This window comes from Acipenser ruthenus, chromosome 35, assembly GCF_902713425.1.
Source record: "Acipenser ruthenus chromosome 35, fAciRut3.2 maternal haplotype, whole genome shotgun sequence".
NCBI lineage: Eukaryota > Metazoa > Chordata > Actinopteri > Acipenseriformes > Acipenseridae > Acipenser > Acipenser ruthenus.
In genome coordinates, this window is record NC_081223.1 from 9,651,620 (window position 1) to 9,871,226 (window position 219,607).

At 42.7% G+C, this 219,607-nt stretch overlaps 9 protein-coding genes across 20 annotated transcripts; 7 read left to right on the forward strand and 2 right to left on the reverse strand.

Moving 5' to 3' along the window:
* Positions 1 to 7,194: 7,194 nt before the first annotated feature.
* On the reverse strand, positions 7,195 to 13,146 carry LOC131705282 (protein S100-A11-like). The gene is made up of 3 exons (XM_059007666.1): positions 12,771 to 13,146; positions 10,357 to 10,488; positions 7,195 to 9,016 (listed from the first exon to the last, which is right to left on the reverse strand). Exons 1-3 carry the CDS (start codon positions 12,780 to 12,782, stop codon positions 8,843 to 8,845), a joined length of 318 nt encoding a protein of 105 aa, XP_058863649.1. The 5' UTR covers positions 12,783 to 13,146; the 3' UTR covers positions 7,195 to 8,842.
* A 5,146-nt stretch (positions 13,147 to 18,292) lies between these two features.
* Positions 18,293 to 37,973, reverse strand: LOC117965082 (DC-STAMP domain-containing protein 2-like). Its single transcript, XM_059007774.1, has 16 exons — positions 37,722 to 37,973; positions 36,991 to 37,385; positions 35,262 to 35,432; positions 34,947 to 35,048; positions 34,174 to 34,368; positions 32,300 to 32,365; positions 31,529 to 31,742; positions 29,765 to 29,922; positions 28,709 to 28,873; positions 27,065 to 27,232; positions 26,742 to 26,842; positions 25,936 to 26,066; positions 24,965 to 25,092; positions 24,047 to 24,140; positions 22,859 to 23,116; positions 18,293 to 18,868 (listed from the first exon to the last, which is right to left on the reverse strand). The coding sequence occupies exons 2-16, from the start codon at positions 37,373 to 37,375 to the stop codon at positions 18,382 to 18,384; spliced, it is 2,823 nt and encodes a 940-aa protein (XP_058863757.1). The 5' UTR covers positions 37,376 to 37,385; positions 37,722 to 37,973; the 3' UTR covers positions 18,293 to 18,381.
* Positions 37,974 to 42,678: 4,705 nt separating this feature from the next.
* LOC117965083 (E3 ubiquitin-protein ligase DCST1-like) lies at positions 42,679 to 59,367 on the forward strand. The gene is made up of 15 exons (XM_059007418.1): positions 42,679 to 42,817; positions 43,393 to 43,518; positions 47,284 to 47,412; positions 48,979 to 49,118; positions 49,743 to 49,914; positions 50,279 to 50,422; positions 52,121 to 52,242; positions 52,588 to 52,745; positions 53,240 to 53,339; positions 55,143 to 55,238; positions 55,511 to 55,637; positions 56,765 to 56,881; positions 57,334 to 57,476; positions 58,189 to 58,302; positions 58,783 to 59,367. The coding sequence occupies exons 1-15, from the start codon at positions 42,679 to 42,681 to the stop codon at positions 59,029 to 59,031; spliced, it is 2,076 nt and encodes a 691-aa protein (XP_058863401.1). The 3' UTR covers positions 59,032 to 59,367.
* A 1,867-nt stretch (positions 59,368 to 61,234) lies between these two features.
* On the forward strand, positions 61,235 to 94,521 carry LOC117965181 (disintegrin and metalloproteinase domain-containing protein 15-like). 5 transcript variants are annotated; one of them, XM_059007464.1, is made up of 25 exons: positions 61,235 to 62,014; positions 63,330 to 63,430; positions 69,318 to 69,394; positions 70,878 to 70,956; positions 72,804 to 72,880; positions 73,281 to 73,464; positions 74,091 to 74,156; positions 74,436 to 74,507; positions 75,237 to 75,406; positions 76,059 to 76,143; positions 77,304 to 77,452; positions 78,055 to 78,232; positions 78,679 to 78,771; positions 79,205 to 79,400; positions 80,156 to 80,264; positions 80,452 to 80,647; positions 81,061 to 81,138; positions 82,453 to 82,564; positions 82,944 to 83,100; positions 83,774 to 83,845; positions 85,063 to 85,165; positions 89,315 to 89,380; positions 89,842 to 89,913; positions 91,407 to 91,555; positions 92,222 to 94,521. In XM_059007464.1, the coding sequence occupies exons 1-25, from the start codon at positions 61,741 to 61,743 to the stop codon at positions 92,292 to 92,294; spliced, it is 2,988 nt and encodes a 995-aa protein (XP_058863447.1). In that variant the 5' UTR covers positions 61,235 to 61,740; the 3' UTR covers positions 92,295 to 94,521. The 5 variants fall into 5 exon arrangements, with proteins under 5 accessions (XP_058863447.1, XP_058863449.1, XP_058863448.1 ...); XM_059007466.1 differs by lacking the exon at positions 89,842 to 89,913; XM_059007465.1 differs by lacking the exon at positions 83,774 to 83,845.
* Positions 94,522 to 95,923: 1,402 nt separating this feature from the next.
* LOC117968257 (nonsense-mediated mRNA decay factor SMG5-like) lies at positions 95,924 to 123,017 on the forward strand. The gene is made up of 22 exons (XM_059007349.1): positions 95,924 to 96,264; positions 97,614 to 97,712; positions 98,151 to 98,274; positions 100,016 to 100,172; positions 100,649 to 100,738; positions 101,497 to 101,586; positions 102,203 to 102,281; positions 103,484 to 103,609; positions 107,456 to 107,524; positions 110,512 to 110,720; positions 111,411 to 111,539; positions 111,977 to 112,792; positions 114,164 to 114,333; positions 115,034 to 115,109; positions 116,892 to 117,067; positions 117,421 to 117,579; positions 118,330 to 118,389; positions 118,907 to 119,066; positions 119,402 to 119,492; positions 119,978 to 120,052; positions 121,512 to 121,650; positions 122,439 to 123,017. The coding sequence occupies exons 1-22, from the start codon at positions 96,200 to 96,202 to the stop codon at positions 122,520 to 122,522; spliced, it is 3,243 nt and encodes a 1,080-aa protein (XP_058863332.1). The 5' UTR covers positions 95,924 to 96,199; the 3' UTR covers positions 122,523 to 123,017.
* Positions 123,018 to 131,022: 8,005 nt separating this feature from the next.
* Positions 131,023 to 149,321, forward strand: LOC131696616 (membrane progestin receptor delta-like). Of its 3 annotated transcripts, none has more exons than XM_059007511.1 (8): positions 131,023 to 131,209; positions 135,646 to 135,811; positions 136,947 to 137,074; positions 140,347 to 140,552; positions 142,059 to 142,185; positions 142,534 to 142,630; positions 144,297 to 144,441; positions 145,185 to 149,321. In XM_059007511.1, exons 2-8 carry the CDS (start codon positions 135,701 to 135,703, stop codon positions 145,466 to 145,468), a joined length of 1,098 nt encoding a protein of 365 aa, XP_058863494.1. In that variant the 5' UTR covers positions 131,023 to 131,209; positions 135,646 to 135,700; the 3' UTR covers positions 145,469 to 149,321. The 3 variants fall into 3 exon arrangements, with proteins under 3 accessions (XP_058863494.1, XP_058863493.1, XP_058863495.1); XM_059007510.1 differs by lacking the exon at positions 131,023 to 131,209 and adding an exon at positions 131,448 to 131,553; XM_059007512.1 differs by lacking the exons at positions 131,023 to 131,209; positions 135,646 to 135,811 and adding an exon at positions 136,627 to 136,631.
* An 11,951-nt stretch (positions 149,322 to 161,272) lies between these two features.
* Positions 161,273 to 167,728, forward strand: LOC131705362 (relaxin-3 receptor 1-like). Its single transcript, XM_059007790.1, has 2 exons — positions 161,273 to 162,111; positions 164,952 to 167,728. Exon 2 carries the CDS (start codon positions 165,022 to 165,024, stop codon positions 166,231 to 166,233), a length of 1,212 nt encoding a protein of 403 aa, XP_058863773.1. The 5' UTR covers positions 161,273 to 162,111; positions 164,952 to 165,021; the 3' UTR covers positions 166,234 to 167,728.
* Positions 167,729 to 180,279: 12,551 nt separating this feature from the next.
* LOC117395132 (ankyrin repeat domain-containing protein 35-like) lies at positions 180,280 to 202,806 on the forward strand. Its single transcript, XM_059007503.1, has 17 exons — positions 180,280 to 180,553; positions 182,011 to 182,141; positions 183,045 to 183,133; positions 183,627 to 183,691; positions 185,254 to 185,311; positions 186,675 to 186,745; positions 190,420 to 190,526; positions 191,089 to 191,264; positions 192,221 to 192,270; positions 193,491 to 193,850; positions 194,267 to 194,437; positions 196,063 to 196,326; positions 197,004 to 197,828; positions 198,392 to 199,198; positions 199,667 to 199,756; positions 200,862 to 200,927; positions 201,540 to 202,806. The coding sequence occupies exons 1-17, from the start codon at positions 180,515 to 180,517 to the stop codon at positions 201,609 to 201,611; spliced, it is 3,441 nt and encodes a 1,146-aa protein (XP_058863486.1). The 5' UTR covers positions 180,280 to 180,514; the 3' UTR covers positions 201,612 to 202,806.
* Positions 202,807 to 203,543: 737 nt separating this feature from the next.
* On the forward strand, positions 203,544 to 209,929 carry LOC117962358 (nucleoside diphosphate-linked moiety X motif 17-like). Of its 6 annotated transcripts, none has more exons than XM_059007506.1 (10): positions 203,544 to 203,786; positions 203,974 to 204,027; positions 204,325 to 204,411; positions 204,937 to 205,065; positions 206,372 to 206,555; positions 207,622 to 207,647; positions 208,243 to 208,335; positions 208,862 to 208,960; positions 209,328 to 209,464; positions 209,624 to 209,929. In XM_059007506.1, exons 1-10 carry the CDS (start codon positions 203,778 to 203,780, stop codon positions 209,805 to 209,807), a joined length of 1,002 nt encoding a protein of 333 aa, XP_058863489.1. In that variant the 5' UTR covers positions 203,544 to 203,777; the 3' UTR covers positions 209,808 to 209,929. The 6 variants fall into 6 exon arrangements, with proteins under 6 accessions (XP_058863489.1, XP_058863491.1, XP_058863492.1 ...); XM_059007509.1 differs by having other exon boundaries at positions 203,549 to 203,786; positions 203,954 to 204,027; XM_059007504.1 differs by having other exon boundaries at positions 203,567 to 203,636.
* Positions 209,930 to 219,607: the final 9,678 nt, after the last annotated feature.

Below are 219,607 nucleotides of genomic sequence, written 5' to 3' on the forward strand. Positions count from 1 at the left end.
CTGCTCACAGCACTATAATACTATAATATAACCTGGGGCCTCCCTGCTCACAGCACTATAATATAACCTGGGCCTCCCTGCTCACAGCACTATAATATAACCTGGGCCTCCCTGCTCACAGCACTATAATACTATAATATAACCTGGGCCTCCCTGCTCACAGCACTATAATACTATAATATAACCTGGGCCGCCCTGCTCACAGCACTATAATACTATAATATAACCTGGGCCTCCCTGCTCACAGCACTATAATACTATAATATAACCTGGGCCTCCCTGCTCACAGCACTATAATAGTATAATATAACCTGTGCCTCCCTGATCACAGCACTATAATACTATAATATAACCTGGGGCCTCCCTGCTCACATCACTATAATACTATAATATAACCTGGGCCTCCCTGCTCACAGCACTATAATACTATAATATAACCTGGACCTCCCTGCTCACAGCACTATAATACTATAATATAACCTGGGGCCTCCCTGCTCACAGCACTATAATACTATAATATAACCTGGGCCTCCCTGCTCACAGCACTATAATACTATAATATAACCTGGGCCTCCCTGCTCACAGCACTATAATACTATAATATAACCTGGGCCTCCCTGCTCACAGCACTATAATACTATAATATAACCTGGGCCTCCCTGCTCACAGCACTATAATACTATAATATAACCTGGGCCTCCCTGCTCACAGCACTATAATACTATAATATAACCTGGGCCTCCCTGATCACAGCACTATAATACTATAATATAACCTGGGCCTCCCTGCTCACAGCACTATAATACTATAATATAACCTGGGCCTCCCTGCTCACAGCACTATAATACTATAATATAACCTGGGCCTCCCTGTTCACAGCACTATAATACTATAATATAACCTGGGCCTCCCTGCTCACAGCACTATAATACTATAATATAACCTGGGCCTCCCTGCTCACAGCACTATAATACTATAATATAACCTGGGCCTCCCTGCTCACAGCACTATAATACTATAATATAACCTGGGCCTCCCTGCTCACAGCACTATAATACTATAATATAACCTGGGCCTCCCTGCTCACAGCACTATAATACTATAATATAACCTGGGCCTCCCTGCTCACAGCACTATAATACTATAATATAACCTGGGCCTCCCTGCTCACAGCACTATAATACTATAATATAACCTGGACCTCCCTGCTCACAGCACTATAATACTATAATATAACCTGGGCCTCCCTGCTCACAACACTATAATACTATAATATAACCTGGGCCTCCCTGCTCACAGCACTATAATATAACCTGGGCCTCCCTGCTCACAGCACTATAATACTATAATATAACCTGGGCCTCCCTGATCACAGCACTATAATACTATAATATAACCTGGGGCCTCCCTGCTCACAGCACTATAATACTATAATATAACCTGGGCCTCCCTGCTCACAGCACTATAATATAACCTGGGCCTCCCTGCTCACAGCACTATAATACTATAATATAACCTGGGCCTCCCTGCTCACAGCACTATAATACTATAATATAACCTGGGGCCTCCCTGCTCACAGCACTATAATACTATAATATAACCTGGGCCTCCCTGCTCACAGCACTATAATACTATAATATAACCTGGGCCTCCCTGCTCACAGCACTATAATACTATAATATAACCTGGGCCTCCCTGATCACAGCACTATAATACTATAATATAACCTGGGCCTCCCTGCTCACAGCACTATAATACTATAATATAACCTGGGCCTCCCTGATCACAGCACTATAATATAACCTGGGCCTCCCTGCTCACAGCACTATAATACTATAATATAACCTGGGCCTCCCTGCTCACAGCACTATAATACTATAATATAACCTGGGCCTCCCTGCTCACAGCACTATAATACTATAATATAACCTGGGCCTCCCTGCTCACAGCACTATAATATAACCTGGGCCTCCCTGCTCACAGCACTATAATACTATAATATAACCTGGGCCTCCCTGATCACAGCACTATAATACTATAATATAACCTGGGCCTCCCTGCTCACAGCACTATAATATAACCTGGGCCTCCCTGCTCACAGCACTATAATACTATAATATAACCTGGGCCTCCCTGCTCACAGCACTATAATACTATAATATAACCTGGGCCTCCCTGCTCACAGCACTATAATACTATAATATAACCTGGGCCTCCCTGCTCACAGCACTATAATACTATAATATAACCTGGGCCTCCCTGCTCACAGCACTATAATACTATAATATAACCTGGGCCTCCCTGATCACAGCACTATAATACTATAATATAACCTGGGCCTCCCTGCTCACAGCACTATAATACTATAATATAACCTGGGCCTCCCTGATCACAGCACTATAATATAACCTGGGCCTCCCTGCTCACAGCACTATAATATAACCTGGGGCCTCCCTGCTCACAGCACTATAATACTATAATATAACCTGGGCCTCCCTGCTCACAGCACTATAATACTATAATATAACCTGGGCCTCCCTGCTCACAGCACTATAATATAACCTGGGCCTCCCTGCTCACAGCACTATAATATAACCTGGGTCTCCCTGCTCACAGCACTATAATACTATAATATAACCTGGGCCTCCCTGCTCACAGCACTATAATACTATAATATAACCTGGGCCTCCCTGCTCACAGCACTATAATACTATAATATAACCTGGGCCTCCCTGCTCACAGCACTATAATACTATAATATAACCTGGGCCTCCCTGCTCACAGCACTATAATATAACCTGGGCCTCCCTGCTCACAGCACTATAATACTATAATATAACCTGGGTCTCCCTGCTCACAGCACTATAATACTATAATATAACCTGGGCCTCCCTGCTCACAGCACTATAATACTATAATATAACCTGGGCCTCCCTGCTCACAGCACTATAATATAACCTGGGCCTCCCTGCTCACAGCACTATAATACTATAATATAACCTGGGTCTCCCTGCTCACAGCACTATAATACTATAATATAACCTGGGCCTCCCTGCTCACAGCACTATAATACTATAATATAACCTGGGCCTCCCTGCTCACAGCATTATAATACTATAATATAACCTGGGCCTCCCTGCTCACAGCACTATAATACTATAATATAACCTGGGCCTCCCTGCTCACAGCACTATAATATAACCTGGGCCTCCCTGCTCACAGCACTATAATACTATAATATAACCTCGGCCTCCCTGATCACAGCACTATAATACTATAATATAACCTGGGCCTCCCTGCTCACAGCACTATAATACTATAATATAACCTGGGGCCTCCCTGCTCACAGCACTATAATACTATAATATAACCTGGGCCTCCCTGCTCACAGCACTATAATATAACCTGGGCCTCCCTGCTCACAGCACTATAATACTATAATATAACCTGGGCCTCCCTGCTCACAGCACTATAATACTATAATATAACCTGGGCCTCCCTGCTCACAGCACTATAATACTATAATATAACCTGGGCCTCCCTGCTCACAGCACTATAATATAACCTGGGGCCTCCCTGCTCACAGCACTATAATACTATAATATAACCTGGACCTCCCTGCTCACAGCACTATAATACTATAATATAACCTGGGCCTCCCTGCTCACAGCACTATAATACTATAATATAACCTGGGCCTCCCTGCTCACAGCACTATAATATAACCTGGGCCTCCCTAATCACAGCACTATAATACTATAATATAACCTGGGCCTCCCTGCTCACAGCACTATAATATAACCTGGGCCTCCCTGTTCACAGCACTATAATACTATAATATAACCTGGGCCTCCCTGCTCACAGCACTATAATACTATAATATAACCTGGGCCTCCCTGCTCACAGCACTATAATACTATAATATAACCTGGGCCTCCCTGCTCACAGCACTATAATACTATAATATAACCTGGGCCTCCCTGCTCACAGCACTATAATATAACCTGGGCCTCCCTGCTCACAGCACTATAATACTATAATATAACCTGGGCCTCCCTGATCACAGCACTATAATACTATAATATAACCTGGGGCCTCCCTGCTCACAGCACTATAATACTATAATATAACCTGGGCCTCCCTGATCACAGCACTATAATACTATAATATAACCTGGGCCTCCCTGCTAACAGCACTATAATACTATAATATAACCTGGGCCTCCCTGCTCACAGCACTATAATACTATAATATAACCTGGGGCCTCCCTGCTCACAGCACTATAATACTATAATATAACCTGGGCCTCCCTGCTCACAGCACTATAATACTATAATATAACCTGGGCCTCCCTGCTCACAGCACTATAATACTATAATATAACCTGGGCCTCCCTGATCACAGTACTATAATACTATAATATAACCTGGGCCTCCCTGCTCACAGCACTATAATACTATAATATAACCTGGGCCTCCCTGCTCACAGCACTATAATACTATAATATAACCTGGGCCTCCCTGCTCACAGCACTATAATACTATAATATAACCTGGGGCCTCCCTGCTCACAGCACTATAATACTATAATATAACCTGGGCCTCCCTGCTCACAGCACTATAATACTATAATATAACCTGGGGCCTCCCTGCTCACAGCACTATAATATAACCTGGGCCTCCCTGCTCACAGCACTATAATACTATAATATAACCTGGGGCCTCCCTGATCACAGCACTATAATATAACCTGGGCCTCCCTGCTCACAGCACTATAATACTATAATATAACCTGGGCCTCCCTGCTCACAGCACTATAATATAACCTGGGCCTCCCTGCTCACAGCACTATAATACTATAATATAACCTGGGCCTCCCTGCTCACAGCACTATAATACTATAATATAACCTGGGGCCTCCCTGATCACAGCACTATAATACTATAATATAACCTGGGCCTCCCTGCTCACAGCACTATAATACTATAATATAACCTGGGCCTCCCTGCTCACAGCACTATAATACTATAATATAACCTGGGGCCTCCCTGCTCACAGCACTATAATACTATAATATAACCTGGGCCTCCCTGCTCACAGCACTATAATACTATAATATAACCTGGGCCTCCCTGCTCACAGCACTATAATACTATAATATAACCTGGGCCTCCCTGCTCACAGCACTATAATACTATAATATAACCTGGGCCTCCCTGCTCACAGCACTATAATACTATAATATAACCTGGGCCTCCCTGCTCACAGCACTATAATACTATAATATAACCTGGGCCTCCCTGCTCACAGCACTATAATACTATAATATAACCTGGGCCTCCCTGCTCACAGCACTATAATACTATAATATAACCTGGGGCCTCCCTGCTCACAGCACTATAATACTATAATATAACCTGGGCCTCCCTGCTCACAGCACTATAATACTATAATATAACCTGGGCCTCCCTGATCACAGCACTATAATACTATAATATAACCTGGGCCTCCCTGATCACAGCACTATAATACTATAATATAACCTGGGCCTCCCTGCTCACAGCACTATAATACTATAATATAACCTGGGCCTCCCTGATCACAGCACTATAATACTATAATATAACCTGGGCCTCCCTGCTCACAGCACTATAATACTATAATATAACCTGGGCCTCCCTGCTCACAGCACTATAATACTATAATATAACCTGGGCCTCCCTGCTCACAGCACTATAATACTATAATATAACCTGGGCCTCCCTGCTCACAGCACTATAATATAACCTGGGCCGCCCTGCTCACAGCACTATAATACTATAATATAACCTGGGCCTCCCTGCTCACAGCACTATAATACTATAATATAACCTGGGCCGCCCTGATCACAGTACTATAATACTATAATATAACCTGGGCCTCCCTGCTCACAGCACTATAATACTATAATATAACCTGGGCCTCCCTGCTCACAGCACTATAATACTATAATATAACCTGGGGCCTCCCTGCTCACAGCACTATAATACTATAATATAACCTGGGCCTCCCTGCTCACAGCACTATAATACTATAATATAACCTGGGCCTCCCTGCTCACAGCACTATAATACTATAATATAACCTGGGCCTCCCTGCTCACAGCACTATAATACTATAATATAACCTGGGCCTCCCTGCTCACAGCACTATAATACTATAATATAACCTGGGCCTCCCTGCTCACAGCACTATAATATAACCTGGGCCTCCCTGCTCACAGCACTATAATACTATAATATAACCTGGGCCTCCCTGCTCACAGCACTATAATATAACCTGGGCCTCCCTGCTCACAGCACTATAATACTATAATATAACCTGGGCCTCCCTGCTCACAGCACTATAATATAACCTGGACCTCCCTGATCACAGCACTATAATACTATAATATAACCTGGACCTCCCTGATCACAGCACTATAATACTATAATATAACCTGGGCCTCCCTGCTCACAGCACTATAATACTATAATATAACCTGGGGCCTCCCTGCTCACAGCACTATAATACTATAATATAACCTGGGCCGCCCTGCTCACAGCACTATAATATAACCTGGGGCCTCCCTGCTCACAGCACTATAATACTATAATATAACCTGGGCCTCCCTGCTCACAGCACTATAATATAACCTGGGCCTCCCTGCTCACAGCACTATAATACTATAATATAACCTGGGCCTCCCTGCTCACAGCACTATAATATAACCTGGGCCTCCCTGATCACAGCACTATAATACTATAATATAACCTGGGCCTCCCTGCTCACAGCACTATAATATAACCTGGGCCTCCCTGCTCACAGCACTATAATACTATAATATAACCTGGGCCTCCCTGCTCACAGCACTATACTATATAGTTTAAACAGTAAGTAACTCTTACTCCTGTAAAGACACTTTGGCTGATCTAACCTGCATGTCAATGACAGGTAACTAGAACTGAAGAGCACCTCCACAGACTTATCAGAAATAGCAGGAGTGACTGCTTCTGATCAGAAAGAGCACAGCACTGGAGCGATTGCATCTGATCAGAAAGAGCACAGCACTGGAGTGATTGCATCTGATCAGAAAGAGCACAGCACTAGAGTGATTGCATCTGATCAGAAAGAGCACAGCACTGATTGCAAGAAGAATGAAGAAATAAAGACTCAGTTATAAACAAAACACAGTGTATTTTATTGTAGGTTAAGTTTCCACAGGTTTCCAACAACTTAATAAATCATGTTTCTTATTATATTTGTTTTATCAAATAAAAATAAAAAACCCTGTCCAGTCCTTAATTAGCTTCAATCAAGCTTTCCCTGCACCCCTGGCCATGGAGGACAGTATATGGTGCTTCACAGGCTTTTGATAAAAACATATGAGAAGTGAAAAGTTCAACTACACAATGATAAGGGGGGCAGTGATAACACTGAAGCTAATATAAGGAAAGCGATTTTAAAACTACACTCGCCTTCATTTCCAGTCAACACTGGAGTATGCATTCTAAACATTCTGCTTGGAATTGTAATGGGGAAACCCGTTCTCAACAATGAGGGCCCATATTTGTTAAGGCAGACATTCTCTGGTCTGCAATCATTGTTCTGAAACCAGAAAGATTTGATTATTAGTTATATGTCAGTCAAAAAGAATAGCATACTGTATTGCAGTACCTGTAGTAATATGCAAAACAAACTTTTAAAAAGTAATTACAAAAAGTCAAAAGTTACCTAAAGCATGAAAGCAAATCGTGGGTGGTGGTTCAGGATACACCCCAAACTGCATCAGAGAGCCTGTGCAACACCTGGTTCAGTTTTACTGACCTTCCCCCTAAAATTCCCTTTCCCCCTTCAAATATAAACCTTGTGCTTTTACTGTGTGTATTCCCCCAGATGATTTAGGAATACAAAATGTGGGGTATGTGGATTAATATATTACTGTGATATGCATAGGCGCAATTTACACAGGAGGGAAATGTCCCCCTCACATTGAAGCAGTACTAAAACTAATAACTGAGAAAGACCTCTAGTGGAAAGGTTTGTCAAGGTTTGTCATTGGGGCAGGGCGCAGTCTGCAGGGTGCAGGTGTGTGTATCTGGGACAGGGTGCAGGTGTGTGGATAGGGGACAGGTCGCAGGCTGCAGGGTGCAGGTGTGTGTATCTGGGACAGGGTGCAGGTGTGTGGATAGGGGACAAGGCGCAGGGTGCAGGTGTGTGTATCTGGGACAGGGTTCAGGTGTGTGGATAGGTGACAGGGCGCAGGGTGCAGGTGTGTGGATAGGGGACAGGGCACAGGCTGCAGGGTGCAGGTGTGTGGATAGGTGACAGGGCGCAGGCTGCAGGGTGCAGGTGTGTGGATAGGTGACAGGGCGCAGGCTGCAGGGTGCAGGTGTGTGGATAGGTGACAGGGCGCAGGCTGCAGGGTGTAGGTGTGTGTATCTGGGATAGGGGACAGGCTGCAGGGTGCAGGTGTGTGTATCTGGGACAGGGTGCAGGTGTGTGGATAGGTGACAGGGCGAGGGCTGCAGGGTGCAGGTGTGTGTATCTGGGATAGGGGACAGGGTGCAGGGTGCAGGTGTGTGTATCTGGTACAGGGTGCAGGTTTGTGGATAGGTGACAGGGCGCAGGGTGCAGGGTGCAGGTGTGTGGATAGGTGACAGGGCGCAGGGTGCAGGGTGCAGGTGTGTATCTGGGACAGGGTGCAGGTGTGTGGACAGGTGACAGGGCGCAGGCTGCAGGGTGCAGGTGTGTGGATCTGGTACAAGGTGCAGGTGTGTGGATAGGTTACAGGGCGCAGGCTGCAGGGTGCAGGTGCTGAAGGTTCAGGCCAGCCTGCAGGTGCACTCCACAGGTTTCTTCTGCTTGTAGCTCTGCTCGTGCTCTGTAGTGGCCAGCTGTCTGATCAGCCCCCAGAACTCTTGGAACGTGATCCCTTCGCTGTCCTTGATGTTCAGCTGCTTCATCAGGGCAGCCATGACCGCCGGGTCCTCCGAGTTCTGTCCAGAACAGGGAAATGTAAGTGATTGCAGCTGATTTTATAAGCCTTGCACTTCCATTCACTATGTACAGTTTTGAAAGAAGCACGTTATTGTATGTTCAGTTTAACCCACCTGGTCCTACACTAGGGAAAACAAGTTCTCAGCGTGCTTGCCTTTGAGGGAAATGTGTTTCTGGTTCATTTCCTAGGTCATTTCAACAGCTGTGTCTTTGGGGTCAAGCAGCGGTTTCTTTCAAAACCACACCTAGGAGACCAATATAAATGGATGTGTTTACTGCTATTTTTCAGATATAGTTTATTTTATTGTTTCTGTTCTGGTAAGTATGCTAAAGGGGCTCTGAGTTCAGGAGGTGCTCTTCAGTTCTAGTTGCTTTCCACAGACATTTAATATAGAAAAATGTAAGGTACTGCACGCAGTCAATACAAATGTCCATTAAATACCATATGAGAGACACTGAAATTGATCTAGGAGTTTATGTTGACTCAGAAATGTCTTCATCTAGACAATGTGGGGAAGCTATAAAAAAGGCCAACAAGATGCTCAGATATATTGTGAAAAGTATTGAATTTAAATCAAGGGAAGTAATGTTAAAACTTTACAATGCATTAGTAAGACCTCACCTAGAATATTGTGTTCAGTTCTGGTCACCTTGTTACAAAAAGGACATTGCTGCTCTAGAAAGAGTGCAAAGAAGAGCAACCAGAATTATCCCGGGTTTAAAAGGCATGTCGTATGCAGACAGGCTAAAATAATTGAATCTATTCAGTCTTGAACAAAGAAGACTACCCGGTGATCTGATTCAAGCATTCAAAATTCTAAAAGGTATTGACAATGTCGACCCAGGGGACTTTTTCGACCTAAAAAAAGAAACAAGGACCAGGGGTCACAAATGGAGATTAGATAAAGGGGCATTCAGAACAGAAAATAGGAGGCACTTTTTTACACAGAGAATTGTGAGGGTCTGGAACCAACTCCCCAGTAATGTTGTTGAAGCTGACACCCTGGGATCCTTCAAGAAGCTGCTTGATGAGATTCTGGGATCAATAAGCTACTAACAACCAAACGAGCAAGATGGGCTGAATGGCCTCCTCTCGTTTGTAAACTTTCTTATGTTCTTATGTAACACAGGCTGTTGAGCTTTTTAGAAGTCATCTTTAAAAAAAAAAAATGTTCTGGAGTTTTTCAGATCGCAGTCTTAGCTGTCACCAGTCATGGTGTCACCTCACTGTGTAGCCTCAGTTTACCCCTTACCTTCCACAGCTTCAGAATACAGCATCTTAGATGATAAAGTCTGAATCCTATGCTCCTGTCTTGTACGATGTCCCTGTGTCACTCACCTTGACTCGGTTGGGAAGCTGGCTGGAGACCAGGTTTGTGAGTCCAGCGCTGCTCACAGTGGCTCTGTTGTTGGCTGCTTTATGAAACTCAGTGACCAGCGTGTCGATGGCACTCTCCACCTCTGTGCATCTCTGGGAAAAGAAACATGATGAAAGCAAAGCAATCATTGTAGAAATCAAACCTTTTGTACGTTACACAGGTCTCACATGCGCAGTTCTGAGAGATGTTATAGCAACACTAAAAACATCATATATGGTACTAGGTTAAAAAATCTGTTTGTGGGGCTTCCGAGTGGCACATCCAGTAAAGGTGCTCCGCGTGGAGTGCAGGATGTGCCCTATAGGCTGGAGATGGCAGGTTCGAATCCAGGCTATCTGCAGTGTGACGGATTGGTAGGAGCATGTTTCGGAGGATGCATGTTCCAGCTGCCATTTCCCGAGTCGATGGGGTGGGGGATGCGAGCGGTGAGCCGAGGATACAGATAATAATTGGGCATACAAAATTATTATTTAAAAGATATTATAAAGAAATTTTAGATGGCTGCATGACATCAATATCAGGGTCTGCTATATATTATAAAGACATTTCAGAGGGCTGTATCCCAATATATTAGAAGTGTATTATATGTAATGGAGCACATTCATCACTTCACAAAAAAGCCTTAGTTTGACTTGTCTCTCTCAACTCAAAGCAGTCCATTCTTCTGTTACCACTGTGTAATAAAGAACTGATTGATTCCCCGTGCTTGAAATCTAAATTAGCATCGGGGACAGAGAGAGAGAGAGAGAGAGAGAGAGAGAGAGAGAGAGAGAGAGACAGGATATTGCGGTCTAGAATCTGCTCACTCACTGAGTCATTCAAGCTCTTTCATTCACAATAGGAGAGAGATTCATTGTCTGCTACAGTAGATTCACTCCTGGTGCAGCAGGCATTAGGACTAGGGTTACCACCTCTGAGGTATAAAACAATGGGACCTCCGAACAGAAGGGAGGTTAAAAGTTGAAACTCTCTTTAGAAAGCCTTCATTCATCCAAAAGGAAACATTGATAAAAGTAATACTGTAGGACTGACAACCAATTCATATCGTGCGTCTATTGCAGTAATATTGTATCCTGATGGCAGCAGTGTAGCGTAGTGGTTAGGGCTCTGACCGGAGGGTGGTGGGTTCAATCCCAGGTGGGGGACACCGCTGCTGTACCCTTGAGCAAGGTACTTTACCTAGATTGCTCCAGTAAAAACCCAACTGTATAAATGGGTAATTGTATGTAAAAATAATGTGGATAAGGGCGTCTGGTAAGAAATAAATAATAATAATAATAATAATAATAATAATAATAATAATAATAATAATGTAACTTGTGTTCAATGTATGGTTCTGGCACTTAGTGTCCCAGGAAGGCATATTGAATTCCTGGGACACCGTCCTCAAAACCAAGACGATCAAGGGGAAAAAAAGATACAGGAGGCAACCCTAATTAAGAACCCACTGACACCATTAAAGTCCTGTGTGCAGCAAAAGGAGTTTCATGTTTTGGGTGGGGTCAAAATATCTAATGCGTCATGAAGTGTCAAAATGACAATAAAATGATTATATAATTATTATATTATATACCATTCCCTATATACAGTAGAGTTTTTAATATATTGATATAATACATTTATAGATAATTATGAAAACAGGATAATTATCTGCTTAAAAAACAAATATTGCCTTGTACATTGTGCATGTTTGCATGATCTTTATTGTATATATTGAGAATATGCTATAGGCATCTGTGTATTTTACTTCATACAGTAACGCTTACAGAATAGTATTTTTAGGTGGATTCGCATATACTATTAGCATTGTTGTTTTCGCTGTGCACTATGTTAACCAGCTTTTTGTACCAGTTATTTAAATACTGCGTTTTTGGTTGTTTTTTTTTACAGAAACACAGTGAAGTCCACACTGACGCCCATTATGTCACCGCAGCGAAGTCCCATCCTAAGCCGTGAGTGTAATCGGTACTAGTCTGGTTGAACTTGCACAGAATTACCTAGTTACCGTGTTGAATACACTGCGTGTAATAATAACCGCCGTTTCTCATAATACAGCACTGCAGTATTTTGTGAAAAGTGCTATCACATCTTCACGAGGCTACTGGAAAATACATGTCAAGCTGTTGTGAAAATGTAAAATATGTGGAAAGCCTGACTTTGTATAGGTGAAGGGTTTTCAACATACATTAAGGTAAAGTTTTGAACTTAAACATGTCGACCAAAAAACAATTATATTGGTAAATACGAGACCTTATCAAAACTTCAAACGAGCTCTTTCGCTTGGGCAGTATTTGCATTGCTGTAGCGCTATAATACTTAAATTAAAGCCACCGAAGTAAAAAAAAAAACAAAATCCAGATTGCTCCAAACTTACCCGTTCCGCCATTGAGAGGAATGTTTACAGCAGGATTTGTACTTTCTGTAGTCGTGAATTCAAACTGTGAACTTGTCTTTCGCTGTCTGAATGCCTTTCCTGGCCCTTTTCCTTATTTCCAATCCACTGCCCGCCCACTCACTCCCGACTGTGCAAAACGACAATGCTTTTTTTTTTAAAAAAAAATATCTGGCTGTCTGTCTAAAGTGGCAGAACGAGGTGAGCTTTTGAAAGACCAGACATGGAAAACATCTTGTTCTCTGACGTTTTATTATAAATGCAGGCCTACAGAACACTACTTCTTAAGTTTTGGAACAATAAAAGCCCATTTTGACTAACCCAAAGACATCTGAACTATTTAAAGTCGGTGAAATGCTTTCATTTTGGAATGGGCTCTTAAAGGTACAGGCACATGTATAAACCTTGCCGACTGTGTCAATACCTCGTTTCCATGCACAGGCAACTCGAGTCGACACGAGTGCGCTCCAATTAGATCCCAGAACTCGAGTTTATATACTCGAGTTGGTGAAAAAGGTGGCGTTGGGCAGGAAATGTATGTATATATATATATATATATATATATATATATATATATATATATATATATATATATATATCGAGAAATCATTGTCTATGATTGTATGATACGGTTAAATGCATATCAGCTAAATGCATAATTCACTTAATTGCATGAAGCTGCGCGGTCCCAAACTGCATTTTAATTTGGATAGAATTGCATAACGCAACGTTCGAGTGTTTGCAGCTTTATGAGGATTGTAACAGCCCTCACCACCAGTGCACAAGCAAGCCTGTGTGCATGCCATGCTCTGGCTGGAATAACTGCAGCTGCACTCACACGTGGCTTTTTCACACCCACATGTAATGAGTTCCAGGAGTGCTTCAGGTGTCTGTGTCATTAGTGTTGGAGAAATGTGTCCATCCTTGTCTTGATGCCAGCCATTTCCAATTGGGGAGGGGATGTCAGGCTGAGTCTCCAGGGCCTGGTTCCAGGCAACATTCTGCATAGTTGTTGGCCAAGTTCAGCTGCTATGGTGTGGGTTGGTATAAACCTGGTTTTATCCTTCTCACCAGTACGAAACTCTTGAGTTGCTTCCAACTTGTGAATAAAATGTACACAGAGAACTGCAAAGTCAGTGTCTGGAGACCACGCCACTACACGAGGGTATTCTTGTGAAGCATGTGCAACACGAAGTAGAAGCGATGAGAATGATCTTCGTGGTTACAACTCCATCTGAAGTGACCATGTGAGCAATGAGGCCATCCTTGAATCCACCTGCAATAACCATTTTCTGATCTGGGCCAAGTAAAGTTTCTGCCATATCACACCATGATTCTGACAGGAATTTTACCAGATGTTCTTTATTCTTGGGATTTCCAGTGAACTTACTCCACTGAGTTGGGATGGGTGTTTTGGGACCATGGATTTTGACTTCATTGCTTTGTGAGGATTGTCTTCATGCACGCTCAAAAGCTTTAATTGAATCTTTTACGTCATATCGATCAAAGACGATATCTACTCTTTTGCAGCTCTTAAAGCTCTGTAGAGGCTAGCATACTTTTCTGAAGACCAATTCAGCAAGTTCTCCAAAGCTAGTTGCACCTGCTTGCCCAACCATTTATATAACAGCCATGCCATCCACTATCCAAGCGGTGGACATGTTAGATGCTGGCAGTTGATACATTGTTTCTTTTTCAAATGCAGGCAATAGCTTACTCTTTGTAGTTACGTTCAGGGTACCATCAGAGTGTAGTAGAGAATCTGGAACTGTAGAAAGCTCATGTGTGAAAACTTGTGTGAAAACTTCCTTCAGATCAATATCTCTTTGTGCAGCTACTACAAGATGGCTAAACTCCCTGTCTGCATTGCTAGTCACTGTCTTATCACTATTAACATTTGATTTGATCTTCTTTCTTAGAGATGAAAATGTCTTGATGTTGAGCTTGTGCAGTGGTTCAAAGAATCCAGTGGTATATGAGTTTAGTCTGTCTTCCACAAACTGTGTCATTGCTTTGATTCCTGTATTATTTGCAGTAACAAGTTTGGTGGCAACCTCTGTGGATGCAACAATGCCAGTTGCAATGTTGGTGAGTTTTATCAAGTCAGCATTCAAATCAAATGGGTTTGTCATGGAGCTGGTGATGGCGTTAACCATCCATCTTCTCTCCTTCATCTCGATGCATGCGACATGGTGCAGCCTCCTTGTGTTTTTCTTGTGAAACGTCTGTCTACCATATCACACATTACCTTCACGGAAGCTGTGATGGCTGAGCGCTCATGGGCAGTGATGAACCATCTAGCCAAAGCTCCTGGATATAGTTAAACCCACTATACCCCCTTTTACTTTACTATCAAAGTTTATTGTTTGTTCAAGTGCCATGGAGGAGGCTGTGTGGTCCAGTGGTTAAAGAAAAGGGCTTGTAACCAGGAGGTCCCCGGTTCAAATCCCACCTCAGCCACTGACTCATTGTGTGACCCAGAGCAAGTCACTTAACCTCCTTGTGCTCCGTCTTTCAGGTGAGACGTAATTGTAAGTGACTCTGCAGCTGATGCATAGTTCACACACCCTAGTCTCTGTAAGTCGTATTGGATAAAGGCGTCTGCTAAATAAACAAATAATAATGTCTGTCCAGACTTGGCTGAATTTATTTCACAGCATGATTTCCTTGCACAAACTGCTCATGAACTTCAGGGTCACAATCTGGCAGAAGCTTCATATCACTGATGTACACAGATGGCCAGCAGGCATAGTTGGTGTGGTCAAAAGCAAGAAATAGTGGCCGCATCTCTATAACCGCTGCAAGATGCAGGTCCCAGATGCTTTCACGTTCTGCTCTAATGAACCGCATAAAGATTTTAACCATTTTGCTGTAATCATCCCAGAAAGCAAAGGTTTGGGAAGTTGCTCTTCCAGAAATGAGGAATCTGTGCCATCCATGCATCCTGTACATTCTTGAGGGCATCACTGAACTGGGAAAGTGATGCTGTTACGCTTGTTGCATTGTTGTTTGATACCACATTTTGACATTCCTGGATCTTGCTGTTGATGAGGTCTACATCAAATACAAAATTCAAAAGAGATAAAGATAATTCCTATAAAAAAGTTAAAAAGACACTATATAGTCAGGGATACAATTATGGAAAAAAGCCATTTTATGAAATTGGGTTTTCAATGCTGTTTTAAAAGTAGAAAGAGTCCCTGCTTTTTTGACTGAAGATGGTAGAGCATTCCACAATATTGGGGCTTTACAAGATAAGGCCCTCCCTCCCGCACTTTATTCACTCGGAACAACCAACAGCCCCACATCCTGTGAACTTAAGAGTATGACTTGGATTGTAAGGGGTCAACAACTCCTGTAAATAGTGCCAATCAATTTAGGGCTTTATGTTAAAAGCAACATCTTATAATTAATTCTGAAGTGCACAGGGAGCCAGTGCAAAGAAGCTAAGGCAGGGGTAATATGCTCATTTTTTTTTGGTTTTCGTTACATTTCTGGAGGCAGTGTTTTGAACTGGCTGTAAGCGAGACACCACACTTTTAGGAATACCAGAAAACAGAGCATTACAATAATCTATTTGGGATGAAACACAGGCATGCATTAGCTTTTCAGAGTCTGGTACAGGGAGAATGGGTCTAAGTTTGGCTATATTCCTCAAATGATAATTAAAGATACTTTAATATTTTTCTTTTTTATATGAGACTCAATTGATTCATTTGGATCAAAAGTGACCCCCAAATTCCTCATTTCCGGTTTTAGATTTGATGAAAAACTACTCACCCCTAACTCATGTAAGTCAATATTTTATATGTGGTTCTGACAGCCCACAAGCATAACCTCTGTTTTGTCTGAATTCAACAGTAAACATTTTGAGACATCCAGCATTTTATATCAGCAAGGCAGCAACTAATAGCGCCCCTAGAGGGGTTGCCTGGATTTACAGACGTAGCAATGGAAGCTAACTCCATGTCTGCGAATAATGTCACCCAATGGTAACATACATAAAGAAAACAACAAGGATCCTAAAATAGAACCCTGAGGAGCACTGCAGATAACTTCCGATAATATTTATTCTCCCCAATGGAGACATACTGGAATCTATTGGAAAGATATGACCTAAACCATGATAGAACATCACCTGAGAGACCTACCAAGCTTCCAAGACGATTCAATAAAACAGAGTGGTCAACAGTATCAGATGCAGAACTTAGATCAAGGAGAATTTAAAATCAACAGATCATTTAATACTCTAACAAGGGCTGTCTCGGTGCTATGTGCAGCTCGAAATCCAGACTGGAATTCTGGAGGCAGTGTTTTGAACTGTAAGCGAGACACCACAAGTTTAGATAAGAAACATTGTACTTTGTTTATAACAATCCATTCAATAACCTTTTCTAAAAATGGCACATTGGAAATAAGCCTAAATTTATTGAGGTCTTTAGGGTCTAAGTTTGGTTTTTTAAGTAATGGTTATTACCGCTGCCTTGAGTGCTAAATGAACTATGCCAGAGCCAAGTGATTCATTTATAATTTAGTTTATGTGTGTATTGAGAACTTCTATTAATAATTTAGAAGGGATGGAATCAAGACAGCATGTGGTGGGTCTCACATGCAGAACTAGCTCTGTCAGGTCCTCAGGAAATCATTGAAAAAGACTCCATCATAGCCTTGACCGGTCTAGATGAACTGGTTAAGCAAGGTTCATCCATAATAGGAGTCTTTAGGATTTTATTTCTAATATCTAGAATTTTATTTTGAAAAAACATTAACTATGTTTTTTATATCAATAGCGGAAGGAGTCAGTGTCGGGAATGAGATGAAACGGTCTGGAACCGCCTTTTAATTAATAAAATACTAATGGCATTAAAATCGGTCCTCTCTTAATGGCCTCAATCCACTGTAATCTCCTGGTCTCGTCCATGATCTTATTATTTTATCTATAAAATGAATGAGAACTTGGATGCAGGCCTCTTCTTAATAGTAGAGGTATTGTTATGAGCAGTCTCTTGAATCTAGCAAAAGTATAACTTCATGCAATGGATTTAGGAATATGCTTCCAGTCGAGTTTCTTATTAATTAAAGTAACTCCGGCTGGAGAGTAGGGCCCCTCGAATCCTTATCTATAAGTTGTCAAGGACTGCTGTAGACAGGGATTTTTTTTAGCTAGAGAGAAGCCAAGTTTGTTAAACACACTTATAAATGAAAAGAAACAAGCTTATTAAGAACACACTGAAAAGCATTTGTTTACTGTTAAGAAGGAAATATATTTTAGACCAAGGCTGGAATAATTAAACAGAGCTGGTGTTATATATTAGAAAAACATCTATGGAATTATTTTGTTGGCTACAATTACTTAAATGCAGTCTCAATAATGCAAAACAAAAATTGTTATGTTTATTAGGTTTTATAAATGTTTCAATAAATAAAGAAAAATTGTAAGGCTAAATACATCTCTAGGATAATCACATGTTATATTGCATGTGTTTTTATTACTAATAGGGTGTTTAATCAAATTTGTCACGTGCACGGAGCCTTTTCAATGCAATCTTGCAGTGGCGATGACTGGAAAGCAGGGGGTGCAGTTTCATTTCAATTACTTCATAGTTGCTCTGGCCCTCTGAATGGCAGCTGCAAAGTCCTCCTGAGCTGGCGGCACAGTGGCCTCCTGGACAGGTGGGGGCACTGTTGCTGTTGGTTTCTCCTCCATGGTGGTTCTTGCTTTCATAAGGGCTGCCATGAGGTCATCTTCCGGTTCGTCTGGGGCAGCAGAGGGCGCTGTTTCTTGAAGGCCTGTCTTTGCCCTGTTCAAGGAGGCCAGGAAGTCATCCCCGGGTGGTGTTTCCTCCGGTGTAGCTGGGGGCTCCTCTCCGACGGGCTCCTCCGGGGCGTTTTCGCTGCCTTTCGTTTTCCTGCCTCTCTCCTCGGCTTGGCTGTCGCTGCTGTCCTCAGAGGAGTCGCTCAGCTCTCGACGGCTCATCTGCACTCTCTGCTTGCGCTTCTCCAGGAAGGCCTCGGGGTCGTCTTCGCTGGACGGAGTGTGCTCCCACCCCGACTCGTCCTGGTAATTGAAGTCCAGGTCACTGGAGAGAGAAGCAGCAGGGTTACATAAGAACATAAGAACATAAGAAAGGTTACAAACGAGAGGAGGCCACCTTACTCGTTTGGCTGTTAGTAGCTTATTGATCCCAGAATCTCATCAAGCAGCTTCTTGAAGGATCCCAGGGTGTCAGCTTCCACAACATTACTGGGAAGTTGGTTCCAGACCCTCACAATTCTCTGTGTAAAAAAGTGCCTCCTATTTTCTGCACTGTCCATAGGGATGCCACCTTTTCCACAGACTAAACCCAGACATATTTCTCAGTCAGCCTTGGTCTATCAAAACTGCAGTATTATGCAATCCAGTAACACAATAACACCAGATCTCCGTACAAATCAATAATCATGCAGTATATACAGTATTGTGCTCTTGATATTTCTAGCAATCAGACTTGCAATCAAACTTGGTAACGATTTCTATTCAGTTACACTATGTAACACAATTTTTGTTCCTGGGTAGTAAGTGTTATTTCCTAATTGCTTATGCCTCAAAAGTATAGAAAATGGCTATTATTCCCCACAAACTTTGCTTTTGTGACCAGGACAGTGATATTTTGAAATGTACCTATTTCCAATGAGAAAACGGGCGAATTTGTGTCTTTTCGTTCACATAAAGTCAGAAAAAAACAACATATGAATCCAAATTAACATGTATTTATACTAAAGTAATACAAAAATGACTACAAAAGATTTAGAAGTGAGTAGTTTTTCGAGATTTACGATTATACTGTAAATCACTTTCACGAATCAGCCCCCAAATGTAGTCTCCCATCATGTTCTCGTTATACTGTCCTTGGTAGCGGCGTTCAAAGTCCAGTATATCCTGGTGGAAGCGCTCGCCTTGCTCCTCCGAGTACGCTCCCATGTTCTCCTTGAATTTATCAAAATGAGCATCAAGGACATGGACTTTGAGGGACATCCTACAGCCCATTGTGCCATAGTTCTTCACCAGAGTCTCAACCAGCTCCACATAGTTTTCGGCCTTGTGATTGCCCAGGAAGCCCCGAACCACTGCGACAAAGCTGTTCCAAGCCGCTTTCTCCTTACTAGTGAGCTTCTTGGGGAATTCATTGCACTCCAGGATCTTCTTTATCTGTGGTCCGACGAAGACACCGGCTTTGACCTTTGCCTCAGACAGCTTAGGGAAGAAGTCTTGAAGGTACTTGAAGACTGCCGACTCCTTATCTAGAGCTCTGACAAATTGTTTCATAAGGCCCAATTTGATGTGCAGTGGAGGCATCAGCACCTTCCGGGGGTCCACCAGTGGCTCCCACTTGACGTTGTTCCTCCCCACAGAAAACTCGGTCCACTTTGGCCGGCCCCGCCTGTGGTAGTGCGCCTTGGTGTCCCTGCTGTCCCAAAGGCAAAGATAGCAGGGAAACTTGGTAAAACCGCCTTGGAGACCCATCAGGAATGCCACCATTTTAAAGTCTCCTATGACCTTGATGCCATCTCAGAAAAATGCAGATATGTATCCACTTAGGCAGCTGGAACTAAACTGAACTGGTGGGCTTAAGGCCCCTGTATTTATACTACTATTTATATTACTGGAAAGTTCTAGAAAGTTCTAGAAGTTACTCCAAGTTTACTCAGCACTGAATCTATCTGGAATGTTCTGGAAAATAGGTAAATTTCAAAATATCACTGTCCTGATCACAAAAGCAAAGTTTGTGGGAAATAATAGCCATTTTCAATACTTTTGAGGCATAAGCAATTAGGAAATAACACTTACTACCCAGGAACCAAAAAAAAAAATAAAAATTGTTACTCGGTGTTATCAGTAGCCTAAAATTACACGCACATGAAGATGAATGCAGTTTGCTTACTGTACACTTAAGTGGGTTGGTGATTCCCAATCCTTACATAAAATATCACAGAACCATCATATAACATATATTTATATTCATCTACCTGTAATATTAGGCTACTTGAAAACTGAACAGAAATTATGCACATACCTTACATATTGTTAATACTGTGCTCATTTTGGCACAGCAGAGTCCTTAGCACAGTCTCTTAGCTTAACCGTTTAGCTGAAGATGATTTTACAGGAACTAAAAAATCTACAGATTCGAGTTACTGACGCTTTGTAGAACAAAGTTGTTTTTTTTTTATCCCCATACAAAATTTTGATACTTCTCTATACCAAATATGTCCGATACATTGCTTTACGAAAGATGTTAAACGTTTATATACAAAGAGAGAAATACTGTATATAATTCATATAAGAGCTGTATTTTGAAACAAAAATTATATATATTTTTAGTACTAGATCAGTACTAAACAGAACATTTCTAATAAGGTAGTGAACACTGTTTAAGCAACTAATGTCTGTCAAAGAAAATATTAAAAGGAAGGTTGGTGTTTCTTATGCGTTTCACTTAAAACCGGACATTAGGGCATCCGGGCTTGTTAATTCCTGCCACCCGGACACAGATGCCAATTCCCGGACTGTGTGGGTCAAAACCGGACAGGTGGTAACCTTAACTGTGCAGCAGTCAGCTACATTCAGGCTTCAGTAAGGTGCTGTACAATGCATTCTGGCTACTGCCTTCTTCAATGAGAATACTTTACTACACATACCCTATGCCATCTGCTCTTCTAAACCAGCACACTAGCCTAACAGCACTTGAGTGGTGATTTAGTGTGCTTTCTCGATGACAACCCTTTAGGACTCTCGTTGTTTAGATTCATAGCTCTCAAGCATGCTTCTCAGTTCAGCTGGTACACCAGTATAACCATGAACCAGCCCCCTGCAGCACTCACATTGGGTTATAGGGACTGGCTGCAGCCCACGTTTCATACTGGAATGATGCAGATATGACGTCAGCAGTGCCCCTTATTCTCAGTGTTTACAGATTTGTAAAGATTGTTTTTTCTTTACAGAAGCTACAGATCGGTATTTAGTCATTTTCAGTCAGATACAGGTAGTGGACAAAAAAATGGAAACACCTGGGTAAATGAGGTACACCAAGTATATTGAAAGCAAGGGCTTCCACACAGGTGTGGCTCATGCGTTAACATCCCAGCATGCTTAGGGTCATGTATAAAAATGCTGGACAGGCCTGGTTTCCTATAATTATGGCTAGCATGGCTGCAAGAGGAGACCTCAGTGACTTTGAAAGAGGTGTGATTGTTGGGGCGCGTTTGGCAGGAGCTTCAGTGACCAAGACAGCTCAACTTGCTGATGTTTCACGAGCAACGGTGTCTAAGGTGATGTCGCCATGGAACTCCGAGGGAAAGACATCATCAGCAAAGGGCAACAGTGGGCGGAAGCGCATACTCCAGGATCGTGATATCAGTGCATTAATTCGAAGTGCAAGGCAAAACAGGAGAGCAACTGCAGATGAATTGACTGCAAATTTCAACCTGGGGCGCGAGCAGCCAGTTTCATCAAAAACGGTCCGCCGAGAACTCCACAGAGCGGGATAGCATAGTGGCCGAACGCCCTATTAAGTGACTTTACATTGGTGTTTCCATTTTTTTGTCCACTCAAGCATGTGATCATGATTCACAGCAAGACAAGCCGTGACTTTACGACCGATATATGGATTTGTGTAAATAAAACATTTTAGTGCAACGTTGCTGCATCCTGTGTTGTCCGTATCGCAGCAATTCCCCAAAGTTTAGATTTTCCTTATTATTCACACATCATAGGTAAATAAAAGAGGGAATTACTTTTTTCAGCTTTCACTCTTGAACGCTTGCAAGGACAAAGAGATTTTTTCTTCTGCCCATCGCAGTGCATCCAGTTCATGCTCCCTCTGCAACAATGCTGCTGATTGAAATGAATGACGTGTTGTGAGAACAGAAAACCAGCATTGTAGCGGGAGGGAGTGTGATCTGGATACACTGCGATCCTTAGAAGACATTTCTCCTGGCAAACGCTCTTAAGTGTTGAGAAGTGTACTGGCCAGTTGACTTACAGTGTGATTGAAATTGTTTAAATAGCTGGCAATATATTTCAGCTGTACCTGTTGGAGTCACTGCTCTGGCTGCTGATGTTGCTGCTGGTGTCGCTCTCGCTCCTCTCCTCACCCTGCGTGGTGGCTGTTCTCTTGCGCAGCTCCTTGGGCAGGCTCTGCCCTCCCTTGTCCACCTTCTTCCGCAGAGCCTCCTTGATCCGCCTCTTCAGCAGCTTCCTCAGCTCTCTCTTCTTCTCCAGCTCCATGTTCTTCATCGCCTTCATAGCTGATATCCACAGCTTCACCTTCTCCTCGTCACTCGAGTCCCTGCACGCATTGGAATAACCCTTGTTAGATACTTTATCAAATAGAATGCTTTATTGGCATGCTAGAAAGAGACACGAGTCCTGGGTTACAGAACTGCCTTGGTTTATGTATTGTGGCAGGGAAGACAAGCCTTGCACATAATTAGAGGGGGCAGGACAAAGCCCTGCTTGTAAATGTATTGTAAATAATGTATTTTTTGTTTAGAAGCTCTGCCAGACAGCTCGTGCAAATGCATGGTCGGTAGCCTGTGCAGAAGGTGACCATCTCCAGATAATCGATTCATTTATTGCTAATCTGGAGATGGTCACTGAGAAATGAAAATAAAAACGAAACTGAAAGAAAGCAATTGCTTCGTGTGCAGGAAGCACGGTATTTGTTTGGTGTCGGTTTGTGTTCATGATTTTGTCTTAGTTTGAACATTTATTTTTGCTCTGTGAGCAGTGTTTTTGTACAACCTTTTTATTTATTTTTCTTTGCAATAAAAAACGGCGCACAAGAGCGCTTTTCACCCGTAGTACCTGTCTGAGTGTTTCTCTGTGAGCTTTCTGGTCTGGGAACGTCATCACTACTACCCTGTCACAGGTATATATGACCAAGTGCCAGTGATCCGGACACTGCTAAAGCTTCTGAACTCATTACACTTCAATCGCATCACAAAGTCTCACCTGTGAGTCTAGGATTACTGTTAGGAGTTGTTCATGCAGCTATAAGGGTGGAAAATGATTTAATAGCAAACTCCTGGCTCCTGATCATTTCAATAATTAGTAGTTCTGAAACCCAGGAGTGTGTGTTTCTGTCCATTCAGACAACCTTTCCCTTAGTCCCTTAGACACTCTGCTGCGGCCAACTTCAAGGCTGCATCTTCTTCTTTACTGGGCACTAGCACTCAATGAGGTTATGCTACAGTGTTCCTATAACAGGGTAACTCACAGCTCTTCCTCGTTGTCATCCTCAAAGGTCAAAGGGCTCATGCAGATGGTGCAGACGTTGTTGAGCTTCTTAAAGCACTGGGTGCAGTACAGACCTGGGCAGGGGGGCACACAGATACACAGTCAGGGCAGGCTGGGACACTGGAGAAGACATTCACTTTCACTGTGATAACACAACAAGGTACAGTTCTGATACACAAACGTCACAAAGGCTCCCATTGACAGCACAGTCTGCCCTCATACCACACCCAATGGCATCACAATAGTATGTGGAGAACTGCAGTAATTGTGTTGCTCTTATTGAAATGATTCAAATAGTGTGGTCTTTGCTGTGGTACATTCGCCTGTGTTTAGTAGCTGCCCTTCAGGTCTAGTTTTTTTGCCACAGACATATGCAATGTAGGCTAGATCAGCCAAAGTGTCTTTGTATTAGTAAGCACCATCGCCATCTAGTGTATTACCAGAAAAACTAAAGGAAACTTGATCCAAAGTTGCCGATCACTAGATGGCGCTGTCTCTTCTAGATCTATAGAAGACTATTAGAACTGCTTACCAAAATAAAGAAAACACAGTACTGGAGTAAGACGCATTCAATGACTGAACATCAGAACAAGGGAAGGATATTGTTTATAATATACAACAGAGCCTGACAGTGATGTGACTCAGCCATCTGAAATGTCTTTATATCAGAAAGTTTGTATCAGATGAACATGAGATTAGCTGTTTAATTATTTGTATGTAACACTATATTATAACAATCTATAGTATAGGGTGCTGTGGAAGATACACACTGATTTCCACCCTCTCAAGGAACCCCACTTGTGGCTAAGACCTCTTGTGGAGTGGAGGTCACCTTGTATCACATATATGATACTGTGTGTATGATATATGGAACCAGTTCTGATCTGTAGCGCAATACCTTTGCATCCTGGAGTGATGCAGGTCACGAACACAGACGTGTACTTGCCCTCTGCAACCTTCCCACAAGCCATGCAGTAACTCTGATACACTCCCATGAACTGAACCAGCCTGCCACACCCCGGGAACCTGCAAAGAAACACACACACACTCACACTGTATCATACTGCCCTAGACTAAACACACACACACACACACACACACTCACACTGTATCATACTGCCCTAGACTAAACACACACACACACACACACACTCACACTGTATCATACTGCCCTAGACTAAACACACACACACACACACACAGTATCATACTGCCCTAGACTAAACACACACCGTATCATACTGCCCTAGACTAAACACACACACACACACACCGTATCATACTGCCCTAGACTAAACACACACACACACACACACAGTATCATACTGCCCTAGACTAAACACACACACACTCACAGTATCATATTGCCCTTGACTAAACACACACACACACTCTTTCCAGTACAAGAAGGGGACATTTCACGTGTCTGTTAATTTTACATTTATTCATGTTTTTATTTTGTTTCATAATTCACTGATGGTGAAAATAAAATGTCTATAAAGTGGGACATAAAAAAACTAAATATTCTACAATTTAGCATTCACGGTTTTCAGGTTTTCACGGTTTTACATTTCAATATGTAGGAACATCTGTGGCACAATAAGGCTAGAGAAAATGATCGATTTTGATTGTGAAAACACTTTTTCTGCTTTAATAAATATTATGTTTAATCGAGTCTTGAAATACTGATTTTTAGACTGAACTCTGTTAAATAAGCCATGTTTTACCGTGCAAAGCATACAGCCCAAGCTTTGTCTATACACAAGGATCCCGCTTCATGTGTATTAGAAGCTTCGGTTTGAACTCCTCTATAGGGATCATTAGCCCGGCTTTCCGATGCATAGCTCTGTATCAGTGCAGCTCTCTTACTTTGCCCCCAGAACCATGAGCATGCTGGTGTGCCCCTCGTCCGCCGTGTTCTTCTTGATCGTTTGCATCAGAGCTGTTACGAGAGAGGTGCGCTTGGACAGGATCTGATTGTACAGGAAGCAGATCCGCTCCTAGAGGAGATACAGAGGGCTGTCAGGCACATTCCTCACTGCCGCTGTGAATACAAAACTGCATCAGGGTTAGGAAGCAAGTCACTAACATACACTCCCCATCACCACCACTGTGAATACAAAACTGCACCAGGGTTAGGAAGCAAGTCACTAACATCCACTCCCCATCACCACCACTGTGAATACAAAACTGCACCAGGGTTAGGAAGCAAGTCACTAACATCCACTCCCCCTCACCATGGCTGTGAATGCAAAATCAGAGCAGGGTGATGAGAAAGTTGATGACTATGACATGTCAGCTGTACATAATAGTATAGAGTAAGAAATGAAAATGTTTAATTACAACATGATAAGTGATTTAACTTACAGATGGACAGAAATACAGACAGACAGACACACCCTATATATGCAGAATCTGATACGTTCAATAATCTAAAGAATGTTAACAGCAAGTTTCATGACAATTGGATAAGCGGTTCCCCAGATATATGGAAAAATTGTGGAGTGTGGAGACAGTTTCGCAAATTGCTAGAGAACTGCTTGCCCAATTCTGATCAAACTTTATTTTCCTGGATTGTTCCACTAATTATAACAAAAGGGGGGGTACTCCAATCTACTCCAAGACACTGAAGTTGTTGTAGCTGTTGAAGGTGGCGTGCCTCTGGCGGTGCTTACCCGCTCTCTCGATGGGTAATAACTGGCACACACGAACCTCCGCAGTCGGGTCACATAATTCCCAGCGACGACAATGAAAAAAGACATTCCGTACAGCCCCCCTGGAAAGAACAGAGACTCCCATCAACATGGCGTACAACCCCCTCTGGAAAGAACAGAGACTCCAATCAACAGGGTGTACAGCCCCCTGGAAAAAGCATAGCCTGGTCAGAGCTTGACGTTTACCAGACACGACTGCCGGTGTATGATGAGGTAGCCCATGTAGTCTGCAGTGTATCACTCTGTCCTGAGTATATGAGGTGCAGTGAATGCAGTAACAGTACCTATGATGAGGTAGCCCATGTAGTCTGGCTCGGCTGGGTTCATCTGGCACTTCTTGCTCAAGACGCTGATGTTCGCTTGCTGCAGGACGTCGAAGGACGCTACAATGTCTTTGTAGATATCGGCTGCATATCCAGACCCGTTAATATCAATTGCAATCTGAACTGGGGCTGCAAACAACAAGACAGGAAGAGGACTGCAATCCCAGCATCGTATCACCCTGCGTGCTTGTAGATACCAAGCTCCTTTTCAGCACTGCTTTGTCAGGCTCGTAAAGTAATGTAATGAATCACTCTGCTTTTACAAATACTGTAATGAATCAATTAGGCTTATGTATATATATACTTGTATTGTATTCACTTGTATGCTGTATCACTCGACTTGGTACTATAAACTGATGTGATCCATGCTCTGAGGATCTCTGAAAAAGCTGCTTGCTGTTTGGTCGTATTCAGAAGTTTCTGCCTTTGAAGACAGCGCTTATTTTGACGTTATATCCTACAATTACACTTCGATATAGTGGAAGGTAAGAACCATTTGAGTGTATATCTCATTTATATTGATGCATTGCTATAAGGTATAGGAGAGTGATATATTGGAGAGTGATATATTGGAGAGTGATATATTGGAGAGTGATATATTGTATGTTTTAGGATTTAGCGGTGGGCGTTTTAGCTTTTTGCATGGCTAGCCTGAAGGCTAAGCATATGATAACCATACCTGTATTGATGTATTGAAGTATTAATGCTGTTAAACCTGTAAAGGCACTGGAAACGCCCAGCTTGCCTATTAGCAGGGATCCAAAGTGGCCTGCAACCACTCGATCCATTATTAAGCATTTAATAAACCGAAGGAGTACAAATACTGCTCTGATTCGTTCAAACTTCTAATCAAATTAGAGTCTGTGTGATTTTCTTATTTAAAAGTTGTCTGGATGCGTTGCAAGCCCAGTGCATGAACAATCCACTACAGGAGTCCAAAACATCTCTCTGTCCTCCTTGAACGCCTCTCCTGAGTTTAAGAGTGTGCTCAGAGCAATAAAAGAAGTAGGTAGAATCTGACAGTGGTGAAGTCTGATGTATAATAAACTGGTTTCATGGTGTTCCAATGAAGACCTCAGAGATCTAACAGAGTGATTTATTGTGCTATTTTGTGTAACCCTGAAAAATAAATGTTGAAAAGGAGCAAGCCAATATTATTATTTATTTCTTAGCAGACACCCTTATCCAGGGCGACTTACAATTGTTACAAGATATCACATTATACAGATATCACATTATTTTACATACAATTACCCATTTATACAATTGGGTTTTTACTGGAGCAATCTAGGTAAAGTACCTTGCTCAAGGGTACAGCAGCAGTGTCCCCCACCTGGGATTGAACCCACGACCCTCCGGTCAAGAGTCCAGAGCCCTAACCACTACTCCACACTGCTGCCCAATAGACTCCACACAGCAAAATAATTCCATAATCCTTGCCTGTTTTATAGTCTCAGATGTGCAGTAACACATGTTATAGCAAACAACATTAATACGTAATACGTATTAGATACTGTGCATATAATGTATATGAAGAGTATTATATTCTTAAATAAGGACAGTAAAAGAAGGAGCAGCGCCCCCTGCTGGAGAGGACAGGCTTACCGCGGGCTATTATCTCCCCCTGCAGGTAGTAGCGCACCATGTCGAAGATCCAGAAGATGATGTAATCGATCACCACCACCAGAGAGCAGATCAGCATGTGACGAAACACATTGGTGATGTTCCAGATGTAGGTGCGCCTCTCCCTGCCTGTCATGTACAGGGAACCTGACACACACAGATACACAGAGAGAGAGAGAGAGAGAGAGAGTTACCCACACACACACACACACACACACACACACAGAGAGGGAGAGAGAGAGAGAGAAAGAGAGAGTGACCCCCCCCCCCCCCCCCCCCCCCACACACACAGACAAACACACACAGAGAAACAGCGTGACCCCACACACAAAGATACACACACACACAGATACACAGGGAGAGGGAGGGACCCACACACACACAGATGCACAGAGAGAAAGAGAGTGACCCAACACACACACACAAATACTCACACACAGAGACACACACAGAGATACAGAGAGAGAGACCCCCAGCACCACACACACACAGATGCACACACACAGACAAACACAGAGATACACACACACAGATACAGAGAGAGAGACACACACCCAGACAGACAGACATACATAGAGAGAGACCCCCATAACACACACACAGATGTACACATACACACACAGAAAAACACAGAGATACACACACACACATACAGATACAGAGAGAGACACACACAGGCACAGAAAACAAAGTTAATTACACAAGATTCCTTCATTTTGTTCCTTCTAACCCCTACCTTCTCTCCCCTCTTCTTAAATCCTCCCCACTCTCCCTCTCTGTACAACCACCTTTCTCCTCTCCCCACTCGCCTTCCTCCCCCTACCCTCTCCTCCCTCCCTCCAACCCTCTCTTCATTCTCCATTCCCAACTCTCCTCTCTCTGCACACTCCCTTATCCCCTCTTCCCATACACCCTTCTAAAGGTTCCCCATAGTAAAAGCACAGCAGAGTGTAATGAAACACAGTGAAAGCACAGAAAATCATAGGGAAGCTTAAATGATTAACATATCCTGCCCCCTGTCCCCTCCCCCTTGCTTACAGGGCCGCACGTATTTCAGAGCTTCGTCCTGGCTCAGTGGGAGCACGGTGCTCTTGTCATGCTGCGCTCTCATGATGTCCATCTCCACAAACTCATTGGTGATATAGTTATTGTCATAGTCATCCTGGAACAGGTACTTCTTCCTGTACAGCACAGCCCTGCACACAGACACACACAGACATACAGGCACACACAAACACACACACAGACAGACATACAGGCACACACAAACACACAGACATACAGGCACACACACACAAACAAACACACACACAGACAGACATACAGGCACACACAAACACACAGACATACAGGCACACACACACAAACACACACACAGACAGACATACAGGCACACACAAACACACAGACATACACAAACACACACACAGACAGACAGGCACACACAGGCACACACACAGACACACACAGACAGACACAGACATACAGACACACACAGACAGTAATTAAGTAATTGTAACTAACCTAATGATTCCATAAACCTCAGCCATTTCCACTTCCATTAGCTCCATAGGACTCTAATGTGCAGTTTTAATGTGATATTATATCACACATGTATTCTCATCTGGTCCGGCTGCAGGTTCAACGAAGCTCTCAGTTTCCATGCCTTATTCTTGGGTTATCTCTTTACACTCCCTGGGTCATTTCACCCCAGCTGGGTCATGTTACCTGCTGAAGCCTGTCAGTCAATAGGGGAAGCAGCTGATTGGTTACTGACAGGAAAGAAGCCAGTGAAGGGGTGGGGACAATTTCTCTCTCCAGGTGAAATGACCCAGGAAGTGCAAGACAGTCAAAAAGCTTGGCTTTTGTGTTTCTTTCAAAACTGCACCTATTCAAGTGTGGAGTCGGAAAAACACAAATCTAAAACCTGTTACGACGGAAGACAGAAATCCTTACCGACTACGAGTCAAGGGACTGTAGACTTTAGAGAAAGAAAAACAACAAGATAATGTAGTGGGATGCCTTTTGAAGAGCACGATTAAAACATCAGTAAAAATAGTAGCCTTTTCTTCACATCGTAAAAGTGCCCATTTTACAGCTGACCTTTGAAGAGAGACCACCTCTTGTTATTATTATTTATTTCTTAGCAGACGCCCTTATCCAGGGCGATTTAAAATTATTATAAGATACCACATTATTTTGTACATATAATTACCCATTTATACAGTTGGGTTTTTACTGGAGCAATCTAGGTAAAATACCTTACAGCAGCAGTGTCCCCCCACCTGGGATTGAACCCACAACCCTCTGGTCAAGAGTCCAGAGCCCTAACCACTACTCCACACTGCTGCTCTTACAAGCAGCCACTTAACACTGAAAACACATCGGTCACAGGAGAAGCAGTGATCGGTACTTGAGCCACTGCGTCTCGCTTCTGGGAGTTCTTTTAAAGAAAATAAACAGCCAACACTGAGAATGTTGTTTCTTTTTTCTGGAGAAATATAAAACAATGTGCTCAGAAAAAGTTTTAAATCCATTCTGAATTCTTTTTCCTACAAGGACTCCAAGAAGCAACTCACTTGTGTAATGCGATCTTTCAAGAGTGCACGTTTTATTGATGACAAATGCTATGGAAAGAATACCGTTAAAAATCAAATCCGTATTTAACATGATGTGTGCCTCTTTCAAATAGAAGATGTGAGACCCCAGAGATGCTGGGATGCAGATGAGGCTGATGGGATCATTGTGCTCCTGTGTGCAGTGACCCAGGTGCAGCGTAACATGTGTTCAGCACTGACTCACTGCAGGTACATGTAGAACATGAGGAAGAGCGTGGCGTAGCCGAAGATACCGATGAACTCCTGGAACTTGTCCAGCTCCACAGACACCTCCTCCATGATGTCCGCGGCCACCTGGAAGATGGACTTGCTCTTGTTGAAGTGCATGGAGAAGTGGGAGCTGCTGGAGATGTTGAACTCAAACTCATCCTTCATCTTCTCGAAGGCTGCCATCACGGCTGAGCAGAGGAAACAGCACAGAGGCGTTCACAACGGTACCAGGATCACTTTACCATCTGAGCTCTACTTCATAATACAAATCGAGATGAAGAAACATGACATACTGTAATGGGGCACAGTAACAAACAAGCTATTGGTGAGTTTATCGTCTCTCAGACAGAAATACCGTATACCACAGATTTTCATGATGCATCTTATTTATTCCACAAATAAATTCCACAGGTGAGCTGAGTGTAGAGAAGAGCATTCTTCACACACAGGTGAGCTGAGTGTACAGAAGTGCATTCTTGTCTGGAGAATCCTATGTGCCAGGACTGAACAGCCTTCCTCACTCCATTCAAATACGACAGAGTGACGTTTCAGCTCTGCTAGTCTCACTCTGTATATATAGAGAGAGAAAGTGGGGAGGCTGGCAGAGTTGAAAAGTTACAGTGAAGGCTGTTTAAAAGAGATTGTTTTCTTTGCTAAGCTCTGATAAGAAACATCCCTTTAACAATGCAGCTGGATGCCGTCTCTGGTAATATCTGAGGGGTGATCCCCTGTCCCTCCTACTCACGGTTCGAAGTCTTCTCCCTGATTCGTCCCATGATATAGGTAGGAATGATACAGAACAGCTGGATGACTGCAGGCAAAGGAAACAAGAGGGATACTCTTACACAAGAGCTGTCTGCTAATGACAACTTGAAGTGTGTGTGATATCGAAATGATCTTAACTAATGTTCTTCTGTATATCAGTTTCAGTCTCCACACCCGTGGCCTCAATAGAGCTCTCAGAACCATGTCTAATCTGCTGGCACACCAGAGTGTCACCATTAACCTGTCCTCCTGCAACACTCTGCCCTCTAGTGGATGTAAGAACTACATTAGTAATACCACACAGAACAAATGTGCTAAATCTTACTAGCAGAAAAGTATTGCAGGGGGACAGGTTAATGGGTACACGCTGGTGTACTTCGAGATAGACATGTTTCTATTAAGGCCACCAGCATGCTTTAAACAAAGTCACCACGATGTGATGAACGAGGCAGAACATTATACAAAGAGAATCTAAAGAAGGTTTCAATGACAGATGCTTCGACTACAGGCCTTTTTCAGTGTCTTCAAAGCAGAAATTCGTTTTGATTCCTATACAGTACTTATATCTAGGGCTTCTGATTTTCGTTTTTAACCGATAAAGAATTATACAACACCCCTGATACAAAAAATCTGAAATCAGTTATATATAATAAACTCAATTCACGTTGACTTGACCCCTTTCCCTGTGAAACAAATAAATAAAACAAAAAAGACTTTACCACTGCAGTTGGGCAATATCCCTCCTTCCTGACTTGTATCACACATTGATTCGTTCTGAATACTTTAAACCCGCCCCAAACTACCGAGTGACAGCAAACTCCTACATTTCTATTGGAGGATTGTACCACGTGAAATTACAAGCACAAGATTTAAAGCTATATTACTATATTTACACGCTAATGGAATTTAAAACATAATTGCAAATTGTGGTAAAATGTAAAAAGATGCCTAAACACACAAAAACCCCAGAAGAATATGCTTGTGACCACAAGGATTTCATTGTGGAAGACAGCAAAGGAAAGAAGGTGCAACTGAACTGTGCAAGTGCTGCTGAGTTATTTACATATTGTGACAGAAAAAAAACAAAAGTAACTAAAAACAATTATTTCAGCAGGGACTCTTGACCGGAGGGTCATGGGTTCGTTCCCAGGTGGGGGACACTGCTGCTGTACCCTTGAGCAAGGTACTTTACCTAGATTGCTCCAGTAAAGACACAACTGTATAAATGGGTAATTGTATGTAAAAATAATATGATATCTTGTAACAATTGTAAGTCGCCCTGGATAAGGGTGTCTGCTAAGAAATAAATAATAATAATAATAATAATAATCATAATAATAATAATAATAATAATAATAATAATAATAATTTCATACAGTATATAAAAAGCAAAAGCCCCGAAATTTTTTTTTTACATATAACTCAACTAAAAATAAGCACCGAAAAATGAAATGAACAAAAACAGAAAAACGGAAACCCTACTTCTATCACTGGGTAATGCGGACCCCCATCTGATAAAGTGTGAAGGATTTCTCAGTGGTGCCACTAAGAGGAACGTGTGTGTTTTGTGCTAGACACTGGAGAGGGATTCCTTTTTAAATTACTCAGCTAGGTAGTTCATTGTCATCGATTGGTACTCAATTGTATAGAGGAGGGCGAATGGGGTGAAGGCAGCTTTTCTTGTCGTGAAATAAACGCACATTCAACAGGTTTGTTTCGGTTTCATTTAAAAAACAAGTTAAAGGGAATTGCTTGGGAATTCGGAGTATCTGCACATATCCACGCTGTTTGAAAAGGCAATGGAGTGGGTCGAGACCCCTGTGGTGTGCATTGAGAGATGAGCGATGCTCTTACTGTAGGCCAGTCCACACAGCGGTTTGAAGATGTCTACGATGTAGCAGAGGAATCCGAAGAAGGACATGACGTCCAAGCAGTCAGCGCGGGCGTCATCGAATATCTTGATGCACTTCCTGTACGGGGAGCCCAGCTGGTCGTTGCAGATCTCTCCGATATTCACGAGGAAGTGCAAGACATTCCTTAAGATACGAGCTGCAGGGAAACAAATAGGGAGTGGATCAGTAAACCCAATCTCTTCCTCAGATGCTTGCAGTGCACAGTAATATCGTTCTGGGGCTGCATGCACAGCGCTTCTCGTATTGCACGGTTTTGCAGTGTCAGTATGTCAGTAGTGGTTAAACACAGCTCTCGTTTTCTAAGCTTCATTCTCAGGATATCTGATGCACTTCCTGGGTCAGTCCACCTAAGCAGTGGTCATGTTATTGGTTGAAAGCATGTCAGTCAATAAGCAGCTGGTTGGTTGATGACAGTAAGGAAGCCAGTGAAAGGGTGGGGACAACTTCACCCTCAAGGTGACCAAGGAAGTGCAACAGTAACTGAAAGCTTGGCTTGCAAACTGTTTTCTTTAGCCAAGTGTAGTACCAGCTATTCTGTTTCAATTGTGAATGTGTTTTGAGACCTATATAACATATGCAAGTGCAGGACAGGTCAGATTTCTGGAATGATTTTGTTAACTACAATCACTTTAAATGTGTTAATAATGGAATATGCAGTTCATTACAGGAGCTCTATGTGTTGTGTGTTTGCTTTGAGTTTAGCAGACCCCTCACCAACATGCTTCACCGATGACATCAGACTCTTAAGAAACCTCCGGACCTTGTCTGCCACGACTTTAGCGTTCTTAGATATGTTCTTGATCTTATTCAGGACAGCTGGAACAAAACAAAAAGAACAGAAGCATGGAGCCCATACAGCACAGCTCTGATGCAATCCACACCAGTATGAACAGAAGCATGGAGCCCATACAGCACAGTTCTGATGCAATCCACACCAGTATGAACAGAAGCCCAAACTTAATTTGAAATAATCCCAAACTTAAGTTTCATTTTTTATAGTTTTCCCTGAATGGGAGTGATTGGACTCACGGGCCAGGGGGGTTGTGACTTTCTCCACCAGCTCCTTGGTCTGATTGAGGGCCAGCTCCACTCCACAGGACACAGCCTCGGCCGCCCGCTCGAAGTTATCCAGGATGTTCATCATGGGGCCCTGGATCGCCAGCGTGAAGGCCATGAAGAGCAGGAAGTTCTTCCCTTCCTCTGCCAGGGAGACAGATCAACAAGACAGCCACGCGGCAATAAGGGACAGCGCTAGAGGTTACAAACCACAGCAGAGTGGGATAAAGCACTCTGAAAGCACAGGAAAGCATGGCCAAGCACTGTAAAGCACAGAGAGGTGTGGTAAAGCATAGGGAAGCATTGTAAAGCACAGAGAGGTATGGTAAAGCATAGGGAAGCATTGTAAAGCACAGAGAGGTCTGGTAAAGCATAGGGAAGCATTGTAAAGCACAGAGAGGTCTGGTAAAGCATAGGGAAGCATTGTAAAGCACAGAGAGGTCTGGTAAAGCATAGGGAAGCATTCTAAAGCACAGAGAGGTCTGGTAAAGCATAGGGAAGCATTGTAAAGCACAGAGAGGTCTGGTAAAGCATAGGGAAGCATTGTAAAGCACAGAGAGGTCTGGTAAAGCATAGGGAAGCATTGTAAAGCACAGAGAGGTCTGGTAAAGCATAGGGAAGCATTGTAAAGCACAGAGAGGTCTGGTAAAGCATAGGGAAGCACTGTAAAGCACAGAGAGGTCTGGTAAAGCATAGGGAAGCATTGTAAAGCACAGAGAGGTCTGGTAAAGCATAGGGAAGCATTGTAAAGCACAGAGAGGTCTGGTAAAGCATAGGGAAGCATTGTAAAGCACAGAGAGGTCTGGTAAAGCATAGGGAAGCATTGTAAAGCACAGAGAGGTCTGGTAAAGCATAGGGAAGCACTGTAAAGCACAGAGAGGTCTGGTAAAGCATAGGGAAGCATTGTAAAGCACAGAGAGGTCTGGTAAAGCATAGGGAAGCATTGTAAAGCACAGAGAGGTCTGGTAAAGCATAGGGAAGCATTGTAAAGCACAGAGAGGTCTGGTAAAGCATAGGGAAGCATTGTAAAGCACAGAGAGGTGTGGTAAAGCATAGGGAAGCATTGTAAAGCACAGAGAGGTGTGGTAAAGCATAGGGAAGCATTGTAAAGCACAGAGAGGTCTGGTAAAGCATAGGGAAGCATTGTAAAGCACAGAGAGGTCTGATAAAGCATAGGGAAGCATTGTAAAGCACAGAGAGGTCTGATAAAGCATAGGGAAGCATTGTAAAGCACAGAGAGGTCTGGTAAAGCATAGGGAAGCATTGTAAAGCACAGAGAGGTCTGGTAAAGCATAGGGAAGCATTGTAAAGCACTGAGAGGTCTGGTAAAGCATAGGGAAGCATTGTAAAGCACAGAGAGGTCTGGTAAAGCATAGGGAAGCATTGTAAAGCACACAGAGGTCTGGTAAAGCATAGGGAAGCATTGTAAAGCACACAGAGGTGTGGTAAAGCATAGGGAAGCATTGTAAAGCGCAGAGAGGTCTGGTAAAGCATAGGGAAGCATTGTAAAGCACAGAGAGGTCTGGTAAAGCATAGGGAAGCATTGTAAAGCACAGAGAAGTATGGAAAAGAATATTAAAACTCCAGCACAGGTTCACAGCAATTTGATTCATGTAACAGTAAACACTTTTTAGTAAAGAGGCTGCTATTAAACAGACTGTTCTGAGTGAATCTAATCCAGGGACTCAGCGGCGATACTAACTGGAGCAGATCATGGGCAGCATGAGGAACACGTTGGAGCGGATACGGACGGACAAGCCCATGCCGAAGGAGCAGAAGGCGGCGATGGTGACGGTGGAAAGGAGGCTGTACCACATGCCGTAGCTGTGGACAAAGAGCACCATCCCCGCGTAGCAAGACGACAGCACCAGCCCGAAGAAAAAGCCGCCCAGGCTGCGCACAGCCTCCTTCAGCGGCGCGGGACGACGGATCTGGGGCTGGCGTTTCTGACGCTTTTTCCGGGCTCCCGCGGCGGCTCCGCTCTCCAGATCGGCCGGGCTCTTGCAGGAATCGAACTGCAGGCAGCAGCAGCACAGCGTCTTGATACAAGCCTCCTGGCTCAACTTATCCTTCAGACTGTCGCCCATCCCCGTCCTCCTTGTAGAGGGAGAGAAAGTGTTATTAAGATGCAAACCCTGTCAAATACAGCACAGCCTGCTGTGTTAATGAATAGGCTTCCCTCCTTGTCAGACATACAGATGTGGGCCTACTGTTTGAGTGCAACATGTAAGCTAAAATCCCAGAAAAACAGGGGTTGTCACAGATTTCAGTCTTAACATTTTGTCCCGGTGTTATGCCAAATAGTGTCATAGGACTACAATCACAATTGCAAATTAATTTGCGCATTCCTAGTTTATTGACTCTTGCCTACCAAAGTGTTGCATTTCAATGGTTTTGTATTGAAATATAATAATGAAAAAGTAATCAAAAGACCCGGTTTTGGCACTCCGTCTGGAGTGCAGGATGTGCCCTATAGCTTGGAGATCGCCGGTTTGAATCCAAGCTGTGCCACTGCAGACCGTAGACAGGAGTTCCAAGGGGGCGGCGCACAATTGGCCAAGCGCTGCCCGGGCGGGGTAGAGGTTAGGTCAGCTGGGGGGTCCTTGGCACACCAGCACACCAGCAACCCCTGTGGCTGGCCGGGAGCCTGCAGGCCGGCCTGTATGCAATTCAGAACTGCGTGGTCTTCCGACGCTGTAAGCTCTGGATATGGCTGCAAGGCGGGCTTGCAGAAAAAAAAGCAGACAGCTGACTCGTTTCAGAGGACGCGAGTGCTAGTCTTCATCTCTCCCGAGAGAGTTCGGGGGTTGCAGCTGTGAGCCAGGTTGAATAATAATTGGACATTCCAAAATTAGGAGATAATTGGAAACATTAATAAAAATAACTTTTAAAAAAAGTCCCAGTTTCCTGCACAGTAGTGTGTACGAAAGGCTAAACTTTTGAAGTATTGTTGATTGCTACAGCGTCAATGAACTGCATCTGGAAATCTGGTAACCCTAAAAAAAGACTCATACCAGCCATACAAAAATATCTCTAACGGAAAGTTTACTAAAAAGCAAAAAAATGTAGCAACTATACATATTTTCTGTTCATTAAACATGCATGAATGAATCAATGTGTCTAAACTGACCACTTTGCACATAACAGGGCGATTCATAATTGCGGCAACAAACTCTCTTAGCATCTCGAAAACTGTAGAGTGCGTAGAGATGCTATCACATGCAAAGCAGATGCATATGCACCGTTTGGTAGCCAGATGTCGGTTCAGTAATGTAAATATGTACACAGAATTGTAAACGATGCGAAGGGAAGCTTCTCCATACAGTTCACACAAACGGTTTTAAATTTCCTAAAAATTAAAATAATCCATGACCGAAGGCTAGGCCCCTACCGATATATCGTATCTCTTCAAAACCATAAAAGACGAATTTTGACCGCCCACTGAGCGTCCGTACAAACGCGGTTTCACTCAGAAACACTCAATATTTGTCATATAAACTAAGCTATATTATTGATGTTTTCTTTCTCAAACTCCCTACCTTTTCTGATTCTGTTGCGTCTTGCAATTCTACGACCTTGAAAAGAAACAGTAGCTTCTTTTGTTTTCACCACAGATTTGTATTTTTACTGTGAAATGCGATTTTTAAACAGCGCGTTCCCGGCACGAGGGGGGTGTATTATTTTAAACTATCTGAGATAGTTCTGAGTTCTACACCGTCTGCGCGTTTCTGATTACAGTATTATAAAACAAATCAAGCCTATCAAATCCTGCAGGTAGGACTCAGAATTCACTTGAAGGTTGGGACGTGATTTTCAGTCTTCCTCCAGTTAAGAACTAACGGCATGTTTTCAAAGAAAAATTAATACAGAACTAAAGAAAAAAATAGGTCTGATTATTTACATTTTTGCAACCTTATTTTTTTTTTTAATTAAGATAATTATTTGTAAATCTATAGAAACTGTATTTGTAGCCTAATGAACTCGAGTCTCATTTGAAAATAAACGTGTCCTGTGAGGAGAACTTTTGAAACCAGGCAACAAACACTCTGGATAGCAGCTTCAAGGTACTGCATGCGACCCCCTTCTACTAATAAAAAATGACTGTGCGACCCGCTGCCTGTGTTACTGCAGAACAGTTATTATTGATAAGTAAACATGCATTACAAGGCAATATCAACAGCACTAATATAGTAATTGCTTATTTTACAGCCAACACTATAAAACAATAATACATTTTTAAAACGGGAAACGGAGGCTTGTTCTCCGAAACGTGTTCCTGCCAGCCGTCATTTTTCGCACTGCGGATCCACAGCGAAGCCCTATAGTGCCGGAGGACAACACAGATCTGAATGGCTCCACTGCAGACCCACAGGCGCCCTATCAGCCACAGGGGTCGCTGGTGAACCGTGGATTCCCCTGCCGACCTAAGCCCTCCCTACCCCGGCGGCACAGCCGCCCCCCCCCCACCCCCCTGGGAACACCAGGTCATGGTCGGCAATGACATAGACTGGATTCGGACCTGCGATCTCCTGGCTATAGGGCGCATCCTGCACTCTACGTGGAGCACCTTTACTGGATGCGCCAGATTGAAAACTCTGGGTATTCTTGTTGCACAGAAATTCCAAAGTTAGCAGGAGGTTGTCAACAACAAAATCTGAGCTTTAGTGTCACAAGAAATGTCCATCAATGTTTCTTCTGCTGTAAGTGGCAAATTAGCACTTGCAGTCACTTCAGAAATAGTTTTTATCATATTGTAGCGTTTGGGGGAAAATGAAGGCGGCTCACACAGGATTTGCAGGTTCTTGAATTGACGATCACCGCGGGCTACAGTAACATACGATCTGTTTTGGAATTTCAAAAGCTGATTAGCAGGTAGAGAGCAAGTGAACACAATTTCATAAACAATGATGGAGACCGTCATTATAGCTGTGCGTCTATATCTGTGTCAAATAAACTCAATAGTGAAGACATACTGTCAGTTAAAAGGAAGACTGCTCAGACAGTGCTGTGTACAAACACAAAGACTGCTCAGACAGTGCTGTGTACAAACACAAAGACTGCTCAGACAGCGCTGTGTACAAACACAAAGACTGCTCAGACAGCGCTGTGTACAAACACAAAGACTGCTCAGACAGTGCTGTGTACAAACACAAAGACTGCTCAGACAGTGCTGTGTACAAACACAAAGACTGCTCAGACAGCGCTGTGTACAAACACAAAGACTGCTCAGACAGTGCTGTGTACAAACACAAAGACTGCTCAGACAGTGCTGTGTACAAACACAAAGACTGCCCAGACAGCGCTGTGTACACACACAAAGACTGCTCAGACAGTGCTGTGTACAAACACAAAGACTGCTCAGACAGCGCTGTGTACAAACACAAAGACTGCTCAGACAGTGCTGTGTACAAACACAAAGACTGCTCAGACAGTGCTGTGTACAAACACAAAGACTGCTCAGACAGCGCTGTGTACAAACACAAAGACTGCTCAGACAGCGCTGTGTACAAACACAAAGACTGCTCAGACAGCGCTGTGTACAAACACAAAGACTGCTCAGACAGTGCTGTGTACAAACACAAAGACTGCTCAGACAGCGCTGTGTACAAACACAAAGACTGCTCAGACAGCGCTGTGTACAAACACAAAGACTGCTCAGACAGTGCTGTGTACAAACACAAAGACTGCTCAGACAGCGCTGTGTACAAACACAAAGACTGCTCAGACAGCGCTGTGTACAAACACAAAGACTGCTCAGACAGCGCTGTGTACAAACACAAAGACTGCTCAGACAGCGCTGTGTACAAACACAAAGACTGCTCAGACAGCGCTGTGTACAAACACAAAGACTGCTCAGACAGCGCTGTGTACAAACACAAAGACTGCTCAGACAGCGCTGTGTACAAACACAAAGACTGCTCAGACAGCGCTGTGTACAAACACAAAGACTGCTCAGACAGTGCTGTGTACAAACACAAAGACTGCTCAGACAGTGCTGTGTACAAACACAAAGACTGCTCAGACAGTGCTGTGTACAAACACAAAGACTGCTCAGACAGCGCTGTGTACAAACACAAAGACTGCTCAGACAGCGCTGTGTACAAACACAAAGACTGCTCAGACAGCGCTGTGTACAAACACAAAGACTGCTCAGACAGCGCTGTGTACAAACACAAAGACTGCTCAGACAGCGCTGTGTACAAACACAAAGACTGCTCAGACAGCGCTGTGTACAAACACAAAGACTGCTCAGACAGTGCTGTGTACAAACACAAAGACTGCTCAGACAGTGCTGTGTACAAACACAAAGACTGCTCAGACAGTGCTGTGTACAAACACAAAGACTGCTCAGACAGTGCTGTGTACAAACACAAAGACTGCTCAGACAGCGCTGTGTACAAACACAAAGACTGCTCAGACAGCGCTGTGTACAAACACAAAGACTGCTCAGATAGTGCTGTGTACAAACACAAAGACTGCTCAGACAGTGCTGTGTACAAACACAAAGACTGCTCAGACAGTGCTGTGTACAAACACAAAGACTGCTCAGACAGCGCTGTGTACAAACACAAAGACTGCTCAGACAGTGCAGTGTACAAACACAAAGACTGCTCAGACAGTGCTGTGTACAAACACAAAGACTGCTCAGACAGCGCTGTGTACAAACACAAAGACTGCTCAGACAGCGCTGTGTACAAACACAAAGACTGCTCAGACAGTGCTGTGTACAAACACAAAGACTGCTCAGACAGTGCTGTGTACAAACACAAAGACTGCTCAGACAGTGCTGTGTACAAACACAAAGACTGCTCAGACAGTGCTGTGTACAAACACAAAGACTGCTCAGACAGTGCTGTGTACAAACACAACACCACTCGAATATTCATAATATATTCCCATTTGTATTTATTTATTTCTGCAAAAGACACAGAACGTTTTTATTTTGTTATGATGTGTTATTTAGTGTTGAAAAATACAACAATATAATTCTGCACTTTGTTCAGGAAAATGACAGTTGAGTGACAGCGCGTCAGATTGATTGACGCCTTTGATGTGAAAACAACTTGACGGCGTCACAGTACCCCGGACTCTTGGTGCAGGAGGAAGACCTAACTGCATGATAGCAAACGCCATGACAAACTGAATTTAATGTGAGGCTATAGCACCCCAAACATGTATATCAATCTTGCCAGTCACCATCTGAAATGAAAACCTTTTAGTTGTACCAGTAAATCCACACAGTTTTGTCTGTATGTGATGTCACAATGCAGTCCGCTGAAACGCGAGGCATGGAATGAGAACGCGCGCGACCTTGCTCATTCTCGTCAGCCAGAATAACACAAGTCAGTTCAGCTCTGAATTGCGATAAAGACGCACGGTTACTGGCAAAATGGTGAAGAAAAAGGAGACGAAAAACTGTAAAAATAAACCGAAAGACAAAAATACGCCCAAAGAAAATGGTAAACCTGAAGAAAAAGACAAACCAGAACACAGGAAGAAAACCACAAACAGGAAGGCGCCACGCACCAGTAAGACATCATTTTTATCTTGCGCTTTCCTATGGAGAATGATGGATACATTTATATTTTTCATAAAACTGTTACTTCTAACTATAAGTGTAAAGCAAGTTTGTGTGTATGAAAGCGCCACCTAGCGGACAGTAGAGCCCTGCGCGCTGTATATTAGTGAAACTTTACCGTCCTGACAAATCTGATACTGTAAATAATACTGTTATCCCCCTCTCAGACAGTCAAAGCACTCTATATATAGTACAGTGCATTTTATACAATAAAATAAAGATGTACTAAAACTGGAATACACGCACAACGAAATATTTTTATATGCGTTACAACAAAAGCAATTGACACAAACCATTTTTCAAAGGAGCGTTACAGTGCCTACCCCCGGGGCCTAAACAGTATGTAGGCCATGGGTAGGCCACTCTAGCGTTTGTCCGCGTCTTCGCTATAACCGTGCCTTTAGATTTAACTAAACGCACTACAGCGCTTAATCGTGTACCATGCAATTAAACCGGGCTTGGAGGCAGGCAGGACTATTCGATTTGAACCAGGTTTCTGAGTGCCGCTGACCCGTTCCTCCACAGCTCTCCACCGGGTGTGCACCAGAGTGCTGCCACGCTGCGCGACGCGCTTCCTCTTCAGCGGGCCGAAGGAGTTCCCGGTTACCAAGTTTATGATGGGAATGGGCTTCGGAGCGCTCTTCGGCATCGGTGAGTAAGAGGAGGGTAGCGACGGGGGAGCTTCGCCACCTCACAGGTACAACAAACCTGGACATGGGAACGGTGGTAAAAACTATAAACTCAGCAAATCCTATCGTCATCCAATAGGTAGCACTGATACTGTTATAGAATTAACAACCAACCAATAGTGTGCGTCTATGGCAGTGATATTATTGTGCTCACGGATGTGGTGGAAGCAAAACATTAAAAACGGGGTAAGATTAAAAAACAGGATCTTTAGCGTCTCTGGAAGGCATATTAAAATTCTGGTACACTTTCCTCAAAACTGGGACGATCCAGGGAAAATGGGGACAGGTGGCAACCATAGACAGGGGCTAGCTCTGCGGAGGCCAGAACCAGTACAGTACAGTACAGTGTGAGGAGAACCAGCGACCTGACACACAGCAGACGAGCATCTCCACCGTAATGCAGGAGAGCCAGCCTCCTGCGCATTCACAGAAGGGTTGCCAGATGCTACTCATAAAATTTACCCTATTGGTGAACAAATGTCCCCCCGTTTTCAGACTTTTCCCCCCATTTTCAGACTTTTCCCTCCATTTACAGACTTTTCCCTCCATTTACACAATCCCTGTATTGGAAAGGGGGAGTTGCATGTATTTACCATCCTAGGATTCAAAAATAATTCAGGTGTTGCTGTAAATAACTAAAATATTAGGCATCACTAAGAAAGTTTTCTAGTCCTCGCTGTTAGAAATGCTGTAAATGTGGCTTGTGAATTTCTGGAGTATATGTGTGGTTGGTTGAAAGCTCCTGCAGTCTTGTCCCCTCCACTACAAACCATATTTAACATCCATGAGGCTTCCTGACTTCACTGTCTGACAGCCTTGACTTCACTGACAGACAGCCTTGACTTCACTGACTGACAGCCTTGGCAGCCTTGACTTCACTGCCTGACAGCCTTGACTTCACTGGCTGACAGCCTTGAGAAAGCATAGACAAGTATGATTCAAGCATTCATGACTCCTGTATATTTTGTGTACTTCGTCAGTGTTTTTTAGATAATTGAATAAACTGTATCATTATTTATGAGGCATTGTTAAATTTAACTAAAACATAAATGCAGTAGAATTTTTTTTTTTTTTAAATGAAGCAACTGCCGCATGTTTGTTTGTTGATTTGTTAGTTTGGATTTTCTTTTAAATCTCAATGCTTCTCTACCACAATTAATTTATCATAATAATAATAATAATAATAATAATAATAATAATAATAATAATAATAATAATAATAATATTTTCTGTAAATCAAGAGGAGCCATACAAAATCTACGTTACCTAACTACTATATTCAATGCAGTGGAGGCGTGTGCGTGTGTGGATGGGGGAGGAGTCAAGTGTAAGGCGGGACTTATGGTAAAAGGCATGTACTATTGGGTATTGCAGTAGGCCATCACTGTCAGAAGGCAAGGTTAATATTTTTAAAAAGATCATGAGAACACTATGGGAATATACTAAGGAGCTCACTACAGAGGACATACAATCCCCCATTTTTAGCCCCCTATTTGAAAAATATTTCCCCCACGTTTCCCCCCATGCAACATTCCCCCCTATTTTTCCCCCCATGGCTTTGATTTCCCCCTACAGATGGGGGGTTACCCCCCAATCTGGCAACCCTGATTCACAGTTCTAGAGCTTTAAACCACATCGCACCGACATTACAAATAGCAGGCGACTACAACGGAAGAGCAGCTCCCAGACTCCTTGTCAAGAATGAGGAAAGCACAGTATTGAGGTAACTGCAACTCAGAATGGTGGCAAACATCATAAGGACAGGTAAGAGGGCAGTAAAAAAAAAGAGAAATGTAGACTACTTGCCATAGTGCTGCTCCCTCAGCTCTGTAGTCCCTGTCACATGACCAACCTCGTTTGCATCTTTAATTCATGGCCATGTCAAAACCGCTCTGGTAGAAAGGGCCTAATAAAGAGGCCTGGCAGGGTATATAATATGCTTTTAATTTCTACCTACGAAAACACACGCAGCAAACCACAATGACTGTTCTTCTTCCTGTGTTTTTAGTGTTGTACTATGGTCTGGTTCACAAACTATCCATGTATGAAGAGCACAAGATCTATATTGTCTATGCTTTGATCGGTAAGTATCGACTGCAGAATTCAACGCCTGCGTCCCAAACACTGCGTTACACCTCACTGCTGCAATGAGCTTTGTGTCCAGCAGGTGGCGAGGACGAAAAGTGAAGACAATTGTTTTTCACGGTTATCACAGATTTCACGTTTTCCGTGAGATTTACCCATTGCTAGTTCCCTGTGAGAATGCCCATTTTTATATATATATACTTGTTTTTACTTACTGACCTAAGCCTTTCTGAAGTCAAAATACAGTTGCGCTGTACTGATGAGCCCCAAAAAGGGTGAAACATGTATGCAGCTACTGTATTTTGACTTTTAAAACGCTGTGAATGTAGAAGCCGTTAGGCAACTTTCACACGATTTGGCACCCAATTGAACTGAACTGCTCCATACCTTGCTGCATTCAACTACAGCTCTTAATTATAACGACTTCCTGTATTTTGTAATTGCTCTTATTGAAATCATTCTCATCCATTCACTGTACTTACTACATGCTCATACTGGACTTTACTCACATTAGCAAATCGTTTTCATGTCAGATTAACCACTCTTACATGTCATTATTTACTATATTCTCGATTTTTTGCTCTTATTTGAATTTGATCTTTTGCTACTGATTTTATTGTACTTTACAACTGCTCCTATCTGTAATGTGATACTCTGTAATGTGATATTCTGTAATGTGATACTCTGTAATGTGATATTCTGTAATGTGATATTCTGCAATGTGATATTTTATAATGTGATATTCTGTAATGTGATACTCTGTAATGTGATATTCTGTAATGTGATACTCTGTAATGTGATATTCTGTAATGTGATATTCTGCAATGTGATATTTTATAATGTGATACTCTGTAATGTGATATTCTGTAACAATTTTAAATCGCCTTGGATTAGGGTGTCTGCTAATAAATAATATATATATATATATATATATATATATATATATATATATATATATATATATATATATATATATACAGTATATATAAATAAATATTCCTGTTCACTGCATTTAGGAACCTGGCAGCTGGTTTGCTTCTGGTAAATGATGAACACACTGCATAGAGCTGCACGATTTATTTAAAAAAAGTACAGCCCTGTCTGTCTGTCTGTCCTGTGTTCCAGGAGTCTGTGCTCTGGGCTGGGGAGTCTAACGCCTGTGTCTGTCTGTCTGTCTGTCTTTCTGTCTTGTGTTCCAGGAGTCTGTGCTCTGGCTGGGGATTCTAACGCCTGTGTCTGTCTGTCTGTCTGTCTGTCTGTCTGTCCTGTGTTCCAGGAGTCTGTGCTCTGGGCTGGGGAGTCTAACGCCTGTGTCTGTCTGTCTGTCTTTCTGTCCTGTGTTCCAGGAGTCTGTGCTCTGGGCTGGGGAGTCTAATGCCTGTGTCTGTCTGTCTGTCTGTCTGTCTGTCTGTCCTGTGTTCCAGGAGTCTGTGCTCTGGGCTGGGGAGTCTAATGCCTGTGTCTGTCTGTCTGTCTGTCTTTCCTGTGTTCCAGGAGTCTGTGCTCTGGGCTGGGGAGTCTAATGCCTGTGTCTGTCTGTCTGTCTGTCTTTCCTGTGTTCCAGGAGTCTGTGCTCTGGGCTGGGGAGTCTAACGCCTGTGTCTGTCTGTCTGTCTGTCTGTCTGTCTTTCCTGTGTTCCAGGAGTCTGTGCTCTGGGCTGGGGATTCTCCTCGCAGTTCCGCTGCTCAATCCTGCTGATTGCTCCCAACATGCTGGGAGCCGAGGGCCGTGCCTACACCATGGTGTTTGTCCTGGCGGGGCTCTATCACGGTAAACACTCTGAACACCCTCAATAGTGTTTCATTCAGAAATACTAGAAGAAACGCAGTAAATTCAATAACAAACGACTCGACAGCAGCTCTCTTTTCCTTGGAGACATTGAGAAAGATTCTTAGTCGAAACGTTGAAGTTTTGTTGAAAAAAGAATGAAACTTGTTAATTGTGCAATAAGTTACAGAGGCTTTGCGAGTGGATGCAGAGTTAGAAACTTACATTGTAGCTGAGAAAACAGTTCAAATAACATTTCTCCACCATGCACATTTTATAGGTCTCAAATGTGCACTTTTGAAAGATACACCTGTCATATCAAAGATATTTTTTTCATTTCAAAACATGATATCAGGTAGTACACTGTTGTAGGTTAAAGAAAACTGATTGCAAGCCATGACTGTCTTGCATTTCCTGGGTCATTTCACCTAGAGAGAGAAATTGTCCCCACCCCTTCACTGGCTTCTTTCCTGTCAGTAACCAATCAGCTGCTTCCCTTATTGACTGACAGGCTTCAGCAGGTAACGTGACCCAGCTGGGGTGAAATGACCCAGGGAGTGCAAAGAGATAACCCAAGAATAAGGCATGGAAACTGAGAGCTTCGTTGAACCTGCAGCCGGACCAGATGAGAATACATGTGTGATATAATATCACATTAAAACTGCACATTAGAGTCCTATGGAGCTAATGGGAGTGGAAATGGCTGAGGTTTATGGAATCATTTTGCTAGCTACAATTACTTTAAACTAGCCTTGCCCCAGTCCTGGCTTTTAGAACTACTGTAGAACCTGTCATATCTGATTTATTGAACACAGTTAAACAGGCAGTTTGTTTTATGTGAAGTGACAGTAATTTCATCCATCGTGTCCTGCTTAGAGCCGAATTTACTGTTTTGTTTCCATCAGTACCGTTCAGTTGGTAGCAGCATGTGGAAATGACACATGCCAGAGGTCCATTGGTTAACAGAGGATATCGTATCTTACATGATACGATATCTTTGAGGATATTGTGCTATGGGACCTGAAAGAGGATATTGTATCTTACATGAAACATCTTTGATATGACAGGTGTATCTTTCAGTGTTGTTGAAGTTGACACTCTGGGATCCTTCAAGAAGCTGCTTGATGAGATTCTGGGATCAATAAGCTACTAACAACCAAACGAGCAAGGTGGGCTGAATGGCCTCCTCTCGTTTGTAAACTTTCTTATGTTCTTATGATCGGACATGACAGGTTCTACTGCACCCTCAATTAAATACATTATTTACATGAGGCCTGTTTAATTTGCTCCTCCCCAACAGCTGCATGGATGACTCCTGTTTGTAAACCTGCACTGCCTGGCACTTTATTAGGACCTACACTTAACCTCTCCTCCCTACACCAACTGAGTGAAATATTAATGACTAAACAGATCCCTCGAGATACCTTCCAGCACCTTGTGGAGTCTGTGCCCAACCTGATATTAGGAACAGGTCCTAATAAAGAGACCAGGCAGGTGTATGTCCCTCAAGCCAGCTGGGGTGCTTGAATACTCTTTGTGTTTGTTCCCGGACGGTGCTTGTTCTTTCAGGTCCCATAGCCAATATTAATAACAATGTGCAGGATGTCGCTTACTCGATGGGCTGCACTGTGGAGATGCAGGTGAATCACAGCAAGCAGATGTGGAGAGTCATGATGGACCCCTTCAAGCAGATGGTTCATGACATGGTGGTACGTACAGCACTACACCTCCCATCATCCTGCACTGTTACTCTTAATACCCTTAAGGAGGCTGTGTGGCCCAGTGGTTAAAGAAACGGGCTTGTAAGCAGGAGGTCCCCGGTTCAAATCCCACCTCAGCCACTGACTCATTGTGTGACCCTGAGCAAGTCACTTAACCTCCTTGTGCTCCGTCTTTCGGGTGAGACGTATTTGTAAGTGACTCTGCAGCTGATGCATAGTTCACACACCCTAGTCTCTGTAAGTTGCCTTGGATAAAGGCGTCTGCTAAATAAACAAATAATAATGCAGAGGCATGCTGGGAGTTGTAGTTTTTAAATTCTACCTTTAGCAGTGTTTCAAGTGTAAGCACGCATAGTGCAGACTGAACTTTCACTGTATGAGGACTACAGCTCCCATCATCTCGCACAGCTACTGTTATTATAGAGGCATGCTGGGAGCTGTAGTTTTTAAATTGTTGGCAGTGTTTCAAGTGTAAACATCCATATATAGTACAGATGTCTGAACTTTCACTGGCAAAAAGAACTACAACCCCCATCATCCCTCACTGATACTGCTATTGTAAAAGCCTGCTGGGAGCTGTAGTTTTTTTTAATCCCCCCCCCCCCCATGCAGGAAGGGAAGAAGGATTTTGAGAAGGAGTCGAAGGAGGTTCAGGCTAAGTTCAGTATGATAAATGAGCAGGTGATGGGAGAGTATGGATACAGCAATCTGACCTCTGAAGCTGTAAAGAAAGAGAAGACCACCCAAGAACGCTTTGACATTAAAACCAAGCTCCGCTGTGAATGTGAGTTAATCCAAGCTCCTTAACATGCCCTTCTAAAAGTTTCCCAAAGAAAAAGCATAGTGTAAGAAAAGCATAGTTTGGCATGGAAATCATAGGAAAGCATTGCAAAGCAGAGAGAGGTATGGTAAAGCATAACTAAAAACTTGTCTAACAGACACGCACACAGCTGTATTCTATGATTCCTTCAGTAAAGTTCCAGTACAGTAAACCATATTGTTTCAACCTCCGGAGATATCAGTGGTCTTTTTTCACATATTAATTTTACTTTACAAACTGCTGGATCTCATGTAACATTGCTGTTTGGTTCTTCCCCCGGGTATGCTACGTTTTTGTTCTAACACTCTCTTCTCTCTCCTCCACTCAGATGTAGTAGAAGAAGGAGTGTATCGCTGTAAGGGGTGGTTTAAACTCAAATGGAAGCAGTGCATGGATACCATCAAAGTCCCCATCATAAACCACATTCTCTGCATACCAATGACCTTCGACTTTCTCTGCAACATCATGAAACGTATGGGCCCTCCTACCTTGAATTTACTGTCATATAACAATTCACTTTCATTGGGATCCCAAATCCTGCCATGGTTCTGCATACAGAAACGTCACAAAGGCTCCCATTGACAGCCACAACAACCTGTTGTTGAATGTCTCACTACGTTTTGTGAAGAAAATATCTTTCCTGTTTAATATTTATACATAACTATGAAACACTCAGTCGGGCTGAATTAAGAAGACATTGAAAACATTTCTAGTTGAAACGTCTGTCCTTGAATTTTTGTTTCTTTTAGTATTTGTGTTTAATATTTTTGTGCGTATGTTATTATTACCTGTTGCTTGCTCTCTATCTAAACTGCTGCAAAAAGAGAGTGCACTGATACAACTCATTAAGCAGCTTAGATTACATTGTTCATATTAAAAATCATTCTTATTGCAATGAGTACAGGAGCTTCAGATTGTCTTCTATGGAATATGTAACCAAGGCTTGATCAGCCAAAGTGTCTTCATAGAAATAAGAACCAGCGCCACCTAGTGATCTGCCACTTTGGATTAAGTTTCCTTTTGTATTGCTTGCAATACTGTGCACTAGAGCAGGGTTTCCCAACCCCGGTCCTGGGGACCCCCTGTGTCTGCTGGTTTTCATTCCAACTGAGCTCTCAATTACTTAATTAAACCCCTAATTGAACTGACACGTTGCTTAATTAGACCTTTTTATTTTCGGCTCTTAAACAGTTGCAGATTTCATGTTAGCTATAACATGTTACAAGTCTAATTAAGCAAATGATCAGTACAATTGAGGGTCTAGTTAAGTAATTGAGAGCTCAGCTGAAAACCAGCAGACACAGGATTGGGAAACCCTGCACTAGATGACAATACTTTAAAGACATTTCAATGCTCTAGCCCAGGGGTCTCCAATCCTGGTCCTGGAGAGCCGGTGTCCCTCCTGGTTTTTGTTCCAACTGTACCCTAAATTACTTAATTGGACCAATTAAGGACATATTAGAAACTTAATTGTTCCCATTAGTCTAGCCTATGCTATATATATCTATAGCAGGCAACTAGAACTGAAGGAGAGCTCCTGAACCATTGTAGCTGCCGTTTATTGTAATGTGTCTGTCTGTCTGCATTGATAATTTCTTAAATCTTACCTCTTTCGCACTTCCATTATCTAAATAGGACTTAAATGTGCAGTTTTGAAAGAAACACATGTTATAACAAACAGGTATTTTAATTTTGATATGATATCTTGTACTATTTTTGGTTAGCAAGATCTCATTTTCTATGCCTGATTTTCAGGTTATCTGCACTTCCTGGGCCACCTCTGCAGCGTTTTCTGGGTCATGTCACTGGCTGAAAGTGTCAATCAATAGAGGAAGCAGCTGGTTGGTTAATGACAGGAAAGAAGCCAGTTAAGGGGTCCATTTCACAATCCAGGTGACCAAGGAAGCGCAACATTAACTGAACATTTTTTAGTGTATTATTGAGCAAAGGTAGCACCGGGTATAGTTTTGAAATAAATACATTTCTATAACATGTGTTTCTTTCAAAACTGCACATTTGAGACCTATGTAGTGAATGGAAATGCATGACCTGTAAGAGGTCTGATTATTTTGTTTGCTACGATCACTTTAATAATAATTTCCCTCTTTCTGAAACTGTGTTAGCTTATTGAACTGTAAACTGATCCTCATTTCATTTTATCTCTGTGCAGTTATGACGAAATGGTGCAAGGACAAGATTCCTGTTGAGGGGAACTTTGGTCAGACCTACGATATGCTGAACGACTCTGTTGAGCACATGGGGGATGAGTTCAGTTCCTCGATGGTAGTGAAGGTATGTGTTTAGAATAAAGATAGTCGTTCTGGTTCTATTGATCCAATACGGAGTTAGCAGTTTTCTCTAACTCTGCCTGAACCTGGCTTTGAGCTTGTCCGGAGAATCCTAATTGTCAGCACTGAACACCCATTCTCATTATTTTACCACCCTCTTTCTCCCCAATTTAGCCCAATTACTCTCCTTCACTGCAGCAACTCCCCAGGAGAACTGAAGGTCAGTGGGGGTCCTCCGCTCCAATCCCCAAGCCAATCGCCTCTTTACACCCAGGAGCTCCACAGCGGATGTGAGACACTCAGGGACTTTTTAAGCCATTTAAAAGAAGTGTGTGTTCTTTTCTTCCAGAAAACTGAGCAGGAATCTCTCGTTGGAATGAAGTTTAATAAAGCACAGATCACTGAGGACCTGAAATTGAAGCTGAACAATAAGAAAACTCTGCTGAACAACGTGATGGGTTTCATTCAGGTCCTGCTCTCCTGCACCTTCGTTTTCATCTTCATCTCGTACGTAATTGTAGCTAACAAAACACTTCCATAATCCTATTAGCTACATAGCTCTCAAATATACAGCCCTCCTTTCTTTTTTCTCTAAATCTGCCTTTACCCGACTTTGAGCTGCTTTGAGCTCATCTGGATAATCCTAACAGGCAGGACTGAACAGCCTTCCTCATGCCATTCAAATCATGTGACAATGTGACCTTTCAACTTCCACCTACTCTACATTAATATAGACAGTGAGAGTAGGTGGGGCTAGTTGAAAAGTCACATATGATGTGAATGGCATGAGGCAGGCTGTTCAGCGCCTGGCATTTAGGATTCTCCAGACAAGCTGAAAGCAGCTCAAAGCCCAGGTAAAGGCAAATAATTTAAAAAAAAAAGAAATATTGGAACAACAGAACCCACATGGAACGCTGGCAAACAGCATAAAATAGTAAGGTGAATATAAAATATAAAACCATTTAACATCACTGTGTTATCCCTCTTTCTGCTGTTTAAAGGGCCTTCGGATACAGCAATAAATACAACAGAGATATCCGCTTTGACAATATCTATATCAACACCTACTTCAGACAGATAGACGCACGCAGGAAGAAGCTGGTGAGACGCACAGATACACAGAGCAGTGCAGTGCATTACACAGATACACAGAGCAGTGCAGTGCGTTACACAGATACACAGAGCAGTGCAGTGCGTTACACAGATACACAGAGCAGTGCAGTGTGTTACACAGATACACAGAGCAGTGCAGTGCGTTACACAGATACACAGAGCAGTGCAATGCGTTACACAGATACACAGAGCAGTGCAGTGCGTTACAGATACACAGAGAAGTGCAGTGACTTACACAGATACACAGAGCAGTGCAGTGACTTACACAGATACACAGAGCAGTGCAGTGCGTTACACAGATACACAGAGCAGTGCAGTGACTTACACAGATACACAGAGCAGTGCAGTGCGTTACACAGATACACAGAGCAGTGCAGTGCGTTACACAGATACACAGAGCAGTGCAGTGCGTTACACAGAGCAGTGCAGTGCGTTACACAGATACACAGAGCAGTGCAGTGCGTTACACAGATACACAGAGCAGTGCAGTGACTTACACAGATACACAGAGCAGTGCAGTGCGTTACACAGATACACAGAGCAGTGCAGTGTGTTACAGATACACAGAGCAGTGTAGTGCGTTACACAGATACACAGAGCAGTGCAGTGCGTTACACAGATACACAGAGCAGTGCAGTGACTTACACAGATACACAGAGCAGTGCAGTGCGTTACACAGATACAGAGAGCAGTGCAGTGCGTTACACAGATACACAGAGCAGTGCAATGACTTACACAGATACACAGAGCAGTGCAGTGACTTACACAGATACACAGAGCAGTGCAGTGCGTTACACAGATACACAGAGCAGTGCAGTGACTTACACAGATACACAGAGCAGTGCAGTGTATTACACAGATACACAGAGCAGTGCAGTGCGTTACACAGATACACAGAGCAGTGCAGTGCGTTACACAGAGCAGTGCAGTGCGTTACACAGATACACAGAGCAGTGCAGTGCGTTACACAGATACACAGAGCAGTGCAATGACTTACACAGATACACAGAGCAGTGCAGTGCGTTACACAGATACACAGAGCAGTGTAGTGCGTTACACAGATACACAGAGCAGTGCAGTGCGTTACACAGATACAGAGAGCAGTGCAGTGCGTTACACAGATACACAGAGCAGTGTAGTGCGTTACACAGATACACAGAGCAGTGCAGTGACTTACACAGATACACAGAGCAGTGCAGTGCGTTACACAGATACAGAGAGCAGTGCAGTGCGTTACACAGATACACAGAGCAGTGCAATGACTTACACAGATACACAGAGCAGTGCAGTGACTTACACAGATACACAGAGCAGTGCAGTGACTTACACAGATACACAGAGCAGTGCAGTGCGTTACACAGATACACAGAGCAGTGCAGTGACTTACACAGAGCAGTGCAGTGACTTACACAGATACACAGAGCAGTGCAGTGCATTACACAGATACACAGAGCAGTGCAGTGACTTACACAGAGCAGTGCAGTGACTTACACAGATACACAGAGCAGTGCAGTGCGTTACACAGATACACAGAGCAGTGTAGTGACTTACACAGAGCAGTGCAGTGACTTACACAGATACACAGAGCAGTGCAGTGCGTTACACAGATACACAGAGCAGTGTAGTGACTTACACAGATACACAGAGCAGTGCAGTGACTTACACAGATACACAGAGCAGTGCAGTGCGGTACACAGATACACAGAGCAGCGCAGTGCGTTACACAGATACACAGTGCAGTGCAATGACTTACACAGATACAGAGCCACTCTGACCTCTTTGTGCTTTCAGGGTAAACGGCACCTGCTTCCCTTCAAGAAAGCGGAGCGCTGTGATTTCATCTTCCCCTGGAGCCTCTCCATGCATGCCAGCGAGATCAAGATTTTCGTACGTTCACCGCATTTCCATCCTCATAAGATCCGGAGAAATACGTGTTACAGCAAGCATATATTTTCTGTTTAAAACATGATCTGTGGTACGACTTTAGGTTAATAGAACGTATCAGTGAGGTCATCTGTTACCCTTCCTGGGTCACGTCAGTCTGTAGAATGTAAACTGTACCTGAAAAGTAACTATTTGTAACATTTGTTTAAGTAACTTTTTGAAAGTAACTTCCCCGACACTGCAGAGGGGATTGTGAGTAACTGTTTCTGTTTCAGATGATGAGTATGCTGCAGATCATCCCACTGGCTATCTTCATTGGGACCCTGCTAGCTATCGACTGGTCCCTCTATAAAATCTTTAGGGTGATCCGGAAGCACTCGTACACAGAGTACTCCTTCAGCAGTGAGTCTATGGTTAGGATACATGAGTGCTAGCTGAGTGATTGTAACAAATAAAATAACAATTCCTCCTGCCATGCACACCCATTGAATATGTGAGACACGGTAATGTATTATTTCATCCACAAAGATGAGTGTTGCAGGGGGACAGACTATTGGATACACGATAGAATGTAAGGCCATTTTAGCACAAGATCTTGAAAGTATCACAATCTGGCAGTATATTATGTAGTAAGTGCATTTGTTAAAATGTTTGCATTGTCTGGCCACTTTATTAGGACCTGTTCCTAATATCGATTCACTGTTTGTCCTGATCACAGCCTTGATGTGGCCTAGACTCCACAAGGTGCTGGAAGGTGTCTCGAAGGAGCCATTCAGTCATTACTATTTAGTGCTGAGAGGCAGGCAGAGTGATGACGATTGTCCAGGTTCATCCCAGACATGTTCGTTGGGTTGAGATCCGAGGATGGCCAGTGAGGATGTTTTGAAACCGTTCAGTTCTAGCTGTCTGATGTATCAGGAAAGCAGCCATCATGGTTCAGCGCTGTTGGGAGGTCCACAACGATGCTTAAGCATTTCTTTGGTCTTCCAAAGTAGTCACAAGACCCAGGGTATTCATACCCCACACTGGGGTATACCAGGAGAACTTGCCCCACACCAGGGCAATGCCAGATCCAGTCGGGCAGACAGGCAGGTCCTAATGAATGTCCTAGTGTCTGTCCAGTGGTTAAAGAAAAGGGCTTATAACCAGGAGGTCCCCGGTTCAAATCACACCTCAGCCACTGACTCATTGTGTGACCCTGAGCAAGTCACTTAACCTCCTTGTGCTCCGTCTTTCGGGTGAGACGTTGTTGTAAGTGACTCTGCAGCTGATGCATAGTTCACACACCCTAGTCTCTGTAAGTCGCCTTGGATAAAGGCGTCTGCTAAATAAACAAATAATAATAGTGAATAGGTATTTAGTCCAATAGTCTGGGTTCATTTATGCTTTACCATAACTATCTGGGCTTTAGAAGGCTTACCTATGCTTTTCCACTGTGCTTTATTACACTTTGCTGTGCTTTTACTGTGGGAATCTTTCATAAGGGTGCTCTGTAATTCCATTTGAAACCCTGTTTTGTTTTAATGCAGGCAGTCACCACATTGAGATCACAGTTGGAGGCCGGTCCATGTTAGCTACTCTCCTGCGCAAGACCATTGGAGCTTTTAACACATCCTCCAATTTAGAAATCAAAACAAACAACTTGCGTAAGCATTTCACTTTTCTAGTAGATAATTAGACCTGTATACTGCGTCTGCTCATCCAGTATCGAGCAAAATACTATAAAAAGTGGTCATTTTTCCATATATCTGGAAACCCGCTTATCCGATTGAATGAACATTATTTAGCATTGAGAATATGAGGGTATATGGAGGAGTCTGTCTGTCCATACCTCAGTCCAATACAATATTATTGCATATGTCTGGAGGACCGCTTGTTAAATTGTGATGAAACTTGGTATTCTCATTATATAGTTACTGGCTGTATCAGACTGTATAACTATATAGAGATGTCTGCCTGTACCTCTTCCATGATGTTATTAAGGCTGGCATATCTGTTCTCTCAATGACCAGTCTCTCCAATACAAAGTACAGGTGACATTCAGTGCGGTTGTGAGTTGGTTTTTTGGCAGCGCTGTGTTCTTGTCTCGTGTCTCCAGGCTGCCTGCCTGACCCCCAGGCTATGAGCCGCTCTGACTACCTGTGGACCACCCTGCCCATTCTGGCCATGACCCTGCTGTGCTGCCTGCAGGTCTACACCAGCCGCCTGCGCCGGGTCATTGCCTCCTTCTACTTCCCCCAGGTCAGCGCTGCTTGAAATCCTGGGCTGGGGGAGCAGCGAGAGCGTTGCTACTGCTATTAAGAGGGAGGGACAGTGGCTAGCACGGCTTTAATAGGGGGCAAGTGATGATTTTGCCAGTGCAGTTTAGAGGTAAGAAATCGATTTTCAAGCCTTTTTTTAGCACTCCCAAAGTAATTGTAGCTAACACACTTTATGAAATGATTTGTTTAGCTGCAAACACTTGAAAGGGGACCAGTGTTGCTAGATTTAAAAGCCTTGGTTAGTGTTCCTTTAATTAAGGACCAGTGATAATATTGCTAGTGCTTGTAAGAAAATGCATTTTAGATTCCTGGGTATCCCTCATTTAAAGAGGGACCAGTGATAGTGTTGCTAGTGCTATTAGAAGATAAGGAATGGGTTTTAGAACCTCAGTTAGCTACCCTTTAAAGGGAGGCCAGTGGTCATGTTGCTAGATGTATTAAGACTGAAGAGAGTGGGTTTGATGGGGCGCTGTGGTCATGTTGCTAGATGTATTAAGACTGAAGAGAGTGGGTTTGATGGGGCGCTGTGGTCATGTTGCTGGATGTATTAAGACTGAAGAGAGTGGGTTTGATGGGAGGCTGTGGTCATGTTGCTAGATGTATTAAGACTGAAGAGAGTGGGTTTGATGGGGCGCTGTGGTCATGTTGCTAGATGTATTAAGACTGAAGAGAGTGGTTTGTGTGCTTGGCAGAGGGAGAAGAAGCGCACCCTGTTCCTGTACAATGAGCAGATCCGCAAGAGAATCACATACGTGGAGACGCAGCGTAAGAGGATCATGATGAGAGCGCGCGTCGGGAGGGTCCTGGTGAGGGAGCGACCACTGGAGTATCTCACTCCCCTCTCCCCTAACCCTCCCCTGACCCTCACCCTAACCCCAACCCTAACCGTGGCTCAAACTCAAAGGCTAATCCGAGCACCAACCCTTACTCTACCTCCAATGATAAGCCTAGTCCTAACCCTATCCCTAGCTCCAACCCTGCCTAGCCCTAACCTTAACCCTAGTTCCAACCCTGCCTAGCCCTAACCCTAGCGTCAGCCTTAACCCCCTAGCTCCATCTCAAAGGCTAACCATAGCTCCAATCCTTACTCTAGCACTCCAACTCTAACCCTCACCCCCCCTCCTTCTCCCCCTCTCCCCTCCCCCCTCTCTCCCCCTCTCCCCTCCCCCTCTCCCCTCTCTCTCTCTCTCTCTCTCCCTCTCCCCTCTCTCTCCTCTTCTCCCCTCCCTCTCCCCTTCTCCCCTCTCTCCCCCCCTCTCCCCTCACTATCTGTCCTCTCCCCGCAGGCTCGCTCAGTGATGGGCTCTCTGTATCGCTGGTCCCCGTGTCTGCGTTGCTGTGTGCGTCGGCGCTGTTTCGTGTGCTCGGAGGTGCAGAGCAGGCTGTCCTTCGTGTGTCCTGCGGAGAGCTGTGGCACTGTGTACTGCAGGCAGTGCTGGAAGGACATGCGGCAATTCTGCTTCGCCTGCACCTCCTTCTCCGAGTTCATCTCCGACGACGGGGACAGCGAGTACGACATGAAATACGCACATTAAAAACAAGAAGATACCGCAATCTCACCACACTGTCACATAGTTATACTATACATCTCCCATAGTTTACCCTGGTTTGCCATGTTTATTAATATGCTTTATCATGCCTCGCTGTTCTTTACAATGCTTGCCGATGCTTTACCCTGCTTTCACTGGGCTGTATTACACTTTGCTGGGCTTTTACTATGGGACTGCTTTCTAAGGGTTATTGTGGGAAACATTTATTACAGAATATTCACAGACAAACACACACAGACAAGTCCACAGACACACACACACGTTTATAATGAATTGCTTTCAGTTTTTGAAGTGTATTGTAGAAATGTCATCTCTGCAATTAAAAACCACGTATGTTAACATTGAAACGTTGTCTGCTTTTTTTATTTACCTTTTTAAAACTGTCTGGCAGGGGTGCTGGAACTAGGGGTGCTGGGGGTGCAGGGCTTACAGTTTTGTTCAATGGCTTTCAGCACCCCCACTTTAAAAATGGTTCCAGTGCCACTGCTGTCTGGCCTCTTTATTAGGACATAAACCTAGTGTCTAGAAGTAACACATTACTGTAATTTGATTAACTTTTTTCAGTAATTTGTAACTTAAACGGTTACTTTTTCAGACAGGTAACAAAATGTTGTAACAGATTACATTTTATGTGAAAAAATAACGTAGTTACTTTTAGTGTAAAAAAAAAACAAAACACTAATACCTAAGAAAGCGCTTCAGCAGTCAAACCCTGCCTGTCACATGAACACGCTTTTATACCGTCTCGCTAGAAAATTACATAAGAAATAATTAGACCTGCAGCCTGACCTGAAGGAAATATCTCTGTAAAATGTGAACTGTCTTAAAAGTAACTATTTGTAACCAGGGCCAGCTTTAGGGCAAGGCGACGGCCTAGGGCCCCACACTAAGGGGGCCCCGCCGCGTCACAAATTGTATGACGTCTTCAGAGTCGAAACAGTCTCGAGAGTAAAAGGAAAAATCAAAAATATAAAGAAATTCAAGTCGAGCGGCAACAAGGAGCTCTGCTGCCGCATCTAGACAAACCGCCAAATAAAAATCTGCTTCAGGAAGCAAATGAATCCGATTCAGACACAATAATCATGTCTAAAATACTGATTTCTGTTTACCGATGTAACGTTACCACATTTCCACCTTCTGACTGACAAAGTGGACGTATTTCATCATGTGAGTGTACTCGATCATAAGAAATTTAGGTATCGCTTTATATTGCGTGGCATAAATTCATATTAAATAGATATGCAATTGCATATTAAATTTATGTTAAATTAATATTTAATAGATATGCAATTGCATATTAAATTTATGTTAAATTAATATTTAATAGATATGCAATTGCATATTCAAATTATGTTAAATTAATATTTAATAGACATGCAATTGCATATTCAAATTATGTTAAATTATTCCTTGTTACTTTCCATTAACATTTAAATCAGATTAACTGTATTTTCAATAAGGACATGTAAACAATGGGAAATGATAGGTATCAGCGACAAATTAAATGTTTGGAAGTACACTCGTAAATGCAGCGTGGTATAAAATACAGCTGCTCCTTGGCTAGGATACTCAGAACAAAACGTCATGATGTCTTAGTGTAATTTACACAGCAAAAATTAAAGAGCACTCAAAACTGCAGCTGCAAATGTGAAACAGTACACGTGGATTCGTAAAGTAGATCGGTCAAATATAATTTTAGATTTATATAAAAAGGATAACGTTTGCAAACAGTTTTTATTTCACTTAAGTGACAGCACACATGCAGTAGGGCTTGCCTACTTGATTACTGAAGGTGAAAGTAGCGTACCGTTTCATTGACATAATGTGTGGGGGTGTTTTTTTGAGGAGCGGGGGGGGGTGTTACCGCATAGGGCTCCCGTCTGGGGCCCCACACAGACTTAGGCCGGCCTGTTTGGAAATGTAACTAGTGACTTTTTTTTTAAGTAAAATGTTACTGTAACTAGTTCCAATTTTGTTAAAAAAAACGGATTACTTTTTACGTAACGTCTCCAACAATATCGGCAGTGCACAGGAGAGTCACTCATTTTCAGCGCTCGCTACTGCACTGCAATTAATAACTACACTCTGAAAAACACAACACCCCCAGGCAATTAAGAGTTAACACTTAGAAGGAAGTCCCTCCTTATACACGGCTTTCAATGCAGGAATCACACCAAAGCATGTGTTCTTCCAAGCAACTTCCTATAAATGCAGCGAGCGACAGGCTGAGATCACACAGCGAGTGCTGATCCCGGATTGCAACACCGCAGGCTGTGAAGCGAGTAGAGCAGCCAAGCGGGTAGAAATACTCAAGATCACGCAAAGGAAATTAAAAACACAAATGAAAGAAGAAAAACGAATCGCACCTCATGCACGGAATCTCATTACTTTTCCTTGTTTTTAATCATTGTGTGACTGTCTTGAAAGAAAGACGCTGAATTGACAGTGAGCGACACAGCACCTGTCTCGTGTTTTGTGTACAACGCAGTAAATACGTTTCTGCATTTTAAAAAGACACTGCGCGGTTTTTTTTTGTACCGCAGATATATTGTTTTGTAAATTCACTTTTGTCATCCGCTGCTTTTGAAAATCTATTTTTGGAACCACTTCGTGTTCTTATTATTAATTTTAATTCGTTTTTTTTTTTAAATTTCGACGGGAATACAGTTTTGGAATGTGATTTTTACGCTGAAGATGTGCTGGGTCCGCTTCGTCGCATGCTGCGCGTTTGCCCTTGCCTTGCTGGAGAGCGCTGTGACAGACTGCGCGCCTCAAACATTACCGATACAAAATGAATTACAGGGCAAACGGCACACAGGAGAGCCGTCGCCTTTAAAACGCAACCAAAAACTTACTGAAATTAAATTATCAGACCCCGCTGCTCCTCATACTAACCCTAACACGGGGAATCACAAAAGCCTTGTATTGAATTTTGACAGGGATTCTGGACTGCCGCTGGACGACGCAGGTATATATTCTTAAATCTGTATTGTTGTGGGTCATTTTCTACTTATATTCTACTTTATTTAGCAGACGCCTTTATCCAAGGCGACTTACAGAGACTAGGGTGTGTGAACTATGCATCAGCTGCAGAGTCACTTACAATTACGTCTCACCCGAAAGACGGAGCACAAGGAGGTTAAGTGACTTGCTCAGGGTCACACAATGAGTCAGTGGCTGAGGTGGGATTTGAACCGGGGACCTCCTGGTTACAAGCCCCTTTCTTTAACCCCTTTACCACACAGCCTCCTATAGCTTAATTGTCTTTGTACGGGGTTAGTGTGCCCGACTATATTCATTAAAAACCACAGAGCTATTCAAACCCACTGCCTTCCACACTGCAGCCCAGCGCTTTTTCTTTCTTTCATTTTCCTTTAAAACAATATTAAGGAATGACAGACTATGAAACTGATAACACCTTACAAGATACACACCTATAACTGTCAACATGGGTTTGTTAGGTAGCACTCCTTAATTTAAAACACTCCTTTTTATTTGCTTATTTTAGTGTACCATTATAAAAGTTTCCCATAGTAAATCTGGCAGTTTTCCCATAGTTATACTATGCATTTATTTATTTATTTATTTATTGCATTTATATATTGCTTTTTATACAAAAGCATCACAAAGCAGTGTACAGTACATAGCAGAAAAAAAGAACAAACCACAATACATTTGTATAGCGTGTCACACATACAACTGCCACAATCAGACCATTTAAATAACAGATTTAAATAACAGTATACACAATACAAAAACAGCAATTTTAAAGTTACATTAAAACCCACTAAGATAAGAAAGCCATTTTATAAAAGTGCGTTTTTAGTCTTGACTTGGAAACTGTAATGGTCCCAGCTTCCCTGACAATGAAGGCAGAGCATTCCATAATTTCGGAGCTCTACAAAAAAAAGCCCTGCCTCCTCCCGTGTTGCTTTTGCTGACCCTAGGAATAACCAGCAGCCTCGCATCCTGTGATCTCAGAGTGCGGTTTGGAAGATACAGGGTCAGTAACTCCTGCAAATAACTAGGTGCTAATCCATTCAGGGCCTTGTAAGTTAACCGCAAAATCTTAAAATCGATTCTTTACTGCACAGGGAGCCAGTGTAAAGAGGCCAGAAAACTATAAACTGTATCATAGTTTACCATGGTTTGTTTTTTAATATGCTTGACCATACCTCTCTGGGCTGTGTAATGCTTAACTATGCCTTGCCATTATTTTGCTGTGCTTTATCTCTGTAAGCTCAGTTTTCAGTCTGCACGCTTTCTCCTTGTGTGAGCTGCAGATACTGGACTGAAGGGACAGCCATGGCCGGAGCAGCATGAGTGGACACAGCCCTTTGTGATCGTAAGTGGCCAGAGGTCCAGTTTGAATGACTTTTTAAAGGTAAGAGACAGAAGGAGAAAGCCTTCAGGCTCATTCCAGCTGTGACATTCGCAGTCTGTGATAGTTAAACCACATGTGACTGAGGAAGTGGTGCCAAGGCAGGTGTTGTGTGCATGCATAAGGGGGAAGGGACTAAATCATGTGACTGCCAAGTTTCATGATAATTGGATAAGCAGTTCTCCAGATCTAAGAAATGTAAGTGTGACATACAGATGGACAGATGTACGTACAGACAGACACCCCCTATATCCTCAGAATCTGATGTTCTCAAAAACCTCACTGGGCTACTCAGACCCACTACCTAACACAATAATGGGCTCATGCTTACTAGTACAGCTAAAACATGACCTCACACATGAAGTCATTTTCTTACAAATACTTTTTCCCCTCCTTTTTTTATTAATTAAATTCCGCCTTGCCATTTCTCTTCAGGAAATGACTTCAGTTCTCACCTGGAAAGGAAGTGTCCGTCCCCACAATACGGCCCCCGCCTTCCCCTGCTCTTAAGATCTTGCTTTCCATGTAGGAAGTCCTAAAAAAATAAAACGCTTGCCCATTTCCTCTTATCCTCCCTGATTCTGACAGGAAGTAGCCGTCCCTCCCTATAGGAGGAATCAGAATTGATCACTATGGCAAAAGTTTGCTTGCCAACTTTGAGCAGTAAAGGGTTACCGGGGAAACCCCAAAAGGAAGTTAATATAGACCTCCCCTCTTAGGAATGTGTGCATGCAAGCAATAGTGACAATAGCTTTTTGAACTGAAGGCCCAAATAAATATCCTTTGAATCGTTTTCGCGGAAAAAAAACTAACTTCCTTAGAGCAGCTTTGAATGGCGTTTATTGATGATTGCTGTCATTTCTTCCGTTCCAGTTACCTGCCAAAGTGTCTGTCTATTTGTAAGCACCAGACCCATCTAGTGCACAGCTAGTGTATTGCCAACAAAACAAAAAAAACATTTTAGATAAAAAGGAAAAGTCTTGGATCTCCAGATGGCGCTGTCTCTTAATTCTATAAAGAACTAGCTGAAGTACCCGGTGTTGCCCGGGGAAATTCAATATTTCAGTATTTCATGCGTGACAAACTGGGGAACGGTAGCCTTGTGGTTTCCTATAAGTTACAGATCTTGGGTGTTGCACAATGCGCTTTGACCCCTTTCCCTTTTTTAACTTTTGGTTTTTGCCATTTTTAAATTTTTTTAAATTTTTGCTCTTTTTATTTATTTTTTTGGTTTTGTGGGTTTCTTTAATTTGCAATACATGGCTACTGTAGTGATCCAGCAATGGGGTTACTAAATAAAGTACCCCAGGGGTCAAAACTTTAGATCCAAACACAGCCCTCGACCTTCCCCTGGATGAAAGAGGAGGCCGTGCAGAGTTTGGTTGCGCTGGCTCCTGCGGGGTCCGAATGCATAAAGGAACAGACAGACAGACCAACTTTCTTCTTTATATATTAAGATGATCTAGCCTATGCTACACATATATCTGACAGGCAACTCGACCCGAAGACCTAGCTCATGAAATCAGAAAAAAACTCACTTAAAAAACAGTATGTCAGTATTGCAATAAGAACCCCTGAAAATGACTAGAAACCAGTGAGAGGACAATTAAAGCATGAATGACATAAATAATGAAGTCTGATCAAGTACATTATCGGGGTTGTAGTTCCTTAAATGCTTACAGGCATACAGATATACAGCAAGCAGGTACATGTATCTGTGCAACTCTACTATAAAGATTTGTATGTACCGTTATATTTAAAAACAAAATGTAAATATTGTAGCTGTATGTATCTAATATTGAATAATTCATTTATTAATAATTGTTCTTAATCTGTTACTGTACGGTTGTACATAACTGAATATCTGACTGAAAAAAATATATAAAAATAATTAGAAACTAAATGAGTACACTAAGCAGTTTAAAGGTGGCAGGCCTAAAAGGTATTAAAGAAAATAAAAACAGGGTTGCATTTTTTGAAAATATAAGTGATAGAGGCGTGCTGATTATGTAATAGAAATCTGAGGGGACAGACAGACAGACAGACAGACAGACAGCAGGCGGATTCCGTCTCCTCACCCGCTTTTCATCTCTGGAGGCCTGAGTTCCAATCTGGCTGTACAGGTCACAAGTCAGCTGAGTTTCAGTGACGTTCCACAGCGTGCAGATGACACTGACCCACAGCACTCTGTCTCACTCGCTTGCCTCAGCTTGAGACATGTCCAGGACAGCAGGCAGGCAGTAGGTGTTCAGGTCAGGATTGAGGTGCTGTCTGTCTCTGTCTCTCTCTCTCTCTCTCTCTCTCTGTCTCTCTCTCTCTCTGTCTCTCTCACCCACCAGTCTGTTTTGTCTACCACACATGGTAAACACGATAACCGCATTGATTTTGCACCAACCCTCAGCAAAAGTTTATCATATTTTCTTAGTCTCCTATAGACGTTTTGGATTGGTGCGGTGCAGTGATTGTGATCATGAGGCCCCTCTCTAAGTGCACTAGTTATATATATATATATAAAATGCAGTGTTTTTAAATGTCTGACAGCTAGCAACATATTCAGCAGCGAGTTGTGCTTTCTGTATGTCTCCCCGAAATATCTTTTTTTATCTTTGAAAACAGCATGGTACGTTTGCACAGTAATATAGCATTATATAATTTTCCCTTCATATCATGGATTTAACATAGTTTACTGTGGGCGTTACACTGCTTACCTGTGCTTTATTATGCTTTCACAATGCTTTATTACACTTTTACCATGAGGAAACTTTTATAATGAAAGGGTGGCCTTAATGTTAAGGTGGCTGTACATTGCCGTCAATTGGAGCTTTAATTTAAGATGGTTTTATTGTGATAGTAAAACAGATGTTTTCTCTCCGGTTATGCACGTGTGGAATAATCCACTGTTGATATCTGGCTGCTTTTGAAAAACTGGATTAGGAATCAAGCACGTCTCACACAGAGTTGTCAAGACTGGAAATGAACTTGATGCTGAGCCAGATTAGAGAACAGATCAGGCTTTAATCTTCCCACTCGAGCCTCCCAGGCATGTGGAAGCTGCGGCCAGGCTTCTTACTTCACCCTTGAAAGTAACTTTGCCATTGTTCTGTTTTAAATCTTTATTAAAGTGATCGTAGCTAACAAAATAATCCATATCCTTACAGGTTGTGCGCTTTTATATTCACTATATAGGTCTCAAATGAAAGAAACACATGTTATAGTAAACATTATATATGATAGTACACTTGGTTAAAGAAATATCTGTTGCAAGCCATGCTTTTAGTTAGTGTTGCACTTCTTTGGTCACCTGGAGGGTGAAATTGTCTCTGTAATTACGGGAGGTTTGTCTCTTTAATTCCCCCTCCAGCTGGTGACCTCAAAGGTTCAAAGGTACGGGCCAGCTAACTCGCTTTTCAAGAAGTTCTTTGAATAAGTCACCCTCCTCCTGGCCTACCCACAGGGGAGCGAGAGAGAGCGAGAGAGAGTGAGAGAGAGCGAGAGAGAGTGAGAGAGAGCGAGAGCGAGCCCCACCCTGTCACAGGCCAGCCAAGCTGAAAAGGGAAGGTTTTCCTGTGAATCATAATAGAGAATTTGAATTACAGCTATTCAATACTATGCACACCACCCCTCCCTGCATTCACCAGGTTGTGAAATCACAGCTCCAATCAAAGCCACACACACACACACACACACACACACAGGAGAACATTACATCATCGCCGGCTGTCATGTATTGAAGCCAGACAGGGAGGAGAGGCAGCTTGATTTTTTTTTAATTTTTTTTTTTAGTTCGTAATTTATTTAATGGCATGACAAGACTTGTTCTGAACTGATATGTAGTACAGGATAAAGCAACATCCATAGACTGCTTGTAGCTTTTCATTTACAATGACATCAAATGTTTTAGGATCATGAATTTAGGAAGGTGACTCTATGTTCAGAACTCTGATACTTGAGTTTCAAATTTCATTTTCATATTCAGCTCCGTATAAAGACCACCTCACAATTAAGGGCACTTTTTACAGTCCTGATTTGTTCCTATTGACAGCCGTCTGAAGTTCATTTCAAAGCCAGTCCCATTTCAGAATTAAAGGGTACATAAGGACCTTTTTATTGTGTTACGTGTTCCCATGTGTTGCTGCAACTGTTTACGTAAGGTGTGTGTGTTGTTTTAATTTTTTTTTTTTTAACATTTTGACTGCATTCCTTGTCTCAATATGGCTTCCCATGTACCTGCATGGACCGCTCAGAACTACATTTCCCATCATCCTCCTGCTCACATATATAACTGAGATGGATTTACCAGTGGATGATGGGGAAATGTAGTTCTGTGAGGTCCAAGCGGGTACATGGGAAGCCACCTTGAGGCAGGAATGCAATTTAAAAGTTTAAAAAAGTGGTCAAAATGTAAAAAAAAAAATAAAATTAAAAATATGAAAACAATAAACACACCTTATGAAAACAGCTGTAGCAACACATGGGAACATGTAACACAATGAGCTGTAACCTAGCAGCCCCCTAACTTAAGGTTGCAATCAGGGCTATGCAGAATCTCGTACTCAGAATTGCCTTTAAGAAGTATTTATCATCAGGTATTTAATACATCCATTCATTTTTAGGTTTACTGACTGTATCTCTGAGGATTTGAACATGTGGTTTAGAAAAAAAAAACTGAAACGACCAGAATCTAAAATTTAGCACAAAAGAAAATAAAGAAAAATTGTCAAACTGTTTAGTAAAGTGTTAACCAATTAAATACATTGGTTAAATAACTTTTTTTCATTGTGATCTTAATTTGTTTTTATACATTATGTACCTCCAGTCCTAAGTCCACCCCCTATTAAGGCCACATTTTTAAAATGTTTCTGCATTTACTGAATCAACGTGACTTCATATGGAACAGCAATAGTGAGTTTATAATGGATCCTTTTAAGAGTTTTGCATATAACCACTTATCCAATTGAGTGTTAGTGTTGTCGTCGTCGTCGTCTTCTTCTTCTTCTTCTTCTTCTTCATCTTCGTGGATTGTAATCTGCTCAGATCTCAGTAAGATGAACTAAGTGTCTTGCTCCAGCCCAATTTCCTGTCACTTCCTGTCATGTTTTTCCGTCTCTTTGAAATCATTCACAGTTAAACCGAGACTTCCTGTGACTTCATCAGAGCTGCTTCCTAACTTTCCCTGCTAGCCTTGTCAATCGCACTCCCATCCTTTCACTGCTTTACCTTATAAATCGGATTCCCAGTGCATTAGACAATGAACAAACCACACTATCACTGCAGTGTCATTGTATTGCCACTGTCTGTCTGCATCGCCATTTAAGATCATTTGAGAAGGGTATAGTTGGCATACTGGGGTCCCATTCTACCAAGAGCATCCCAGTGTAGCTGTGCTTCCATTGTCCTTCAGTAGAGAACCAGTGCCATTGAAGATCATTAGGAAGGGTACAGTTAGCATAATGTGCTACCATTCTCCCAATGGCTGACTCGTCCTATTGTACAGTAGCTGCCTCTGTCTAATCTGGGGTAAATGGATGCTGTCTGTGTGTCAAGTTTTACATATCTAGAGAAACACTTATTCAATTTTGATGAAACGTCCTAAGGATATTCTTTTACCAATACCATTGCCAAATTACATTTTCAAGGTTTCATAAACCCAACAAATGTCAAAAAGATGCAAAGGAAACCAATGCATAAATGAAGTCTGAAATTAATAAAAGAATCCTATTCAATTCAACAATATATTTTTATATGGATCTAGAGAGTCGCTTATCCGATTTTCATGGAACTTGCTACGGGCAAGCCTGTGTTTTCAGTTTGATCAAACTGCAGGAGGTGGATTGGAGTAGCAGCCTCCCTAGTTTCAATGAGGGATGTAACCTTGTTCTTGTATCTGCAGAATGGACACCCTCAGAGACTGCGTTGTGGACTGGAGGCTGAAGGGAAGCAGCTCATTCTAGACTTGGAGAAAAATGAGTAAGAACTGAATTCCACTTCCACTGTTAGAGCTGCCTGGCTTTCATTTCCTACACAGCGTATATAGAGGAGGTGTACTGTGCAGTGTATGTAAGGGTTCTGATTTTAGGTGAAATAATCTGACACCTACCTGTACAGTGTGGTTCATTGTAAGATTGATAGTGTTGTATGTTAGTGTGACACGGGTGGCTTTGTGGTGTGACATCAGACGCGGAAGAACACACAGTACTGAGAGTGAATGTGAATGCTCTGCCTGCGCGTTTTTTATTATTAAACAAATAAAAAGACTGAACAAAACACAAACACTTTCCTAAACCACAAAGCAAAACGGCACGTTGGCCAAAACAAATAGACAAACAAACAAACAGCGGACGAACACTAAACAAACAAGTGTCGTGCTGAGCTATGTCAGCATGAGTAGCAATTGCTTTTTAGTTTTGAGTTTTAATTTTACTCTCCTGTCTCTCGTGCTTTTGCCCTGAACACCCAACCCTGAGTGAGTGATCCGTGCATCTATATATACAGCTGTGCTGGGATTCAATTGCTAATTAATCATTCACTTGAATCCCAGAACGTGAACTAATTTGTGCACTCCCCGTGCCCACATACTAATACACGTTTTATCTGCACGTGAAGTGTTTGTGCAATCCCCGTGCCTAAATACAAATATACAGTTTAAATCACTCGTGCTACATAGCCCAATTTATACCGAACAATTTACAGACACTCGCATATTTGTATTTTCAGTGCACCACTACATCCACACCAAAAATAACACACCACATACAACATAAAACACAAAAATACGCACAGGGGCGGGGCACCCTGCCACAGTTAGCAAAGAGAATGTTGTCTTTTTTTTTTTTTCAAAAATGTAGTAGTCTGCATTTAGTTTTTTGTTATTTTCTCCCTAATTTAGTAGTGTCCAATTTTTTTTTTTTTAGCTCAGCTCACCGCTACCACCCCTGCGCTGACTCAGGAGCGGCAAAGACGAACACACGCTGTCCTCTGAAGCGTGTGCCGTTAGCCGCCCTCTTTTTTTACACACTGCAGACTCACCATGCAGCCACCCAGAGCTACAGCGTCGGAGGACAACGCAGCCCTGGGCAGCTTACAGGCAAGCCCGCAGACCTAACCCTCCCTCCCACCTGGCGGTGCTCGGCCAATTGTGCACCGCCCCCTGGGAACTCCTGTCCTCGGATGACAAAGGAATAGCCTGGACTCGAACCGGCAACGTCCAGACTATAGGGTGCATCCTGCACTCTACGCGAGTGCTTTTACTGGATGCACCACTCGGAGCCCCGAAAATGTTGTCTTTTTTTATTATGTTGTGTAATTTTGAGAAATGGATGGAATTATTATTATTATTATTATTATTATTATTATTATTAATAAAGTTTTTTTCTAAATCAAATTATATTGCATTCATCAAATTTGATCATGTGAATGTGGTTTGTGTTGAACCCCTCACTCTTCTCTGCAGGAATCTGCTCCCCAGCGCCCCCTTTGTCTTCTATTACCTCCCTGACGGCACGCTGGTAACTGAGGACAGTCAGCAAGCGGTGAGTGCCCTGTGCTCTCCCCAATCGCAGCACAATACATTATAGAGACAGCTGGTATATATACTGTACAAGAATAAATATTACCACAAAACCAGTATGTTGCGCACTCTTTTTGGTATTTCATACATGACTGAAAAAGAGAGTTTTGAATTATATATTTTTAAAGTGTTGTACATTGTGGGGGGATCCCCGAAGGTCTCCCCTGGTAAAGGCACTACCGTGTGATGTGTAGGGTGAGTCATACAGTCAGGGGAGCGCAGGTTCGCGTCCTGCCTGTGCAAAGTCGCCAGTCTTCACTGGGGATTCCGGAAGGATCATCACATTGGCTCGGACGCTACAGCAAACCCTACCAGCCAGGCACACAGTGAGCTCAGTGAACCCTACCAGCCAAGCACACAGTGAGCTCAGTGAACCGTACCAACCAGGTGCACAGTGAGCTCAGTGAACCCTACCAGCCAGGCACACAGTGAGCTCAGTGAGCTCAGTGAACCCTACCTGCCAGGCGCACAGTGAGCTCCGTGAACCCTACCAGCCAGGCGCACAGTGAGCTCAGTGAACCCTACCAGCCAGGCGCACAGTGAGCTCCGTGAACCCTACCAGCCAGGCACACAGTGAGCTCAGTGAACCCTACCAGCCAGGCGCACAGTGAGCTCAGTGAACTCTACCAGCCAGGTGCACAGTGAGCTCAGTGAACCCTACCAGCCAGGCGCACAGTGAGCTCCGTGAACCCTACCAGCCAGGTGCACAGTGAGCTCAGTGAACCCTACCAGCCAGGCGCACAGTGAGCTCAGTGAACCCTACCAGCCAAGCGCACAGTGAGCTCAGTGAACCCTACCAGCCAGGTGCACAGTGAGCTCAGTGAACCCTACCAGCCAGGTGCACAGTGAGCTCCGTGAACCCTACCAGCCAGGCGCACAGTGAGCTCCATGAACCCTACCAGCCAGGCGCACAGTGAGCTCAGTGAACCCTACCAGCCAGGTGCACAGTGAGCTCCGTGAACCCTACCAGCCAGGCGCACAGTGAGCTCCATGAACCCTACCAGCCAGGCGCACAGTGAGCTCAGTGAACCCTACCAGCCAGGCGCACAGTGAGCTCAGTGAACCCTACCAGCCAGGTGCACAGTGAGCTCAGTGAACCCTACCAGCCAGGTGCACAGTGAGCTCAGTGAACCCTACCAGCCAGGTGCACAGTGAGCTCAGTGAACCCTACCGGCCAGGTGCACAGTGAGCTCAGTGAACCCTACCGGCCAGGTGCACAGTGAGCTCAGTGAACCCTACCGGCCAGGTGCACAGTGAGCTCAGTGAACCCTACCAGCCAGGCACACAGTGAGCTCCGTGAACCCTACCAGCCAGGTGCACAGTGAGCTTCGTGAACCCTACCAGCCAGGTGCACAGTGAGCTTCGTGAACCCTACCAGCCAGGTGCACAGTGAGCTCAGTGAACCCTACAGACCAGGCGCACAGTGAGCTCAGTGAACCCTACCAACCAGGTGCGCAGTGAGCTCAGGTGGACACCTGCAGGACTGGCCTTTGTCCTCCAGAGGCCGGCAGCTCGCTGATATTTCCAGGGTGTAAAAGAGGAGGCTGGCTGGTTTTTAACAATCTCTAATTTGTTTGGAGAAAGTTCTTTCTTGAAAATTGATTCATAACCAAATCGACTACGATGCCTCCGTTGTCTGACTTCTTGTTTTATTTGTAAAAAGTAATTTGAAATATTACTTCGACATTTTCAATGAGTGGTTAAAGAAATCCAGGGTAACCCCCCCAGTGCTGTAAAATGCTCTAATAAAACACACCTGTGGCTTATGCTTCTACTAGTCCAGCTGAGTCTCTCTCTGTGCCTCTGCAGACTCACTGTTACTATCATGGCACTGTGCAAGGCTTCTCTGAATCCCGTGTGGCTGTCAGCACCTGCGATGGAATGAGGTGAGCGCAGAAAAAAATGAATAGAATACAGTAATACTTGCTTAATATCACTCATGTTAATGTCACCCTCCCCTTCTGTAAATTTGCAGTCTCCCCATGCTTTATACTATTCGTTTACCATAGTTTGCCATGTCTTAAATATGCTTTACTATAACTCTCTGTGCTTTACGATGTTACCTATGCTTATCACCACACTGAAGTGTATTTTATAAGGGCCTACACCCAGTGTATTAACTCATGATACACATGTTAGTATGTATCAGAATCCTGATATGCATGTTAATGCCTGTCGTCTGTATGTCACATTTCCATACACATATCCAGAGAACCGCGTATCCGTTTCCGACGAAACTTGGTCAGGCCATTCTTATCCTTACAGCGCTAATGTTATGTGTTCCAGAGGTGTGGTCGTGCTGAGCGCTAACCAGAGCTACGTGGTGGAGCCGATGGAAGACAAGGAAGGAGAAGGGACCCACATCATCTACAGAACCCAGGAAGAGGTGTCCTTCAGCGGCGCGTGTGCAGTCACTCACCCCCCCAGCACGGTGCCTCCTAACCCAGCGCCAGAGCAGAAGACTCACCGGGTAGGGGGTTGGTACACCTGCCTGCTTGGACCTCGTCTAGCTCTGCGTCAGAGTTTACCATTAAAGAGAATCTATCCATCCAGTATATATACTTTTGTAACACAGATCAGCCAAATGGTATGTAGTGGTCAGAAACAGCGCCATTTATTGATGAGCTACGGTAAATCTAATTTCCTTTTGGAATTGCTGGCTGTGCAGTAGAGAATGATGGCTCTTGAAGACATCCCTCATTAAAGGTTTCCCATAGCCAAGTGTGGTAAAGCACAGTGAAAGCAAGGTAAAGCAAAGGTGTATACTGTAAAGCACAGAGGTATGGCAAAACATACAGAATTAAAAAAATGTTTCCATAGAAAAAGCATAGCAGTGTAATAAAGTACAGTGAAAGCATGGTAAAGCATAGGTATGCACTGTAAAGATGTGTGGTAAAGCATATTAAACATGGCAAACTGGTAAATGCATAGTATAACCATGGGGAAAAAAGCTTTGGGAAGCTTTTATAAAGGTTATAAAGATATATGGGGAAGTTCAACTAATATCTAGACAAAGTTCAGACATAGGTTTCAAATCATATCTCATATATATATTAATGTTTGAACTCTTTCCTTTTTGATCTCTTTGCTGTTTAGTGGAAAAGAGACATCCTGACAGAAGTCAAATACATTGAACTGGTGCTTGTGGTCGACAACAAGGAGGTAAGACTGAAACCCAGTTACAATGACTCAACAGGCACGTTTACACTCCACTTCTCTTGTAAATGCAGCCTTCCCTTTGCATTCACAGTAAGTGCTTGTGGCTTTGCAAAGCTTTAAATATGCAGTGTACTGTTTAACATTTTTAAACAGAAGTAGAAATTACTATAACTGTATAAACATTTAATTTGAAAACCAAAAGTGATTTTTTGTTAACAAAAACAATTAGCAACTGATCAACGTGACTTCTCCAGTGCTAACGTTCCTCCCTTCCTGTCTCAGTTTAAAAGCTATCAGATGAACAGGAAGACCATCACAAGCAGAATGCTGGACCTGGCCAATCAAGTGGACTGGGTAAGTGCCGTGCTTGAAGTGGGGGGACAGAGACACTGACTAGTGGCTACAGAGCACACTTCAATCCTGACCTGAACAGCCAGCATGCAGTCTTGGGCCTGAGCTAAGACTGGAAACTGTGCTGAATTGTGACAAATTGTAATGACTCCTAGTTGAAGGGTTTGTTGGAGTATTACTATATATTCTACCATTGCATGTTTTCGCATCTTGTAAACTTTCTTCTGTTTTACACAGTCATTATAGGTCTTTAGAAATACTAAAAGAAACTGAATGTCAATGACAAGCGTCTTTTTCAATGTACTCCAAATGTATTTCTAAATTCAGCACTATTGAGCTGTGTAGGAAGTAGCTGTAGGTCATCATACAGCAGGTATTGGAGTAAGACTGCCCTACAGCACAGGAAGTGATCGCATACCAGGTAGCAGCATTTCAGTGTTTTGAATTCCTAAAAATCCAGATGAAATGATCTTCAACCCAAGAGACGTGGAATTTGAGGAAAGAAGCAGATTGTAAAACCCTGGTTAGCACAAGGGGGTGGTAAACACAGCACATTACACTGAGTGACTGACCCTGTGTAACTGTAAACACAGCGCATTACACTGAGTGACTGACCCTGTGTAACTGTAAACACAGCGCATTACACTGAGTGACTGACCCTGTGTAACTGTAAACACAGCGCATTACGCTGAGTGACTGACCCTGTGTAACTGTCTTTCCCACTGTCCTCAGTTCTATCGCCCGCTCAATGTGCGAGTGGCCCTGGTGGGCATCGAGATCTGGAGCGACAGAGACCACATCCTCATCGACAGCAACCCAACTGACACACTGAACCGCTTCCTGGACTGGAGGAGTCGAGAGCTTTTACCACGCATACACCATGACAACGCCCAGCTCATCATGTGAGCAGCTTAAAGCTACTTAAAGAGATTGTAGCTAACAAAATATTTTCCAGAAATCTGCTATCTTCTATTTGCTACATGGTCTCAAATGTGCAGTTTTGAAAGAAAAACATGTGTTCTAGATTTATTTTCTATATCTGGTTAAAGAAAGCTGCTCTCTTACTCCCAGGAAATCTGTTACACTTGCACTTCCTAGGTCACCCAAGCAGTGTCTTCTGGGTTACTGGCTGAAAGCAGGTCAATCAAAGGGTAGCAGCTGCTTGGTTAATGACAAGAAAGTATCCATTGAATGGGTGGAGAAACGACTAAGCAACACTGTCTGAAAGTATGGCTTGCAAACAGAGATTTCTTTAAGCTAGTGTAGTACGAGATGTTTTGTAATATAAATCCATGTTTACTAAACATGTTTCTTTCAGAACTGGGCATTTTAGTCACAACTGACACACACCTGCCTCCACTATAACCTCAAGCTTATTATTATTATTATTATTATTATTATTATAATAATAATAATAATAATAATAATAATAATAATAATAATAATAATAATAATAATAATAATAATACTGATCTAATCCGAATCAACACTAGATAATCCTACAGAACACACACACAGAGAATTCAGGGTGTAACTGTGTGCTTGTGTGTTCAGGGGCGGCTCTTTCGATGGCACTACAGTCGGGATGGCATCTCAGTCTTCAATGTGCTCTGTGGACCGGTCTGGGGGGATCAATGTGGTGAGTAAAGCCAGCTTTATGGGTTTACCAATGCCCTGATAAGCCACACATATGTTAGAGCATTTTACAGCACCAAGAAAAAATGCTCCAAAATATATGTAATTCTGGGATAACCATGATGGCTAGCTGGTTGATGCAATTGAGTGTTCCCCAGTGCTGTAAAATGCTCTAATGAAATGACTTATTTACAACTAGGTTTTGAACTTGATAATAAAACAGAAACTAATGAAAACTTTTAATTTGTTGTACAGTATATTATTATTATTTTTTAAATTGGAAATCTCCAAACTGAGATATCTAACATCTAATGTATTTTTCATATTCAAGTCCTATTCTTCGTATCTCATTTTAGAATCTTGCATTCATTGAAATTCAGTGACAGAATGACCAGGCGAATCACACTGTTGCAAATTGTCGCTAAGGAGATTGATCAAAGGAAAGTAATTCTCCAAATTCTGTTTAATTTAGGTTTAAACAGGCTTTGTTTTCCATAACTATTATAGTAACAGAATGTTCCATGAGTATGCTGTGGTTATTCACTCATGAGGATAAAAAACACACTCTCTATATTACGCTGTGAAGGTTCATCATGTATCCTGTATATTATTATTATTATTATTTATTTCTTAGCAGACGCCCTTATCCAGGGCGACTTACAATTGTTACAAGATATCACATTATTTTTTACATACAATTACCCATTTATACAGTTGGGTTTTTACTGGAACAATCTAGGTAAAGTACCTTGCTCAAGGGTACAGCAGCAGTGTCCCCCACCTGGGATTGAACCCACGACCCTCCGGTCAAGAGTCCAGAGCCCTAACCACTACTCCACACTGCTGTCCTAGTTGACAGAGGAAAGACATAGAGAATCCAATGCTTTGCTGCACTGATGAAGAGAAACATAAATATACAGGGGATTCATTATTCACGCAATATTGTTGTTTTTACATTGTTTTCAATTCTATTTAAATGCTCACATTTGAACAAGCCTCTGGTGGCCAAGCGGTGCGTCACAGAGTGTCTTCTGTCACAGACACTTCCCCTTGCATATCATCATCCACGTACCCTCCGGTTTTTGCAATGCTCTGACAATGTTGTGTGAATTATGAATCGTCCAGCATAGTGACGTCCCACCTGAGTCTGTGATGTAATTCCAGGACCACTTAGTGAGTATCCTGGGCGTGGCCTCCACGGTCGCCCATGAACTCGGGCACAACCTGGGCATGAGCCACGACACTGTGGACCGGCACTGCCAGTGCAGGAAGGAGAAGCGGCTGGGAGGCTGCATCATGGAGCCATCCACCGGGTACGGTGTCAGCAAACTCAATGATGAACATGCTTTCAATTGATTTAGTTTCATTTAGTATTTCTCAATTTACTTGAATATATTCCACAACTGGAGCCTACCAGTCAGAGAATATGGGGAGTGGTTATTCTTGTTGTTAATACAAAATGGAGACTGCTGCTGGTTAAAAGTATGAGTGGTTAGTATATTTTTTTTTAACCCCTGTTTCGGTATTGGTACGTCCTATTAGTAGGGGGATGCACTGTGGTCCCTACCACTGGATAAGAAAACGGGATGGAAAAAATAAATTCTGTGTTTCCAGTTGCTAATGTAGAGAATTACATTTTCACAGCCAATTGTTTTTAACCTCTGCACATATCAATACAGGATTTTCACATTTCCATGTTGCAACCCCCGTTATAAAAGATTACCACAATTAAAGCATTGTGAAAGCTCGGCAAAGCAGGGGAATGCACTGCAAAGCACAGAGAAGTATAATAAATCATATCTGTCGTGCAACTGTACCTTTTTATAAGGGACCATTTGCTCTGGTAAGACATAGCCCTTAGATGCTGCTTCCCATGTATAGCTGGGTGTCTGATGGCTGTCCCCTCCTCCTCCAGGTTCATGCCGGGCCAGTTGTTCTCGAGCTGCAGTGCGCAGGACCTGTCTGTCAGTCTGCTCCGGGGGGGCGGGATGTGCTTGTTCAACGTGCCCAAGCCGGACCGCCTGCTGGGGGAGCCGCGCTGCGGGAATCTCTACGTGGAGAAGGGGGAGCAGTGCGACTGCGGGCTGGCTGACGTGCGTCACGCTATATGGAGGGATAAGTAGCTCCCTGTTGTCCCTTAGAAAGGGTTCCCACAGTAAAAACACAGCAAAGTGTGAAAGCAGAGCTAAGCATTGAGAGAAACCCAGAGAGATGCTGTTTCCCCTTGATTATACTGTGCAATTATACATAGCATATTGTTATATGATTTACTATCTCGCTGGGCTTCACAATACTTGCTCATGCTTTCAGTGTGTTTTATTACACTTTGCTGTGCTTTTACTATGGGGAAACTTTATGAGGGTGACGGCAACAAATATTAGGATATATTTATTGGAATTATTTTGTACTGTAATTAGATAATGTTGTATGCGCTGTGCATCATTGTGTATGTTATGAACTGCATATTGACTGCATAATGTGGTCAAATGATTTGTTATGTATTTTTTATGTATTTTATTTTTTCTCCCTGTGTGCGCAGGAGTGTAAAGACCCCTGCTGCAACGCCACCACCTGCAAACTGGTTCCAGGGGCAGAGTGTTCCTCTGACGGGATCTGCTGTGAGAACTGCAAGGTAACTCGGCTTCACTGTGTCTGCTTGTCTGATCAGAGTGTTTGTGCAGAAAGAGACAAAGATCAGCCATGTAAAGATACAGGTAACCCCCCCCCCCCCCCCCCCCCACCCCCCCCCCCCTTCGTTCAAACCTGTATACTTGTAGGGGCCGGTAACTCACATACGCTGTGGAGCTACTGGGTGTAAAGCGACGACTGGCTTGGGGATCGGAGGACCCCCACTGACCTTCAGTTCTCCTGGGGAGTTGCTGCAGTGGGGGAGAGTAATTGGACACTCTCAGTTGGGGACTATAATGGGGTGAAATAATTAAAATAATGGGTGGTTGGTTCATGTAATGTTAGAGTGTGTAGACCTGTTCAGAAACATAAGAACAATGTATGGATGCTATTGTGTATTCACTCCCCTCTCCCCTTTTCCACTGTCCTCTCTCTAGCTCCGCCCGACTGGTGCAGTGTGCAGGGACCCCCTGGGTGAATGTGATTTGCCGGAGTACTGTAATGGCCACTCCCCCTTCTGCCCGCCTAACGTCTTCATTCAGAACGGTCACTCCTGCAGACAGGGGGCAGCATACTGCTACAGAGGGGTCTGCATGAGCTACGATGTGCAGTGCCAGGTGCTCTGGGGGGCCAGTAAGTACCAACAGTGTGTTTTACTATACTTCTGATAGGAAGTAGGATAATGTGGTTACCCTTATTAAAGTTGTCCATAATAAAAGCATTGCGAAGTGTTGTTCTATTAGGTGTTGTTCTAAGGAGACTTCAATATCCACCTCTCCAACCCTAACCACTCTGCTGGATTTTCGCATTCTCTCTCTCTCCCCGTCCCCCACCGCTCACACAGCTGGCCATCAACTGGACCTTGTCTTCACCAGGGACTGCTTCCCCCCCCGCCCTCTCTGTCACTCCTCTCTATCTCTGATCACTACTTTATCTCCTCTCTGTCGCACCCATCCCTTCCTACTCCACTGACCCCCGTCACCTTCTGTCGAAACCTCTGTTCTCTCTCCTCCTCGATCTTCTCCTCTGCTATTCTCTCACACCTCCCCTCTATCGAATCCTTCTCCCTACTCTCCTCCCTCACCTCCTGCCTCGAATCCCTTTGCCCCCTCACCTCTCGACCTGCCCGCCCCTCCCCGTCCCAGCCCTGGCTCTCCTTCGTGCTCCGCTCGGCTCGTACCGAACTGCACTCTGCTGAAAAGAAATGGAAGACTAACTTAATATTTTTAAGTTTAACTGCTCTTAGTCCTAATCACTCTTAAACATAATTATTTACTGAGTTTTTTATTTTCTCTCATTTGAATTTGCTCTTATTATACTACTGATTTTTATTGCATTTTATAACTCAGTTGATTTGAACAGTTTTCTTTCTGTGTCTCTCCTGTCAGACTCCACCCAGGCCCCAGCAGTGTGTTTCACCACTGTGAATAAGCAGGGAAACAAGTATGGGAACTGCGGCCAGCTTCCAAACGGCACTTACATCCCCTGCACTAAAGAGTGAGTTCACACACCGTACAGAGAGCGCCAGCCCAAACGCACGTATCCTTCACTTCAATAACACTGATGGAACTAGAGCCAAAATGCTTGTATGCTGAACTAAAAATATTGTATTGTTCTGTAGTACCGGCTGGATTTCTATCTGTGAAAGTTCACTGTGTGTGTTGTTCTCGTGTGGTCTGTGCAGAGATGCTCACTGTGGTAAGATCCAGTGCCAGGGAGGGAGAGATCGCCCCCTGCTGGGCTCCAATGCTGAGATCCTCGCCACCACCGTCACCTACAACAGGTCAAAGTTCACCTGCAGAGGCACCTACTTCAACCTGGGCGATGATGTCACCGACCCTGCCATGGTCATGCCAGGCACCGCGTGTGGAGTGGGCAAGGTGGGGGGCTTTTTTTATTTTATTTTTTTATTTTATTTTTTTACAGTTAAACCTTGCTTTTTTCACCAATTTTGCTCCTGTTGACAGTAACGTAAAGTCAATATTAAGGCCACTCCTATATTCAGTATTAAGGCCGCCATGTGCAGCCTTAACACATCAAGCTTCTTGTCAGATAAGACCAACAAGCTGTAAACTACCAACTTTCTTTTTTAAAATGTTCCCATTTGTTTTAGATAACATTATAATACTAACTGCTGAGTTTTCTTAAACACTATTGTAAACAATTCAGTACATTTCTTTGTGTCGATTTGAGTCATGCTGTTGCTCGCCTTGCCTTTTCCCTTCCTGCTGCAGTTTGTTTTATTTTGATTGCATTGTATAATCATTTCTTTGTGTCTGTGTCTGCGTTGCAGGCCTGCATGGGCGGGAGGTGTCAGGACGTGTCTGTGTTTGGAGTGTCCGAATGCCTGAAGAAGTGCAGTGGGAACGGGGTAAGAAAGGGTCCCGCAAGACAATTCAACAGGGCTTGAACCTCACGCCAGTCCTGCGGTCCAGAACTCCCTTTGTTTAGAAATATTATTGAAGAAATGAAATGATATCTCATGACATAAAAAACAGTCACAGACAAAAATATTGCCAGTCTCCTACTCTTATTATAGTATAATTCAAGGTAACAGATTAAGGACAAGCATTGAGTAAACTTTAACCAATATTTAATACAACAAAAAGCAAAATACACAATTTCTGGTACCAACAAATAATCTTTATCAAAAAAACAAATAAATGTATTTAATTTCAAGTATTCGTTCATGACAAAAGTATTGGCACCCTGTCACAAAGACGGCCGGAGTGGGTGGCGTCAGACCAGAGCCAGGAAATAAACAGACAGAGAGGTGTGGTTTGGTGAAGCTGAGCGAATGCTTTCGCTCAGCATTTAATTAAACAGAACAGAAAATAAAAGGTTTTAAACACAAAACAGGACACTGCACTTGCGCCAAAATAAATAGACAAACAAAACGTACTAAACACTTAACAAACGGTGCACGGAGACAAACAAACACGGTGAGTACAAACACTTATAGATTATTATTTTACTTCACTTTACGTTCTCCTTCTCTCTCACCCGTTCTCCACTCTCGAACACCCAACCCTGAGTGAAAGAACGTGCATCTATATATACTGTTGTGCTGGGATTCAATTACTAATTAATTATTCACTTGAATCCCAGCACGTGAATTAATTCTGTGCAACCCCGTGCTCACATATTACATTTAACCAGCACGTGAAGTGATTTGTGCCCTCCTCGTGCCTAAATACAAATCTACCTTTTTAAATCACACGTGAAACACAGACCCGTTTATATCCCGTGTACCAATCTATACACCAACATTAACACACGCACGCAACATACAACACATAATATGCACACAGGGGCGGGGCACATTGCCACACACCCTTGCCTTAGTATTTCGTGTGTCCTACTTTCGCTTTTTATTACGGCTTTCAGACATAACAGCACATATTGGTAGTTTTACTCATAGAATGGAGCTATGTATACAAACTCCAGATCATTTAAATGATGTACTTACTTGCCTGTGGTATAAATAGAGAGGGTGCAAGGCTGGAGTGTGTTTAACATCCTGCTCTTCGTATTGCTGTGAAATATCTCCTACCTCAACAATGCATTGTCGTTGTTTACAAACATTTGTATTGTTTTCTGTTTCAGTCATCACATCCGCGTGACTTTATAGCCGCCAGTTATTTTAGCTTCAGCTGTGTGGTTTTAACAGTAATTGTGTTTGCAGGTTTGTAACAGCAATAAGAACTGCCACTGTGATGCAGGCTGGGCCCCTCCGGACTGTGGAGCCACGGGGACGGGAGGCAGCGTGGACAGCGGCCCTGCCCAGGAGAGCAGCGGTAAGAGCAGCAGAGTCATTTACACAGCTGCCCTGTCTGACACAGCGCTGCAGCGTATAGACAGCAGAGACAGGCAAACACAAGGGAGAGCTGGCCACTGCAATACAGAATACTTCCGTCTTGTTTAGGGACACAACAATTTCAAATGATATGTTTCCAAATTACAGGATGTTAACAATGAAAATAAATGACATGTACGTTATTTAAACAGTTGTAGTAACACGTGGGGATGTGTAATGCTATATTTTTCGTTACCCCGCTACTTACTCTTTAAATGTCCAACCCCAGTTCTTTCTTGACATCACTGTATGTTTTGTAGTCAGTCAGTGCTCAGGACTGTGTGGTAATGACTGTGCTGTCACCACTCCTCTCTCCTCAGACTTTAACCCAGTGCGGGTCGCTCTGCTTGTCATTTTCCTCTTTGTCCTGCCGGTGGCGCTCTTGTGCCTGGGGCTGCTCTTTCACAGGCTAAAAGGATTTCCGAGCTGCCTGGGGAGCAACGCCTTCAACAAGTGGAGTACCCGTCAGCGCAGCAGGTAACACAGCGCCCTCCAACACCAAAAAAAAAACATTTTATTAAAGTGAAAAAATGTTACTAGCTTAACAAGCACAATGCAGCCAGTCCCTGTAGTGCAGTAAGATACCAAACAATGTAACAGAAGCTACTGATTGCAGTTAACAAAATAATTCCATAAATCCTAGCTATTAGATACTCAAGCATGTTGTAGCAAAAATGTATTCTCATTTCAGATACTATACTGGTTTAAAGAAAGTTCTCAGTGTCCATGCCTTACACTCAGGAAAGCTGTAACACTTGCACTTCCTGGGTCATTTCACCACAGCAGTGTCTTGTGGGTCATGTTACTGGATGAAAGCATGTCAGTCAATAGGGGAAGCAGCTGGTTGGTTGATGGCAGGAAAGAAGCCAATGAAGGGGTGGGGACAATGTCACCCTCCAGGAAGTGCAACAGTAACTGAAATCATGGCTTGTGAGCAACATGTTTTAAAATGCAAATCCATGTTTGCTTATTTGCTTTCAGTACTGCACATTTGAGACCTGTGTAGCTAATGGAAGTGCAACAAGCGGTCTGATTTATGAAATTATTTTGTTAGCTACAATCACTTTTAATATTTATATGCCAAATTAAAACGCAAGATAACTACACCACCAAAGACGTTGAACCCCCTTTCCTCTTACCCACGTTGCAGTGCAGCGAGCAAGATGCGTGTCCAGTTTGTGGGCGTGGCCACAGAGGATGTGGCGGAAGAGAATGGGAGGCGGTAAATTGAGTTAACCCCTTCACTGCTGGGGTTTAACGCACAGGCAGGGGTACTCAACACAGGACTCTTACTCTTACAGAAACTAGATTTGGGCATTTCAAATTGAAAACCGGGTGTAAAAAGTATTGATTAAAAATAGAAACATAAATAAAGAAATAAAAATATGGACCAGAATCCATTTGGAACTATAGGCCCAGAAACCTTGGTGTTGAGTATCACCGGTCTGGGAGAATGAGCTTGGAGCTGCAGGCTTGGCAGAGGTGATGGTTTTGGTTGCTGTGGTACTATGAGGGTGTTAAAAGTAAAATACATGATTTGAAATATTTATTCTTAAAAGAAAACAATTGCAGGGATAGCAGCAGTACGTCACTACACTAAAAACTTTGTTTTCTTTTTTTTGTTACTGTCCCCTTACATTTTCATGATGTTTACAGTCATTCTGAGTGCTTCGTATTGCAATAAGTGTGTGTTCTTGCTTGTTCACTATCTCTGTCTCTGTGTCTGTGTCAAGGTGCTTTGAGTTCAGGAGCTGCTCTTCAGTTCTAGTTGCCTGCCATATATATATGTAACCCAGGCTAGATCATCTAGTCACTTGGGAGCAAGTTTCCTTTTTATTGTTGGCAGTACACTGCTGGGCACTAGATGGTGCTGGCACTTACTATAATATAAAGAGGATCTAGCCTACATTGTCTATTGCAGGCACCTAGAACTGAAATGCAGCTGAACTTAAAGCATCTTGACACAGACAATAAAAAACAGTGTTCGAGTCCCTACGAAAAGAACCATTCAGAATTATTGAAAACATCCTCCGAAGAGCATGGAACAGTAAAGAAAAGAGAAAAAATGTCAGTCCTTCCTTTCTCAGCTTCCACGTGGTTTTCTTGGGTCTCCTTGGCTGGCCTGGTGTTTAACTCTCCCTACCTGTTTACACAATAGGGGTGTGCAAAGTTCACATGGTCTGCTTCCAGTCTGGCTCAGTTTTCTAAATCCTGTACCCTTATAAAAGTTTCCCATAGTGAAAGCATAGCAAAGTGTAATAAAGCACCTTAAAGAATAGATAAGCACTGGAAACCCAGACAGGTGTGGCAAAGCAGATTAAATACGGTAAACTGTGGTAAATGCATAGTATAACCATGGGTAAACTTGTATAAGGGCTCTCCCCCCCCTGCTCCACAGTCCTGGTTTGAGGGTGTCTGTGTGTGTTAATGTTGTTTCAGGACCCCTAACGCAGAGCTCAGTCACAATGGAGAACAAGTGCAGCCACTCCGATACCAGTGGATGCAGAACGCAGACATCCCCCTTGCACCCCCAGCTAACAAGGTAATGATCAGGGAGTTACAGAGAGTACAATGCAGGGCGGAATCTACAGATCACAATATACCGGAATCTCAGGAGTATAACACGTACCCTGGGCAACATGCAGCCCTTGAATAATGCATGCACCACTTGTAAAATATGCAGATGCGGTTTCCTTAAAGAAGAGGAATGAAGCAAATATTCAGTAGGATCAGGATCAGTCTTGCATTTGAAACTCTTATGTACTAGCGATAGAACCGTACAGTAGACTAGTGGAATGGAAACGTGACAGTTGTTATTATTATTATTATTATTATTATTATTACTATTATTATTTATTTCTTAGCAGACGCTCTTATCCAGGGCGACTTACAATTGTTACAAGATATCACATTATTTTTTACATACAATTACCCATTCATACACTTGGGTTTTTACTGGAGCAATCTAGGTAAAGTACCTTGCTCAAGGGTACAGCAGCAGTGTCCCCCATCTGGGATTGAACCCACGACAGTTGGCCTCAGACACTGCTTGTCGACTAATCGCAAGTCACGCGATGCCATTCAATTCCAAACAGCAGCAGAGCAGCATTTTACTACCAGCAAAACTACAAAGTGAACACAAATAGTCATGTGTGTTTGTGTTGAAAGTGTGTACTAGTAGTGAACTAGCAATGTCGATATGCTGATTCAGTTCAGGTCTTTGAAAGATGGACGGAAGTAGGGTCATGGTTGCAATCCATTAACACGTAAGTGACATTTGATAACATTAATAAACATGGTGCACAAACAGCAGAGTGATACAAAACATTCACAAAGAGAGCACCAGACAAATACATGATTTATTACATGCTTTTAAATGGCGACTAGTCGACCTATTAGACCAGTGGTGCACCACTCAGGTCATGGAGGGCCGGTGTCCCTCCTGGTTTTTGTTCTAACCATACCCTTAATTAGGGTTCTAATAAGGTTCAATAAAGTACTTTAGGGTGCAATAAAAACCTGCAGGGACACCGGCCCTCCAGGACCGAGTTGTGCACCACTGTATTAGACCATTTTTACAATGTATCAATTAAGCCTAAACCGTACTAGACTCAGTCAGACAATCTCAATATAAAATATTTTGGTTTTGGTTTTTCTCAAGCATAAATAAAGGCTTGACAGAAAATCGGGTTAGTATTCCTAAAGGTTGTGGCTTGTGATACACATGTATACAGAATGAGTTCAGTTTACTGCATGCCTCATATACTGTGTGAGCTGCAGCGGTGCTCTGGCATGTCTACTGGGCTATAATCCTGCTGACATAATGAAATACCAGCTAATAGCAGAGAAACCAAACTGCAACATCACAACGGTAAGTATGTAGATTATTATTCAAAGGGTTTTCATCATATTTTTGGTAATAAATTTTGTTCATGGATTGGTGCTGTGCAGTGCTGTCCATGTGCTGAAACACTACTCTGAGTCCATAGAGCTATTAACAAGTACAAACTTGTTCTGGGTCAAAAATCCTTACTGCCTTCAGAAACGTGAGCTGGTTCAATAAAGCCTGGTTTGAATCTGCATTGATCAGGGTTGCAGGAATTTGACAATTTAAACGCTGTTTATTCTGGTATCCGTAAGTCTGTTGGAACAGTTCAGGAGTTCTTTCAGATGCTGTTTAGTCTAGACAATGTTTAAAAAACATTCTTATGATTGCAGTCGGCTTGTCAGAAGTTATTCAAATGTTCCTAGCAAAGTGAAATGGAGTTCTCTGTACTGTATGAAAGCGTCTTTCCTTGTTTTAGTCCTGGATTGTAATAAACAGCTGGTTATGTGCTTCAGTCAACGGCAGGCTGTGCTGTGTAATGCGAGCCTTTGTGATGTTTGTTAATTGATACTGTTTACCAATGAAAGTGAATAGCAGAGATTCCACCTGTCTTGCCATGAAGGATGTACACAACGTAGCCCTTTGTGAGCACGTGGTTTTATTTTGGATGAGGACTCCATTCTGGGATGGGTCCTGTAGATCAGGGGTTCTCAATTTTTTTTGCTGGGCACCCCTTTGGAAAAGTTTCAGGCTGTGATGACCCCCCCCCCTCCCCACAGTGCGATATCATATGAAATGACTGTACATACTACATAGGCACGCTAAATGAAGCATGGACATGACATCATTATGCCTGCAGTCAACGCACCGGAACCTTTCTCAAAGTGGGGGGGTTTGGGGGAGTAGCAACGGGTTTCAGGAATAAATAATAAAAAATATATATTTAAGTAATATAAAATGCATTTTTAATTTGACCAAACATCTGAACTGTAAAATAAATAAAACAGATTACAAAATGAAACCTTGGCATAATATTAGACCCACACAGGCGGAAGGGTCTTTAAGTCTGTCACTTGTGTGTTTCTGCTTCAAGATGGTCGTTCTGTGTGAATTAAGATTTAATTTTGCCATCAGAAATGGAGCGGAGCGTCAAACTTGCATCATACTGTGACGAGACAGCGGTAATTGAGTAGCCTTGCAAGGACTCCCTGGAAGCGATTGCACTGATGTGACGATGTGACACGCTTCATGAGCGTTCAGGCAGTTTATTGTTACAGAGCTCAAAGCAGGGGGAGTCACAAGAAAGGAGCGGCCCCCCTCTCATGGTGACCACTGGCCCTCGTCCAGATTTATAACAGCCCCCCCCCCCAGTGTTTTAATTACCCGTTTTCTTGCATAGCACCCCCCGGTCCCCGTACACGTCACACTACTATCGGTATCGTCTACTTTAGACTCCTCCTGATTTGTAAATAATGCCTTTTTCTTTAAGCTCCACTTTCAAAGTCTCTTCTTCAGGGGTATGTAGACATTTAAGAAACACGTGTTACTGTCTGAAAAATGTGCGTCTTACCTTCCGCAGACAACAGGATGCAATTCTGCGAGCTGGAAGTACTTGCAAACAGAGTTCACCAAGGATGATGGCAATAATCCTAGCATTGTCCAAGGATGGTGCAATGATCATAGCATTGTCCAAGGATGGTGCAATAATCCTAGCATTGTCCAAGGATGGTGCAATGATCATAGCATTGTCCAAGGATGGTGCAATGATCATAGCATTGTCCAAGGATGGGGCAATAATCATAGCATTGTCCAAGGATGGGGCAATAATCATAGCATTGACCAAGGATGGGGCAATAATCATAGCATTGTCCAAGATTTTTTTAAGTTATTTTGACCAGCGCTAGCACTTTATACACAGTTATATACACAAACAAACAAGCATCTGGACACTCAGTAAACAAGGCGGGAGGGCTGACTTCATATCACATCCTGCACTGTTAGGGATTAAGTGTATATGCGCTGAAATGTAATGCTAATGATCTTAAGGTTATATCAGTATTGTTTGTGATCACGCGGCCCCCATAAAATAGCCTTGTGACCCCCTTTTGGGTCGGGCTCTCCAATTTGAGAAACACTGCTGTAGATTAATAATATTAATAAGATTCCCCTGTGCACTGCGCTAACCCCATTACTGCATGGAGCTGCTGCCTGAATTGCTTACAGTGAAATGGAATGCAAACATTAACCCCTACTTCACTCCCAGAAGATTTCAACAAGATTACTTTATTTACTTAAAGACTAAGTATCTTTTGAATATCATTTTATTTCTTTTTTTCCTCTTTACTCGTCTTTGAGCTTGTCCAGAAAATCCCAAGTGCCAGGCAAATTTTAAAATCATGTGACAATGTGACTTTTCAGCTAGCTCCACCTATTGTGCATTTATATAGACCGAGATTAGGTGGAGAATTGAAAAGTCACATTGTCAAATGATTTGAATTGAATGAAGAAGGCTGTTCAGTGACTTGCATTTAGGATTCTCCAGACAAGCTTAAAGCAGCTCAAAGTCAGGTAAAGGCAGATTTGGAAGAAAAATGAAAATAATTCAGTATTGGAGAAATATAACCCACTCAATGATTGAAGACCCCATACAATACTGTAGTGTAAAAAATAATTAAAATGACATTGACATTTTAAATACATCTTTTCAAATAACCAATTTATTAATAAGAATATAAGTTATTTTTACCGCATTTGAGAAACATATTAATAAATATTGGCTGTGCATGACTTACTAACCCCATGTCTCTTTAATCCGCACTTTCTTTCTTTCTTTCTTTCTCTCTCTCCCTCCCCATCTCATAATAGGTGCTTGGAAGGCCTCCCGCTCCTTCTAAGCCACTACCACCTGACCCTGTGTTGAACCACATCAAGGTAATCTCTCTCCAGGCCACAGAGTGGTGCTGAAGAGCACAGCTCAGCTACACAGCTTTACAAATAATGTACTGTAGCCTACTGGGATAAATCTAAAGTGTTGAATAATTTTGATGCTTAGGAAAGATGTTGGGAAGAAAGAAAGAGTCCTATTAATTTATCCATAGAGAAGAGATAGCACAGAGAATGAGAGAGCAGTTCAGTCACCATCCTTCAAGCCATTTCTCTTAGGCCTTAAAAGTTTACTGCTTTGGTATCCCCCTGGTAAAAGCACAGCACAGTGTAGTAAAGCATGAACCAGCCCCTTCTCAAAGCTGGTAAAAGCTTGAATTTGATGACAGTGTGATGGATTGGTGGGTCGTGTAGACCTCTGGTGCTGTGCTGTATTTAAGTTCCCTTGGCGGTGGCAGTGAGTGTGAATGTGTTTCTGATGGCTTGTCTCTCGCTTGTCTGGTTTGTAGCACACCGCTTCAGACAGACCTGCCCCTCCATCCAAGCCACTGCCGCCTGACCCCGTACCCAGAGGCAGCCAGGTACCGAGGAGGAGCTGGGTGGGGGCGGGGGCGGGAGGGATTCCTTTAGTTTTGGTTCCAGTTTTCTTGCTGATATAAATATATACAACCCAAACCATGTTACTGTCCTGTGAGCCATGCAGTTCTAATGCTAAACGTGTATTTGAAGCCATGCAGTTCTCCTACAGCCCCAGGTAGAACCTGCATCATGATTGAATTAGACGCATTTATATGCCTTGGATCAGTTCACTACATTGGTACCAGCTGCCCCTGAGCTCACAACGCCTGTCCTTTCTAAAACTGCACAGATACTATCTGAAGCATCAATGAAGGTAGCCTCACCTGATAACCCCGGGAATGATGATTCTGCGGCTCGTGTTTGCTGGCTGAGTGTAAATATCCACTCTATAACAGGGTGCTGTTCTTCATCACTACAGCTGAATGGTTAACCATTCTTTAAATCTGAAACAGTCAGGTAGCAGCATCTGGCAGCCTGGCATTCCCTCAGTAACCAGGTGCTGCTGCTTGATGATTCCATATTCAGTGAATGGCTAACCATTTAGTTAAAGAGAAGTAGACTGAATCATCCACATGTTTAAACCCAACCTCCCTATTGAAGGTACAGAGCTGCTCTCGCTGTTGGTCTGCAGTTATTGGTGTCCCCCTCCCTTTTTTTTTATTGACCAGTGTCTTCACAGCATTATGCTAATTCTGCATAAAGCTCTCAGAATCCTGTCTAAAACCATTAGCAACCCTCTGCAACACAATGACTGCCCCCCCTGGTGGATGTAGATATATTTGCTCTCGGTTGTATTTCTTACTGATGTATTTTTGAGGGCAGAGTGTTGCAGGAGTTTGCCAGTCATTATCCATCGGTAAAGCCCTGTGAAATTCTTTTTATTTTTTATAATTTTTCATTTTCCACAAATAATGTTGTTTTATTACAGATACACATTAATTGCAAAATCTGCACATCATTATTTTATTATTATTATTATTATTATTATTATTATTTATTTCTTAGCAGACGCCCTTATCCAGGGCGACTTACAATTGTTACAACATATCACATTATACATTATTTCACATTTTTTACAGATATCACATTATTTTTACATACAATTACCCATTTATACAGTTGGGTTATTACTGGAGCAATCTAGGTAAAGTACCTTGCTCAAGGGTACAACAGCAGTGTCCCCCACTGGGGATTGAACCCACAACCCTCCGGTCAAGAGTCCAGAGCCCTAACCACTACTCCACACAGCTGCATACATCTCGTTGTTTAATTGTTATTATGCATTTGCGCAAGTGCTAGACAGAGCTTCTGTTTCCCTTCAGACCGCGTCTATGGTAATGACTGAGTCTTGACTATGATTGCTTTATAATGATTTTGTGTTTTATTTAGTTTTCTATGTTGCATTTCGTTTCATTTCACGGGGCTCTAAGGCAATAAAATAATACTTTTTTTGAGTCACTCCACAGTTTAAAGATTTTTTTTTTTATCCTCCCAGCCTAGTGCTCCAGCCAAGCCACCGCCGCCACGGAAAGCACTTCCTTCTGACCCCCCTGTGCGCTCTCTATCCGGGGCCCCACTGCAAAAAGGAGCCAATGCAACTTCAGTTCCTATCTACAGACCACCCATTGCTTTTGTGCCTGCAAGGTCAGTCAATCACACAGTCACCGTGTCGCAGGGCTCTGCTTGTAAATAGGGTTTGGCTTGTGTGTTGGTAGTGGTTGGCAGGGATGGGGTTAATTCCTATCCCTGCCAAATATATGTGAGAATGTGGCTGTTCCCAAATTAGATAATTGATGCTAACTGGGAACAGCCACATGATATAAAAAGGGAGCTAGCAACTGAGAGAGAGAGAGAGAGAAAGCGAGCGAGCGAGTGCTAGCTGTTTTAAAAATAAAACTCACCGTGATAGTGGAAGACGGGTGAGAGATTTTCTTTTGTGGAGCTGTGCCATTCATACCCTGTTGGTGGTCTGGGAGCCAGGCTATTGCATTACATGACATTGTTAACCCTCTTCAGAAAAAGGCATGTCCGATATTTGGGAGGGGGCGGGAGGGGCAATTTGCTTTGTTTCTGCTCTGGTCAAATTCCAGTACTATACAGATCTAAAGACTGCTTATCCTAATGTGATCAAACTTAGTCATTCTTTAGAATCTGTGGATAAAAGGAGATGCCTGTCTGTTTTTACATACATCTAGAGAACCAATTGTGCTGAAACTTGCTAAGAATATTCTTTCGCTATTAAGAGTATCAGAATCTGGGGATACATGATACTAACACTCTCTCTCTCTCTGTCTGTCTCTCTTTTCTCAGACGGGCTCCCCCACCACCAGTCTGGAGCTCGCAACCCCCCACCAGCACAGCTCCGGCCGCTCCCCAAGTATAACCAGTGCAGACCAGTGACCGACTGGGCTGACCTGAATTGGACTCAAACACACACAGGAGCCCGCAGTACTGGAATGGACACAGCTGACCTCAAAAACTGGACTTGATCCATTTCCTGAAATGCTGACGATCTCAAGTCACCTTTTAAAGGAGTTCTAACCAAGATTGAAAAATCCAATTTCTTCACAAACATGACCACAGTCCCGTCTTTTGTTTTAATAACTGTCGGTTCTTTGCTCGTTTTTTAATGTTTAATTCAAGATATGCAGATATTTCAAAGAAAAAAAAAATGGTTTCCTCCTCGTACCCCATTTCCTGTGCTCTAGGTCAGTTTCCATGCAAGACAGACCTTGTGACCTACAGCACAGGGCGTGTCTCGCTACCAGGATGTGTCTGTGTTTTATGTATGTATGTTTATAGACGGTGCCTGGCCATTTTATTTGGACCTGTACCTAATATTTTTTGGGGGCCACTGATCACAACCTTGACATGGCATAGACTCCACAAAGTGCTGGAAGGTGTCTCGAAGGATCCAGTCAGGCATTAATATTTCAGTTGGTGCAGAGTGATGAAAAACGTTCAAGTTCATCCCAAATGTGCTCAATCGGATCATTTGTTGTTGATTCACTCTGATGACTCTTGGAGCATGCATCTTTCCAATGAGATCTTTCCCTATTTCCGGTAGACTGTTTGCAATTGTGCTGCACCGGCAGCTTTATAGCGTTGCTGAGGTCACATGATCAACCTAATCTCAAATCCAATCAGGTAGACAGATCCAAATAAAGTGGCCATGCAGCGTGTGCGTGGGCGTGTGTAATATCTGTTTACTGCTGAAAGTATCAAGCAAAGCCCTGTAAGATTTCCATCACATTGACATTTATAAGTTTGCATGTGCTAATAAGAAACTAGTATGCCATGTTCATACTCCTTTAAGATATAAAGTAGTAAGTCATTCTTCCCTTCCTTTAAGCACTACACCACACTGCACCACACTCACACCTTTAACCTTTCCACTGCCAGGCATGTAGAATCTTTGTGTTCCTGCTGTAAAAACGGCACTTTCACATCAGTGTATTAACATCTTTGTTAAAGATCTGGCCTTTGCAAAATATGTCTAGCAACTAGAACTGAAGAGCAGCTCCTGAACTCACACCAAAGCACCACAGCACAAGCTTATCAAAAAAAGCATTTCAGTAATTGCAATCAGAAGCACAGACTGATTGTAAACATCAGAAAAAGGCAAGGGGTCAGAAAAAAAAAAACAACTTTAAAAATTGTAAGTTGAAGCAGTTGTGTGAAAATGAAAACTGTCAACCTTTAAAAGGCTTCAGAGCGTCAATCAGTCCACTATCAAAACTCTTAGAAGTGAAGCTGCTGAAAGCAAATAAACAAAGATTTCTCTTAAGGGGTTCCAGCTAATAAAATAATTCCATACCCTGTTCTGCTCTTCTATTCACCATATAAGAAGGGCTTCTGATTTCCTGTTTTAACCGATAAAAAAACACTGATACAAAAAAAAAAAATCACTTGTATCCGATAAACACCGGAAATGTTTATCAATTCACGTTGACTTGACCCCTTTCCCCGTGAAAAAAACTGTTTTCATACAGTATATAAAAAGCAAAAGCCCAGACAAAAAACTATTTATTAACTCAAAAATAGCTAAAAATAAGCCCAGAAAACGAAATTAATAAAAACAGAAGCCTTACATATGTCTTAAATGTGCAGTTTTTAAAGAAATACATGTTACAGCAAATTCATTTGGTCGTTTCCATGCCTTATTTTCAGATAGTTACTTTTTCACTTCCTGTGTCACCTCAGCAGTTTCTGGCTCAGGGTTACTGGCTGTAATGCCTGTCAGTCATGAGGGGAAGCAGCTGATTGGCTAATGACAAGACAATGGCGAACATTTCACACTCACAGTGATCTAGAAAGAGTAAGACTTTCTTTAACTGAAAATACATGATTGTTACAAAGTGTTTTTTTTTTTTTTTTAAACTGACAACAGGCCTAAATAGCCATTCGAAGTGTAAAACAGTTATTTTGTGCAGGGTTATTGTAGTATCAGCTAGAAAGCCTTTGATATTGCCTTTAAAAAGACAACGAAACGCACTTAAAACTATTTCACTATGATCGTAATCGCTGTAATGTTGAGACCGAGTGGATGTTGTACATTTTACTGACTGTATTGTAACAGTTTATAAAATAAAGCCAGGGCAATGACCTCAGCTGTCTGTGTGTGATTTCTTTTATTCAAAGGACAAGGGTCTGTGAGATTGGAATTTTGTCAAGTGACTGCCAACAGCAAACTATTATCTTTACTGGAACTACCATAAGGGGTATGTTTGCAAAACGTGTCTGTTGTTTCCACGTATATAATCATATATTTTACGTATATATTTTGTAATGTGCTATCCATTTCTTCAGTGTGCTGCTCAGCCTTTTGAGAAAAAAATGGATGCAAAGACGTACCTTAAATAAGCCAAATTTCACAAGTGACCCTACATAGGATTCGATACACCTGGAAAACATAAGCATGTGCCAAAAGACAAGTTCATTTCTGCAAACAGAGCCTGTGGTATTCCATTAGAGGTAAAACATATATAGTAATATTTAATTTTTGTCTGTGGGAATTTCAAAATGTCCACTAGTGACTAAAACTATCAACACTACAGTCTCACTCTCTTCAGGTAAAAACAAACACAACTTTAAAAATATACAGATCTAGATGCTTAAATATTTTTGTATTTAAGTTAATTTTTTTTTTTTTTTTTTTTTTTAAAAGACGACGCAATAAAAAAACATACCTTGTTTGTAACTCATATGTTTTTGTACAAGATTCTCCCTCTAGTGGTTAACTACCGGTACTTTGGCAGTGAGTGAGTTGAGGTTACCATACTTCAGTTTTGAAAAATCAATGTACCTTATTTATTTTATAATTAATTGTATTGACATTTTTCAAGAAGTGAATAATAACAAGGATTCTAAACAGACTTGTACAACAGCAGTGATACACATTAATAAAGTGAATTCTGCATATATTATTATTATTATTATTATTATTATTATTATCATTATTATTATTATTATTATTATTATTATTATTATTATTATTATTATTATTATTTATTTCTTAGCAGACGCCCTTATCCAGGGCGACTTACAATCGCAAGCAAATACAAATACATTCAAGTGTTACAATACAAGTAATACAATAAGAGCAAGAAATACAATAATTTCAAGTGTGACAAACCACATAATTCAATAATACAGCAGATAATAGTGAAAGTTACATCAGGATATGATTAAATAGTGATAGTTACATCAGGATGTGATTAAATACAAAGTACTACAGGTTAAAAACTTGGCAGATTACAGTATTCTGAAGTACAGGATTAAATGCAGTAAAATAGGGGGCAGATAAGAGCAAAATAAAGCACATTTAAATGAAGGGTGATAGTGTCCCAGGATACAACATATTAATAATATAAATGATCATTGTTAAAATGAAGTGCTGTATAAGTTTCAGGTTATTTTTCTAAATCAGCAAAACAGTGTACAGAACCCCAGCTTCCCTCTATCATCCTGTAGTTTACAAGCTGCAAAAAAAAAACTACAAATACAGACACACCCCGCAGCGCACTTCTCGCGGTCATTGAGCGTCTTTCCTGCAGGGTCGGTAGTGGCGTCACTCTCGCGGTGTTTGGGGTTTGCGTTGCAATAATGGCTGTATTCGGGTTGCTGATGGAAACAGAGGCGAGTCGGGGAGGGAGCTGAGGAGAGGCGGGTGAGACACTAACCTGACCCCGTACCTGCTGGCGGGAGACCGGCAACTAAGGAAGAAAGCTACCCGTCACATACACAGGCTGGAGAGCGGAGTTTTGGAGAGAGAAAACGGCCGGTGAGATGAGCGGCCCCGGGCAGGACAGCGAGCCCGAGGCGAAAGTCCTCCACACCAAGCGGCTGTACCGGTGAGTGAAGCCGCGCTGACCCGGGCTGGGGGCGAGTCTGTCGCTCCGTTCTGCGCCGGCGCTTGCATTCTCTTGAAATGGAGTTGTGACTGTCTGTGCGGGTCTTCCAGAATAAACACGACGTGCTGTACACACACGTTATTATTATTAAACAACACGGGTACCGGGAACGTGTGTGTGTGTTGTTAGGAGGCCTGTTTCAAGCTAGTGTCACTAACCCGGGGGAGAAACTGCAGGGCGCGCCTTCAGCTTTGAGAGCGTTTTATTCAAGGTGAACCCCGTTCCCGAAGTTTGTGTTCAAAACGAACTACAACTCTGTCAAGGATATGTGTTGACGCCTCAAGTCAAAACAAAACCGGGATGGTTTATGTGTGTGTGTGTGTCTGTCTGCTATCTATCTATCTATCTTTCTATCTGGGAAGAGAGTCGAATGATATTGCATCTTTGTGTGTACGTCAGGGGCTCTGATCATGTGACACAAGCGCACATTGATGTAACTTTGCTATCAGCTTACTCTCACCTCACAACGCTAAGTTCAAAATTGCGTTTTGTATACTTGAACAATTGAACTGGGTGTGTGTGTAATATCTCCAAACATTGTTTTTTGTTGTATTTTCATTCAAAAAGGAAGTGCAATTATTCTAAAACTCTCTAAACACTGAATTGCAAGTCATAATACAGAATTAGATCAAAGTTGCCACTGGACAATAGTCTGTAAAGTAAGGGAGTAGTGAGAGTGTTGTTACACCAGTGCATGTCTTCTCTGAAGCCCCTTTCACACTGGCACTCCTACCTGGGTCCTGGTTAACTGGGTCACAATCCCGTGTAGTGTGAAACCACATACCTGGGTCGGACCCGGCTTAACCAGGGTCCCACTGACCCACCTCAGGATGTGGGTTGACACGCTTTGATCCGGATCAAGTGAGACAAAATGCGTGACGTGAGCCGACTCAATAACAAACGGCCGAGCCTGCGTGAAGGTTTCACTTCCACGAGGAACGGTTCTGTTTATTTTGTTTAGCCATGTTTTTGTTGCTTGAGACACAGCATGAGCCAGATTGCAGCAGGGATGAAGAAACATTTGCTCTAATCAACATTTGGGCCGACGGTTCAATCCAGGGAAGCTTGGATGGAAGCGTCAGTAACAAGCTGCTTCCGGGGCATTGATACGCGTGTTGTGTATTTACTTCTGTCACCCAGGTCAACCCTGCTTTATCAAAAACGGTGTGAAATCGCATAGCCGACCCTCATGACACCGGGTCCTGACCTGAGTAGGTTCTGACCTGGGTAGGGCTTAAGAATGTTGTTGGGCTCCTTGTTTGAGTCCAAATCTTGTTTTCTTTCCTCAGAGCGGTGGTGGAGTCGGTTCACAAGCTGGACCTCATCATCGGTAACAAGTCATCCTACCGGGAGGTGTTCAAACCTGAGAACATCAGCCTGCGCAACAAGTAAGGGACAAATCTCTTCACTGCCTTCACAGAGCTGAGCACTGCCTGGGCTGCACTGAGTATCGGGCCAGGCCACCGATGCATCAGTTCTGTCTCAGCCTGTCTGTCCGTCACTAACAGTTGTCTCTCTCTCTGTCCCCTTTCCCTTTGCCATTGCTGATAGATGTTTGGAGCAGCCTACCCAGCTACAGTGCTGGCGTTTACTGTTATAAAGACACTTTGTCTGATAAAGCCTAATTGTGTCTGAGGGGCAACTTGAACTGAAGAGCAGCTCCTGAACTCAAAGCTCCCTAACACAGAAAATAAATAAGACCTAATATTTGAGTAATTGTAATACAGACCGAAAAAATGAATTTGAAACTGCTTAGGCAATATTTTCCACTACTAATTGTGTGAAGCGCTTCAGTGCAATGTAACGTGTGTGTTTGTGTGGCCCAGGCTCAGAGAGCTGTGTGTCAAGCTGATGTTCCTGCACCCTGTTGATTATGGGAGGAAGGCAGAAGAGCTGCTCTGGAGGAAAGTGTACTACGAGGTTATTCAGCTCATCAAAACCAACAAGAAGGTATGGGTTTGCTGACTTCACCCCTGTGGGCTCAATCCGTTACTGCAATGTCTATTTTTTTCCTTAATAAATTATACTAAGTTGAATTATTGGCAATTATTATTTTTTCTGACAGTGCTCTACAGCTAACAAGGGTCAGCGCTGCTGAGATGTTTTGTCCTCTTTCTTCCTGCAGATGATTTCTTTTGTTTCCCCTATCATAGTGTTACGGCTTTATTTTACAAGTCTTGCAGCAAAAAGCAGACAAAAAAAGGGTTTGTCTCTTATATAGGAAATGTGAGACCAGCGAATTTAGTAACATTTACTAGAATTATTTTGTCAGCTCAAAAGATGATTCTTCAGGATGTTAATATGGGTACTGTTGTATTAAGACACACACAAGAACATTTACGATCGAGGCCTATCTAAGCTCGTCTGGTTCCTAGTAGCTGATTGATTTCAAAACTTTGTCAAGTTGGGTCTTAAAGGATCCATGTGATTCTCCCTTAACTAGGTAGCACATTCCATACCCTCACCACTGTGTGAGGTGTCTCCTTCCCTCTGTCCTAAATCCGTCCGTACTTAATTTCCAGCTGCGTCCTCTAGTCCTGGTTTCTGTACCTCTCTTAAAATATGTTAGGCCTAACTGTCAACTCCTTAAAGATTTTATAAACTTCAATCTGTCCCTCCTTATTCTTCATAGTTCTAGGCTAAATCAATTCTGTTCTTTCAGCATATCTTCATAGCTCCATTAATTTAGCTGTTCAAGCTACAGACACCTGCAAACCAATCAGTGCAAGCAGGTGGCTTAACGACAGTGTTTCATATGTCAAAGTGTGACACTCTTCCAGGCAATGTTTACAGTGCCCAGTCAAAGCCAGAACCAGTTGAGCCGCTTCCTATTTTAAGAACAGCGCCTTCAAATTCTCAGAGCACTGCTGGCTTGAATAGGGGCTATTGCTCCCTAGACAATTATTAGGACCTGTCTGCCCGATTGGATTTATTCGTTATCGCTCTGAATTAGAGATTACTTTGATCATCCAGGAATGGAAATAAGACTCCCCTTGCATAGCAGTTTGATCCACTACAAGTTTTAAAAGACACACCTGAGTTTGTTACTTGTATACTAATCCAGCTTGCAGTAAAACCTGGAGTGGGTGAACCTGCTATGCAGTAGGAGTCTCATTTCCATCCCTGTCATGCGATCCCTGTTGTGCTTTAAAACTGTTACTTGAGCATTGTTGCCGATCAAGTAGAACCAGCAATGCTACACTGATAGGGCTGTCTGCTTTCAAGACAACAATGCACCCGTCCACCGTGCCAGAATTGTGAATGGTTTGAGGAGCAAGACAGAGACTGACCGTCTTCCATGGCCACCACAATGCCCAGCTCTCAATCCAAAATGAGTGCTAATCAGGGTTTGTGAAACTCTTAATGGTGGCCAGCCTCTTGCACCCTCTCTGCATACAGCTGAGATCTAGCATTGAATAGCTTGTTCGCATTTTGTTCATATTAACTGTACCTCATTTTGAAATCTTGCATTTGTTTAAATCCAATGACAGAATGACCAGGCGAATTGAACTGCGCCAAATTACACTGTGTTGCTCTCAAACCAGCTGTTTTAAATATAGGTTAAACATGGCTCCATACGGTGTACTTGTTATGTGAAACACTTCGGGGAGTGCTGTGGTTCTTTGACTCGGCAGGACAGCCACACACCTCCGTGCAGTGTGAATATTCACGCTGTGCCTCTCCTCCGCAGCATGTCCACAGCCGCAGTGCTCTGGAGTGTGCCTACAGGACCCACCTGATCGCTGGGGTGGGCTTTTACCAGCACCTGCTGCTCTACATCCAGTCCCACTACCAGCTGGAGTTGCAGGACTGCATCGACTGGACCCACGTCACAGACCCCCTCATCGGTGAGTGCGCTGAGAACGGAGCCAGTGCAGCACGGCCGTCCCATAACCGTACCTGTGGGATTAACCTACATGGAGCTAGCAAAACAATCCAAGTAAATTAAAAACTCCACACATTGCCTTTCCTTCCCAGAACCCTCCTTTCCTGTGACGTGTGTGTTTTCAGAGTCTGCTACTCTACTTCACCTCCTTGAAGTGGAATACAGTGAACAGGGAAATGCACGGAGCGAGCAATCGTTTTTTCTTATAGCTTGGAAAAAAAAATACCAAAATCTCTGCATCTTTCATAAAGGAACATGTGTGATTTAAGAAATGATGTCTATACATATGGGAACACATGTTTTAGAACGTAGCTCTCTTTTTTTTTTTAATGACAGCCCTTATCTAATGTGACAATAGGAAAGTACATTTCTGGTTTTGAAAAGGAGTTTCCCTGAGAGATCTAAAGCCAGGATTCTGTGTCTGTTTCTTTTTGAAAGGCCGGAAGAAAGCGGTCTCTGCTACTGCCAAGGAGATGGACTGGGCTCAGATGGCCTGCCATCGCTGCCTGGTCTACCTGGGAGACCTCGGTAAGAACACTGCAGTGCGTTCAGGAGGCTTGGAGGCATTTGCAGAAACGTTTGTCTACTTGGCTGGAATAGATCAACTTACAGTACCAAGGAATGGCCCTGGATATAATCGAGCACTTCTTATTACCCGCTGGGTTGAAATCCTCTGTGAAGGGAATATAATAGAGGTGGTCGTCTGTACGTGTGTGTGTTAGTCATGCTTCCCTTTTTCCAGATCTGGAAAACAAATGTGATGGGACTTGGTATTAACAGTATTTAGTTATTCGGAGTGTCAGATTCTAGGGATATATGGAGGTGTCTCTCTGTCTGAACATCTGTATATCACACTTTTTACATGTAACTTGAGACCACAAAGTTAATCTACATACTGTAAATCAGTCACTAGACCATGATTCTCACACCTATGCTTCCCTGACGACACCTTAAATATCCAATTTTCATTCAACATTTTATTGGCATTTCTTTCAACATTTAATTGGCATTTCTAATTATATTCTGTACTGTTGATACGTCCTGGTCATCAGCTTCACATGGATCCCTATAGCTCTCATTTTGAATGCACAGATTTCACACGGATCCCTGTAGCTCTCATTTTGAATGTAGACATGTGCTGGGGATTGGGGGGTTACTGTAACTGAAAAAAATCCAGCTGTGGCTTTGGTTTCTGGTAGTACACAACTCAATTTTCAGTTTGTTAAAGAGATGTTGCATGGTCTTCACCTCCCTGCTTTGATAATAAGTGTGTCTGTGTCTCCCAGCTCGCTACCAGAATGAACTTGCAGGCGTGGAGGCAGAGTTGCTGGCTGAGAGGTTTTATCATCAGGCTCTGTCTGTGACTCCACACGTTGGTGAGTATGTGTGACGGGGTCGCCCCTGCGTGTATTTGGTTTATTTTGTACAGTTTGGGTTATGTAGCATGGATGAGTTAATGTGTATGTTGGTATGTGAGCATGGGGATGTCACAGTTAGTTCACATGCAGACTGTGCCAGGGCCAGATTGAATGATTAGCAATTAAGTCCACAGCTGTATTTAAGGAGCACAAATTTCTCACTTGAGGTGGGGTGTACAGCGAGGAGGTACGGGAGAGAGAAATAAATAACAATTGCTGCTCGTGCTGAAAAAGCTCTGCACAATACTTTGTTTGTTTAGTGTTCGCTGTGGTTTGTATCTGTCTGTCTGTTTTGGCCGTCGTGCAGTTTAAGTGTTTTTTGTTTTGTCAAAATCTCGTATTTGTTTATTAAATCTGCGCACCAGCGGCGTTTGCTCACAGTACTTGTATCGGCTCTTCTTCCTGTTCTGACGTCTGCACCAGCCATCCTGGTCAGAGGATGGCAAAGGACTGTAGGTGTGGGCATCAGTCTGCATTCATCTGCAAAGTAAACTGGATATTTTTCACTAGATTAGATGGTTTTAATGTTGCCCGTGTTTTTAATAATGTCGATTGGCCCTGTTCTGTGTTGCAGGAATGCCTTTTAACCAGCTGGGGACGCTAGCGGGAAGCAAGTACTACAACGTGGAGGCAACTTACTACTACCTGCGATGGTGAGCGAGGCAGAACTCACACGCTTGCACAGACTCGCACTCAGACTCGTGCACAGACACTCTGACACACACACACACACACACACACACACACACACACGAGACGGGTGCAGCGATTCACATCTAAAACTATGAGTTGTAGCGCCCACAACTATTAAACAACCAATAGATCTGAATTTGAAAATACTAAACTGAATGGCAGACGTCATTGAAGGACTTCTACTCTAACCGTTTGTCATTTAATTTATTACGTTTCTTTTAGTGTTTCTTGTTTAGTGTTTCTGAAAGATACCAGATAGCTACTTTTGTCGTATTGGGTTTGGTGCTTATTTTGCACATGTACAAATGGGGACAATTTAAAATAAAGGGTCTAAGCATGTAAAGGTGTCTACAAAAGGAGCCAAGTTAGATACAGAAAAGGGTCAGCCCGTAACGGGTAACATGTCTCTCCATTCTGAATTGTGTGTGTGCGTCCAAGTGTGCCTTGTCTTGTGTGTGTCCTGTCTTGTGTGTGTCCTGTCTTGTCTCTGCATCTGTCCATGTGTGTGTGTGTGTGTGTGTATTATAGAGAAGGGTACCGTGTCTCTCCATTCTGAATTGTGTGTGTGCGTCCTGTCTTGTCTGTTAGAGAATGGTAACGTGTCTCTGCATGTTGAATTGTGTGTGTGTCAGTCTGTGCTAGTGTGTCTTGTCTGTGTTATAGAGAATGGTAACGTGTCTCTGCATGTTGAATTGTGTGTGTGTCAGTCTGTGCTAGTGTGTCTTGTCTGTGTTATAGAGAATGGTAACGTGTCTCTGCATGTTGAATTGTGTGTGTGTCAGTCTGTGCTAGAATGGTAACGTGTCTCTGCATGTTGAATTGTGTGTGTGTCAGTCTGTGCTAGTGTGTCTTGTCTGTGTTATAGAGAATGGTAACGTGTCTCTGCATGTTGAATTGTGTGTGTGTCAGTCTGTGCTAGTGTGTCTTGTCTGTGTTATAGAGAATGGTAACGTGTCTCTGCATGTTGAATTGTGTGTGTGTCAGTCTGTGCTAGAATGGTAACGTGTCTCTGCATGTTGAATTGTGTGTGTCAGTCTGTGCTAGTGTGTCTTGTCTGTGTTATAGAGAAGGGTACCGTGTCTCTCCATTCTGAATTGTGTTTGTGCGTCCTGTCTTGTCTGTGTTAGGGAATGGTAACGTGTCTCTCCATGTTGAATTGCAGTATTCAGTCAGAGATGCCGTTCGAGGGAGCTTACGGGAACCTGAAGCGTCTCTATGACAAGGCAGCCAAGATGTACCACCAGGTCAAGAAACAGGAAATGAAGAAGCTGTCCCCCACCAAGCAGAGGTAACCTCAGTGCTGACACTGTGCCAGAGACGAGCCATTGAAACAAATAGCACTGTATTACACCGTGCCAGAGACGGGGCATTGAAACAAATAGCACTGTATTACACTGTGCCAGAGACGAGGCATTGAAACAAATAGCACTGTATTACACTGTGCCAGAGACGAGCCATTGAAACAAATAGCACTGCATTACACTGTGCCAGAGACGAGGCATTGAAACAGATAGCACTGCATTACACTGTGCCAGAGACGAGCCATTGAAACAAATAGCACTGTATTACACTGTGCCAGAGACGAGGCATTGAAACAAATAGCACTGTATTACACTGTGCCAGAGACGAGGCATTGAAACAAATAGCACTGTATTACACTGTGCCAGAGACGAGGCATTGAAACAAATAGCACTGCATTACACTGTGCCAGAGACGAGCCGTTGAAACAAATAGCACTGCATTACACTGTGCCAGAGACGAGCCATTGAAACAAATAGCACTGTATTACACTGTGCCAGAGACGAGGCATTGAAATAAATAGCACTGTATTACACTGTGCCAGAGACGAGGCATTGAAACAAATAGCACTGCATTACACTGTGCCAGAGACGAGGCATTGAAACAAATAGCACTGCATTACACTGTGCCAGAGACGAGGCATTGAAACAAATAGCACTGCATTACACTGTGCCAGAGACGAGGCATTGAAACAAATAGCACTGTATTACACTGTGCCAGAGACGAGGCATTGAAACAAATAGCACTGCATTACACTGTGCCAGAGACGAGCCATTGAAACAAATAGCACTGCATTACACTGTGCCAGAGACGAGGCATTGAAACAAATAGCACTGCATTACACTGTGCCAGAGACGAGGCATTGAAACAAATAGCACTGCATTACACTGTACCAGAGACGAGCCATTGAAACAGATAGCACTGCATTACACTGTGCCAGAGACGAGCCATTGAAACAAATAGCACTGAAAATTTGGTGGGATTGTCAGGCACTGTCTTGTCCTGGTTCTGGTCTTATCTCTCCAACAGGTTCCAGTTTATAAATTGAGGAGGAGACCTCCTTTTTATCAAAGGTTACTTGTGGGGTCCCACAAGGTTCAATTCTTGGCCCAGTTTTATTTTCTCTTTGTATGTTACCCTTGGGTGACCTTATTCGTAGACATGGAGTTAGTTTCCACTGTTATGCTGATGATTCTCAGCTTTACTTGTCTCTCAAACAGGGCTGTGTATCTGCTGCTAACATTGCTGACATCAAGAACTGGATGTTTAATAACTTTTTAATGTTACATTCAGACAAAACAGAAGTGATGGTACTGGAGCCTCAGAGAAAACATGAAGATACACATTTGATTGTTTTATTTGATGGACTCTGTACAGATTTTAGGGCAGAAATAAAAAAACGTGGGTGTTATATTTGATGCTGACCTCTCTTTCGAAGCACACACTAAAAATGTTACAATATCCTTTCATTTAAGAAATACTGCAAGACTGAGAGGTACAGTGCCTTGCGAAAGTATTCGGCCCCCTTGAACTTTGCGACCTTTTGCCACATTTCAGGCTTCAAACATAAAGATATGAAACTGTAATTTTTTGTGAAGAATCATCAACAACAAGTGGGACACAATCATGAAGTGGAACGAAATTTATTGGATATTTCAATTTATTGGATACTTTTTTAACAAATAAAAAACTGAAAAATTGGGCGTGCAAAATTATTCAGCCCCTTTACTTTCAGTGCAGCAAACTCTCTCCAGAAGTTCAGTGAGGATCTCTGAATGATCCAATGTTGACCTAAATGACTAATGATGATAAATAGAATCCACCTGTGTGTAATCAAGTCTCCGTATAAATGCACCTGCACTGTGATAGTCTCAGAGGTCCGTTTAAAGCGCAGAGAGCATCATGAAGGACAAGGAACACACCAGGCAGGTCCGAGATACTGTTGTGGAGAAGTTTAAAGCCGGATTTGGATACAAAAAGATTTCCCAAGCTTTAAACATCCCAAGGAGCACTGTGCAAGCGATAATATTGAAATGGAAGGAGTATCAGACCACTGCAAATCTACCAAGACCTGGCCGTCCCTCTAAACTTTCAGCTCATACAAGGAGAAGACTGATCAGAGATGCAGCCAAGAGGCACATGATCACTCTGGATGAACTGCAGAGATCTACAGCTGAGGTGGGAGACTCTGTCCATAGGACAACAATCAGTCGTATACTGCACAAATCTGGCCTTTATGGAAGAGTGGCAAGAAGAAAGCCATTTCTTAAAGATATCCATAAAAAGTGTCGTTTACAGTTTGCCACAAGCCACCTGGGAGACACACCAAACATGTGGAAGAAGGTGCTCTGGTCAGATGAAACCAAAATCGAACTTTTTGGCAACAATGCAAAACGTTATGTTTGGCGTAAAAGCAACACAGCTCATCACCCTGAACACACCATCCCCACTGTCAAACATGGTGGTGGCAGCATCATGGTTTGGGCCTGCTTTTCTTCAGCAGGGACAGGGAAGATGGTTAAAATTGATGGGAAGATGGATGGAGCCAAATACAGGACCATTCTGGAAGAAAACCTGATGGAGTCTGCAAAAGACCTGAGACTGGGACGGAGATTTGTCTTCCAACAAGACAATGATCCAAAACATAAAGCAAAATCTACAATGGAATGGTTCACAAATAAACATATCCAGGTGTTAGAATGGCCAAGTCAAAGTCCAGACCTGAATCCAATCGAGAATCTGTGGAAAGAACTGAAAACTGCTGTTCACAAATGCTCTCCATCCAACCTCACTGAGCTCGAGCTGTTTTGCAAGGAGAAATGGGCAAAAATTTCAGTCTCTCGATGTGCAAAACTGATAGAGACATACCCCAAGCGACTTACAGCTGTAATCGCAGCAAAAGGTGGCGCTACAAAGTATTAATTTAAGGGGGCTGAATAATTTTGCACGCCCAATTTTTCAGTTTTTTATTTGTTAAAAAAGTTTGAAATATCCAATAAATTTCGTTCCACTTCATGATTGTGTCCCACTTGTTGTTGATTCTTCACAAAAAATTACAGTTTCATATCTTTATGTTTGAAGCCTGAAATGTGGCAAAAGGTCGCAAAGTTCAAGGGGGCCGAATACTTTCGCAAGGCACTGTATTCTCTCCAGGCAGGATGCAGAGAGATTAGTGCATGCTTTTATGTCCTCTAGGGGATTGATTATTGCAATGGTCTTTTCATTGGGACTAGCCACAGAGGTGGAGGGCTGTGCCCTGCGTTTCGTGCTCCATGCTGTCTGTTTGCTTATTTTTGTGAGTTTTTGTAAAACCTTTTGTTTTGGCCCTTGTGCCTTTTATTTTGACAATGGTTCTTTTTGTAAATGTTGTGTACATTTTTATTTTAGTTTTTTTTGTAAATTAAAACTGCACATTAGCACAATTTAACCGTGCAGCTTTCTGTGTCTGAGTCTCTGTCCCTGCCAATACCACCTGGGCTGGGAGCCTACCGCGACACAGATACTTACAAAATGAGTCCTTAAGTACTGGAAAGGGGAGAAATGTCCAACTTTCAAAGAATGGAAAGATATATTGCAGCTGAAGAGGCTCTACCAGACAGATGAAGGAAGATTAAATGACTTCCTTAAAATAATACCTGCATTCTGCTACTGCAAATCTTTGATTTAAGCATGTAACATTAAATTATTGATGTGATGCAACAGTGACAGAGTATAGATTCTGTAGAGGTATCAGAAGCCCCAGATTTCTGTTGTATCTTCAGGCACAGCAACAGGCAAATCAGTCGCCTACAAATACGTTTATTGTTCATGCTGCTCTGTTATGTTTGTCTTTCAGGTCTAAAGACGTTAAACGGTTGCTGGTGAGCTTCATGTACCTGCAGAGCCTTCTTCAGCCCAAGAACAGGTAAAGCTTCCCACAGTAAGAGCATAGGAAAGTGTAATCACTGTAACACACTGCACAGAGAGGTATGGTAAAGCATAGGACAGCATTGTAAAGCACAGAGAGGTCTGGTAAAGCATAGGGAAGCATTGTAAAGCACAGAGAGGTCTGGTAAAGCACAGGTATGGTAAAACAGACAAGCATTGTGAAGCACAGAGCTGTATCATGGTAAACTGTGCTATCTGCATAGTACAGGGGTGTGCAATTATCTATATATCTATATATCTATATATCTATATATATATATATATATATATATATATATATATATATATATATATATATAATCTTGTTGTCCAAGGGACAAAATGCTAGAAAAATCATCTTGCCCCCTCACCGTCCCACAAAACACACACAGATAGAATATAACATGTAGGGTTTAGCTGTTATAAACAACGAACACAATCAATTAGTGATTTAATTATAATTTTAGCTTCATGAAGTCAAGTAAAGAAAACGTAATTCAGTCCAAACATGCTTGCCAAAACTGAGTCCATCTAATTTTTGTGCGTGGTTGCCCAATTTATTTTTGTTTTGAAAATCTGTAGCCTACTAAAGGAAACTGTCCAAATAAAAAATTAATAAAACATGTAATATGCCTTGTTCAGCCTTAGACACCTCCTATTTTGAAACAACGTGGCAGACTTTGTGTAGTTTCACTTTGTGTATTAATATTGTTTTGGGAACTTCACAATTTTTTGTATATCTTGGGGTATAAAAAATAAAAATGTTTTCATTGATTATAAATTAATTGTTTGTACTTTTAACTTCAGAAAAGCTGAGCTTTAAATATTGTACTTCATGTACAGCTAACATATTTTTATATACGATAACGTTTTTAAATATTATAACTGGAAAAATGACCTGTGGTTCCTGGAAGACGAAGGCTTCTTACACTTGACCGTGTCGTTCGGTCTTCTATACACAACCTGTAAATTGACGCCGTCGTGTCAGGATGTCCGCGTGTTTGCATTGACATGTTTGTTCCATAGCCAGTGTATTTTATGTTTGTTTTGCATAGCTTCCACAGGGTATTTTGTTTGTCAACTTTTCTTTTATTGACAGGAAACCTGAAATATGTCCACACTGGTGATCTAGAATGTGCCGAAGGGCTCCCAATTTCAGGTTCCTGAGTTTCTATTTTACCGAGCTTTGAGTCGCTCCCCTCTTTTGCTCTCGGACTTGAACTCCGGAAGCCGCTGGTCTACACATTGCATAATGGGGAAACACCCATTACAATTTACATACAACCATTGGATAATGATACTATTCCTCTTGTGATTTGCTGATCAATACATGTGGTGGATTACAAATGAAAACATAACTTGGCATGTTTATCGCTGTGTCGCGATACATAAACCATGGATTGTGTATCGGATCGTTTTATAAAAGGTATTCGATTAATCATTACACCCTATTTCCTAGCTTGTTGGAGTCTAAAGCTGAGGGAACACAAAACCACTTTGTGGCTTGGAACTTGGTTTCAGGAGACTGCATGGCACACCAGGGGAGACTTGGGGTTTGATACAGCAAAGTTGCCTCAAACTTGGTCTCCTGGAACGTGGCTTCAAGCCACTGTTCCTGAGAGTGGCTTTGTGTTGCCTTTAGCCTTATAAGCAGTCTTGTATGACCTGGTTGTGTGCTGCTGTTTTGGTTCTAGCCTCTCTGTGCCAGTCAGGACTAGGGCTGTCAGTTAAGCCTCCAAACAGCAGTTGATTAACTGGGCACACAATCGAATCGTTTGAATAAATATCAATGATTGTGCTGTCAACATACATTTTCGCTCCATTCCTCTACCCCCGATGTGATTTATTTTAATATCATTGCAGTTAAGTAAAAGCTTGTGAATGCGAGGGGTAATTACTCCTTGGTAGCGTCAGGAGAAAGAAAAAAAAAAAAAAACACATTCAAGCCACATTCGCAACAAGCCTAAAGCAAGCTTAACATACTACAGGAGTGTTACTAAATATTTATTCCAAACAGATTACAGTACTTTGGAATGTAATCCATATAAACTAGAGACGAGTTTATGAAAAACATTTTTTTTAATTCGGTGACAGCTGCAGCATCACGCATTGCATGTTGTTAATACTGTACCACCTAACCTTCACTATCTGTGAAACACACAATGCGGAAATCCCTGCCTAAAACCTCATCATTATAATAATACAAATAAATGGATTTACTTACCACAACGTGCATACCCGCTGTAGGTCAAGCTGATCATTACTCAAAAATTGCATTTAACATCACTGATAGTTTTATTTTTTTATTTTTTTACGTTATTAAATATTGTTAAATATTCATTATATAACAACTCCAAAGAAGTGCAAACTATATCCAGTCAGTTTTCTTCAATGTGCACAATTTATTTACAGGCTGTTTGCCAGGAATACAAGGCTGTCGTCCTGCTCTGGGTTCAAGGCGCGTGCTTTTTTGTTTGTTTACATCAAACACACAGAGGGGCGTGTACTTGTAAAGCATTTTCAAAACTGATTCGCTGGTAGGACGGGACCAGCAAATCAAATGCTAGTTAACACGAGCAGGAAGAGAAGAGCACGCCCACTGCTTGTCTGTCAGAAATACTGTAAATAGCAAGGCAGTTCGGTGCAGTTTCATTGATAAACTTAAATAATTATTATTATTATTATTATTATTATTATTTATTTCTTAGCAGACACCCTTATCCAGGGCGACTTAGTCGTAAACAAAAATACATTTCAAGAATCACAGTACAAGTAATAATACAATTAAGAGCAAGATAAATAAATGACTTTGGTTCTAGCAGCTATGTGCGTTACAGAAATGTAATTATTGAATCGATTATCCAGTATTTATATCGATGTATATAATGAGAAATGGAATCGATCGAAAAATCGATTTTAATCGTAGCAGCCATAGTCAGGACTGTATCATTGCTTGTACCCTGTTTGCCTCCTCTCTCCTCTCAGCATGCTGGAGTCTGAGCTGACGTCTCTGTGCCAGTCGGTGCTGGAGGACTTTAACCTGGTGCTGTTCTACCTGCCCTCTGCCTCGCACTCCTCCTCTGGCTGTGAGGAAGAGGAGGATCACGAGAGCCGCTACTCCTTCGTCCCTGATGTGCTCGTCTTCAGAATGGTCGTCACCTGCCTCATGGTCGTGCACAACCTCAAGAGGGCAGGTCTGTATTGTGTGTGGAGCAGACTGTGGAACCAGAGCATTCACACTGCGGACAAGCTGCAGCATGCAGGGCTTTATACACAATTCAAGGGTTCTGGTTTTTGTTCATTCTGACTTTTCTGCTTAAAAACCTATGTATTAAAAAAATACCAATAAATTAGACGACAGATGTTTAGACTAGAAGTCTTTTTGAAGGAAGACTAAAAACTTGATGACAGCTGTAGGGCAGTGATGAAGACATTTAAAAAAGACTTTGTCACTGAATTTAGTGAAGTTTCTTTTAGTCTTTCTAAATTCAGCACAAGTCATTCATAGTAATTTCTTCCAACCTGTATTGTAGGGTAAGCCTTACTGGTCCACATTTGAGCTTGGGTTTCTTTGATCCAGGATCAGCTGAATGTAACAAATGCACAGGCTTTCGAGACTGCAAAGGTCTCTTCAGGGGAGAAGGTAAAGAAATGTAGTCTGGTCTGTACAACTTACATTTTTATCCTACCTTACCCCCTGACCTTAAGTTCTCCTGAGCTGTTGTTGGGAGCTACTGCCGAGGTGGCACATGAGAGAAAAAGAGGGGCACTAAAATTAAAAATAAAACCTGCAGCTGCTTTCCAATCCCCCCCTCCCCCCCACCCCTTTGATTCTCCGAACGCTGCAACTCTGGTGTGACCCCGTTTCCGTGGTTCTGTTGCAGGTTCCAAGCAGTACAGCGCTGCCATCGCCTTCACGCTGGCCATGTTCTCTCACCTGGTCAACCACGTGAACATCCACCTGCAGGCCGAGCTGGAGGAAGGAGAGAGCGGAGTCCCGGTGCTGCACACGGGTACGAGAGAGGAGGAACGGGAGCCTCTCCAGAGACAATACAGGGGCACGCAGTTCTGTGGGGATACCTGCTGTTGGAGGCCACTAGTCTGTAGGACTGCCTCTGTATAGATATATAGACTGATGCAGAGATATCGAGATACAGAGAACTGCTTGTATGAAGGTCCCCTGTCAGTTTGAATCTTAATGACCTTTTCCCTGCTTATATTTAGCTTTTCATATTACATTTACATATATAAAAACACAGGGTCAATCCTGGATTAACCATTGATAGGTCACTCCAGGGTGATTTCCCAGTGCTGTAATATGCCGTGGCTTATCGGGGGTATAGGATAGGTTGACCAAATCAGTGTTTTTAATGCAACTGTCTATGTTCCGAATGGGGGGAAAAAAAAAAAAATGAACATGCATTTCCTGTGATTTTTTCCCGACACGCAGATGACCTGGAAGTGAAAGACGGCGTGACGTTGACGCCGGAGGAAGGCACGCTACAGAATGGGACTGCTGAAGAGGAGGAGGAGGAGGAGGAGGAGGAGAGAAGTGGGAAAGGAGCAGACGGCCAAAAGAAACCTTCAAACTCAACAGACAAAACCAAGAAGAGCGGCAAAAAGAAATACTCCCGTCTCTCCCGCCTGAGACGGCGCCGATATGACGGGAAAGAGGACGAGAGTGATCTGAGTGAGGGCTTTGAGAGCGAGGGGGAGAGAGGGGGTAGAGTGGGGGGCAGGAGAGTGGGAGCAGCTGTCGTCTCCACCGCCATTACCAGGGCCAAACACAAGGGAGCTGACTGGGACAGTGGCTCTGAGAAGAGCGAGGAAGACTATGAAGAGGAGGAGGCGGAGACTGCGTTCGACGTGGAAACCGATTCGGATATGAACAGCCAGGAGTCACGCTCTGATTTGGAAGACATCGAAGACGAAAAGACAGAGATCGCAGGTGTTCCCGATTCACTCGACAGCGCGGATTCAAAACCGCTGGAGAAGGCGGAGCCTAGCCCGGCTGTCAATGGGCCTACCCCCAGCAGCAGCAGCAGCGACTCCAGCATCGCCAGTAACCTCCAGGCCATGTCTTCCCAGCTCTTCCAGACCAAACGCTGCTTCCGTTTGGCCCCCACTTTCAGTAACGTGCTGCTGCGACCCTGCAGCGCTCCACAGGCCAGCGGGGGAGGGAGCAGCCCCCAGCCAACAGCCCTTGATCAGACCCCTCTCGCCAGCAGCAATCCCAGTGCCACCCCCCAAACTGCCAGTGACAACGGTGAGGCTCCTGCATAACCACAGCAGCTATGCCTCGTGGTTTTGTGCTTTTGCCTCCTACTTGGGCTGCTTGCTTCTTTAATAGAGTAACTTTAACAGTCCTGCTTTGCACCCATTGATATCAATGTAAAGCCACGTTGATTAACCCTTAGCGGTCCATTTATTCAGCGTGTCTCATGCGCGTCAGGTCCAATTTTTTTTCACACGTGCAGATTATTTGACGCGCTGTTTAAAAGTATTTTTTTTCACAGTAAAACATCTTTAAGACACTGCATATCAACAGGACACTCAGTAGTACAGCCCCGCCCCACCCACCCCTTGTTCGCTGTGTTTTTCACATACCTCTTGATAGTAGTGCATACCGATTTAAATCATCTCCTGATCACTCGTTTTATCACGTAACTCCTCAATAATGTGATCCAAGTCGTTATTTTATTACTGTAACATCTAAAAAAAGCTCTGCAAATGTCTGATATTCTTTGAGTGCTGGACGCAGAAGCAGCTATCTTGTTTGTTTATGTCCGTGTTATCTGTGTGATGCCGGGGCTATCTGTATTCATGAGATACGCCCCTTTTTTTGCTCCCATTGATGGCAATATAAAGCCACGTTCATTAAGGCCACCCCTTGAATTTAGCATTGAAGCCACCATCAGCCTCCCAAATGTATCAAACCACTGTTAAATGAGCTCTCTAATAAGACTAGCATACTGTAAACTACTAATCACTGTAAAAATTGTAATGTAATTTTATTTGAAAGTCTGATATTAGAAATCTAATAAGAAGCACCTTGGAAATTAAATTTGAATGCCATGAATCTTACCTGTTGTGCACTTCCATTAGCATGTACAGCTCTGGCCAAAAGCTCTGCATCACCTAAGATTTTAGGATTGAGACATCAATTAAAAAATAACTAAACATGATTTTTAGGTCTTTTTATTTAACATGTAATCGATAACTACAAAATGATATCGCGAGAGTCTACTGGAAACCATTATAGTAGTACAGTATTTCATGTTAGATTTTGAAATGTCACAATTTTCAGTTTGTCAGTTTTTTGTTAAGTATATGTTAAACTACAAAGCGGTATGTAATTCATTTCAACATCATTCAGCAGGTTTCATTCAACTTTACAAAGCAAAATTAGTTCATTCCATTGGGTGATGCAAAACTTTTGGCCATAGATGTAGGTCTGCAATGTGCAGTTGTCAGAGATTCCTGGCATTAATTTGTTAGCTACTGTACAGCCACTTTTCAGTTTGCTTGTTTTTGTAAGATTATGAGTTTGTGTGAGGAATAAGAAGTCGGTTTAGTATAATGATCTCTGAGGCTGTCCTGTAGTGTTTCAGCAGACCCTGTCTCTTCTGTGCCACAGATGGTGGCTCGGATTCGGAGGGCAGTGTGGAGAGTAACCAATCCTGTCGCAACGAGAAGACCCTACTAGAGCGACTGGAGATCCTGACCAATCAAGGGCTGCTGCCGGCTGTCAAGGTCTTCCTGGATTGGCTGAGAGCGAACACTGACATCATTGTCATGTGCGCACAGGTAAGGCAGCAATACTGGTAATGCCAAATATGAGGATGATTCGCCATATGGAACATTGTCAGTATTTTTTGTTTTGAGTATTGTGGCATTTTAAGTAATTATAGATAGCAAAATAGTTCCATCCGTTTTCCCCCATGCATATCCATTCATTATAGGGGTCTCAGATGTGCAGTTTTGAAAGAAACACTTGTTTTAGCAAACATGGATTTTCATTTTACAACATCTCTAGGTTAAAGAAATCTGTCTGCAAGCCATGCTTTTAGATTGTCTTGCACTTCCTGGGTCACCTGGAGGGTGAAATTGTCCCCACCCCGTCACTGCCTTCTTTCCTGTCAATAATCAACCAGGTGTTTCCCCTGTTAACTGACATGCTTTCAGCCAGCAACAGTACCCAGAAGGCACTGCTGAGGTGAAGGAAGGCAGAGCAAGCAAAGTGAGAATTTTCTTTAACCCAATATGGTACCAGATGTTGGTTTTAAATTGAAAATAAAGGTTTGCTATGACTTGCGTTTCTTTAAAAACTGCACGTTTTGAGATCCTTGAGGCTAATGGAAGTGCAAAATAGGAGGATTTATGGAATTTACTGATGAATAAATTCCTCACGGGTAGATTCTGGTGTCTTTGCAGATTGATATGCAGTGAGGGTGACCATGCGGCATGTGGCTGCTCTCTGCTAAGTTTTCCTTCCTGTCTCCTGTAGAGTTCTCAGAGCCTGTGGAACAGATTGTCGGTGCTTCTCAATCTCCTGCCAGACAGCAGAAAGATACTGGAAGCCGGTAAGCAATCTACCGATGATACCCTGTCCTTCACTGCAGCCATTGACACCCTGTGCCGTTTCCACACTGGCACTGTAGAGCGGTGCTGACTGCGCACTGAAGCGTCTCTGAGTGAGACTCACTACTGGACTAACTAATCCTCCTCCTGCCGTAGTTTCCAGTCTGCATTAGCCCTTTGCGGTCCTATGTCGGACCCTGTCCGACATCATCAAAAAGACGTCAAGCTGAGGTCCCTAGTCGTTTTTTCTCCGGAAAAAGCAGAGAAAAGCTTTCAATGGCCGAGTGAGGCCGAAAGAAGCCGAAAAAAAAAGGAGAGGCAGATCGGAGCAATACGCATAGTCCCTTCAGCACGGACATAAACAAACAAGATAGCTGCTTCTGCATCCAGCGCTCAAAGAATATCACGGACATTTGCCAAGTTTTTTGAGATGTTATAGTAATAATGACTTGGATAGCATTATTGAGGAGTTCGGTGATAAAAATGAGTGATGAGGAGATGATTTATCAGTATGCACTACTATGAAGAGATACGAGGTAAATACAGCGAACAAGGGGTGGGGCGGGGCTGGAGATGCAGTACTGAGTGTCCTGTTGATCTGCAGTGCCTTTTAAACATGTTTTACTTTGAATAAAATTTTTAAACAGCGCGTGTGAAAATAAATTGGACCTGACGCGCCTGACAGGCGCTGAATAAATGGACTACAAAGGGTTAATAACTACCAGAGTAATATTACCCTGCACTAGCGTGTGTAAACTAACTAAGCCACATTAAAAAATAATGTGACTTTATTTGATTGCTCATGACATGCACGTAAAGTTGTGCTTTACACATGCATAGATCACAGAACTGCACTGCACGAGTCCACTCCAGCATTAGTGTGTCAATTAAATTGCATCAAATCTGGGATTAGTTTCTAGTGTGAACAGAACAAGGAGCAAAGCCGCATTAACTACTCCTGGGTTTGATACCAGATTCAACTCTTGGATTAAAACAGTAATAGTCTGATCTCATCGGTCTTGTATGAAGTGACACTGGTGACTCAGTAGGGGGCGCTGTCTTTCTGGGGACCATGAAAATGTAACATTTTTCTCCCATTTGATAAGTCATCAGTATCTACTGGCAATACTTTGTGATGAATGTGTATTCGGATACCCATGGGAACTCTAGACACGTCGCGGTATACCGCGGTTATTGTGGGGTGCAGCTTGAAGTGTCAAATCAGTGCTTTATTTTTCCAGCAGAGTGTGCCAGAGAGCATTTAGGAATGCAATGAGCTGTATACTGACCAGTGACAAGATGATTTCTGCTTTAGATTTGTTTAATAGTCCCCCTCCCATCTGTAGGGGTGTCGTGTGAGGTACTGTATTAACAAACAAAAAAAATTGATATTTAAAAAATAGTTCTGCCCATACAAATGGTAATTCAATTTTAAATGATCATGGGATTGACCTATCGAACTATCTCCTGTCGCTATGTATTTAGCTATCGATCTATCTATACAAATAAAAGGGAAGAAATCAGTACCGCTGTATGTTGGCTGTCTGGGTTAGCAATTGGTACAACGTGATAACAACCCTAAATGTTACTGTACTTTACACTATTTCTGCAGTTATTCAAGTTGTAGTGTTCAGTAGCGTGTTTTAAAATGAAAAGTTTGCTTTAACATGTATTGGTTCAAAACTGCACCTATTTAGCTAATCTGAGTGTAAAAGGTGTATTCAATGGCTTTAACTGCAGACACAGTTACACTTTTTTGGTCACCCCTGTCCCTCCTCCCTCAGAGGTGCCCTTGTGTGAGGAGGTGTCTGAGCTCCTGAGCGCGTGCGAGCGGCCGGACCTGCAGCAGACCCTGCTGCTGCCCGAGGATGTGGCACTGCGCCATCTGCCTGCCCTCCGAGCTGCTCACAAGAGACTGGACATGGAGAGAGAGAGCCCCACTCTCAGCACCCTGCAGGAGGTAACCCTGCTTTTAACAGGATATGTGCTGGATAGGTAACAAGATAGGTAACGGTTGCTATTAACAGGATATGTACTGTAAAAATAAAAAAAACTGCTTTACAAAAAAGGGGTTGAGCTTTGAGTGGACTAGTAATTTGCAGCTTTTTACATCCTGTCCCTTACAATATTAGCTGTTTGCAAATATGAAACATATGTACACAGAGCTTAGAATGGAGTAAGGGAAAGTAAACAGTCTTTTGGATACAGTCTGCAAAAAGGACTTGGCTTTTTAAACTGGTGGAGCTGTGAATTTAACATGCCAAGTCTATCCATGCTTAATTCAGTGTTATTTTTGTGTTTCGTTTCTTTTAGTCGGTGGTGCGCCTGTCCTGCATTCGCAGTTTCGGTCACTTCCTGACCCGTCTCCAAGGCAACGTGCTACACTTCAACCCGGAGGCGGGCATCTTCACCAGCATCAGCCAATCGGAGCAGGAGAACCTGCTGCAGCAGGCCAGGGCGCAGTTCCGCATGGTGAGAAGAGCAATATCACTCCCCAATATGCCTCACCCAATATCCCTCAACCAGCCTGGCGCTTCAGGACCAGGTTTCTGTTTCCAGTAACTGTATTGCAGTGAGCCAGGGTGCTTTTAGTGGCCCTGTACTGGCCCAGGAGACTGCGGTTCTCCACGCTGGTGCAACTGTTACGCCACCAGCCTTGGCAATTGCCCACGCGGGGGACGTTGTGGAACACCAACCCATCGAGCCTGCAGCTCTGGGTCTGGCCAGTTAGGCTTGTCGGAAAGAGTCATATCGACTCTCCAGAATGCAAGAGCTGCTTCAACGCGCTCTCAGTATGGATACAAGTGGGGCGTGTTCCAAACTTCGTGTTTGGCATGTCAGGTTGATCCCACGACTAGCCCCATGCCAGTCATTCTGCAGTTTTGCAGGACCTCTTTGAGGGTAAGTAGGCTGAAGAAAATGTATGGCACGAGCGCCGTCCTGCACCCAGTTTTGTCTCCAGTGGGGGTGGAGACAGGCATGCTGACGTTGCGGGTGTAAGACGCAGCTTTGGTAGAAGTGTTCAGTTGAATCGGGTATAATAGGTTAACCCATTGTGTAATGGATATATATCTGTACCAAGGTTATGATAACCTATCAGCTTATATCTCCCATCAAGCTGATCTGTTCTAACTCTGTATTTAAAGCCATGGCGGGGATGTATTGGTTGATGTATGTTCCACACTGGAGGGCTGATTGTGCTGGCTTTTGTCTTGCTGGCAGGCGGAGGAGGAGGCACGCAGAAACAGGCTGATGAGAGACATGGCACAGCTGAGGCTACAGGTGAGCCCCTGGGGTTATCAGAGCAGCTGCTGTCAAATCTTCTTGTATAGCACCAAAGATGAATCTGACCCTACCCAGTACAGCCTTCTACGTCAGCTAGATAGTCTGTAGAATGTGGGGTTTAGATTTACTCGTATGTTTGTTTGTTTACTGTTGTCAAATATGTAAGCCAAATATAGATGTTAGCCTTAGTGTTACAGCAGTATGTGTGCAATGTTAGCCAGTTTATTTCATATTCCGTGTTTCTTCAGTCTTTTCCTAATACAGTTGCTGTGCACATACAGTCACACAAATACTGTGGCTTTTAGTTGCCAACATCCCCAAATTGTTTGTTTTAAACACTTTGAAAATCAAACAACCTCATGACTGGTTTCACAGACCCCGATTTAGCTTCTCTTGGGTAGTCCAAGATGCTAATTTGGGTGTGTGATACCAGCTCGAAGACTATTAGTCCGTGGAGGAGCTGTGTGCAGTATAGTGTTAATGCTCACCTGTGTGTCTGTTTGCTGTGTCCCAGTTGGAGGTGTCTCAGCTGGAGGGCAGTCTGCAGCAGCCCAAGGCCCAGTCCTCCATGTCTCCCTACCTGGTCCCAGATACCACTGCTCTCTGCCAGCACCTGGGGCTGATCAGACAGCTGGCAGGCAGTGGTCGTTTCATCATCATCATCCCGCGCACAGGTGAGACAGCGCCACCGCAGGCCTGGGGGAGACACTGCACTCTGAAAACATGAGTGCAGGGGGTGACAAACGTATTCATATATTCTGTTAATTAAAATGAGCCCTTTAACAATAAAAACATCAGTATTAGCCAGTTGTCTATTCCACTTTTTTTTTGTTTTGTTTTTACAGTTTCGATATTACTATTAACAGTATAAGTTCCCATTCAAATGTGATGGAAGTCGGGTCGGTCGTTCTTTGACGCAGGTTACTGAGTGTCAGAATGCGGGTGTCTGCTGGATCCTGTCATGCAGACGGTGTGCCTGTCTCCTGATACTCCTGTTTTCTCTTCACAGTGATCGACGGGCTGGATTTCCTGAAGAAGGAGAATGCTGGAGCCAGGGACGGGATCCGCTTTCTGGAGTCGGAATTCCGCAAGGGAAACCGGTGAGCCAGTTCAACAAACAAACTAACGGGATCATTTATTACCAGGAACGAGCATGGGGCTTTCATCAATTCTTTAATATTAATAATACATCTCTCCCTCGGGAGTGAAATTAACCTGGCACCCCGTCCCCTATTAAAGAAAGTAGAGAAACTCTCTTCTGCACAGTACAATGGGTGTTATTTAATTGAGGCCTCATCTATGCATTGGTTTCCTTTTGCATCTTTTTAATACATGCACTTATAAATTCTGTTATACAAACGAATACAAACAGCAGGGATGGGAGACTTCTTTGGCAGAGCAGGTTCATCCAGTCCAGGTTTTAATACCAGCTTGATTAGCCGCAGTGTACGGGTAAGAAGCTCAGGTGGGTCTGATGTAAACTTGTAGTAAAACCAGGAATGGATCAAACTGCTATGCAATGGGAGTCTTATTGCCATCCCTGCATTAGCTGTGCCCATCAGTTGTGGATGTGTATCTCCGACAGGTATATCCGCTGTCAGAGGGAGTCTGGGAAGAGCTTTGAGAGACACAAGCTGAAGAGACAGGATAGCGACGCCTGGTAAGAAAAGCAGCCTTCACCTCCAGAGCCTTCAAGCATGGGTGAATGTGGTCAGTCTGTAGACGGAATTCCATCAAAATGGCCTCTCCCAGGTCCATTCCTATGATTACTGTAGAATCGAGTCCAGGCTATTCTTTTGTCGACTAGAGGACGGGAGCTTCCAGGTGGTGGCCCGGGGGGAGGGAGGGTCTGTCCGGGCGCCTGTGGGCTTGCCTGTAAGCTGCCCAGGGCTGCGTTGTCCTCCGAAGCTGTAGCTCTTGGGTGGCTGCATGGTGAGTCTGCAGTGTGAAAGAAAGCGGTCGGCTGACGGCACACGCTTTGGAGGACAGCGTGTGTTCATCTTCGCAGCGCAGGGGTGGTAGCGGTGAGCTGAGCAAAAAAAAATAATTGGACACTACTAAATTGGGGAGAAAATAACAAAAAACTAATTGGCGACTACTACATTTTTTGAAAAAATATATATATAAATATTTTAAAACTAGCAGAAAGGACCTGTTGCAGTAGCTGTAGTTGTATTATTGTTTTAACTCAGTGGGCCATATTTAGAAGCAAGCACAAAGGCAAATACACAATTTCTTAGAGCAATAAGACCATTTTAATGGTATTAAACAAGAAACGACTGACTGATTTTTGCAGCTGAGGTTATGTGAATTGGGCATACATGTAAAAGTTTTGATCAGTGACATTTCAAAAACTATGTTTGTTAACTAGCCTCGTGAGATTTATCAGGTTGATCCATCTAAAAATGACAAGTTGTAAGTGAAGTCATTTTACACTTCCTTTTTCTACCATGTCAAGTTCAAAATGGCTCAGAATGCCTCTGAGAGCATGTACAACCCCTGAGCTTCGCGGGGCCTGTGCGGCCCCCAGACCCCCAGCCAAAAGATTGGTTCTTCCCCAGGAGCTTCAGTCAGAATAATCATTGGCCACTTTCACCCATGTTCAAGTCAAGGCGAGGCTGTTGTGTTTGCCTACATTCTTCTAATGGCTTTCATTTCTTTTTTACATTTCCCTTCCTATTTCATTGGGTTTGCAATCGCTTTGAGTTGGTTCTGTTCAATATTGAGCTCTAAATCTGCCTTAACCTGACTTTGTGCTGCTTTGAGCTTGTCTGGAGACTTCTTTATCCATTCAAATCATGAGCAATTAACTCTGCCAGCCCCATCTACTTTGTCTGCATAAATGTAGAGCAGGTGGCAGGTTGAAGTGTCACATTGTCACATGGTTTGAACAGAATGAGGAAGGCTGTTTAGTGCTGGCAGTTATGATTCTCCAGACCAGCTCAAAGCCAGGTAAACAAAATGAACTTTGTATTGGAGCAACGGCACTCAGAACCACTCTCAATGATTGCAAACCTCATAAACAGACAATAAATAAGATGCCGTTTGAAGCTGTATTAGGTGAAGCAGGGTGCATGTGAAGGTAGTGAGTGATGTGCTGGTCTTGCTCCACTGTGCAGGCACCTGTATAAGATGGTGGATAGCTGCAGACAGCTGACGGTGTCCCAGGGGAGTGGCGAGGAGGACACTGCTGGCATGGTGACCATCCTCACAGGGTTTCACATTGAAGACGTTACGACGCTGTCGCCTCGCATGCAGGTCAGTGTTCATCTCCCAGCGCTTCACAGCCATTCAGCTAAACAGAAACCAAAAAACAAGATCACTGCATGGTGTGGGGTGCAGGGTAAGTGCAGCTTCCTAGCTGTGCCAAGTCGCTGATATAAGTTAGGGGACTGTGTCACCCCTGTTACCAGGAGCCTGGGTAGCTCAAGTGATGCCTGCAGTGCTGGCCTTTATCCCGTAGAGGCCGCTAACTCACATCAAAGAGCAAAGTGGTGATTGGCTTGGATTGGAGGATGCCAGCTGACCTTCAGTTCAGCTGTGGTGGGGAGCTGCTGTAGTGGTGGAGTGCAATTAGACTAAATTAGGGAGAAAAACAGGGATAGAATAATTGGGCATTACAAATTTCATATAAAAGCAAAAGGCATTGTATTTGGGACAGCTTTGTCTGTAAAAGGAATATACAGTATAGCCAAATTGCTGACGCATTATATTATTATTATTATTATTTGTTTATTTAGCAGATGCCTTTATCCAAGGCGACTTAGAGACTAGGGTGTGTGAACTATGCATCAGCTGCAGAGTCACTTACAACTACATCTCACCCGAAAGACGGAGCACAAGGAGGTGAAGTGACTTGCTCAGGGTCGCACAGTGAGTCAGTGGCTGAGGTGGGATTTGAACCGAGGACCACCTGGTTACAAGCCCTTTTCTTTAACCACTGTACCACACAGCCTCCTATTACAGCATTATAACTATTGGATTCCCAAAAGCAGTGATTGTATTAAGCAGACTGCAGCACTGATCTCTATTCTTCTCCTCTTTAGGCTGCTCTACAAGCCGTGTCAGTGGCTGGAATCGAACTCAAAAACATCCTGGAATTCTACAAGCAGTGGAAGGAAATGGGCTGATGGTCAAAGGTCTCGCTGCTGTGATGTCTCGTACACACCCACCCCCCCACACACACACACTGTCCCGCGCTACCTCTGTCTCTGGGGGGGCCATACAAAAACAAACGCACGGATTGGTCCGGAGCAACTACACAAAAACCAAGCGACACCTCCCTGTTCAAAATCCAGCATCTAAAAATCACAAATCAAACCAGTCTCGAGAGGATTCGGAAGCAGCCCTACGCCCCGTTGTTTAAAATTTGCTTTTTTTATTTCCTTGAGCGGTTTTAAATAGCAACAGGGTTTAAAGCTTGGCTGTAGGAATGGGGTGGCAGTTCATGGCATAGCCTCCATCGCACATGAAAAGTGCAGGCTTTAGCAAGGGCAGAAAATGAACAAGGTGGGATGTCTGTCCTTATTTTTAAGTGGTTACTCCCTTTGCTTTCTGTATATTAAAATCAGCTTGTGGCAGGTGCTGTGTTTCAAATGGAATTAAAATGAATAACCATGCCCTTGCTTTTGTAGTGATGTGTGCATTTTATAGAAGACAGAGTGAAAGGCCACTGTGCAATCCCTTCAGTTATAACCAGGCTCTTAGCTTGTGATGCTAGCAAAGAATCAAAGCAAATGTTTGTACCGCCGTTGAAGTGATGAATTGGCAGCACTGGCGAAGCTGTAACACGTAGCCACGGAAACGGGCAAGTCCAGACTGATCAGCAAATTAGTCACTTACCGTTGATGATGCAGAAAGCCCTGGTGCGGCACAAACGGTCTTGTAATGCTCTTCAGTAGATATTGCTGTAAAGCTTGCTGAGCTTTTTAAAAATACGTTTCAAGGATGTGATGAGAAACTGAAACAGAATTGGAAACTAAATACCATGAATGATACACAGGGGAGAGAATTATTGAATTTTGTACATCCTAGTTTATTCTACATTTTATAGTATACTGTCTGTCCTTTTTAATATCTTTAATGGACTGACTAGCACCAATAACCCGGCAACATAAGAAATTACACACAGAAGTATTGATACAACAAATATGTTGCTGTGGAAGCTGAGTACAGTACTAGCAATTATGTTCTTTAATTCATTGATTTTCAATACAGCAGCTTACTGTGTGTTAACCAAAGTTCAAACATTGCTGCAGTATGAGGGACAAACATTTTAACTGTTTTTACTAAGCGTAACAAAGGAGCAAAAACCAAATCCAATTGCCAATTTAAAAATCAATTGAATCTTGTTAGGGAACCAGTATCATTTGGGAAGAAATGTTTTAAGTGCCATAAACAACTCAAAGTGTTGAATAATTTCTCATTGTTTATCCCATGCTGGTATTTCAGAAGTCCGTTTTGACTTCCATTATATTCTTTCCAGGGTGCTTCAAGGTGATGATACTGAAGTACATGGGGTTAGCATCATAATGCTAGTATATCTTACCTGATGTATATTGCCAAATGAAGGCATTTTCATAGGTCTCAGAAACACACACATCATGGTAAAGGTGAATTAGATTTTTTGTTAGTGAAGAATATTTATCGCACGCTCCTTGCAGACACTTCAGTTTTACACTTGAACTTCGTAAGGGCGTGTGAAGGAACACAGTCGACATTGAAAGCACGTCGGTCACAGGAACGTACTCAAACGGGAGCCAATGCGGTTGACTTCTGGGAGTTTAAGGTCTTTTAAGATAAGTGGCAAACATTTAAATGCACAGTTTTTTTTTTTTTCTTTTGGAGAAATATGTATGATTTTAAAACATGTGCTTGGGGAGAGTGAAAAAAAACCCCATTCTGAATCGTTTTTCCCCAGAAGGACTCAAACTCCCTGAAGCAACTTCAACAGGAAGTGCAGTGTGGAAAAAAGTGGTAGAGATGTTCGGCGGTTTCATTGATTACAAATGCTATGAGCGGGATGACACGACATTAAGAGCAGTGATATTAATTTGCTCTGACTGCACTTTGATATCAGGTCGCGTTAAGAAGGAGTCCCACCAGTGCCGTGGTTCCCCACATTGATCAGTTTTCTAGGAGTAGCTGTACAGCATGTATGGTTTTGCGTTGAATTTATTAAGAGTGGGGTGAAATGGGCATCATTTTCTGTAGTTAGAAACGGGTATATTTGGGGAAGCGCTGAAATAATTGTAGCAGCCAAGCTCTGGACCCCAGTGCTGAAGTGAAGGCATTCGCAACCAAGTTACATAAGCGTTTAGGAAAATCTGCAGTGGCTCGGTGTTGTGATTTTGATAAACTTTAAAAGTAGCTTCACATTCATTTGTGTTCATTTTACTGTTCCCTTAACCCCACTGGTGCTGTTTATTGCAATAACTCAGATATTGTGCTGTTTAATTTAATGCTGAGTTCAGGAGCCGCTCGTCTTTAATTCAAATTTCTTGCTATAGACCAATGCAATATAGGCTAGATCAGCCAGTCTCTCTTATATTAGCAAGCACCAGCACCTCCTAGTGCACAGTGTTCTGCCACCGAAGCAGACTGAAGCTTGATCCACAGTGGCTGATCACTAGATGGCGCTGGCTTTTCATAAAAACACACTGGTTTATCCCGCCTGTATTACATGTGTTTATGTCAGGCAAATATAACAGAAGCACAGCTCCTGAACTCTGGAGAAAACACATTGACACAGACTTGTATATAAAATAAAAGTATTTGAGTTATTGCATAAAAATCACTGCAGAATGGTTGCAAACATCAGAGGAAGTTAAGAGGAATTCAATCTACAATTTGAATCTACTTGTGCTTTAAGTAACTATGGAGAATGCATCTGAAATCTCTGGGACACACATTTTTTCTTACAAGATGATGGGCTGCCAGCACTCTGAGCTGCTGTCTGATGAATCTGTCCTGAGTAACCAGCGACAAGTCTCTGCTTTTGAGTCTCGTAGGACTGAAGAAAGCATTCACCCTCAGCCTGTCAACTTACCCACACTCATTTATGCACAATCAACACAGGCTTATACCACGTGATTGCCATTCACTTCATTCAAGTTTTCAGACCTGTTTTCATGGATTCAGATTTGAATGGAGAATCTTTAGCACACAAAGTACTGTTAATAAGGTATTTGGTATTGACTTTGTCAGCTGTAGTTTTGAATACGAGGCAACCTGGCTTTAAAATGTTTGTAGCTAAAAAATATAATTCTATAATCCTCACCTATCATGCACTTCCATGCCCTATGTGGTGTCTCAAATTTGCAGTTTTCAAAGGCAGTTCTTGCAATCCTGTATATTCATTTTTAAGCTGAGTGCACTGGGTTTGAAGGAGGCTCCCATGCCTTACTCCCAGGAAGGCTATCACTGTTTCACTCTCCAGGTAAAGGCAGTAATGGAGAAAGTGAAAACTCAATATTAGAGCAACCCAAAACTACCCAGAACGACTGCAAACACCCTCAAATAATAAGAGGAATGCACTAAGAGACTGTGCCGCAGAGCTGCAGTCACTAAATGATTATATTGTATCAAGGGCATATTGTCAACTCAAACTGGACCCGAATGAAACTGAGCTATAGGACCTGGTTTGACTGATGGAAACGTGGCATAGAGGACTGCTAACCCATGTGGCTGCAGTGTTTTACAATTGGAGCCTTAATCTGCACTTGTGTGTCTGTGTCTGGAACTGGTCTCAAAGGAAGAATAAGAAGGGTGTACACAATGAAACAATTCTCTCTGCCTGTCATTCATAGTAATTTTCAATTCTTGTTAGTTTTTTTCATCGCATCCTTGAAACGTATTTTTAGCTAAGCAAGGTTCATAGCAATATCTACTAAAGAGCATTACAAGACCGTTCCACACAAGGGCTTTTTGCATCATCAATTTTAAAGTGAGAAACTGGACTAATTTGATGAGCAGTCTCGCCTTCTACATCTGTGTGAGCTTCCTTGCTGACAGTTGTGGTGTGATGGGCTGGCTGAGTTAATTGTTGCTGCTAACGAGATGCGAGGAGTCTGATGGGGTTTTTTTTTTCATTACAGGGAAGCTCACCCTGGTGTAGAAGGCGAGACTAATAATCAAAGTAGCCTAATACCTTTAGCTCACAGTGATGGTACAAAAAGCCCTTGTGTGGAATTAACTAGAAGCATCTTGTAATGAACTTCAGTAGATATTGTGGTAAACCATGCTGAGCTGGCAGGGGAGGGGAGGGGAGTTTTAAGGATGTGATGGAAAAACTGAAACATAATTGGAAACCAAATACCATAAATGTATGAAGGTGATGAAACTGTTTTGATGTTGCATCTGGGTTATTTTCATTTTGATTTACAAATAGTAATGTATACGTACTTGTAAACATCGTTGCACATTAAATGTATTTTAAAATATTTCTTTTTTTGGTCAATGTAAGTACAGCTGTCCCATTGAATACCAACAGTTAAATGTTTAGTTGTCAACATTTTATTTGTGTTTTTGTTTTTGTTTTTTACTTTCATTGTATTTTGATCATTGCTTTGAGATGCTTCTTGGGTTGATGGTGAAAAGAGAAACATGTTTTTTTTTATATATTTATTATATTTTCTCTTTAGCAAATAAAACGTGCTGTATTCAAGACTCTGTGTATTACTGGCCTTCACTGTAAAGTATGTGGCTGCCCTGGTAAGCAAAGTGTTCTCATAACAGTCAAACACTCAATAGTGCTGTGTTTAGAAATGCATGTCACTGAATTTAACTTTCTTTAGTGTTTCTAAGCAAAGAGTTAATCATTCATTTGATCAGTCAAGTGGGTAGATAATGACTACAAACAATTTAATTGCAAGAATGGCAAATGTAGTCTTGGTCTCTCTTTTCAATATAAATATTTGACCTATTTCTTTTTTTTTCTCAGTATCTCCAGTCTTGGATTATTAGAAACATCTCAGATATGTTGCACTAGAATGCGCTTGGGTGTCACTGATTTCATGTGTTACATAATGACAGTTATAAAGCCAGCTCTCCCTGCCGTAGTTTCAGTTATTCTAGAGAACAGTTAGCTGCTGATTTCCTTAAAGTAGTTAGTAAAATAATTATACAGACCTTGTGCACTTCCATTCTCTATATGGTCTCAAAAATGTATTTTTTTTTTTTAATTTCTGGTATTACACCAGGTCAGGGTTTCTCAATTCTGGTCCTGGGGACCCCCTGTGTCTGCTGGTTTTCATTCCAACTGAGTTCTCAATTATTGAATCAAACTAATAATGTGTTTAATTAGACCTTTATCATTCTTCTCAGCTCCTAAAAGTCTCCAATTTCAAGTTACTTATAAAATGGTATTGTTCACTGAAATCTCCAACTGTTTAAAAGCTGAAAACAATTAAAAAGTTGTAATTAAGCTAATGAATAGTTCCATTAAGGGTTCAATTAAGTAATGGGGAGCTCAGTTGGAATGAAAACCAGCAGACACACAGGGGGTCCCCAGGACCAGGGCTGGGAAACCCTGCACCAGGTAACAGCATTCTCCGTTTGTCTGCCTTGCCTTTCAGGATGTCTGTTACTGCTTCACTTCCTAGGTCCCCTCTGTAGGTTCTTTGGCATTATGTTACCGGCTCCATGCCGGTCATTAGGGGAAGCAGCTAGTTTGTTACTTGCAGGAAAAAGGGACCTAGAGGTGTGGAGGCAATGTCACTCTCCAGGTGAGCAAGGAAGTGCGAGACTATCGGAAAACAAGGTCTGCTAACAGATGTCTTTATCATAGTGTAGTAGCAGGTATGTTTAAAATGGAAATACTTGCTTTCTTTCAAAGCATTGGAGACCTCTCTCTCTCTCTCTCTCTCTCTCTCTCTCTCTCTCTCTCTCTCTATATATATATATTTTATTTATTTATTTATTTATTTATTTATATAGTGCCTTTCATAGTAGACCACCATCACAAAGCGCTTTACAGAGGTAGGCTGTGAACTGTGCATTATATGCAGAGTCACTTACAATAGGACATTGATTTAACATCTCATCCGCAGGATGGAGCACAAGGAGGTTAAGTGACTTGCTCAGGGTCACACACAGTGAGTCAGTCAGTGGCAGAGGTGGGATTTGAACCGGTGACCACCTGGTTACAAGCCCTGGACTTTAACCACTGGAAACACTGTCTTTTATATAGTGAATGGATGTGCATGGCGCGGATCTTTTGGGTATTATCTTGTTGCCTGCCATAGACATAAGTAACATAGACTAGAGCTGCCAACGTGTCTTTATGCTAGTGAGGTCCAGCACCACCTAGTGCACAGCTGTATATTACTGGCAATGCAAAATAGATGGCGATGCTGGCTCTGTATTAAGGCACTTTGGCTGATCTAGTTTGTGTTACATACGTTTATGGCAGGCAGATAGCACTGAACTGACAAAACCCAATCTTTGAGTAACTCTGAATGTGGTACTGTAGTTACTCTGTCTAAATCAGGTTAAAGTACAAATGATCTCCCAGGGTTAGACCTGGACGGTTTATGACAACCAGGTCTAGTCCAGTAGCTTCTTAACCAGGAACTAGAGTTCCTGGAATACGCCTCTACTAGTAGCTTAACCATGTTTCCAGTTTAGGATTTGGTTAAACAAAGCAACAAAAAATGCTTTCTGTTTGCACTTTCCTGAGACCTGCTGTACCTTCCAGCTCTTTCATTGTTCTCCTGCTGGTGAGCGCTGAGGCCCAGTTTGGGGGAGCTTCTGTGGGTTGGATTATAGGATAGTCCCATGTTGATTTAACCTAGCGGGCCCTCTCTCTTCTCACAAGATCTGTGGGGGATATACTAAGGGGCACTGGTTTCTACAGCAATCAGGAGACTGATTTGCCTGGAGTCTATGTTGGAAGTGACTCAAAATACACCTCGTACTAGAATCAGACAGATATGAAACTGAGTGTAACGACACTACAAAATGGGAAAGGCAAACGTCTGAAACTGGCTCCTGCTGTTCTTGAACCTATAACTTTTCAAATGAAAACTTTAGATTATTTCTAATAAGAAAATCACAGTTTACTTTCTACAAATGTAAAGTTTGAAAATGTTGCAAATAGGTGTCCCTGATTGTCTCCCCTGCTAAAGGCATGGCCGCGTGGTGTGCAGGGGGAGTCAGTCAGGGGAGTGCAGGGGTCCCCGAGGGTCTCCCCTGGTAAAGGCACGGCCGCGTGGTGTGCAGGGGGAGTCACAGTCAGGGGAGTGCAGGGGTCCCCGAGGGTCTCCCCTGGTAAAGGCACGGCCGCGTGGTGTGCAGGGGGAGTCACACAGTCAGGGGAGCGCAGGGGTCCCCGAGGTCTCCCCTGGTAAAGGCACGGCCGCGTGGTGTGCAGGGGGAGTCACAGTCAGGGGAGTGCAGGGGTCCCCGAGGGTCTCCCCTGGTAAAGGCACGGCCGCGTGGAGTGTAGGGGTCCCCGAGGGTCTCCCCTGGTAAAGGCAGGGGAGACCTCATTGCACTACAGCGGCCCCTACTGGTTAGACGCCTCATGATCGCAGAGCAGGCACCTGCAGGGCTGACCTTTGTACTCCAGGAGCCGGTAACTCACAGAGAGAAGTCTTATCTGCTAAACCAACCAGCTGCTTCCCATATTGACTGACACGCTTTACAGCCAATAACATGATTTCACCCCAGACAGTGCGCAGCACAAAGGAATATCCACTAGAAACTGTCTTCAGGTCATCAGATGATTCCTGAGGGTTAGGTATTGGGTTAGGGTTAGGTTTAGGGCTGGGGTTGCTTAAGGTTAGGGTTAGGGTTAGGGTTAGGGTTAGGGTTGGGGTTGGGATAGAGTCAGGGTGGGTTGATGTCAGAGAGGTACAGAGCTCGGGAAGTGAAAAGTGCTTGGCATAGTGGATATTCCTTTCTGCTGCAGACAGTGCCAAGGGGAACCGACCTAGGAAGTGAAACAGTAACAGATATTTCAGGAATTATTTTATTGCTGTGAACCTTTATATTTAAATACAATATGCCATTAGAATGATGCTTTTTTTTTAACAGTAACAGAAAAGTGAAATATATTTTACAAATCCAGACTAGTAATTGCTGCTTTTCAAATCACATAACATACAGGGACACCAAAAAATATTTAAGAGTTTGTCCCAATTGCAAACGTTTAGCAATGTTACTGCAAAACGGGTGACTGAAATTAAACACAACCAATCTGTACTTTCGGGCGATGTACACACACTTTTCAAAACTACATTTTTTTTTGCAGTAACATTTAAGTGAAGGTTTTTGACTTTGATGTATACATGGTCAAATTCAGCTTGACATCAGCCCACTGCTCCAGTTGGCCAAGGTTGAATGGATGATCGCTGGTTTGTGCCTGTCGTAGCTTGACACAAGTGGTGGGTGTGGCGATGTCGAGGCGATGAAGGGGCAAGACAATTCTGGATCGGATTTGCGTGTATCCCCTTTCGGTCCCCTTTCTTTCTATAGTTTTTTTTTTTCCTATCTAAAAACCCGTCTCCTGATTCTTATTAAACAAGGGCCTCTTTTTATTTTGTGACCAATGGGAGGACTCCTCAAGTCCAGGAGGCGGGGTTTGGTCGTACCCAGCCTCTGCGCTTGCCAAAGAATGCGAAGCCAGGACACACACACATACATACATACATACATACATACATACATGCATACAGACACACAGACACACACAGAGTGACAGGAGCGCGGTCACAGGCGTGGTGATGGTACAGCAAGCTGTGGAAAAAGTACCCACCAGCGGGGCTCCGGCATGCCAAGAATAAAAACTCCACACGTTTGGAAAAGAAACTGCCAGGTTTGGAATGGTCTTTTGTTTTGACCTTTATATTAAAAAAAACGTACTGTTGACTTCCTACTGTCCGTTGGATAGCGCTCGTGTTTTGTCGTTTTTTTTGGCATCCAGTGTCGTGTTTTTAATAGAAATACTAAAACCCTCGCGCCGCTCCCATCTACCCACGACGTTTTTTTTTTTCTTTCCAATTAAGATAAAAGTGCGTTTTTTTAAACCTTATTCGGTGTTTTTTTTTTTTTTTTGTGTGTAGATGTGAAGCAATACGTTTTATTGAAGTTTGCCGAACTTGAACAAACTGTTTTATTGGGTGACATGATGAGCGTTAACTATCAGCTTCAACGTGATCCGTGAGTTGGTCTGTTTACATGCAATTGTGTTTTTTTGTTAGCACGGTATTATTAATCGCTGTAATTTATGTGTAATATACACTAAACGTCCGAGTTGCATTCAGAGACCGAGTACACAATATTGTCCATGGAGTACTTAACTGTTTAAAGTTGTCCATTGTTTATATTAATACTGGAGAAAAATATTACTGTGCAGTACATTGTGCTCCAAGTCAGTTTCAGTCAAAATTGGACCGACCCAGACGTTTTACAACTCATTTCTCAACTGTAAAGAAAACAAAACACGACAATTATATAGAGATTAGACCAGAGAGGTACACAGTATAACCATTCCAACCCTTTGCCTTCTGCTTTAACGTGATTGTATCTTACAACATAATTTCATCAATCTGTCGTGCCCCTCTATTCGTTAATAGGCCTCAGATGTGCAGTTTTGAAAGAAAGACTTTCATAGTAAACCTGTATTTTTATTTTTAAAAGTGATATCTAGTAGGCTACTACACTTGGTTAAAGCAATCTCTGTTTGCAAGCTATGCTTTCAGTTAGTGTTACACTTCCTGCCTCACCTGGAGGGTGAGATTGCCCCCACCCCTTCAAACGCTTCTTTCCTGTCGTTAACCAGTCAGCTTCTTCCTCTGTTGACTGACACACTTCCAGCCAGTAACGTGGCCCAGGAACTGCAAACAGATAACCTGAGAATAAGGCACAGAAAGCTTCCTTTAACCTAAAATAGTACAGAATATCATGTTTTAAAATGAAAATAAATATTTATAAACCTTTCACCATACTTGGTTTGATGTCACCTGCCATAACACTGTCAATAGGATATCCCTGATCAAGTCTGTCAGATCAATGCAAGGAAATGCATAGTATTTTGTGAGTTTTTTGGAGTTACCTTGACCCCTGTAGAAGTGGTTCTTGCACGGGCAGCTACTGTAGTTTGTGATGCAAGTTTGTTATTCTTGTAGGAATTGCATTTGCTTATCTTCAGATTTAATTTTCATAGTCTTGGCTTTTTTTGATGTTTGCATTAATCCCCAGTGCTTCTTATTTCAGTTACTCCAATACTTTTGATTAATTTGGGGTAAGTCTGTTCTGGTGACTGAGTTCAGGAGCTGCTCTTCAGATCCAGTTGTCTGCCATAGACATGTGTAACACAGGCTACATCAGCCAACAGAAGGAAGAAACCACCCCATCTAGAGATCTGCCACTGGATCAAGTTTAGTTTTTCAGGCAGTACCCTAGCTGTGCACTAGATGGTGCTGGCGCTAATATAAAGACACACTGATCTAGCCTGTATTACATATGTCTATATCAGGCAACTAAAACTGATGAGCAGATTCTGAACTCAAAAAATGATTTGCATTGCTGACAATAGCAGCAAACCAGGACTGTATAATTAGTTATTTTTGACAAGACCTTTCCTTGTTGTGTATTGTGGTCTTTGTACGAGATGGCCTTAAAAGAATGCCATTTTTAAAATGGCAGGAACAAAAACCTTGTATTCGCGTGTCCCTCAAAAGGTTATTGTGATGCACAAGTTAAATATTTGGATCCTGGAGAGAGGAATTCCCGTCATGTGACAGCGATTGGCAAGGATTGGCACCCTTTACATTATGAGCCTTACCAGGTATTCTGAGTAATAATCTATTAATCTTTACACTGGGATTTGAAGCATTGCAGTGTAAATATACAATACCTTAAAGTACCAGCATTTATAATCAATCAAACTGTAGCATGAGAAACTTTTCCATGCTGCACTTCTCACTGGAGGAACGCATCCGACACACCTGGCACTGCTATGACACCAGGTAAAAGAAAGTACTCATTTTGCGTGGCTAGCCTTCCGGGAAGTCTGTTACTGCTTCACTGACTGCCCAGAATGAAACCACGTTAAATTGTGTACTCAGTCACAGTTGCAGAAACATACTTTGGGGTCACATGAAGATATTTAGTGAGGAAGGGGCCTGAGTGTAAAAGTGGATGACAAAAGCACCCAACTAGCAGCAGTGTGGAGTAGTGGTTAGGGCTCTGGACTCTTGACCGGAGGGTCATGGGTTCAATCCCCGGTGGAGGACACTGCTGTTGTACCCTTGAGCAAGGAACTTTACCTAGGTTGCTCCACTAAAAACCCAACTGTATAAATGGGTAATTGTATGTAAAAATAATGTGATATCTTGTAACAATTGTAAGTCGCCCTGGATAAGGGCGTCTGCTAAGAAATAAATAATAATAATAATAACTACATTCCTAGAAATTGATTTTGGGGTAGCACATGTGGGATGGCTTGATCATTAATATCCAAATACAGTGTGATTTCATAATTTGCGCAACATTATTTTGCATGGCTTTCAATTCTTATTCTATGTTATTGAACAAGTTGGCCAAGCGGTGCATCAGAGTCGTCAGACACCTTCCCTTTGCAAATCATCCTCCACGTACCCTCCAGTTTTCACAATGCTCTGACAATGTTGTGTGAATTATGAATCGCCCTGTATTTAAAGAGGAGATACCAGGATATTACAATAGCTAGTGTTTATTCAGATCCAATACTACAGTAAGCCTCCCTCCCTCCAGGCAGCGTGCACTGAGATGTCCCCTCTCGTGATTGGCTCACATGATCTGCTCAATGGGCGCTTTCACCGCACAGCGCAGACAAGGAGAGGATTATTCCAGGGAAGGGTGGGGTCTGAGGAGGGGGGGGGAGAGAGAAAGAACGAAGAAGGGGTGTGTGTTATGCCAGCTGTGCCAGCGAGAAGGAGAACAAAAGCAGGCTGGCACGACGAGCTGGCACAGCTGAAGTGTAGCAGTGAAGTTTTGGCAGGGAGCGTTCGATACATATTCAGCTAACAACTTCAAATAAATGACTATTGCCTTCACCATAATGTATGAGCTTTTCCAATAGAAAATGTGAGACTTGCCAAGTGATGACAGTACAGGAGGTTGGGTTGCATTTACTAGAAGTATGTTTATCTCTGTATACATCAACCCAATTAACTTTACATGTTTCTATTGTTTTAATTCTTAAGCCAGGCTTACTAACTTTTCCAGCATTAAATTGCTAGGGCTCCATAAGACCTGACCTTACTATGTTTTATTTTAGTATTTCAAAATTTAGCACTATGTAAAATAACGGTCACAAACATTGCACCTCCTAGCCCCCCAGATTGGTACCCAGGCCTCCAGAGGTGAGAGACAAGAGTGGTAGGAGAATTGGCCCCCTGTCTGTGCCAGCTAGCCTCCAGATTGCGACCCCCCCCCCCCCACCCCCCCATGCCACTTAGCCCCCCACATTTGTGCAGTAAATGCCAGTGAAGCCGTTGGCCGTTCAGACGCGTTCCTGAATGTTTGTCAGAGATCAGTGAATGGCACAGCGCCGGCTATGAGCGAAATGTGTTTTTGCTGCCATAGTAAGGAGGAGACAAACTACACCCCCAAACCAGAAAGACTAAAACACAGACTACTGATTGTTGTAGCCAAGACTGAGAAACAAGTGTCAACGCCCATGAGGATACGTGTTAATATGTGTGTTCTCTTGTATGTCATTGTTATCAATGCTGTTGATTTACCAGATACCTCTTCTGTGTGTTTTATATATTTTGATTAGCCTGTGTTCAGATGCTTTTACCTCAGTTCAGAGCTGCTCTTCAGTTCTAGTTGTCTGCTGTAGACATGTGTAACACAGTGTCTTCTTGAAGCGAGGTGATCGGCAACTTTAGATTTATTGCTGGCAAGACATTGCTGTGCACTAGATGGTGCTAGGCTGACTTGTATAAAGACACTCTGGCTGCCTACACTACTTATATCTATGGCAGGAACTGAGGAACTGTTTCTCCTTGCTGTGCTACAGCGGCCCCTGCTGGCCAGGTGAGTTCAAACACCTGCAGGGCTGGCCTTGGTCCTACCGCTGTGTCGCTCCTGGGTGTAAAGTGGCGACTGGCTTGGGGATCGGAAGATGCCCATTGGCGTTCAGTTTTCCTGCAATGAGGGAGAATAATCGGGTGTTAAATAATTGGACACCCTAAATTTATAATACAAAAACAAAGAGCGCATCAGAGATAATGGATTGTTTGTGTCCCTTTTCTCTTGCAGATCTGTGTCATCTCGCAGGGTGAGCGGGGGGGCTCTGCAATGGAGGGGGGAGACGATGAGTCCTGAAGCCACCCCTCTCCTCTCCTTTCTCTTGTTTTTCCCTGGGAGAGACAACATGCTGAGTGTTAAACTGCCTCAAGTGTTCCACATTCACCAAGTACCGCGAGTGAGTATTTCAGAGGGCTGTGCAGACTGGAAATTCACTAAGTACCGTGAGTGAGTATTTCAGAGGGCTGTGCAGAGACTGGAAATTCACTAAGTACCGTGAGTGAGTATTTCAGAGGGCTGTGCAGAGACTGGAAATTCACTAAGTACCGTGAGTGAGTATTTCAGAGGGCTGTGCAGAGACTGGAAATTCACTAAGTACCGTGAGTGAGTATTTCAGAGGGCTGTGCAGAGACTGGAAATTCACCAAGTACCGTGAGTGAGTATTTCAGAGGGCTGTGCAGACTGGAAATTCACTAAGTACCGCGAGTGAGTATTTCAGAGGGCTGTGCAGACTGGAAATTCACCAAGTACCGTGAGTGAGTATTTTAGAGGGCTGTGCAGAGACTGGAAATTCACTAAGTACCGCGAGTGAGTATTTCAGAGGGCTGTGCAGAGACTGGAAATTCACTAAGTACCGCGAGTGAGTATTTCAGAGGGCTGTGCAGAGACTGGAAATTCACCAAGTACCGTGAGTGAGTATTTCAGAGGGCTGTGCAGAGACTGGAAATTCACTAAGTACCGCGAGTGAGTATTTCAGAGGGCTGTGCAGAGACTGGAAATTCACCAAGTACCGTGAGTGAGTATTTCAGAGGGCTGTGCAGAGACTGGAAATTCACTAAGTACCGTGAGTGAGTATTTCTGCGGGCTGTGCAGACTGGAAATTCACTAAGTACCGTGAGTGAGTATTTCTGCGGGCTGTGCAGACTGGAAATTCACTAAGTACAGTGAGTGAGTATTTCAGAGGGCTGTGCAGACTGGAAGTTCACTAAGTACCGCGAGTGAGTATTTCTGCAGGCTGTGCAGAGACTCTGAAAATTCACTGAAACATCTTAAGTTGTTTCATATTTATTAAAAGAGTAAAATCCATTGATTTCTCAACACAAAACAAAGCCCTCCCTCGCTTGCTGTTGTCTACACAATTGAAGTACCATAGAATAGAAAGCATAGAATATACAACAAAAGTCATTTGAAAACGTTGATCAGCGCTTGTTTTAAAAGGGGACTAGTGATGTTAATGAAGCTAATGAGAGTACTCTGTTAAGTTGCATAAGTATGTGGATAATATTCCCCTGACCTCAGTTTTTTCCCCCCAGGTTTTCCGGGAGGATGGGATTATTTCGGGATATCGCCACCCCCGTAGCTCCGCCCTGGACTGCATCCTCAGCAGCTTCCAGATGACCAATGAGACGGTCAATATCTGGACCCACTTCCTTCCAACCTGGTACGGGATTGGTCAGCGGCTTATAACTCAATTATTTACTGTATATATGTTCAGTGGTAATCGTTCGATTCATTATACTCACAACATTGTTGTTTTGCATTGTTTTTAATTCTATGTAAATGCTGCAGTTACTGAACAGCCCCCTGGTGGCCAAGCGGTGCATCACAGTGTGTCTCTGTGAATGACATTTCCCTTTGCATATCATCCTATATGTACCCTCCAGGTTAGGTGAGGATCCAAACAGAGCACCAGGGGATCGTTGAGGCTTGCAACGATCAATAATCATTAAAGGGTGTCGGGGGGTGGGGGGGGGTTCTCTTAGGTCTGTACAAAGCTTCCCTAAGCTTTACCATGCTTCCTCTCTGCTTGTTTACACTGTGCTTTACTATGGGCCCTGCTGTGAGTGTGTGTGTGTCAGAGGTGCCAGCATGGATAAAACAAAAAGGGGGGAGGGGGTGGCACTACACTAATGTTATTTTACTTTCACTTTCATATGTGATCGTCTTTTTCAAGTAATACAAAAACACTAACAGTATTATTAATAACCAATTTAATTTCCAATCAATACTCTGCAAACATAGTAAACCAGATATTCTTTTTACATGTATAGCTAGAAAAATGTTTTAGCTCATTTGCCAGATATCCATGATGTAATTAAGAAATAGGGATGGTTTAACAACGCTAATTACAGCTTTAAAGGAAGTAGAGAGGTCAGAAATAAACGTCGAAAAAGTAGGTTATTTTGAAAAAAAAGTGCAAAGTTTCATTTTGTACAAAACTGCACGCACTTATCTAAATAAACAGATTACCGCAGGCTTGTTTCTGATCACAAATGTGGTCATGCAAACCCTTAAAAGTACGGGGTTCAAACTATATACTCGCCCTGTGTCCGAGGCTGTGTGTTTGCGTTGCAGGTATTCCCTGTGTCCGAGGCTGTGTGTTTGCGTTGCAGGTAGTCCCTGTGTGTGAGGCTGTGTGTTTGCGTTGCAGGTATTCCCTGTGTGTGAGGCTGTGTGTTTGCGTTGCAGGTAGTCCCTGTGTGTGAGGCTGTGTGTTTGCGTTGCAGGTAGTCCCTGTGTCCGAGGCTGTGTGTTTGCGTTGCAGGTATTCCCTGTGTCCGAGGCTGTGTGTTTGCGTTGCAGGTATTCCCTGTGTGTGAGGGTGTGTGTTTGCGTTGCAGGTAGTCCCTGTGTGTGAGGGTGTGTGTTTGCATTGCAGGTATTCCCTGTGTGTGAGGCTGTGTGTTTGCGTTGCAGGTATTCCCTGTGTGTGAGGCTGTGTGTTTGCGTTGCAGGTAGTCCCTGTGTGTGAGGGGGTGTGTTTGCGTTGCAGGTAGTCCCTGTGTGTGAGGGGGTGTGTTTGCGTTGCAGGTAGTCCCTGTGTGTGAGGGGGTGTGTTTGCGTTGCAGGTATTTCCTGTGTGTGAGGCTGTGTGTTTGCGTTGCAGGTAGTCCCTGTGTGTGAGGGGGTGTGTTTGCGTTGCAGGTAGTCCCTGTGTGTGAGGGGGTGTGTTTGCGTTGCAGGTATTTCCTGTGTGTGAGGCTGTGTGTTTGCGTTGCAGGTAGTCCCTGTGTGTGAGGCTGTGTGTTTGCGTTGCAGGTATTCCCTGTGTGTGAGGGTGTGTTTGCGTTGCAGGTAGTCCCTGTGTGTGAGGGTGTGTGTTTGCGTTGCAGGTAGTCCCTGTGTGTGAGGGTGTGTGTTTGCGTTGCAGGTATTCCCTGTGTGTGAGGGTGTGTGTTTGTGTTGCAGGTATTTCCTGTGTGTGAGGCTGTGTGTTTGCGTTGCAGGTAGTCCCTGTGTGTGAGGGGGTGTGTTTGCGTTGCAGGTAGTCCCTGTGTGTGAGGGGGTGTGTTTGCGTTGCAGGTATTTCCTGTGTGTGAGGCTGTGTGTTTGCGTTGCAGGTAGTCCCTGTGTGTGAGGCTGTGTGTTTGCGTTGCAGGTATTCCCTGTGTGTGAGGGTGTGTTTGCGTTGCAGGTAGTCCCTGTGTGTGAGGGTGTGTGTTTGCGTTGCAGGTAGTCCCTGTGTGTGAGGGTGTGTGTTTGCGTTGCAGGTATTCCCTGTGTGTGAGGGTGTGTGTTTGTGTTGCAGGTATTCCCTGTGTGTGAGGCTGTGTGTTTGCGTTGCAGGTATTCCCTGTGTGTGAGGGTGTGTGTTTGCGTTGCAGGTATTCCCTGTGTGTGAGGCTGTGTGTTTGCGTTGCAGGTATTCCCTGTGTGTGAGGCTGTGTGTTTGCGTTGCAGGTAGTCCCTGTGTGTGTGAGGGGGTGTGTTTGCGTTGCAGGTATTTCCTGTGTGTGAGGGGGTGTGTTTGCGTTGCAGGTATTCCCTGTGTGTGAGGCTGTGTGTTTGCGTTGCAGGTATTCCCTGTGTGTGAGGGGGGGTGTTTGCGTTGCAGGTATTCCCTGTGTGTGAGGCTGTGTGTTTGCGTTGCAGGTATTCCCTGTGTGTGAGGCTGTGTGTTTGCGTTGCAGGTATTCCCTGTGTGTGAGGGTGTGTGTTTGTGTTGCAGGTATTCCCTGTGTGTGAGGCTGTGTGTTTGCGTTGCAGGTATTCCCTGTGTGTGTGAGGGTGTGTGTTTGCGTTGCAGGTATTCCCTGTGTGTGAGGGTGTGTGTTTGCGTTGCAGGTATTCCCTGTGTGTGAGGCTGTGTGTTTGCGTTGCAGGTATTCCCTGTGTGTGTGAGGGTGTGTGTTTGCGTTGCAGGTATTCCCTGTGTGTGAGGGTGTGTGTTTGCGTTGCAGGTAGTCCCTGTGTGTGAGGCTGTGTGTTTGCGTTGCAGGTATCCCCTGTGTGTGAGGGGGTGTGTTTGCGTTGCAGGTATTCCCTGTGTGTGAGGCTGTGTGTTTGCGTTGCAGGTATTCCCTGTGTGTGAGGGTGTGTGTTTGCGTTGCAGGTAGTCCCTGTGTGTGAGGCTGTGTGTTTGCGTTGCAGGTATCCCCTGTGTGTGAGGCTGTGTGTTTGCGTTGCAGGTAGTCCCTGTGTGTGAGGCTGTGTGTTTGCGTTGCAGGTATTCCCTGTGTGTGAGGCTGTGTGTTTGCGTTGCAGGTATTCCCTGTGTGTGTGTGTGTGTGTTTGCGTTGCAGGTATTTCCTGTGTGTGAGGGGGTGTGTTTGCGTTGCAGGTATTTCCTGTGTGTGAGGGTGTGTGTTTGCGTTGCAGGTAGTCCCTGTGTGTGAGGGTGTGTGTTTGCGTTGCAGGTAGTCCCTGTGTGTGAGGGGGTGTGTTTGCGTTGCAGGTATTCCCTGTGTGTGAGGGGGTGTGTTTGCATTGCAGGTATTTCCTGTGGCAGTTCTGCGTCCTGTGCTCCACACTGGATTTCTGGAGTGAGTGTTACTCCTGGCCTCTGCTGGTGTACATGCTGCTCATCTGCCTGTACCCGTTCACCTCGAGCTGCGCTCACACCTTCAGCTCCATGTCTGCAGAGGCGCGGCACGTCTGCTACTTCTTCGACTACGGAGCGCTCAGCCTCTACAGCCTGGGTGAGCTGCCTTCTCTCTCCACACAAACTACACTACAGTCAGCTTTGTACCATCTGTCTACTACGTTAGGCCAGTCTAGGTGATCTTGTGTCATCTGGACTGAACTTATTCCCTATGCTGCCACTAGATCCAGATCTTTTGATGCTATTACTCCTGTACAGTGTTGCATTGCTGTAGTCTGATTACATTTTTGTTAGACTCATTGCTGTCAGGAACCGCACAGCGCAGGGAAGCAATCACAATGGGAAATGAAAAAATACTTTAAAGAGTAGCAGGGTTCCGAAGGGACCGTCGTTTTTATTTCCATTGTTCACATCCTGACAGCTTTTTACACTTATGACTTTAAAATCTGTTTCAAAGCTCTTTTCAAAATCCCGGCCGTAGTGCGCTGTCCTCTAGTCTGAATCACTACAGGAAGAGCGATTTAAAAAAAAAAAAAAAAAAAAAAAAAAAAAAAAAAAACATAACAAGTGATCTGGCTTTTCTGTTCTGTACCACATCATCCAACATTTATAAATATCATGAAATGAGTGGATAGAAGCAGATACTATTTCATGAACTACATGTATCAGGTACTTTTTTTCTTTATTACTAATGGAATGAATAAGTATTATTTTATTCATAAATATTTATTTTGAGAAAATAAATCGAGAGTAGTGTCCATTATAGCTTATAAAGACCCCAGAATAAATGTGTATGATGTCATTGCAATCACTCAGGTGAAACAATGGCTTTTAATTTGCTCAAACATCAATATTTTTCAACAAGACTCAGGAAATATTGTAAGGTCCCTCGGGTTATAGAATAACGTGTTTTCGTACATGTATCTCTAAGCAGAATACATAATAAAAAATACTTTATATAAAAACAAAATTAAAAAAAAATAGCGTTGGGGGGGGGCAAAAAGTTTGTATTGTTCCACAGAGTGTTCTAAAAAAAATAAATAAATAAATAAATAAAAAAAGACACCATTTCCAAGATGCTACTGTAAAAAAATAGATTTTTAGTGAACTTCTATAGGAGGAGTCAACTATAGCCAAAAAACACCTGGTCCTGGGGGAGCATCCCACTGAAAAATGTGTGGTCTTGAAAGGGTTAAGTACGGATTAGTGGTTAGGCAGCAGTGTGGAGTACTGGTTAGGGCTCTGGACTCTTGACCGGAGGGTCGTGGGTTCAATCCCAGGTGGGGGACATTGCTGCTGTACCCTTGAGCAAGGTACTTTACCTAGATCGCTCCAGTAAAAACCCAACTGTATAAATGGGTAATTGTATGTAAAAATAATGTGATATCTTGTAACAATTGTAAGACGCCCTGGATAAGGGCGTCTGCTAAGAAATAAATAATAATAATAATAATAATACTGAACCCAGGACCAGAGGTCACACAGCTGGAAATTAAATAGAGACAGACAGGACAGAGGGAGGGAGCTCAGTCCGCTGCTAGGAGCAGTGCTGGGTGCAGTGGCCTCCTCTCGCTGGTGAGTTGTTTTGTGTTTGTGTTCCCAGGCTGTGCGATCACCTATGGTGCATACGTGATGCCGGATCGCTGGATCAACAGTGTGTTTCATCACTGCTTCATTCCTGTAGCCGTATTGAACACCCTCGTGTGCACAGCACTGTCCTGCTACTCACGGTGAGGGCACAGCTAGAGCTTGATCATCCGTTAAACACTCAGCAGTGCTGGGTTTACACATACTAACACAGAGTGTTCCAGAACAAGCATTGCTTTATCGCACTTTTATTCAGGAATGTTCGCCAGGTGAAAGAGTTCTTTTGCCCATCGCTGTGTATCTAGTTTGTGCTCCCCCCTGCAACAATGCTGCTGATTTGAAATGAGGGGCGTGTTGTGGGAAAAGAAACCAACAGTGCAGCAGGAGGGAGCGTGATCTGGATACGCTGCGATCCTTAGATGAGGAATCCTCTTTCTCCTGGCGAACGTTGCCTTGTCAGTGTTGGGAAATGTATTGTCTTTCCTCTTCAGATTTCCTGAACTGGAGTTTCCACGCTGGAGTAAGATTCTAAGGACAGCAGCGTTTGTTTACCCCTTCGTTTTCGACAACATTCCTCTATTTTACCGGGTATGTTTATTTATTAGAAATGTTAACCAGAAATACAGCCCTGAAACGGGTCCCTAACACTAGTCTGTATAATCACTTTTAAAATAAGTCCTAGGGTGGAACATACTTTTATAATGTAGAGTTTTTCTGCTAAAATGATGTTCCTTTTTATTCTCTGCCTTGTTTTACTCTGCTATGTTTCTTTGTTTTTATTGTTTTCTTGCATTCTTTTATTAATATTTGTCAATGTTTTATTCATATATATATATACTGATGCACAAAACAAATGCAACACTCAGGTCTAATGGATTTAAACCAATTTTAAACATTAATGTCAAACAAAATCACAGAAAATGTGAACAAAAATACAGATCAAAGAATCACGATAAGTTTGGTTGCTTATGGACCCCAAAATCTCATCAAGCAGCTTCTTGAAGGATCCCAGGGTGTCAGCTTCAACAACATTACTGGGGAGTTGTTTCCAGACTCCCACAATTCTCTGTGTAAAAAAGTGCCTCCTATTTTCTGTTTTGAATGCCCCTTTATCTAATCTCCATTTGTGACCGCTGGGCCTTGTTTCTCTTTTCAGGTCAAAAAAGTCCCCTGGGTCGACATTGTCAATACCTTTTAGAATTTTGAATGCTTGAATCAAATCGCAGCGTAGTCTTCTTTGTTCAAGACTGAATATATTCAATTATTTTAGCCTGTCTGCATACGACATGCCTTTTAAACCCGGGATAATTCTCGTTGCTCTTCTTTGCACTCTTTCTAGAGCAGCAATATCCTTTTTGTGTCGTGGAAAATTCCATGACTGTTTAGTCCCATTTCAACCAAAATTAAATGCAAAGGCAGCGTTGTTGACATATGTGGATTATGGGAGTTGTAGTTTTCCTCTGCATTTCTGCTGATTGGAAACACCTTTCAGCGTGTACCAGATAAACTACTATTCCCAGAAGACACTGTGCGCCCGTATGCTCGCTGCATTGTGACACCGATAGTGTCAGTACAGTGAGGTATATTTTCAAGGTTTCATGTTATGATATCACTTCCCTACTCTAGGAACAAATCTAGTTGTTGGTTTTGTTTTGTTTTCGCTGTTAGTGTTTGTTGGAAGTCATATTTATATTATTTTAGCCCTTCCCCAGGGGTATTTGTTTACTGCTCTGCACTGGACTGGCCTGTCCTCAGCACCACGTTACTGGATCCTCAGCTGATGCACTATCCTTGCACTATTGCACTGCTGCTATGTCATTGTAGATATAACTTGTTGTAGTTCATATTGTATTCTAGTAGTATTATTTGCACTTACTGTAAACTATACTGTATTTAAATATTAGTATTGCATTGTAACCCTGTACAGTACTGCCCTGTAACACCTGTAAGTCACCCTGGATAAAGGTGTCTGCCAAATAAATAATAGTAATAATAACAATATGAAAAGTGTTGGCAGTCAGAATACAATAATAAGATTCTACTGTTGCTGGGGCTTAATGGGACTCCCAAGCCCTCTGCCTTTTTTCTGGCCATCAGCCGCCACTGGTTTTAAAATACATAACCAACCCTTTCTAATGATATGATTTGAGTGTTAACTACTGATTGCATTGACAGTCCGAGTCAACTGTTCTAAGCAGTCTCTTCCCCTCTCTCTCCCCCTCCCCTCTCTCTCCCCCTCTGTCTCCGTCTCTAGTTGCTGGTGTGTTCAGGGGAAGGCTGTACTCACAATGAAGCTGTCTCCAGTCACTGCTATCATCTCATCTTTGCTTTCCTCACCTGCTTCCTGTTCGCATCACACTTACCTGAGAGGCTGGCTCCAGGCAGATTCGACTACATCGGTGAGGCTGCCTGTCCGTCCGTCCGTCTGTCTGTCTCTGTGTGCATGTTCTCCTGTGTGTGTGTGTGTGTGTGTGTGTGTGTGTGTGTGTTCTGTCTGTGTGTGTGTGTGCACCTGTCTGCCTGTGTTTTGTACAGTAAACACTTAATCTGTTAGTTCTAAATGCTTTATTTATTTTTGTGTAACACATTTCTGGGAAAATGTTGCTTTTAATAAGATACTATGTTTTCAGGATCCAATATGTATGGTTTATCATATAGGGTGCTACAAAATGAAAATACATGTTTGCTATAACATGTGTTTCTTTTAAAACTGCACGTGAGACCTGTGAAGCTAATGGAAGTACAGGCAAGGCTGTGCAATGCAGTACAGGTCTATGGCATAGTGCAGGACAGGTGTATGGCATGGTGCAGGACAGGTCTGTGGCATGGTGCAGGACAGGTCTGTGGCATGGTGCAGGACAGGTCTGTGGCATGGTGCAGGACAGGTCTGTGGCATGGTGCAGGACAGGTCTGTGGCATGGTGCAGGACAGGTGTATGGCATGGTGCAGGACAGGTGTATGGCATAGTACAGGACAGGTGTATGGCATAGTGCAGGCCAGGTCTATGACATAGTGCAGTGCAGGTCTGTGACAGTGCAGTGCAGTGCAGTGCAGTGCAGTGCAGTGCAGTGCAGGTCTGTGACAGTGCAGTGCAGTGCAGAACAGCTCCTCCATTGTTCTCTTTCCCTTGTCTGCTTGGCAGGTCACAGTCACCAGCTCTTCCATATCTGTGCTGTGGTGGGGACCCACTTCCAGATGGAGGCTATCCTGGCTGATATGAGCTCCAGGCGAGGCTGGCTGGCTGCCCACACTCCCATGCCCTCCTTCCTGGGCTCCGTTGGAGCCGTCTCTATCGGAGTGGTTCTCAACCTGGCCATCATAGGACTCTTCAGCGCCACCTTGCTGTGGACACCCAGTACTGCACACTCCCCCTGCCCTTGCAACAACAACAACAACAACCACCAACCAGAGCGCAAGGACAAGTGAGCCACTCACACAGACAAACACTCCCCCTGGTGGCAGGTCAAGGGATATTTATTTGAAGATACAGGAAATTCTATTGACTTTTTTTTTTTTTTTTGGCACATAATGTTTCCTGATTTGAGTTTACAGGCTTTTTTTTCTGGCAATATCTTTTTAACAGTAACATATATTTATATACATATATATGTGTGTGTATAATATATATCTCAAGACCACTTAAGCCTTCAGGTAAAGAAACTGAAGACAAAGGAAACTACTATTCTATCAAAATAATGCTTCTGAAAAGACTCCTCAAGAGGGGGAACCATAGTAGCGAAACATATAACTAGAATAGTTAGTAGGCAAGGCTAAGCAGAAATAGCAATACAGAATAATTAGAACACATATAATACTTTATTACATTTCGAAACTAAACTTTAAGGTTGATTGTAATCTATAAGTTCCATACACTAGAGCTGCAAGTACAGCAGCAGCAGGAGCATGCATATTCTATTCAGTTGGGCTCCTAGAGTGATACACCTGCCTGGCCACTTTGTTAGGACATGTCACTAATGTCAGGTCGGGTCACCGTTTGCCCCGATCACAGCCTTAGCGTGGCACAAACTCCTCAAGGTCCTGGAAGGTGTCTCAAGGGATCCATTCAGGCATTCATATTTAAGTTTGCGTAGAGAGGTGGGCAGAGGGAGGATGATCGTTCAAGCTCATCCCAGATATGCGTGTCTGGCTTAAGAGTCCATGGAGGGCTTTGCAAACTTTTCACAATTCAGAGTTCAGCGTTGTACACCAGGAGAACATGCCCCAAATCAGGGCCATGCAAAAAATCTTGTGTCCTTAAAAAAAAAAAAAACTACCTCTGGAGAAAGTGTACAAAAAGCTGGGCATAAAAGAATGGAGTGAGAAGCTTTAAACTCAAACTAAGAAATACGATCAGAAACTTGGTCAAGTTTTTATAACATATAGATAGTCTGAACAGTACCCTCTAGTGGTTGGCTGAAGATCTGCATATTTTTCGAAGATAAAGGACTTTTTGAAGACATGGAAGACTGCCACTAAAGAAATGTAGCAGGAGCTGCTGTTTGGTTCTAGTTGCCTGCCATAGACATATGCAACCCAGGCTTGTCTTTATAGAAGAGCCAGCGCCATCTAGTGGTCTGCCACTGCGGAAATTTATTTTGCCGTGCCCTAGGTGGCGCTGGTGCTTACTTCTATAAAGATGATTGCCTACAATGCATAATTCTGTGGAAGGCAACTAGCACAGAAGAGCAGCTCCTCAGTCACCTTAACACAAAATAAAAAAACACAGATGCAATGAGAACCACTGTGAAGGATTGCAAACATCCTGAAAAACAAACTAAGGAAAAGCTAGACTTTAAGATGTGGTACAAAAGAGACTGAGCAACGAGAGCTGCTGAGTCTGAGCTGAGCATTCATATTGGGTTTTAGATACTTCACAAGGTAGGTTATTCCATTGTGTTCGAACTCTCTGTGTAAAACAGGGCCTATGCTTTGTTGTAAAGTCCCTCAGCTTCCATTGAAGCCCTCTCGCCCCACTCTCTGTGCTTGAAGCCCTGGGATAACTTAGGATTTTAGAGACTTCAAGTCCCCTCTTTCCCTTCTTGTAACCTGTCCTCAACTCACTGAGTCCTGGGATCAGCCCAACTCTCTCTATTTTCTCAAGTGCAGTAATGCCTTGCTTGTAGTGAGGCGACCAGAGGTGCGCACTAGCTGGGGTCTGACAGGAGCATTAACTTCCATAGGCTTCCACATACTTGCCAATAGGGGAAAAAAAAACCAAAAAAAAACTATTTACTATTGTTTTAAAGTTCTAGATGGATTGTAAGGCATTGAAAAGGTTTCCTTCACAGCTCAGCAGGCATACAGGAACTGATGTCTCGTTTCCGGGGGGAACGGATATGATGACACACACAGTTTGACAGAACACCCAAGCTTTATTATTATTATTATTATTATTATTATTATTATTTAGACTGTAGCAGTTGTCACGTTTAATGGAACTACCATAGGGTATATTTGCAGAACTTGTCTATTGTCTTATTGTGCAATTCTGCTTATTTTAAGGTAATTTTTGCTTCCCTTTTATACATATCTAGAGAATAGCTTGTTAATGTAACAGTAAAACTTGCTACATGTCATTGGTTAAATTATGCAATTGATGCCCTGGATGAAAAATGGAATTGAATTTGCCATCTAGAAGAAAGAAATGAAACAAGACTTAAAAGAATGCGGTAGATCAGAAAGTTATAGGAAGCCAGGAAGTGATGTCATGGTTTGTGAAGTTGTGTCGTCTGAATTAACTTGTCGGAAGGCGTGTAGAGGTCAGAGGTAATTGCTGGGAGTTAGACTGAAGTGTTATTGAAAGCAACAGAATCTGCAAGTATATGGAGGCAGGCTTGAGGCATGGAGACTGAACTGCTCCCTCCATGCCTCAACCCTCTAAAAGAAAGGGTGCTCCCTCCAGTCCAGGGCAGGCTTGAGGCATGGAGACTGAACAGCTCCCTCACCCCATAAGAGAAAGGGGGCTCCCTCCAGTCCAGGGCAGGTTTGAGGTATGCAGACTGAACTGCTTCCTCACCCCCCTAAGAGAAAGGGTGGTCATTTTTATGTTATCTGTTTGTAGTGCCAACTATCTTTTACCTATCAAAAGAACTGGAATAATAATAATAATAATAATAATAATAATAATAATATACACAATTACTGCATATAAAGCCGTTATAATTCCATCAAGAGGTTCTGATTTCATGTATTAAACCACAAGAGCAACACGTGGTTTATCAATGCCACTGGTAACCTAAGATGGAATTCTTGTGTTCATACAATTTGGTGCTTTACTAAGAGAATTAAATGGACTGTTGCCTGGATCACACAGAATGTATGAGTAACTAGCTTCGCATGTCTTTTCCATGTATTTTTGACTGTCCCCTTACCCTTTCATGATGTTTGCAATCATTCTTTATTGCAGTTATTCAATTGCTGTGTGTTTTCTTTAATAACCCTGTGTCAGGGTGCTTTGAGTTCAGAAGCTGCTCCTCAGTTGTGGTTGCCTGCCATAGATCTGTGTAACCCAGGCTAGATCAGCCACTGTGTCTTTATAGAAGCGCCAGCGCCACCTACTGATTCTTTTGTTTTTCTGGCAGTACACTGCTGGAGTTTATTAATATAAAGACACTTTGGCTGCCTGTGTTGCATATGTCCACAGGAGTTAACTGGAACTGTAGAGCAGCTCCTGAACTCGGTCAAAGCGACACAGACTCAATGAAAGGACAGAGAAACAAGGTATTTGAGTTTTTACAATGAAGCACTCAGAGTGATTGCAAACATGAAAAAAGTAAGGGGACATTGAACAGGAGAATGAATTTGAAGTAATTACTCGTATTTGTTCTGGAATCACACACTTCTCTGAGGTCATTTCTTCTTAGTTGTTTGCTATAGAGGCTTACCTGTGAGTCTCTCCCAGTCTGACTCTGAGGCCGCTGGTGTTTATCTTGGTGCTGTTGTCAATAGCAACCGCGTCAAACACGCATTGTTTTGGAAAACTGCCTGCAGAGAAGTTTACAGTTTTATAAACTACAGTTTGACTGTGGAACTGATTGCTTATAGAAAAATACGATTTCACAGGACATTCAAGGACATGCTGTAAATCTATTCCGGTTTAAAAATCAGTTTGTAAGTGCCTGTTTATAAAGAGGAGGCTCTTGTTTGAGCCTTCCTAGTTACTGGTATACCACTGCAGATGCATTAACATTTTACACTAAAATGTAAGACACCTATATTTACTAAGTAAGGTTAAAAACTACTTAAAGCTGTTTACTATTAAACCATTTTCCTTTTTGCATTTCTGTGTGTTTTTTTTCAATAATCGTTTTTGAAGATTATATTATTACACCAAGAAAATACATTTAAAAAAAATCCTATAATGTAATTTTGAATAAACTAATATTCTCCACTCCTTTAAATATTACCCTCCCCTAAGAGAAAGGGTGCTCTCTCCATTCCAGGCCAGGCTTGAGGCATGGAAACTGAACTGCTCTCTCCCTCCCTCACCCCCTAAGAGAAAGTGTGCTCCCTACAGTCCAGGGCAGACTTGAAGCATGGAGACTGAACTGCTCCCTCCCTCCCTCACACACCCCTTAAGAGAAAGGGTGGTCTGTGTTAATTGAAAGGTGATCATGGAGTCAGTACTGTATAGGAAACTAGTGTATTTGAACCAACATGGCCACCAGACGTATACAGTTTCTTTACAGCCTCCTCTGCAATGGGTACATTTGAGTAGCTTTCTATTAAGTTTTTGTAATTATGTGGTGTTATAATTACATTATAAGGGATTGTTTAAACACTGAAAACAACCAACATGGGCTATTATAAAAGATTTACAACTATACCTCATGGGTAATGAATAACCTGGAGGAATACAGCTGTACTTTTACACATGCGTGTGGAGTAAGAGAATTAGTCTTCTAAGGATCACAGTGTATGCAGATCACACTCCCTCCTGCACTCTCCTTCTCTGTTCCCACACTACACCAGTCATTTGTCACCAGCACTGATGCATGAGGGAGCTTATCTTCATGACAACAATCGAATCAAACACAGTGCAATACCCAACTCTGTCACCAGGTGGGAGTGTGACACCTGGCGTGGTGAGAGACTGCACTGCAACAGATAGCCACAAGAGGGGGCCATGGGGCGAACTTATTCTGCGTAAAGCTGCAGTCTTTATTATTATTTATTTCTTACCAGACGCCCTTATCCAGGGCGACTTACAATTGTTACAAGATATCACATTATACACATTATTTCATATTATACAGATATCACATTATTATTTTTACCTACAATTACCCATTTATACAGTTGTTTTTTTTTTTTTACTGGAGCAATCTAGGTAAAGTGCCTTGCTCAAGGGTACAGCAGCAGTGCCCCCCCCCCCCCCACCTGGGATTGAACCCACGACCCTCCGATCAAGAGTCCAGAGCCCTAACCACTACTCCACACTGCTGCCCTAACTATTTCTAACTATGAGGTTCCAGTTTACAATAAAATAGGATTCCTTGGTATCTTTATGCTACATTGATTTATAGTTCAGTAGACTTATTCAGAAACCAAGCAGACTATATCAACAGTCCAGTTTGTTAACACATCTACAATTGTAGCTGTAACCTGCTTGTCGCAAGAAGACGTTATTAATGATTTCTTCAAGTTCTTGTTTGAGGAATTAGATTATTAGTCACATATTCAACACCTGTGTGAGCTTCCCTGTAATTAAATACAAAACCCCACCAAAAAACGTCAGGTTCATTGTATCTCGTTAGCACCAGCAATTAACTCAGCCAGCGTGTCACAATGCAATTTCTACAACCCCCAGGTTCAGAAATGAGATGCACTTTATAACATAGGAAATGTCTGGCAGTGGTTGAAATTGACCCACAGTGTTGATGTCATTACTGCTATCTGTCCCCTAAAGGACATCAGCAACACTATCAGGTGTTTGTTGCAAAAGAACATTATTACTGGACCCCCTGCCTGCAGCCAGTATAACTAAACGTCTTGTGCCAGCATTGAAATAGATCTGTATGGGTCATTAAACCATGGGTCATATTTGAAAACCCAATTACTGTCTGTAGTACTAGTTGAAAGCATAAATGATATCCCTTATAAAAGTTTCCCATAGTAAAAGCATTGTAAAGTGTAATAAAAGCACAGTGATGACATGGTAAAGCATAGGGGAGCTTTGCCAAGCACAGAGCACAATGTGTAATAAAGTATAGTGAAAATACGGTAAGCATTGTAAAACGCAGAGTATGATAAAGCATATTAAAAGCATGGTTAACTATCTATAGTAAATGCAGAGTATCATCACGAGAAAGCCGTGCTGAAGGACTGAGCAAATGCAATAGGAATGCCTAGGATTGCTTCTTTTCAACATTTATTTTTCAGGGGATCTCAAAACATACTGTAATAAATCACTAAATGTGTTTCTTTCGAAACTGCATATCTGAGACTATGCAGAATGGGTCACATTATGGAATTATTTTCTTAGCTACAATCACATTAACACAAGTCAATAATTCTAGTTTCTTAACATTCAGCTTTTTCTTTTAACCTTCACTGGGACACAATCAATGCTGGTCAGTTCCAATCTCTTTCCATTTACCAGTTTCCAGTTCCAATCTCTTTCCAGTTACTAGTTTCCAGTTCCAATCTCTTTCCAGTTACTAGTTTCCGGTTCCGATCTCTTTCCAGTTACTAGTTTCCAGTTCCAATCTCTTTCCAGTTACTAGTTTCCAGTTCCAATCTCTTTCCAGTTACTAGTTTCCAGTTCCAATCTCTTTCCAGTTACTAGTTTCCGGTTCCGATCTCTTTCCAGTTACTAGTTTCCAGTTCCAATCTCTTTCCAGTTACTACTTTCCAGTTCCAATCTCTTTCCAGTTACTAGTTTCCGGTTCCGATCTCTTTCCAGTTACTACTTTCCAGTTCCAATCTCTTTCCAGTTACTAGTTTCCGGTTCCGATCTCTTTCCAGTTACTAGTTTCCAGTTCCAATCTCTTTCCAGTTACTAGTTTCCAGTTCCGATCTCTTTCCAGTTACTACTTTCCAGCTAATCTCTTTCCAGTTACTAGTTTCCAGTTCCAATCTCTTTCCAGTTACTAGTTTCCAGTTCCAATCTCTTTCCAGTTACTAGTTTCCAGTTCCGATCTCTTTCCAGTTACTACTTTCCAGCTAATCTCTTTCCAGTTACTAGTTTCCAGTTCCAATCTCTTTCCAGTTACTAGTTTCCAGTTCCAATCTCTTTCCAGTTACTAGTTTCCAGTTCCAATCTCTTTCCAGTTACTAGTTTCCAGTTCCGATCTCTTTCCAGTTACTAGTTTCCAGTTCCGATCTCTTTCCAGTTACTAGTTTCCAGTTCTAATCTCTTTCCAGTTACTAGTTTCCAGTTCCGATCTCTTTCCAGTTACTACTTTCCAGCTAATCTCTTTCCAGTTACTAGTTTCCAGTTCCAATCTCTTTCCAGTTACTAGTTTCCAGTTCCAATCTCTTTCCAGTTACTAGTTTCCAGTTCCAATCTCTTTCCAGTTACTAGTTTCCAGTTCCGATCTCTTTCCAGTTACTAGTTTCCAGTTCCAATCTCTTTCCAGTTACTAGTTTCCGGTTCCGATCTCTTTCCAGTTACTACTTTCCAGTTCCAATCTCTTTCCAGTTACTAGTTTCCAGTTCCAATCTCTTTCCAGTTACTAGTTTCCAGTTCCGATCTCTTTCCAGTTACTAGTTTCCAGTTCCAATCTCTTTCCAGTTACTAGTTTCCAGTTCCAATCTCTTTCCAGTTACTAGTTTCTCGTTCCAATCTGTTTCTTTTACTGTTGAAGTCACTTCCAGGAACTCCCTCAGAATCAGAGCTCAGTCTTGGAACAGCACTCTGTTTGTCTGCTCTTGATATTACTAAACCATTGTGTAAATATGTTGGCAGAGTTTTATGGTACAGTTGCTTCATTTGAACTTGTTTTGCAATGCATGCTGTGTGCTTGGAGGTTTCAGGGAAATCTTTAAAAAGTGTTTTTATTGCCCTATTATGGTTTTTGATGTTTGTAATGTTTCAGAGTGGCAGGGCTTGTATGCCTGGCACATCATATTGAGCCATATATCTGGAGAACCTCTCATCCAATTGTCATGAAACTTGCTATTAACATTATTTAGCTATCGAGATTATCAGATTCTGTCTGTTCATTCATCCATCTGTGCATCACACTTACATTTTGCATGTATCTGGAGAATCGCTTCTCATGTTGTGATTAACTCTTTCTTTGCCATTTCTCTTCTATACTGTTCTGTCCACACTGTTGATACCCGGCATGGTCACCATCATTCTCATCACACTGAGCTCTCATGTTGGGTTTGTCTCATCACTGAGCTCTCATGTTGGGTTTGTCTCATCACTGAGCTCTCATGTTGGGTTTGTCTCATCACACTGACAGCTCTCATGTTGGGTTTGTCTCCTCACTGAGCTCTCATGTTGGGTTTGTCTCATCACTGAGCTCTCATGTTGGGTTTGTCTCATCACACTGACAGCTCTCATGTTGGGTTTGTCTCATCACTGAGCTCTCATGTTGGGTTTGTCTCATCACTGAGCTCTCATGTTGGGTTTGTCTCATCACTGAGCTCTCATGTTGGATTTCTCTCATCACACTGACAGCTCTCATGTTGGGTTTGTCTTGTCACTGAGCTGTCATGTTGGGTTTGTCTCGTCACTGAGCTCTCATGTTGGGTTTGTCTCGTCACTGAGCTCTCATGTTGGGTTTGTCTCATCACTGAGCTCTCATGTTGGGTTTGTCTCGTCACTGAGCTCTCATGTTGGGTTGGTCTCATCACTGAGCTCTCATGTTGGGTTTGTCTCATCACTGAGCTCTCATGTTGAGTTTGTCTCATCACTGAGCTCTCATGTTGGGTTGGTCACATCACTGAGCTCTCATGTTGGGTTTGTCTCGTCACTAAGATCTCATGTTGGGTTGGTCTCATCACACTGACAGCTCTCATGTTGGGTTTGTCTCATCACTGAGCTCTCATGTTGGGTTTGTCTCATCACTGAGCTCGCATGTTGGGTTTGTCTCGTCACTGAGCTCTCATGTTGGGTTTGTCTCGTCACTGAGCTCTCATGTTGGGTTTGTCTCATCACTGAGCTCTCATGTTGGGTTTGTCTCGTCACTGAGCTCTCATGTTGGGTTGGTCTCATCACTGAGCTCTCATGTTGGGTTTGTCTCATCACTGAGCTCTCATGTTGAGTTTGTCTCATCACTGAGCTCTCATGTTGGGTTGGTCACATCACTGAGCTCTCATGTTGGGTTTGTCTCGTCACTAAGATCTCATGTTGGGTTGGTCTCATCACACTGACAGCTCTCATGTTGGGTTTGTCTCATCACTGAGCTCTCATGTTGGGTTTGTCTCATCACTGAGCTCGCATGTTGGGTTGGTCTCATCACTGAGCTCTCATGTTGGGTTTGTCTCATCGCTAAGCTCTCATGTTGAGTTTGTCTCATCACACTGACAGCTCTCATGTTGGGTTTGTCTCATCACTGAGCTCTCATGTTGGGTTTGTCTCATCACTGAGCTCTCATGTTGGGTTTGTCTCATCACTGAGCTCTCATGTTGGATTTCTCTCATCACACTGACAGCTCTCATGTTGGGTTTGTCTCATCACTGAGCTCTCATGTTGGGTTGGTCTCATCACTGAGCTCTCATGTTGGGTTTGTCTCATCACTGAGCTCTCATGTTGAGTTTGTCTCATCACTGAGCTCTCATGTTGGGTTGGTCTCATCACTGAGCTCTCATGTTGGGTTTGTCTCGTCACTGAGCTCTCATGTTGGGTTGGTCTCATCACACTGACAGCTCTCATGTTGGGTTTGTCTCATCACTGAGCTCTCATGTTGGGTTTGTCTCATCACTGAGCTCGCATGTTGGGTTGGTCTCATCACTGAGCTCTCATGTTGGGTTTGTCTCATCGCTAAGCTCTCATGTTGAGTTTGTCTCATCACACTGACAGCTCTCATGTTGGGTTTGTCTCATCACTGAGCTCTCATGTTGGGTTTGTCTCATCACTGAGCTCTCATGTTGGGTTTGTCTCATCACACTGACAGCTCCCATGTTGGGTTTGTCTCATCACACTGACAGCTCTCATGTTGGGTTTGTCTCATCACTAAGCTCTCATGTTGGGTTGGTCTCATCACTGAGCTCTCACGTTGGGTTTGTCTCATCACTGAGCTCTCATGTTGGGTTTGTCTCATCACTGAGCTCTCATGTTGGGTTTGTCTCATCACTGAGCTCTCATGTTGAGTTTGTCTCATCACTGAGCTCTCATGTTGGGTTTGTCTCATCACTGAGCTCTCATGTTGGGTTTGTCTCATCACACTGACAGCTCCCATGTTGGGTTTGTCTCATCACACTGACAGCTCCCATGTTGGGTTTGTCTCATCACACTGACAGCTCCCATGCTGGTTCCACAGCCGTGGCGATGGGGATGGATGTTACAGACATGCTTGTTAAAATGACTCAAATACTGTGTTCTTTATTTATGTCAGCATTAAGGTGCAGCTTTTAAGTTCCAGTAACCTGCCATATCTGTGTAACACCAGCAAGATCAATTGTTTTTATAGAAGAGCAAGTGCCATCTAGTGCTCTGTCACTTTGGATCAAGTTTGTTTTGCTGGCAATAACTCAAGTTTTGGAAATACATCTAGTTTGAAATACATTCTCTAATAGTGGTTTCATATAAGATTTGAACAGGAAACGAGATTTTAGTCGTACAGTTTCTCTCTGGGGGAACATGGGATTTTGCTACGTGACACTAACTCTGTGATAAACATCCCAGACAGGTCCAGCCAGTGCTGCTTTGAGGTTACTTGGCATGTGAATCACCTGAGAGGGTAATGGAGTTTCCATAGCTGCCTGTTACAAGCAATGTTATCAGTGAGCTCAAGGTTACTGTGGAAACTGAACTGCTCCCTCCCTCCCTCACCCCCTAAGAGAAAGGGTGCTCCCTCCAGTCCAGGGCAGGCTGGAGGCATGGAGACTGAACTGCTCCCTCCCTCCCTCACCCCCCTAAGAGAAAGGGAGCTCCCTCCAGTCCAGGGCAGGCTTGAGGCATGGAGACTGAACTGCTCCCTCCCTCCCTCACCCCCCTAAGAGAAAGGGAGCTCCCTCCAGTCCAGGGCAGGCTTGAGGCATAGAGACTGAACAGCTCCCTCACCCCCTAAGAGAAAGGGAGCTCCCTCCAGTCCAGGGCAGGCTTGAGGCACGGAGACTGAACTGCTCCCTCCCTCCCTCCCTCACCCCCCTAAGAGAAAGGGAGCTCCCTCCAGTCCAGGGCAGGCTTGAGGCATGGAGACTGAACTGCTCCCTCCCTCCCTCACCCCCCTAAGAGAAAGGGAGCTCCCTCCAGTCGAGGGCAGGCTTGAGGCACGGAGACTGAACTGCTCCCTCACCCACCCTTTAATCTTTCATAAGAATTTCAAATCTAATAATAATAATAATAATAATAATAATAATAATAATGATAATAATAATAATAATAATATAATTACTGTATATAAAACTGCAATAATTCCATCAAGAGGTTCAGTTTAACATGACAAACCACAAGAGCCACAAGTGGATTTTCATTGTAACCTCCATTGTAAATGTTTAACGGTAAATATGCATGTTACTTTTGCAGTTTCCCCATCCTTTTTATGTTTTTCATTATGCTTTACCAGACCTCTCTGTGCTGTACAATGCTTCCCTATGCTTTACCACACCTCTCTGTGCTTTACAATGCTTCCCTATGCTTTACCAGACCTCTCTGTGCTTTACAATGCTTCCCTATGCTTTACCAGACCTCTCTGTGCTTTACAATGCTTCCCTATGCTTTACCACACCTCTCTGTGCTTTACAATGCTTCCCTATGCTTTACCAGACCTCTCTGTGCTTTACAATGCTTCCCTATGCTTTACCACACCTCTCTGTGCTTTACAATGCTTCCCTATGCTTTACCACACCTCTCTGTGCTTTACAATGCTTCCCTATGCTTTACCACACCTCTCTGTGCTTTACAATGCTTCCCTATGCTTTACCAGACCTCTCTGTGCTTTACAATGCTTCCCTATGCTTTACCAGACCTCTCTGTGCTTTACAATGCTTCCCTATGCTTTACCATTATTATTATTATTAGTTTATTTAGCAGACGCCTTTATCCAAGGCGACTTACAGTGACTAGGGTGTGTGAACTATGCATCAGTTGCAGAGTCACTTACAATTACATCTCACCCGAAAGACGGAGCACAAGGAGGTTAAGTGACTTGCTCAGGGTCACACAGTGAGTCAGTGGCTGAGGCGGGATTTGAACCGGGGACCTCCTGGTTACAAGCCTGTTTCTTTAACCACTGGACTACACAGCCTCTCTATGTTTACAATGCGTACCCATGCTTTCATGGTTTTATGACACTTTGCTGTGCTTTTACAATGGGAAATTTTTACAAGGGCTAATTACTGTTCCAAGTACAGTTGTTACATTTTATTGCTTTACTGAGAGAATACATCTGGTTATAGGTGCAGTTTAAATATAACCCCCCCCCCCCCCCCCCCCCCTCCCCCCGTTTCGACTGAGCGACTGCTTACTTCACAGGATATTCCAGATGATCAATATTCCCCTCGCTGTCTGTAGTTTAATAATAATGGTGAGGTTGGATGCCTGTGTTTGCACAGATAAGATAAAGATGTTGACAAACAGACTGGCCTGTCTCTGCAGGGTCCCCGCTTTTTATTAAATTCTTAGCAAATGATTGACCTGGAAATTAAGAAAAAGTATGGAGTCCTTCTGAACCAAGAAACATCGAGCTTGCAAGTGCAGCCACACACACACTGCCTCTAACAAACCCACAGCGTGCTTGCAAGAGCAGCCACACAGACACTGCCTCTAACAAACCCACAGCGTGCTTTACTCAGTGCAGCCACACAGACACCGCCTCTAACAAACTACGGGCCATGATGCAAAGTGCTTCTTCTATTCCTAAATGAACTCGTATTTTCTGTAAACAGTCGCCAAATCATGTTAATGTTGCACAATGAGAAACAACCCCATTTGCAGTGTTGAAGAGAGCTGGAAATTCATCACTTGATTGTCCGGTTCAAGTTTTTTTTTAAATGATCATGCGTTTTACCTGTTTTAAAAAAACAGGAGTTTTTGAAAGAAGGGCCCGATATCTGGTGCTACACTCGAATAAGGAACACTCGCACTTTCAGCGCATATGCTATATATGGAAATAGTGTGTATGTACATGCGGCTCCACGATATATAATTATTGATAAGGAAATATTTATCTGTGTGTGTCAGTTTCAGGGAACGGATTTGATAATTAAACTCCTGTATTTACTATCTAATAAAAAATAAACTGCCAATCGACTCTTTAATTAGTGACCGGTCTGTTTTTGCCGACTTTCCTTTCTTGTCCCATCAACCTGGCGTCAGAGAAGAGTGTTACTGGTCTGTTTGCAGAGAAAAGATTCAATTAAAGGATTAACCTACAGGGAAAACACGCAAGCATCATGTGTGCAAAACAAATGTTTTTAAATCTGTTCAGCTTTATTAACATTATTGCTGTGCCAACCCTGTGATACTGGACTCCTGCCCACAGCTAGAGCGAGCATTGCAGGCTGTCATAAACAACACCCTGTGATACTGGACTCCTGGAAACCATCCAACTAAGTGCTAGATTCAAACTGCAGTGATCCCTCTTCTAAAGCGGTTGCCAACAGTTTTATTGACAGGCGGGTGTCAAAAGTGTGATAAAAATAAAGGTCTTCTAAGCGGTCCAGGGACTAAACTGCTCCCTCCTTCCCTCCCTCCCTAAGAGAAAGGGTGCTCCCTCCAGTCCAGGGCAGGCTTGAGACATGGAGACTGAACTGCTCTCTCACCTCCTAAGAGAAAGGGTGCTCCCTCCAGTCCAGGGCAGAATTGAGGCACAGAGACTGAACTGCTCCCTCCCTCACCCCCTAAGGGAAAGGGTGCTCCCTCCAGTCCAGGGCAGGCTTGAGGCATGGAGACTGAACTGCTCCCTCCCTCACCCCCTAAGAGAAAGGGTGCTCCCTCCAGTCCAGGGCAGGCTTGAGGCATGGAGACTGAACTGCTCCCTCCCTCACCCCCTAAGAGAAAGGGTGCTCCCTCCAGTCCAGGGCAGGCTTGAGGCATGGAGACTGAACTGCTCCCTCCCTCACCCCCTAAGAGAAAGGGGGCTCTCTCCAGTCCAGGGTAGGCTTGAGGCATGGAGACTGAACTGCTCCCTCACCCCCTAAGAGAAAGGGGTCTCTCTCCAGTCCAGGGTAGGCTTGAGGCATGGAGACTGAACTGCTCCCTCCCTCACCCCCTAAGAGAAAGGGTGCTCCCTCCAGTCCAGGGCAGGCTTGAGGCATGGAGACTGAACTGCTCCCTCCCTCACCCCCTAAGAGAAAGGGTGCTCCCTCCAGTCCAGGGCAGGCTTGGTGCATGGTGAATGGGGAAGAAGCTGTTTGTTTATTGATAAGAAAGGAGGTCCTGGATTTCACCCTCCAGGTCACCAAGGAAGTGCAACGCCATCTGAAATCATGGTTTCAGAGATTTGTATAACCTAGCTCCAGATATCTGAATACATGTTTACCAAAACATTTGAGACTTGTATTACAAACGTGCAAGATGGATGACATTATGTTCATAGTTGCAACCATCTCAACGTTATCAATGGTGTAAAATAAAAAAGTCAATGCAAACTAACATGTAAAAGAGCAGTTATCTCCTGTAAACACACCTAACATCCTATCTGCAGTACTTGGATACAGCATCTAGTGAAAGACCAAGGAGATAGTACAGCACTGACCTGTTATTCAGAGTTCTGTTATAATTGAGACTAATATGTGTGCACAAACATACAGTGTGTTTGGGCAATGTTGTTCTTTGTGACATTGATGATTACATTATTAATCTAATTTCTTACTCTGTCGTGACTGTCTTTGAGATCCTATCACATATTGACATGGTTCACCTCTTTCTTTCAAAGAAATAATAAGATAATAATGGTTTCTGTTTGTACTGTTTTGCCGTGATGTTCATTCAGTCTTTAGTTATTGTTTGTTTAGGAAAAACTGTGACTCTGTCAAGAGCAACCCAATATTGACTGTTGACGTGCAATTGATCATTTGTGTACCTTTTCTTCCTCTCGCATATTAAGAGAACAGCTTGTCGAAACCTTCTTTATCCTCAGAAATATAATGTATCTCAGGGCATATGGAAGTGGTCTATCTGCCCGTGGGCATTGTGGGCATTTCTAAAAACAAAGAAATGCCCACAGCCAGAACGAGCATTGCAGGCTGTCATAAACAACACCCTGTGATACTGGACTCCTGGCAACCATCCAACTAGGAAATAAAGTGCTAGATTCAAACTGCAGTGATCCCTCTAATAAACCAGTTGCCAACAGTTGACAGGGTACTCCCTCCAGCCCAGGGAAGACTTGAGGCATGGAGACTGAACTGCCCTCTCACCCGCCTAAGAGAAAGGGTGCTCCCTCCAGTCCAGGGCATGCTTGAGGCATGTAGACTGAACTGCTCCCTCACCCCCTAAGAGAAAGACTGCTCCCTCCAGTCCAGGGCAGGCTTGAGGCATGGAGACTGAACTGCTCTCTCACCTCCTAAGAGAAAGGATGCTCCCTCCAGTCCAGGGCAGGCTTGATGCATGGAGACTGAACTGCTCCCTCACCCCCTAAGAGAAAGACTGCTCCCTCCAGTCCAGGGCAGGCTTGAGGCATGGAGACTGAACTGCTCTCTCACCTCCTAAGAGAAAGGGTGCTCCCTCCAGTCCATGGCAGGCTTGAGGCATGGAGACTGAACTGCTCTCTCACCTCCTAAGAGAAAGGATTATCCCTCCAGTCCAGGGCAGGCTTGATGCATGGAGACTGAACTGCTCCCTCACCCCCTAAGAGAAAGGGTGCTCCCTCCAGTCCAGGGCATGCTTGAGGCATGGAGACTGAACTGCTCCCTCACCCCCTAAGAGAAAGGGGGCTCCCTCCAGTCCAGGGCAGGCTTGAGACATGGCAACTGGACTGTCCCTCCCTCCCTCCCTCACCCCCTTAAGAGAAAGGGTGTTCCCTCCAGTCCAGGGCAGGCTTGAGACATGGCAACTGGACTGTCCCTCCCTCCCTCCCTCACCCCCTTAAGAGAAAGAGTGCTCCCTCCAGTCCAGGGCAGGCTTGAGGCATGGAGACTGAACTGTTCCTTCCCTCACCCCCCTAAGAGAAAGGGTGCTCCCTCCAGTCCAGGGCAGGCTTGAGGCATGGAGACTGAACTGCTCCCTCACCCCCTAAGAGAAAGGGGGCTCCCTCCAGTCCAGGGCAGGAATCTACTGCTTGTTTTATCCATGTTCTCTCTACCAAACCCAATACCAACAAACATTACTTAACACAATGAAAACCAAAGAAACAAACATGGTCTGTAGCTCATTTATGAGGTTGCTCATCTGTCTCGCGAACGCCCGTTTACCGTTTAGTCTGTGGTTGGCCTCTCACGTAGAGGAGTGACGTCACGGAGGCATATATGAACGTTTGGGCAGGAGCCCGAGTCAGTCAGTTACAGGTCTGTCAGAAGACGAGCTGTTTTCATTTCCACACCGTATCACCTGTCTGACTCAAAAGAACAAGAATGCCAAGTCCAGCACAGCCACCAAACACGCGGTTAAATTAAGCTGTGTAGAAAACTACGGGGGGTCCTGACACAACAGATAACGAACATTTCGCAATTCCACAAAGGAAAAGAAAGGTACGCTAATAATATTGATTTACTTAGATTTGACAGCATAAATAACCTTTGCAGGTGGAAAAAAAACCACGAAGAGACAAGATTTCTCCTAAATCTGAAAGCCCTCTTCAGCACCACCGCTCGGTAAACAGCTCCAATAAACTTCACGCCAGATCGCCCCCCTGCCGCGGAGACCCGACCATCTTTCTCAGTGTAAAGGAGATTGTCGCTGAGGAGTAAAGGCGAAGCAGCTGAGACTACAGGCAGCGCACACTCGGAACAGAAAGAGACGCAAGAGTCTGATAATGAACTCCCAGAATCAGACCCGTCGCGTGTTTAAGGTAGGGAATTGTTATTTGGGGTATAAGCGGGTGCGATTTGTCAAATTTCCATTGGGGGGATAAAATAGAGAAACAGCAAAACCTCATGGCAAGCCTTGATACATCAGTAGCACACAATTTAAACAGTTAAGAGAATCACTAAGTTACTTATGTATTACACCGAATCAACGGCCATCATGCGAGATAAATTCAGTTATTTTTTAGGGATACGGTCATACTTGCCAACATTTGGAAACTGTTCAGCGGAACGCTGATCATATATATTATCATATAATAGATATAATATCCACCAACTCAACACTGCACGACCACCATGACAGTAAAAACACACATGATGAAGCGTTCTTACCTTTGTATAAGTTAGTGATCAGCAGATGTGTCAGCCGCATGAAGAGCACAGCGTGTGGTTTTCACTAACTCTGCTGTGCAGAATAAATGATTTTTTCCTATGGGGTAAATATCGGAACTTTCTTCCTATGCATCGTGACGCGGGACATGTGCTAGGAAATCATATAGACCATATAGGGACTGTTGACTGTTGTACCTACGATACAACTAAAATAATGTTAAAACGCACTCCTGACAAGTGCTTGCATTGTTGCACATAACCTCACTGATAACTACACAGAGTGTAATAGTAAATGGAACATAATACACGTATTTGAAGAGTTTAATCTGCAGGAGTTCATTGCTGTTAATCTTGGTCTGTTTTTCCACTCTGCTCAGCGGGTGACTCGTGGGGTAAAACTTCCAGTCTTTGGCTCTGGGGCTGTTTAAAAAAAGTCCTGTCTTCATTTATTTTTTCTTTAGTATAGTATGCACTTCTGATAATAAGAAAACAACGGTTTGAAATACAGCAACTCAATGACGTTGACGTAGTAGATTTTCACTGGTCAATTTGCCTTGCTACGGTTAGACCGAGATTTTTTTTTAAAAAGTCAGTTTGCGTAGAAAGGATGCAGCATACAAGTATCATTTTAAATGTGTTTAAAATTTCCCGAAGAAATCATTGTTAATTCAAAATCGTCTATTCCACCCCCCCTCCCCCCTCCCCCCCAGCAGGGATGATAACTGAAAGTGTCTAAAATATGTTTTAAAATAAATATCTCAATTTCAGGTTTATTTTAGAAATGTTCTATATAATCTAAATGTTCTATATAAAAGTTCTATATAATTTGCTTGCGAGAATAGCAAACTCAACCCTGTAAACAAGTGGTCGGCAATTAATCTTGACAGCGTGTGCCAAATGACCAGCTGGGAGCCGCAGAGCGTGCCACCCCGATGGTGTTTTCTCGTCCCATGCGAAGCAAGTGCTTCCCGCAATCGCTGTTCACATGCAATCGACGAAGCAGCGCTGCAGCTAGAACTAGCTGATACAGTAGAGTACGGTACTGACATTGTTTGAATAGCTTATCAACGGCTTATCGACCATGGAGCCGAAGCACGCGACTAATAGACTACAAGACATAAAACACTTTGCAAATACATTCAGGATTAATAATGACCTCACAACCAATGGTTTGTATGTACTGCAGTGTTACCACGTAGCGCTACGTGAATCGTGTTCAATAGTCAATAGCAAGCTGCCAACATTCAAAATGATGGCACTAAATCAACTATATATTATGAATGGCACTGAATCACGTATATATTATGAACATGATGATTAATTAGGATACTTAAAACACCCTTCAGAATCACACTGTTCATATGAAAAAAAAAACAAAAAAAAAAAAACATCATGCTATTCAAACCCCTGTCAATTGAATTGTAATATCCACTGTATTAAAAGTGAAAACGGTTAATTTTTAACTGGTCAGAAAACTGCACGTTTATAGCCTAATTATCAACGCATTGAAGTCTGCAGTAAAAAAAAATAACTTGACCATGTATTTAAATAACACACTGACATTCATCCCCGTGCTATGAATTCAAAAAGATGTCAGCAACATGGAAAAGTGTATCTATGTAAGGCCGTGCCTTCAATCGTGTTAATACATTGCTAACAGAAATCTTGCTGTGGCTCTTTACTGGAGTACAGTCTGCTGTTCCACTGATTCGTTAGTATTGCATCATTAATGCATGGATATAGTTTGTAAACTTTACATTGGTTCGGTTGATCACCCTATTAGTCTAAAGGGTCTCCAGGCAGTGTGCAGTCCCGCTGTTCAACGGCCCTGTGTATAACCTGGGCATGCTAGGGGTAGGCAAGCATACAACAAATACAAACAAACGGTTAAGCATTAAACATACATCTGAGGGCCAGCTTATTTTAGACTTTCTTTCTTTCTCCCTACAGTCCAGGGCATGCTTGAGACATGGCAACTGGACTGCTCCCTCCCTCCCTCCCTCACCCCCTTAAGAGAAAGGGTGCTCCCTCCAGTCCAGGGCAGGCTTGAGACATGGCAACTGGACTGTCCCTCCCTCCCTCCCTCACCCCCTTAAGAGAAAGGGTGTTCCCTCCAGTCCAGGGCAGGCTTGAGACATGGCAACTGGACTGTCCCTCCCTCCCTCCCTCACCCCCTTAAGAGAAAGAGTGCTCCCTCCAGTCCAGGGCAGGCTTGAGGCATGGAGACTGAACTGTTCCTTCCCTCACCCCCCTAAGAGAAAGGGTGCTCCCTCCAGTCCAGGGCAGGCTTGAGGCATGGCAACTGGACTGCTCCCTCCCTCCCTCCCTCCCTCCCTCCCTCACCCCCTTAAGAGAAAGGGTGCTCCCTCCAGTCCAGGGCAGGCTTGAGGCATGGAGGCTGAACTGCTCCCTCCCTCACCCCCCTAAGAGAAATTATATTGCAGTTAGCTCCTGATTGTTTTAATTTAATTTCCTTTTCTTTCTTTTTCAGGAATGAAGATTAGTTGGAAATTGATGACCACAAAAGACCCAGTTGAAAAACTGAATTGCTTACAGCCAAGATGGACATGGTTTCGACAGAATCCTTCAGCTTTCATAAGTACGCCAACTCATCCTTCGAGTGCTGTGTGAACCAGAGCTCATGTAGCCAATGGCAGCAGTATGAGGAGAGGGAAGACAAGGGCTCGCTGGCTCTGAGAATCAGCATCTCAGTAGTCTACTCCTTGGTCTGTGCCGTGGGCCTGGTTGGGAACGTACTCGTTCTACACCTACTGCGAACCGGCAAACACACCCAAAAATCCAGCATCAACTTGTTCGTGTTCAATCTGGCTGTAACAGATTTCCAGTTTGTGTTGGTCCTGCCTTTCTGGGCCGTGGAAATGGCTCTGGACTTCAGCTGGCCCTTTGGTCTGGCCATGTGTAAAATCATTCCTTCCCTTACTGTGCTCAACGCTTACACCAGTGTGTTCTTCCTCACCGCAATGAGCGTGACCCGTTACTGCTCCGTGGCCACGGCTCTCAAACCACCAGCCCACATCCAGAGGCTCTGCACAGCCCGCTGGATAAGCTCCCTCATCTGGCTCGTGGCTTGCCTGGCCACTGTGCCCACCGCCGTCTTCACCACCCTCGACTCGGTGGGGGACGACCAGGCCTGCTTACTGCGACTGCCCAGGAATGGATTCTGGCTCGCCATATATCACCTTCAGAAAATCGTTCTGGGGTTCCTCATTCCCTTAGCCATCATTTTAATCTGTTACCTCCTCCTGCTTCGCTTCCTGAAACAGCAGCATCTCAATTACATCCACCCAGAAAGGCAAAATAAAGTGACCAAGTCGGTGATGATCGTGGTCCTCTCCTTCTTCATCTGCTGGCTCCCGAACCACGTCATCACGTTCTGGGGGGTCCTGGTCAAGCTGCTGGAGGTGGACGACACTGCTTACAACATCGTCCACGAGTACGTCTTCCCTGTCACTATCTGCCTTGCCCACACCAACAGCTGCCTCAATCCGCTCATCTACTGCCTGATGAGGAAGGAGTTCAGGAAGGCGCTGAAGACCCTGTTCTGGAGGCTCTCGGCTTTCCCTTTCTCCAATTCCTGCCTGGTGTCTGTGGGCTTCAGTGTGGAGTCCGAAGGGGCCCAGGTAGCCATCCCTCTGAACCCAATGGAAAGCCACAGCCAGCAGGCATTTCAGTCCTACACGAAGAGGTCTCTCTTGCCTTCATCGACAGCCACTGCTGTGCACAAGAACACAACCCCTGTCATTGTTTGTTAGAACAGCCGTGTATTTTATCATCCAGAGATGGTAAAAGCAGTTGTAGCTCACAGAATAATTCCATAAATGTGATCTGAAATGTGCAGTTTTGAAAGAAACGCAAGTCCTAACAAACATGATATTTTCATCTTAAAACAGGTATCTGGTACTACACGAAGTTCTCAGTTTGTTTGCCTTGCCTTCTGGGAGGTCTTTACTGCTTTGCTTTCTGGGTCATGTTGCTGGCTGAAAGCATGTCAGTCAATAGGGAAAACAGCTGGCTGGTTATTGACAGGAAAGAAGCCAGTGACGGGGTGGGGACAATGTCACTCTCCAGATGACCCAGGAAGTGCAAGAGAGTCTAAAAGCATCGCTGGCAAACAGAGATTTCTTTAAGCTAGTGTAGTACCAGATATCAAGTTTTATAATGAAAATACACGTCATGTAAAACATGTGTTTCTTTCAAAACTGCACATTTGAGACCTATATAATTAGGGGTCTACTTAAATCACAGAGAATGTACATATTTTTCCCTGGTAGATAATGTAATAAAATTAGGATTTTGTGGACATTTGGCGGATCTGTTTAAATATGAAATAAACCTAAGTAGATAATATTTCAGAGCACTATAAAGCCTAAAATAGTGATACTTGCTTCCTTACTAAAACAGAGTGCTGTCATTTGTTGAAGACAAGTTGTTGCCGACATTCTCTGTCTCTGTGGTGTGAAGACTTTCCCATACATTGAGACTGCACGTTCTGCATCCACTGAATTGGTTGGAACTGCAGTGGAGTTGTAGTCTGAAATATGGCATTGTGTGCCTGATTCTAGATGTGATCCAGAGGAAAAATATATATATATTTTCATCGCTTTCCCAAAGAAGCAAAGATGAGAAAAGAGTGGGTGCAGAAAATAAGAAGAGACATCGGTCCTAATGTTCAGTTAAACAACAAGACTCCTCCAGTTCAGCGATGTATCTTCACATAACAATATGAGAAGCCTAGCCTTGTTCTTGTGGCAGGACACTGTGTAGTTTAACAAAGTATTTATAAATGGGTAATGTTTTATAAATAAATCCAAATACATAATGTATAAACAGTAAATTATACTTTGTAAATGATATAGTGTGTGTAACCCTGTAGTGTAATAATCCCACATCTTTAGGAAACACTCCTATTCAGAATACTGATGATCTTATTACAAATATGCTATACTTATTAGCACTTATTTGGAATACTGAGTATTCTGAATAATAATATATTAGCCTGTACGTAAATGTACTGTTTGTGGTATCTGGTGGTTACATATGAATCATGAACACATTTAATATGAATTCAGCATAACTGCACAAGATTCAAAACACAGGTAACTTTATACATAATCAAATATGACATTCAACACATTGTAAAACGCTGATTAACATTCATAGTTATGAAAAATAACACTTAAAACTTTTAAAAGTTATTGGAAAACATTCGTGGGACACCCTGTATATGGTGCGTCTACTGGTGTCACAATAAAGGGTTTATCAATGAAAAATGTATACTTGAACTTCATTTGACATCTGTCATATTACATATGCAGCACAGCACAGATTTTTACATTTAAGAAATGATGAAACAGGTTACTCAGCAAAGTGGTAACACTGCAATATACCTGGGCGTGAACTTCTGTCACTGGGTTATACAAGTTTTTATTAACACATGTTAATACACAGTGTGTTTGAATCAGTAAAGAGGCTTTGTCACAAAATGCATGACAGAAAGGGCATCCTTTACAGTCTCCTGACTCTTAACTGTATTTAGAAAGAATGTACAAACACATGATCAATACCAATACACAAACAGGTACTTAATATCAACACTCGACATATTAGTTAAATGAAACGTTCTCAAACTAAAACTGACAGATAAACACTTTTTTTGAGGATATAAGTTAGCACAGCGCAGTACACTATTCACTTTCTGATCGCCAGATAAGACGCTTGCTAATTCACCTTCAATTTCATCACTGTAACCCTCAATCCAGTTGCTGTACCCTTAGTTGTGTGCTTTTAGGAATTTGCGTATCATTATTTGCCCAGTTATCGATTTCTTCCTCCTTTATTGGAGGTACACAAATCATTGATTTACTCCACGTGTCAGTGTCTGCAGCAGCCATGACAGTAGCTAGCACACCACACCAAGCCTCGTTTTCAATTACAACATGACCGAGATCATCAAAGTGTCTGTGTAATACAGGTGAGATCAGAAAAGTGTCTGTAATACAGGCGAGATGAGCAAAGTGTCTAATGCAGGTGAGATCAGCAAAGTGTCTGTAATGCAGGTGAGATCAGCAAAGTGTCTGTGTAATACAGGTGAGATCAGAAAAGTGTCTGTAATACAGGCGAGATGAGCAAAGTGTCTAATGCAGGTGAGATCAGCAAAGTGTCTGTAATACAGGTGAGATCAGCAAAGTGTCTGTGTAATACAGGTGAGATCAGAAAAGTGTCTGTAATACAGGCGAGATGAGCAAAGTGTCTAATGCAGGTGAGATCAGCAAAGTGTCTGTAATACAGGTGAGATCAGCAAAGTGTCTGTGTAATACAGGTGAGATCAGAAAAGTGTCTGTAATACAGGCGAGATGAGCAAAGTGTCTAATGCAGGTGAGATCAGCAAAGTGTCTGTAATGCAGGTGAGATCAGCAAAGTGTCTGTGAAATACAGGTGAGATGAGCAAAGTGTCTGTAATACAGGTGAGATCAGCAAAGTGTCTGTGAAATACAGGTGAGATGAGCAAAGTGTCTGTAATACAGGTGAGATCAGCAAAGTGTCTGTAATGCAGGTGAGATGAGCAAAGTGTCTGTAATACAGGTGAGATCAGCAAAGTGTCTGTAATGCAGGTGAGATCAGCAAAGTGTCTGTGTAATACAGGTGAGATCAGAAAAGTGTCTGTGTAATACAGGTGAGATGAGCAAAGTGTCTGTGTAATACAGGTGAGATCAGCAAAGTGTCTGTAATGCAGGTGAGATCAGCAAAGTGTCTGTGTAATACAGGTGAGATGAGCAAAGTGTCTGTGTAATACAGGCGAGATGAGCAAAGTGTCTGTAATACAGGTGAGATCAGCAAAGTGTCTGTAATGCAGGTGAGATCAGAAAAGTGTCTGTGTAATACAGTGAGATCAGAAAAGTGTCTGTGTAATACAGGTGAGATCATCAAAGTGTTTTTATAGCAGTAAGTCTGGGCCACTTAGTGAACAGCGTTGTGTATTGTTGGCAGTACAGATGTGCACTAGATGACACTCTTACCACAATACAGACACATTGGCTGATCTAGCCTGTGTTACATATGAGTGAAATAATCTGGAAACTGCAACTGAAGAGCAGCTCCTGAATAAACAGTATTTTAGTCAATGCAATACAATCAGAATGATTTCAAACATCATACAAATGTAAACTATGAATATGTAATTATTACAACATGCTGTGTCCTATCCCCCCCCCCCCCCCCCAGTTCACAGTGCAGATTTAGGGTATCTGGTGGGAGACAGGTGATAATATTTCTAGTGCTGATAAAAAGACAATTTACAATAAAACTACGTCAAGCAGACATACGTTCCACTATTTAGATTATTTAAGTGGTCTGCACTGTTTTAGATATATAGGAGATCCTGTATTATGACTAGGAAAGCTCCTTATAGATGCTTATTTTTCAGGAGCTGACTCATGAACTGAATGTGGTGAAGCCTGACATATAATTAACAGGTTTCATGGTGCTCCAATGAAGAAGTCAGATATCTAAAAGGAGTGATTTATTACAGTATTTTGACAAATGAATGTTGAAAAGGAGCAACCTTAGTTATAAATCACTATGAATACATTTTACTTTTACTAGATCGGCAGGAGTAAGATAACTCCTCTAAACCAATATCCAGTTCATGTTTCTCAGCCAAAACATTTGCCAGCTTGACATTTGAAACTGCTTGTTCTCTCATAGCCACTGGCAGTGTCCTCCTGCATGGCACTCGTTTGTATTGTTAGTATCTTGATCTCTATTCTCGCACTGTCAGAGGTGAATCCAGATCAAAGCTGACCCAGGCCACTCTGCTTGAGCACAAACTATAAAACATGTCTCAACTTGTTCGGTAGGACTGTAAAATGTGTCAAGCCATAAAGGATGTAGACAAACAGGTTAACAATGTAGACCCGAGACAAGCTCACACTTGTCCAGAGGTCAGAGGAAGCCGAGGCTGCTCTTCGTGTTGGTACAGGAGAGCAGGAGATCAGATGAAGAGAGCAGGAGAGCAGGAGAGCAGATCAAGAGAGCAGGAGAGCAGGAGAGGAGAGCAGGAGAGCTGGAGAGCAGGAGAGCAGATCAGGAGAGCAGGAGAGCAGGAGAGCAGATCAAGAGAGCAGGAGAGCAGGAGAGCAGATCAAAAGAGCAGGAGAGCAGGAGAGCAGATCAAGAGAGCAGGAGAGCAGGAGAGCAGATCAAGAGAGCAGGAGAGCAGGAGAGCAGATCAAGAGAGCAGGAGAGCAGGAGAGCAGATCAAGAGAGCAGGAGAGCAGGAGAGCAGATCAAGAGAGCAGGAGAGCAGGAGAGCAGATCAAGAGAGCTGGAGAGCAGATCAAGAGAGCTGGAGAGCAGGAGAGCAGATCAAGAGAGCAGGAGAGCAGGAGAGCAGATCAAGAGAGCTGGAGAGCAGGAGAGCAGATGAAGAGAGCAGGAGATCAGGAGAGCAGATCAAGAGAGCAGGAGAGCAGGAGAGCAGATCAAGAGAGCAGGAGAGCAGGAGAGCAAGAGAGCAGGAGAGCAGGAGAGCAGATCAAGTGAGCAGGAGAGCAGGAGAGCAGATCAAGAGAGCTGGAGAGCAGGAGAGCAGATCAAGAGAGCAGGAGATCAGGAGAGCAGATCAAGAGAGCAGGAGAGCAGGAGAGCAGATCAAGAGAGCAGGAGAGCAGGAGAGCAGATCAAGAGAGCAGGAGAGCAGGAGAGCAGATCAAGAGAGCAGGAGAGCAGGAGAGCAGATCAAGAGAGCTGGAGAGCAGGAGAGCAGATCAAGAGAGCAGGAGAGCAGGAGAGCAGGAGAGCAGATCAAGAGAGCAGGAGATCAAGAGAGAGCAGGAGATCAGGAGAGCAGATCAGGAGAGCAGATCAGGAGAGCAGGAGAGCAGGAGATTGCTGTTGGTTTCAGTCTCATCACATCCTGATGAATCAAAGGAGCTTCAATCTCAGAATCAAGACTTCAAGTAGAGCTGGTACACCCGAGTGGAGCCATGAACCTGCCCCTGCAACCACACATCAGTAAGGGACAGGGGGTATTTCTTACAGCCACTAGGAGGCTACAGTTGTTTATAAATAAAATAGTTATGTTGACTAAGGGTGACGTGTGCACCAGTAATTTCTCACCCCTTTGAGTTAAATGGAACTTTTGAACTCATTGGGGTTTTTTTGGAAGGGAAATCGTTGGTGCCCTAGTAGTCATTTCTATACTGACCTCATTGCAGAAATTCCACCTTGCCCGGGCTTGCTCTCAATGAGAATGTATAATTCATTTCAAATGGATTCTATCCTTACGTAATATGTTAATATCCTATTATGAGTGTTCTCTATAACTCCCTATCGCTGTTTCTGCTTGGATCATTACCTACCCTGCTTCTGAGCAACAGTGCAACGCTGCCCCCCACCTCAACAGGAGAACTGTGGCTTTGAAAGTAGTTTCTGTAAACATCACTCAGTACATGAAACCAAGATGTAATCTACCCTTCCCTCTTGTATTAATAATCTATATTTACACCCGTTAATGGCTGTGTAATTCCTCTCTCTCTGATAATCAATCTAAAATGATGTACAAGTGGAATATTAATAAAAGGCACACTCGGCTAATCTGGTTAGCTCCCAATTTCCTGTAACATGTCCGGTTTACGCAATGAAAACCTGCAATTGCACGAGCAATAGATAATACAATTACAGATTAATATCCTTAACACTGATGTTTTACTGCATAGGAAAATATGCATGGGCAGTCAACACGCAGACCTTTAATCTAATATGACAGGCAGGCACATAGGGCAAGGAATTTATTGAAAAAGACAGAAGTTTGGCCTGCAAGTGACGGCCAAAAATGCAATATTTCCCGTGGAAGTTGTTTTACCTTTAATGGAACTATCATAGGGGATATGCAGAACTAGTGTCCTATATGTAAACTTGTCTAGTGTCCTATATGTAAACTTGTCTAGTGTCCTATATGTAAACTTGTCTAGTGTCCTATATATAAACTTGTCTAGTGTCCTATATGTAAACTTGTCTAGTGTCCTATATGTGAACTTGTCTAGTGTCCTATATGTAAACTTGTCTAGTGTCCTATATGTGAACTTGTCTAGTGTCCTATATGTGAACTTGTCTAGTGTCCTATATGTGAACTTGTCTAGTGTCCTATATGTAAACTTGTCTAGTGTCCTATATGTGAACTTGTCTAGTGTCCTATATGTAAACTTGTCTAGTGTCTTATATGTAAACTTGTCTAGTGTCCTATATGTAAACTTGTCTAGTGTCTTATATGTAAACTTGTCTAGTGTCTTATATGTAAACTTGTCTAGTGTCCTATATGTGAACTTGTCTAGTGTCCTATATGTAAACTTGTCTAGTGTCTTATATGTGAACTTGTCTAGTGTCCTATATGTAAACTTGTCTAGTGTCCTATATGTAAACTTGTCTAGTGTCTTATATGTAAACTTGTCTAGTGTCCTATATGTGAACTTATCTAGTGTCCTATATGTGAACTTGTCTAGTGTCCTATATGTAAACTTGTCTAGTGTCCTATATGTAAACTTGTCTAGTGTCTTATATGTGAACTTGTCTAGTGTCCTATATGTAAACTTGTCTAGTGTCCTATATGTAAACTTGTCTAGTGTCTTATATGTAAACTTGTCTAGTGTCCTATATGTGAACTTATCTAGTGTCCTATATGTGAACTTGTCTAGTGTCCTATATGTAAACTTGTCTAGTGTCCTATATGTAAACTTGTCTAGTGTCCTATATGTGAACTTGCCCTCATTTTAAGTTCATTTATGTGAGCACCATCTTTAAACAGCTGTTCAGTGTGTTGCTTATCACTATGAGATAAATATTAAAAGATGATACTGTTCATATAAATAAAAAAATAAATGGAAAAATGACCTTAAAATGAGCACATGAATAAGATTCAATACATTTCAGCTAGAAGTCTCTTGAAAGACATTGAGAAATGTTTGTCATTGAATTGAAGTTTCTTTCCGTATTTCTAAACTCAGCACTATGAAGTGTTTCATAGTTATGGGCGGTGCACTGTACTGCAGCTATGGTGTTTAGGGTTAAACTGTGTAGTGGAAGGCTGAGCTGGGTGAGTTTGGGAGGTGAGATTCAAAACTGATTCTAATCCTGCGTTTGATTGGCAGTGAAGCTGACTGGTTCTGGCCCAGAGGGGGTGAAGCCAGTAATTCCGGTAACATTCTTGAATTTGGTAAATCTGTTGAATTAAAATGTTTTATTTATTAAATACACTGGCTACTTTATTAGGACACCCTAATAATGGTTTCACCCACCTCTTGCTGCAATGACGGTGTGCACTGGGTTGTTCCAACTTAAAAACTTAAAGGTAATAAAGCAAGTTAGTAAAGAAGTGGGGCAGCAGTGTGGAGTAGCAGTTAGGGCTCTGGACTGTTGACCGGAGGGTTGTGGGTTCAATCCCAGGTGGGGGACACTGCTGCTGTACCCTTGAGCAAGGTACTTTACCTAGATTGCTCCAGTAAAAACCCAACTGTATAAATGGGTAATTGTATATAAAATAATATAAGTCGCCCTGGATAATACTAAAGAAGACTTATAACTAAGCTAAGCTGGTACTTATGCATAGTTATAGCAAATTGTAATGCAGCACAATGAAAACATTGTAAAGCATAGGCAAGCACAGTTTTATACTAGTAATGTGCACTATTATAGAGGTCCACAGATATTATAGAGGTCCTAATGCAGTGGTCAGGCAGTGTACTGTACAGAATGTGTTTCTTTTTAATAAAAACATTTAAACAATTGTGATTACAGTGAAAAACGATATTGAATGGAGCTTAGTGTGCTGAAACAATGTACTGTGTTCAATATCAGTTAAAGTGACATTAAACTAGCAAACTAATTCCAGTAAATCTTACATAATATCAATCACAGTGTCCTATGTGAAACACATACACATGACAGTACTTAGTGTCATTTATTTTGAGCTGAAAAAAATTCAATATTCTGTACAAGTCAAATTGAAAACAGCAGGAAAAGCTGTGATTGGTTATTAACAAGGTAAGGACTCCAATCTCCAGAAGGCAACACAGAAAATGCGAGGATTATAAATATTGGTAAATCCTGCTGTATAATACAGACACATTGGATACTTGGGTGCACACTGTTCTCTGTGGTTTCATATGTAACCCATGCATCTGTCTCCCAGTATAAGCGCCCCCTGGTGGAAGTGTATATGCAAGGCATAGGGGTGTTATAAATGTGCTTTACTATGCATCAGCATGGTAAGCTATGGCAGGAACATCGATACAGAACACATTCAGGCTTGAAATTTGATTTCTAATAGATTTTCACTGTATGCTTTCTCACCAACTCTTTTGTACAATAGTCCTGCATACAAGTCTATGCACTTATCTTGCTAAGCACCACACATAATCGCTTCATGATTATACAGTAGAGGTAAGATTGACTGATTGACTGGAACAAGGCTTAGTTATTTGTGCACCATTGTAACTGAAACTAGTTCACTGTTGCTAATGTATTTCTTGTATGCGCGAGACAGTCAGTTCATGTGCACTGCCTACCTGTATAACATTTGCTAGCGCTGTGCCATCTTTGTGTATTGTGTCATGAAATAGCTCATTAAAATAATAAAGAAAGAAATCTATTAATACATTTATTTGGTGTTCTTTATTCACCAAATAACTTTTGCACAGGCGTGAAATTTGAGAATAATCTTGATGATACTCCTTGTTGTTTGGGGTTGTATCAGTTTCACGTCACATCTTTTTAAAGTTTAAAGCTGCCCTCTGACCTCAATAGCTTTCAGAATCATGTTTAACTTCTGGCTGGCACACAATAAACTGTTTCCTGGCAACACTCATCCCCCAGTAGATGGGACAGTATTTAAAATGGTTCCTACCCCCTTCAATAAACAATCTCTAATTAGCTGCTGCTGTCAGCCAGTGACATGACCCAGAAGACACTGCTGACAAAGTGAATCAGTTCCAGACTTCTTATAGAATAAATCACAGACACACTTTTTTAAGCTAGTGCAGTACCAGCTGTTTTAAAATTAATGTTTGCTCTAAGTGTTTCTTTCAAAACTGCCCAATGTAGCTGTCATACACAAATGTCAGATTGATGGCTTTACTTTGTTAACTATATATAAGTAGCTCTAATGATCTTTATTGTTTTATGACAGAACCTCTTACCTAAAACCTCTGCAGATGAACAAGCCAGAAGAAGGAATATTTGAAACTGCTGATTTTTGAAGCCAAAAAAAAAAACCAAAATGTCCCTGCCAAGTGTTTTATTAAACCTGAAACAGACAGACAGAGAGCTGGCCAAGCAAAAGCATCCTTGCCAAAGAAAATATTCTCCTGCAGAGCCAAAACATCCCTCAGTGCTGTCCCAAACCTTCAATAGACGTTTACATTCCTTTTTACAAGCCTAGACACTGAAGCCATTAATCATTTATTGTGAAACCATTTCCTTTGCAAATAAAATGTTTTGTACGAGCCAGCTATCGACAGTACCACCATTTTGTAACAAACTAACAGCTAAGTTTAACTGCCAGATATTGTGTTTACATGATTTATTATAAGAAACATCTACAACCTGGTATATTGATGAGATTGATGCCATCGGATTAACACAACATGGGCAAATAATATATCTAGTATTGTAATCAATTTGGTGTTAGATTTAATTTGCAGAGACTGTTTCTCCTCAGCGTGCTACAGTGACCCCTACTGGCCAGACGCCCAGTGAGCTCCAGGGGCTCCTGGGTGTAAATAAACAACTGGTTTGTGTTCGAAGGACACCCACTGACCTTCAGCTCTCCTGAGGAAGGAGCGTATTTGGACATCGCTGGTTCGAGTCCAGGCTATTCCACTGCCGACCGAGGACGGGAGCTCCCAGGGGGCGGAGAACAATTGGCAGAGAAAATACTGGATTCTGTGCTTTTAAATGAGTTTCCCCCAGTAAGAAAGCAGACTATTAGAGGAAACTATCATACGCAATATTAATAATCATGTCTTGTAATTATACATATTTATGAATTGTACACAGCTAAATACACACACACACACACACTACACTGCAATTACAAACAGTATACACTGCGAATAGACACACATTCATTCTGCTTTCTATTAATCACTATTAATAATAATCAGATCAAGATTGAATACCTCTCACATGTAATAAATGTGTTACAGACAATACTTATATCTGCCTTGTACAGTGAGGGGGGAGACAGCTTGAATGCTGTTAACTTGGAAATCAGAAGCAAATTGAGGTAAGACATACTTGCCCATCTGGAACATCCTTTAATATTATATATATATATATACATATATATATATATATATATATATATATATATATATATATATATATATATATATATATATATTGTAACTGGCCGGCACTCACCGTCCTTCATTTGCCCCTTTAAATTATGACCCAGGACACAGGAAATTGAGTTTAAGTGCAGTTGCGCTGTTTTTAATAACAAAACCACAGACAAACAAAACCACCTAGCTCCGTGTTGGAGCGCTGACTATACAGCTCGCAGGACGGCTAAGCCGTTTACCTGCCAAACAAAACACAACAAACAGGTTTGACACAAAACAAATAGGTTTTTACACTACCTTTTTCTTTTTACATTTGAGCACCCTATCAAGCAGGCTTCTATAGACATCAGCAGCCCTGAATAGACTGGCTGCTTCCTTCAAATACCCTGCATCTGGTTCTAATTTACAATGATCACCAGGTGCAGGGGATAATTACTAATAAAACAATTTACAAAATAATTAAACAATTAAACAGAATGTGCTTACAATTACAGATATTAACCCCCTCCCTGCTGTGTTACTATATATACTGTATATATATATATATATATATATATATATATATGATAAAGCTGAGAATTTCTTCTAAAAAAACAAGAGAAAGGGTGCTCCCTCCAGCCCAGGACAGTTTTTTTGTTTATGACTGGATGTTTGTTATTATGGAAAAAAAAAATTCTAATCAGAATTCTATTCCCAATCTAAGAGTCTCTAACATGTTGCAGCCTGCAATGGATTGTATCCAGGTGTGGAAATGTGCGGGAGGGAGGAGGAGTGGGAAAAGACAGGTGAGGAGTGAGAAAGAGAGGAGAGAGAGAAAGGGTGGGAGAGGGAGGGAGAGAGAGAGAGGGTGGGAGAGGGAGGGAGAGAGAGAGGGTGGGATAGGGAGAGAGAGAGAAAGAGAGAGAGGGTGGGAGGGAGAGAAGGTGGGAGAGAGTGGGAGAGGGAGAGAGAGGGAGGGAGAGAGAGAGAGAGAGGGTGGGAGGGAGAGAAGGTGGGAGAGAGTGGGAGAGGGAGAGAGAGGGAGGGAGAGAGAGAGAGAGAGGGTGGGAGGGAGAGAGGGTGGGAGAGAGTGGGAGAGGGAGAGAGAGGGGAGAGAGAGAGGGAGAGAGAGAGAGAGAGAGAGAGAGAGAGAGAGAGAGAGAGAGAGAGGGTGGGAGGGAGAGAAGGTGGGAGAGAGTGGGAGAGGGAGAGAGAGGGAGGGAGAGAGAGAGAGAGAGGGTGGGAGGGAGAGAGGGTGGGAGAGAGTGGGAGAGGGAGAGAGAGGGAGGGAGAGAGAGAGAGAGAGGGTGGGAGGGAGAGAGGGTGGGAGAGAGTGGGAGAGGGAGAGAGAGGGGAGAGAGAGAGGGAGAGATAGAGAGAGAGGGAGAAAGGGAGATAGAAAGGGTGGGGAAGGGAGAGAGAAGGTGGGAGAGAGAAAGAGAGAGGGGGAGAGAGAGATAGAGGGAGAGAGAGGGGAGATTAAGGTAGAGAGAGGGATAGAGATGGTGGGGGAGGGAGAGTGAGGGTGGGAGAGAGAGAGAGAGGGAGAGAGGGGGTGGGAGTGGACAATTGGACACCGAAAGTGAAGGAGCAGGAGAGAGAAAAATGTATGTTTTTTAGTTTTTTAGTTGAGAACATTTGATGCTAGGCCAGGCTGGGAACTGTCTTTGAAACTGGGTGCGATGAAAAGAACTCCGAGCTGAGATCTGAAGACGTATTACACAAATCATTTATTGTCAGCTTGTCCTGTTTAAAAAATGAAATATTTGAGATTTTTACTGCAGTAAACGTATTTGGAATTATATTTAAAAATACCTTTTAAATATAGATATGAAAATTATTATTATTATTATTATTATTATTATTATTATTATTATTATTATTATTTCTTTATTTTATTGAAATTCCCCCCTCCCCACTTGTTATGCAGTATAAAGTTCACAAGACTATTATTTCTTTGAAATAACAAAGGAAACGTTATAAATTAAATGAATTTAATTTCAATGTCGCAGTGAGTGTTTAATAGTTACAAATTAAAAGGAAAAATAACGCTAGAAAAATTAAAAACCCTCTGAAAATTACATCATGCAACTCAAACGCATGCTCGAAAAAACAAAACCTATAAGAATCTAAACCACAAAAATAAACTCAAATAAAATATCTACTTCATTTCTTACAAGAAACGTCACATCCCTTCAGTTAGGCCTCCCCTCTATTAAAGCCACGTTTCGTTGGCCTCGCCAGAGAGTTTTCATGTTATTGTATTTTTTAATACTTTCCCACATACTGTCGACAGGCAAACAATTCAACAAAATAATCTTACATTTGAGCAATCTTAAACAGCATGCCAGGTAAAATGACGTTTTCCCCACCTGGTTCACTCTCATTCAGATAGAATCGCCGGGCTATTTCATTGTAAATGAATTCATTCGTGTATGATGCGCTTTACTTGCTCTGCTCCCTATTTTACTGCATTTAATCCTGTACTTTAGAGTACTGTAATCTGTCACAAGTGTTATTTAACCTGTAGTATTTTGTATTTAATTATATCCTGATGTAACTATCACTGACACTGTTATCGGCATATACTTGTACTTGCTAGAACCAAAGTGATTGTATTTCATCTTGCTCTTAATTGTATTAATACTTGTACTGTGATTCATGAAAGGATAAATAATAATAATAATAATAATAATAATAATAATAATAATAATAATAATAATAATAATATTGCCAAAGGATTTCTGTAAAACTGGACTGTCCCAAATACGTTACTTCCCTGAACTGTGGGGAATGACACACCTGACCTTTTTAAAGCTGCAGTTATTCAAAGTGCTTGTTCCTACAATCAATCGAATATTGTGCTCTTTTTATTTATTCAAGTGCATTTACTTGACAGCCATATGTAACCCAGGCTAGCCAAATTGTAAGAGTGCCATCTAGTGCACATCTGTGTATTGCCAGCAATGCAAAAAGATCATGTGTATTTAATCACTAGATGCCGCTGAGTCTGTTAAAGAGGCGTTTTGTCTGATCTAGTCTGTGTTACACATACCAGGCAATTAGAACATCACTTGAAAATGTTTGCATATATCTGTTAAACTTGTGAGATGATGGCAGGTATTAACACTGTTTAATGGGAGCAATGCAACATAATGGGAGTCAGTGACACTGTTTATTATGAATTGATTAATATCACTGTGGGAATGCATTGAGCATAATAGTGCAAGGGTTAAGCTAAGTTGCTGGACTGTATTGACATGTTCTGACAGAGTAACACAGCATAGTAAATGTATTGTTTTTAATTAATACAATGTGGGTTTGACTGTAAAGAGAGGAAGAGAGGGAGAGAGAAGGGGGGAGGTAGTGAACAGCTGTTAAGAATTTTACCTTCAGGATATTTGGGTTTTGAGTTACACGAATTCCACGCCCATACTTTAAAGCACACTCACACAAGTTTAAACAAACTAGAAACCACTGGATTCCATGTAAGAAGCATTCCTGTGCTCAGAGCAAGGGGAGTGAGGATTCACCTCCTCTGGGTCTTTAAGAAATGTGCAGCTTTGAGCTTTAGGTTTTCTCTTTAGTCCACTTCCGGTCTTAAACCAGCAACAACAACAGAAAAAAAACCCAAAAGAGACACGGTGCCTTCTAGCTGGAATGCAGAATCCATCTAGCTAAATTGTTTCTGTGCTGGAGTTCACCCGGGGAGACAGCCATGAAGAAATTATTTTCCTGTTCGTCATCTCCAGTTGCTGTAAGTACATTTATTTTGATAACATTACAACATGTTGTTGCTCAAGAAAGAAAGAAAGAAAGAAAGAAAGAAAGAAAGAAAGAAAGAAAGAAAGAAAGAAAGTTCAGTCTCCATATCTTAAGCCTGCCCTGGACTGGAGGGAGCCCCCTTTCTCTTAGGGGGTGAGGGAGGGAGCAGTTCAGTTTCCATGTCTCAAGCCTGCCCTGGACTGGAGGGAGCGCCCTTTCTCTTAGGGGGTGAGGGAGGGAGCAGTTCAGTCTCCATGTCTCAAGCCTGCCCTGGACTGGAGGGAGCACCCTTTCTCTTAGGGGGAGGAAGCAGTTCAGTCTCCATGCCTTAATTTAGCAGAAATTATTAAGAATGGCTTAAAAGTTTCTGCAAAGTGCTTAGTTCTCCTCAATTACCCAGCAAAACAAGCTCTGCTAATGTAATCCTTGTAATATCATCTAGAAGGATCATTAATTAGTTCCAATTACTTCAAACTAATTTCCGAGTGCATAGTTTAAGTAATTAGATGAATCAATTTGTAAATAAGTAAATAAAGTGAAGAGGGGGGGCATCCTCCAGGTAACCCAGGAAGTGCAACACTAACTGAAAGCAAGGCTTGCCAATAGAGATTTATTTAACCATGTGTAGTACCATAGCTCATGTTTATTTTGAAACTGCACATTTCAGACGTATAAAACGAACGTAGGTCACAGCCGCTACGATTAATGGAATTGTTTTGTTAGTTACAATCACTTTTAAAATGTAAGGACAGAAATATTAAGCGATTGTAAATGATGTCCCTTGAAGGGAGCCGACACACTTTCTTGTGTTTCCTGCTCTGGTGATTATGAGGTTATTTTGAAGCGTGCGCTGATGTGATGCTTGAGACCATTGCCATTGCACTGGAATTACTGTAGAGGGTTTACATTGCACTGGATCACATACAGCTTGCTTCAGGCATAGAGGTATTAGTGTTCTCTCATTGCTGAAAATCATCTGTAAGTGCATCTAGAAATGCAATATTCCCTTTGGAAACTGTTTCACTTTTAATGGAACTACCATAGAGCTTGTCTGTTGTCTTGTTGTTTTCCATGTGAATCCTGTGTTGACCTGCTTCAGTCTGCAGTATGTTGTTCAGCATTATGAGATGCGATCCCTTATACATGGTTACCACATTTCGCAATGTTCCCATGCAGTTCCCATGGTTATATTATGCATTTACCATAGTTGGCCATGTTTTTTTAATATGCCTTACCATACCTCTCTGGGTTTTACAGTGCTTACCTATGATGTATCATGCTTTCACTGTGCTTTATTACACTTTGCTATGCTTTTGCTTATGCTTTACCATGACTCTCTGTGCTTTACAATGCTTGCTTTATCATGCTTTCAGTGTGCGTTATCACACTCTGTGGTTAATCGCTGTATATGCTGTGATTGAGTGGTATTAACGTGGCCGTGGTTTCCAGGTGGAGCGCTGGGGGAGGGATGATCAGAAGCTGCTCTCCGCGGTCGATCGCAGGGATGTGGGGATGGTCTCGGCCGTCCTCTCCCGGAGAACCATCCGACCCACCAAGCTGGATGAGCAGGGACGCTCATCGTGAGTCAGCTTCATTGAAGCAAGCCTGACCCTGACCTTGACATGACCCTGACCCTGACCCTGACACTGACCCTGACCCTGACCCTAACCCTAACCCAACTCCTAACCCTAACCCACCCCCCTCCTCTCACCCTTCCTTTCTGTTATCAACCCTCCTTTCTCTCCTTTCACCCCCTCCTCTTCTGCCTCCTCATTCTCCTCACCCCCTCCTCCTGTCATCATCCCCCTCCTTTCTCTCCTCTCACCCCCTCTTCTCTCTCACCCCCTCATCTCGCCTCTCACCCTCTCTTCTCCCTCCCCTCTATCCTCACACCTTTCTCTCTCTCCTCTCACCCCCTCCTTTCTCTTCCCACCCCTCTCTCCACACTACCCTCCCCTCTCTCCTCACCCCTTCTCTCTCTCCTCACCCCCTCTCTCCTCACCCCCCTTTCCTCCCCCACCCTCTCTTCTCACCCCTTCTCCCTCCTCTCACCCCTTCTCTCTCTCTCCTCTCCCCCTCGTCTCTCCTTTTACCACCTACTCCTCTCTCCCCTCCCCTCCTCTCTCCTCTTACCCCCTCCCCTCTCCTTACCCTCTCCTCTCTCTCCTCACCCCCTCCTCTCCCTCCTCTCACACCTCCTCCATCCTCTCTGCCTCCTCTCTTCTCTCCCCTTCCTCTCTCTCACCCCCTCCTCTCTTTCCCCTCCCCTCCTCTCTCCTCTCCCCACCCTCTCTCCCCTCCGCTCTCCTTACCCTCTCCTCTCTCTCCTCACCCCCTCCTCTCTGCCTCCTCCCTCCTCACCCCTCCTCTCTCCTCACCCCTTCCTATGTATCCTCTCCCCCTACTCTGTATCCTCACCCCCCCTCTTTCCTCTCACCCCTCATCTCTCTCCTCTCACCGCTCCTTCCTCTCTCTGCTCTCAGGTTCCACCTAGCTGCATCGAAAGGTATTGCAGAGTGTTTGGACATGATGTTGGCACACGGGACGGACAGTCAGGCACGAGACACGGAAGGTGAGCTAGCACGGGTGTGGATTTGAGAATCGTCAATCTTTTAACATGGTTAAGGTTAAGGTAATGGTTATATCGTGCACAAAGATTAACACATTAAGTACATTGTAACTATGTATAATAACATTGTAATGATGCTTCAGTACGCATGTATTTACTAAGTAACTACTATGTAAACACACAGTCTTTAGAGACTCTTCATGGAAAGTGCTACCCATAGTGAACCCCTTAACATATTTTTCAGAAAAAATGTACAAGCTGAGTTTGATCATGTTCTACTTACGCTTTAAGGATTATTTTGGAGTAGGAACATTTGTAATTAGTTTTCCCTGTGGGTTACAGTTAACTGTAAAAAAAAAAACGCTGCTCTTCAGAATTACCAAAAAGTTATTCCAGGGATCCAGGAAGGAAAACCACAGCAGATTCTAATCCCGGCGTGGTTTTAATTGATCTAGACATGACTGAGGCTCATTCACCTGATTGATTGTGTTATTAGGCTGCAGTGCTCTGCATCTAGCTGCTAAACATGGTCAACCCGAATGTGTGAAGACACTGCTGCAGGTAAGTGCCTGGGTAGGTGAGTGATTGCAGAGGAATTGCATTAGTCTTATCTGGCCTGCACCTCCATACAGCTCTCAAATCAGTATTATATAGCTCTCAAATGTGCAGTATCGTATAGCTCTGAAATGTCCAGTATTTTCATTATTTAAGACATAATACCTAGTGCTGCACTTGGTTAAAGGTGTTGCACAGGCTGAAATTGTCCCCACCCGTTCAATGGCTTCTTTCTTATCAATAACCAGCTGTTTCCCCTCCTGACTGACTCTTTCAGCCAGTAACATGACCCAGAACACACTGCTGATGTGATCTAGGAAGTGCAAGTATAACATATTTCCTGTGAAAAAAGACAGAGAAAATTGAAACTTCCTTTAACCGAAAGCAGTAACAGATATCATGTTTTAAAATGAAAATATTGAAATTGCTATAACACATGTTTCATTCCAAACTGCACACTTGAAACCTATGGAGCTAATGGCTGTGCAAAACGGGTACTATTGATGGAATTATTTTGTCAGCTGCAATTACTGCAACCACAATTGAAATGATGGATTAACTACAGATCTTTATATGAAACCTGCTTTAATTAAAAAAAAAAAGGTCTTTGCTATGGATTCCACAGGGAGCATTGGCTCTGGTTCTAGGTTAGGGAGGCAAAACCAGCAGGGGCTCCTTATTGCACTACAGCGGCCCCTACTGACCAGGCTAGCTCAAAGCAGACACCTGCAGGGCTTGTCCTCCAGGGGGCGGTAGATCACATCCGCTGTGGAGCTCCTGGGTGTAAAGAGGCGATTTTTTCAGGGATCGGAGGACGCCCACTGACCTTCAGTTTTCCTGAGGAGTTGCTGCAGTGAAGGAGAGTCATTGGACTAAATTGGGGAGAAAAACTGGAGGGGAAATAATTGGGCTCTTCAAATAAATAAATAAATAAACAGTAAAAATCTTAAATTTGATTTTGTGCAAGTTTAATTGTTAAAAAAGCTTAGAGCACTTTTCAAGGTAGATTGTGGCACACTGGAATAGCAATGCAGGAGAATATGGACAAAGTATTATATTACCAATTAGAACCTCTTTAATTGCTCTGGAAACTAAATGAAAACAGAAGTCACTTCATTGAATACAGCTCCCAGGGATTTCTTTAAATAAGCCTGCCTCCAGCCAGAGCTATACCCCTGTGGAAGCATGACAGGCAGGGTTCAATCACTGATTCCGGAACTGCTCTGATTAGTTCTGGAATTAGAATCTCTTGAAATGTGGTGTGCCTGGAATTACTTCATCAGCACATGGTTTATTATGTAGCAGAGTAACAGCATTCTTCATCAGTGCTTTAAAACATTAGCCTCTGGCTTCTAACTTTTAATTCAGGGTACCTCTCAGCTCTGCAGCTCAGCTGCATCCTGGTATCACATGATCAGATTCCAGCGAGACCATTGGAGGGAGTTTGCATTACTCCTCTGGTACCAGGAAGCAGATGCTACTTTCTATAGTGTGCTCTTGGAATTATGCACATATACCAAATTATAGAAGCATGAAAAAGCATTTATTTCTGTTTTGTTCCTTTATAGCACAACATCCCAGCTGACTTAACGGACTGCCAGGGTTGGACTGCGCTGCACTATGCGGGTCAGTGCTCTGGTCTTATACTTTGCTGTACATTACTGTGGAATACTATATCATTTATTTAATTTATTTATTTATTGCATTTATATATAACGCTTTTTATAGAAATGTATCACAAAGCACTGTACAATATATAACAGAAAAAAGAACAAACCACAATACATTTGTATAGCATGTCACACATACAACTGCCACAATCAGACCATTTAAATAACAGATTTAAATAACAGTATACACATAATAATACTAAAGCAGCAATTTTAAAGTTACATTAAAGCCCACTAAAATAAGAAAGCCAATTTATAAAAGTGCGTTTTTAGTCTTGACTTGAAAACTGTAACGGTCCCAGCTTCCCTGACAATCGAAGGCAGAGCATTCCATAATTCAGGAGCTCTACAAGAAAAAGCCCTGCCTCCTCCCGTGTTGCTTTTGCTGACCCTAGGAATAACCAGCAGCCCCGCATCCTGTGATCTCAGAGTGCGGTTTGGAAGATACGGGGTCAGTAACTCCTGCAAATAACTAGGTGCTAATCCATTCAGGGCCTTGTAAGTTAACAGCAAAATCTTCAAATCAATTCTATACTGCACAGGGAGCCAGTGTAAAGAGGCCAGAACAGGGGTAATATTTTCACTTTTCCTGGTTTTAGTCAGAATTCTAGCAGCGGTATTCTGAACAAGCTGCAAGCGGGATACCACACGTTTTGGGACACCAGAAAAAAGTGCATTACAATAATCAATGCTTGATGAAACAAAGGCATGCATTAGTCTCTTTGCATCAGATACAGAAATAATTGGTCTAAGTTTTATTTCTCAAATGTTAAAAAGATACTTTAGTAACTTCCCTAATATGAGTCTCTAGACTATGCTATACTCTACATTACTATATTACTATACAATGCTATACTATGACATACTATATACTATACATTACCTTTCTATACTATTCTAAAACATAGTATACCCTATTGTATGCTGTGATATGCTATACTATGACACACACTAGGCAATGTTACACTATCATATACTATACTCTACATTGAGCTATGCAATGCTTTACTAAGACTATATTATACTGTGATATGTATACAGTGACATACACTACTCCATACTGCTATGCTATACTATACATTACATTGACATGCTTTACTCTTCTATATTCTACACTACGATGCTATACTTCACTATTCTAAACTCCACATTAGTTTGCTATGCTACACTATACTATGACTGTGCTGTGCTCTTATGCATGTCTGTCTATAGAAGTGATGTTCAGTTTGAATAGATTCTAAGGCAGACCTGCCCTGCTGTTTAGCAGGTGATGTGGACAGCTCCTGTGCAGTGGTTCAGTCAGTGTGCTTTCATTGCAGCTCTGGCAGGGTGTGCAGCATCTGTGGCCCTGCTTTGTGGTCAGGGAGCCCCCATCGACTCCACCAATCGGGTGAGTCTTACCTGCTTCCACAAGAGGCAGGGTCAACTGTACATATGAACTTATTATAAATCATGTTTTAATTAAACAAGAACGCAACATTGGTCCCTTCTAAAAGTATCCCATAGCAAAAGCATAGCAAAGTGTAATAAAGCACAATGAAATCATAGGCAAGCATTGAAAAGCCCACTGAGGTATGGTAAAGCATAAGTAATCAAAAACACAGAGAAGTATGGTAAAGATTGAACTGAATTGACAACAGAACTGGCAGAAGGCACGGGTGTCGTTGTCCATCCATCAACAGTCCAAAGCACCTTTGACCATCGTTCCACAGTCCAATTTCTGTGTTCTTGTGCATATTTTATCCTTTTAGTCTTGTTCCCCTTTCTTAACAGAGGTATTCTTACTGCAACACATCCTTCAAGTCCTGATTTCAAGAGTGATCTTCGTACTGTTGATTTGATGGACAATGACACCTGTGCCTTCTGCCAGTTCTGTTGTCAATTCAACACTTGTCTTCTTTCTATTCCTTAAGGATATTATCTTCAAGTGTCGCTCATCCTTGTTAGACAGCTTTTTGGGTCTTCCAGTCCTGGCTTTGTCAATTACAGATGATGTGCTTGTTGATTATGCTTCAGGCATCACACCTTGAAAATCGAATGATGCGAGCGATTTCACTCAATGTTTTTCCTTCTTTATGCAATTAAAGGTTGTTATAATAGTAGAAAACACTAGTGGAGGCTTTGAGTAAATTGTTGATGCTCATAGTGCATCAGAGTAGAAAAATGCAACATATCTAAGACTTTTGCACAGCAGTGTGTGTAAATATATATATAAACTGAAATTGAGTATCTAGACATCCATAATAACCATTAAGCACTCAACAGTGAAATGACAAAGTTTTGACGAGAAGTCTTTTTTAGTGTAAAAATTGAAAAATAATTTGGATTTATTAAGTTTCTTTTAGTATTTCTCACACAAACGCAAAGCAACTGAAAACCAGGTAAAGGCTAATTTAGAGAAAAATGAACCCTTGATATCAGAGGAACCCAGATCCACCTTCAAACACCAGAAAATAATGTCAAAATGTAAACGACGTGTGTTATTGTTCAGTATAGGGGTAGAAGGTGTGTGTGACGGGGGGGGGGGAGTCCTGCACATGAACCATAAATGTATTTTAGAACAGGGTACCCCTCCACCCCTGTGCAATTTATTATTTTGTATTATTATTATTATTATTATTATTATTATTATTATTATTATTATTATTATTATTATTTGTATATATAACGGTGAGAAGCCGTATGTTTTGTTATTGTTTTACAGCATGGATGGGAAGCCCCATCCACATTAAAAACCTTGTGCCGAAGGTGACCATCTCCCGAGTTAATTAATTGCTGCTAATTGGGAGATAGTCACCTGCATAAAAGCCCACAGCTCTCTGCAATCGGGATGGGTTGTTCGGAGAAGAGAGCGAGATTAAAAATTAAACTAAATATAGGCACAGTGAAGGCGATTGCCCAGCCTGACCTACATGTTTTTTTGTGTTCGAGATTTGTTTTATTTAAAACCTTTATTTTGCTCTGTGAGCAAGTGTTTTTGTTTGAATATTTTATTTATTTTTGTTCTTTAAAAATAAACAGTGCCGCAGCGCCTTTGAAACCGCAGTACTTTGTCTGTGTGTCTCTCTGGCCTGACGTCACCACTCAGCCATCCCTGTCACAGCATGTCATTTCAAATTTCAATTGCAATGTTAAAATCTTTGATGATTTAATACAAACGTTTGCATTTGAAAAAGATATGTGATTACCTAAAGCAAATAGTGCAACAAGCTCATTTAGACAGCGGTCTTTAGTTCAATCAGAGAAAAGGCCATTGAGGAAATTCGCCTATGCCCTTAGGAAGACCTTCTGCCGAATTGCATTACAGGCTACGCAATGATTCTGCTATACCAGCGCTGAGAGACAGCAGAGAGCTCAGCATCGTTTATAACAGTCCAAGGGTTATTGCGTTTCATACATTACAGCACAGGACTTCACTGCACCAAATGTCAACCCGCGAGACACGTCTCCAGCTCTGCGGCTTAAAAACAAATACAATTTAATAAAATAAAATGATTAAAAAAGAATGCTACATCTGAGATGGAAATGAAATCAAGGAAACAATCCAACTACTGCTGACAGAAATTCATGTCTCAGCAGAAGCACAGCAAAGTGTAGAAAGTACAGTGAAAACAGGGGAAAGCACAGGCAAGCTTTGTAAAGCCCAGAGAGGTAATGTAAAGCATATTAAACGTGGCAACCCGTGGTAAACGCACAGCATAACCGTGGGAAAGTTACAAAACGTCTGTGAGAATGTACTGCGGTAAACCTTTATAAGGGTGCAGTTCACTCTTCAGTATGTTGTTTAGCATCAGAGATATTAAAAGAGGATATTGTTTAAAGGGGATGTTGTTTATTATTATTTCTTAGCAGACGCCCTTATCCAGGGCGACTTACAATTGTTACAAGATATCACATTATTTTTACATACAATTACCCATTTATACAGTTGGGTTTTTACTGGAGCAATCTAGGTAAAGTACCTTGCTCAAGGGTACAGCAGCAGTGTCCCCCACCTGGGATTGAACCCATGACCCTCCGGTCAAGAGTCCAGAGCCCTAACCACTACTCCACACTGCTGCCCTATACATACATTATTTCATTTAGTTGTTATGTGAGGAAATGGGTGGTAGCCAGTTGACTCGCTTGACTACAGATCATTATAAAAGGTGTTCCGTTTTAAATAATTGAAAGTTATAAACAGACACTGAGGGGAACTATTTTTTTAAACTCAATTAAACATTAACCTTTTAACAGGAGGTTTGACTCAGACAGAATGTACAAATGACCTCTCAGTCACTGACATATAAAGAATTTCAGAAAATCATATATGCATAGCCTTTGTTTAAATTGTTCAAGGTGGCTCAGTTCAGTCTCCATGCCTCCATCCCGCCCTGCTCTGGAGGGAGCACCCTTTCTCTTAGGGGTTTGAACGCACGACCCTCCGGTCAAGAGTCTAGAGCCCTAACCACGACTCCACACTGCTGCCCACTGTTTAAAGGGGATATTGCTTAAAGGAGATATTGTTTAAAGATGTGCTCAAAAAAAATACATGCAGGAAAAGTAAGACCTTAAAATAGGCAACATTGCACAAGTGGATCTCCATAGGATTGAAGACACATGGCAAAATAAGAAAGTTTCAAAAGACAAGTTTCTGCTAATATACCCCAGTATGGTAGTTCCATTAGAGCTGAAACAACATCCATATGAAATATTTCATGTTTGTCACGTATAGACAACATTTTCATGTAAGTGACAAAAGTCCAGCAATTTAAAAAGTCAAATGATTTAGAACGATAACATTACATTATGAATATGCATTTAGGCATTCTCTTTTGTATAGAATATTCTGAATGTTCTTCATTAAGTTGCATAGACCTGATACCAGGAGCTGCTCTTCAATTCCAGTTAGCTGACATACACATGTGTAATACAGGCTAGATCGGCCATTCTTGTGCGCTGCTGGCAATACAGATCTGCATGTCTGCCTGTCCTTCTGTCTGTCTTTGTGACAGCTCAGTTCCAATTGCTTGTGAGTTTACCAGCACCCTCTGTCTGTCTGTCTGTCTGTCTGTCTGTCTGCAGGCTGGACAGACTGCGCTGATGATAGCTGCTCGGGAGAGACAGGGGGTGGTCTGTGCAGAACTAGCCAGGAGGGGGGCTGACGTCAACACCACGGACCACCAGGGAAAGTAAGGGAGGGGATACAACGTGTGGGCGGGTTTGACCTGTTTTGCACTTCCATTGGCTACACAGGCCCCAAATGTGCAGTTTTGAAAGAAACACATGTTACAGCAAACCTGTTGAAGATACACTTAACCACAAGAGGCAGGGTCAACTGTACATATTAACTTATTGTAAATCATGTTGTAATTAAAAAAACAAAAAACAGCATTGGTCCCTTCTAAAAGTATCCCATAGTAAAAGCATATCAAAGTGTAATAAAACACATTGAAGGCATGGTAAAGCACACAGAGGTATGGTAAAGTGCATTTAAAAACAAAAAAAGGCAAACCATAGTAAACTATGGACAATGCAGAGTATAACCATGGGGAAAGTATTATAAGGGGTAGTCTACCTAGCACGTCACTTATAGGTAAAAAAAGGTGAAATATTATGAAGTCTGAAGCATGGCTGAGACTGTTGTCTGTTCATTTTTAATGATGTGAATTTGTATGTACACTGGGACCGTCGTTGATGTGCTTATGTGAAGTGAGTTTCTCGTTCTGATGTCTGTGGTGGCGCCCCCTGCAGGTCGGCTCTGATGGTGGCATCGCAGCGAGGCTGTGTGGAGGCCGTGCGCGCTTTGCTGGCGTTCGGAGCCGACGTGAGGATAGTGGACAGCCTGGGGGAGGATGCTGTCCACTACGCAACACAGTCAGGGAGTGAGGAGGTAGTGACCATGCTGAAGAACGCACAGAAGAACACAGGTAATGACCAGCACAGGCTCACGCTTTATTAACAGCACAGAAATTTCAAGTTCAAAAAAAATACGCCTCATTTTTTGAAGCTGTGAAAAATCTTTAAACGTAAATTAAAATTATACTTGGATTTCTATTTGAAACGGCAGAAATCTTTATTAGACAAGTTGCACCCTTTCTTTCTTGGTTTTGTCAACCAGCCAAGACAACACGTGGTGTGTAGGAATGTCAAACTGCTTCAGAGCTCCGTGCATTTAATGATAGACTGGAACCATAAATATTTATTTTATATGGATTACAGACTAAAATATATTTTAAATATATCCCATATATTTTAAATATACAAAAAAGGGACCAATTTCTATATATGAAAAATATAAGGATCATACTTTTCTACCATATATTAAAAATATATGTTTTTTCCATAAGGGGTGTTACACAGCCAGTCTTGAGAGGTCTCAAATGTGGAGTTTTGAAAGAAACACATGTTATAGGAAACCTTTATTTTCTAACATGATATCTGGTACTACACTTGTTTAAGGAATCATTTTGCAAGCCATGCTTTCAATTTGTACCCTTCACTGGCTTCTTTCCTGCCATTAACCAATCAGCTGCTTCCCCTATTGACTGACATGCTTTCATCCAGTAACATGACCCAGAAGGTGAAATGACCCAGACAATCCAAGAAAAGGAAGCATAGAAACTGAGAGATTCCTTTTAACCTAAAGTAGAACCAGCTGTTTTAAAATGAGAATACATGTAAGCTAAAGACTATCCTTAGCATCACAATCTGATAAGCAGTTCTTTAGATATATCTAAGCAAGTCTGTGTGCCTACAGCTGAAACTATCTTTCTGGGAATGTAAACAAACTGGACATTGATCAAAGCGGCACAGGTGCCTCATCCGACTGCTGCTGCAGTCACATTCCCTATTCCACTCTCAAGCACATCTTTTCTTTTTTTAGGATCGGAGATGCTTCATTCTGATGGTAACGAGAGCGGCCAGCCATTCGAGGTACGGAGGTTTGAGGAAAAAAAGGGGTACCGGTTTCATAAATCTTTTTTTAACCACAGGGACTGCTTCTGAAAAGACTCCTGATAAAAGATGAATTTCTGAAATGAGGTGGTTTTTATTTTATATGAATTTATGGATCAGTATGGTAAAAAGACCCATATTACACAACAAATCAGTCCTATTGATATACTTTCCCATGATACTAACACCTCACATGCTAATCTAGGTCTTAAATAGCACTCATCTAACTTTCATTAAACTTTCTTATGCTACACTGTTCTGTACATGCTGTTGATGTGCATCACAATCATCAGCTTCACTCTGATAGCTCTGACTTTGAATTTACAGCTGTGGCAATGAGGGATGGATGTTACTGACATAAGGTGACCATATGGGACAGTTCAGGCTTTGCAACTCTCAACCCAATGCATTCTGGTACGTTTTACCTGTCAACACAGTGCATTCTGGTACGTTTTACCTGTCAACACAGTGCATTCTGGTATGTTTTACCTGTCAACACAGTGCATTCTGGTATGTTTTACCTGTCAACACAGTGCATTCTGGTACGTTTTACCTATCAACCCAATGCATTCTGGTACGTTTTACCTGTCAACACAATGCATTCTGGTACGTTTTACCTATCAACCCAATGCATTCTGGTACGTTTTACCTGTCAACACAATGCATTCTGGTACGTTTTACCTATCAACCCAATGCATTCTGGTACGTTTTACCTGTCAACACAGTGCATTCTGGTACGTTTTACCTGTCAACACAGTGCATTCTGGTACGTTTTACCTGTCAACACAGTGCATTCTGGTACGTTTTACCTGTCAACACAGTGCATTCTGGTATGTTTTACCTGTCAACACAGTGCATTCTGGTACGTTTTACCTGTCAACCCAATGCATTCTGGTACATTTTACCTGTCAATCGAATGCATTCTGGTATGTTTTACCTGTCTGAGAGAAGCCTAAGAGAAGCAGGACTTTGCTTACCAGAATGCATTGTGTTGGGAGTTGAAAAGCCTGAACTGTCCCAAACTGTCCCGCTGAACACAGAGCCAGATGGTCACCTTATACTTAAATCAATTTAAATAAAATGTACATAACTATCAAACACTTAATAGTGCTAAATTTAGACATACTTAAAGAAAAAGATGAACCTTTAGACTAGACTCTCTCTCAATGTGTAGTCAATTAACAAATATGCCATTTCAGGCTGCTGTGAGCCCCGAGCCAGCTCACTGGGAGAGCGAGAGGAGAGAGAGATATGAGACGGAGCAGAGAGAGATTGAGAGGTTACACGGGGAGCTGAACTTGAAGATCCAGGAGTCTGAGAGCCTGAAGAGGGAGACAGAGGCACTGCGAGGCAGGCTGAAGAAACAAACCAAGGCCTTGAGACTCCTGTTCGACACAGAGGGGGAGACGGAGGGGGTAGAGGGAGAGGGGGGAGACGGGCCTCTGCTGGACAGGTTAGCCAGCCTTCTGAGAGAGAAACGAGCCAGGGAGGATGGCTGGAGGTTGGACCAGAGGAATGGGAAGATGGAGGCTGAAGGGAAGATGAAAAAGGAGCGAGCGGTAATTGTTTTTAAAATAAATGCAGCTGATTATTTTCTCCCTAATTTAGAATGTCCAGTTACACTCCTTCACGCAGCAACTGCCCACAAGAAGTGAAGGTCAGGGGGCTATCCCCAAGCAAATCACCTCTTTGCACGCTCCGCAGCGGATGTGAGTCGTACAGTCAGGAGAGCGCAGGTTCCTGGCTGTGCCAAGTTCTTTGCTGGGGATTCCACAGGGAGCATTGGCTCCAGGTTAGATTGTGGGGATCTGCTGCCGTGAGAAATATTGCTATGAACCATGCTGAACTTAAACTTTTTAAAATAGGTTTCATTGTTAAAAAACAGAAACAAGGTGTGGAAAGCATGAATGATACGGAGAGGATGAATTCATCATACCCTGTTTATTCTACCTGTGTGTGTGTGTTTGCGCTCTAGAGTGTGGAAGTGGATGCCCTGAGACTGGACGGAGCTCTGGAGGCGAAGGAGAGCGCAGAAAGGAGGGTCTCTGAGATCGAGGGACACCTGGACAACATGAGAGCCATCCTGTCCCAGTACGAGACACGCAAGAGAGTGCAGAGCTGCGTGATAGAGGACCTGGAGACGCAGGTAGGGACTGGCTCTTCACTGGGGAATCAGGAGGGAGTGTCGCATTGGCTCTGGAGCTCCCGTGGGTTAGGGAGGTAAAACCACCAGAGTGATCCCTGCTGGCCAGGCGCTCAGTAAGCTCAGAGCGGACACCTGCAGGGCTGGTCCTCCAGAGGCTGGTAGCTCACTGAGATCCATCTCAAGTTCCTGGGTGTAGAAGAGGAAGCTGGCTGGTCGTGGGATCGGAGGACGCCCGCTGAACCTTCAGTTCTCTCGAGCTGTGTGGGAAATCGCTGCGGTGAGGGGAACAAATAATTGGACATTGGGAAGAAATTTGGGGGTAAAATAAATGGGCACTCACAATTAATGTCTGATGCTCTAACTGTATAGTAAAGCTATTTGTGCAGTAAGAAATGCTAAAAAAAATTCCCTGGCAAAAACACTTGGACTAGAAGTCTTTCTTTGAAGACAGTGAAAAACCTCTAGTTGGAATGTTTGTCATTACAGTGTGGAGTAGTGGTTAGGGCTCCAGACTCTTGAGCGGAGGGTTGTGGGTTCAATCCCCAGTGGGGGACACTGCTGTTGTACCCTTGAGCAAGGTACTTTACCTAGATTGCTCCAGTAAAAACCCAACTGTATAAATGGGTAATTGTATGTAAAAATAATGTGATATCTTGTAACAATTGTAAGTCGCCCTGGATAAGGGCGTCTGCTAAGAAATAAATAATAATAATTACGTTTCTTTTAGTTTTTTCTAAACTTAGCACAGTTGAGGTTTAATTTTTTTTTTGCTTAGAATTTTTGAAAACTGTATGCTCATATTCTATGATGTTATTTACATATTGTGTCCAGTTCTGGTCACCTCGCTACAAAAAAGATATTGCTGCTCTGAGTGCAAAAAAGAGCAACCAGAATTATCCCGGGTTTAAAAGGCAAGTCATATGCAGACAGGCTAAAAGAATTAATCTATTCATTCTTGAACAAAGAAGATTATGTGGCGATCTGATTCATTGTAATGTTGTTGAAGCTGACACCCTGGGATCCTTCAAGAAGCTGCTTGATGAGATTCTGGGATCAATAAGCTACTAACAACCAAACGAGCAAGATGGGCCGAATGGCCTCCTCTCGTTTGTAAACGTTCTTATGTTCTTATGTTCTTAATCATTCAAAATTCTAAAAGGTATTGACAATGTCGACCCAAGGGACTTTTTCGACCTGAAAAAAGAATCAAGGACCAGGGGTCACAAATGGAGATTAGATAAAGGGGCATTCAGAACAGAATATAGGAGGGACTTTTTTACTCCGAGAATTGTGGGAGTCTGGAACCAACTCCCCAGTTGTTGTTTTCTATATAACATGTGTTTCTGTCAAAACTGCACATTTGAGACCTATGTAGTGAATGGAAGTGCATGACCTGTAAGAGGTCTGGAATTGGTGTGTTAGCTACGATCACTTTAAGCAAAATAACTAAGAAATGTACTCCTGGAAAATCACTTTCTTTAGTCGCAATGTTAACAAATGAAAGCCAAACTAACAAACATTCAAAATAAAAAAGCGAATTAAACTTTTAACAACTCTCATTTAAAGAAAATGTGTCGTACAACCGTTTCTGACATGTTGTGTTGTTTGCCATGCGTTGCTTGCAGGTCTCTGAGTTGGCTGCGGAGAATGAAACTCTGAGGTCCAGGCTTCAGGAACTGCAGCAGAACCTGCAGGCCGAGAGGCTGAAGACTCAAGACAGTGTGTCCTGGCAGGACTTCAGTGAGGGCAGGCAGGCACTAGGGGGCAGCATTGCAGAGCTGAGACACTTACTCTGTGACGTGAGGCTGGGATACACAGATGCCTGGAGGATGAGAGAGGCCAGGCTAAGAGAGATGAAGGACAGGCAAGCAGAGCTGGACATGTTAAGGGTGAGGATTGGAGCCAAAGTTAGGAGCTTGAAACTCTAGTCCTGAGTTTCAGAACAATTGCCTTTATGATCAGGAGCCAGGAGTTTGATGTTCAATAAACTTCACCCCCTATAGCTGCACGAACAACTTCTATTAGAAACCTGACAGATTCATGTCTGATGAGAAGCAAAGTTAGTTCAGGTTTACCAGGGGCCTGATTGTTCAAACTCCTGGCACCTCGTCATTTCAATAATATCCCTGAACAAGGGGAGTTCTGAAACCCAGGACTGGGTGCTGAAGGGCTAGTATGTTTCTACTTTTCAAATGTAATTATTTTAATCATTCAGGGTTGTTACAATACTGAGTTCATTTTTCTTTCAATTTGCCTTTACCTGGCTTTGAGCTGCTTTGAGCCTGTCTGGAGACAATGTGACCTTTCGACAAGCCCTAGACAGAGAATAAAGGACTCCCCTTTGGAGTAACATATTTATTTGCTACTGTAGTTCTTTATTGAAACATCATGAAGCATGTTGACGGTGCACTGGCTTGCAGGGGCTTTGCTTCTGACCAGCAGCATCCAGGTAGTTTATTATTTTATGATCCCCTGGCAGATACAGGTAGCAAGCTTATTTATAAATCTAGTAAGTTTCTGATTAGTACAGTATCATTACATTTTTTCAAATTTTCCATATCTAAAGGCAAGGCTGGAGACACACTTTGTGCCAATGGAGGACCACAGGCGGTGCAAAGCATCCTGGGAAGGTAGCGTGAAAGAGTTGGAGAAGATGGTTCTGAAGCTGAAAGCTGAAAACCAAGAGCTACGGAGCGAGGACAACCTCAGAGAGGAGGGGGGCAGGAGGCAATGTGTGGGGTTACAACGTCACCCAGGAAACCCAGGGACCCTAAAAAGCCGCCCGGTTTCCTGCAGGGAGTTGGACGAACCGAAGACTGTGGGCACAACACGAGCCTGGCAGTCCGAGGGACTGTTATTGTCAGAAAAACAAAATGGAACCCATAGCTCTCTGACTAAGAGCGAAGACCACCTGCAGCAACTGTGTAAGGTTGACAAAGCAACATGCACAAACACACAGTATAGTCCCTTGAACATTAAGGAAAAGGATTTTCTTCAAGGGGTCTCAGTTTTTCCAAGACTTTCTGGATATTTCAAAGGAGATGATTTTTTAAACAAAGATGAACTTGAGGATGCCGTCACACGGAAACGAATGGGGAAGGTGTTCCATCAACTGTCCCCGGGTGGTCTGGATTTTCCTGGAGATGGAAAGAAAGCCGACTGGAGAACATGGAACTGTGGGGAAGCTGCTGTTGAGAAGTCTGGGAGACAGGAGTTCCTAACCCAAGGAGTGTTTGGAAAGACCAATCTGGAGAGGGATGAAGAGAAGGGCATGCCAGATTCTTCTAGTTTGTTGAAGGACCGTTCGGAAAGGGAGGCAGATTTCTCCAAAATCCAGGGCCTGATGGTTGATATCACACATCTGGAAGAAGACCTGGCTTTAGAACAGCAGGTATCGTAGAACTAGGCTTTGCAGATTCAAGTAGTAAATTAGCTTAATGTTATCAGACACTCCGATTTCCCAAGTAATCGCCTTTAAAATGTTTCAAGTCAACAGGTATTAATTAAAACAAATAAACCTGTCAAGTGGTTCTTACGGCAGTTACTCAAATACTGTGCTTTAAAAAAAGCTTGTGTTAGGTTATGGAGCTGCTTTTCAGTGCCTGCCATTGATCATGTAGGCTGGATCAGCCAAAGTGTCTTTATATTAGGAAGTGCCAGCGCCATCTAGTGCACAGCACTCTATTGACAAAAATCAAAAGGAAACCTGATCCAAAGTGGCAGAACACTAGATGGCGCTGTCTCTTACTTCCATAACAAAGTCTGCCTATGTTAGATATGTCTGTGGCAGCCAACTAGAACTGAAGATCAGCTCCTGAGATCAGGTCAAAGCACCTTGACACAAACTTAAATTATTTTTTATTCTATTCTGTACATACTGGTAAGATACGCCGTGGTCATCAATTTTTATGTCCTATTGATGTTTGTTACTGACATGCCTGTTTTGTGTTGTAGGTTTCAAGAAAGCTACAAGCCAAACTTACAGCTCAGGAGAATGAGATCAGAGGACTGAGGGACAGCTTCCCTCCCAATATCCTGAGAGAGGGAAATGGAGGGTCTGGAAAAGGCTTTGATTGCGACGCTATTGAGGAGCTCTGCTGGAATATCGGGAGCCTGGTAAAGATGTACCATGAGGCCAGACTCCAACTACAAGCTATTACTTCAGCAGAAAAACAACAGGGACTAGCAAACAAGCAGGCGTCAGAAATCAGTGGCTTGAAAACCGAGCTTTCCAAGGCGAAGCAAAAAGCTGTAGACCTCAAAAAGAAACTTGACGACCAAATTAAGGAGTCTGTCAACAAACAGGAGCATTTCAGGGTCGTAACCGCCCTGGAAACGGAGGTTAAAGGTCTAAGGTCAGAGGTAGAGAAGATGGAGACCCATTTGGGCGAGAGAAAGGCCGAGGCAAGTCGTCTGCAGGCTGAAGTTGATCGGGCCTTCCAGGAGATGAGGAGCCTGGAGCTACAGGAGAAGCACAGGCAGGAGGAAGTGAAGGGTTCTCTGGAGAAAGACCAAGCCCTGGGGCAAGATTTGAGGCTGGTTTCTTCAAAGTGTGAAGATTTGCGTCAGGAGACGGCTCACTGGAAGCAACAGGTGGTGGAAGAGAGAGAGAGGAGAAGGGAGATGAGTGGGAGGGTATTGGCTTTGGAGAGGATGGTGTGCGAGAAGGAGAGGGAAGCTCAGAAATTGGCGCAGACGGTGCTCATGCTCAAAACCAGAGGAGAGGAGTTGACTCAAGCTTGTGAAAACAAGGACAGGAAGGTATATGGGATTTAAAACTTGAGAAATACGTTTTTCTTAATGCGATCATTTTCAATGGTTTCTTTGCTTCTGACAAGTAGCTACCCAAATGCAGCCAGAGATATCCATACTGAGGAAAATCAAATGAAACGGGTGTCAGTCATACCTGATGCTTTCCTATTGCTGACTTTGGATATCTCCGCCCCACTCAATCACAGCTCAGCGGGTCAGGAACGACTCGTGAAGTGAAAGTGGTGAAGCCTGATGTATACTAAACAGATTTCATGGTGTTCCAATGGAGAACTCTAAGATGAATGATTTATTAAGATCTTTTTGTTAGCCCTTGAAAACCAAATGTTGAAAAGACGCCTAGCTATTGGCACCCTGCCTTGATAATCCAAATTATGTAACTCTACTGCTGTTCATATGAACACACGTGTGAAATCCAATACTTACACAATATAAGAGCCCTTTTCTTTTTTCTCTGAGATTGTGGAGCTCCAGACAGAAGAGGAGAGGTTGTCTGCACAGAGGGCCTGTCTTCACAATGAGATTGGGAGTCTACGAGAGCAGTTAAAGGTGAGCTTCAATACGCCACAGTAGGGCTGTGCGGATACTCAGATTTTCCAAGTAATTCCCTTTAACGTGTTTTATGTCTGCAGTTATTAATTAAAACAGAAAGCTATCTGTTAAAATCGTGGTAAATCTGAACTCATACCATCGTTTTAAATCTACACATTATTAAAAAAGATTGTAGCTAACAAAATAATTCCTAAAAATGTATAAATTATTGATTATAAAGGTCTCAAATGTGCAGTTTTAAAAGAAAACATTGTAGTGTTCAGGTGTCTGCTCCGGAGTCCAGCTCCATATGTTGCATGTAGCTGTACGGAGGTATAACTCTCCTACTCTACCCACAGGGGTGATTCTGCACACTGATACCGAACCAGCAGCATGTCTGCATTTGTACTTGTACTGTACTCCCAGTAAACTTGTATACAGTTCAACCTAGCATGGTGTCCTGTCTCATTCTCTGTACGTACACAGCAACACACCACAAACATGTATGTTACTTTTAAAACATCTGGCACTACAGTAGGTTAAAGAAATCTCTGTTTGCAAGTGTAGCAGGGCGAAGGCTGGGCAAGAACCAGCGACCCCGCCCGCCGCAAACGAGCGTCTTAACCACAATGCAAAAGAGCCAGGCTTGTCTACATTTGTGCTTTTACTTCACCTCACCAGCAGGGGGCATAATCCGTAACAGCAGTGCAGCACACAACACTGCCCGCTACACAAGACATCCTTTCAGATGGTCTTGCACTTCCCAGGTCACCTGGAGCGTGAAACTGGCCCCACCCCCTTCAGGGCGTTCATTCCTGTCAGTAACCAACCAGACGCTTTCTTAAATGACTGACATGCTTTGCAGCCAGTAACATGAGCCAGAAGACACTGCTGTGAAATAAGGCAAGCAAACTGAGAACTTTATTTAACCTAAAGTATTACCAGATATCATTTAATAAAAATAGATGCATGCTATAACATGTGTGTTCTTTCCCAACATTTGAGACCTACGGCGCTAATGGAAGTGCAAAGCAGGTTCATGGAATTATTTTGGCAGCTACACTTTAAAGAGGTTGTCTGAAGACAGAAGCCACCACTGATCAAAGTTTTCTTTATTTTACAGACTGCGAGGAAGCGTCACCAAGATATCGTATCAGTTTATAGAACTCACCTGCTGAGCGCCGCACAGGTAATTCAGACAGAAAGGAGGCCATTCAGCCCATCTTGCTCGTTTGGTTGTTAGTAGCTTATTGATCCCAGAATCTCATCAAGCAGCTTCTTGAAGGATCCCAGGGTGTCAGCTTCAACAACATTACTGGGGAGTTGGTTCCAGACCCTCACAATTCTCTGCGTAAAAAAGTGCCTCCTATTTTCTGTTCTGAATGCCCCTTTATCTAATCTCCATTTGTGACCCCAGGTCCTTGTTTCTTTTTTCAGGTCAAAAAAGTGCCCTGGGTCAACATTGTCTATACCTTTTAGGATTTTGAATGTTTGAATCAGATCACCGCGTAGTCTTCTTTGTTCAAGACTGAATTGATTTAATTCTTTGAGTCTGTCTGCATACGACATGCCTTTTAAACCCGGAAGAATTCTGGTCTCTCTTCCTTTTTATCCTTTTTGTAGCGAGGTGACCAGAACTGAACACAATATTCTAGATGAGGTCTTACTAATGCATTGTAAAGTTTTAACATTACTTCCCTTGATTTAAATTCAACACTTTTCACTATATAGACCCTGTCCCTTGCATTTACTGAAATTCATACACTATGTCCTGAAGTCACCTACATTTTTGCTCCCTCAGGGTGTAATGGATGAGGAAGTTCATCTGATGCTGCTGAAAATCAACAACATTCAGCGGGAGGCTGTCTCCTGACTAGCTGGGGATTAGGCCTTACTTCCGTCAACAAGGCCTCAAAATGAAACTTTGTTCCACAGACTGAAAGAAAAAGAAACATTACGACCTGACATCTTGTTTTTATCAGTTTAATGCCAATTTATCAAATACATATTTCTCAGGAGCAGCATAAAACTGTTTCAAAACACCACAGTTTGTTTTCGTTCTTTTTAAGTGTATTATCGTATCTGATTTAAAGAGCTGTGTTGAATCACTCTGGTATTGCTAATTCCAGTAAATCTCATGTAATATCTGTTACCATCTCTTCGTAGGTCTCACATCTTCCTGTATGAAAGAGGCACACGTCATGTTAAACTTATATTTGACTTCTAATGCTATTTTTTCATGGCGTTTGTAAACTATACAACTGGTGAACATCTGTTCTAGGGTTCAGGTTTTTTTTACAGCCCCCTTTACCTTTTTCTGGTGCTTGAAACTTAATCCAAAATGGCAAACCACCAGATGGCGCTGGCTCTTAATTCTATAAAGACTCGGTGAACTAGCCTGGTTATTACACATATCTACAGCAGCAAACAGGACCCAGGAACAGCTCCTGAACTCAGATGAACGCGCATTGACACTGGCTGCAGTATCTGAGTAATTTTAATAAGCAGAATGATTGCAGGCATCATAAAGGGTAAGGCGCCAGTATGAAAACAATTACAAAAATTCAATTTAAAAGAAAGAAAATGAAAAGCTATTTTTTCTTTATTATAATATATTTATATAGCGCCTTTCACAGTGGACCAACATCACAAAGCGCTTTACACAGTTATGCTGTGAACTGTGCATTATATGCAGAATCACTTCCAATAGGACATTGATTTAACATCTCATCCGCAGGATGGAGCACAAGGAGGTTAAATGACTTGCTCAGGGTCACACAGTGAGTCAGTCAGTGGTGGAGGTGGGATTTGAACCGGTGACCTCCTGGTTATAACCCCTGGACTTTAACCACTGGACCACACAGCCTCCTAAGCTTTCAGAATATTGGGAAGTGTTTTTTTTTTTTTTTTTTTTTTTAAATAAATGTTGAAAATGATAAATCCAGTTTCAGGATCACAAAAATAATGGTCTTCGTCACTTATTTAGTGCCGTGCTCGACTTGGCAGGCCAAGCATGTTTTTTTTTTGTTTGTTTGTTTTTTTACTGGCTCAAAACAGCATTATCTGTGATATTATCTCTATAAAACAATAAAATATATATATATATATATATATATATATATATGTTTTTCCAAACTCAGTTTAATTGGTTCCTTATTACTTGTGGGGCGGGTTCAGAACAACAAAGAAAGTCATTTGTTTATTTTATTTTATTTTGGTATTAATTTCCTAAAAAAATAATAATAATAACAACAAATGAAATATTGGAAGCAGCGTTTTGGGTTTCCTTGTTACCGTACGAATTCTCCTGTCAGTAACAACCCCCAAAACAGGGCAGTTAACATCACACCTGAAGAAAGAGAACGGTTTATATTGCATTTGAAGGTAAATGGGTAGCGATATGAACCCTTTGCTGCCCAGTGTACAGTATATTTGACATTGAGGGAGGCATTAAACAGCTAGGTGAACATGCCCAGTTTGGTGCAGCAGCGAAATCAACTGCCTTAGTACCAGTAAAACCTGTACAGGTAGTAATATCTTCCTTAATCGAACTTGGATTTTACAATAAACAATTTATATAATAAAATATGGATATTGCCTGTTGTGGATAGGTCTCACACATCGTCATATCAAATTGAGAAAAAGGGTCCCAAAAGCCAGCACCTGGGCAGTGTAAACAAACTGGACTGTCAACAAAGCTGTCACTCTGCACTGAGGGGGACGCCAGTGATATATTAGAGTAAAATTAACCCTAACAATTAACCCGCAGTTTTATTTCACGTCAACTCCTATGTGGACACTTCTCAATTCTAACAGCAGAGGTCGTCTTTCCCCGGTTATTACAGTTCAAAGGAAGCGAGTCATGTACTTCCTGTATCTACAGAGTTCAGAAAGCAGGGTGAGCGAAAAATAATGAAACCGTAAACATTTTTGGGGTTGTTGTGAAGAATATGGGGCTTTTATTTGATACTTTGCCGAAGTCTGTGCTGTTTTGAACACCGGAAGTAGTCATAATGTGCTTAGTGTTGCTGGCGTCACAATGCTACATGTAAGCTCTAACTTGTTTTAATTATTAATTATTATTTGAAAAAAGAATTCCATAAACTGCCCACTTAGAAGCACTCCCGAGTTGTGATATTGCCCAGGAGCATTGCACGTCAAACAGCTTGTATTACATTAGTACTGTATATAACAAATAAACAGTATTTTTTTAAGCTTGTTTGTTTGTTAAGCAGCGGATAACTTTGGTTGACAGCCGTCCTGAATATATTTACGAATTCAAACCGCTGGTAAGTGAATGCACATTACGTTTCGTAATTGTAATATTCCAGATTCATACAGTAGCTGTCACTAAAGAGGCTGGACACTCGCAGTAACGCCCGGTTACTCCGTGGAGATCTGACAATGAATGAATTGATCTGTGACGTCGTCTTCGTGACGCAGCTCGTTTCAATTCTGCTCTCACCCCAAAAGAACAAAAAAAAATGTCAACAGTTCAAAATGCTCTAAAAAATGTACCGTCACGGCGGGAGATGGATGTTACTGACATACAGGGCTTGTTTTTGTGTTTATTCGTGCACGTTTAGATTCCTGAAATGATGGCAAAAGTAAGAAGAGTTTTAGTTTATCTTTCCAAAGAGAACTCGCTGCCACGGTGTGTGGAATTTGTGCAGGTAAGAGATCTGAATGAGAGAGGCTCTTACTGCAGAATAGTTTTTAATTTGATAAGTGTGGGCTAAAGTGCTTTGACTGTGAGTTCAGGAGCTGCTCTTCAGTTCAGCTAATGTGTCAAAGCACCAGCTAGTGCCCGATAGCACCTTACCAACAAAAGCAAAGGAAACGTTATTTAAAGGGGAAGATTACTAGATGGTTCTGGTGATTACTGATAGAAGATTTCATTTTCTGGTACTATAGGGGGTCGGTTTTTCAAAGTGATCCGGATTTTGTAATCCTATATTTTGTGATCGAGATTACTTTTATCTGGTTCGATCTGGTTTTTCAGAACATGTCACTGCTGGATTACATTTATCCAGATTGCAGATAAACAGGTTGTTTTCAAAACTACCCATTTGAAAACCTGTGCAGTAAATAGATGCGTGGCTTGTAACATTTATGAAATACTTTTATCAGCTACAATCACTTTAAATTGATTTTAAAAAGTGTTGACTGCTTTCCCCCAAACTCACTCTCCTCTTTAGAGTATCACAGGTCACTTTGCTGGTTGTCATGACGACAGGGTCATGGTCAGCTGTGTCCTGGAGGACAATAAGTTTATTGTGTCTGACCGGGAGGCTGAGGACATTCGCAAAACGCCGGTACTGCTGAGGGTGAGTTTACACTATATTTTATACATTGGGCCTCATTTACAAAAGGGCTGTGACGTGCACATTAAGCAATGACCCTAACATGCACTAGAAAGCTAAATCTACTGTCCCGTTAACTAACAGAGAACGCTTTCATTTGCACTATTTGGATAATTTACATACCATAGCGTGCACCAGTATTGTGAGCGCTAATTTAATGTGCACAATAAAGTCAGACTTACCCGTGACCACCGTGATATCAAATCCCCAGCAGTCCAGGCGTATCTTTTGGTCAGTGGCTTATTGTGAAGGTGGAGGTGGCTTACATTGACCGAAAATGAGCGATCAACAGACGCAGCCCTCCGCAGGGGACAGGCAGAGGCAACACAAACTAAAACTGCACGCAGAGGAGTTAGAAATTCTAGTGGAGGAGATTGTTTTTAATTATGATACCTTGTTTGGTCCAGTATATAACATAAAAACATCTATTCATGTTTATTCATGCATAATCTGTTATTTATAGGTAATCGTCACTGCTCTCTATGGTTAAACTATAATGCAAATAATGCCTCCACAATGCCAGATAGATTTCAGCCCACAAAAACAGGTTTACATAGTGCAGCTATCAGTGGTTAAAGCCTGGTTTAACCACTGATTTTTGAACTCCTCTGCGTGCAGTTTTAGTTTGTGTTGCCTCTGCCCATCCCCTGCAGAGGGCTGCGTCTGTTGATCGCTTGTTTCCAAACGCATTAATTATCGCTCACTTTAAGGTGCACACTGTGATTATCGCTCTTTAGTAAATACGGTGTGAATGAAGCTCATCTCATTATTCAGAGTGCCTCTTTTAAACACATCAACATGCATTTCCATACAAATCACATATTCATTCTGATTACCTGATTAGTAAATACAGAAATCATGAAGGTGCACACTAATTGCAGTTATGGTTATAAACAAGACCTTTATATTTTACACTTCTATTTTACGCAACCAAACATAATACTTAATCAGGTAACGTAGGTAGGCTAGCTCCAGTCTCTTTATATTAGTGAGCAGCAGCACCCTCTAGTGCACAGCTAGAGTATTGCTAGCACAGCTGATCCGCAGGGGCAGATCACTAGATGACGCTTTCTTTTCTAAAGACACTTTGGCTGATCTAGCCTACTTGTGTCTATGGCAGGTAACTAGAACTGAAGAGCAGCTCCTGAACTCTGTGAAAGCCAAGTACCCCAGCTTTAGGCTCGTGCTTCTTCGGTGTGCTGGACTATATTCTCATTGGTTGCAAACTATAAAGCTACATTTTCACGTTTTCTCTCTCTTTCTTTTTTAGAGGCCCTCGTTCTGTCCATTCAAGCACCTGTCAGTCAGCGAAGCCTCCATGCTCCCATTGGACATCTTGGACAGGGGCGTGGATGTGGGTGTGGCTGTCTTGCTGCAGTCAGCCAATCAAAAGGTCTTACTGACCAGAAGGGCCTCTAGTCTAGCCATCTTCCCAAATGTCTGGGTCCCGCCAGGTAAAGTGTTCATCCACCACAGCTGGGACTTACAATACTATTGATGCGATACAGCCACCTGAAATGCCTTTATAATGTATAGCAGACCCTGATATTGATGTGATCCAGCCCTCTGAAATGTCTTTCTAATATATAGCAGACCCTGATATTGATGCAATACAGCCCTCTGAAATGTCTTTATAATATATAGCAGACCCTGATATTGATGTGATCCAGCCCTCTGAAATGTCTTTATAATATATAGCAGACCCTGATATTGATGTGATACAGCCCTCTGAAATGTCTTTATAATGTATAGCACTAGACCCTGATATTGATGTGATACAGCCCTCTGAAATGTCTTTATAATATATAGCACTAGACCCTGATATTGATGCGATCCAGCCCTCTCAAATGTCTTTATAATATATAGCACTAGACCCTGATATTGATGCGATCCAGCCCTCTCAAATGTCTTTATAATATATAGCTAGGGCTTCTGATTTTCAGTTTTACCTGAAAAAACAAAAAAAAAAATGAAATTGGTGGATAACCAGAAAAACTGTGGAAATGGTTAATCAATTCACGTTGACTTTACCCTTTTCCCATTAAAAAATAAAACTTACTACAAAAATAATAATAAATACATTTCTCAGCGCTGCTGGGCAATATCCCGCCTTCCTGCCTTGTATCTGTCATTGATTCGTTCTGAATACTTTAAACCCGCCCCAACTACTGAGTGACAGCACATTCCTACATTTCTATTGGAGACTCCGCTTAAAACAAGATTACAATCAGGATGGAGGCTTGTTCGTGGGATTTAAAGCTGTATTACAGTTAAGATACAGAGGATTTAAACAGAATTGTGAAATGTAATTTGTTGATAGTTTTTATCAGGTAGAAGTGATACATCAACAGAGGTTAGTTTAAAAGCATCGCTGTAAGTAACAGGGAGCTGCAGTGAGCAAGGGCTGTGATAGGGGTAAAATGGGCAACAATTGCCCCAACCCAGGTGGTTCTGCATTACCAGTCAGAATATATGAAAGGTAAAATGAAGCAACACTAAGCGTTCTTTCCTGTGTTACAGGGGGTCATTTGGAATTGGATGAAAAGGTATGACTTTGACATGTTTGAAGTTGTCTAAAGGTTGTTTAATTAAAAAATGGATGGAAAGTAGGAACCACAAATGAGCAAAACTGCACAAGTGAGCCTATATAGGATTTGATAGACATGGAAAAAAAGTATTAAAGGTGAAACAACTTCCAGAGGAAATAATTCCATAAATTGTTGTAACAAACATGGATTTTCATTTTAAAACGTGAAATCTGGCCCTACACTAGGTTAAAGAGATCTCTGTTTGCAAGCCATGCTTTTAGACTTGGAAGGTGAAATTATCCCCACCCCTTCACTGGCTTCCTTCTGTCAATAACCAATCAGCTGCTTCCCCTTTTGACTGACATGCTCTCATCCAGTAACATGACCCAGAAGACACTGCTGGGGTGACCTCGGAAGTGAAGCAGTAACAGACTTCCTGGAAGGCAAGGCAGACAAACTGAGAACTTTGTGTAGTACCAGCTATGCTTCCTGTAACATGTGTTTCTGTAAGACTGCACATTGGAATGGAAGTGGAGAATGGGTGAGATTTCTGGAATTATGTTGTGAGCTACATCGACTTTAATATCTCTTCTTTTTCCGACTGTTTCTCAAGCTGCTGGATGCTGGTCTAAGGGAGCTGCGAGAGGAGACTGGAATCAGTTTGAAACCTGAGGAGTTCTCCTCTCACATGCTTGGTCTATGGGAAGTGAGTATCTGTTAGTTTCCATCAATACAGACTGTTTCACTAGCCTCTCATTGCTGCCGTTCACCTCCGATGGCTGGGGTTCGAATCTGGCTGCTAATGGCTGGGGGTGTAACGGTTCCCTGTGTGTCGATGAATCGGGAAGGTACGTATCGTTTGTATCGCGATAGAGGTGTGTATCGTTTGTGTCGTGATACAAGACCACCACACAGCTCACCAAGTGGTTTGAATAAAGGAATACTAAAAGAAGTTTCAATTCAATGGCATGACTTCATTTAGGTTTTTTTTTAGTATTTCTAAATTCAGCACTGTGGAGTGTTTCATAGTTATGGACGGTTCTTGAATGAAGTTGTATAGTTGGTAGGAATACTAACTCTTCCTAACTCATTTCATTTTAACAAAATAGTCCTTCATTAAAGGATCCTTTGATTTTACTGTGCATTGTACAAGTAGCCCTTCAGGACCACCACATGTATCGTGAGAAGATCCGATTTGATAACCTGCCCCCCTCCCCTCTCCTCTCTCTCAGTCAGTATTCCCCCCCATGTTGAGTCGAGGGTTGCCACGGAGACATCACATCGTCACCTATCTGCTGTTACAGAGCACACAGACCCACCTGCAGCTCCAGGTAACTAACTCACTGGGCTTCACTTCAGAACATGCTGCTATTTCAACTTTCAGCCACTAGATGTCAGTATTGACTAAAGTAGCTTCCAATTACAGTTCAATTGCTTTTTTTTTTACATTTCTCTTACTAATGGGTTCTGTTGCTCCAATGTTGAGTGGTCATGTTTCTCTAAATATTTACCTGGCTTTGAGCTTGAACATAATATTTAAGTATGCAATAAGAACCACTCTTAAAAAGGTAAGGGGCAGTAACAATGTTGTTATACTAGATCCAGTGCATAGAAACCAGTGGTGGGTGTCTACACAGTGGCCTCTCTGTGTTGGAACACTACAGTATGGGTGTATATTGACCGGTCAGTCTCTCTTAGGACAGACTGTGTCCAGAGCCCCGAGAGGTCAGTGGCTGTGTTTGGGTTGACCCCTCCCTGATCCGAGCCATTGTGTCCACTGTCGACGGAGCAGAGCATTCTGGGAAAGCACCTGCCAACCTGCCTCAGACTGTCAGGTACATTTCATTTCAGTCATTTTTTTTTTCTAGCTTCAATAACACAGATGAAGGCACTAGAGCCCAAACGCTTGTCTGCTTGACTCAATCACACTGATGAAGAAGCTTGGTGACTCGGTCTCAATGTCTCTGTCAGTGAGTGTTTTTTTTGTTTTCCAGGGTAACGGAAGTCTGTAGTGATGGCGCTCTGCTGACCTCGGAGCTCCCTGTCTCTGTGCTGTTGAATACAGCGCCCCCCGAAGGCCCCGATGTGGAACGCATCAGCACTGGGACCAAATATGCTCTGGAGTTGTGGCTGAAAGCCATGGAGACTGGGCCAGACAGCACAAGCACACAGCAATAGCCTGCACAACTGAGAGATCACCTCGGTACAGAGCTTAAAGGGATTGTAGTTAACAAGAATTAAAAATCAGAGCCATCAGATTCAGTAGATACATTTCTGTAAATAAATGAGTTTGAGTGTAATATGGGTCTGTGTGTTGAACACACTGAAGCTCTGATACAGATTCAGCAGCTTCAGACGCTCTGCATTGACACAGAAGCAGGGTAGCTGCTTCTCCGACCCACCCTGAGTATTACCCCACATACTTACCTGGACAATGTATTGATTTCACCCGTTTCAGTTGTTGTACTGATACACTCCCAGGGTATGTTTTATAAAATTAAAAAAAACAAAGTGAAAGTGTTATAAATATAACTTGGTTGTTGTTACAGCTCATATCCAAAAGGTGGCAGCACAGAGTCACAAAAGTCACCAGCTCTGTTCCCTGTTAATGAGTTGAAATATAACCTGTCCCTCACTACAAACCTTGAACAGAGTCTCAAAAACAGGGGAGCTCACCTTTTATAAAGTTCATTGGTTTGAAAAAGCACAGACTGAAACAAACACGTGTATTTCATTACATGTCACAAAAATAACATTTACAACCACAGATTTATCACCATCAATACAACCAGCAGCTAAGCTTGAAAGACGCACTGCAGATTAATATAGCTCTTTATCAATGCCAAAACTGACCGGCCTTGTGGAGTCTAGGCCATGACAAGGCTGTGATCAAACAGTGGCCCACCCTAATATTAGATACAGATCCTAATCTAGTGGAAAGGCAGCTACTCAGAATATTATTATTTATTTCTTAGCAGACACCCTTATCCAGGGCGACTTACAATTGTTACAAGATATCACATTATTTTTACATACTATTACCCATTTATACAGTTGGGTTTTTACTGGAGCAATCTAGGTAAAGTACCTTGCTCAAGTGTACAGCAGCAGTGTCCCCCACCTGGGATTGAACCCACGACCCTCCGGTCAAGAGTCCAGAGCCCTAACCACTACTCCACACTGCTGCCCTATACATACATTATTTCATTTAGTTGTTATGTGAGGAAATGGGTGGTAGCCAGTTGACTCGCTTGACTACAGATCATTATAAAAAGTGTTCCGTTTTAAATAATTGAAAGTTATAAACAGACACTGAGGGGAACTATTTTTTTAAACTCAATTAAACATTAACTTTTTAATAGGAGGTTTGACTCAGACAGAATGTACAAATGACCTCTCAGTCACTGACATATAAAGAATTTCAGAAAATCATATATGCATAGCCTTTGTTTAAATTGTTCAAGGTGGCTCAGTTCAGTCTCCATGCCTCCATCCCGCCCTGCTCTGGAGGGAGCACCCTTTCTCTTAGGGGTTGAGGGAGGGAGCAGTTCAGTCTCCATGACTCAAGCCTGCCTGGACTGGAGGAAGCACCCTTTCTCTTAGGGGGGTGAGGGAGGGAGGGAGCAGTTCAGTCTCCATGCCTCAAGCCTGCCCTGGACTGGAGGGAGCACCCTTTCTCTTAGTGAGTGAGGGAGCAGTTCAGTTCATGATCTCTCTGAATGGTGTGGTGTGTGTTTTGTGCTACTGATTACACTCCTGTGCACTGAGGAGTAGCTCTCCAGACTCACAGGGTAATTAATCAATCTGGACAGATCTGAACCCATGTCTTCCGAGGTAAAAGGCCGCTCATGCCTGATGTTCTCCTGTCAGGCATGACTGATTTATGAGGGGAAACAGGAAAACGTTTTCAATGGCTTTCCTGAAAAGAATCCTAGCTCTTAATTTCCACAGGATCTGAGGATCAGTGAAGATGCTGTCAGAAGGTTAACACCTCAGAACTCATGTTGGGTCCCGGAGGGTCACCCTGACTCGGGGATCGGAGGACGCCGCTGACCTTCACTTCTCCTGGGGTGCTGCTGCAGCGAGAGAGAGTAATTGGACTAAATTGGGGAGAAAAACTGTTAGAAATAATTGGCTACTTTAAATAAAATACATCAATTCGACACATCTTTACTTTCAACCCCTTTCTTCTGCTGAACCTTCTTGAGTAAAAGTTGGGAAAAAAAGCCATTTTCTAGATGAATTTCCTAACGTATAAATAAAAATCTCAAAAGACTCGTTATGCAGAAAGCACAGGATACAGAAGGGTAAAGTAATGTGTGTCTTGTCAACGCTGCAGGGGATCTGGAACGGGATTGGGTAAAACTCTGAGCAATGGAATACAGAGAAACATTTCTATTCGCCTGTAACGCTGAATTCATGTCTTCAGAATATCTTTTACACTAGGAATTCTTAAACAAAATACTTGTTTCTTAACTTCAAAATGTGCCGGAAGATTATATAAATCCCTGGCTCAGTTTTTTTTTTTTTTTTTTTAATCTTGGGACTGCACTTTCAGTTGTCATCCTTGGGGGTGGGGGGGGGGTGTAGGGGGTGTAAAGATTTTGAATTTACAATGACTTTCTTCGGGAAGTTTTAAACATTTGAGATATAAAAATTATAAATGCATGCTGCATTATTTTTGCACAAACTGACTTCAAAAAGCTCAGTGTAACTACTTCAGACTGTAAGCGCAGCACATTGAGAGGAACGGTAGTTCCTCGCGCCAAGTTATCAGCAAGAACTTCCAGAGACTTCTCTATACAGCAAGGATAGTTTACGTGTTTTCACGGTTGTGAGGGGGTTCCTGCCCCTTATATATATATTGTAACACAACCTTACTACTTTTGGTTCGTTGCCCCTTTAAAAGTATAGACCCAGGACACAGAAATGGATTTTCAAAGCTTAGCTCTGATGAGCACTAACTAAACTTTGCACAGGTCCCTGACTAACACGCAGGAAGGCTAAGCCGTTTACCTGACAAATAAAAGACAAAAACAATTCACAAATGCACAAACAAACACTTTGCGGTACTACGTTTGCAAAGCGTGATTACCTTTTAAATACCTATCTCTCTACGGTTCATGACCAGGCTCTTCCTTCATCAGCAGCCACAAACAGACTGGCACCTGGCTCTAATTTACAATGACAGCAAGGTGCAGGGGATAATTACTAATCGAACAATTAAACAAATGAAGGCTTTTCAGCCTGTGACCTTCTAGGAGATGTAGTCCCCCCCCCCCCCGTGCCCCACAGGACTACACTCTCACACATAGGGTAAGGTGCTTTGATGGGCAATTCCCATTTTCAGGAATTATTCCCCAGGTCAAAACTACTACAGCTTAATAGGGGACACTTAACCTTACCAAAATGAGGTGCAATTATTTTGGGGACTTGATTTTATATGTGGGGGCAAAAGCCTCAGTACAGTTGTAGGTCTAATGCAATAGACCTGGCTTATATACCAACGTTGTGTAATTTAGATCGTTTTCTGGCATGTTTGGATGTTAATTGTTTTAACAATTCATAATATAAAAAGACAATATGAAGAGAATATTCTGCTATTGTAGGAAAATACAAACCTTTATTCTGAGTTGTGGTGTTGCAGGTTTTACCCAGTCTCTTCTGGAACAGTGAAGGTGTTTGGACTTGATCTCAGGAGCTTCAGTTGTGTTTACCTGCATGCATATCTCCAGTGATCTGCCGCTCTGCTTTGGTTTTTCTGGTGACACGCTGCAGGGCTCTGTGGGGCTGGCACTTGCTGATATAAAGACACTGTCCATTGCAGATCATGCACATATTTGTTGCTGTTGGAAACCCCCCTCTACATTATTTGCACAGTGTACCTACTGTAACAGTTTCTACCTCAGTGGCGTTTTCTCGTAAACGAAACTGCCAAATAACGTACCTGACAGAAGTCTTGACGTTCTCAAGGTGCTGGTATTGTTTGATTTATCAGTAAACTGTTCTGTGTACATAGAGGGGTGTTTTCTTGACTTGAATTGTTAGTAACAGTAGTTATTGTTGTATCCTGGGACACTATCGCCCTTCATTTAAATGTGCTTTATTTTGCTCTTATCTGCCCCCTATTTTACTGCATTTAATCCTGTACTTCAGAATATTGTAATCTGCCAAGTGTTTAACCTGTAGTATTTTGTACTTAATCATATCCTGATGTAACTATCACTATTTAATCATATCCTGATGTAACTATCACTATTATCTGCTGTATTATTGAATTGTAGTTTGTCACACTTGAACACAAATTATTGTATTTCTTGCTCTTATTGTATTACTTGTATTGTAACACTTGAATGTATTTGCTTACGATTGTAAGTCGCCCTGGATAAGGGCGTCTGCTAAGAAATAAATAATAAAAATAATAATAATAATAATTAATGGTAAAATAAATAGCCTGTATCTGTAAATCCTATTTGGCAAAGGTCTACTGCAAATAATAGCCAAGTGCTGGACAGAGATGCTGAGGCTAGAGATTGCTAATTAGAAAATGCAAATTAAACAAAAGGTAGTATTTGGCCAGACAGATTGCAATCTACATCTAAGCAAGACTCCAGGCTTGCTCAGACTAGAATATACCAAATCCAACCCTGTACCACCAGGGGGAGAAGAGCAGGAGACCAGGCGACCAACTGTCTGGTGGTGCAGCGACCTGGGAATCAGGCCCAGCGACCATAGGTCGAGGGAGCAAACTCCCAGGAGCCAGGCTGTGGCACAGGGGTGATGGTCTGGACTGTGGTGGAGGTGGCCTCCTCGCCTCCTCTCCACTCTTTGTAGCCGATGGCTCCCTCTTCTCAGGCTCTGGCAACAGAAATTCTGGCAGCAAAACAGCTCCTCCCATTCTAGGTCCATGTCTGTGTCCAAGTCGGCCTCCGGGTAACTTTCCTCCTCATGCCCATATTGATAACAATATGTGCACCAGTGTTTGTCATCCAGCTCAGTGGTGGAGTACTACGCTTGTATCCACTGGGGTTCCCTGCGGTCCCTTTTGCTCACCTCCCTCTCAGGCGCTGCGGATGGCAGTGGCTCCCTCTCTAGCTCTTCATAGACCCAGTCCATAACCTCCATCATAGCTTCCAAGGCTTCCATGAAACCTGGGCACTGCCTGCTGATCCTCCTTGAGCTGGACAAAAAAAATGAAACTTTACTTGTACTTCTTGAGAATAGAAACAATAGTTGAAATTGGGATACTCAGGTGCTTGGAAATCTTCTTGTATCCTTCTCCAGCTTTATGACAATAAATAATTTTCTGCCTAAGGTCTTTAGATAGCTCTTTACTTTTTCCCATATTGACCTATTGGTAATGACAGCAATCATCCTGTGCCTAACCCGTTTATACTCTCTAAGAATGTTCAACTACAATCCAGCATTTTCTAGACTTTTCTAGAATTAGGTTCTGCATTATCATATTGAAATTTCTAGCACCTTGTAGACAGTACTATCATAGCATCAAAGGGTATAAATACTCTTGAATTAGCATTTTTGGAGTTTTGCAAAAAAAAAAAAAATGCTAAAATAAATAATCTATTTCTTGTAACTTTTTTCCTCATCCACAAAAGCAAAACTTATGCTACAAAAGATTTTTCCTAAAAAATGTTGTTTTCGAGAAATTGTAAACTTTTGTACTTATTTTTAAGTTTGAGCTCAGCAAGATTCATGTGTTGAGCCAGGCTGTAGTGCTAGGGCTGCTGTAGAAAGATGCATTGAGTGTTGGCTGTGCTCCAGGTCTTCCACAGGTACAATAGCAGCATTGTGCAGAATGGGGGACACGGCTTATCAGAGCTCTCAGCTCAGCTCTCAGGCTGGCTCACAAAACTACCATTCATCAGGAACAACAGCCCGAGAGCTACTGGAAATGGACCTCCTCAAACCAGCAGACAAGTAGACAAACATTCCACCTAGTACTGTAGAGGAAACATTTTGAGGATGTCATTAATTTGAATTATGGGGTAGGGCAAACAAAAAAAAGATCTTGAGAGATTTTTGTGTCAGGATAGTGAAGTGCTAGTGAGCAATCTTTACAGTCAGCGGCGTTCTCAGGACTGTGGAATGCACTCTGCCGTATTGACCTGAAAACAAATCCAGGTGATTCAGATTATTAGCATTTTCCTGTGAATTACGAAACACTTGAGTCGATCTGAACCCTTTAAACTGGCCTCCAGTGACCCCTGGACTGTGGACCTTGTAAATAGTTGTTATTGGTTGTTTTGTGTGTGTGCGTGTGTATTGGTCTGTTTTAGGCTTGATTTACATATATGTATTCCTATGTTTTTCATTTAATGTCTGCCTGTCCCCAACCAGGTCCGCTAAGACTGTATTTAAATAGGGTAGTCTGTCGTCGCTTCCAGTCCTGTAATGTTTCATTTAATAAAAGGAGTTTTGGTTCATTTAAACGCTGTTTTCTCACACCTCTTCCACCGCCCCTACATTGGTGTCAGAGTGGGATGATGAGCCGAGGGCTGTGGAAGATCAAGCACGAGGAATCGGAATGGAGAGACACCAGTGGGAGCAGCGCTGCCACTGAGTGAATGACTGCGTTCTCCGGGAGCAACGGAGGGAGAGAGCGGCACGAAGGCAGCCCCGATGGAGAAGCAGGATGCTGGGGAGATCCAGGAGCCCAGCCTCCAGGGGGAAGCCGTACCAGAGGGGAAGGGGGTGAAGCAGCTGGAAAGCCTTTCAAATACAGCTGTAAACGATAAGGAAGCTGAGCAGACAGGGCAGCTAAGAGGGCAGGCCAGCTGACAGCGGCGCTCCGAGGAGACGCCCCCTTAGTGCTGCTGATCCTGCCGTCTGCGAGCTTTGAAAACCTCTTTGCAACCAAGACAGAAGAAGCAGGCCGGACCTACCTGGTGCAGTACAACATTGAGCCCATCAAGCCGGCTACCCCTTGCCCGGCAGGAGGCTGTGGAGCGGATCCAGGCTGAGAGGCTGAAGGCTGGCCTCATCGCGCAGTCCAACAGCCAGTGGACCACTCCCTTGTGCTGGTGCTTGGAGAGACTCCTACCTCCTGCCCTGATGAGTCTTTGGACCTGGTCGCTGGGTCTGCCTGGTTCAGTTCACTGGACCCGCAAAGCAGCTTTTGAAGCTTGCCGTGGAGGCCCGGTCGAAGACAGCCTTCTCCACTGGTGGGGGTGTGGCAGTTCAAGGTCATGCCCTTCGGTTTCATAAAGTGCGAAACCTTGCAATATTCAATATAAAATAACCCACAATGCTTTTTTTTCTTGTAAAATGTAAATGTATCTTTTTACATTGGTAAAGAAAATGAAGATTATCTAATCATTAGGGTCTTCCTCCTTCATAAAAAGTGGACTTGTACACGCTGATCGTGTCCGTCTGTCTTTCTCTACATGGCGAAGACATGACCCGCCTTGATAGTGCTCCTTCACCAAACTTCTATGATAACCTCCCAGCCTAATACTGTTCAGTACTGTGCACTTAATGTTACGCCCTTCTGAGGACCCCCAGGCACTGTTAAAATACTATCTATCTATCTATATCTAACAAAAAGATTTTCTGTTAATTTCATATGTTGATGCATGTGCGTCATGAAATAAGTAATACATTTGTATTTATTGATTCATATTGTGAGTGGCCTAGGCATATTGTGTCCACGGGTCTTAGAGAACACTTCGGCTAAGAGAACACTTTGCTTGCTTCCCGAGGGGTGTTCTCTTAGCCAGAGACTGCTGTATATGCAGAAATGTAGGACATGCAGATGGGGACATTAAAGGAAGCTTGATACCAGGAGGTTCCCAGTTCTAATCCCAACTCACTGTGAGTGACCCTGAGCAAGTCACTTAACCTCCTTCGGATGAGGTGTAAAACAAACAAGGTCCAATTGTAAGTGACTCTGCAGCAGCTGTTGTTGATGCAAAGGCAAACACTCTGGTCTAATATTAGCGACATGGCGTATTTTGTGCACGGTTCCCTGTATGATATATAAATATTTGCCCAGTAGCTGTTACACAGTTTCTTTCATTGCCTCCTTCATTCTTGTCAGCACTCTATAAATCATTTAATAATAAATCGGTTTCTTTGTCAGGTTTCTCTCTTAACCTCTCCCTAACCCATTGGTCTGTCACATATTTTCAGAAATCACTCCTAGTTGGTCAATATTTGTTGCCATGGATTCTGTACGTTCCAAGGTGTGTTTCAAATAGTGTACAAGTGCAGGTAATGAGGTAACACCAAGAAAAATTGAGTTGTGTGGGTGATATCGTGGCAGTATTATTAAAACAATAACTGAATTTATTGTAACATAACCTGTTCTCAATATCGTTCTCTGAAAGTGACAGCAGATTTACACATTACAACAAACTGAAATAGACCATGCTATTTAATTTAGTTTATAAACCAAGGTTGTTACACAGGCAAATGATTTACTAGGAATCTATTAATTATGAAATTTATTAAACATGCATTAAATCAATTCAGAAAATCAACAAACACAAGTAATAACGCAGAATGTCAACATAAACCAGGGCAGCAGTGTGGAGTAGTGGTTAGGGCTCTGGACTCTTGACCGGGGGGTCGTGGGTTCAATCCCAGGTGGGGGACCCTGCTGCTGTACCCTTGAGCAAGATACTTTACCTAGATTGCTCCAGTAAAAAAACCCAACTGTATAAATGGGTAATTGTATGTAAAAATAATGTGTAAAAAAAATAATGTAATTGTATGTAAAAATAATGTGATATCTTGTAACAATTGTAAGTCGCCCTGGATAAGGGCATCTGCTAAGAAACAAATAATAATAATAAACAACTGCACAGTCATTATTACACTAAAACAACGGGACAATAAAACAAGACATCAGACAACAATGCATCAATGTAATAACAATAATAACATTCAACTAATTGGTCAAAGCAACTTCTATAGACTTCACTGTAAGAGATTCTCTCATAATCGCTTAGCTTAAAACTGTAAGCTGCATGCAGTTACCATGGGAACTCTTTCATAGCTTAACAACACAAATAAATCAGAAATAAACATTAGGGTTGCAGTTCTTCATTCGTGAAATATCTGATTCTTTATCTAAGATATTCCCCACTGGTACTGCATGTGACACATTAACTTCTATAGCGTCACGTACACAAGTACACATTCTCGAAAATGACTTTAACAATGACTAGCACATTCCTTATGCTCTGTCTTTCGGTTGAGACATTGTTGTAAGTGACTCTGCAGCTGATGCATAGTTCACACACCCTCTCTCTAAGTAGCCTTGGATAAAGGTTAAATAAACAAATAATAATATATATCATGATTTCCTCTCTTTCAGGTGACCCTGGTAAGCATTAGCCTTATGTCATACTTGTGTGTAATCTCCATTCATATAGTTCTGTTTAAGTAAAGCAGTAAGGACCTCTTTAGGCAGTGATACTGGGTTGTTCTTCCTCTGAGCAATTTGAAGAACATGGAATCGTACTTTTTTTTATTATTTTATTTTTATAGAGCTTTTTATACAAAAGTATTGCAAAGCACTGTACAATACATAGCAGGAAGAAGAACAAACCACAATACATTTGTGTAGCATGTCACACATACAGCTGCCACAGTACGAACATTTAAATAACATTTTTAAATAACAGAATACACATAATACAAAGGCACTAAGATAAGAAAGCCATTTTATAACTGACAGAGCTAGTTCAACATGTGAGAGCTGCTACATGCTCTCTTGATCCTATTCCTACAAAACTATTAAAAGATGTTCTTGGTGTTATTAATACCCACATTTTAAACATTATAAATGGTTCACTTTCCTCCAGTACAGTTCCCTCAGCTCTTAAGGTAGCTGTGGACCCTAAAGTCCTCAATAACTACAGGCCAATCTCCAACCTGCCATTCTTAGATAAGGTTCTAGAGAGAGTTGTTGCAATTCAGTTATAAACATTTCTAACTCTTAATGGTATGTTCGA

Excerpts from the sequence above, each read along its gene's own strand:
- LOC131705282 (XM_059007666.1), bottom strand. Across the intron at positions 9,017-10,356 it reads AGCTTCCCAACCGAGTCAAG|AACTCGGAGGACCCGGCGGT; the intron begins GTGAGTGACACA and ends TGTTCTGGACAG.
- LOC117965083 (XM_059007418.1), top strand. The coding sequence starts at position 42,679 with ATGGTGAAGAAAAAGGAGACGAAAAACTGTAAAAATAAACCGAAAGAC. Across the intron at positions 52,746-53,239 it reads TTCGTTTTCATCTTCATCTC|GGCCTTCGGATACAGCAATA; the intron begins GTACGTAATTGT and ends TGCTGTTTAAAG. Across the intron at positions 53,340-55,142 it reads ACGCACGCAGGAAGAAGCTG|GGTAAACGGCACCTGCTTCC; the intron begins GTGAGACGCACA and ends TTGTGCTTTCAG.
- LOC117965181 (XM_059007464.1), top strand. The coding sequence starts at position 61,741 with ATGTGCTGGGTCCGCTTCGTCGCATGCTGCGCGTTTGCCCTTGCCTTG. Across the intron at positions 77,453-78,054 it reads ATCATGGAGCCATCCACCGG|GTTCATGCCGGGCCAGTTGT; the intron begins GTACGGTGTCAG and ends CTCCTCCTCCAG. Across the intron at positions 85,166-89,314 it reads TTGCACCCCCAGCTAACAAG|GTGCTTGGAAGGCCTCCCGC; the intron begins GTAATGATCAGG and ends ATCTCATAATAG.
- LOC131705362 (XM_059007790.1), top strand. The coding sequence starts at position 165,022 with ATGGACATGGTTTCGACAGAATCCTTCAGCTTTCATAAGTACGCCAAC.
- LOC117968257 (XM_059007349.1), top strand. The coding sequence starts at position 96,200 with ATGAGCGGCCCCGGGCAGGACAGCGAGCCCGAGGCGAAAGTCCTCCAC. Across the intron at positions 97,713-98,150 it reads AACATCAGCCTGCGCAACAA|GCTCAGAGAGCTGTGTGTCA; the intron begins GTAAGGGACAAA and ends TGTGTGGCCCAG. Across the intron at positions 119,067-119,401 it reads CATCATCATCCCGCGCACAG|TGATCGACGGGCTGGATTTC; the intron begins GTGAGACAGCGC and ends TTCTCTTCACAG.
- LOC117965082 (XM_059007774.1), bottom strand. The coding sequence starts at position 37,375 with ATGGGCGACAGTCTGAAGGATAAGTTGAGCCAGGAGGCTTGTATCAAG. Across the intron at positions 26,843-27,064 it reads CATGGGCTACCTCATCATAG|GGGGGCTGTACGGAATGTCT; the intron begins GTACTGTTACTG and ends TGTTCTTTCCAG. Across the intron at positions 24,141-24,964 it reads CATCACTCCAGGATGCAAAG|GTCTGTACTGCACCCAGTGC; the intron begins GTATTGCGCTAC and ends CCCCCTGCCCAG.
- LOC117962358 (XM_059007504.1), top strand. The coding sequence starts at position 203,601 with ATGTACTTCCTGTATCTACAGAGTTCAGAAAGCAGG. Across the intron at positions 204,412-204,936 it reads GGTGTGTGGAATTTGTGCAG|AGTATCACAGGTCACTTTGC; the intron begins GTAAGAGATCTG and ends TCTCCTCTTTAG. Across the intron at positions 208,961-209,327 it reads AGACCCACCTGCAGCTCCAG|GACAGACTGTGTCCAGAGCC; the intron begins GTAACTAACTCA and ends AGTCTCTCTTAG.
- LOC131696616 (XM_059007510.1), top strand. The coding sequence starts at position 131,519 with ATGATGAGCGTTAACTATCAGCTTCAACGTGATCC. Across the intron at positions 140,553-142,058 it reads GCTCAGCCTCTACAGCCTGG|GCTGTGCGATCACCTATGGT; the intron begins GTGAGCTGCCTT and ends TTGTGTTCCCAG. Across the intron at positions 144,442-145,184 it reads AGGCAGATTCGACTACATCG|GTCACAGTCACCAGCTCTTC; the intron begins GTGAGGCTGCCT and ends TCTGCTTGGCAG.
- LOC117395132 (XM_059007503.1), top strand. The coding sequence starts at position 180,515 with ATGAAGAAATTATTTTCCTGTTCGTCATCTCCAGTTGCT. Across the intron at positions 183,134-183,626 it reads TCAGGCACGAGACACGGAAG|GCTGCAGTGCTCTGCATCTA; the intron begins GTGAGCTAGCAC and ends TTGTGTTATTAG. Across the intron at positions 192,271-193,490 it reads AGAGCGGCCAGCCATTCGAG|GCTGCTGTGAGCCCCGAGCC; the intron begins GTACGGAGGTTT and ends ATGCCATTTCAG.